The sequence below is a fragment of the Amblyomma mixtum genome, chromosome 8 (assembly GCF_055824585.1).
Source record: "Amblyomma mixtum isolate Tamu chromosome 8, ASM5582458v1, whole genome shotgun sequence".
In the NCBI taxonomy this organism is placed as follows: Eukaryota; Metazoa; Arthropoda; class Arachnida; order Ixodida; family Ixodidae; genus Amblyomma; species Amblyomma mixtum.
The window spans coordinates 63072980-63361337 of record NC_143019.1 but is presented as its reverse complement, the minus strand read 5'-3'; the positions used below and the strand labels follow the sequence as shown (position 1 = coordinate 63361337).

General features: G+C 46.3%; 9 protein-coding genes, 1 long non-coding RNA gene and 1 pseudogene across 20 annotated transcripts in view; 7 read left to right on the top strand and 4 right to left on the bottom strand.

Annotated features, from left to right (window-relative positions):
- The window catches only part of LOC149332751 (ninein-like protein), a 554277-nt gene extending 520306 nt beyond the window's left edge, over positions 1–33971 (bottom strand). For all 8 annotated transcript variants that reach the window (XM_089558330.1, XM_089558331.1, XM_089558332.1 and 5 more), the window contains exon 1: positions 33488–33971. The gene's annotated coding sequence lies outside the window, so the exon portion shown is untranslated. The remainder of the gene's footprint in view (positions 1–33487) is intronic.
- Positions 33972–42708: 8737 nt separating this feature from the next.
- Positions 42709–49289, top strand: LOC149332750 (uncharacterized; annotated as a pseudogene).
- Positions 49290–71292: 22003 nt separating this feature from the next.
- Positions 71293–74731, top strand: LOC149332749 (uncharacterized). The gene is made up of 3 exons (XM_089557547.1): positions 71293–71502; positions 73127–73237; positions 74645–74731. Exons 1-3 carry the CDS (start codon positions 71293–71295, stop codon positions 74729–74731), a joined length of 408 nt encoding a protein of 135 aa, XP_089413673.1.
- Positions 74732–83113: 8382 nt separating this feature from the next.
- LOC149332748 (iris-like) lies at positions 83114–91613 on the top strand. Its single transcript, XM_089557546.1, has 7 exons — positions 83114–83316; positions 84762–84984; positions 86155–86306; positions 87155–87463; positions 88974–89139; positions 90628–90735; positions 91428–91613. Exons 1-7 carry the CDS (start codon positions 83114–83116, stop codon positions 91611–91613), a joined length of 1347 nt encoding a protein of 448 aa, XP_089413672.1.
- Positions 91614–108348: 16735 nt separating this feature from the next.
- LOC149332747 (uncharacterized) lies at positions 108349–109546 on the bottom strand. Its single transcript, XM_089555861.1, has one exon. It carries the CDS (start codon positions 109507–109509, stop codon positions 108940–108942), a length of 570 nt encoding a protein of 189 aa, XP_089411987.1. The 5' UTR covers positions 109510–109546; the 3' UTR covers positions 108349–108939.
- A 5004-nt stretch (positions 109547–114550) lies between these two features.
- On the top strand, positions 114551–152661 carry LOC149332745 (cathepsin L-like). Its single transcript, XM_089558327.1, has 14 exons — positions 114551–114929; positions 120553–120660; positions 122494–122574; positions 123312–123356; positions 125318–125423; positions 126420–126533; positions 127141–127295; positions 130265–130361; positions 132873–132953; positions 140112–140231; positions 140900–140964; positions 143724–143817; positions 148132–148205; positions 149245–152661. The coding sequence occupies exons 1-14, from the start codon at positions 114717–114719 to the stop codon at positions 149326–149328; spliced, it is 1437 nt and encodes a 478-aa protein (XP_089414453.1). The 5' UTR covers positions 114551–114716; the 3' UTR covers positions 149329–152661.
- LOC149332746 (uncharacterized) lies at positions 114645–135146 on the bottom strand. Its single transcript, XR_016285255.1, has 3 exons — positions 134822–135146; positions 132044–132087; positions 114645–115051 (listed from the first exon to the last, which is right to left on the bottom strand). It is a non-coding gene; the product is annotated as an uncharacterized LOC149332746 (long non-coding RNA).
- Positions 152662–156042: 3381 nt separating the features above from the next.
- Aven (Apoptosis and caspase activation inhibitor) lies at positions 156043–165859 on the bottom strand. The gene is made up of 6 exons (XM_089558326.1): positions 165626–165859; positions 165405–165543; positions 162907–163067; positions 160686–161016; positions 159904–159984; positions 156043–156384 (listed from the first exon to the last, which is right to left on the bottom strand). Exons 1-6 carry the CDS (start codon positions 165788–165790, stop codon positions 156284–156286), a joined length of 978 nt encoding a protein of 325 aa, XP_089414452.1. The 5' UTR covers positions 165791–165859; the 3' UTR covers positions 156043–156283.
- A 190-nt stretch (positions 165860–166049) lies between these two features.
- Positions 166050–213075, top strand: LOC149332742 (methionine synthase-like). 4 transcript variants are annotated; one of them, XM_089558321.1, is made up of 34 exons: positions 166058–166155; positions 169539–169619; positions 171505–171734; positions 172845–172934; positions 173333–173402; positions 174969–175061; positions 175717–175823; positions 176862–176921; positions 177887–177981; positions 179011–179111; positions 179279–179340; positions 180660–180807; positions 181172–181284; positions 181906–182046; positions 183602–183787; positions 184600–184779; positions 189119–189235; positions 191959–192099; positions 192826–192915; positions 193179–193277; positions 194269–194433; positions 195378–195478; positions 197187–197254; positions 197531–197651; positions 198152–198233; positions 199371–199469; positions 200910–200985; positions 202350–202505; positions 204626–204819; positions 207329–207459; positions 208989–209055; positions 209197–209298; positions 210885–211088; positions 212015–213075. In XM_089558321.1, exons 2-34 carry the CDS (start codon positions 169592–169594, stop codon positions 212093–212095), a joined length of 3798 nt encoding a protein of 1265 aa, XP_089414447.1. In that variant the 5' UTR covers positions 166058–166155; positions 169539–169591; the 3' UTR covers positions 212096–213075. The 4 variants fall into 4 exon arrangements, with proteins under 4 accessions (XP_089414448.1, XP_089414447.1, XP_089414449.1 ...); XM_089558322.1 differs by lacking the exon at positions 169539–169619 and having other exon boundaries at positions 166050–166155; XM_089558323.1 differs by lacking the exon at positions 174969–175061.
- On the top strand, positions 166057–168588 carry smid (nuclear valosin-containing protein-like smid). The gene has a single exon (XM_089558325.1). The coding sequence runs from the start codon at positions 166193–166195 to the stop codon at positions 168395–168397; it is 2205 nt and encodes a 734-aa protein (XP_089414451.1). The 5' UTR covers positions 166057–166192; the 3' UTR covers positions 168398–168588.
- Positions 213076–214436: 1361 nt separating the features above from the next.
- On the top strand, positions 214437–236685 carry LOC149332741 (uncharacterized). The gene is made up of 12 exons (XM_089555859.1): positions 214437–214527; positions 215637–215661; positions 217142–217293; positions 220170–220278; positions 225914–226020; positions 227011–227166; positions 227850–228091; positions 228556–228659; positions 229674–229752; positions 230685–230852; positions 232048–232167; positions 236534–236685. Exons 1-12 carry the CDS (start codon positions 214437–214439, stop codon positions 236663–236665), a joined length of 1485 nt encoding a protein of 494 aa, XP_089411985.1. The 3' UTR covers positions 236666–236685.
- The last annotated feature ends 51673 nt before the right edge of the window (positions 236686–288358 follow it).

The following is a 288358-nucleotide window of genomic DNA, read 5'->3' as shown; positions in this document are numbered from 1 at the left end:
CCTACACGACACATAGGGGTGCGGTTCCTGCATTTACCCGAATTTAACGGGGCTACGCGGTTGTAACTCGAAGGTCGACTTTGAGGGAGCGAAACAGAAAAAAAACAAAAGAAGTGGGCGAATTTGACAGGAGCAACGAGCTCACAGTGTACTGAAAGTAGGGTAAAAGAAAGACTGACAGATAAGGGTGACACGGAGATAAGCATGGAATCCCGCCACACCGCCACCGTGTCGACCGTGAGCTTTGTGGCCTCATCGTAGTGAAAATAAAACTTCTCGATATGCTCCCCGACAGCCGTTTACGAGCAGTTAGTACTGTCGGTGACTCGGCAGCCTTTAAACGAGCCATCGTCAAACGCGCGGAGTCGTCGAAAAACTGCGCGGCAGCATGCGAGTTCGCTTTCGCCAAAAAAAAAAAAAAAAAAAGCGTCAGATGCATGTAAAGAAGAAAGCAGCTAAACCGCCTTTTCGCCGCCGCGGCGGCTCAGTGGTTACGGCGCTCGGCTACTGACCCGAAAGACGCGGGTTCGATCCCGGCAGCGGCGGTCGAATTTCGATGGAGGTGGAATTCTCGAGGCCCGTGTGCTGTGCGATGTCAGTGCACGTTGAAGAACCCCAGGTGGTCGAAATTATTCCTGAGACCTTCACTAAGGCGTCCCTCATAGCCTGAGTAGCTTTGAGATGTTAAACCCCCATAAACCATAAAGTGCCTTTTCGCCAAATCTTCCTTGCACCCGAAACAGATTACTGTCATTGACGCGTTACATCGGCGGCTCTGCAGACGGTGAGGGGTGCCTGCGAAACTTTAATAAAACAATATGACGGTCTCTACGCCTCGCATGTTTTATCGCGCTTTGTTCGGGACGAAGGGTCGAATCCGCCCTCAGCGCGAGTATGTGCGATCTCCGGTGACAAAACTTTGCAATGCTCCGCTCCTACCCCGATGTGATGCGCTGCGCCGATCTCTTAGCCTAATGTTTCTTTTTTATTACTGTTTTTTTTTTGCTTTTTTGCAGGAAGCTTCCACTGGCCGACCTATACGACATTCAAAACTTTCACCTTTTTTTTTTCGTTTCCCGAAGTCGGGGGTCGATGCATCAACCACTCGACTAACTACGGTATAGTGTGCCTTTGCCTTCGCACAACATTTGATTATACGCAAGGGAAGACTTTTCGCTTCCACTTTCAGAAAAAAATGAAAGAAACGCATTACATTCGAATAAATACAGTAATTTTTTCACTTAATAAATAATCTGAGTCCTTGGCACATGATGGCCTTAGTTGTCTACGTGCCATAAAACACAACGCAACACACTCTCTTGTCCTCTGGAGGCCACAAGAAACGAAACTCGATCCCAGCACCACCGCAAGCTTCCTTCAGAAAACAGGCGCAGACACCACTACCGAAACGAACATAATTAAAGCAGTCATTTCTTCTTTCTAGAGCACATCAACCGCAAATGAATATTAATTAGCGCACGAAAGCCTCTACCGCAGATGCCCCGACAACCTGCGCAATGCAACAGGAGGACAGTGACCCTGGCGATACGAACTCCTGTCCCTACAACAATTGAAGATGTGTGACAGCCCACATCAGATGCGAACGCGAGGCGCCACAATGCACATCAAGCGAAGGACCGCACGCTGTGGGAGCGCGTGCCCTTGACAGTAGCAGAGACGCGCGGACGCTGTCGACCATTGTGCGCGCCATATGCCTCCAGCACCTCCTGCTATCAGTGACGCCGCACACATCACACTGCCTCCGAGGGCGGCAGGCAAAGCGCAGAAATTACGGGCACTTTTATTGCCAGCCTGATCTTCCTTGCAATCACCATTTTTAGCCGTCTCTATATAAATGAACGCAGCAATTAAAGATTAATTAAACAAACCGTCAACGGGCCCTTGCAAAACTGAGCAATAAATTGGTTAGTTGGTTTATGGGGTTGAACGTCCCAAAGCGACTAAGGCTATGAGAGACGCCGTAGTGGAGGGCTCCGGAAATTTCGACCACCTGGGGTTCTTTAACGTGCACTGACATCGCACAGTACACGGGCCTCTAGAATTTCTCCTTCATAGAAATTCAACCTCCGCGGCCGGGATCGAACCCGCGACTTTTGGGTCAGCAGCCGAGCACCATAACCACTGAGCCACCACGGCGGCCTAGCAATAAATTGATAGGGGTAGTTAAAGCGGATATACGTGCGAAAGCAAGTGTTCATTCTTTAATTGGATGGGGCATGCATTTAGCTCCGCCCTATAACTAGTGATGACATCATATGCTTATGACGTCGCACCAAGTCACATGACAACGATGCAATATGAAGTCTTACCAAGTCATGTGACAACGGTGTAATAATTTGGCGTCACATCAAGTACCCACGCCACCCCCCCCCCCCCTCCAAAAAAAAAAAAACAATCCACGAAGGTGTAGATCAAATCCAAGCGATGGCATCACTGGCTGACCTCAATGTGGAGACAGCATTGGAAACGAAAGGTTACCCTTTTCGTGTTACGTCCAACTACTGTAACGGCCCCAAGGCCAACAGTATTTGTCAATAAATAATTGAAAATCGCCAGGCGGCCGATTGCGGCTGTCGAGTGCTACAGGGGTTTAAAAACGCAAGCGAGTCGCCACACTTGGCTAAAGTGACAACAGGTGGATGAGTCCTGTTAAAATAAGGATAACTGAATCACAGTTGGAGCTTGGGCGGACGTATTTTGCGCATGCGCCCCATTATGTTTTTCTTCGCCCTTGCTTCACAATGCATCGGCATCTAAAGGTGTAATGACGTGAACACTTCATGCACGTGACCAAATAAAACTCCGCTGAACCTAGCGAACGCTTTGGGTTCTCCAAAAGAGGTCGCATGCATTTCCTTCTCTACGCTGCTATCGTTTAAGATGCAAAAGCTCGTTCCCCCCCCCCCCCTCCCCCCGTTCTTAACGCATAAGCGCGCGATTTCATTTGAGTTGAGTGCCCACACGACGAGATTCGGGGACAGCTTTCCAGCATGGTAAATGAGCCTACATATGCCCCGCTGATTCAAATCTCTCCAACCCGACTCGAGACCGAAACCCATCTAAACCAGATCTTAAACCGCTCTAAAGGGCATAATTCTTCGCGTTAAAAAAAAAAAAGTAAGGATCGAAAGAAACAAGAACAAAGAAGCAGGCAGGACCAGACAACTATATAGAGCGCAGTCCAGGAGTGTTAAACTTTCTTTTTGTTGTTTGCCCCGTTTCAACCAACTCCATATGGCGTAAATCGAACTTGCTCAGCTCTGAGCTTTCTTCCCGATTCTAGGGTGCCTTATTCGACGACGGCAAAACAAGAGCAACACCACAAAAGCCGCGATTAAACCGGGCCCGTGCGCGAGACAGTTTTAAATACAACGGTCTTCGTCATTTGCCTGCCTATCTGCTTGCACACACAGCCGTGAACTCTGGTCGCCATGCATTAGGCAAGCGCAGGCACGTAGGGACTGCGAACGCATGCTGGAGAAGAAGCTGAACCCGTTGGCCCGAGCAGTTCAGTTGAGCAAGCGAGAAAACAACAACCAAAAAAAAAAATCAGTCCGCTCGAAGTGTCCCGCCGTTCAAGGCCAGACCAGATCTTGAATACGAACGAGCTCGGGAGGTACACCGGGCAACCTTGAAACGCTCGGGCCCCGTATATTACTGTCGCTGATTGCAGGCGTGGAAGGGGCAGGGGGTCGAAGGAGGAGGGCCGACGTGCGGCGCCGCTCGGCACAGAACAATGAAACGCGAGAGGACGCCGTACAGGTGTACTCCCTGTACGTAGTCTGGTATTGCGCGCAAGAGGCCGTCTCTGGCTTTTGTTTCGAAAAGCGGACTCGGCGTGCGGTTATTACAGGAGAGAGGAGAGATGAGTGCGACCGAACTTGTTGCGTATATGCGGAAAAGGCGGCGGGTGTGAAACAAAGGAAGGCTGCAAAGGTCTCCTAACCGCGCCGCACTTTGAGACGAGCATGAACAGGACTCCGCCCCAGTCTTGCACTTAGAAGCTCGAAGGAGATATTACACACCACGATGCATACTGTAAGCCTGCTTGACACTCTTTACGGGTTAGTAGGGCACGAGGCATATTTGCGTGTCCCTGCAGTCTCCCATATAGGGCTAAATTAGACACAATCGACGCCTACCAGACTAGGCGCTCAAACTCATACGCTGACGGCCTCGCTATAGTTGTACAACATGGCTTCGAGCTGCTGTGCTGGTTCAAGGGAACCATGTCTGACCAACTCGCCCCCCAGTTCATGTAATTGGCTTCGAGCCACTGCGCTAGTTTACAAGAACCATGTCTGACCAACTCGCCCACCAGTTCATGTAATTGGCTTCGAGCCGTTGCGCTGGTGCACAAGAACTTGCTATACTTGTTGTCGACGGAGGCGCTCCGGTTTCTTGAGACAAGTGCACAGGCGACGCCGGCCGTTCGAGTCCTGCAGCGGCCGCCATTCTCCGAGCACCGGCGACCACGCTCCCCTTCTTGGAAGAGCAGCGGGAGGCCCAAGAGGCGCGGAGCCACATCTGGACACCGCTCGCCGGTTGCCGTGGCCCCCTCGACATCCGGTCGGAGAGAGGGACACGAGCAGTGCCGTACGAACTCGCTTGCGGAAAAGGACATGCGTGCTGTGCTCCGTCTTTTCTGTGTTCTTATGTAACCTTCGCAGGCTAATAAACCTGCCCATTTTTTTTTTTATCTGGACGTTTGTTGTGTCGACTACATCAGCTACATACTTATACTCCGTTTCATACATCAGGAGCAACGCTGTCAAAGCTAGCGCTCTTTTGCGCTGCCTACATCCGCGACAAAAAAGTAGTGCGTATATTTGATGACCGAAAATAATAAATGCTTTGCCTATAGGCTTACTACACATGATACTTTTGTCATGAACTTCATTAAACGGGTTCTTGCTGCTGACGACCCGCTGTCGCTTTACCGCGCCTAAGACCGCTCGGCCACAAAACAAGCACGGGGTAACACGCCTGACTTTTTTTTCTCATGCGAACTTCTTCCTTACACCTGATGTATAAAACGAAGTACAGTCCATGATCCTTTGGAGTTTGAAGAAAACTGAGGAAAATCTATAGGATGTGAGAAAAGGCCTAGCATCCGCTAGCAAGCGGCGCTTTTAATCCTGTAATAAAGGCCCAGCGTATCCCGTATATATAAGGTCTATACTACACAAGTTTAAGCAGTTTTAGTTTCTGGTCGACAAACGATATTAGATGCTCGTGGCGTTACACAGACTGCTCCTACTAAACAATTTCTCGGAGAAATGTAGAAGGCCTGCTCTGAGGGAAAGGCACACTAGAGTTCCAAAAGGGACATCCTGCTGCGTCAGCGTATGATGAAATTACATTTGGGAATTACTAGCTTCTACATTTTATCGGCCATGCTTGATCATGCGCAAAACTTTTTATCGTTTTTACACATTGAGAGGTTACCCTAATCTGCTAAACGTAACTAAACAGCGGTCATAATTATTTCTCTCAATAAACTTACCGTTTCATTTTCTCTTACTTTCCTGTAGCGCAGGTGCCTCCAACGACGTGCTGAATGTTCTGAACTTCCATCTAGCATCTTCACTACTCGGCCACAGAAGTTACCCGTGGCTTTCTATGTGCAAATGTCCACAAAGAACTACAAAAGCTGTCCCAGTGTTGTCACGTCTCTTCTGCATGTCCCGTTTTTCGCGTCACTTTTGCAATCACGGAGAAAAAATATTACACAAGCTTCCAACATTTCTGTAGTTCTCTACATGAATCTATTAAATGTGGCTTTATACGCGACATTTCACGCGTTCTTCTGTGACCAGTTCAGGCTCTCTGAGCGAGAATTCCTGATTTGGAAAGGCAAATGTTTGTGCTCCAATAATGCAGAATGAATCAAAAAGCGATAAGTAGGTTGAGAATCAGAGAAAGTTAAAACTTCGCGCAAATAACGAGGACAAGGGGCAAACCTTTACAAACATTTCTTTAGACAGTCTTTAGACTTCTCAATAAAGTCTACAGACAGCCTACAGACAATCACAGGTTTATGGCCATACGCTTTTAGTAGACTTGTCTGCAGACAGTCTATAGACTGAATATAGAAAAGGAAATATCTATAGGAAGGCAACAGAGTCTATAAGAGGCCTGTAGAAAGTCTACAGGCCATTTTATAATTGCACAAACGAATACAACCTCACGGGCGCAGACTGCCAACTGTTCATCCATGGTAGCGAAAGCACAGGATATATGGGACGGTAACCCAACCACGCAGCCACATTTGTCATCCGCACATGTACAAATAATCAATGACACACTGCATTCCCACAAAAAAAAAAGGGAGAAAAGAATTACACAAGAGCAGACAAATATAACGACGAAATTTTTGCTGGAGGCCGGATCAATCAACCGGGTAAACCAGATATCACACCACTAAGCGCTTCATGCAAAAAAAAAAAAAAAGAACGAAGGTACAAAGATGGCAAACAGTAGTTAACAGACAACTTGAGTAAATGCGAAAGGTGAGGGAATTCAACACGCACTGACAACATAGATGGCATAATTGAAAAGAACAGCAAATAATTAAAGGCCAAGAAGAGGGAACAAAATTACCGGGGGCAATTAACGAACTTACGAGCGATTAATGCGAAAGTACGCCAAGTCTATTCCAATGCCATTCCGATTCTATTCCAATTCTATTTCATTCCTTTGTAGTTGATGCAGTTACAAGTACTAGTAATGACTATTACTAATTAACATTTCGTATTTTCATGCCTTTGATTACGTCACGCCGTTTCGACCAATCGCGAGTTTCCTAACGCCGCCAAGTTTTTGAAGACGCCGGGTTTCCGTATTGATGTTTTCGCATTAAAACGCGGTGCGACTACGTAGATGTTGGAATGTAAAACAGCGATCAGCCGAAGTAAAGGCGAAGGTAAGGGAGTCAAACGTGGAACGACATGCGACTATTCGCGCAGTTTTAAGTTTCCTCGAAATAAACAACTAGCCCACAAGAAAGCTCAAACAAGAACCGTGGTTTCAAGACGACTTATAGCAGTGTCCTAAGGGCAGTATGCACGCCGTGATGTTGCACCGAGTCCGCACACAAGATCTCGCTTATGCAACAAGTGCGTATGCAACAAGTGCAAAAATTGGATGAATTCAATGGAAAAGAAACAGTGTAGAACTATATCGATACTGGAAAAGGCACATCAGGAAAGAATTTTTTCTATGATAACTCAAGGGGCAGTGCCCTACATTTTGAAGCTAGGTCAGGGTGTCTTAGAACGCGCAGCTACAAAAAAGAAATTTAACGAAGAAGACGACACATGTGCAGTGTGTGGTAGATCTGTGGAAACAATTGAACACCTCGTACTCAAATGTGATGGTATCCATCCGGATGTCGATGCAGGCGCAGTCACTCTTCCTGAGGCCCTAGGGTTTAAAGACAACAATGGTCATGTAAATAAATCTGCAGTGGAAGTTAGCAAAAAGCGATTGGAGGATTGGTGGCTGAAAAGCAGAGATGTGGCATAAGGTTAGAATTGTAGGAAACCGTAGGTAAAGATGATGGTCAATCTTAATGAGAATTGTCAACACAGTACACAAAAAAAATAATAAAGAAATAAAAGCTGAGCATGGTAGCAATTGCCACCACCCCGTTTCAAAGGGGGCGCTCCTATCCGCCCGTCCGTCCGTCCGTCCGTCCGTCCGTCCGCCCGTCCGTCGCATCGGTCACACACCGAGCGAGCGGTAAGACGCACAGAGCGGACAACACCGGGTGAAATACGGTACACCAGTCCCGCGCGCAAACAATGGACGCGCTGACCGCGAACCCTCTTCCCAGGATTGACGATGAGCCGTTGTTTGGACACGTCGATCCCCCGTCAGCTCCCCATTGTCTCTGGGCGAGCTTTGACGCACCTCTGACACAGCAGTCAAGTTCAGGCAGCGACGAGGATGGCGGCCGTTGTACAGCATCGTCGTGCAATACACATACACACATTCTTTATTTCTCTAAAAGAGAAAAAGGCCCCTAGGCAAAAAGCTACTTCAGAGTAGCTTGACTAGGCCCGGGGCCCATTACAAGGCAGCAGGGCATACAGAATTCGGACATAATAAAGCACAGGGTCAATTTGGCTAAGCACTGCAATTTCGAACGCAAAAGAGACGAAACATGTAAGGTTTTTTTTTTACCAATTAAATCAAATTGAACATGACACAATATAATAGGAAAGAAGAAAAATAAATGAAATCATAATCAGACATCTAGAACACAACGCTACTAAATAGTTCTAAGCGACAGACATAAGTACAAAATAAGATGTTCACTATGAGATAATAGAAATAGGGAGGTAGAATTTTCTGTTTGTGAGGAGACACAGTGAGGATGTACAAGCATGTACACAAAACAATAGTTAAGAGAAAAAACTGTCATCATCCATACGACTGAGAAAATTTTTCATAAAAACATCTCTTTTACAGCCGGCATTCCCACACCACCATTCATTTGAATTAAGTGTGTTAGGAACTAGGAGTTGCATGCTAAACAATGAACAACGCAATGAACAAGCTTGCAGCCTAACACGAACTATACTTCTTTCATTAAGCCATCGTAATGTCAACTACGGCAGCATGCTAACCACCGTGATGCTAACTAAAGCACCAGGGACAAAAACTTATGCGTACACGCAGCCGAGCATAAGCTACTTCCCCGCTCAGAATGCGCGCAATCTGCAAGCAGTGTACAAGAACAAAAATTCCATTTTTTTTTCATTTTTTTTAGGTAGGGCGCGGTATTCCTTCCAAATTAGTGGGAATTGTTTGAACTCAGTAAAACTTAGAAAGAGACACAAAGGGCCATGCCATTTTGGTTTCGGAGTTGGCGAATCCGAACTGCAGGACTCTGAAACACCTTCGGAAGAGAGCACATCCACTCGCTCAATCACTTCATGGGGCTGTCATGAACACCTGAACCAAATAATACACTTCTACACGCAGCAGAGAACCCACAATCAGGCGCCAAAGTTGGCGAGCCTTTCCCGGCGGCTTTTTCATGATCGCTCCTGCGTATAGAAGTTGAGAGATAGCTGTTGATTAGATTCTTTCAGACGTCAGGCACTTACCAAAGAAAGAAAGAAAGAAAGAAAGAAGGAAGGAAGGAAAGAACGAAGGAAAGAAGGAAGGAAAGAAGGAAAGAAGGAACGAAAGAAAGAAAGGAAGAAAGAAAGAAAGAAAGAAAGAAAAGAAAAGGAAGGAAGAAAGAAAGAAGGAAAGAAAGAAAGAAAGAAGGAAAGAAAGAAGGAAAGAAAGAAAGAAAGAAAGAAGGAAAGAAAGAAAGAAAGAAGGAAAGAACGAAGGAAAGAAGGAAAGAAAGAAGGAAAGGAAGAAAGAAAGAAAGAAAGAAAGAAAAGAAAAGGAAGAAAGATAGAAAGAAGGAAAGAAAGAAAGATAGAAAGAAGGAAAGAAAGAAAGAAAGAAAGAAAGAAAGAAAGAAAGAAAGAAAGAAAGAAAGAAGGAAAGAAAGAAAGAAGGAAAGAAGGAAAGAAAGAAAGAAAGAAAGAAAGAAAGAAAGAAAGAAAGAAAGAAAGAAAGAAAGAAAGAAAGAAAGAAAGAAAGAAAGAAAGAAAGAAAGAAAGAAAAGAAATAAAGAAAGGAAGAAAGAAAGAAAGAGTTCCATTATCAATCATCTGCTCCGACACTCCAATGTGTAAGTGTCCTGAAGATCACGACACGTTTCCGGTATATGACCGTGTTTACGAAAATTCAGTTCATGGTCGGACTGAATGACCATCCCCTACCCAACGATCGAATCATGACCACTGAGTCACATAGGCCATTTAGGTTGAAGGAAAATAAATCATCAAATGTGCAGCTATATGCAGCTTTGAACGCTCAACAATATGCAAAAAAGCAAGAAGGTGTAAGACCCCGAAGCCTCTGGCTGCACAAGAGGGGTCGCAGGGTAATGAACACAAATTGAGAATCACGTGAACGCTTCTACTTACCAACTTAGGGCCGCGCGCAATCCGAAAAGCGGAATGAAGAACTACACCGCGCGGATAAAGAGCAGGGAACGAAAACCCAAACAAAGCTCTACACGAACCAAGGAAACCGCCGCCGTGCACTAGGATTCGTTGCGCGCCCATGAAAAAGCACGCAAGGCAGCCGACGCGCGCGCTTTTTTCGTCTCTTGCGAAAGCGGGTTGCCTAACTTGAGCAAGTTAAGGCGGGACGGCATTGCGCCCTTGCGTGCGCGTACGGCCCGATCGTGTACTATACCCGCTTGCAAATTAACGCCACACTGCTGCGCACGGCAAGAGCTTCCGACCAGGAACAGGAACGCAGAGCTGGGAGCGCGATGTGCGTGCTCTCCCCTCGAGTTCTCAGCTCTCAAATGAGCACGCACACAAGACACTGCGCCGCTTTTCAAGGACGAAAGTTTTTTTTTGTTTGTATAGCAGTTTTGGAGGGAGGAGGAGGAAACCAACTTGTTTTGAAGCCTATAATTACAATGGCCCGTGGCTTTTCTTTTGCCTTCACCATGTACAGACGAATAGCAACCTTTACCTCCAGATTCTTGGCCGATCCCCCAGTGTGGGTATGTGCCATCTTTTCAAAGGCTAACAACAACAACAACTACAATGGCCAAGTGAAAATGAACGCTTGCTTCACTAGGGCCCACCGGCCATTCTAGAAGGCCATCCCAGAAGAAAGGCGGGCGGGTGATATGAGAATTAAGGACAAGTAAAGGCCAAATAAGACAAGTAAAGTAAAGGTACGGCGATCATCCCTGATCTCCGGACTTGGGAGAGTAGGCAGTTTCACACCATCCTGATGATGACTTGATTTTAATGGCGAAATGGCATCTCTGGCCAATGTGCGCCATGGCAGAAGGTGTTTTCCCTCTACACAAGGTTGGGTCAAAGGCACCTTCACAGAGCATTCCACCACACACAAGCACCACCACGCGAGGGGAAAGTTCGCATCCATTGGAAAACCGCTGGAATACCTGGCGACTATGGAGATCGAACCGTGCACCTCTTGCATACGAGACGGGTTTCACGCTATCCAAACACGATTAGCGGGCTGAGAAGTGGGTTACTCCTCGAAAAGCGTAAGGTTTTGCGAAGCAACTTTCACTCTGCCAACACCCATGAAAGATGGAGACAAACATTTCAGCACAGGTGCGCATGAGCAAAGCGCTCAAAGGTGCAGTATTCTGCAGGCGGTACTCTCATCATCATCATCATCAGCCTTACTACACCCACGGCAGGGCAAAAGCCTCTCCCATGTCTCTCCAATTGTCCTTTGCCAGTTGCGGCCACTGTATCCCCGCAAACTTCTTAATCTCATCCGCCCACCTAACTTTCTGCCGTCCCCTGCTACGTTTGCCTTCTGTTGGAATCCACTCCGTTCAGCTTAAGAACAACGCAGCGAGCTACGGAAAGGAAAATTATATGTGTAACGATAAGAGATCGGAAGAGGGCGGAGTGGGTGAGGGAACAAACGCGGGTTAATGGTATCCTAGTCGAAATCAAGAGGAAGAAATGGGCTTGGGCAGGGCATGTAATGCGAAGGCAAGATAACCGCTGGTCCATAAGGGTGGTACTCTATCAACTCGTATTTCGGTTTCAGGCATTATTAGAAATGTGAACTGCAAGTTCATTCGCTTCGTAACGGCTTCTTCTCTGCCTCTGTACGGCAGGCCACCACACGCTGTCATTCGCTCGAGCCGCGGCAGCAATATGCAGACGAATGTCCGTGGTGTCAGGGTAAACCTACACTAGAACATGTCACATGGACCTGCCCTAAGGCAGACTTAGAGCCAAGAATAAACCACCCGAGTGTGATGCAGTGGGAGCACTGGCTGGCCAGCGAGGACGAGGAAGCGCAACGATTCCTAGTGCGCCGAGCCACGATGGCAGCAGTCAAGTGCGGCATCCTAGACCAAGGATCGACCACGGCGCCCAGTGACCCATAAGGGTCAAGAACACCAATTTATTAACAATAAAGTTTTTTCCATCCATCCATCCGGTAGCCGTGAAAATCGTCTGCTCGAGCCGCCGCGCGACCCCCTCGGGCAAGCGCGAGCCAGGGCATTGCCTTCACGCATATGTTTTCAATTTACCTCTGCCGCCTTTTTCTTCGCGAGTTCGGGAGCCAAGAAAGCGCAGAGACCGGAGAGACGCTGCCGACGCACGCTGCTCCTCGGGAGTGCGACAACCGGAAGTCGTAAACCGAACGTCAGCGAATGACGTATTCATAGGCGGAGCCCAGTCCCGGAGCTGTTTTCTTTATTTTTTATGGTGCCCCGCGCGTGCGAGTTGAAGGGGAAGAGGAGGAACGTGATTCTCAATTAATTTATTGCTTAGTCTCTTTAACGGCTATTGCCGTAAAAAGTAATACACTGCAGATAACCGCAGAAATAACCCATAACAGTCTTCCGTAGCCGTATACCATAGCGCAGCATCCTCCACGTAAGTAGCCCGTAGCAACAACAGAGCAATACTCCATGCAGAAAAAAATAGAGCAGCAGCAGGGGGGCGTGCCAAAACAGCCGCGTTGCCAGCTCGCGCGATACCTTGTGTTACTAGACGCAGTTGCGCTCTACATGTTGCGTCTCTAACACTGAGGATCTTCGTTGGCCCCAATGCATAAGCAAGTCTCGATAACTAGGCTTTAATTATTCCTCAGTGTGATTCGAGATGCCATGTTTATCAGACGCAAGGAGAAAGAGGCTTCGAAGAAATAGCTGTTGGACCGCATTTTCGCGCAGCATTTCGCGTTATCGCAGGACTACGGCCGACGTGTATGCATGAACACACACACCAGGCCAATTACATCTTCCACACGCCTACCTCGCGACTCACAGAAACACCCCAATTACACGCCCCGTACAAACCGCCCCAGATAAGTGCAGATTCGGGAGGCAACAGCAGCACACTTGAACTGCTCGCTTTTGTTGGAGCGCTCGCATGCTTCGTGAAACAAGGCGACACAAACGAGCAGCTGTCTCCGTTTATAAACAGCCAGAGTTCGCGCCTCTCCACGTTATGTAGTAATGCCTGTACGAAATCACGGCATAATTACAACAAACGGCACTGGGATGGGCCGCTACAATTACCACGTCGAGCAGAAAAAAAAAAAATAGAGAGAGACACGGGTACGGAGGGGGAATCAAAACAAGAAACGGGGCGAGACGAAAAATTTCAAAGTAGCGAAGCAAAAAAGAAATGGAAACAGGTTGAGCTGCATATACATTCTCGCATTCTACTCTACGGCGCGCGGCGGCGCTAGGGTAATATTCGAGCGCATTTGGAAGTCATCGTCATGGTTCAGAGCTCGGCGAGGTCTAGAATGTATAATGGCCGTTCCAGGGATACGTAAAGCAGGAAAATTATTTTAAAAAAAAAGAGCAGTCACTATAGCAAGGAGGCAAGTGCAGCGAGTGTGGAGAGGCAGTGCCGCGCATGCGGGGGTATAGTCCACATTCAGTGGAAGCCTCCGAAGTACACGTGCAGAGAAAGTTTTTTCAGGAAACGCTCCAGTCGCTCCCGTTTGAGCTTGGCGCGACCGAGACGAAGAGTACAGCAGCAGCTTGATATGCATCGGAATGTTGACAAAAAGAAAAAAGAAGGTATCCGAGAGAAATTCGTTCCCACCAGATCTAACTGCGGACCCGCTCAGTTACATTATAAGCCGCATCCATGGCGCTGATCTAGAGCGAAGATATAAGTGCCCCATGTTAACGCATAGCGAGAGGGGGGCTAGAATAGGTAGGAAAGAAGACTGAGGTCAAGATTCGCTTCTCAGAATTAATGCTTTTTTTTTTAAGCTGCAGAAGTCAAGAAACAATAATTAGATTCCAAAGAACAAGGCAATAGTTGTATACTGGCTTGTATACCGCTTTCACTCCGCAGAAAAATTTCTCGCTTATGCCTATTTCATAAGATCTATTACTACAATCCTGTCCTTAAGAACCGTCTACTAACTACCCCTACATATGTTTCAGGCCGTATTGATCATCTTCACAAAGTAGACGTTCCTTCATGTCATACCAAACACGCTTTCTATTCGTTTGTCCCTAACACTTCTGACAGTTGGAACCACCTTCCCAGGCTCACTGTCGATATTACTGACCCAAATGCCTTTAAGAATGCCGTATGTAATCTCTATTTATAGATTTTAAAAAATTTTCTTTGCGTTGGTTCTCGCTGTCATATTGCTGTCTGCCGGAAATGTTCTTTCTTTGTCTCACTTGTTCTTTTTTCCCATTTTATTATTTGCCTTATTTTTTCCTTTTTCTCTAGCTTTTCGCCGCGTTATAATTTCTTCTTTTTTGTTTTTCTGCTGCACTGTACCTTATACAATGTATATCTTTCCCACTCCCCTCTTTAATGCCTTCGGGCCATGAGGGTATTCAAATAAATAGATAAATATTTACCTATATGAGGATGAAACAGAAGGCTAAGGAAAAAGCCTTGAAATTAGACAAAGAGGAGTGGGGTATAGCGTTGAGGGGCGAATGCGAATTGTGTAGATTAGAGCAAACAAAGACGTCTCTCGACAATTAGAACTCGAGAGGGACCGAGGATTCGTTCGAATTAAGGGAAGCCTTTTTCAAAACACGCGATGCTGACGGGACCACAGCGCCTTAGTTCGAGCTACGCGAGTTAAAATAAACGACAGTCCGCTGTTGTAACCTAAGCGGAAAATCAGGAGGAAGGAAAGGGTTTGCAATGTCCGATTTTTTACAACTGCTTCTCAATAACCCAAAGTAAAAGATATCGAATTGCTCTTTGTTGTGACAAACAGTAAAAATTTTCTGCCTTACACCCTGTAATTGCCTTTGCCGGACACTAGATTTGGAAGATAAACAAACATCCTCGTCCGGACCCATGAACAATGTATTTTTATAATGCACACCTGTAATTTACAGCGCTAAAAAAAAACAAAAACGCGTTCTAGCAGCCCAAGTGGGAACGGTATAGTAAGAGGACGCCTACTGTTCTCCCATGTAGTCACCTTCTGAAGAACTGTGCAACAGTAGGGAGCAGGCTCCAAAGTTGGTTGCTTTTCCTATTATAGGTGAGCTCCCCGCTACCAGTAGCCAAAGAACTCCCTCCCAAGTTGCTCGTGCTTCACCCTCATATTATTTGCACTTTCGATGTACACACGTATTCTGCCGTGTAGGTATTTTAACAAAGTCTGCATCATTAGACGTTGCTGCATGTTTATGAAAGGCAGTAGACCAGTTTCGCAGAGCGTGGAGGTCACTGAATGATAAAACAAAAATTGGGCCGAGGCATGCATTTTTTCTTTGTACGGTTGTAGGAGCACCCAGACTTGATAGGTATATATATAAGTCTTGCGTGGCATTCACATCACGTCCGCTACCATACATTACGAAACCAGTTACTTTCCCGCTAACTGAAGCCTCGACCAAAGCCGATGGTCTATGCAACGCGAAGAAAATCATTTAAATGAAGTAAAAACAAAACTGGCATCCAAGCCTTCCGGCGAAGAGCCGTTAAACGAAGGAATGCGCGGCCAAGTCTCCGCGTTGCCTAAAGCGGCGCAGTACGTCGCGTTAGACGAGCCGGCCTCCAGACAGCTCTCTGGGGCAAACAAATATCTCGGTGAACGGAAAGCAAACACGTCTTTCAAGAAACAAGAAAGAAAAGCACAGATCCCATCATAAACCTCGCAGCGTGAAGCACCTCATCCACGCGCGGCATTTCAAGCGTTCACCACTCGCGGGACTGCGGCATAAACAACGCAGGCAGTAGGGAGCGTAAACAGCAGCGCTTGCATTTTTGTGACCCGTCAGACGCCGACGCAGCACGGTCGGAGAACGCATGCACATAGCATGGAAGCCATGTCAGCTGCGTTCGGATGCTTCTGATCTATAACCGAAAGCCGCTAATGCAACGATTAAACTAGTTATCCAGGTGTCTGTCATCAAGTCATTGTCATCCAGGTCAACATAGCCCTCAATAAAAAAATTTGCGGGGGCTTAGCTTTGGTTAAGCCTGGTAGGTTGCGAAAACAAAAGCGCAGCGCCTCCGACTGAAGGAACGCAGTGCGCCGCGTCTACAGGTCACGCGTGGCTACCGGCCGCCGCTGCGCGACGACTCAAAGCGTCTTCGGTAATTTTTTTTTTATATTTTGTTTTTGATGTTGTTGCGACTGAGAGAAAGAAAACAGTCTACAGCTGGTATGACGTCACAGCGGCAGTAGCGCCACAGGTACGCAGCGCGGCAAACACACACCGTAACTGCAGCCGGGCTCTCTGAAGGAGCGAGTTGGTCGCCCATAATCTACAGCTGGTATGACGTCACAGCGGCAGTAGCGCCACAGGTGCGCGGCGCGGCGTAACTGCAGCCGGGTTATTTGAAGGAGCGAGTTCGTCGCCCATATTCACTCCGCTAAAGGTCAAACGTAATTGCGGCCGGGTCACGCGAAGGCTTGAAAGTGCGAGTAGTATTGCTTTCGAAATAAAAACTTCAGGTGACCTCTGCGGTGGTGGGACCTGAGTTGCCGCGAAACTGCATAAATCTGGTCTGCGATCTCGAGTACGCGTTCCCTAATAAAGCCAGCTCTTGCTTCAGCTTAGTCCTGTCTGTCACGCATACTGGCCAGTCAGCGAGAAGGGGACCTATAAAAAAAAAGTGAATTCCCAGCATCTGTCATCGGCTTCACTGCACCAAACTCGCGCAAGTCTACCGATACCGACCATTTCGTCCAGCGAGTGTGTTTTGGCCAGTTTTTCGTTCATATTTAAAAAACAAACTAAAATCACGTTTTGCCGAACGCTTAATTAAACCGGATGCCAGTTAACGGTGTCAACGAAATCAGTCGCGATTGTAAGGTTTTCTGGACGCTTACTACAGAGTCAGAATTCATTTTATTAATGCGTAAATGTGTAACAGTGATCTTCCACATGAGGTGATCTCGAAGTACGGGACTGAAAAAAATAGTTGCACCCCCTCGCGACCAAGCCATCTGGTAAAGTGGTCGACAGATGAAACAAGCTCCTTCCCATACCCCCTCAAGCATTTCCGGTGATTAGCTTGCGTGAATGCCTCGAAATAGCTTTTTTTTCCCACACACCCGAATCCTGAAAACTTCTGTGGACGACCGTACAAGGTCAGAGAATTAAAAGCAGTCGCACACTAAATTATGCAAACAATAAATTGGTAATAACAGTGAATTGGTAAATTGGTTTTTGAGGAAAGGAAATGGCGCAGTATCTGTCACACATATATCGGCGGACACCTGAACCGCGCCGCAAGGGAAGGGAGGAAGGTAGGAGTGAAAGAAGAAAGACAAAAAGAGGTGCCATAGTGGAGGTTTCCGGAATAATTTCGACCACCTGGGGACCTTTAACGTGCACTGACATCGCACAGCACACGGGCGCCTCTTGCGTTTCGCCTCCATCGAAACGCGGCCGCCGCGGTCAGGTTCGAACCCGGGTCTCGGTAGACGAGCGCCTTACCACTGAGCCACCGCCGAACATGCATTTCGTCGTATAGGGTATCAACGGCAACAACAACAGAGGCGCAGGAGCAGCGTAAGCAATCGAGCTGAAGATCGCCAGTCCCTTTCCTCTCGGAGTGTATTTCTGGCGCCGCCACTGACAGCAGCGACGCACGCACAGCCGAGGAAGAGCACTGGCCCCGTTGCAAATGCGGCTTCCAAACAAACTCCCGGGCTGATGACGTAACGTTCGAGCCTGCGCGTAAAACCTTCAGCGCTGGCGCTCATCACCTATATTTGAGCAACAAAAAATCGTTAAAATGACAGCTTTGTATAACTACAGGCTTTCCCCACAGTACAGACAAGGCATCACCAAGAAGGGCGACACGCTAGCATTATTACCGACGCCTCAACAAAACATTAATGCACATTACGTCCGAAATCCAGAAAGTTGGCATATCACTGGCTGTCGCACAAACTACGGCAAGCAGATGCTTCGTCACAGGCTTCCTGTTTTACTCAATCAGCACTCACGCAATAGTCGGAAAGATTTTACAATTGTTCCCGAACAACAATTTCGTAAGATGTTTTTATGAACAGTTTGTCTATGTCCTCATTTAGTGCTTTGTACATGATGTACTTTAATTTCTTTTGTGCTTTAACTCAAATTGCATTCAATATTGATTTACTGACGTAAAAATTCAGTCAGCTGATTTATCCTGCGCTGCCAAATGCCGTCAGTAAGGGGGCAGTCGCCCCGTCAAGCTGCTCTCCAAAGCAGCTTTTTCGCGGCTGCTTCTTTCCTTGTAAAAGAGGAAAAATAAATTATTATTATTATTATTATTATTATTATTATTATTATTATTATTATTATTATTATTATTATTATTATTATTACATCCTCACGGGACACCTATAACCTCCCACCACCGAATGGATACCGCATATTGCGCTCCAAAAAGAAAACACGGTAAGGATAGAGCAAAGTCAACATTAGACTTAAAAATGCGTTGACAGTCCGCGACGGGGCGAAGTATGGCAAGGCGCGTGGCGAGCACAAATAGCCTTGAAAGACGCGAACTTGGAGGTGGGTCAAACCGTAGCATAACAGCATAGAGTTTCTTACTATTACCTAGAGGGAAAGCTGGCGGCCCGTCTATGGGAGTTTGCATGGCGACCCCTCGAGACCACTTCAGCCACCATGGGCGCTCAAAGCATCGTGGGGCGGTGAGCTACTTGTTGCGGAACTGCAACTTTTGGCCAAAAAATAATGCAAAAATAAACGCTATTCGATAATCAAGAATGTCCTAACATCGCAATATCCTGTCTCTAAATTGCAACAAACGAGCAGAAAAGCATTTAAGTGCAAAGTTCGCCCAAAATAAGGGATGGCTAGCTCTGCTATTGGCCAAGTAATGAACACTACAGAAACTAATATTTCGTAATTAACAGGCGCACTATAAAAAGTAGATATGTTTTCAAAAAAAATGTCGTTGCTTAAACACTATAAGAGGTTTTTAATGGCATTTCAGAAAAGTGAAACCTTTTATTGGCGTCGTGTGTCGTCGCGTTTTCACTACTATGGGTTTTGCCCACTGCGCTCTCGCGAAAGTCGTCTGCGCACACACGAACAGCGTTTTCGGAATGAAACCTCTTAGTAGTGCCACTCCATGTTCCCGAAAAACTACGACTGTGCCGCAACAAGTAGCTCACCGCCCCATGATGCTTTGGGCGTCCATGGTGGCTGAAGTGCAGCGCCGCCAGCTTTCCCTCTAGGTAATAGTAAGAAACTCTATGCATAACAGCACACGAAAATCGGACGAAAAGGCCTCTGCCACTATACGTACAACGTCTTTTTTTTGGAAGTGCGAGCTGCATCACCTAATGCCAACGAGAGCACCGCGCCGTTATCCGGCCAGAGGCCACAATATTTTCAGCCTTTATTGAAACACCCGGTCAATGCAGATTGCGGGTGCTCTCGGTTTTTTTCACCCACATCCGACAACTAACGGCGCGCTCTTAACGACGATCCCGAACAGCAATCCGCGGAAGAGCAAGACATCCGTCCCGCACCGATCCGAAGCTCTAAATCCAGATCACCGACTGAAACACGCCGTTCGATTACGCGGAGCAAGCCTTGCTCCGGATCGCAGACTGGGATACGCCATTCGACGAAATGCAAGGCAGCTAATGGGGCAGACACCAAAATTGCTGCAGCGTGTTTTCGCCTTGCAATGATGCGTAAGAAACAATGGGCCACCACAACGGATTCGCCTGCGCTCGGTGATTAATTTATAAATGTATTGCTTCTTCATTCGTTTCTCAATTAATTTTTTTTCACTAATCTATGCCTGACCAGACGAATTTTTATCGAACCCTTGACTAATGAATGACTTTTTCCAAGTAAGTAAAGCAAATTGGTTTTTGAGGAAAGGAAATGGCGCAGTATCTGTCTCACATATCTCCGCGGACACCTGAACCGCGCCGTAAGGGAAGGGAGGGAGGTGGGAGTGAAAGAAGAAAGAGAGAAAGAGACGCCGTAGTGTAGGTCTCCGGAATAATTTCGACCACCTGGGGATCTTTAACGTGCATTGACATCGCACAGCACACGGGCGCCTCTTGAGTTTCGCCTCCATCGAAACGCGGCCGCCGCGGTCGGGTTCGAACCAGGGTACTCCGGCTCGGTAGACGGGAAAGCAATTTCAGTTACAGCAGCCGGAAAATGGTTGCGGCTTCACAAGTGGATATAAGATCACGTAAGGCACGCACAAACTGCATGTAATCGCTCCTTTATCGTTTCCGTTCGTTCCAACTCTTATGCTAGCCTGATCCAGAAGGTGGAATGATTGCAATCTGTGTATGCCTCCCGAGGCGTCAAACTTGTGACACCACAACCGCCGTTCAACCGGGTCAGCTGCTGAGAGAGACCGAAACTTTATGGTTTGGTTTGGTTTGGTTTATGGGGTTTAACGTCCCAAAGCGACTAAGGCTATGAGAGACGCCGTAGTGGAGGGCTCCGGAAATTTCGACCACCTGGGGTTCTTTAACGTGCACTGACATCGCACAGTACACGGGCCTCTAGAATTTCTCCTCCAAAGAAATTCCAGCCGCCGCGGCCGGGATCGAACCCGCGTCTTTCGGGTCAGCAGCCGAGCACCATAACCGCTGAGCCACCGCGGCGGCGAAACTTTATGGGGAGAAGAATTCAAATACAAATTATTCAGAGAGCGTAGATGAATTTGACTTGTGATCCATGTTTAATAATGTCTTATACGCATCACTCGAAAGCAAAAACACGCCGGGAAAAATTTGGTATTTTTACCACTTTTAGTGGACGTACGCGCAAGCACACTCGCACACACAACAATCCTTTGCAGAAAGATAAGTTATCTCTGTCTCTCCAGAAAAGATTGTCGTGTAGACAAATGAAGTACGGAAGGAAGATTACGAATGAAACAGAATGAAACAGATTCTCGGATCGCATGGTTCTCATTAGAGAAGGGCTGAGGACGGTGTTTATCAATCAGTGAGAGAGAAATGCGCAGGATATAATCAACCCCTATATACAGCGTTCATTGATTACGAGAAAGCATTTGAATCAGTAGAAACCTCAGCAGTCATGCAGGCATTGCCGAATCAGGGTGTAGAAAATTCTTACGTGAAAATACTGGAAAGTGTCTTTAACGACTGCACAGCTACCTTAGTCCTTCATAAAGTCAGCAATAAAATTCCGATAAGGCAGGGTGTCTGGCAGGAAGAGAAGATCTCGCCAGTGCTATTCCCCGCCTATTTACAGGAGGTGTTCCGAGGCCTGGGTTGGGAACAGTTTGGAATACGAGGGGGTACCCAAAATAAACCGGACTAAATTTTTTGGTCGGCAAAGCTTCTGTGGTACCGCGTTTTGCCACTAGGAGCGCATAGAACGAACATTCCAGAGTCAGTAAGCCGAGTGCCATCGTTGAAGGAGGTCAGACTAGTTTAGGCAGAGTTTTAGAGTGACGACTGTTTTGTGTGAACGTCGTTTTTGCAATGGCTGATTTTCGTGAACAGCGTCCGCCGGTGAAATTTTGATTTTTGCCCGGAAAAAGTTGAATGGAAACTCTTGAAATATTAAGACAGACGTACAAGGACGATGCTATGGGGACAACTCAAGTGTTCCTGAATCGAATCCTGAATCAAAGCAACAATCATGCCAATGGAAAACTTCAAATTCACCTCGCCTCAAGAAAGCTCGTCAGGTGAAACCAAACCTCAAAACAATGCTGATTTGTTTTTTCGACGACGTGAGAGGAGTCGTCCATTGAGAATTTGTTCCGCAGGGTCAGACAGTTAGCCAGGCTTTCTACTTGGATGTTTTGAAAAGATTGGGCAACAGTGTGCGGTGGAAGCGGCCAGATTTGTGGCGGTCGGGTGACAGGTTTTTCCATCATGGCAATGCCCCTGCTCACACAGTTCTGTCTCTACGACAATTTTGTACCAAAAATGGCATGACCCCTATTCCTCAACCCTCATACTCTCCCGACCTTGCCCCGTGCTACTTTCTTTGTTTCCTAGAATGAAAAAATAGGTGAATGGAAAGCGTTTCGCTGATGTTACTGAGGTGAAGAAAAAAACGACGGAGGCGCTGTCAAGCATCACAAAAGATGAATTAAACAATGTCTTGAAAAATGGAATGAAAGATTCGACAAGCGTATCATTGCAAGTGGGGAATACTTTGAAGGAGATTGAAGGTCTGTGCTTAAAATGTGAACAAATAAGTTCAAACAAAAATAAGTCCGGTTTCTTTTGGGTACCCCCTCGTAAGAGTTAACGGAGAATATCTAAGTAATTTGCGATTCGCTGATGACATTTCCATGCTAAGTGACTCAGGAGATGAGCGGCAAAGCACGATCAGTGAGTTAGACAGGCAGAACTGAACGGTGGGGCTAAAGATTAACATGCGGAATATCAAAGTAATGTTCAACAGTCTCGCATGGGATCAGCAGTCCACAATTGGTAGCGAGGTGCTGGAAGTGGCAAGGGAATACGACTACTTAGGGCAGGTAGCGGCCGCTGATCCGGATCACGAGACGAAAATAACTAGAAGAATGAGAATGGAGTAGAGCGCATTTGGGATGCCCTATCAGATCAAGAATGGCAGTTTATCCATATCCCGCAAGAGAAAAGTGTGTTGTGTCTTACCGGTACTCACCTAGGGAGCAGAGACGTGGAAGCTAATGAAAAGGGTTGTTTAATGACAACGCAGCCAGCTATGGAAAGAAAAATGACAGGCGCAACGCTAAGAGATCGGAAGCGGGCAGAGTGGGTGAGGAAACAAACGCGGGTTGATGACATCCTAGTCGAAATCAAGAGGAAGCAATGGGATTGGGCAGGGAATGTAATGTGAAGGCAAGGAAACCAGAGTGGATCCCAAGAGAAGCCAAGCGTAGGATGGGGCGGCAGAGAGTTAGGTGGGCGGATGAGATTAAGCAGTTTGCAGGGATATGGTGGCCGCAGCTGGCAAAGGACAGGGTTAATGGAGAGTATTGGGGAGGCCTTTGCCCCGAAGTGGGCGTAGTCAGGTTGATGATGACAATGATGATGACGGTGGGCGCTCGCCTCTGCTGTATCAGAAGAAACCGCGAGGTTGTCAGACTTCCATCAAACGTCCACGGGTTCTCATTTGAATTCCACCATTAATTACTGTGTGTCTGTTTGGGGATGCCCATATTCATCTCACATCGCCCCCTTATATGCTTTTCAAAAAAGAGCTTTTCGAATTGTCGCGCAAAACATTCAGCATACTCATCCGGATGAATTATTTGCCGTCCTTGGTATCCTAAATGTATATGACCTAGTAACTTATAATACCGCTTCCTTAATTTATCAGATAATTCACAACACACTCAATTTAACTACAGTATGTCTTCGTCACTCACTACGCACGAACACGTCTACTACAAGACATCGGCTCTTGCTTCCTACAATACATACAAATTATGGTCGACAAACGTTGCAATTTACGGGTCCTTATCTGTGGAATAGTCTTGAATATAACGTTCAAATTTCACCTACACTTCATGCCTTTCAGAAACAATTAAAACATTTTCTACTAAATTCAACCTAGTCTACATTCTTTAGTGCTGTGGTTTGTGTTTTTCTTTTCTAATTATAACATGTTTATTTGATATTGTCACTAGTATCCAGTGCCTACTGCTGTAACATGCTTATTGTCATATAGTTGCGTTTTTTGTTGCTGTCGTCTACGTCATATGTAATAGCTTATAGTGGTCGGGACCCTTAAACAAATTTTGTTGGGTCCCTGAAATTGTCTGTTTGTATTTCATGTTTTATGCTAAATAAATACTTTCTTTCTTTCTTTCTTTCTTTCTTTCTTTCTTTCTTTCTTTCTTTCTTTCTTTCTTTCTTTCTTTCTTTCGTATTTCGTTTCGTTACTTACGGCATCGACATCCAGCATATGTAAAAGGTGAAAATAATAAAACCAGGATTCTTTCATTTTGAAGGCCATGATAAAACTAATCAATTTTTATCTAACTAATCTTTTGTGCATTCATTCCTAGTGATACAATGTTGGCGCTGCGCCATTCAACCAGTCACAAGTAATTCTGCCCGATGCGACACCTTTCTAAAACCGAAGACAAATTTAAGGAAGGGGGGAGACGAACAAGAATTTTTTTTTACTGGACAGCCACACTGACCATTGTTTCCTATTATTTTTTAAATTCCCCCAAACGTTAAAAAAATGAGACCGCATCCTTCCGTAACCGCTAACCCCAAGATTTCCTTATAAATCCGCCCCGTACAAAACCAACACACGGCTGGCGAAACCGCAACGTCGGCATAGTGTCCGTATTGCATCAAGCCACACGTTCCCACATAAACTCGTTTTGGACGCAGTATAAGACACATATAATATGGGAATAATATACCGCAGGTGGGACGATCAATTCTTCATTACCCACACCCCTTAGGGCAAACCCGTACGACCTCCTAAGCAACACAACCACCACAGTAGCTACTATGCACTACGCCCGTGCGTCTCTAAGTACTTCAAGACGTTTTAGCATCAATGAACTTACTCCATCAAGACCCGCCTTACACGTTCCCATGAGGTCTTCATCAATAAGGTTTGTGCTGACTTGTGCTGACATATACTCTGGAGAACAGCAAGGGAACAACAGTTCGCAAAGAAAAAACTGGTAATGGCGCAAGAAACGGGGACACAGAAGGCACACAAAACACAGGACTGACGCCAGTCCTGTGTTTTGTGTGCCTTCTGTGTCCCCGTTTCTTGCGCCATTACTAGTTTTTTCTTTCAAACATGAACCAACTCGCCCAAACTAGCGTTTTACTTGAACAGTTGGCAATTGCTAGCGAGGTGCTGGAAGTAGTAAGAGAATATGTCTACTTAGGGCAGGTATTGACCGCTGATCCGGATCATGAGAAGGAAATAACTAGAAGAATAAGAATGGGGTGGAGCGCATATGGCAGGTTCTCTCAGATCATGAACGGTAGCTTACCAATATCCCTGAAGAGAAAAGCATACAAGAGCTGTATCCTACCGGTACTCATCTATGGGGCAGAAACGTGGAAGCTAACGAAAAGGGTTCAGCTTAAGTTAAGGACAACGCAGCGAGCTATGGAAAGAAAAATGATAGGTGTAACGTTAAGAGATGGGAAGCGGGCGGAGTGGGTGAGAAAACAAACGCGGGTTAATGACATCCTAATTGAAATCAAGAAAAAGAAATGGGCTTGGGCAGAGCATGTAATGCGAAGGCAAGTTAACCGCTGGTCCTTAAGGGTAACGGAGTGGATTCCAAGAGAAGGCAAACGTAGCAGGGGGGCGGCAGAAAGTTAAGTGGGCGGACGAGATCAAGAAGTTTGCGGGGATACGGTGGCCGCAACTGGCGAGGGACAGGGTTAATTGGAGAGGCATGGGAGAGGCCTTTGCCCTTCAGTGGGTGTAGTCAGGCTGATGATGATGATGATACTCTGGAGAAATGGCGACAGCCCGACATTGCCGCGGAAACGTGCTCGTACTGCGGGCTGCAGTGCCGCGCTGACCTTACCCATTTACTCTGCCAATGCGCTGCATTTGAAACCGGGAGAATGGCCATACAGTCCCTTCAGCACATAGACTACCGTACCGCGCTGCTCACGGATACCGACACACAGCTCCTATTTGCTGCATATGGGAGCCAAAGTGGCCTGATCAGGGCGGTGCAATTCACGTGACGTCAGTGGCGCCATTTTGGTGTTCAACGCTAAGCTTCAGCGGTGTATAAGCCGGAGGAGGGGAGGATAAGCTCGATTAGACAAGTACCGTAGCCTTTCGCCGTGCTACATGGACGCCAAAATGGCGACCACTATGGCTTGAGTGAACACACCCTATAGCAAGATGGCCAATACACCGACTCGGACCTCGAGTGTGACTAACGTTCTTTCCCCATTTCCTCACACAGTGGCCTTGTGCCTTCCTCCCAAAATAAAGGACTTTTGTCAATCAATAAAAAAAAAACAGTACGATAAACCTGCTGGAGTGAGGCGATTCCGCACTGCAGCGGTAACGAAGGAAGCCTAATCAAAGGTGCCTAAGCAAAGGTCAAAGTCGGGCGTTTTGCATGAAGGAGCACATAACTATCCGTAGTTAATCCACAGCAGATCGCCCACTCTGATATCTATGTTAACCAAACTTTATCCTCTCGGCGCAAGCATAAGCTCGCATAGGACCGCAAACCTCGCGAGACTGATGAAGCATAAAACCATCCGATTCCTTTCTAGCCGCCTGACCCTGGCTTAGCAGGTTCTCGCGACGACATCGGTCGTGCAGCTCCGCAGCTACAAAGCCACGCTTCACGCACTGAAAGTTCCAGCGTGCAACGCCGCACCTGGAAGAAAAGAAAAGGTGGAAGGGGGGGGGGGGGGGGGGATATAAAATCACCATGAGCTTTGATCGCCACCTGTCATACACGGCGGTCCGTCTGGATACTTCTTTTATTATTTTACTTTTGTGGCACGGATCACCTCCTGCGGCGCAGTAACAGAGACCAGCCTGCTGCGTGCGTCCAATGAAGGGAGGGAAAAAGCGACGGAAATGAAAGCTCTCCGCTTACCGACGACAGCCAATCAGGTTCGTTCAGTTTAGCAAGACAGCAAAACAAGCCCCCGGCTAACGAAGCAACAGAACGCTCTTTCGCGAGACGTCAGCGGCATGAAAGGCGACCTCCTATAAGCCACTACCCCCGGTGTTCGCAAAGAAAAAGTAACAAGACGCCCAGTGCCAATGCGGAGCGCTGATCTTTTCTTGTTTTTCTTTTAATGAGAGCCGAAAACAGCCGCGAAGCGAGGTAAGCACAGTGGGGTGAACGTTAACTGAACGTCTTCTAAGAGGCAGGGAAGACCGCTCCGCTGTTACTATAAGTGTGCAGAGATTACCAGTAAGTAGCGTACAGCTGGAAAGCGATAAAATTTTAATCCTTACAGCTTTCCTTAGAAGCCGTTTGGCTGCGCTGAGGTTGGTGCTAGAGAGTAATTACTCCGTAACTGCAACCTTGACATACGCTATTGCATGCAGGAAGGCGGGATGGGGGAGAGGGGGGATAGGAAGTGTGATAAAATACGGTGGGAGTGGACGCCTAGCAAGGCGTGGTACAGTAAGCGAAAGCAAGCTAAAGCGAAGATGAAGGCCGCCATGATTAAATCGCATATAAACACAGGAGGAGAAAAACGGCAATATTAGGCTTCAGAAGTGGGTAGCGTTCATCCCTAATTGTCTCTGCATACTGATAGAACTCAGCTGCAGTTAGATTTGAAAACTGTTCGTTTTTTGTTACTCTTTCTCTTCAGATAACTGTCTCACGGCATTGCTTTCCGTCTAGAACTAGGGAATTGCAACTAAGGGTTATCGCTGTTTCGTCTACAGACACGAGAGTGGGCATATTTTTATGAATATTGTGACGAAGACGAAGCTGGCAGTGGCGCGGGACGGAGCGCCCGCGCTAGGCCAGCGGCCATTAAATCATCTCATAGCCATGGTTCACCACGTCTCATTCTTCGGCTGGCCGCCGCGTAACATTTGGTGGAGGTGCTGGGGTCCCTTCATCGCCATCCTGGTCCCGGAGCTTCGGTGTCCTGCGCCTGCCGTGGACGTCGGCCGCGAGTGCCTGGTCCGCGCCGCCCGGCCGTGCCCCAGCCCGCCCGACCTGAACCGACCTCGACGCTCACCCCAGCCCCGTCCCCCGCCCGGACCACACTACATGACGACCCAAGACCTGACGGACCCAAGACCCGACGGACCCAAGACCCGACGGACCCAAGACCCGACGGACCCAAGACCCCACCGACCCAAACGTGAAGACACCGTCCCCCTGCCTCTGCCGTTCGGTGCGTCCAGAGACCTCGGCCGTCAGCTCCTGGCACCCTACGGCCCGGATGCTTCGTGGACCAGGACTTTCTTTCTCATCGTGGCGGCCAGCACTGCACCATCTTCTACATATTGTTCGATCCTCCCCTCAAGACCATCGCCTCTTCGCAGCCTGTTCGTCACCGATCGGGACGATCACTCGGAGGCCCCGGGTAGTGTGACGAAGACGAAGCTGGCAGTGGCGCGGGACGGAGCGCCCGCGCTAGGCCAGCGGCCATTAAATCATCTCATAGCCATGGTTCACCACGTCTCATTATTCGGCTGGCCGCCGCGTAACAATATCTTGTCCCCTCCTTGCGACAGCCTTCTGCTTGAGGCCAGTAGTATCTTGGAAATAAATGACATTACTTTCCAAAAGCCACACAATAAAACCGCTTCCGAGAAAAAAAAAAAGACAGACCACTGCGGCGACCCGCATTGGAGCAATGCGAAAGCAAAACGTCCACATACCATATCGACGTCCGTGGCTGTTCTGACGTCCATGTACTATATCGACGTCAATAGCTATTTCGACGTCTAAGTGTACTTTTTCGCATTTTTTCGCGTTCGATTAATTTACTAACTACATCTCATCAACCAAATTTTTCCCAGGGCATTTTGTTTGTATCCCACACTATCTGTCACAATCACACTTTCACACATTTATCTTCACAGAACGCCTTAATCAGGCCGCCGCGGTGGCTCAGTGGCTATGGTGCTCGGCTGCTGGCCTGAAAGACGCGGGTTCGATCCCGGCCGCGGCGGCTGAATTTCTTTGGAGGAGAAATTCGAGGCCCGTGTACTGTGCGATGTCAGTGCTCGTTAAAGAACCCCAGGTGGTCGAAATTTCCGGAGCCCTCCACTACGGCGTCTCTCATAGCCTTAGTCGCTTTGGGACGTTAAACCCCATAAACCAACCAACCAACGACTTAATCGTGCGGACAAAATTTGCGGACACTTTTTGCTGACGCGACAGAACCATATAACGCTCTCGCATTAATGACTTTGCATTTCAATCAATCCAGCCTGCAACGTACGCGCACGTCTTTCATATACGCGGTGCTTTCAACCAATTAAGACTATACTCACACAGTTCCACAGATAACGAACACTCTAGGTGAAAACTTGACAGGTAATGTAAGTTGCGTTAGAGTCGTGGAACTGCACCATGGGCTGACTGGAATTTTCTGGGCGAAAACTAGGGGAAAAAAAAAAACACTTTTCCGAAGAGCAAAGCCCAAAAAATGCATTGCTCATATAGGACCTAGCTCTTCCCTTCCCTTCCTCCCCCCCCAACCTCGACTAAATCCGTCCCTTGGTCGCGCGGTATTCGACTTGTCAAACCAAACGGCATGATGTCGAAAAACAGTGGATGGTAAAACATTTATTTCGAGCCACCATCCTCATGCCACCTACGGCGCTGCTTCTGTAGTCGCCCAACCGCATTCACCGCATTCAGATTACGATGCCGGCTAACATTCCACTTGAATGCATTGTTTTTTTTTCTGTTTTCATTATTCAACTAGCAAGTTAAAAGCTTTACAAGTGCTATCAGGCTAGGCACCTGCCTGAATTCGCAGTTTTCATTAAGTCTATTCGTGAATTGCATGTTCGAACAAAAAAAAAAAGCATTGCGATAAGTATATACGCGTAAGCGCTGTGCTTTCAGCAGGGTATCTCGGGGGGACATACACTATAGGTCCTCCGGAGAACCGGACTGGCGGCGACTCCTGTGCATAAAAGCGACACACGTACAGTACGAACAGCGCGGCAAAAAAAAAAAAAATACGCACCTACTCTTCGCTTTATCTTTCTACCGGCGTACAAAGAAATGAACCCCTTCCATCTATTTTGGTTTGGTTTATGGGGTTTAACGTCCCAAAGCGACTAAGGCTATGAGAGACGCCGTAGTGGAGGGCTCCGGAAATTTCGACCACCTGGGGTTCTTTAACGTGCACTGACATCGCACAGTACACGGGCCTCTAGAATTTCTCCTCCAAAGAAATTCCAGCCGCCGCGGCCGGGATCGAACCCGCGTCTTTCGGGTCAGCAGCCGAGCACCATAACCGCTAAGCCACCGCGGCGACTTTCCATCTATTTTCGAACACCGTCGTACACCACGTACTACATCTGTGCAAAAGAAGTTTTCGCTAGGAAGGATTGAACAGTACTACACGAAGCGTTAAAAATGGCTGTATCCCATCTCTGTACCGCTGTAGCTTCCGTGTAGGGCTTCATCAAATTCCCATCTTTGAAAATGAATCAATATTTGAAACGTACTCACACAAAGAGAAATTAAAGCAGCACCATAAATATAAAACAACTTGCTCTGTAAATGCTAGTAAAATGCGCATAAAATGCGTGGCTCTCCGAGCTGCTTCCCACTGATATTTCCGTCCCAGTCGCATCTGGCGAACGCCATAAATAAAGTGAACTAGAATACTATAGCCATAAATAAACTCCAGTCTCACACCTGCTTCAGTACAGTTTTAAAAAAGCCCCGCAGAGTACTACTCGCCAGATTTCGAACACAAACACTGCTATGCTGTATTCCTTGAATGAGTAGCGCGACATCAGCCGACGAATGAGCAATTTATTCGCAATATAATTTGCGTATAAACATCAACCACATCACTTGCTCAATGTAGGTGAACGTAAATGCCCAAACATCGTTTTCTGAGCACAAGAGACATTCGCGTTTATGATCCTGGACAAAAGTGTAAATATCAAGAACACTGAGATAGTATCTAGTATATATGTAAGCATGTGATGATACATCCGTGAGCTCAAAGTGACAGAGGCGTTCAATTTATGCCCACTTCCACAATGCGTTGAGCGAATGTAAAGGGGCGATTAAATTTGGAGCAACTCAACGCAATGTTAGGCAATGCTAAACTTTACGAAGCCATGACAAGCAGTTCCGGTCAAACGAACCGTTGACAGGAAGTAAAAATTACGAGGAACTTTAGCGGCTAAAGTGCTGAAAGGCGAAAGCCTGAGTGCTGCATTCTGCTACGCGATTGTTCACTTCACATTTTGTTGGTGCATTAATTAACTGCCAATGACACTTAAGCTTCGCCTTTAGGAGTGGAACGCGACAGCGTGTTGTAGCGCTGCCACGGAGTCCATTGAACGCCACCACCCGTTCGGCGCCACGCCTTGCCCTTTGAACGCAACGCATTTTAAGGAAAGTAAATGGCGCAGTAATTCTCTGTCGTCTCGGTGGATACCTGTGCCGCACTGTACAGGAAGGGAAGAAGTGGAGTGAAAGAAGAAAGAGAGAGATGAAGAAAATGAAAATCGTATTTGAGGAAAGGAAATTACGCATTAACTGTCTCGCATATCTCAGTAGACACTAGTCGAAAATTGTATTTGACGAAAGAAAGTTGCGCAGTAACTGTCTCACATATTTCGGTGGACACCCGTCAAAATTCGCGCGTGGTGACATCACGCGGACACATACGCCTTGCTCGTCAGTAAATCGGTTTTTGAGGAAAGGAAATGTATCTGTCTCGCATATCTCGGTGCACACCTGAACCTCGCCGTAACGGGAAGGGAGGAAGATGGGAGTGAACGAAGACACCGTATTCACTAGACGCACCTTTGTTCATTCCAAACCATCGAGCTGGCATAGCGGAGTGGTAGCGTGCTCGACTCGCACTCCGGAGACCGGGGTTCGGTTCCCAAGCTCGGCCAATTTCTTACTCAGTTTTATTTATTTATCTGGTCTGACTAGAAAGGTTAATTGAACTAATTGGTTCAGTAAGCAATTAGCTATACTCAAACTTACTTGGAGCATCACTATACGATCCCTTTAATTGGTTGCATCGTTAGTAGCCAAAGTACAATTGGCCCGGTTTGAAATTCGTGCACTGTGACGTTACGACCGTTTCGACCAACTGAAAAGCGTGACATTTCTTGTCGACAGCTCCTGCTTACAACGATGAGGCATTAAAGGCTTCCGCCTTAATAAGCAAGCCTACAAATTCTAGCGCTTACTTCTTTCGCACAGTGCAAATATAGACGACATGAAGAAGTATTCCGGAAAAGTAACCGCAGCGCGAGCGTGGCTACGGCGCGACAAAGCCGCGAACGCCGCGCGCGGATTTAGGGCGAACGCGCTGCTGAAAGCAACGCTTCAAGAGGGAACGCCGACAAACGAAGTGATACAGAAATGCCGAAGGCAAGACAGTGGAGAAAGGGCGGCGGCCGCAATTAGCGACGCACGCAGAAAACAAAACAAGAAAAGTCGAGCATATCAAGAACACCGGCAAGTGGGCGCCATGCCAGGAAGCAGACGACGCAGCGGACACCGAGCAACCGGTTGCAGCGCCTGAACTACCCTTCCGTACAAGCTCTCGTCTCCAAGACACGAACTAAAGAGGCAAACTAAAGAAGCAAGCTCGGAAAGCAGCAAAACGCGAGCTAGAAAGAAAATAGTTGTCTACGTAATGAATGGGCGGCGGGAAGGAGCTCTTTTTTATCAGTCCCAAAAATAAACACGGCTTGTTTCTGAGCTGTCGGGGGCTTGTGCGAGTCGAAAACAGTGTTCGTTGTTTGTCAAAACGATTCATCTTGTTCTATTTTACTTCTGCCCGCCGATCCACCACTGGTGAGACACCGTCACGTACTCTAAACCGAAGTCAACCGACGATACACTACCAACAACAAGAAAAAAATGCTATGGGCATGGAGCCGCCCAGAACGCCTCGTCCTCGAACGAAGTAACCACGCGAAGAGAGCCCGTCAAGGTTAGTCGAAAAGTAGGCGCGCTCAAAACCGGCCAGATTCCGGTCTCGCCTGACATTAGAACCAGCGAAGCGAGACTCGCCTCGAGTCGTCGAAGTTCACGAAGCGTGCCCGAACGACTCGGGTAACAAACTTTCATTCGTCTAGAGAAATATAACGAAACAAAAAAATATACGCCGTGGCGGTCGCAGCACTTGTACCAGGGTCACGCGTAGCCACGTGCAGCTCGTTATACACTGGTTGAAAAGCAACGGCGACCGGCCAACGCAGACCTGGAAGCCGTTGCATCACGCTCGTAGCTTCCACTCCGCTGTCAAATTGTCAGTCTGTGCGGCGCGTCTTGCAAGGAAAGCTCGGTGTCAAGGGACAAAATTCATAATTACCAGAAAATACCAGCATTCGAGACGTTTGAGAAATGTATTACTTGGTCGCCCACAGCAAAGCGAGCATATAAACAAACGGCAGGCTGCCACCAACGACGCCAGAAACTTTGGCAAACCGCGACAGCGCGCAGAGGCGCTAATACACCACCTCCAGATGCATCTCTCATTTTCGCACTCACGCCTTCGCAGGCGTGTCGCTAGATTCAGCCCGCTAGTAGAAAGAAGCCGCTGGAGGTTGTCAGAGTGTATAAGCATAATCCCACAGCTGAGTATGGTGCGGAGATACCCCGCCCATCAGTTGGCAAGTGCATAGGTCGGCGCCACGCCATGCGTTACGCAACACGTGTGTAGTTTACGCTGCGGGAAAAGAAATGCGAACGCTCGGTGACAGTTGGTTCCGAGATTTCTCGACACGACAGTACCGCCGCGCGCGAGAATTGAGACAGCAACTCCCACTCACCTCTCAAGCGGTCATGGAGGAATTCTCCGTTCGTCAATAAACGAGCACAATCCCCTCGCCGAAGCGCACGGTATCCACAACCAAACACACACGCGCGCACGCACTTTGCACACTTCCGTTGGCTGTCAAGAGCGAACGCTAGGCTTAGCTTGAGAGGCCGGATCTGTCGGTCAACGGAGAAGCGATTGCCCCGTTGCTCTAGCACCACAACACAAGCGCAATCGGCGGCTGCACTCCTGCCAGACGGGCCATTGCGGCTGAGATGTGCTGCTTGAAAGACACCACAAAAGTCAGCGCAGTGGTAATCCGAGGCTCGGGACGAAAGCCGTGGCGATGCGGCGTTGCCGGTTTGAATGAACTCGGGGAGAAACAAAACCCGCGGCGCGCCAAATGCAAGAAAACTCGTCGTCTAAGCGAGGCACACGAGCGGCTGCTAGCGCGATCTCGCAACCAGCTGTTTAGCGGACACCTGTGCACACACGCGGTTGCCAGACGTCAAAACAAGAAAACGCTTCGGAGAGCAACGCCCACTTGCGACGCTTGCGGCTTCTAGCAACTGTGCTCAAAACTACTTTTTACCGTTCAGTAGCTTCGAAACGTTTAAAACTGAATAATGTCAAAACACCTTATAAACTTTACAGAGTATTTTATTTTTGTGTGAAACTACTTGAACTTTTTGAATTATGGCCTGTTAAGATTGTATGTACTTCTATTGATTTCCTGCAGAGGACACTACCACAAAAAAGAGCGCGCTTTTTGAAAATTTAAAGGTTGTACAAGTTACTACCGCCCTTTTGTGAAACCCATTGACGCTTCAATCTGGACCCCGCAACAATTTAAAAGCTGCTTTTTGCACTTGTACAGCTTTTAGTTTATCATGTAGGTGTGTTTTAGACAACTCGTTTTAATTAAGTCAAAATCATTCGCGCTTAGGCTAGCACAGCTACTGTATAGTGTATTAGTCTAAGTACACCTATTATACTCAAATCCATAATATTGTATGTGCCTCTCCTCACAGCTTTCTGTCCTCAATGAAAACACCTTAAAATTCCCATTACCGTTGTTTTCATGTTTATAGACCACTGAGGCAAGCAAAAAAAAAAGTGAATATGTACAAACACACATAGCTTCTTATAAGTTCCAAAAAGTTCAAAACTAAAGCTCAACTGCAACCTACATTTTTTTTTATAAACAAAACACCCACAAACTCCCGACTTCAAGCACAGAGCCCCTCAATTAACTAAATCCCATTGATAATATACAGTTTACGAACTTGTGGTGCCACCTCACAGATTTTGCACAAAGCGTTTAGACTTATTCGTGCTTTGTTCAGTCAATAGATGGCGCCACCAATCATTTTGTGCTGCTTTAGGGGAAGCTTGAGGGCACTCTTCTAGAACACTGTACTTGAGGGGAAGTTTTTTATCGAGGATATCGAGTCAGGTTACTCAGGTACCACGAGAGAGACACGTTATGCGGGGCGTGTGGAGAGGAGGAGGAAACGACTGAACATTTGATACTTTTCTGTAAAGGGCTTCACCCTATAGCTGAAAGCAGGGGGGCTGATTTATTCAAAGCATTGGGGCTTAAGGATAGTGAAGGCAAAATAGATTTTAAGCGGAGGCATGGCTAGGTGGCGTGAGCCAGCGCCCGATTTAATGAGTTCAACCTTATCCATCCGTCCGCCCATCGGTATCGGTATCGGTAAACGAAGGACAGATATCAATACCTGGAAAGACACGAACAGACTGTCAGCACGAAATGGTAAAGAGTACTGCGAATATGAAACATAGGGCTTTGTAGAGGAACAACAAGTATGAAGTACTGAGAGGTATGGAGAAAGGATTAATGCTGCCAGGGCTTACTTTCGGGAATGCGGTTTTGTGTCTACGGTAAGAGCGAAAGTTCAGTCGAGACAAGAAATAAATCAGATAGCGGTTGGATGATTAGCACTAAGCGCCCACGGCAAAACCACAGACGAGGCAGTACAAAAGAATATGAGCTGGGCATCATTCGAAGCAGGGGAAGCCCAGAGTAAAATATTAAGTGACGAACGCCTGAGGAAATTGAACGATAACAGGTGGGCAGCTAAGGTATTCAAATGCTTACACAAAACGAGCGTTCACTCAAACTTGCTGAAAAGGATTACAAAACTAACCAGTAAATGCAAGAAACAAGGACCGAGAAATAAAGAGCTTTAAGCGACAGGTAAAGAACGCAGAAGGTAAAAACTGGATTAATTCAATGGAAAAGAAGCAGAGGGTAGAACTATATCGAAATTGGGAAACGCAGATCAGGAAAAAATCGTTCTACGATAACTCAAGAGGCAGGGCCCTACTCATTGAAGCTGGATCAAGGTGTCATAGAACGCAAAGCCATAAAAATAAATCTAATCAAGATGACACAGGTGCAGTGTGTGATAAATCTGCCCAAACAATTGAGCATATTATACTAGAATGTGGAGGTATCCATCTGGATGACAATGAAGGCACTCACTCTCCCTGAGGCCCTAGAGTTTAGTGACATCCTTCCTCCATGGTTTAGAGATAACAATGATGTGATGCGAATGAACCTGCTGTAGAAGTCAGCAAAATGCGATTCAAATATAGGTGGCTCAAACACCGCGAGGTAACATAAGGTTAGAAGCGCAGCATTAAAATTGTATTTAAAGAAAATAGCGAATTTATAGACCAATTTTTTATACCATTCACATCGTTAAAGAAAGCATGGAGGCGACTGGCACCAGTTCGTTTCAAAAAAGACGTTCATATCTTCTATCCATTCATCTGCCGTAAGGGCCCTGGCAGGCATAGCGTTTCTTATTATTGTCTAGAGGGAAATCTGGTGGCCTTGCACTATAGTGCTCTAGAATATTACCTGCACTTCTTCCACCACGGACGCCTGAGGAATGCCGGGAAGACAGTGGTTCCGGATTAAGATCTGATGGCTTATTGACTGTGCTAGGATTAGATTTTTTGGTTCACTTTCGTTTTCAGTGATGTTTTGCGCGCTTTGTGTCCGTGAAGTTATCCAGCTACGCACGCAGTTCATTCCAGGTCCAAAGCATCCGAATGAGCTCGAACTGAGCTGAGCACAGGGTCTTGTGTCTGCTAGGCTTGAAGTCCGTTTTCCCCATCGCTTGAAGCCATTTACGCAGCAAGCTGGCTTCGTTCATCAGAAGCCTGTGCTGCCTGTGTATTGAAAGGCGAAAGAAGGGAACAATGTTTTGTTTCTTTTGTTTTGTTTTTTTTTTAATTTAAAACTCAACATTCTGAAGACAACCTTCCGCTGGCGAACCGGAAAGAAGCGGCTGCAAAAGCCAATGGGCTCCCGGAATGACGCCCCACCCATCTAACCGATATTTCCTCAATGCATTAAACCTTTTCTCACTCACCCACTCAACAGACCGCTGCTGTGACCAATTTGCACATTTGTGGCAGGAGTCTCGAGTGCACTAAACTTTCAAAAGCGTAAAGTACCTCAACAAGCACAACCGTACGTTTTTAAGTACGGTTTAACCGTACTTGCCGACGATTGTGTTTGGTTCATTTCGAAGACTGGCGGTGGCCGCGCTTTGCATACAGGAACGAGTTCCACTTCATTAAATAATTCATGCGAAAACCCGCATGTTGCATGATAAACATGATCAGCATGATTAACACGGCCGTTACTTAAGGGTAGTACAGGTTTCCGCTTCGTACTTAATGTTTTTCTTGGCAAAATCTGTAAGCGCAGCGCCAGGAGATGGTGAGAGCCGTCGCTTGACACACATGCAAACTATAGTTTCTCCTGCCAAAGAAAGGGTTAGGGCGAGTTTCTCATGGCACGAACCATATATTGATACAGCTCAGAAGTGGATGAAGAATAAGGGCTTCGCCATCTTGCTTGTGACCGCTCGGCAGTCTGTTTCTTTCTTTCTTTCTTTCTTTCTTTCTTTCTTTCTTTCTTTCTTTCTTTCTTTCTTTCTTTCTTTCTTTCTTTCTTTCTTTCTTTCTTTCTTTCTTTCTTTCTTTATTTCTTTCTTTCTTTCTTTCTTTTATTTCGTGCTTAGACGTTTGCCTAAGAAGGGGGCGAGCTAAAGACACAATGTTGCCTGACAGGGCCTCAGCCCATGACAAACAAACATATAAATTACAAAAGTCCGGCGGGCCAGTACAAAACAGTATCGTTGATAAGGACAAAAAAAAACGAAATCAAAGAAAAGTAGGCACAAAAGTAAGCATTATACAGAGCAAAATACATACACTCTCAGCAAAAAAAGACAGAAGCACTTGACAAGAATTTGCATCATAAATGTACGATGAGTATATAAATAAGAAACAAAGACCACGACTCATACATGAAACACTACATCAAATAACGAAGTTCTACTTAAGGCTTATTCTAGCCACCTGAAAAACAAGGCATTATGGGCATGTAAGCACAAACAAGAGTACACAGACGCGAACACAGAATCACTAATTGTGAAAAAAAAAAATGGACCACAACATGCTTGCATGAGAAATTTTAGTGACAATATATCCTATATTCCTATATATCCTATATATCCTATATATCCTATGTATCCTATATGCGTGACAATATATCCTATGCACGAACATGGGGCGCGAACTCGGAATAGCAGACGACACCAGTGAAACGCTCATATTGTTCACAATGCGAGAACGGAAGTTTCTATAATGTACTATTTTAAGCGCTAATAACTTTTTTTAAAAGAATATTCTGAAAAGTGGATCTGTTAAACGCAAAAAAAAAAGAACTATTTTACACAGCTATATTTGGCGGCATGAAGAGGAAGCCCTCTATCCCCGTAGGCAAAAGCAGTTGACATTTCACTTACTCTTCGCATTATATATGTTTGTGCATGCTTATGGGAACCATCTTGACTCAAGGTAAATCATTCGTGTCCATCAATTTTCTTTAAACGGCAACACATCTACTTGACCATTTTAGTGCGAGCTAAAAAGACAATCGCGAGAAATTTGCAATGTTTAGATGAAACTACCGACAGAAATATATGGGCAGATCGACGCACTCTCGCAAAAAGCAGCGTCTCAAGCGACCGACGCTGGCCCCATATGAAACTCTGGCACAAGTTCCGTCAGTGGAATCTGTACTCAAACAGGGCAAATTACAAAACGGTACTTTTTAAAGCGGAAGTAGCACAGAGAAATATTTAGAAAAATACAGAGCGTAGAACATGCCACCTCCTTTTTTCAAAGGAGTCGCCTTAGTATGCATATGTCCGCCCGTCCATCCATCCATTTAAAGAGAAAATGACTCGGGGGAGAAGGCGAAGTTGAGGATTGCATATGTAGAAAAGAAGAGAACTAAAAAGGAGTTCGAGTTGAATATCCTTAGAAAGGAAAGTTTTACAAATTAGAGAATTATTAGCTCACAGCCTGCAGGTTAAAAATTAATCGCTAACAGAATCAGTTGGATTTCGATCAACCAAGGCAACAAGCTGATTTTCAGAAGGGGCACCCGGCAATAGACCGCATTCACACCATGCATCGATAAGGTCAAACAGAAATGTGCACTGTACAAACGTTCCAGTGGAAAGGGGGGGGGGGGGGCACTATCAGGAAGCGGGTCAGGCAGGGAGACACCATTTTTCCACTGCTACTTACTTATTATCATTAGTCATACGTAATATAGGCCAGTCAGGGATCATAAATGGCGGGGTTGGTAATACGAAATAAAAAATGCGAGCGGAAAAGTTCGGCAATTAGGCTGATATACAATGCAAAAGGAAAGCAACAAAAGCAACGTCAACGTCACATCTTTGACCTTACAATTCGATCTTACAGACGTTCACGGACGGGGTATTCACACCACTATGCGGCAATGAATTCGAAGTCTCTATGGCCAGTTGAAAAAAAAAAAAGAATACTGAAATCTATCACCCTTTGGAGCCATCGGCCTAATGCAAAGTGCATTAGGCCCCACCGCGGTGGCTCAGTGGTTACGGCCCGAAAGACGCGGGTTCGATCCCGGCCGCGGCGGCTGAATTTCGATGGAGGCGAAATTCTAGAGGTCCGTGTACTGTGCGATGTCAGTGCACGTTAAAGAACCCCAGGTGGTCGAAATTTCCGGAGCCCTTCACTACGGCACCTCTCATAGTCTGAGTCGCTTCTGGACGTTAAACCCCAATAAACCAATAAACCAACCAGCAAAGTGCATTAATTAGGTCGATTGTTTATTCCACTTCAGTGATGAAAGTGTACTTTGAGGTAATCACTTTTGTTCAGTTTGTACGGTTCTCGTACGTAAGTAAAAGGAATTTCGCGGATTCAACGCCTCAGCAGCTGGAAAAGCTCGGTATGCGCGTTTTGCTAAGCAGAGCTATTACGCTGCATCATAACGCGAGTACCGTGAGCAGACAAAGGGGAAGGTATAAATCAAATTTTTTTAGACATTATCAAATCAGTTGGTTTAATGAGAATTACATACAAAGCTTCCGTACTCAAGTATGAGACTTTTAACCGTCTTATACGCTGATAAATTTACTTCTAGGAGTCCCGCTGCAAGTTTCCTGTGAAGAAATCATTATTGTCTACGTGCTTTCGCGCAGTGTTGGTTACGTGCACGTCCCATTTTAATGTGCGCGTAAATGCGAGTAATGAATATTTTACACCCTCTTCTTGCTTCACAGTGGTTGGTTTATTGGTTTATTGGTGTTTAACGTCCCGAATCAACTCAGGCTATGAGGGACGCCGTAGTGAAGGGCTCCGGAAATTTTGACCACCTGGGGTTCTTTAACGTGCACTGACATCGCACAGCACACGGGCCTCAGGAATTTCGCCTCGATCGAAATTCGGCCGCCGCGGCTGGGATCGAACCCGCGTATTTGGGCTTCACAGTGGTGTTCATTAATTAAATTACATCACGATGTCTCGGAATTTTTTTTTTCCTCTATTGCAAATGCACGTCACCGGACCGCTAAAAGTCAAGCTACAGCTTCATTGCGCCATAGCTATTACTGAAGGAGTAAAACATGAATTTTTACTATTTATATATCATGGCTTACTGAATTGCCCTGATTGGTGCGCTTCCCCCAAAGCGCCCTTTGCAATAATTTTTTTTTGGTTAGCCACCATGCATTTGACTACAGTTACGCAAATGACGAAGAAATATGAAACAAACGGTGATATTTCAGAGCACTAAAAACTCTTAGGAGGACAAAATTAATCCGAAGCTCTCCAATGTGGCCTGTCTCATGGTCCAAGGTTGCTCTGACACATTATTATGTTCATTAATAAATCTGCAATGTACAAAGCGTCAAAAAGCAGTCTATATTTTGCTCCTCTAGTTTTCTTATTGATTCGTGATTCCTTCTGTGCCTTATCAAATGTGATCTATTAGGAAAATGAATTTGATCCTTGAGTAAGAACGAAGTGTTTTTCTTCTGTGTACTTTGAGGCACCTAGCTTCTAGCTCTCGTCTTTTTTTTATTTTATTTAGAACATACTGCACTCTCGGAAGACTCAGCCGCTAAAATATTAGGCGTCAGTGCGGTCTATCCAAATAACGAGCAAACTCTCGATGCGCGACAGCACTGCAGGGAATATTTTTTTTAATTTTTTTTTTCTGGCAGAACCTCCGAAAAGACTCAACTGGTTTTTATTATATTCTCCCACACCATAGAACCGATTTATAACTTTCGCATCGCTTCCAGAGGTAGCGATGAATGCGGCGTTTGTTTTAGGACGCAGTAAATAATGCCTGCCGCAGGCTTGTGACGTGAGCAGTGAGCGTTCTTCGTATGAGATGTCTTTTTCGCTCCGACCCTATTCGACAGATGCAGATGGGGTCTTTGTTTTTGGTATGCGCGTGTGATTCGTTGTCTTTCCTCGCTGCTTCTATATGAAAGTGTCGTTCCAAGGAGCTCCAGGTCACAAATTAAGCTCTGATCTCAACTGACAACTTCTCGGGCCGAAGGCTTTCGCTTCTTGAAGTAACAGGTGGATGCGGCGTCCTTAGAGTCATGGCGTTATTCGCAGATGCTCTGGTCTTTGAAAACCGTGCAAGAACTTTTGATCTCTAAATACAATAAAGCTGATAAAAACCTCGCGCAAGAAGACGTTGGAAACACGACAGACATAAATTGTGTTCTGGAGTCGAGGTACGCATCCTGAAAAGAGTCCCATGTTTCTTAATGCCGTGTGCGTTGTGAAACCGAGAGCTCACTAGAGACGAATCAATACTTTAGATCTTTGAACATCTGATGGAAGGTGCCATAAACAAGCACGTAGGGACAGGCAGCTGCAGAATTAATTGGACGGGCACAATTTTCTTCGCGGCTGAAACTAAACGTTCCTGAAAAGATCCTTTGGTTCTTGATTCATTCGTTCTCGAAGTCGTCTGCTTGCGTTATTCAAACGACTCCTCATGGTGGCTGCTACGTGTGAGGTCCTTTTGAGCACAGCTAGATCGCATGAAACCGGCGCTTGTTAAACCGATAGAAAAAAAGTAGCCTGAGATGAAAAAAAAAAGACAACGGACCACCGCAACCCTCGTCGCTCATTCGCGTTTCAATCAGCATACGAGTGTCTAGCTAGATTGATGCTGATCACCTTCCTTATGGTGTCTGGCCACAGTTGATCTCTGCGAGCGCTACCTTCATCATCTTTCTGATTTGCTTTGGGAGGTGCTGTTCAATTTGCTCAGTCTCATGTTAACACAAGTGAAGCATATAGGTCTCTATTAGCGCATCGAGTTTTGTGCATCACATGATCCGAACGTCACGCTTTTCCTGCGTGACGCGATGTAGGGGGGACTCCAAGGAAAAGGGGCAAGGAGGGAAGGAAGAACTTCTCAACGGAGTGACACAACGCATAACGTTCGCTAAGGAAGCGCGGAAGGTGCATCGTGTGACGCCCACGTCACGAGTTTCTGCCGGGACTTCAGGTCGGGTACAAGGAGCAGTACCGATGTGCAGTTCTTGGGAAAAGCGGCTTGCGCATCACGTGACTTGGACGTCACGCCTTTCCGCTGTTTAGAGGGATGGCTCAAACAGCTCTCTGAGTGCGGAATGAACGAAACGTCTTCAGACTGCATGCGCGGCTTCAAACGGAACGTTTTTCTCTTATGTGTGCCGCACGAACTTGGCGGCGCTCGGTGGCGCGGGGTTCGAACTTCTCAGCAATCGCTACGTCATAATAAGGCGTTCTTCGATCGTGGACCTTCAAGTGAGAATCACTTGACGTAAGCGCTGCCGCATGGATGCACGCGTGTGGCTCCTCTGGATTGCCCTGGTCGCTGCTTGGTGCGTGGCTGCGGTGTCGACCGAGCGAGGCTCGTCTTCGAAGTCTGCATGGATCGAGGTTCCTCGCTCGCAGTTCCCCCGCTACAGGAAGATTGCGCAGGGACGCCGTGTACGTGGCTTCTAGGATCTACAAGTACCTCTTCCACGTCGCCGCTATTAAGAGAGTGCGCTATATGGTGGGTGCGCTCTTTACTGCGTTTATTAATTTTTTTTTTTTGCGTCGCGCATGATATCTTCCTTTCAAGGGCCAGAGTCACCTTTGAGGGCGATTAAGGCGCTTCAAGTTTTTCGAAAAAGTGGCTAAATAGGGCGCATATTGATAACGGTATCGTGTACAGACAGAAGTGGAACAGTGCTAATTAAGAAATTAGGTTAAGAACACAGCAGCGGGCTCTGGAAAGGAAAATGATACGTATATAGTTAAGAGACAGAACGACAGAAAAATGGGCCGGGGAACAAGCGCGAGGTAATGATAACCTATTCGAAATCTAGAGGCAGGAATGGGCACGGGCAGGGCATGTAATGCGAATGCAAGGTAACCGGTGGTCCACTGGAGTAACGCAGTGGATTCCAGTAGAATCCAAGCGTAGCAGGGGGCGGTAGAAAGTCGGGTAACAATCTCGGAAGGAAACAGCAGTTTACGACAGCCAGCGACGAGTTGGAAGGGACGACGGAATTCATTACGATGGGCAGGTAGTGACTGCAGAGCCGGAGCACGAGACTGAAATAATCAGGAGGATAAGAACGGGGTGGAGTGCATTTTGCAGGGACTCTCAGATGATGAATGACAGTTTACCAGTATCCCGCAGGGGAAATGTATATACCAGCTCTACCTTACCGGCACTCACCGATAGGGCAGAAGCGTGGCGGATAAAAAAATCGGGTTCAACTTAAATTGAGAACAACGCAGTGAGCCACGGAATTAAGATGATAGGCGAAACGTTAAGAGACTGGAAGAAAGCAGAGTGGGTCAGGGAACAAACGAGAGTTTATGACTTCCTAGTCGAAATCAAGAAGTGGAAATCTGCGTGGACAGGGCATTTAATGCAAAGGCAAGATAACAGATGGTCTTTAAAGGTAGCGGATTGAATACCTAGAGAAGGCAAGATGAGCAGGAGATGTCAGAGGGTCAGCTGGTTGGATGAGATTAGGAAGTTGTCAGGGGTAAGGTGGCCGCAGCTGGCACTGGACGGTACTAAATGGAAGGTTATGGGAGAGACCTCTGTACTGCAGTATACGCTATTAGGCTGATGATGACGGTGGATTTGCAAACAACCTCGAGTTAATCAAGAGTGGAAATAAAGTGAACGACGAAATTAATTACGGCTTGACTTGTAATGCCGTGGACAGATTACCCATGGATTGCAATGCTGCTGTCACACGGGCACTTCTGATCCCGGTCGATTTCGATCCCTATTAAAGTTCCCGATGCACTCCACATGATGCAACGCTGTTACACGTTTCCTTTGAATCTCGATCGACGAGTTGGCCGGCTATACATATGCCAGATGGCACTGAATGCACATGTAGTCGTACAAACGGCGGTAAACAAACGAGTTTGTAATCACGTATAAGTTTATAACACTTATAATAAAAAATCGCGCGGACGAGACGCCGCTACAGCAGGTTCCATCACAGACTCACACCAAGCCCCATACTACTGGCCCGTGCACGTAGGTGCTGCGTTTGTTTAATGCTGGCCACCCAGGTGGGTGACGTCGAGAGCGTTAACGAAATTGTGAAAATCAAGCCCCACTGAATTAAAAAAAAAAAAGCTTTTCAGATCTTTGCAACTTTAAGGGATGTTTTCCTGTACATTTCATTTACATGTACTGAATGTTCGCTGAGCACGATATGCCAGCCCTTGACCAGGATAAAACATCGAGATTGCGCCAATGGAGCTTCAGGAGCCGGCTTGGGGTTGAGCAGAATGGAGCTCGATTGCAACTGAATTAGCCGCGTAGCAATGCAGGATATGCATTGATTTCATTACCGATCGTCTCGATAACACGCGAAAATGCCATGTGACTCAGGTGTAAGTCGCACCTGGGACGGAAAAGAGGCTGAGTGGAGAGAAAAAGAGGCACCACGTTCCCACATCGCCACAACCTGAAAGACACAACGGCAGAATATGGTAACAGAGTAGAACAGAAGAAATGAACGGTGATGCCGTACCAGCCCTGTTCGGACATGTTTTGTTGGAGGCTCGGAACAACGCTCGAAAGCAGGATTTCAGCATACTACAGCGAGCTTGAATTGAATCTAGGTTGTTTCGTGTTGGGGGTAGCAACAGAAGATCCTTTGTGAGTGTCAGTCGCGTTGTTTCGTTTCATTTCTGCCAGAATCGAGCGTAAAATGCAATAAAGCGTGCTTTGCTGACGCGTAGTGCTGCAGTTCCTCTTGGAGAGAAGCGGGCAGGGGTGGGGGGGGGGGGGGGGGGGGGAGGGGGAGGGGGGGCTGCCGTAAAAGATTTCTAGCTTTGTGGAGAGAATCATCGTCTGCCCCTTCCCTCTTCTCTCACAAACGTTTTCTATCTAATGCAGTTAGCAGCATAGAAGGCGCTAGAATATTCGAGCTCTGAGAGGCCAGCTGGCTTTATTAATTACATCTTGCAGTAATCGACCAATCGATCGATCGATCAATCAATCAATCAATCAATCAAATTTATATTCCCGAACAAAGTGCCCCGAAAGAGGGTGACTGAAGAAAAAGCCGCTTCACCGCGGCTTGACTGAGCTCCAGGCACCCATCAGCAGTGACGTGCGATGTGTTTTGTCAAGTGCTTTTTGTAATCACTCAGTAATTACCACCTGTTTCGGACTTCCCTCCCTACCGTGAAGCAGAGGAGAGGGAAGCATTTTCGCCTCAAGATGAAGCTGAAACTAGCCGAATCTGTGTGCAAGCCGACGTGGCAAAAAATACCCAGGTCCAAATGCCCACCCCGACCAAGGCCGGTAAGAAAACTAGTTTCCATTTTTTCCTCTGAGCTTTCATTTATGCCTCGCGGCCCTCAAAACTGTGCTGCCTTAAATTTAATGATATGTGCTACTTAACTCAAGTTCGTACCAAATGCAAGTACTGAGATGAGCCGCGGGCTGAGCTAAAATGCGTAAACATAAATCAAGAAAGAGACAGCACAGTGACATATGTAGTACTTCACCAATGTATAGCATATTAAAGTATATAATATGAGACAAACACAAGCACTGTTAGGTCGATTTCTAGGAGTAGAACGAAATACTAATACACAGACTGTTCCGGACCGGGGGTGGTTCCGGGTTTCAACCCCCTGACCAGGACGAATTTTTCAGTTACAAAGTTTCCGTGAAAGCTGTATAGCTTTCCTTTGCAGACGTATGGTTGCCCTTGGTTGGATACTAATGAATAGATAGTCCCTTTTTAGAGACGAATACACGATTAAAAGATTGCGTCACCTGGTAAGGGGACCTTACGGCTGCCCATACAGCAATGCTGTCAATCTCCACTCGTCAGCTGGCTGTTGACATCGTTTGCCTAGCTGTCCGCGCATATTTGACGTCACAACAGGTGGCAGCTCCGTGACGTCACAGGCGCCAGCCTCCAGCAATGACAGAGCTAAGAAATGAACCGGGAAAAGCGCCCTCTTCTTCACGTACTCGAACCGCTCGTGGCTGGCCTCAGCTTCTCCGCACGCTAGCAGACGCTGGCAAAGGAGAGCCCAGCTAAATGGAGTCCGCGCGGAACAGCGTGCTGTACGCTAGTCAACGAAGCGGCGCGCTATAACGCCAGCCAGTCGCCGTTTTGATGTACAAGACGTATCGGAAAATTTCTCGCATCCATAGCAGCAACTTTCAATGCAGGAATGCTTTTAACGTCCACATACCCGCCATGCCCTGTCCGCGAATTTTTGTCCAACCATCTGTGCATACGTATCACTGGAAAATTTATGCGCAAGCAATTCAATAGCATTCAAAGCTGTTGATGCATTTGCCAGAAATGACCAGTGGGGCTTGCGAGACTCAGGTTGCTCTTCCCGTGCACCACCTACCACGGTTTGCAGGTGGTGTATGCCACAGTTGGCAGGAGGGGGGGGGGGGGGGGTTCACACAGACGAACCTGGTCACGTCACTTCCGGTCTGTTGACATCGTACATCGGCACATTAGTGAGTGGCCTTGTGAACCGGACCGTCAGTTTATAAAGGCTGTCTGAAACCCTCCTCACGGTGTGCCCCTTTTCTGGAGTTCCCGCTGCTAGAAATGTCTTTGTTCGGTGATGCTTCTACGCGCGTTTCATGAATGAATGAAAACATGTTTATTCCACATTACAATGCGATGCCATGGAAGATGAGGGGGGGGGAGGCTAAGGTTTATGAAGTTGATGGAGAAGTCTGCCTGGAGGTATGAGTGACTACGAGCATAAAATATTCAATCACACTGGTCCTGAGTCGTGCGTTTTGGGCCAGTATATATCATGGGTACTAGAAATATCGTTAAAAATATACATTAAATTTTGTGTCTGAGCTAGTTGGTTCATACTTGACTCTTAAGAGGGCAGCGCAAAGTACAGCACGGAACAAAGCAGAACACAAAAGACAGGACGGGTGCTTATGAGTCAAAAACATATGAATTAATTGAAATAAAGCTGCAGATAAGTATCATAGATACCTTTGCACTGTGATGCTCTATACGCGTCGCTCATAAATACACTGAGGTAGACTTTCGTGTGCGCAGAATTCTAACGATGTTTCGTTTACTCTATCTCTTTCTATCTCTCTCCTTTAAGCGCGTCCGAATGTGCGACCTGGACCTGACCACCAGACCGTGGAACCGAAAGCGCGTGTACGTTCGCTTGGAGTGTGAGAGACGGTGAGCGTTGCCCACTTTGCATCATTCTTCTGCCTCACATTGCAGCGTATTTACCGCGCCAATGAGGCCATCATTGGTAAGAACTGTCAGAGCTACTTGACCATATAGCAGATGGGAAACTCACATTGAGGGATCAGGAGATGGTGACGCCGCCTATGAGTTACGCTGTCGGGTATTATCGGTGTCGCCCAGCAAATTGTATTTATCTACTAAGTTTGTGAACGCTGCAAGGGGGTGTGACAGTCTTTTACCTTTCAAGTTTCATCCCAATCAGAGTGTTTTATCTGAATATGGGGGCTCTATGAGGAATTCATGCGTCAGGAAAGACCGAATAACATTGACGAGCTGTAGATGTTAAAGAAAATGGCGGCATGAAATTTCCGTCATCCTGTCAGCGATTGTCTAATTAAACGCAGTGTGTGACTAGAACATTACAACCTAGTTTTTAGAACTAAACTTCAACTTACGTTTTTGTCTCACGGCGCGATCATTTAACTTCGGCATTTTTAGTGTTTGTTACGAGTGTATGACTTCCTTCTTCAAAGATAGCTCTTAATATGACCATCTGTATGTTAATTACATCTACAAGAACTGCTCGTTAAAAGAATGTATAAGCTCTAGGCACTTGTGACCGCACAGTGGCATCGTATTTCACCGAAAACAAAAGAAAATTCATACTCAGAAATATTATTCACCGAAGCAAAAAGCCAAAGTTGCATTCTGAAATAAACACCGAAAAACGTCTGCCGAATTTTCAGAAATAGAAAGCGAAAAGTCGGAACCCTAGAGATATCCCGACTAAATAAACTCGCACATAACCTTTAGTCAGTTTATTATGTCTACCATCGTCTCCGACTAAACACAGTGTTCACGAGCAGCTTCTGATACCGCTTAGATCAAGCAAACAGTCCCCATCATTTGCGGCTGAGTAGAAGCAGTGCGGAACATCTGGGCAGAATTCTCAGGTTATGTAGACGACCCAGCTTATTACGAGCACAAAAAAGAGACGCTCACACAAGTGCCACTAACATTGAAATGTGTTTTAGGTCCCCCCCACGTGCTCTTCATGCCATTAACGCACTCTGGACGCTTTATTTCCTACCTGGGGGACATTGGAGAAATTGACAAACTTTAAGACCTACTTGTATTTCTCCTTCCTGTGACGTATTCTCCGTGCACTGAACTTTTTGTGTGCTCATTTGCAATACATTGTACTGCCTCACTAACCGTACAACTTCCTTTCTCCTTGACGTGCATTCACCTCATTTCAATAAACACATTTTTATTCTTTCTTTCGAAATTCTTTCAAATCTTTAGCGCACCCTTCTGTTACCACCTTTCGTTTACCGAAGGATCTCTTCTGGTGCATTCATTTAGTACAAGTGATGAACCCCTCACACAACTCCTGTGCTTTATTTTGTGCCCCTTCTCTGTATAATATAAAATTATGGTCTGACAATAAAACATTTCTGATTTTGATTCATTCCCACAAGCAGGCCACTGATCATCCATTACAAATAAAACGCTTTCAGACTGACGGTGGTCACTGCGGCTCCGTAAGGTAGGCAACAGTAAGAGCTACCGTTAACGCAATTTTCTGTAAAATTACCGTGACTTATGCCATTTTTATCATGCAGGACGTCTGAATGCGTTTCTTCTCTGCAGGCACCACTAGAGGAACAAGCCTGATGAACAAACTCAATGTTACAGCCAGCGCTCGTGGTAAGCCATGTGCTAAGCTTCTGAACTGCTTTCGCTACCTATGTACCGCCACTTGACTGTCACATGTGCAGCAAGTCTACCACACTGGTTTTCCGCACTGCAGAGACGTAACAGTTTCACAGCAATATTAAGAGCGGCTCCTTTGTGTAGCTACAGTAGATGACAATGATGACATGATTGTATTGAAAAAAGGACAGCTTGACAAAACACCGCCATCGGTAATGTGTTTCGCCTCCTCAGCTAGGGAAGGACAAAGACCCTCCTGGCCAGTATTTGGCACCGTGTTTAGATCCGTGTGAGAAGAGAAAATTAAAAAGTAGAAGTGCCCGGACCTTGCACCTAACGGAGTTATAGCCAGTTAACGGAGTTCGCGGCGGTTAAATGCTAGAAAATCGGGGCCTAAACTGCCGAAAGAGGAAAGCTCAGGGAAAAAGTCAATTTTAATAAAAATTGAAAAATCTTTGCGCTATGCTGCGGAACGCGGTAATCTCAGGGATGGGTGAGCAGCATGCGAACTCTGCATGGCTTGGGCAATTTCGAGTGCCATTGTCTAACGTCAACTATGCTAGAATCATGACTACACAGTCTCGCCCTACTCTATGAGCTGCATTCGTGCTTTCCCCCATCCGATCGCTCAGATAGGAGGACTGTCGCGGTGAGTTCCCCTCCCCAGCTACCAACATCTCCCTCACCCACGTGGAACGGGGCTCAGCGACATTAGTTTCGGAAGGTGCTCCAGCTCTCGCCGTATAGCCCTTCGACAAGCTATTCTTTATTTCCAACTAGACAAATATTTTTGCACCATAATAGTATACTATTATGGTAAACTGTGTAATTGTCTTAAGAAAGACAATTTGTTAGTTTTTTAGCGAAAAATACTAGCGGTTAATTTTTTACAGGGATGTGCAACATTTTGAAAAAAAATTTCATAACTGATGAAAATAGCAGCATCTAAATACCGCATCTTACCAAAAATCGTGGAAACCCCGATGGATCGTGGAAATATTTGCTACTTCGAAGGTGCACATTAGACTTGAAATTGCAAGAAAAATTTGCAGCAAGAAGGATGCAAAATTCACTGAAACTAAGAGCCGCCGCGGCGGTAAAGTGGTTATGGTGCTCGGCTGACGACTCGAAGGACGCGGTTTCGATCCCGGCCGTGGCGGTCGCATTTCGATGGAGGCGAAATTCTAGAGGCCCGTGTGCTGTGCGATGTCAGTACACGTTAAAGAGCCCCAGGTGGTCGAAATGGTCTGGCGCCCTCCTGTACGGCGTCCCTCATAACCTGAGCCGCTTTGGGACGTTAAACCACATAAAACCAAACAAAACCAAACCTGGAACAGAGAAATCAATGCTAGATGCATCTCAGTCTCAAAAAAAGCTGCGAGTCTGTTTTGTACACAATTGTGTACATAGCGTGTGAAATGGAGAAGGATCAGGAGCACGGTAAGACAGGTTTCAGGGCATTTTACCTCAGGGAGGCCGAGCACCACACAATGCCAAAGTTTGTAGCCATTGAAAATCTAGTGGGTGCCGGCAGCGCTAGGGATCCATACCCGAACCTCCTGCATAAGAAATGGATGCCCAAAAAGACTAATATAGCAGCAGGAGCCGATAGTTGATGTCAACGATTTCGCGACGACTTTTATGTCCAAGAAACGTTGAGATATTCTTACTTTATCTCGGTGTCCCTATCTAGCTCTGTGTAACACATGGACAGCATTCATCAGTTCCTATAGTTTAGGAATTCGGTTTTATACGGTTGTATTGCTATCAAACGCATTTCATTAATCTGCAGTTTTCAGTGTCAATTTGTTATTGACCGAGGCGGCACTAGGATATATTTGGCCACGAGCACACCTGTCCCGTAAACTTTTGCCAGCTTCTGTACGTTGTTCGTATCGGTCAGTAGCACAACCGTAGTTTTTCCATGCGGCACGTGATAAAACAATCTTATGGAAACAAAGCGGCACGCACATTCGCCTGAAATGCGAGTCGTGTTGAGAATATGTCTAGCAATATAAATTGCCGCGTCATTTTTTAAAGTTGTATCACCGCACAATGGCGACAGCGAAAGGTGCTTTGAACATAACTCTCATTTTTTTTTTTTACTTTCAGAGTAAAGAACGTTTAAAATTTGAGCCATTTCAGGAGAAGCACGGACACTAAGCATTTGACTTGATCAACCGAACAACCGGCGAAAATCGTTCTGCGCCTGAAATAAAGCTTTCTTACGGACGGCGGGTCGATCTTTTCACGCAGGAGTGTGTTGTACAATTTATTCTCTCTCGCTGTCTCCACTTTCGTTTGTGTCGCAGAGAGATTTGCAGAGAGCATTACTTAGGAGAGTCTCCAAGAGTGGAACTGCTCGACTGCGAAGCAGATGAGCGTCAAACTTGTCGGGAAGGTCGAACCAGTCGCTGTTATATTTGATCAACTTTCGCCGCCGCAATATATTCAACCCAAGCATGTGAATCTTTTGGAATGTAGTTAAGCCTAACTGTTAGGCTCAGTAAAAACTGGCCACCATAGAGCGAATATACTGACTAGAACGAAAACAAAGCCAGTAGTCCCACGATAATCTCACGACATTTTTCCTAACCGTAGTGGCAACGATTAGCTACGGCTCGTGGTAAATGGTCGCAACTGCGGACCAAATTTACGTCAGTCAGCACGTACTTACGTGGACACGTTGATCTTATTGGATGAGGTGGTTCTAACCCGAACCGTCATGGCCGCTATTGCTACGAAAGCTTATAGACGTCAACCCTCCGCCATTGTCATTAACATGAGGGTGCTCATAAGCAAGACCTTATTTTTCAACAAATATGATGATTTCTTCAACGTTGATTCTTTGATTATGTACCTCTTTTGAATGAAAAACTTTTCAAAGGAATAAGTTTGCAGGATATATTTTACGCTGGAGCAAGATGGCACCTGAAAGGCTTTACAGAACCTCTTCGCCCAGCTTTATCCTGTTCTCGATGAGGTCGCTATGGGAAAGAATACTTCTGGCATCGACACCAAATGACCTGCTGCGCGAACGAAGGCTTGTTCTGAGGATGCATCGTTAATTTATACAAGACTATCAACAGCATTTCGTTTAATGGTCTTGATTCTTGCGTGCATCCGTCTAAGCGAGCAAATTTTTAGTGCTGGATTGTGAACGCCTACGAATTCCAGGGAAATCATAGCAACGTTAGCAAGACTGGCTGCACCAAGAAGGTAATAATGCACTGGAAGACAACATACACAGTTGCTCACTTCTGTTTCTTTTAGTTCTATCTTTTTAACTGCTATGTGGAAACGCTACTTGTTAAAGGGCTACTCCGGGGTTTTTTTCGAACAATTTCAGTTGACACTCGTATCGCATTCCTTAGAGTCCCTTCTATTCGCCGGAACAAACCGTTTTTCAAAATAACGAGTGGAACCACGTTAAAAAGGTGAAAACAGAAAACCGAAACAGAAACTCGATCAGTCTGGGGCCAGGGACCATGCTTCGCATGACATAGCAATGACGTCCTAAACATTGGTAAAAAACATTCGTACGTGCGTCGAATAGTTTGGCGACTGAAAAATGTGAGTCATGTCGTTGCATAAAATTCTGGAGACGATCTAATAAAATGCTGAACATTTTGTAGGTGATTCTGGGAGTGGGTATTAACGTGCGGGGATTGTTTGTGACGTCGAAAGTGCAGTGTTGCCTGTAAAAATCATTGGAACTGAGGTCACGGAAACGGCAAACGTTAAAATTGATCTGCGCCTAAGTCTCACTGGATCCGAACTTAGTGGAAACATTCAGGAAGGAGAGAAATTCATAATGTGGAGCTTTAGTTAGATTATGTCAACCTCGGAAAACTCCCGGGGCAACCCTTTAATAGTCACAATAGAACGAAGATAGTGCGTTATTGGCCCTTTCACTTGCCGATGTGTTGGCTACTACCCGTATACCTATGCGTTAACGTGAGAAGTTTCTCTGCCGTCTTATTCTTTTTTGTGCTCGTTAACCATCAATGGCATACTTATGCACAAGAGGAAAACATATAGGTATTTTCTGCTCACTTGTAAAACGCGCGCACGAAGTGTTTCTTTCAGTCAACTGCGGAAGAGGATTTGCGGCCCGAGATGTTTTCAGCAAGCAAATACCGTGGCAGCCTGGTGCACCACGCCTTCTACCTTTCACCGCCGTCATCGCAGACACGACTACCTCTGATTACGCCTTGGCGCTATTTATCGGAAGACCCACCCCTAAGCAGCACAGGTCTTGCGTTTTTATCAGCGTTGTCGGCTGTCCTGTGAATTTTTAACGCCATAGCGTTAAGGCTCCCGTTGTGCTGAAAATCCGGCGCCGTAGGCCTTGTCGTCGGATTTGTGAGCGATAAGTAGGGTCGCTTACGGTGGCCACCCCCAGAGAGGCAACCTAAGTCTAGGTCACGTGACCTTCTGAAGGTCACGTGACCTTGTGACCTCATCACAACCTGCCCACCGGATTATGATAAAACTGACCACTCTGGCAGGTGGCATTTAAATTAATGATTGATCGCGAGATGTCGCTCGAGAAGAGCAACGTGTGACCGTCGTAAGATTTCTCGTATTTGCCTCTTCCATAAAATTTATCATCGTAACCATCAACTCACAACGCGCCTGATCACAGATGCTGCTCATGTTTCTGCCCGTGTCGATCATTGCTACAAAGTCGCCATACCTCGCCAAAACACCATGACGTATGCACATTCATTTCTACCAAAAACATCCCGTGACTGGAACCATCTACCTGCTGCCCTGGTCGCTATCACCGACAACCACCGCTTTCGTACTTCCTTTACTAACATATTTTGAAGTCCTTTTTTTATTTTTTATAACTTGCACTTGGCGTTTATCATGTTCTGTATGACTGTTCCTTCTTTTTTTTCTTCTTTTTTTAATACGTTGATGCTGTACTCTGCCGCATTCTTTTTCAACCAAACTATTGCGTATTTGTAACCTACCCGTGTGCTTTGAATACGTGCCGTTTTTGTTCTTTTTTCGTCGTTGTTGTTGTTGCCTTTATTTTCTCCTTTATTATTATTTTTTCCTTTTCTTAACCAAGTTGCAGAGTGTCCTTTGTATTTCTGCCCCTCCCCTCTACAATGCTTTTGTAAGCCCTGACGGTAAAATAAATAAACAAATAAATAAGACCTACCGGTGGCTGCACCTGCCATCGCAGGGCAGAGACGCATGCCTCAATCGCTGCGCCATTCCGCAAGGAGTAGTATGAGGACTCCCAGGGACATATCAATGCAAGGTTGAGAATCACCACTTCCGCTTATATGGGCATTAACTCATTAACGTTATTGCATCATACCCTTAAAGGGACACTGAGGAGAGCGCTATTAATATCTTTTTAAAAGCAAAATCCGATAGTTCGGCATTTCATGGCTTCGTTGCCACTTGGCCGGCAGCGAAAGATGCATTTATTTCAAAGAAATTTGGATTCGAAGTTGAAAAAGTTTTTCCCGCCGCTCTGATTCAAACTTGGGATTCTCTTATGACGACACAGGACTAAGTGACGTGAAACATGATGTGCACATGACGTAACGCAGACTCCGTGATTTCTGGCCGCCAGCAGTACGGCCTAGCAGCAGCCGAAAAGAAAGCTACCGCCGGCCGCACGTTGAAGGCATCTACCGGCTATTGTGACCGTCGCTACCGTCGCTTCGTTTACGTTTGCACTGGCGTTTTGCCAACGTTACGATGGATCCTGTTCTCGAAGTCGTCAACGAAGTTCTCGCAAATAGACACATTTAGCATACCGTGTACCGTGTTACCGTTAGCGGGAGCCCGCCGGTGTAGGCGCTGATTGGTTCCGATGCTGCAGGCTCGCGCGTAGCTGCCGGGTACGTGGCGCCATCTGGTGACGTCAAGGAGATTTGCGCATGCATTGGCTGCGCCTCAGTGATTCGTGGCTTCTCGTGTCCTAGTGTTGCTAGAACCATTTGTTTTGTCCTATGACCTCATCACGCTTGTACTTGCGAGTTTGGCCTGTGGCGGCGATACCTGTACTTTGGTTCTTGCTCTTTTCTACGTTACAAGAGCTTTGCTGTCAGTATGAGTGGTGTCTTTGTAATCAGGAGCTGGTATTCTGTCGATACAAGCCAACATCAATTTCTCCCCAGTGTCCCTTTAAGGCGAAGCTTAAGTGTCCCCTCCAATTATTAACTTGACAGCGCTAAAGACTGTTTGGCGGTAAACCCAACTTCAGAGATGACAAAAAAAGCCTGATTGGTAGAGATGGGAGTGACATAGAAAATATGCTTCGATAAAAAGGAAAAAAAGGTGGTCAAGCGGAATCGAACAGCGGACGCTACCTCTACACCAGTGAGTTTTTGTAGATGGTTTTGTACGCATAGGTCGGCACACTCACTCATGAGTGCATTCATATCGCCTCACTCACACTCACACTCACGTCTGTGAGTGTGAGTGAGTGGTCGTGAGTGCGAGTGGACGTGAGTGTGAGTGCGAGTGAGTGGATATGAGTTTCGGTAATCATGAGTGTGAGTGCGAGTGAGTGGATGTGAGTGTGGGTGGTCTGAGTGTGAGTGCGAGTGAGTGGTCGTGAGTGCGAGTGGACGTGAGTGTGAGTGCGAGTGAGTGGATATGAGTGTGGGTTATCATGAGTGTGAATGTGAGTGAATGGTCGTGAGTGTGAGTGGACGTGAGTGTGAGTGCGAGTGAGTGGATGTGAGTGGGGGTGGTCATAAGTGTGAGTGTGAGTGGACGTGAGTGTGAGTGGACATGAGTGTGAGTGGACATGAGTGCGAATGCGATTGAGTGGATGTGAGCGTGAGTAGAGGTGAGTGGGTATGATTGATGAGTGGATGTGAGTGGGCGTGAGTGGCAATGAGTGGTTGTGAGTGGACGTGAGTGGCAATGAGTGGTTGTGAATGAACGTGAGTGGCAATGAGTGGATGTGAGTGGTGGGTGGAAGCGACAGTGAAGTCGGTCGCCCATGTTTCGTGACGCTGATGCCCGCTTAGCTATTTTCATGTTGTTGACAGCTTCGGGAAGCAAATATTCACTACTGAAGACGCTCGAGGCAGCATAAGGCATCATGCCGGTGTCTTTGGACAACCGAAGGAAAGGATTCCTCTGGCACGGGAACGGCAATCTTTCGTTGCTTTTGTAGCTCACCGTTGGCATGGGCGCAGGCCCTTCGCGCATGCAGAGAGCCGCTACAAGTTTTTTGAGACCCTTTATCGAATTTCGCATTGTCAGTCCTGAAAATATAGATATATGTCTCTTGCCACGCTCCCCGCATGGCTCGATCTCGTATACATATGAGTTACAATGCTTACTGCTGAAACAACGACTGTCCGCTGCTCGGCAATAACTACCGTAAGTTGGGACCTCGGGTGCTGCAGTGGACTTACGTTTTTTTTCTTTGCCCAGGAGTGCGCATTGCAGAGCTCTCATCTGGCCGTAATTTGTTCATAGGCTCTGACCCATGCGGTAACCCGACCTCCTTTATCCCAGGTCTTGAACTGCACAAACCCGGCTCAAGCCCGGAAACGACGCGAAAACCAAGTGCGCTTTTCGGTAACGCCAGAGGATTCTTGTTTCTATCATGTACTTTAAAGAGCCCAGCGTCGGAAATCCAGCATGTGGCTTTTATAATTTATTTTTTTTGTATGCATAGCATCAGGCATGGTAATGTCTTTGACGCCCAAGGAGATATCCAAAGCGGCAATATTTTATGTTTTAATTTGCGCCAGAAATTATTGTTTCGTGCTGATGGTGGTAGTGAAGTTCGCGGTCCTGTGCATTGTTTGTCGCGTCCGGGTTCGCGATAAAGGAATGTCCATTGAGTTTGTTTTTTCTGCCCTCCGCACAACTGCAGGGAGGGAGATGAGTCACACTGGCTCCACAGCAGTATAAGGGGAGCGGGATAGCGACGGATTCCGAGAATAAGGGAAAGGTCAAACACCCTCCGGGAATATATACGTCAGGTCGCATTTCACTGGGCACGTTCTTGCGGAAAGGCGGATCCTCGTCGTGTAGCTTTTGTCCCATGTCTATGGTGGTGGTGGTGAAGAGCATTTATTTAGTAATTTACAGAGAGGTGCTCGGGGAGAGGCCCCTAATGGGTCTCCCCCTTACAATACTAGGCGGAGTCCCTCATTCCGGGATCCCGTTGGTCGAGACCGCTACACAAGTCCGCCGAACCAGGGCCTGTTCGGCCGATAGTTCCTGGCAGCTGAGCAGGGCCGCCTCCCAGTCCTCTCGGGTAGGGGAAGGGGTGATTGGGCGGAGAGAAGGATTTTTTCTGCATGACCAAACCATGTGGAAGGTGTCGGCCACCTCCCCACAGAATGAGCAGCGGCCGTCAAAAGAAGGATTAAAGTGCTTGAGAACCGCCGGGCACAGCAGGGTGTTTGTAAAGAGCCTGAGGAGAATTCGTTCGCCAGCTTTACCCAGTCCATTCACAGGAACCGGGTATCGCCGGTGTTCGGCACGATAGTGCTCAGTAATTTCTTTAAAAGAAATGAGAGGGCTATGATCTGGGTTAAGCTCCTCCCAAGGGACGCCTGGTGCCCGGTGAGTGAGTGCGCGGGCTGCCTCATGGGCGGCTTCGTTACCTGGCATGCCTTGGTGGCCGGGGACCCATATGATCGAGCGATGAGTTGGATCGCCGTCGCGAGTACTGCGGTGTAAGATTTCTTGAGCGAGTGGAGTGATCCAACCGAACTCAAAGTTACGACAGGCTCCGCGAGAGTCTGTGAGGATGAATTTAGAGTCGGGATGGGAGGCTGCGAGGGCGATCGCCACCTCCTCCGCATGCGTTGAGTTGGGTGCTCTGAACGAGAGGCCGTCCACCTGTTTTCCCTCGTGTATGACTGCAGCCGTATACCATTCCCCCCTGGAGCGGTAGGGTCCTGCAATGTCGACGTAAAAGACGTGTTTTTTTTGAGCCATAGTGGCGGTGCAGGGCATTCGCCAGCGCCGGCCATTATGGTCCTCCTTGTTCATCTTAGTCGGAAGGGGTCGAACGTAGAGGGCGCTTCTCCACAGTTCTGGCACTCGAACCCGTTCCATGGTATGGCGATCATGTCTGATATGTAACCGGTCCAAGAGGCGGCGACCGGACGCGGTCTGGGCGAGGCGCGTGTATTGGTTAACGAGATGCGCCTCGCGGAGTTCTCGATAGGTGTTCACCACCCCCAACGCGAGGAGTCGCGCGTTGAAAGTGGATATCGGGAGGTCGAGGGCTCTCTTGAATATTGTTGCGGGAAAGAATATATTTACAGATATTTACAAATAGACAAGAACAGCTGCGAGCGGCACCGAGAACACAGTCCGAACTTCGTTGTCGTCTTCTACTCTTCGCACTCGTGCCATCGCTCTTTGTCGTCGTCGTCTTCCCGCATCAGGACCCCCGGCTGCTGAAACGCCGTCTCGGCGTTAGGGCGGCGACGTATGGGCGTCGTGGTAAGGTTTAAGGCGACAGACGTGGACGATGTCGATGGGGGCGCCAGATGACGAGGGCGAGGTTTCAAGGGGAGCAATTTCATAGTTCACGTCGGTAACACGGCGCACGACACGGTAAGGGCCACGGTAGTGCGAAAGGAGCTTCTCGGAGAGACCGACGCTGCGAGAGGGCGTCCAGAGAAGGACGAGTGATCCTGGGGTATATTCGACGGCCTGGTGACGGCGGTCGTAGGCTGACTTCTGGGAAACTTGAGAGGCTTGGAGCCTACTACGTGCTATTTGGCGCGCCAGCGTGGCCTGGGAGATGGCGTCCCGAGCGTAAGCAGTGGTGGGGGCTGAAGAAGGCGGCATGAGTGTGTCCAAAGGCAAGGTGGGATGCCTACCAAACAAAAGGTAGAAAGGAGAATAGCCTGTTCTGTCATGAAGGGAAGAGTTATATGCAAATGTCACATAAGGCAAGGCTGCGTCCCAATCTCGGTGGTCTGGCGATACGTACATGGCTAACATGTCGGTGAGCGTGCGGTTGAACCTTTCGGTAAGCCCATTGGTTTGTGGGTGGTAAGCTGTCGCGAGCTGGTGCTGCGTGTCACACGAACGAAGAATGTCGTGAACTACTCTGGATAGAAAATAACGACCACGGTCGGTGAGCAGTTGACGAGGGGCGCCGTGGTGAAGGATGACGTCTTGCAGAAGAAAATCGGCCACATCGGTAGCGCAGCTGGACGGCAAAGCACGCGTGATGGCGTACCGAGTCGTATAATCAGTTGCGACAGCGATCCACTTGTTGCCGGAGAGGGACGTCGGAAAAGGGCCAAGAAGGTCGAGGCCAACACGGTGAAAAGGTTCCGGAGGTATGTCGATGGGTTGCAGAAGACCGGCAGGCAGAGTGGAGGGCCTTTTCCGACGTTGACACAGGTCGCAAGCGGCCACGTAACGCTTGACGGAACGATAGAGACCAGGCCAAAAGAAGCGATGCCGCACCCGAGCGTACGTGCGGGACACGCCAAGGTGACCGGCTGTCGGCAGATCGTGCAGTTCTGCAAGGACAGAAGAGCGTAGACGTTGGGGTATCACGAGCAGGAGCGGGGGGCCATCGGAGCGTAGGTTTCGGCGATACAAAATGCCGTTCTGGAGCACATAAAGGTTCAGAGACGGAGATCGGTTTGCACAACGGATGCCATCAAAGATAGGTCGTAAAGATGAGTCGTGACGCTGTTCGTTGGCAATATCAGCAAGATCGGAGATAGCTAAGAGGCAGGGCAGGGTCTCAGCGTCCTCTAGGTCAGGTGGTTCCACAGGGTATCGGGATAAGCAGTCAGCGTCCTGGTGATGGCGCCCTGACTTGTACACGACGGAGTATGAGTATTCTTGGAGGCGCAATGCCCAGCGACCAAGGCGACCGGTGGGATCTTTTAGTGAAGACAACCAACAGAGAGCGTGGTGATCAGTGACAACAGCGAATGAACGGCCGAACAGGTAGGGTCTGAATTTAGCTACTGCCCAGACAAGGGCAAGACACTCGCGCTCAGTAATGGTGTAATTTTGCTCTGCGGCTGAAAGTAGGCGGCTGGCATAAGCGATGACTCGATCTTGACCCTGTTGACGTTGGGCTAGGACGGCGCCGATGCCATATCCGGAGGCGTCGGTGCGAACCTCCGTGGGAGACGACGGGTCAAAATGTGCTAAGATGGGCGGAGTGGTCAGCAAATGGACGAGAGATGAAAATGAGTTCTCTTGAGCAGGGCCCCAGGTAAAGGGGGTGTCGTTCTTCAGAAGATCGGTGAGGGGACGAGCGATGCCGGCGAAATCTTTGATAAAACGGCGAAAATACGAGCACAAGCCGACAAAGCTGCGCACATCTTTCGACGACCTTGGAAGAGGAAAGTCCTTCACAGCTTGAATTTTGATGGGATCTGGGCGGACACCAGAAGCGTCAACGAGGTGTCCGAGAATAGTGAGTTGGCGACGACCGAACTTGCATTTCGATGAGTTCAGCTGAAGTCCGGCGTTACGAAACACTGTCAGAATATTGGAGAGGCGCTCGAGGTGCGTGGCAAAAGTAGGCGAGAAAACCACAACATCGTCTAGGTAACAGAGGCAGGTGGACCATTTAAAGCCACGAAGAAGGGAGTCCATCATTCGTTCGAAGGTAGCCGGGGCGTTACAAAGGCCGAACGGCATGACTTTAAACTGGTATAAGCCATCAGGCGTCACGAAGGCGGTCTTCTCGCGGTCCTTTTCATCAACGGCAATTTGCCAGTACCCCGATCGAAGATCAATGGAAGAGAAATATTTGGCGCCGTGGAGGCAATCTAAGGCATCATCGATCCTTGGGAGTGGATATACGTCTTTTTTTGTGATGCGGTTGAGGTGCCGATAATCAACGCAGAAGCGCCAGCTGCCATCCTTCTTTTTCACCAGGACGACTGGTGAAGCCCAAGGACTTGACGAGGGCTCAATGATGTCTTTTGCGAGCATCTTGTCCACCTCTTGATTTATGACGGTGCGTTCGGCGCTGGACACTCGGTACGGACGTCTGCGGAGAGGAGCGGAATCACCGGTGTTTATGTGATGCGTCACCACAGAGGTCCGAGCCAAAACACGGCTATCAAAGTCGAAGATGTCGCGGAAAGATGATAAGAGGCACCTAAGATCGCGAGCTTGCATCGGCGGTAGGTCAGAAGCGATCATGTCGGCGTAGTCGTCCGTTGGGTTCGCTGTTGATTGGGCCGCAGGCAACCGGCATTGCTGAGTGGAAGGTAAGCAGCTGTCCACCACTGATATCACACATTCGGCAGCAGGGCACAGCGTGGCGAGTGAGATGCCTTGCGGGAGCGGTTGGATGGATGAACCGAAGTTCAGGACCGGAAGGCACGCTCGGTTGGCCGACATTGTAAATACAGTGTGTGGAAGCGCAATGCTGCGCGTCAGGGCGATGTCAAGTTCCGGAGTGACTACGTAGTGACCATCAGGGACAGGGGGAACAGATGAGAAAGAAATGTAAGTTGCCGCTTGAGGCGGTAGACGGACAAAGTCGACGGCACAAAGACGGTGTATAACTGGGGACGGCGACTCAGCAGAAAGAGGAAGGTCAAGCTGAACAACATTAGTGGCGCAGTCAATGAGGGCTGAATGCTCAGACAGGAAGTCGAGGCCAAGAATGACGTCATGAGGGCACTGGTCCAGAACAGAGAACAGAACGGATGTATGGCGGCCGGATATGGTCACACGGGCTGTGCATAGTCCAACAACATGAGCAGTTCCGCCGTCGGCAACGCGGAGAACGGCTTTGGGTGCAGGGGTCAGTACTTTTCGGAGGCGGCGTCGTAGGGCTGAACTCATGACGGATACGTGCGCGCCTGTATCGATCAGGGCTCTCACAGGCACTCCATCGACATGAATGGCGAGCAAATTATGGTGTGCGCGAAGGGCTAATCGAGGATTTTGGGACTGGGGCTGTACTGCAGCATCACCTCCAGACACTGCAGCGTCTAGTTTTCCGCTTGCGATCGTCCGTAGGGGCCAGGTGAGGAGCGACGGCGTTGGGGCGAACGAGACTGGCGACGCAGGGGGGACGGGGAGCGGCTGGAGCGGGGAATCTGGCCGTCGACTGTAGCACTGTGCTGGGCTGGAGGGGGCGTGTAGTGGCTGGGCTGTTCGTCGTCGCGGTGGGAGCTGAGAGAACGGTATGTGCTGCGACGGGACCAATAATTTCGACAGTGGCGGGAGATGTGGCCAATGCGGTGGCAATGGAAACAAATGGGCCTGTCGTCGGTTGTCCGCCAGTCGTTAGGGTTTCGGCGACGTGGAGTGAAGTACGAAGGTCGTCCAGGAGCAAGCGCAGTGATTTCGGGTGGTGGTGAAGACCGTACAGGGCTGACGGGCTGGAAACCAAGGTTGGAAAGCTCTTGGCGGACGACAGCTTGTACCAGAGAGATGGTAGGTAAGCGGGTGTCGCCATCATGTAGATGCTGGGGGGCAGGGGACATAGCTTCGAGCTCGCGTCGGATGATGCGGGTCACATTTTCTGGGGGCGCTGGAGTTGCCCGGTGTCGCAGGTCTTCACATGAAGAAGTCGCAGCCGTATTGGGGAGGCGTGTGTACGGCTGGCTAATACGCCTGCTTTTGGCTTCCTCGAAGCGTCGACATTCCTTAATAATTCCGTCGACTGTAGTGCAGCTCTTGTATACGAGCAAGTTGAAGGCATCGTCGGCGATTCCCTTCAACACGTGGCCGACTTTGTCAGACTCGGGCATGTTGGCGTCAACTTTGTGACAGAGGGCCAGCACATCTTGAATGTACGACACATAGGACTCCGTAGATGTTTGAGCTCGGGAGGCGAGGTCCTTCTTAGCGGCAAGTGTTCGGCCGAGCGGCCGTCCAAACAATTCGCGGAGTTTCTCTTTGCACACGTCCCAGCTGGTCAGATGGTCTTCGTGTGTCTCATACCAGACCCGGGCGGTGTCTTTTAGATAGAATATTACATTTGCGAGCATAAGGGTCGGATCCCAGCGGTTGTAGGTACTCACTCGCTCGTACATGTTGATCCAGTCGTCGACGTCAGTGTTGTCGGTACCAGAAAATGTCCCAGGGTCACGAGGGGGAGAAAGAACGAGTGATGTCATGGCCGGGGCTGAGGTTTGCTGGGCGGCGTCGTGGGTCATGATGAGTGAAGGCAACTGGCGGCCGCTGCAGAGCTCCGTCGTCGGTAGACGTAGGGGAAATCCGCACCTCCACCAAATATGTTGCGGGAAAGAATATATTTACAGATATTTACAAATAGACAAGAACAGCTGCGAGCGGCACCGAGAACACAGTCCGAACTTCGTTGTCGTCTTCTACTCTTCGCACTCGTGCCATCGCTCTTTGTCGTCGTCGTCTTCCCGCATCAATATTTTGCGGAGTACAATCTCCAAGTGATCTTCGTCATGTTTCCGTAAGCGGAGGTAAGGAGTCGAGTACAATACTCGACTAGTTACGAAGGCATGTGCGAGCCGCATCGCATCCTTACTTCGCAACCCTCCTCGCCTGTTGGAAACGCGGCGAACCATTCGGCCCACCTGGTCGCCGACTTTGCGGAGTTTGGCAAGAGTTGTGTCTGCCTTACGATGTTGATTAATGAAGAGACCGAGTATTCGTAGCTCCTTCGCTTCACGGATGGGGCCGCTTGCGAGAGAAAGCTGAACGGAGATTTTGCATTTTGGATTTTGCCATGTCTATGGCAGCACGCGTTGACAACTTGAGGCGCGGTCAACAGGACATTGCGACGCTAGCTACAGGCTTGAAGACAGTTTGTAAGTGACGGTACTGAACAGATGGGCCTTGAGGTGACTTTCCCCGAACCTTACCAGAGGTTGAAACAACCTGCACCGTGGGAAATCGAGAATGTTTGCGAAGCTCGCGGGACGAAGGGAGAAACCTCCGAAATCATGATGGTGGAAAATGTACATATTTGTGCAGTGTTTGTGGAGGTGAGTTATCTTCTTTCCAAAATCACTGATTGGCTGTGTTGTCTTTTTACAGTTGTTGATTGGCGACGTTTTCCTTTCCCCAATGATTTATTGGGTTGATGTTTGTGGAGTTACCTAATTGGTTACTGTCTCCACCGACGGCAGGGTCATAGGGTTTAAAATCAAGTGTTTGGGCGGGACCGAGGGCTGGTTTCGTCACGTAAAGCTACTGGTCAGTCAAATGTAAACAAGTTTTCTCCTTGCTTGTATCTTTCTTTGTTTTATTAACTGGTAATAAAAAGTTAACCTCTCCAGAAGTGTCCTCTGGCAACGTGATCGAGCAATATCGAATCTGCAAGACGTCAAGCACCCTTCAATAATCATCATCAACGTAATTTACCTCTACAAGATCGAGAGGGAAACTCAACTGTGATGAAACGTTGCGGCGATTTTCGGAAGTGGATATGAGGTGGCAACCAAATTGCCGGACCTTTTTTGATTGGTTGGACGTACAGTTCGAAATTAATTTTTATGTACTCGGGAAAGGGATATAAAATACAACGTGTCTCAGTATTGTCACCGTTTCACTCGAGAAAAAAAGAAACTACAGAAGAAAAGCAGTACACGCGACTGAAAGTTAATAAGAATCAAGCTAGGGCGACACTTTTCGTTTGGCTTAAAAGTATCGTGCAAGCGAGTGCTGCTAAGGCACTGAAGAAAAAAACATACGACGCCACAGCCAAAAATGTGACCAGAAGAGAACAGAAAACTGAGGGCGGCGGGCGGAAGGGGGGCCAGGAGCTTTTCACAAACAGTTCAAAGGGTGCCGACATATTCGACTCTGGACTGTGCTCGCAGCACAGGAAAGAGTTGAATATTAAGCTCCCCCACGCTCTCCCCGGAGTCCAAAAAAAAAATGTTTTTTCTTTGCTCATGAATAGGCTCCCGTCAGCGTCATGTAAGCAGAACTACGCCGTTGGCAATATGAGCAGGTGGGGGCTGCCCTGGCAAGTCAACAACTCAAAAGAAAACATTCGACAGAAGTCTGTCTGGTTGGGGTGCTGGCACCGCACAAACCGACCAGCTCTATCGGTCGCCTTCTCCCCCGCCCAAAAAACCGGCAGCCCAGAGAAAAGGCCCAGGGCGTCGTGTACAAAATTCCGTGTTCCGTCTGCCCGGCGTCGTACATAGGGGAAACGAAGAACTTCGCGGAAAGGATGAGCCAACACAAAGCGGACGTCCGTCACATCAATCGTCAACGCAGCGCCGTGGCCGAACACTGCGAAGGGTGTGACCATCCAATAGACCTCTCCCGGCCTACGTCATCAGCGCACGTGTTTCTGGTCCGATGGGCAAAATATGCGCCGTACCGAGAAGGCTCACACAGGGAGAAGAAAGGGTGTGAGGCGTTTCTATTCGGGGAACAAAGGTGGTGCGGGAGCGCTCGACACCAGAAAAACCGGTTCAGAACCGAAAGTCGACGATTTTGCCCATCGGGACACACCTTTTGACGTCACACTGTTTACATCAGGGAGAGGTCTATTGACTTCGACAGCACCATTGTATTGGAAACGGAAGCTAACCCACGCAGGAGGCGTCTACTTGAGTCGTGGCACATTCAGCAAACACGAGAGAATGTTAATCGTTCCCTGGGGACTCTCCCCTCATCCTACGTCCATGGGCTGCGGCCATTGACCTGGAGGTCCTCCACGCAGGGGCTTCAAAAGCCAAGCTGCGCTCGCCCGTAGTCACACCATGAAGAAGGGGCCGAGCCGGCCCCGAAACGTGGTGTTTTTTTCTGTTTTTTCTGTATTTTACTTGGTTGGCGTTACTTACCTTCTCCTAACAAGTCAACAACTGCATACAAGCTTCCGCTGCATGTATGCGAGGCTTGGTTCTCATTTGTGCCGCCTATAATCTTCAGCATTTGGCGAGTGAAACCGAAATGAGCTCGTGAAATGCGATTTTGTTCATTTTTCGTGTACAACAAGGGGATTAACTTCTGTTGGCACGCACCGATTTCAGCAATCTTACCCTAACTGATACCTGGACAGCATGAGGCATCATTTGAAGCAGATACTATGATTTCCACCAAGAACTTCTGGATAGCGCTTTTTCCCAGTAAAGTCATATCATTTCAGATTGGCTCAAATTGGCTAACAAGTTAGCTGCATATGCATTCTTCCGAGAACGACGTTGGAGAATAATCGGGTGCAAAGTAAGCACCCCCTATTGCCACGCGGATGCGCATGTGGTCTCCGCATGCACTGGCCTCAAAAACACCGCGTTGGTTTGTACAACTTCCTTCAGACAGGGATTATGGGCAATACAGAAAACGTACTGCCTGCAGACATGTACAGTACACAGATCGGTCACACATAGTAAGCTTAGTAGGTTTTGTAAATGGATTGATAATGGCAACCTCCCCTAGCATCGTTATTACGCGGGGAAATCCTCTACTTGCGACCCATTCCAGCCATTTTCTTTTGCGTGAGGGAATCACTCGATCTTTTGAAAAACACGCTCCATTTTCCATGCCGCGAAAAGTATTCATAATCGTCACTTGACTCCAATGAGTTGATGCAGAGTCACGGACACGTCATTGTCAAGGAAGACCAAATCTTGGTAATTAGACACCATCCAAGAATATTGTCAAGGCAAACTCATTATTATTACTTGCACACCGTCATAGGCACACGCACAAGGGAAGGAGGTGCGCCCCCCCTTCCCCCCTAATCGCCAAGTCTGCCCCATACATTTAATCTGTCGGACCTATTCGGTCATTGTTTACAGTGCAGTGCTACCGTCAATCAGGTTTTTTAACGGCCAAAGACCTCTGATGTTGCGTTCCAAGAGCTGTTTACTTGCCAGGTCATTTTGGAGGCAATCTTTTCAGTTTCTTTTTTGCTGTGACAGTAACCAAAAAACAAATCTGTCATAGTTTCTGTGGTCTAGAGAGAACGGAAATTACTCCGGAAGCGCGATGCTACAACAATGCCTCAGCGACGCAATGACTGCCTTCCTCTGCCGGTACTCACGTGGTGAACAAGGGAGGGAAAGCCTCAGGGTGTTTGCGAACGTTTCAACAAGAGGACTGTCTTCGTCTGGGAGGAGACAAGACCTCTTGTGGAGACGCTGGCAATACTGTGAATCTTTCCCCTCACTTGTTCACATTTTGAGCGTCAAAAAAACCAGCCGCCTATCCTCTCAATACCCTATATTCCTCTGCCGATGTTACAGATTAAAATAAAAAACTACACCTCTATAATATCCTGTATATTTAGCAATTCCATCACATGGAAATAAATGTTTTATAATCATTCCTCATATTTGCTCTCCGTTTTGGCGGCAGGGGCCTAGGTGAGAGGTGGTTGGGGTGGGGGGCGGGGAGGAGGGGGGGGCACTGCGCTAAAACTTGGCTCATTCTCATGGAGAACACTGCGCACGCCTATGGACACTGTTCAAAAACTTCTCTAAGCATCTCAGCTGCTGACGCTATACAGGCAATCATCGTCTCAGCAGCAAGCGCAGGAGCACAGGTGCGTTGCATTCGGTGCATGGAATATGCGTGATGAGTGACTAGTTTCTTCGAGCATCGAAACTGTGCAAATTGGTCAAATAGCCCGACAAAGCCTGGGCAGCTCACCACCACATCTTTGCGACTCAGGGTAATGTTAGGGGAGCTACGAGGGCAGTCGCCGCGACAGTAAATCTCTCATCCCCTCCGTTGTCACCAAACAAGGGAAAAGTACACTGAACGTAAATGCGAGTGAGCGGACATGAGTATGAGTGTGAGTGGAAATGAGTGTGAGTGAGTGGTTGTGAGTGCGAGTGGTCATGAGTGCGAGTGAGTGGTTGTGAGTGTGAGTGGACATGAGTGCGAGTGAGTGGTTGTGAGTGTGACTTGTCATGAGTGCGAGTGTGAGTGAGTGGCTGTGAGTGTGAGTGGACATGAGTGTGAGTGCGTGTGAGTGGTTGTGAGTGCGAGTGGTCATGAGTGTGAGTGTGAGTGAGGGGTTGTGAGTGTGAGTGCGAGTGAGTGGTTGTGAGTGCGAGTGGTCATGAGTGCGAGTTTGAGTGAGTGGTTGTGAGTGTGAGTGGTCATGAGTGCGAGTGTGAGTGAGTGGTTGTGAGTGTGAATGGACATGAGTGTGAGTGCGTGTGAGTAGTAGTGAGTGCGAGTGGTCATGAGTGCGAGTGTGAGTGAGCCACCGCTCATGGTGCCGACGTATGTTTGTACGTGAACTGTGCACAAACAGTTAGGAAAACAGCCAAATCAACACGATGCATAATACTACACACTTAAGCAACCAAGCACTAGAAGCGGCTAATGCAGAGCACTTTACTAATTAATCATAATACAGCATACCACTGTGGAACGTTCGTTCAGCGGTATACATGGATGCCTTGTACGAGCACCTCACACCGCACAGTAGGCGAATTACATTGCAGGAACACTTGGTTAACAGAGTTACTAATTAACATCACTAGTTAGTATTAATTACGTGTAATAAAGCAGCATGTAATGGAAACAAGCGCATCGATGTCAGCGAAAGGGTGCGCGTGAGGACCCCAAGCTACCTTAAGAGCCCTTTAAAGCGATCGCGCCCTACTCTCAACGGGAACCTAAGTATCCTCCAAGTTTTTCCCCGTGGTGTGGTCGATCTTCAGTAAGTAGAAACAAGTAAGCAGAGATAAGAGGGCAAGAGGGGGCATAAAAAGAGAGCAACCTTGCTCTCTTTGATCGTACCGCCGTGTAGTTCTGGTGATTCAGGAGCGCTACCGTCAAACTTTACGTCATTTGTTACGGAATACTGTAGCTGTCGTCTTCGTTGTTATATCCAATATGAGCACAAACATGAAGAGATTCTCCTAACAGAGAGGCTGCATGGCTGTAGCGGTCGCTCTTTGACAGCAACAGCCGTTTTGTGGTTCTTATTCGGAAGACTGCTACGTGAACGCGTTCTAACTCGAGCCCGGCTGGCGCGGAAGATTTCTTGACATTCGTTTCTTCTTTACTTGACTTGAAAAAACTCACAATTGTTGTGACCCCGTTCAAACCCAGCACACGCTTTTCTCAGATCTGAGACTGCTTTCTTGAATAGACATTTTGCTTTTATTTTATTATTTCGTGTATGTTCTCCTCTGAAGCTATAGAAATGTGCTTCGACGTTCGAGAAAGGACCTTAATTACTTTAACCACAGAGCTCAGAATACGCACGCGTGTACGGATCTGAGACACGCGGAGTAATAGGGTGGCTCCATTTTTCATTTATTAAATTTCATTTTATTGCGCTCTCAATCGCGAGAGCCTTACAGAAGGCTTGCAAAAGGAACAATATGCAGTCAACATGAAAACAAAGCATGCAGGTACAAACCGAATGCAGTATTAATGCAGAAAGAGCTTAGAAAGTGATGCACAGAACAGGTCTTAGACATGGGCTAAGTACCTGTCGTGATTCCAAGGAGAACAGCCGTAAACGCGCTGCTAAACTGTCAAGAGAAACATTTCGCAGCTGTAGTCCGATAGGCTCGGATGACATGTACAGACATCCTGTCATATTCTGGACATAAGACGTGTCCGTGCACGACAGCTAATTTCGTTGCTAAAATGAGCGAAGAGCGAACTTCCCATACACAGAAGTGACAGGTGGAGATGAATTGCTTGTGGTTTAAGAATTAGTTCCACGATGGCAAAAGCGGTTGCTTAAAGTGGGAAGATGTCGATTCATTTTCTCGGGAAGAAACAAGCTTGCCGGGACGCGTGTGGTTAGGACAAGTGCCATGCCACTTACAAGACCCCGTCGAATCCCGCGTCTAGTAAGTTTGAGCAGCTGAAAATAGTCTAATAGGTGTGTGAATATATACGCGTGCTCAACTGAGTCGCGAAAACTTTCTACCCTTCTAATGAATCCCTCAGCAGTACACGACCATAAAAAAAGACTCCACTTCCTTCCTCATCGTCTCTCCGTAGCGGTCTTTTCAAGAAACGTGCATCGATTTTTTTTTTTTCACTATTCTGACAAACATGACCACAGCCTCCAGGTTCCAGGTCTTCTTTTACTTTCGCTTCCTTCCTTTCATTCTTTCTTTCTTTCCTTTTCCATAACCGACCGAAGCTTCGGGACAGTGGACACAAAGTAGTGTTTATGGATGTCTCCTTTATTCGCTCCGAGGATCGAGGTGGCTATTTCCCTTTGAAAGGTGCGGCACGGCTCGACAGCTCGCCGTTTCGTAAAAGCTACTTCTGACAATTAGCAGGTTTACCATACGTAGCGTATAATTAGTTTAATGCATTTAATTAAATGCCGCAATATGATCTAAATTTAAATCAAGCGACGAATTACTCATTGTTTAATATATCGCAGCATACGAGACTTTCCATGTACTGATACATAAAGGATTTTCCATACAATTTCACATAGAGCAATACCAGCCCGTGCGATTTCTATGCAGTATGTCAAATGAGATTTTACGTACAATTTTATAGGTAACTACTGCGTTACATAGGATTTCCAGCATAATGCGCCATATAGGATTTGCGATATGAGTCCAAGTACAGATTTCTTAATATGCCGGATTTTCCACGTAAATGCACCTCCAGCTAACGCAGTATGCGTACAGCGCTCGATCATTCAGGCATTCACCCGGAATGCCGAATAGATAGGGGCAGCTGCGGGAAGATAACTATTCCATACAATCCTAACCATAACCACCACAATCATCCTGAATTCATCCTTTAAAAGCGCTTACTTCCATTCCGAAACTTCTAAAAATAGTCTACTAAAAGCTAATCTCCAAGGGTAATTCTGTTTGATAGCGTGTCTTGTGAAGGAACACCCGTAGTAAAAAGAATCCTCCCCGGTGCATATATTTCAACAAAGCAAAAGGTGCCGCCCTGTCACTCGCTGCAAATTTTTTGCCTGGTCGTGCCACAAGTTCCCAACTTTTTTTTTTCTTGCCTGGCAGCTGTGGCTAAATTGTCCAAGCGAACGCCGCTCGGCCGCAGTTGTACCCGCGACGCCCGGGTCTCGAGCAGTGTCTATAGCGGCGTCATGAAGGGACACGGCTGGCTCCTCTCGATCGCCGAGACCCTGGCGGCTTCGGCTTGCGTCGTGTACGGTCAGTGGGGTCCGGGGTGGACCGACGTGTCTCCGGATCAGTTCGACGAATACAAGGAACTCGCCCAGCTCGCCGCGTATGATGCGTCGGCAGACAACACGCACCTCTACCACGTCGTCAATATAGAATCAATACGCACTAGGGTGAGTGTGCACCTGCGAGTGGTCAGGGTCCCTTGTTAGGCGGGGGGGGGGGGCACTGGGATAACAGACTTGAATACCGCTTCTCCGTCCGTGTTAGCGCAGCCCCCCCCCCCCCCCCGGCCGCCCCCCCCCCCCCCTCCCCAGTCTCAAAGCTGCAGATTCGCCAGCTATAGCCCAGCCAGAGAGAGAGAGAGAGAGAGACTCTTTAATGAAGAGCAGAGAATTTAGCCGGCGTTTAAAAATCGCTGGCATGCTACTCTGCGTAGGGAGGGGAATTTGGGAGATAAAGACAGAAGGAGAGCAGAGTGGAAGAGGTAAACAAAAATAACGAAGATAAAATGCGGCCATGAAATGGGTACTAAGGATGCAATGGCGAGTATTGATGTAACCTATGGAGTGATGGAGTGCATAGTCCGTCAAATTGGCTGACGAAGTTCACTGCATGAAGAATGCATGAAGGTAACGTGCAAGTGAATTTAAAGCTTATCGAGATGTCCAATGTCTTTTAAATATGTGAATATAAAGTTCATTGCAAGTCTCTGTTGCCTAAGACAGGCTAAGGGACAGCCAGCTTCACCACTGACAACCCTACTGGCCATATAACTTCTCCCCAAGTTTCATGTAGGGACAGAGAAAGCCACTATACGACAGGCGGCGGCGTGTACATTTATTGTCGACGTGCTTCGGCAAGGGCCCGACATTTATGAAGAACCTACCTTCGTATATATAGGATATACATGGCCTACCAAATGGATTTTCGTGGCTGGCAATCTTAAGCTGCCCAAAGGCACTCGCAGCCAGAATCAATAATCATGGGTAATGTAGCGTATTTTTACTTTGTGCGCGCATGCGCTGTGTCTTCAGTGGCGCACACGTTCCTGCCTGCCCAACTACGGTAAGCAGCTACTTTGGATGCCTCATCCTTAGGTGGTTGGCTTCACTACGTACAAGACTTCGACTGCAGCCCAACTTACTGCTCTATACAAAATTCTGTTGTCTGTGTTTTTCAGCGCACCCAGCACCATCGGGCAATGCTTTGTTACTTTAGGTCATCACTGGCATTAAAAGCACCTCGCATAAAACGGTTAACTGACCTCTCCCTGGTGTAAACAACGCGACGTGAAAAGGGCCTTCCCGATGGGAAATACCATCCACTTTCGTTTCCGAACAGGTTTTGCTAGTGACGACCGCTCCCCCGCCGCCTTTATTCTCCCAATTAGAGACGCCTGGCTACGCGTTGCAGCATTTCTTCTGCTGAATATAGCCCCATCGGTAAGCGGAATTTTTTGCCCAATGGACCAGAAACACGTGCTCTGATGACGTAGGCCGGGAGAGGTACATCTATTGACTGACGCAGGCGCGTCTAAAGGCTTTCTACAGGATTCTTATAGACACTGTTACTTTCCTATATAGACAATTCCTTTTGTCAAGCCATAGTCTGTAGACAAAAAAGTCTGCTAAGAAAAGTAAAAGCGCTAAATCTAGACAATTCTATAAGGATTGTCTGCAGAAAGTCAATAGAGTTAATAAACAAAAGTCTATGGACAGTGCATAGACCATCTAAGAAATATTTGCAAATGTTGTCCTCAACATGCCGCGCATTTCTCCTCGTTCCAATGCGCAGCCTGGAACTAAGAGAGTCCATACCGAGATGCAAGTGAAGCTGGTCGAACCCGTGTGCATCACCAAGGAAGGAATGCATCCGACGTCCTTGTGCCCCCCGCGGCCACGCGCGGTAAGTGTTCGTTTGAATGCGACCACTGGCGCGAGAGCGTGGGAGCTCGAACCAACGGGAGCTAAAAATCATGTCATGCTTTTTTTTTTAAAGCAGCCATTTCGTTTAAAACAAAAAGTAGTCCAGTCAGGTCCCTTTGGGCCCTGAGCCTGGCGCGCTACCACTATACCACTCAGGAACCCTTTTTCTTCGGCATGATATTTAATAAAGTGAAGTTATACGTTATATATACATCAAATATTTACAAGGATTTTAGGAGACGGCCCGAAAGACAATTTAAACAACGACAGATCAACAGAGCACTAAAGCTGATGGAATGCCATTCAGGTTTAATGTCTATTCACACGGTTTCCTCCGAAGGTGGGCTATAGATTTTGTCGAAACAACAGATTCACAGCGCCTGTTCATCATTCTAGTTTCCACTAAGCTGTGCAATGCAATTAGAAAAAAAAAACATAACAAGGGGTTGCTCAACATACCGCACTCCGGTAAGGTATCGTACGTAGCCAGATAGGACACTAGCGTTTGTCCTGTCTGGATTCCTTCTGTGTGCGTCTTCCTTGTGCGCTAGCCACTATCTTGAATTATAGCAACCAACTAGCCGAACAAAGAGCCTTGGCGTACGTAGCCACCCTGTATACTCAATGTCTCCTGACCTCGAGTGCGCCGAAAGTTTGGAAAAACACTAATATCATCTTGGTAATAAGAAAGGATATGTCAAGGGCTTGAAGAATTACAGACCGATCGGCAAACTATCCGTTGCCTACTATGTATTTAATAAGGTCATCACTAACAGAGTCAGGAAAACCTTAGACCTAAATCAACGAAATTACCAGGCGGGCTTTCGTAAAGGCTTTCATATTGTCGAGATCGACAATAGACCTTATTCACACTCTCAGTCAGGTGATAGAGAAATGCGCAAAACGTAACTAATCTCTATATATAGCTTTCATAGATTATGAGAAAGCGTTCCACTCAGTCGAAACTTCAGCAGTCATGCAGGCATTGCGGAATCATGGTGTGGAAGAGTTATGTGAAAATGCTGGAAGATATCTGTAACGGCTGTACAGCCAGCAGAGTCCTGCATAGACTCAGCAACAAAATTTTAAAAATCTCGCCAATGCCATTCACTGCCTGTTTACAGGAGGTATTCAGACATACCTGGAATGGAAAATTTGAGGATAAGAGTTAATGGAGAATACCTTAGTAATCTAAGATTCGCTGATGACATTGCCTTGCTAAGTCACTCAGAATATGAACTGTGAAGTAAGATCAGTGAGTCAGACAGGCAGAGCAGAACGGTAGGTCTAAAAATTAATATGCAGAAAACTAAAGTGATGTCCAAGGAAGCAAAAAAATGTCTTCGAAAACAAATTTTCTTTTTTTTGCCTGGTGTTGCCCACAAAGCCCGTGCGGGAGTGCAAGCTTGACGTCATCCACAAAAAGCCTCCCACGAAGACCTTGATCGCCTACGTGGAATGCAACAGACCGTGAGTGCATACTTTCAACATCGCCGAGCCAAAGTATGGGCTCTAGACCAACATATATATAGCTCCCTTGAAGTACGGATACCCTTGAATTATTACGGGCTCTATCCAGCTAAATACGCTCGGGGATAGCGCACGGATATTATATTGCTACCTTCTGCCTCCACGACGACACCATCACAGATGCCCCAAGCGGTCTGGGCACGACAATTCGTGTATTTATTATATTATTAGAAGGGTATGTGCATAGCGTCCGTGTGTGCGTCACTTCTCTGGGTCCTTGTCTTGTTACCGATGTTTAAAGAATGAATGGGAATGGCGACCGCCGCCTGTCAGCAGATAGTGGTATACAGTGGCAACCCACTACCCACTAGGCTACGGACGAACTTAGTATACTGCCTCGAATATAATGAACTTCCTCCTCCGCCCAGAGAACAACCTAGGAGGCAGGAAGGCCAACTAGGCCACGTGACCTTGCGGCGTCAACGCAACCTGCCCACCGGATAGTGAGCAAACTGCCCACCGTGGCAGGTGGCAGTATATTAATGATTGGTCATTCGGGAAGAGCAAACTTGGCCGCACAAGTCCCACCACTGAGAGCACCTGCCATCGCAGGGCAGTGGCGCATCGCTTAACAGCTGGACCACTGTACAAGGAGTGGTATGAGGACTCCCAGGGATCTATCAGTGCGTAGTCTAGAATGACCAATTCTGCACATATGGGAATTAACCCATTACGCTATCGCGTCAAACCCACAAGGCGGAGCTTAAGTGTCTCCTCCAATATTTTCTTTCTGTGTTTGCTTTTTTTTGCGAGCCACTCGTTGGCTACGAACCTACTATCTCAAGTAAAACACTTCCCTTAGGAAGCCATTTTTTGAATACAAAACACATGTCTCGGTCAGTTCTTTACCAGAAAGTAAGAAATGACATTAGGAAAAAGAAACAGGTGAACCGGATGTATACGTATATGCGCCATTAAAAGCACACTAAATAAAATTTTTCCTGTAAGGGAGTAAAAAGGGAATAGGTCGTCCCCTAGCGCACTTTCATTTAGAGACAGGGTATTCTGCCCAACCCTTGGGGCAGATCTCCATCACAAAATATGCTGAAAACTTTCATTTTTTTAGGACAACCAGTCAGAATGATGAAGGACGAGAGATAGAATGCATACAACGACTGGTACCAACTGGTACGAATATGTACCAACGGGCCCAGATTGCTACTCTCCTGAATACTTAAAGCTCACAACGCAAACCACTTCCTCCTGCTCAAAACACACGAAGTTCCACCAGCTACGATGATTTTAACCGAGGTTTCAATGTCCCCTATCTGCTGACCTCAGTACCACCAGTGCCGCTTGCGAAATCCTTTTCCTGTTGCTAACTGCATAGAGTTACTAAGCTTTGCAGTGGGAATGTGCCTCCGTTGCCCAGGGTAAGCATTCTTTACATCCAGTGATCGAAATCCACCCCCTAACTTGGACTGCATACCCTGTCCCTAAAAGAGAGTGTGCTGGAGGAGAGTTTACTTCCCTTTTACGCAAGTATAGGCTAAGTAGTGTACAGAGTGTATTAGTGTGCCACTGATTATAGTGACCTAGTTAAAGTTTTCGAATCTCATTGCTTCACAACAAAGCCTCCACAACAAAGAGACCCCCACCCCCTACCTTTTAATGATTTCAAAATAAAAAAAACATTTCTGCAGGCACCACTAGGTGCAGACGTCATTACTCAAGGCCCTGTCACCCGCACAAGGTAAGTTTCTATTAGCCATTACTACCATGTAAAAAAAAATAATAAGAAACGAGGCGGGCACATGGTCACAGCAGATTCAAGCACAACAAAACGAGTCAACAGATAAATGCTCTTTAAGTTGAAGTTTGCTGCAGTGAAATACCCTGTAAAAAAATCCAGCCGTGAAAGAACGCACTGATGCTGTCGTTCTTGTTTTCGTTTTATGTATATTACTGACAAGAAAGTTAATGGTTTAGAAGAATGTCAATTTGGGCTAGATGGTGCATTATTTGAGACAGAAATAGTAATAGCGCTGCAATAAGACGTACACAAGAAAGACTGACACAGGACATGCGACTAACTTCATGTTGATGTCTGTTGTATCGGTGTTTTTTTGTGCATGCCTTGAATTTTCCATATATTTGCTGGCTTTGCAGTAAATAAAATCAGATGAAGTTAGCGCATGTCCTGTGTCAGCCTTTCTTGTGTACGTCTTATTGCAGCGCTATTACCATTTCTGTCTCAAAAGAAAGTTAATGTTGTAAAATTTTGCTAGAAAGCTAGAAAGCTGCTAGAAGTACGCTTCAGTGCCTGGTGAAACATAAATGTGCCCACCAGTAATAACCTATGTGAAAAACCGGGCTAATTATCAGGAAAGCAAAAATTTTCGCAAAGTGGCAGAGAACAAAAATACACGTAAACGACACCACAGGCGCCAACTTGGAACTTCTTTCTTTTTTCTTTTATTTGCTCTTCACAACATGACATACAGATTGTGAAAGGGGCCAAGAAGAAAAGCCGCTTCGTTCCGGCTCGAAAAAAAACTTGGTCCCCTTGGGCATCGATGGCACGAAGCAACACATTTAGAGAAGCAAAAGCATGACAATTTCCTAATGACACCAACTGTTTATTCATGGGAAGCGAAAACAGCTGTAGCAATTAAAGCAGAATTTGGGCACTCCCGCAGTCTCACCTAATGGCATTCACGCTTCTTACGCAGTAGAAACCTGAAATCCGGATGGCTTAGAGGTATATCATTCGCGCAAGCTTATATAGTCACTAGAAAAATGCCCGTGATGTCGTTTCCTTATCGTACGTTGTTTCTGTCAGTTAAAGCACTATTTAGTTCCCTTAGCTAACCCAACTATAGCCTACAAGCACGTTTTACCAATTATCGCGGGTTAGCAGAGCAGGGCACCGTAACAGAGACGCAGATCCGATCCTGTGTTTGACGTTTCTGAGTCTAATTTTGTGATGTCATGAAAACGCAATTTTCTCTAGGTGTCGCATAGCGCTTTGGTCACTGAAAAGCGGCCTGCCTGCATTTCTTCTCTCAATTCTCCCAAATAGCGTGTCATGTTTTGTTTGAATGTTGCTCCACAGGCAACCCAGGAAGATAGCGCTTTCCGCAATCATCATGCAATCGCCCACTCTCACGTGGTGAAGTGGTATAGGTATTTAAACTTGAACAGTAGACCGCTGAATACGTCGAAGTATCAGTCTTCTTCTCTTCAGAGAACTATTTACTGCGATTTGTCTGTCAGTCCTAGTGGTAAAACTGCAGCATCAAATTTGTCCTCAATTGTACCAGTTTATTTATTTTTCTTTTATGTAGTGGGAGCGGAAAATGATAGTCGTCCCATTAAACGTCAGGAAAGAAGCAACGTTGATTAGATAGAATGCGAGATAAAAGTATTTCAGATGAGATTAAAAGGAGGAACTTAACATCAGCGGGGTATCACGTAATGCATACCGAGCGGATACCGAGCGGATACCGAGCGGATACCGAGCGGATACCGAGCGGATATCGAACTGAGGAAAACATGCTTGAGGAGGGCCGCAAGTATGTTTGTGTAACGAATTTCGAAATTTGCTGGAATATAACGTGGCCAACATTAAGTGAAGGTCAGGGGGAGAGGACTTTGTGCAGTAGTAAACTCAACTTCGATGATTATTTTTATAGCGGTAATGCTAACGATGATTTCTTAAACAAGGAGTACCTTGACAAGGTAAGTTGCTGGGCGAGTTGGTTCCGATATTCCCAACGAACGGGACAAGAAGAAGGACCCTGTGTTTTGTCCCTGCCTGTGTCCTTCTTGTCCCGTTCGTTGCGCTGTAGTCAGGGAAAGGAGTACCTCACCTTATAACTTCTCTCTTTCCATTTTTTTTTTCAGTTGCCCAAAATTGTGTAAAAGCTGAGACTGTTGACCAAGCGACCCACGTATGCTGCATCGCCCGATCGTCGAAAATGCCCCGCAAACACCACGGCACTAGTGCAATAAAGTTATCCGAAAATAAAAAGACTACGGGTTTCCTGCTTTGCGAACAGTCGTTTATGACTTGGCTGGACTCACATTTCAGTCGCGTGTTTCTAAACAGCAACAAGATACATAAAATATGTAGGAAACCGAAATGGTTCTCAGTTATATATTTATGATAGCTTAAATGAGTTTGGAGCAAAAGTAACACCCTGGTCATGACATGCTTATTTATTTTGTTATTTATTTTCGACATACTGCAAGCCTCAGGCAGGAGTCTGTTGCAGGAGAGGGACTAATACATGCGTAGACTGGTTTTTATGTGCGAAATGAAACAAAGAAACTTTGACATGCGCATCTTTTGGTGGTTTTTTTTTCATGCTTCCTTTACAGCGTGAATGGAAATAAAAACTCGTGTTGTTTCGCGTGACCAGCTGTCAAAACTCCCTTCAGGTAAGGCAAAGTTTTCCTAAAATTACCACGGTTGGAGGAAATATTTTCATTTTATAGTGTCAACGTCCCGAGGCAACTCAGGCTATCAGGGACGCCGTAGTTGAGGGCCCCGGATAATTTGCACCACCTGGGGTTCCTTAACGTGCACTGACATCGCACAGTACACGGGCCTCAAAATTTCGCCTTTTTTTTCTTTATTTTCGAGATTGACATGAAAACAATAAAAACACTTCAGCTACACTTGAGCTGATACGGGTGAAGTTAAAATTTCTTAAGTTTCACTAGATCATCTAGTAGTGTTACCCACTGGGGTGGGTCACGCTGTGCCTGGTAACATTCCCGCAGATAAACAGCACTTTTAACAATGTTCTCACGTATACTACGAGTGTTTATATCCGCATGCCTTACATGCATTCGCGTTTTCCACAAGCTGTGGAGGCCAAGAAGCATTAATAAGTCATAGGGAACCTCTTCGCGATCAACTGGTAGAAATCTGATACCATAAGGGTGCAGTGGTAGTTCTTTCTTGATGGTTCTCTGCAGGACATCCCAGAAAAGTATGGCGTCCCAGCAGTCTAGGAAAACATGTTCAATTGTCTCCGGCTGCTTACATAACAGTTCGCCTTCATCGAAATTCGACCGCCGTTGCCGGGATCGAAGCCGCGTCTTCCGGGCCAGCAACCGAGCACCATAACCACCCAGCCACTGCGGCGGTGCAAGGGGAAATATGTTGTGTACCTGAAAATGCTCGATGTTATTAGTCGTTCTAGCTTTTTCTTTATTGCAGTTTGGCTCCCAAAATTTCCGTCCCCTAAAACTTGGCACGCATATCAGCCCAATCTGTTTGCAGGGAAATTCCGCGATTTGTTAAACATCGTGAGTTGACGATCGCGTTATGTTTCGTTGACTTGCCTCTCTTGGTTTCAAAAGTCTTCTGCAAATAACAAGCAACAGAAATTTAAGACTAAAAAAAAAGCTCACCAAACAGAAACGGGGCTGAGCAGTCAAAGTCGGTGCTTCCCATGGCAAGAAAGTGACGCCATAAACATTGCCGATAACACCTTTGAGGACACGCTGAACGACTGAACTAGCGTATAGCGACTGTAAGCTATTACCCTGTTTATGAAATCTCTGAAAGCACCGAAAACAAACCCGACATTTGTTTGTTTGTTTATGGGGTTTAACGTCCCAAAGCAACTAAGCCTATGAGAGACGCCGTAGTAGAGGGCTCCGGAAATTTCGACCACCTGGGGTTCTTTAACGTGCACTGACATCGCACAGTACACGGGCCTCTAGAATTTCTCCTCCAAAGAAATTCAGCCGCCGCGGCCGGGATCGAACCCGCATCTTTCGGGTCAGCAGCCGAGCACCATAACCATTGAGCCACCGCGGCGGCAAACCCGACATTTCCTCGTTCAGAAAGCATGCAGCGAGCCTTTATAGAAATGGTCTGTATGCTTTCTACGATTTTGTTATAGACTCTGTTGCCTTCCTATATACTTGTCAAAACTATTCATACTCTATAGACTGCCTAACGTCTAAAGATTACTCAATCGTCATAAGTCTATGTATTGTCCACAGACCGTCTATATGATTTGTATTGTCCACACACTTTAACACCACTTCCGGCCTAGCGACGCCATATCTTATCTAGTGATGTAATTGTGAGGTCACACCTCCTCGTCAAGTTGGGTGATGGCGTCATTCTGATGTACCACCTCCTCCACCAATCCGCTATTTTTACGACACATGATGCCACCTTATTTTTTTCTCCGATGGTACGTGCTTCTAACACTATTGAGTTAAAAACCTTCATTACTACATGCTAACAAACACTCCCATCACAAGCATGCAGACGCAGCTCATTTCGTTAAGTGGACCGAATAAGCCGAGTTTAAGAGAACGCCAAAAGATCAAGTTCTCTTGCTGAAAGGAGGACAATATATGTAGCGAATACAAGCGTGTGCTAATATTCGAAACATATTGAACAGCGATTCAAATATAATCCTGTCCGACTGCCAACGGACCGCTTAGTTTACATTAAAAACTTCATAAAATGGCATAGGTTTCTTAAATAGTTCTTGAATATTTTTATATCATTGGCTGGGACGCACAGTCAGAATGGTATTCGAAGAGGTTTTCCATCGTGTAGTATTACACCCCCGCCCCCTACATCGTACTTTTAAGCCCCCTCTATGCCCCAAGGCAATAAACACCGCTTCAAGAAAGAGGATGGTTCAGAACAGCGGAGCTAGAAAACCATGTTCTTGGCACGCGCAAGGCATAGAAGAAGCCGAAGAGAAAAATCGGCATCAAGGCGCGACCTCCAGGTAAGTGGAGCTTGCATTTCTGCCTGTCAATATGCTCTTTTTGTTCAGCGAGAGACTGCTCACTGCACAGTTATGCTCAGTCGGGATCACACGAGGACGCCAGCGACGGATTTTCGCGTGCTAGCACGCAAGTCACGGATGTGGATGGTCGGTTTTTTAGTGATCGGTCTGCCGTGGGTGTCTGACGTCCGTTGTCAAGCTGTGCTTCGCTCGCGTTAGCAGATATAGACATGCGGGCTGGCTACTTACTTCGCGCAGATTAATGACTAAACTCGAAGTACGACAGGTAAGAGACAGAAAGAAACACGGGAGTCCAGATGCTATAGCGTATTCCTTCGGAACCATTCTTTCTGAAGTTGTCAGACTAGATGAAGTCGTGCCTTTTTATGCAAAAGTATGTTCACAGTTTTTGGCAATAACTTAACTTTAAAAAAAATGTGGTTAGGCTCGTGACTGTGTGAATCGAAGTCAAGCTTCCGCGTGTCTACCGATGTGATACCCTGGTCTGAATAAGACACTGCCGCGCTTGAAGAATACGTATTCGATTAAGTTTGCAATCAATCATCAGTCAATCATTCAATCGACCAATCAATCAATCAAGCAATCAATCAATCAATCAATCAATCAGTCGGTCAATCAATTGATCGGTCGATCGATCAGTCAGTTCAATTCAATCAACCAATCCATTTTTTCTTTATTTGCTCCTTCCTTCCTTCCTTCCTTCCTTCCTTCCTTCCTTCCTTCCTTCCTTCCTTCCTTCCTTCCTTCCTTCCTTCCTTCCTTATTTCCTTCCTTCCACTTCCTCGCCTACTGAACTGCCTTGCAGCAATGGTTAGTTGATGGTGAACTATAGCAAGTGTTACAGCTCCGCGTTACCGCCGTTACTTCTTCGCATGTGGAGAAAAACTAAATGTTTGCTAGTTCTTGTTCTGTTTTCACTAACGCGGAGCCACGAGCTCGAAGTGACCGGGCGTGAAGCGCGCACAAAGCAGAGGCTGGCTGTACTCGGACGTTTAGGCAAACAGGCAGGCGCAGCACGCATTTCCGTCTGACAGACTGCTTTCTTCATGTTGGGGCCACTGTGCGGGAGGCCGTCCCGGATGAGAGGACAGTGCAGCAGCGAGCTGAACGAAAACAGCGACGGTAAAGAACGGCGCCTCATTTCGCGAATTCTTATCAGGTCACCGCAGATCGAGGTACCTCGGGTGACCTAATATTTTTGTTGCCATGGGGATATACAGGAAGAATTATCGGTCAGTTCGCTCCCGGCTCCGGCTACTTAGCAGGTGAAATATATGGTCTGAAGGGAAGTTCAGCGACATGAGACACTCTTGAGGAGGGGTTACATGAATACGAATACCTCTAGCCGTGAAAGTAATGAGAAGGATAGTAGCAGGTAGACTGAAAGGTCGCCGACCGCAGCGTGGGGATATCTTAGGATAGGTCATCTGGCATGTCTTCCGTCCTGAAACTTGATATCACTTTACGGAAGTCTTTGTTTTATAATAAACTAAAGCGCTGGACTTCACCGATGCCTTCCAGGGTTGCTACAGGAGCTGACCTCTTCACTACAGGGCAGGAAGCTGTACTTCGGGATACCAGAGAGGGTCACCATGTTCAGCCGAATCAGGCCGCTCCAGCGGGGCCATGTCAGCGAAGAGGACCTGACCGGTGGCGAAGACGAGGACGACCTCTCCACCACTCCCATCCGTCGCCTCGCCGAGCAACGCGGCGAGAACGCGTCGTCCTCAGCCTCGGACAACTACCGCCTCTACGTGGGGGGCATGAGCCGCTTCAAGTACGGCGTTGTCGGAACGTAAGAGCACAGACTACGGTCGTCACTCTTTAAATGAAGACCGCATATGTCCATATCATCATCAGCCTGACTACACCCACTGCAGGGCAAAGGCCTCTCCCATGTCTCTCCAATTAATCCTCTCCTTTGCCAGTTGCGGCATATATGGACATATATGTCCATATATGTTAAGAATAATTCTCTTGTGAACGTTAACACTGTACATTGAAAACGCCTTTGGGGCGTACCAAAGAGACAGCTTACACGCTCCCCATCCTAACACCCCTCCCTGCAGTCCATCACAATCCGGAACTGCTGCGACAACGCACGCGCGGCTTTTTCTCCGAGCGTCAGCTCAAACGCTGGCGCGTTAATAATAGCGAACTGCCCCGCCGCGGTGGCTCAGTGGTTATGGTGCTCGGCTGCTGACCCGAAAGACGCGGGTTCGACCCGGCTGCGGCGGCTGAATTTCGATGAAGGCGAAATTCTACAGGCCCGTGTACTGTGCGATGTAGTGCACGTTAAAGAACACCAGGTGGTCGAAATTTCCGGAGCCCTTCACTACGGCGTCCCTCACAGCCTAAGTTGCTTCGGGACGTTAAACCCTAATAAACCAAACCAAACCAATAATAGCGAACAGTTTTCAGGAGATCTAGGAACAGATGTCGAAAGCAAGAGCAGACCCGCTCCCTTGTCGTCGTGCCTCGTGCCGTAGCTCGAAATGGCATGTACTCACCATAGGAGATTGCGGAGGTCTCCCCCTCCCCCAAACAAACAGAAAAAACAAAGCAGAGAGATGGGAAAATGGGAAACCTATTTGCAAATAAAAGGTTGAATGATTCAGCTACCAAGACGAATTATGAAAGAGTTGAAATAATTGTGAATGAAGCTGGAAGAGTCTTAGTGAAAGAATATTTGAAAAGTTCGAGTGAAGTTGATAGAGGCAATTTATCGTTGCCACCAGTATATAAATGAAGAATCTGTTATTCTTTTCAGGCCTAGTGCCGCTGGCACTGAAAGGCACAAAATGCGGTTTAGACAGGGTAAGCTTAAATGTGCTGGATAGAAAACACGAATGTTTATTGATTACAAGTACCTCCAGGTATTTGGAACAAGGCAGCTAAGTAACACAGTATACAAAAAGAAATAGAAAAAACTTCGCAGCAAGATAATATTAATGACACATTTTGCAGTCAAACATAAATTACAGAGAAGCAAATAGTGCTTCCAATTATAGTTTCGATAGGTGTGTAGTTCAAGTAACTATTTCTCATAGGCTGAAATTGCTGTTATGAAAAGCTTTCTCGAGATTCAGGCTCATCGCGCAATTCAGAGAGGTATTCGTTTTCAGTTTCAATGACTTCCCACTGCTCAGTATAATGAAGGCAAACGATTCTAAAACATCTTAGAATCAGAGTCCACGAGTTCGCACCGATCAGCGCGGCGGCAATACTGGCTCATGGCAGGTCCGAGGTCGACCAGACGGCAATCAGCGAGGGCATCGCGCAGTTCACGGTCGAACTGCTGCAGAACCTGCTCGAGTCCCGGAGCGAGACCTCGAGCAACGTCGTCTTCTCGCCGCTCGCCGTGGAGACAACGCTGGCTCTGCTCTACGCGATGGCCGGCGGATCCAGCGCCGAGCAGATTGCCAGCGCCATGCACGTCCACTGCAGACCCATCGATTTGCAGGCGAGCTTCAAATGTTTCCCTTCCTCTTAAAGGGAAACTGCACAGGTTTTAGAAATCAACCAGCTTAAGAGGGTCGAATGTGTGAAACCTGCAGGTAAAGCACGCGAAGTTTTTTTGGTCTACCACTTGAAGTAATCGCCGATTAAAATCCGGACGCCCTTCAAGCTTCTCCGCAGCGCACAACACCAATTATGGGGGCACATGATGACGTCATCGAAGGTATCGGTACATTTCCAACGCACAAACGCCTGCATTGAAGAAAAAAAACCAATGCCACCGAAGGCGAACCCTGCCGAGAGTTATTTGGCAGCGTCTAACGAGTCAGGGCAGGGTGTGGCTGACGACGGCGGTAGGTAATTTGAAATCATACCTTCCCTGACGTCACGCTGAGTTTCCCTGCACTCCTCTGGTGCATTGAGGAGAAGCGCAAAATTCAATCGTCGATTACGTCATTATTTTAAATGCTAGTGCAAAAACACTTGGCATGATTTACCTACAGCCTATATAGATTGGAATCCTTGAATATCGCGAAATTCTCAAAAAGGGCTGCAGTTGCCCTTTAACGTGCGTGATACTTGTGGTCTATAGGAAGTTTCAGAGCTGATGAGATAGAATTTCTCTGATAACTAGCAGAAAATCTCGCACGCCAGCTCTAGCATCAAAAATGGCGCTCACCTATGGCTAAGAGGGAAACGAGTCTTTACAAAGCTATGCACCAAAATCTTAATTATCATGTGAACTGCGAGACCCCCCAATGGAACCCATGTTTCAAAACCCGGCCCTCTCACAGGCAAAAAATTCCCAGATTGTTTGTATTTCGCGTCATTTGCAGATTTAAAATGAAACGCCCAGGGCTGCTTAAGTATCGTTAAGGCTACAGCGTACTTTTTCACAGTTTCCAATAGTATTTTTTCGACCTCAGCCGCCGGTTTCGATCCCGGTCGCAGCAGCTGAATTTCGATGGAAGCGAAATTCTAGAGGCCCGTGTGCTGTGCGATGTCAGTGCACGTTAAAGAACCCCAGGAGGTCGAAATTTCTGGAGCCCTTCACTACGGCGTCCCTCATAGCCTGAGTCGCTTTGAGACGTTAAACCCCCATAAACCATAAACCTATTTTTTTTTATGAATCCGGACCCTTTGACAAGTGTTCAACTCGTGTCTGTCGGTGCAGGAGCACGTGTTCCACCATGCGTACACGCCCCGCTTCTACTGCCGGCCGTATTTCGCGCTCAACAACCGCATCCACCTGCGTGTGCGACCACCCGACGACGCTCGCGGAAACGACCTGCCGGCTCTGGCCAAGGCCTTCGACGTGGACTTGAAGTACGCACCGCACTGTATACGCTCTGTCTCCTGATTAGCCAGGCCATCGTGAAAAACAAGCTTGCTGTAGTTTCGAAAAGATCTGCTTCAAGAACACTTTTCAGTTCACAGTTTTCATGAAACAGCAATAATAGCATTAATGTTGTACTTCTGACATTTACTAACAGGCTTGTTATCACCATGGAAGCAATGCCAAACTTACACCTTTCCGTATGGTGCCAGTGATACCGATATAATGTAGGGCACTACACACCCGCCGTCATGACTGTGCCCTCACCCCGAACCTCCGAACGACATGTCTGTGCGGCCTCTTCTCTAGAGCCGTGCCTTCTGTTCTATCACTGCTTGTCATATCGCCCGAAAACAGCGAATCAAGTCAATTCCTGCCTTTTTCTTCTGACCTTCCCCACTTGCTAGCTTTTTTGCCCTATCCCATCTTAGGCTTGTTCACGGTGTAAGAATATCCGTGGGCTTGTCACATGGGGTCACGTCAGACTACGCCACGTCGCGGAGACTGTAGAAAGCGCTGCGTGGCGCCGCACCTCGGTTGACTGAACACTGGAACTCAGCTGGAGCGCGCCACATCGTGGATAAACGTTGAACGAGGCGTCCGCTCGGCTACCATTAAAAAGCCGATGGTTTGACAGGCATTGATAATAAAGAGGGCGCTGTCCGCGGCTTCTAATCCCGGCTCACGTTCACCTTGTTGTGGCTGTAGCCAGCTGGAGTTCTCGGTGTCAGTTTCCTGTTTTTGGTTCTAGTTTTCAGAGACGTTTCTGCAGCTCGCGTTTCTTGCATATCATGTCCTCCACTAAGAGCAATCGCAGCAATGTCCCGGGATGCCCCAGGTACGTGAGCTTCGCGGAAGACGCCGCCGGCGTACGCGAGCGGGCCAACGAGTGGCTGCGCTACCTGTCGGCGTTCGAGTGCGGGGACGTGTTCCCCGAGGGCTCGGTGAGCGACACGTCGTCCATCATGCTGGCCAGCCTGACTTACCTGCGCGCCGACTGGAAGTGGCAGTTCCGGCTGCAGGACACCGTCCGGGGAGCCTTCTACTCGGCGCCGATGATCTCCCGCAACGTGGTCATGATGCGCCAGTCCGGTCGCTTTCCCATGGCCGACTTCGACGAGATCGACGCCACGGCGCTGGAGCTCAGGTTTATTACGATACTGCCTCTCGGCTATTCCTAGGATAGAGAAGGCGATCTGGGGCGTTCTAATGACAGCTATTGGGACAGCCGTATAGAAGTGTCAGTAACGGCGAAACCGGCTGCAGCAAGGGTTCTAAAAAAATTCACAGGGACATTGTGTGAGCAATGCGATAACATATAAGCTGTTGAAGCCTTTACCGGAAGTGGCTTCACTTCCTGCCTGGTGACGTCACTTCTCTACAGCCAATGGGCGAATTTTATAATCGACGACTCGTTTTGGCCCCATGGCGTTTCTAGTGCTATCGTATTAATAATGGCGGTCCGGTCTTATGTTATCTACTGCGACACCATCGTACGCATGATATGCGTGGCGTGCCAGATTTTACATCATATAATTAAAAGTAATAAAACTAGGCCTTACGCTTGTCCTTCTGGCCAGAACCTACGCCTTTGTGCGACGGACAGTAAGGACTTCCTTATCTTCTGCAGGCTTGTTTGCGACCGCGTTCAATCGCTCGTTCCGGTAGCCCTTTAGTAACGTGCGAAAGTATAGAGTCGCGTGCAAATCCAGGTACAGCCTTAGTCAAAAGTCCCGAGGCTTCATGGTTTAATTTTGAGGCACCTTGTTGGGTGGTTACGGCACACCTGAAGCTCCAGATCCCAAGAGCGAAATAACTTTTGTCTCAACCGCTCCTGACCTTTGGAGTTCCAGTGGTGGCGCAAGTGTCTAATCGTACGGCTAGAAACCAAACTGTCCGGACAGGTACCTTTTAAAGAGGCTGTAGTGTGTGCCACTAATGTTTAGAGATGAATTTCGACGCGCAAATAACCTGTTGTTTACGTCGTCATGACAAAGCAACATTTACTTTCTTTTACCTTTTGAGCTCGTTAATGTCCATGTGAGTTATGTAGCGGTTACAGGTGAAGAATATATGTCCTTTTTTTTTTCCAAAGCGCAGCATATATTGCCTTGGTAGCAAGCATTTCTTGCAGACTGTCTTCGCGCTACCGCAGAACTTGGGCTTTATGGTGCTGAAAGGATAACTGAGCTTGAGATATAGCCGCTGCTAGAATTCAAGGATAATGTACGATCCCACACTATCTGTCTTACTCGCAGACGCACAAAGGCACAGTCATATATTTCTCAGTCGTTTAGCCACTTCGATTTGAGTTTGAGTTTATTGAGTTTATTAACATTTTAGTTCTCAGTACAGAAAACTAAGGGCCAAAGGCTGTGAAAAAAAAAAAGAACAGCTTGACGGAAGCCGTCATCTTGTGAATCTACCTTCCCTCCTCTCCTTCTACGTGGAGCTATGCCTGCCTCGTGCGCTTGGCATCAAAGCAAGGTATCCTTAAGACAGATGTGCACACATGAGTCCCGACAATGGCTCTGCAAACAGAATACGGGGGACGTGCAAAACGGAAGCATTTGAAGGCACTTATTTCGCTAACGTTTAGCACATCCCGGCCTCACCGATATGCTGATGCTCACGACGGTGTCTCATCCCGATTAAAGGTACCGCCGCAAGGACAAGTCCATGGTCATCTTCCTTCCCCGCAAGTTTGACGGGCTCGCTCTGCTGGAGCAAAATCTTACCGCTGACCTGCTACTGCGCTTCCTGGATGAGCTAACAGATGAGCGTGACGTCATAGTGACTCTACCACGTTTCTGCGCCAAACAGGTAAAGGAAACGCTTGCGAAAGTGTCATGCTTGAATGTGTTACCAGCGTTCTGTCGGGCGTTACCATTCGTACTCTGCCCTTCTAAAGAGATTAAGTTTCAGCCGCACCCGGCAGAGAGTTCAGCTTGCCCATGGTGCTGTCTTCTTTTCAATTCAAGAAAACTTTGCGTAAGCAAAACGGGACAAAGGGGAGAATAGACATAGAAGAGCGCAACAATGGGGAAGAAATGAAGTTGATTTGCAGGTTTTTGGGCCAGTTGATTTGCGCTCGTCTGTCTCCTTTCTCCCCTCTGTAGTTTTCGTGGGAATGTTTCACCATTTGGTCCATAATCTGCGCTACTAAATTGTTTACAACTCCGTTCATTTCCCCGTGCTTGATGCGAAAGCGTTTCATTAAATTCTATGCGGGCTTCCAGTGACATTCTGAGCTGTTTCCTAAGCTGTAATAGCTATAGGTTAGGGCTGAATTCGATTTTCAGTAAATCAAAGATACAACTCAAGAACAAAGCGACAGATGTCCTTAAAGGAACCATTTCAGCCAATTTCCAGTTTTCATAACATGGTGGCTAACCTGTCGTTAATCCTCTGTAACCCTGGAATTAAACCTGCCTGACTTCAGAACAACTACGGAATAATCGCGACGTCATGACAATGGGTAGACGCCATTGGCCGGAGGAACTGTTTTAAGGGGCATTTGCCGCTTCGTTCTTGAGTCGTGTCCGACTACAGTAGTTGGGAACTCTAAATATGAAAACTTGTGAAAATGTGTTTGTGGAAATCTCCCAAGGTGGACCAGAATGTAAGGAAATATTGACGAGATTTTTTTCTTTGTCTGCAAAAATTTCAGAGAGTGACAGTGGCTTTCCCTTGTAGCGGTAAAGCTGCGTTTATGTGGTTGTTAATTGTGGTCAAATGTGGTTGTGGTTGGCGTAGATTGGGCCGCTGCTGAAGCCAAATTAAGTCAGTGAGGGGTAAGGAATTCGTTGGTTTGGATTCTACGAAGGATTTTGAATTGAGTGGCGAGATGTGAGTGTGGTGGAGAGAGTGAGGCGCGTTCCTCTCGCATGTGTTTGTAGTGTTCGGGCTTGGCCAGAGAATTGTGTGCAATACCTCCAGTGTTTAGGGGGACTAAAATGTAACCATAAATTCCGGACACGTGCATATTTTTAACAGGAAGTTGTTTCTGAACCAAAGTTTTTCACGTAGCGCAGGATTGCACCATGTCAATCGGTACATGCACAGATCCCTCCTGATGACGCAGTTAGTTTTCTGCCATTTATTTTCAAAAACGCACCCCATTGAATTTCTACGGCAGTTTTTTACCTGCACGGCACGACAGCAGGGCAAACTTTCAAAGCAAGATTTTGCTACGCGTCGGGAGGTTAGACCATTCTCATCGAGATGTTCTTAATAGTGTTTTACAACTATTGACAGTTGCCTCACAATTAAAAGTGGTGTCCAAAAAAGCTATAATTTACCACGGTGCAGGTGATCGACCTTCAGGAAACGCTGTCCTCAATGGGCGTCAGGGACGTCTTCACGGGCTTCGCAGACCTCACGGGCATCTCGGGGACCAAAGGTTACCACGTCTCCCAGGTGCGCGAAGACGCGAGTCGCCCTGGTCCTCTGCGCGGTCTTGGGTGACATGTGCTTCTCTCCATTTTTTTTGCTCCAGTTGTAATTTTTAGACGGTGTTTCACCAACATGACCTTCTTACTCGTGCTAGCCGGTATGAGGGACGGTGTAAGTTTCTCGAAAGGTGTCTGTACTTTGCCGACCGAGAGTGTCGCGTGAGGTCAGGGACAGTAGGAGGACCTTAATTCTTACTAGTAAGAGACACACGGGATGGGGGGGGAGGGGGGGAGGGGGGGAGGGGGGAGGGGGGGGGGGCAAAGGTGCTACAACCAAGAGGTGGCATGTCAGTATATGTCTACGTTAGTGCGACTCCGCTGTATTAGAACTGCCATGTTTACTGTGATGAAAGACGTTTCGTGTGCTTGTGACGTCACCTCAACGTAGCACACCTTTCGTGAGCAGTTCTGAGCACATGGGGTTTGCTTGTAGGCCACGCTTTGTAGCGCACTGTGCATGCAGATTTCCTGAAGGGGACCGACAAAAGCCGGTCCTCTGGCTTCTGAAGGTTAGGACCTCCACAGGAGCTACAAGAGGCCATTACACGGCTCAGAGGCAATCCCTCCACCCACTGAGCTCTGAACTTCTGACAAAGGCTGTACTTTTGCAAAGTCAGTATATGCTATCCTTGCCTGTCCTCCTGTCATCGGTTACAGGCGATGCACTGCGCCGTCGTCTGCGTCAAGGAGAAAGGCCAGAAGCTGATGACGTCCGAAGGTGGCAGCGAGCAGTTCTGCATGTTCACAGTCAACCACCCGTTCTTGTTCTGCGTGGTCGGCAGGAATCCGGACGCCATCTTCTTGATGGGTTCGGTGCGGGACGTGCCGCTGCCATACATTTGACTACGCGGCGCGCTTTCCTATGGGGACCATGTGGAACTCAGTACCGCGTGCTTGGTATCGATGATCGTGCTTATAGTATGTATTGCAAGACCTACTGAGCAGCCGGGATGACCCGTCCCTTTCTAAAGTGAACACGGTTTGTCCAAGGTGACTTATAAAACGTCTTATAACTGATACATGTGCGATGCGAATCAGCTGTATTACAGGCCTAGTTCGTAGTTTCGTATCCCACTGCGACATGTGGTTGTTTTCGTTGTTTATTCTTCTATTTTCACATCAATTAGCTTTCAGCTAAAAACCCTTCATCGACACCATAAATTTATAAACAAAAAATAGAAACATCCCTCTTTGCTTTACTCGGTTTTAGTGGTTGTTGGCGTTCTTCTTATGCCTAGTTGTGGGCAGCCATGCAGCTGCGAGAAAAGAGGCTTCTTGTCCTTCGGGTACGGTTGGTAAAATATCCATCTACAGATGAACGCTCTGAGACAGTGTTCACGTGCTACCGTTACGGGGAAGCTGCCAACTGCGGTCCAAACATAAGTTCCGCAGTAGCTGCTGTGTCGTGGAATCATGTCTTGCCTGTACAGATTTACGCCGCAAGCTCAGCGTCACCCGAAATTTCTTATTGCATTTCCGAAGCAAGTTCTGAAACCAACACTTGCAGTAGCTGCATGCCGCCGTGAATACCAAAGTTGTCTCAATATACAAGTCGTGCTATTCCGGTAGATGGACGCTCTCAACTTGGGCTATTAATAGGAAAGTTCGGTCGTCTTGACGCGTAAAGCACGCTGTTACGGTGTGTATTTAAATGGCGCTAAAGCCTTGCAGTTTTCAATTTTTTTTTATTTTGAATAAAAAAAGATGGAGAATGCAGCCGTGAGCACGGATAAAAATAAACTTTAGCAAACTTCAGAGTTGCGTAGACTTGTTTATTTAAGTGAGCAGCGCGACATACAGGGCAAGGAAAAGCGCGTTCCTCTAATCACACAGGCGACACGAAACTGTCTGCGATTGGCAACGCTCCTTAAAATGTATGGCGCGTCTTGCATTGTCGTTGTTCGTGTCATTTAGGCGTGTCGTGCTTGGTATTTTCCATCGGTTTTTCTCTCAGTTTTCGTTTCTTCACGTGTACGTATTGTGTTTCACGTTAGTACGCCTGGTCAGTGCAGTGTTCGGTCTCTCAAATTCAGAAAAATAATAAAGTGGTTTTGTATTAAGAGTAGAGCCTTTTCATCCCCGTCTGTTCGCGCTTCAGGCTAATAATGAATGCACTCACCCCCTTACAATGCCTTTAACTGAAAATTGGTATTGCCTGCGCAGAATAACGCTGTACACGATTGAAGAGGAGCTTAGAGCTCTCATTCAAAATGCACGGGCCAACAGAAATGTCTGCTCTTCCTGTTACTTAACTGTCGCCCTTTGTTTTGTCCTTGCACTCGTAGTACTGGGTCGATCTATGGATTCCCATTTCGCCAACGTAGACGGCCGCCACACAATCCCGCACAGTCTGTGAAAAAAAAGGGCAAAACAAAATGGGAGGTCTAATTACATAGCCGCAATATAGGTCCATGATCGGTGTGCATAATAAAGGTCACAGTTGTAGTACCGTATGTAGTGCATAATGAACGCACTTATATTTTTCTAAAAATTTCTTTAAAAATTTGGGGTTTGCGTTCGTTCCGCGGTGGAAAATATTCGGAATATTTGAAGCGGTAAAAACTGGACAAAAGCTATAGGCTGGCGGAATAAATACTTCACCTAGTACGATCCCCTTTCTAAGAAAAACAAAAAAAGCACCCTTCAGGATGGTTTGCGCGCTCGAAAGCATAGCCAGTGCAGTATTTGTACTTAACCCGCACTTATAGTTCCCGCCGCAGTACAAAATGCTGTTTAAGAACTCTTAACACTGAGCGCGAAACTCAGAGTTGAGAGCGGCATCAGTAAGTCTCGTCTGGAAGCTGTCAGCCTGCTGTAATGGACTACCCGGAGAGGATCCGTCTGTCATCTGGCTCCAACCACCGCGTTTGACTGCGTCAGAGTGCGGCCGTCGGCAACCCTAAAGAACGTAGCGCTGACATTTGAGCACAAAAGGCTCTTTTTCCGATGTTTTTATTTTTCATGCCGAGCCCCGCCGAGGATGGCTAGTGACATTATCCTTAATGGTCACGACCATGTCTGGAGACAAAGGACCAGTTTTCGGTGGTTCCCCTCCCGTGTACCGGCCTCGAACGTCGGTTCTTGTGAAGAACAGGTGTCGGAAACACATCTCGACCATCAACTGACCTTGGGAACATCACATGCTGACCTGCGCCAGTCTGTATACTACTTCGATGGCATCCTCCGCAGTGTCTATTGAAGTTGAAGTTTATTTACCCTTCAGCCAGAGAGGACATCGAGAGGAAAAAGCTTCTAGAAGCTTGACAGGCTCTCGAGCCCTGAAAGGTATGGCAGCACTACAACCACATACATACATAAAAAAAAAAACATCGAAGACACAGCGGAAGGGGCACAGTGGTACACTGCGCAAAAGTTAACAGGACACTCCCTCTTCGGCAGGGACGTCCTCGCGTAGAACTTTGGGGAATGAGAGCCGTACAAAACTCGGCAACAAGTGCAGCCGGGGGCTCTCCCGTTTACTCTTTAAACCCATTCGTCGACTTTCACCCAGCTCCTTAGCTCTGCGGCACTTCCTTCCTGGTTGGAACGGGCGTTTACTTGAGTGAGGTTCCGTCAAGCCGCAACCCCGAAACCCACATCCAACACCAGCCACAAGCTGCTACATTCATTAGCAAGGCAAGTGAAACGGAATGCCCCCTTATGATCAGGCGAGGTTTCTATTGGTTCTAGGCTTGTGTGTCTCGTTCCCATTGTCCCGTCTTAAGTGCTGTTACGTGCTCTCCGTTAACATGTACCAAGCAGCCCGAATTAGCCCTCTTAAGGACTTCTCGGCTTCCTCATGGGAACACTCGAATATTGGCAGTTTGTTCCGTAAGGCGAGGAAGAGAAGGCTTCACATTCGATCAATAGCGAATTTGTGGTACTGCCCAGTTGTTTCGGGTGGTAAAGAAGGATCCCTGCTAGCGTTCGCCATCATCACCAGCATATTGCATACTACGATAAAGGATAAAAAAAAAACACTTTTTTTACAGCTGGAATAGGGGGGGGGGGGGGTGTTCATTATGCAATTAAAGCTCTTTCTTTGGCGAGTTGGTTCATCTCTGGTAAAGGTATGTACAGCCGGGGACAAAAGTCTCCGGTCCACGTGCTCCTCAAACGAAGCTTACAGCTCTACTATAAGACAGCGGCTGGAGACCACACTTGTGGAGAAGAAAGAACAAAAATTTAACTTTTACCTCCACAAGTGTGGTCTCCAGCCGCCGACTAATGGCAGAGCTATCGGCTTCGTTAGAGGAACACGTGGTCCGGAGACTTGTCCCCGACTGTACCTGCGTGAAAAAAACGGCCAAAAATGAAGAAGCAGGTACGACATGTACAAAGGGCCTTGTACATGTCGTATGTGTTTCTTCATTTTTGGCCGTTTTTTCAAGGAGGTACATATCATTAGGCAAGCGCGTCCACTATACGAGTAAATTTAATGTGGCCCCGGTATATACGGACGGCTCGAATTATGGACAAATTTTCTGGGCACCAAACTTTTTATGTGTTTCCCCCTCGTTGATATGGAAACTCGCTGTCCGGACAATGAACAAGGAGAAAATTCGCAGAGCCTATTGGGGTCCATGTAATCTCGTCGCGTTAAATGGACAGCGCTCAGAACAAAATCTCAAATATCCTTATTCTCGCATATTGAGTGCTGGACACCAGCGAAAAGCAGTGTAAAAGTGCAAATTTTTGTCAGAATGGTGGCTTTCTTCTGCGGTTTCTTGCTTTCCAGTTTCATGGTGAATAAAACAGAATTAAGCTAGTTGCTACATACTGCTGGGAAAAAACAGCGCCGGTTCTGTTGTCCTCTTTTCTTTGTCCTTCGTCTTAGCGCTGTTTTTTTTTTTCAGCAATGTCATGGTGCCAGGTGGGCGAGCCATACAATTTATCTTATTGCATGAACGATCACTAAGCATGCTCTTTCTGCTGCTTGTGTTACGTTGACAGCTTACTTTGACATCTGTCCGCCGACTTAATATAAATATTTAAAAGTGGTTTTTGATATGTGAGAAGTCGTAATAGGAGGCATGTCATCAGACCGTGAGAAGCCACCATGGGTGTCATAGACCACTGGGCCCTTCAAAATGCATCTCATTATCTTAAAAATAACGGTGACCAGGATAACACATTTGGAGCTTCCAAGATTTTGTCAAACTGCCACTTCTCTGCCCACCACTATGCACAGAAACAGACATTAATAATGGACATTTTTTTTTCTGAATATCGTTTTTTATGCTCACGATTTGTTCTTACGGACGACTCGCTTTATGGACAATTTTGCTTGGAAATCAAAGTGTACCATCGTGGGAAAAAATAAAAGACCTCCCTCTCCGACCCGACCAACCCGAAGTTCCGACCCATGCCACTCTGCGCGAGGGAGCCACCTGACCAAGCACTTCTGGTGTCGAGGCCGGCGCAGAGTACCATTGGTCGGAACATGGAGGGAGGGGTCTCTTACATATTAACTCTATGTTTCTTACATTTGCCGCCGAACTTGAATGCGTATGTGCGCCGTTTCTCCGTCTCCGGTATTTTCTTCGTCTGCTTCGAAAATGTGCGATTCACACGTGCACAACCTTGCCCTCGCCCCAAATTATTGCGCGCAGCGTGCCGCTGGGCATATCAAAATGTGTGTCAGGGTACGGCTTCTCGATCTCTCGCCGAGTGGCCGTAGTCTGGGTACAAAACGAGTGAGTCATCACAGCAAACACGCAAGACTCTCAACGCAGTTGTGCCGGTTAACCTTAAGTAAAGAAGCTTTGTAAAGAACACGCATGTTGCGCTATTCTTTCTTTTATCGAACCCCTACATGTTTGCTTTGGTTTATTGGGGATTGACGTCCCAAAGCGACTCAGGCTATCAGGGACGCCATAGTGGAGGGCTCCTGAAATTTCGGCCCCCTGGGGTTCTTTAACTTGCACTGACATCGGACAGTACACGGGCCTTTAGGATTTCTGCTCCATCGAAATTCGGCCTCCGCGGCCGGGATCGAACCCGCATTTTTCGGGTCAGCAGCAAAACCATACATGTATTCCATGACACCCCGACAAGGACGTCCATCCGATCAGAGACTGTGCCTGTTGAAACAAGTACACCGCTCCTCCGTGTACTGCGCAGCGCCTTCGGTAAAGGAATCCGTCCTGTCAACGGCATTCGATACGTTTGCAGCAGTGTTTAAATGGAGATCAAATTCTCGTGAGCTGCCTAGCGCCCGTCGGAGGCGAGGTGTCACATTGTCGGATTCTGTGTGCCACGTCACCGTCGTGGAATTACATTCTTCTCTTTGTTCTAAGCAAGTCGCTGCTCATGAGCGGCGTTAAACTAAAACTCTCGTGTAACTGCCCTACATGGCCGATGGGCGCTTTTCCTTCGGTGTGCTGCGAGATCACTGATGTCCGTGCACATTAAAGATTCAAAGGTGGGGGAAACTGTTCTAGAGCCCTACCCTACGGCCTCTCACTGTTCCTTCTTTGAGCCCGCACAATTTATTGTATCATTATTTGACCCACGATACAGCGGTGGTGTGGGCGGAGGTTTACATCCTCAGGCTTCATCTTATACTGTCTCCGTTTCACTGGTTGACATCACTGGCAAACCTGCAAGCGCTGCCCAATCGCGTAACAGCCTTACGTAAAACAAGTTGGAGTCTCTCAGAGGTTGTTCGCCACAATGAACTGGTTCTTACAAAACACACACAGACGCACAGAAAGTGAACCAGGGAGAGGAAAGCCTCAGGACTGTTTAGCCTAGACTTGAAGAGGGAACGGAGGGAACATCGAAGGAAAAAGCCCATGGCCGGGTTAGCCAGTAAGAGGGAAAGTAGAAGCAAGTATATATAGAGGTAACGTTGGCATGAACCCTGAAGCATTCCCCTCCCTCATTCACTTTCTGTCTGAACAAGTTTGGCCACTTTAAATGAATAAACCCAACGAGCAGACCGAGCGGTTATATCTGATTGTTTTTACAATAACACAGCGGTTTTGCACAGCGAAAAACTATGCAAGTTCGAAAGAAGCCATTCGCGCTCCCTATTGAGAAAGTCAATCCCTTTCTCAACACCGACGACGAAAAAAGGTGAGCCCTTTACATGAATTGGATCCTTGGCATCTCATTGGCCTATTACTCTCATTGGCGTACTACGCTGTCGTGGTTAAGCGGGCGTACGAGAACTAGATGTTGGTTTCTTGGTAAATTGCTGGCAGCAAAGAGTAATTATACAGCATTAACGAGAAGGTAGCGGTTTTTGTAAATTAGCTACATAAGAGACGGTACGGGTGTCCAGAGAGATTGCAAGACAGTTACTGCGTCATTTCTTAACAAAAAACAATTTTCAATTTTCAATTATTTATCCAGCCATGATGACAGGTAGTCGAAAAATTCTATGCATATGTGGAATCGGCAATGAATAAAGTAAACACGCTGTGCACGGCTCTGATGGGCAATGCTAAAGGCCGGGATACATGCGACGTTTTTTTTCGACGACATTCGCGCGGCAGAAAACGTCGCGGCGGCGCGACGCCCGGCTGGAGATACATGGAGCGTTGAAGCGGCGGCGCGCCGCCGCGTATCCCTCGACGCGAAAGCAAATGTGATCAACAAGTGGCAAACACCACTGTGCAAGGAGGTCTATGAGAACAGCGACGCTGACCATTCTGTTAAAATCAGGAAAGTCACTTCGACACCATTGTACAAATTTTAGCACGCGCGCTTAAGTATCTATGAAGATTTGCGTGCTCGAATGCATGCCGTCGCGTACCTTTGGACGTCCGCTCGGCCGCGGACACCATCGGCTGCGGTTTTCTTCAACACATTCGCTTCAGGGAGAGAGCGCAGGCATTCCGATCCAAGATTCGGCCGTGTTCTCCAAAAAAAGCGACATTTCAAGTCTCATGAAGCGTTTATTTTCACGACAATAACATTTCCGTGCCAAAAACAAGGCGCAGCTCGACGGCCATGTTGGCGGCGGCAGGCAGAGGACCGGAAGAGCGGGCTGTCTGCGCTGCCATTGGCTCGCTTCAGCCGCCGCTTCCGGTCTCACTGGACGCCGCGCGTCAAAATCTAGCCGGTCCTGATCGGCGGCGGCGGGCGTTTTTCTCGACGCCGGGCGTCAAATCTGCGCTGTCGGGCGAAAATCGACGACGCGCCGCGGTAAAAACGCTCCATGTATTCCGGCCTTAAAAACCGTGCTGCTCATTTCATTTATTCCGACTACTCACGTTTTACTAGCGTCACGGCGTTAAAAGCTCGTGCTGGTCTTGACAGCCTTTTTAAGGCAAGCAAGCAGCAGGCACGAGACCTGGCAGTAGGTGACTATGGCACATGTTTTAGTAATAGCACGGCAGAGTTATTGCACTGTGCGCAAAACGAAATAGTTTACGGATCATGTACCGCGGAGGTGGAAGAGCCCCAATGGAAAGACTAAATCTGAAACAGACTTATTGTGCGCGCATCCTTGCACCATGCAGTATGTGGGATGTGCTCGGCAGGTGACTCATTGTCTTCACTGCATCACTGGACGTTAACTGCAATTGCGTTTAAGGATGCGGGACCATTCAACCGGCACTAGGCGCTGGCTAGAATCAGCCGCCTCAACCACGTGTGGGCAATTATAAGCTTCCTTCGACTCGCAGGTAAAACCCATATTGCCGACACCAACCGGCTACTTACCTTGTTTTCATTTACAGGACACTTGTCCAGCTCGAGAACACGTGTGCTTGTGTTGCAAAGTGACTCTATCGCGGAAAACGCCACCCAGAAGGTTGTGTCGTTGGCCCGCTGCACAGGGGTGAATATTTGTACGGTCTTCCCTTACGAAAAAAGTTTTAGACAGTCTATAGAGTGTCTATAGACTTCTGTCTATAAAGTCTATAGACTGTGTATAGACAAAAGTCTATAGGCAATACAAATGCCATAGACAGTCTATAGACAATCTATAGATTTATGGCCATACACTTTTAGTCGACTTTTCTCTATAGACTGTCTATAGACTGTGAATAGACAAAAAGCAATATCTATAGGAAGCCAATAGAGTCAATAAGAAATCTATAAACTGTCTGTAGACCATTTTTATAAGAGTTAGCTCAGCATGTATGCACACGTCATATGCGCAAGTGGCTGTAAACGTCACGTGTACAGGAGTTAAAATACAAAGAAACGCGACGGAGCCTGTGCGTGAGCCCAAAGCTCGCTCTGTCTGCTGAAACGCATTGCAAGTCTGGTTAATTGTTTTGGTTATTTGAAACATTTTACTGTTAATAGCGTTACGTTTTGGTGACCTTATTATTTCCTTGGCTGAGCTGTGACTGAGAAAGTTTTGCATCGTGGTGCAGGGGGTAGATTAAAGTTAGCCACGCCTATCGCTCGCAGGAACATTCGACTGCCCTAAACCTGGTATAGCCAGTCTAGCCCGGGTGGAAATAAGCACCTGTAAGCATGGGAACTTCAAAAATGTTCATACTTTTAAAATTGAAATTGAAATTTTTATTCCGCAACAGAAAAGGAATGTTGCGAGGAGGGCAGGCAAAAAGCTGAAAAAACAGCTTGAGGAGTCCTGACCTCCCAGCATACACAGTAGCGCAGCAGCGTGCGGCGAAGGCGTACACGTCAACATCAAAGCGAGGAAAGAAAAAATAATAATAAAAAAAATAAAAATAATAAATAAATAAACAGGTTATACAAACAAGGTACGCAATTTCTGTGAGGAAATCGCGGAAATGTCATTATTTGTTTCAATAAAAAGATTATTTAAGACCGTCGGCAATGAGTACTTCAACATCTGTTTCCCGTAGTTAGTCCGGCATTTGGTGACATTCCAGGGTTCCAAATAACGTACGTTATAGGTGGTGGTGTTTATCTGCAGTCCTGCTAAGTTAGTTAGTTTTCTCCCGTCTGACTGCCTACAAATACTGTCACTGCGGAACTATGCGCTATTCTTCTCAAGTAACTTTCTAGCTGGCAATTATCTTTCTTCAGTTGGTCCCTGCAGTGAATGCGTGGGAAAACATTCGGCATGAGAGTTAGCGGAGACCGTTCCCGAACCTTCAATATGAGGGCAATGTCCTAATATATAATTCGAGGGATGGATTAGAGCGACTGATTTAGACAGTGAATAGCCAAAAGATACGAATTGGCTTGAAAAATATTAGGAAGAAACCAAATGAGCTTCGATGGTTGCGTTCATTGCGTACAGTGACGTCACAATCTTTTGCATCGCTTTTACCGCGCTTTTCAAACGTCTTTCCTGAAGGTGTGCGTCCCATTGTAATGTTTTCATTTTCTTCTCTTTTGAATTCTTCACTCAGTGGGTTCGTTTAAGGTGGGTTCAGACGAGCGGACCGGATCGCGGACCGGATCGCGCGCGTCAGCGCGGTTATCGTGACACGTGACGAAGCATCCGGGAGTCGTTTCGGACGTGGGGCATTCACACGAACGCAGCGGACAATCCGCGCGTGCTATCGTCCACAGTGGGCTTGCGCTGTAGTACGTGGCTTCGAAAACTCAGCTGCCGAGAGTTCCAACATGAACGCCGAGCGAAAACGTCGTCTCGCCGCACTGGCTGTAGCCACTGAAGCGTCTGAGGGCGAGGAGGAAGCTTTCGCGGCTAAAAACGGTTATGTTGGACAAAGTCATGGTTGGAAAAAAAGTGCTTGGGCATGCAGGACCTCCTATAAGAGGACCTACTTTAATGCAACCCGGAGAGTACAAACGCTTGCTGCGGCTGAGTCAAGAGCAGTTTTACCAGATATACTGGCTTACAGAGCTCCTTCTTTCCAAATTCACTCAAATTCGCAGAAACAAGAAAGCAAAGCAGGCATTTACGCACATGCTCAAATACACAGTACGAAGCAGTGCAGCATACACGGAGTGAACAACGCAGTGAGCGAAACACGAAAAGGAGGACACACAATGCTGCACTTGAGCTGCAAATGCGGCGAAAAGCGCGCCAAAACAAAAGGCGCCAGCACGGAGCAAAGCCGACTTCATTCAGGAGCCTGACGAGCGCACCTAGAAGCAAAAAAGAGCAAAAACAATTCCGGTCCGCCGCCAAGCCCTCGGACTGAAAAAGGCACTCGCCTTTTTCATTCGGTCCGTGGTCCGGGCCCGGAAAAGTGCGCGCCGCCCGCTCAAGATCGCTCAGAGCAGTGACGATCACGTCACGTGGCACGCGGACAGCGCTGACGCGCCCGGACCATCCGCGATCCGGTCCCTTCGTCTGAACCCACCTTCAAGGCGGAAACTTGGGCTAGTTGGAAAGCATTTGGTTGCTGCTGCGCATGTGTGAGTTCAGCTGTTTTGAGATGTTATGTATTGATTGTTTTTCGAATAAACGGCAGTTGAAGACTAGCGTCTGTCCTGTGTATTTGTGTTCTTGTCCCGTGTGTTCACTAAGCGCTAGCAAATATGAATCCACCTTCAAGAAACGTCTAATAATTGGTGCATTATTACGCTTTTCGTAATTTTTGTGACTGATTAGTTGCTCCTATATTTATTCCGTAACCCTTTCCCCTCTGTAACGGCCTGCCCGCGGGCCTGCATGCACTAAAAATTAACACGTGCACAAATAAATGTTTTCCTCAGATAGTACCTTTAAGTACGCTCGGCTGCTTTCGTTTATGGCAGAAATTTTCGTTCTAAATGGGCTCAACAGCTGTTTGTTCGTGACAAAACATTTTACGTGTCGTATTTCCGCTTTCAATTTTCAGCTGCATTTCGTGTTTACCTCTAAGGCCTTGATGATCTTAAAGTCGGCGCAATGATTCTGAGACACTCCTCTCTGTTTGAATTTTGTTTGTGCGCTGACAAACCCCTTTCACATTCATCCCACTATTGGAAGCTTATGAAGAGCGGTACAGTGAACATATGCTTCACCAACTCTCTGATGAAAGCTTGTTCCTTCCTGAGGCCATCTACATTTAACAAGCAATCTTATCACCCAGTTGCAAAGGGCTACCCACGGAGGTGCTCGTTTTAGTTCTAGAACAAAAAATATCCACAAAAGCTGTTCCAGGTATCCGCAAAAAGAAAATAGCTACAATACAGCGGCGATGCCGTTCATGTGTGGACAGTATATCCAAAGGGCTCAAAAGTCAAAAGGGTTGCCAGTAGGGGGAATGTGAAGTTGCTTTTTTTTCTGCCCCAGACAAGTTGGCAGAGTTGTGCAAGATGAAGAACTCGTTCTCCAGCCGTACACAGAGGTGCGAGAAGGAGGATCAGAAACAGTACGTTCAGTGCGCAGAAGAGGTAGTGTGTGGCAAGGAATACATGGGGCAGACCGGAAGGCGCCTGAATGATAGGCCTAATGAATACACACACATTGGAGAGGACATAGCGTTAATGAGTTTATGCCCATATATGCGGAACTGCTGATTCGCGACTTTACGTTCATAGATCCCTGGGAATCCTCATACCACTCCTGGCTTCGTGGTGCAGCGGTTAAGTGATGCGTCACTGCCCTGCTATGGAAGGTGCTGCCACCGGTGGTGCTTGTGAGGCCCGGGTTGCTGTTCCCGGGCAACAACTTGCGACAAATGATTAATTTACTGCTACCTGCCGCGGGGGTCAGTTAGCTCACAATCCGATGGGCAGGTTGTGATAACGCCACAATGTCACGTGACCTAGGTGCCCCACCTAGGTTGTTTCTCGAGAAATTTTTCGTTCACAGCGCCGACGCTGGATTTTCGGCAGTATACAGGAGACATAACGTTATCGCGTTAAAATGTGACCCAGCACCGCGCACTGTCCCAGCGACACCTGCCAGCCACTGCTTAGCAGACGCAGAGTCGAAGATGTGGGAGCAAGGATCGCGATCCTCGTGAGATTAGAGACGTGCGTTTGACGCTTATAAGAGCGTAGACTGTGAGTGGGGCATCAGTTTTATCGTTTATATAAATAGATAGCGATTGCAGATGGCATTAGGACGCGTATGCGTTAATATTTGTTTTTATTTTGTGCGCACACTTCCGTATACATAGCCTTTGTCAAAAGTTTGGAGCCCAGGGGGTTTTCTTTTGAGCCACACTGTGTCGTTCTTGATGGATCCCAAGCGCTCCAAATTTCCTGGACATGAGAATATTTCTGGTACTGCCTCCTGGAATAGGTAGGACTTCCATGAATGCTCCTGGAGTCCCCGTATAAAGCTTGGAAGTGAACCCCCTGGGCTCTAAACTTTTGACAAAGGCTGTACATGACTCCAAGCTGTCAATAAAATTGAGTTCAAATTTAGCGCTGTGTTTTATCCCTCTCTGGTGTCTTACCCAGTTCGCGATACAACACCTTCTTAATACTCTCCGCCATCCTCCATGTAACGCCCTAGCAGGTGTTTAGAGCGTAAAAATCGATGCGATATAAAAAAGACCGCAATGATACAGCACGGAGCCGTGCAGTGCAGCGGCGTACACGCACCCTCATCTTCATTGCTCTGACGTCCACGAAAACATCGAAGTAGGCGTTCTTGTGCGTGCCGTGAGTGATGGCGAGGTTTAGTAAGTCGTAGTACTTGGTATATTCACTCCAGTGCACGTTGAAGAAGCGCGCGTCGTCGACGTCGCCAAAAGCCACTACGAGCGCAGGCTGCCACGACGCCAAAGCTGCCAACGCCATGCAGGCGGCCACGGATGCAAAAGCCAGGTGCCAGGCTTCCATTTGCACTTCGCGTCACAATCTTTCTAGCATTGGAATCAAGAGTACCGGAACTTATTCCCGTGAAAGCAATGCATCAAAATTCTGCACTCTAACTGGTTCAGAAGTTCGGAATTAACAAGCTAGCGCGCCACCTGGCCAGGAGTTTTAAAAGCGCGCTAACGAACGGGACAAAAATTAAAACCCCTTCGGTAGGACAATGACTAGCTCACAGAGTCGCTCCAGTCTGCTAACCTTCGAAAACTGGCCGCTGCTCATGACTAGATTTTGATTCTGAGTGTATAAACGGGCTGCGGCGAGAGCTGTAAAAACGCATTCACTCGTTCGAGGCCGGGCACAAGAAGAATAGTGCGTGGGAGGAAACCAATACTACTCGCATTCTTTTTCAGTTCTCAGCCGCTTGCGCAAAGTCTTACTATCTCCTATTAACGATGCTGATTTTCTTTTTTTTTTTGCTGGACGATTCTTCCCTTTCGCCACGATGTTACTCAACTGCTTGGTGGCGCCAACTGCCCAGTTTCCAATGGCACCCCATGTATAAAAATCTGGCAATCCGTTAGGCCAACATAGACCAAAAACTTCAAGGTTAGCAAATTGTGGCGCCCCCTGCGGCTCTCAGATGAGTTGTTCAGAACAGCTCAGAAATGGAGACGAAATTTCGCAGTGCGCCTCTTGTAGTTAACTGAGCACTTCATTGGCGGCGCCGCAACTTCGTGCTCTCAAGAAAATCATGTCCAAGTTTTGATTCGCACTTCCTCAACTATAAAAAAAAAATCATAGTACCCTAAACTCAAGTACATGACCCCACATTTTATTGGCTTGCGGCCGTCGTGCTTTCCGCTGCGGTACCAATTAAATGCGCAAAACAGCTGCTTCTATTAGCTCTGAATAGCGGGCTATACACTCACGCATGTGATCTGCGCGCACACATGTGGCGAGGAGCCGTAAAAACGATTGTGCCGTAATAACTCGAGTGTTATAGGCGATCTTTAAGATATCAGCCAGGACAGCAGCTTGGGCATGTGGTTATTCATTTGTGACGGAACAGCGCAAAACACCGGGACAAGAGACAAGCGCTTGTCTCTTGTCCCGGTATTTTGTGCTGTTCCGTCACAATTTAAGATATCGAGGCCACGCTGCGGCGGCACTGCTCTCTTGTCCAAGGAAGATCGGCGCACAGAACCGCGTCGTTTGACTGAGTGGTTCGCGGGCACATTTACAAGTTGTTGGCAGAGTTTTCCTATAAAAATATTTTTGGGAGATCTGTTACGTTGGTGTCTGCAAGCTAACGACATAGCAGAGCCGCTAAGTGTCACTGCATGAATTTTCTGGAGTCAGGAATATATATAGAGAGAGTGGAAAAAGGAGGTTTCCACGCTGCAATGAGATGCTCGCAGCGCGCAGTTCTTATCCTGCACAAGAAAGTATTTCTAAAGAGATGGTTTGCCTGGACTACAATGGACTATGTGAATGTGAGGTGCTATCAAAGAAATATCGCCGAGCACACATGACTAACGGGTCTATTTAAAGCGCGAATAGTTCTATGCATGTCTGTGTAACTTCAAGCCTTATTATATATCGTGAATGTATGATGGCTCAGTGCTTTCTTATCCACGGAGCGAGATGAATGTCATTCGAATTTCATATAATTTCGATATTTTTGCACTTCGACTAACCATTGCACTAGCTATCGTTGGAAGCAGCACAACGGCGGATTACAAGAATCGAATAGAATTGGTTGGTTGGTTTAAGGGGTTTAACGTCCCAAAGCGACTGAGGCTATGAGAGACGCCGTAGTGGAGGGCTCCGGTAATTTCGACCACTTGGGGTTCTTTAACGTGCACTGACATCGCACAGTACACGGGCCTCGAGAATTTCTCCTCCAAAGAAATTCAACCGCCGCGGCCGGGATCGAACCCGCGTCTTTCGCGTCAGTAGCCGAGAACCATAACCACTGAGCCACCGCGGCGGCAATCGAATAGAATTAAATGAAATAATTGTTACATAGCCGTCTTAGGTGCATTATACTCTCTCCATACAATTCATACGAACGAATTGGGGGCACAAGGTGCGGTTAATTGCCCCGAGGAGACAATACTCATATAACGTATCATTTCGATGGAGGCGAAATGTCCGAGGCCCGTGTGTGGTGCGATATCAGTGCACGTTAATGAATCCCAGCTTGTGGGAATTTCCGCAGCTCTCCACTATACGGCGCCCCTCATATCCTGAGCCGCTTTGTGACATTAAACCCCTTAAACTAAACTAAGCCATCATTTAATGTATCGCATGACAAATAAAAATTGAGCATGAAAAAACGCGAAGGGGCGCAAGCTCTATCAGTCAGCACCCAAGCGACCGTAACGATCAAACTTTTATGCTTGTTGACCAAATATTTAGGGGCATCCCCCCAAGGTGGAGTAGATTTGTAATAAGGGAGTAATTACTCATCGACGTCCACCCGAGCGCAGCCATACGGCCACAAAGGAAAGCTATACAGCTTTCACAGAAACTTCGTAGTTAAAGAAAAATTCGTCCTGGTCCGGGGTTCGAACCCGGGACCACCGCTACACCGGAGCAGTCGCTCTACCAATTGAGCTAACCGGGACGGCAAGCTTATGGTAGGGCGAGAGTGAATTGATCAATAACTCGAAGTGGGAACAGTGTTGACCTAATATTTAGGGGACTCCCCCAAGGTGGAGTAGATTTGTAATAAGGGAGTAATTACTCATTGACGTCCACCCGAGCGCAGCCATACGGCCACAAAGGAAAGCTATACAGCTTTCACAGAAACTTCGTAGTTAAAGAAAAATTCGTCCTGGTCCGGGGTTCGAACCCGGGACCACCGCTACACCGGAGCAGTCGCTCTACCAATTGAGCTAACCGGGACGGCAAGCTTATGGTAGGGCGAGAGTGAATTGATCAATAACTCGAAGTGGAAACAGTGTTGACCAAATATTTAGGGGAATCCCCCAAGGTGGAGTAGATTTGTAATAAGGGAGTAATTACTCATTGACGTCCACCCGAGCGCAGCCATACGGCCACAAAGGAAAGCTATACAGCTTCCACAGAAACTCTAGCTTGTTTTGTGCGAAGCAGCGTGACAAATTGACAATCGCTGTGTCTTCCACATCTGATCTTCTGGTATTTCCAGTCACCCGCTGTACAAAATTCTTCGTCATGGATGAGCTTAAAGGGCAACTGCAGCACTTGTTTGAGAATTTCGCGATATTCAAGGATTCAAATCTATATAGGCTGTAGGTAAAGCATGCCAAGTGTTTTTGCACTAGCATTTAAAATAGTGACGTAATCGACGATTGAATTTTGCGCTTCTCCTCAATGCACCAGAGGAGTGCAGAGAAACTTAGTGTGACGTCACGGAAGGTATGATTTCAAATTACCGCTGTCGTCAGCCACATTCTGCCCCGATTCGTTAGGCGCTGCCAAACAACTCGCGGCAGGGTTCGCTTTCGATGACGTTGGTTTTCCTTCAAAGCAGGCGTTTGTGCGTTGGAAATGTACCGATACCTTCGATGACGTCATCATGCGCCCCCCAGTTGGCGTTGGGCGCTGCGGAAAATCTTGAATGGCGTCCGGATTTTAATCGGTGATTACTTAACTATTTGAAGTGCTAGCCCAAAAAGACTTCGCATGCTTTACCTGTAAGTTTCACTCACTCGACCCTCTTAAGCTCGTTGATTTCTAAAACCTATGCACTTTCCCTTTAATGTCTTCGAAAGGGTCTTGTGCTTGTGGATATGAGTTAGCGCTGTCCTGTGTCTTATACTCGGCCTTCTTCCAAACACGCTTCTCGTGCTTGATGATACAGCTGGGAATCCCGAGGACGTCACCCTGATGCCTCTGAAGACCCCGCTGCCGCGCTATTTGACATTTTAAGGCTCTACACGGCTCTCACTTTGAAGGAAAAATAAAATCAGAGTGCAGCAGACAAGGATACCTGTTGAGATTTTTACACTCCTACAAATGCCAACAATTTTTTTTGCTAGCAAACAATAGTTTCTAGCGCTCAGCATAATAATTGTTAGAAGTTTCATTTTTTTTCAAATGCCATCAAATTTTTTGCAACTCTTCACAAAGTTTTCACTGCAACGTAAACGTCCAAAATTTCACTAAGGAAGCACTCCACGGGCTTAGTCACATGATATTATGGAGTGTATGAATTTCGTCACCTACCCCAACAGAACGAGTTAATTTTCAAGCAGTTGTTACCTAACGCAATTCGGTCACCGCTTCCATTTTCCTAGACGTTCTTGCGCGGAACGGAAATGCCAGAATTTTTATACTATGACTGGTAACCGAAGACGCACTTGAGGACGAAATTTTGCGCTTCAGAGACGTCCACTCCTGGCAGGCAGAAGTTCCTTGTCTGAGCACAATTATGGCAGTCACTTCCGAGAACGCGGTGTAGACCATGCAGTCTTTGATGTGGATGGAAAACGTTACTGCCTCAAGCGGCCATCGACCTATATGATTTTCCCGATGGAGACGTCACTCGCCCAATTCATCACATTATCACGCAATGTTTCTTCTTCGCCGGCGGCTGTTCATGCTGGTTCTGTTTCTGTTCATGTTGGTCCTGCTTCTGTTCCATTTTCTGTTTTTGGTCTTCTTTCTCGGACGGCTTGCCATGTTTCTCTTCTACAGGCTTCGGCTCCTCCTCGACATGAGATTTTGAATGACGCTTTTCATCTACCTTCTCCGCATGAGATTTTGAATGATGCTTTTCATCTAAATTTACATTTTCGACATGAGATTTTGAATGGCGCTTTTCTTCTAACTTTGGCACCTTTTCGTCGGCCGGTTTGGGCTCCGGTTCAGCCGCCGGCTTGGGATGCTCTTCGTGGTCCGGCTTTGGCTCCTCGGCTGGCTTCTGGGGTACAGGAGCCTCCTCAGCGGGCCTCTCCTCGACGACAGGCTGTGACTGCTTGCGTTCGGCCGGTTCGATGGGCTTCCCTTCGCCCGCTTTGGATCCTGCCGATGCGGTAGAGTGGGCCGACGTGCTGACAGCGCTGGCCTTGTGCGTCACTGGAGGTGCGGTGATGTGAACGACATCCTGGACGTCGCTGGCAGCCATGTTGACTCAGGGCTCTCCACGAACGTCCAGTGTACCTGGGTGCGGATGCAGTGACGAAAACGTAATTTTATTAGGCGAGAATCAAAGGGGCAACGACGTCGTTCTCTCCATAAGTCGTAGCTTGTCTAGCACGCACGACGCTTGAGATTTTTTAGCAGCAGACAGGCGGGTGCGTCAGCGCTTACGGTGGCAGTATTGGTACACTGCCACTGTACCAATGCCGCAACAAGAGCCGTAACAAGTGCCGCAGTGTTGGGCTTCAGAATAATTTCGACCACCTGGGGATATTTAACGTGCACTGACGTTTGCACAGCATACGGGCTCCTTTCGCGTCGGTGGACACTTCCACCTCGCCGTGGTGGAGGATGGAATGAAATACGTAAGGAAACGAGAAGAGGGACACAGTAGTGGGGTCTCCAGATAAATTTCGACCACCAGGAGTTCTTTATCATGCAGTGACCTATCACACAGCACTCGAGCATCTTGCATTTCACCTCTGTCGAAACGCGACTGCCGCGGCCAGGATCATCAGTGGCCGAGCGCTCTATCCACTGAGCCACCACGGCGGCGTTGCTATAGTACCCGTAAGCTGCCAGAGGTGCTCCTTCGGCTACGTGCTATGTACTGCGGGAGTGGCTCTCGAACTAAGGCACCGGTCGCTCGCCATGGTGGCTACAGCACTCGGCTGCTGTACAAGAGGGCGCGGGATCAAATCCCGGTCGCGTTGGCCGCGTTTCGATGGCGCAAAAGATAAAAAAAAAAGAAACCATATGCTGTGCGACGTCAGTGCACGTGAGAGAACATCAGGTGGCTACGAAGAACACTACGGCGTGACCTCCTTCTTCCTTCTTTTACTGCCTCCTTCGTCCCTTCTTCACGATGCAGTTAAGGTGCCCATGAGGCAGCTATTGCGTCTTTCCTTATGTCACTCTAAACAAGCATAAGCCTATATAGGAGTAAAAAGGAACTAAGCTCTCCTCTAGCGCACACCCTTTTAGGGGCGGGACATACTGCCCAAGTCCCGGGGTAGATTTCGGTCACTAAATATACAGAATGCTTGCTCTTGCCAGCGGAGGCATAGTCCCACTGCAAAGCTTCGTAACTTCATGCAGTTAGCAATGGGAGGACGCTTTTAAACACGGCACCGGAGGTCTTGATGTTACTAAAAACATTAGAGAAGAACGTCGCATGTTTTGAAGAGGGAATTTGTTTCCGTCACCAACCGTATGTATACCGTATATTTAGTGATAGAAGTCTACCGCAGGTCTTGGGAAGCATACACTGCCCACAATATGGAGTACGCTTGAGGACAGATTACTCCCTTTTTACTCCTATATAGGCTAATTCGTGTTAACAGAGGAGGACAGCGCGGCAAATGTTCCCAACGCTACATAAATCCCTTGATAAGCCTAAATAGACCACTTTTAGAAGAATACAAACCAGCACATACCCAATATCAGCTCGGTTACACCAGTAGTACTCCACACTCTACTCTCCGCAGTGCCCGTACTGTGGAGAGGTATATAGCTATAACCTGTACGAGATGGCTTGGGCCTGTCAATTCAGTACCACAGTTGACCCACCCCCCCTTCCAAGTCCCTCGGAGGAGCAGTGGGAGGCTATTCTGCTCAGTGATGAACATGACCGCCAGCATTTGCTGGTGGGGAGAATAAAACGGGCAGTGATAACCAGTGGACTGCCGTACTAGGCAGCCCACCCACATTCTCTAAGAAGATTGTAAATATACGGTTTCAATCAAGCAATCAATTCCCTCAAAATAAAAAAAAAACATTTTATAGTAGTATTCTGGAACTTTGTTTTCGTTTTGTAAAATGAAACATTATTGTTGTTGTTGTTGTTCTTCTTAATATTATTATTATTACTGCCGGGCCAAGTCCCACAAGCCGCTATTAGCTTAGACGGGCCTAATGAATATTGTAATTATCTATAGTGGCAATGAACATAATATTATTATTAGGCACCTAACAGGTGCGTGCATGGGGCACGTGGCATGGACAGCTGCGAGAAAGTTGGTGTGGTTTATGGGGGTTTAACGCCCCGAAACGACCCAGGCTACGAGGGACGCCGTAGTGAAGGGCTCCGGAAATTTCGACCACTTCGGGTTCTTTAACGTGCACGGACACCGCACAGTACACGGGCCTCTAGAATTTCGCGTTCATCGAAATTCGACCGCTGCTGCCGGAATCAAACCCGCGTATTTCGGGTCAGCAGCCGAGCTCCATCACCACTGAGCCACCGCGGCGGCATGCGAGCAAGTGAAATAATTTACAACCCGCTGCTCGTGTCGAACGAAATGCCTCCGAAGGAGCGTGGTCAACTTCGAGAAACAGGCTAAGCGCAAATTTGCCGAAATAAAGCGGCAGCGCCACGCTTTACAGACTCCTTTATAACGGACTGCTGAACGACAAAATGATTACGAAGCCCGTCGTAGCATGCCTCAAGATTCAGTCAGATCAGTATCCCAAAATTATTTTCTGAGTAATTGCGACCAGTGATCGTGACTTAGGCGTTTTACCCTACGCATACAAGCAGCAAGCCCACAGTGCGCGCACTCTGAGAAAACGCGATTTCAGAACACGGAAGACCTGCATTGATTTGCAAATACGGCGAAGATCCTTCGTGGTTTTTGCTGCTCAGGGGAGCTCCCATGTATAGGAACCACGTAGCCAGGAAATAATTTTGGAAACAGCACTGCAAAGAGAACCCTACAGAGGGAAGCGATGTAGCTGATTTCGGATAGGGGTGAGAAGGCTCACACCTCCCTCTAGGTTTTAACCTCCAAGGCTAAGAGTCGGCCAGGATCCCTTGGGGCCATGCGGCTGTCTGGGCTTGATTGATGACTTCTTTTTGCTTATCTGTGTCCGAGCTGAGCATCATAGCCTCCCATGTTTCTTCATTTCTAATGGGCCCTGAATTGTTTTCAAAGTGTGTGCATGCCCATGTCATTTGGATCATGTTTACCTGTCCCTTGAAAATTTGCATCGTATTGGCCCGGGTGCCATTTCCTTAATATGTGTGTGCATGTCCATGTCATGTGGATCATGCTTGCCTGTCCCTTGAAAAGTTGGCATCGTATTGGCCCGGGTGTCATTTGCTTAATATGTGTGTGCATGTCCATGTCATGTGGATCATGCTTGCCTGTCCCTTGAAAAGTTGGCATCGTATTGGCCCGGGTGTCATTTGCTTAATATGTGTGTGCATGTCCATGTCATGTGGATCATGCTTGCCTGTCCCTTGAAAAGTGTGCATCGTATTGGCCCGGGTGCCGTTTGCCTACTATGTGCGGATTCGGGTATGTGCCCCTCTGTAACCGCCTTGAAACTGCTTTGTCCTTTTTACTGAGCTTGCAATCAGCTTCCGGGTATAGCTTCTGGTGTAGTCTATAGTGCTTAACTGTATCCCTGTATTCTATCAGCCTGCGTTTGTCCGAATTGTATGTGAGGGGGGATGGGAGCCAGCTCGGTATGTGAGACCTCGAGCTATTTAGTTTGCCCCTTCATACCCTGCCTAGAAAGCTTGGTGCGCGGGAGCCCAGATAAGGAGAATTTAGACCTCGACTTGGTTCTTCTCCAGGATCTTTGCTGCCTACGCAGAGATGCAACCGGAGATTAAAATTGGTCATGAAAATTTTCTTATTTGAGAAAATGAAAGGCGCAGTAACTAGCTGTTTCACTTCTCGGTGAGAATCTTAACTGCGCCGTGAGGAAAGGGAGGAACCTGGGAGTGAAACAAGAAGCAAAAAAGAGGTGCGGTTTTGTAGGGCTCCGGAGTAATTTCGACCACCTACGTTGAAATCGCACAGCAAATAGTAGAAAGGTCGATGTCGAAGGCTACCGAAAAAGTGTTAGGATTATGAGGGCGTCACCCATGGCAGTCTGATCGAGTTAGGGGAGAGGGCGGCACTGGCGTGTCAGTTACAGCCGGCGTCGTCGCTTCGGCTGACACGGTTGCGACGCGCGTCTGTAGTTCTTTCGATATTTCCTCTCACATCTTTCAACTCTCCTCTGCCTGCACGCGGCAACGATTGCGGCTTAGCTCGAGCCAGTGGCCAGGCCCGCGCACTTTCCTTTTCATCCTTCCTTCAGTCGCTACAACATAACCGAATTATGAGTAGTTCGAAAAATGGAGAACCCGCGATCGGGATACGTGATGTTGACGCAAGGGCGGCTCTAAAAGTATGTCATAGTATTCGGGAAACCACTTTTTATAGTGCTCTTGATATATCTAGGTGAAAGGCAGCGTTTCTGATAGTCCCGATTGGCTGCTGTGAAGGCCTTTATAAAAGCAAATAAACGAAATAAAATTTTTGCAAGAAATGTGGTTTAATTAAATTTTATGCACAAACGCGATTTATTTAGACTTCAAACACAAAGTCAAAGAAGCAAGGAAAAATAATAAACGATAAAACTGCTCCGCAAGTGAACGAAACGAAAATTGACAAAATATTTAAGTTTCTCTGCTTGACACGCGACATATAGAAGTACAGCCTCTCAACTTAATAATATCGCGCGGGCGTCAGCAGTTCGCTCAGTCAGCGCCTTCAAGCACTTCCTACATTCTAGCACGGGGAAGGGGGTCTCAAATCCCTCGTTAATCCAGGTTGAGGGTTCGAGACCTCCAAGGCACCCCCTGACTAAGCAGTGCATGCAGTACAGACAAGGTGCTGACAAAGAGCGGTAGCAGACAGCTCGGCGATTTAGTCTAAAATTATGCCACGAAAGGAAGACATAATTAAGTGAATCATACTGTTTACTAATCAACAAAGACATTCAAACACTCCTGGCCTCGTGAACTACCAAAATAGTCGAGTACATAGCGACATGACTTCACTAACTTCACTGCATGACGACGTTGATGAATGCCGATCGGTGGCTGTGGAGTTGACCGTGCTCTTTCGTATGAGCAGACTCTCAGAGGGGCATGGAGGAGGGCGCTGCAGGGCGGCTCGCGAGCGAAGGGGAATGAATAAAAAAAGAACGGACGGCAAAAGCAGCGGCAGAGAGGTAGAGGACAACGCTCCTCCTCTACCTCCTCCTTTAGCAGCGTTTGTGTACTGTCGCAGTCAGCTCCGTCGCTCCGCGCGCTCCACTTGTCAGTGTTGGCTAGTAGTGAATTCGCGCCTCATCAGCGGAGTTGCCGTTGACTTGCAAATAATCTGCCTTCCTGTAACCGCACCAATAGGTGCTATGGGTATGAGGCTAACTATTTCGGCACTACTCGTCGCAGTTCTGTGCGCCCTAGTGGCGCTCAGCTCTGCTGCTCTGGTCGGAGCTCCGATGAAGCATGACCCGAAAGAGTTTGAGAATTATCTCGACGAGGCTCACTTCGTGGCGTCGTCCCAGGTGGAGGGCCGTGAGTTCTACGACACCGTCGTCGAGATCCTCGAAGCCGAAACCCAGGTGAGCCGCCGAGGAGCGAAGGGCGCAGCGCCGCTGGCTGCGCGATCCATTCGCGCGAGCAGCCGCGCTCACGCACTTGCACGTGATTTTGCGAGCGCATCGCGCAATCCTTGGCACGGGCACTGAGATGACGACGAAAAAGAGGCTCAGTCATGCGATGGGAAAAAATAGCATCTTCGATAAAGCAAGGACGGGGGCTCGATCGGGGAAAAAAAGTCTCGGCATCACCATGCACACAGAGCTCACAGCATGTAACTTAGAAACTCGTACACTGTGAGAGAATTCAGCTTTAACATTGTCCGCTGCCATAATTTGATTTGCCTGACCCAGCAGATCTTGTTGAGCAATTAAGGGGCATTAAAACTGTGTGTGGATTTCCGTTATCGTCACCTGTATGCTTCTTCGACGCCTGTTATCACCCCATCAAATGCAGCGAGAGTTCGGGCCGCTAAGAGCAACAGCTATTTGCTGAATATGCAAACTTTGTTATGTTACAACAGAAATATCCATATGTATAAGTCAGCATTTTGAGGGGAGATATCGTGAGGGTAAAATCTCACATCCGTTGTGAGTTTAGTTTTTTAACCGCACTGTATGATTAGTAATAATGAAATAAGTTAATTGGAACTCTGCGCACGCATGTGCCCGCGCGCGCTCATAATTAGCTCTTGCTATTTTTTATCAGGATACTTTCTCAGAAAGAAAGAAAAAGACTCGATGCTTTCTATCTCTTACATATGTGCGCATCTCACCTGTATGGTGCGATTGAGCTATCTCCTCTGCCAGCGAAGATAATGGATGGCTTTGTGATAACTCGCTTGAGTGGCGACGATGCATCGTTAGCCGTAAGCCCTGTGGGGCCAGAAATGACCTTTAAAAGTTTTTCCGATTGCAGTTGCTGTGCGAATGTGAATTGCTGCCTTTTATCTTATTTTGCTTCGCACAAAGATATTCATGATGTGTAAATATACAGGCAGAAATAACACAGCGGTGAATTCTTTTCCACTTTTAATTAAAATTCCCGTCACACCCCTCAAGTGCTGCCACACAGCTGTTGTCCTTATCTGCCCAGTTTGTGTGGTACTTAAAAATAGCTATTATAATTTACGTGCTGGACTTCACTTGCCGAATCATACATCCTCTTGAGGCCTGGCAATGGAAAATTTGTCCAGTTTGACCAATTGACTACTCCCAAGAAACATTACGGAAACGTAAGCTACTCTGGGAGTCTGCTCGAAAGGAGAATGATGACGGATATAAAGTGAAATTAGTACAAGATAGACTGATCATAAATAATGAAACGTTTGCCTGGAATGATGCATTGAATCACCATGCTAAAATTTCCTCCATCCTACATTGAAAACTGATTGACTTCTTGCTCCGACACCTTCGAGTTGTTGACACCTTAATATTCCTAACTGGAATCTGGAATGCCCAAAGTATAGTAGTCAGTAAAGCAGAATTGCTCAAAGTCTTACTGATCACTCATAGTCCACCCATAGGGGTCATAACTGAAACTTGGCTTCGCTCTCCCATCAGTGGTGACTATTTTCCCTCCCTGTTATAAAGTCCAGGCGAGACGGGCATTGCAGTCTTAATAAAACATGATGTTGAAGGTGTGATTTTACAGCAGATAGAAAATCGCGGAAGTCTGTTTTTAGAAATAAACTACGCTGGTTGTTTCACCCTGGGTGCACTGTATAGGCCTCCAGATTCTGACACCAAATATCTCCGCAGATTACAGGAGCACATGTTTTTATTTACGAACAGTAAAATTATCCTTTGAGGAGACTTCAATAAGCATGGATTGGTCTACTGAGTGTTTTGAGCCTTTTGAAAATGCGGACATCATATCAGATTTAATGATTGTTCATAATCTTAATGAAGTTGTGAGTGAGCTAACGATGATGCGAGGGACAATTAGTTCCGTCTTAGACCTGGTATTTGTTAGCCATTGTTTTCCTGTGCACACATCATCTGTATTAAAAGGAATATCGGATCACAACCTGGTGCATGAATCTTTAGTACTTTCTCCGTGGGAAAAACATGTAAACCAGTGCAAAAATAATGAAAGATTTTTCGCATGCAAATGATGAGTCAGTGCTTGATTACCTAGATATTGCTTTTGATAAATTTTTGGGCAGTGATGTCTCCGTTTTTTAGAACACTTTCAAGGAACACTGTGAATTTTGTCTACATAATTCCTGACAATTTTGTCTACATAAAAAACATGCGAAGAAAACACATCCATGGATTTATCGTCATATTATTAATCTAAATGGAAGGTCAAATGCCTGAAACATTTCAATGAGCAAACTCAAATTTTCTATCAGAGCTTGTACCTTAACTGTCTTCTAACATTAGAACCGCCAGGAAATGGTACTTCGGCGAATGCGTTCCGCAGTTCATAAAAAGTAATTCAGCTAAATTTTTGAGTCACATCGGAGAGTCGAATAATCCAGTTGGCCTAATTGTCCTGAATGGAAGTATCAGTGCATGCCAAAAGAGTATTGCCATAAGTTTTAATAATTATTTTCACCCGTCATCACGACGATCAAAGCTGGGTGCTATACTTCGCAAAAGCTAATGCTTTCAAGTTTTCTTTTTTATTCGAAGACGGTTACTCGTTATAATGCCTTGCCTGAGAGTGTGATATTCACTGGTGGCTTTTTGTTTTGAAGGCTCTTCATGATGTATTTTAGTTACTGTATAAGTGCATTCTTCAATTTTATTTGTCGTGAATGTTTTTTACCCCTGACTGATTGCTTTTGTATTGCATGTTATATCTTTGTGCCCTCCCTGCTTGGGCCTAAGCAAAAGGTCTGCAGTATTGTGCAAATAAATAAAAATAAAAAGTAAAAATGTATTCGTTTCAGACACGCATTGTTTTCTATGCTGTCAAGAAAAATCTGAAATTCACAAAAGTAACATTAATGGCTCTAAAACTTTTTAGAATTCAACCGCAGTACATACTTCCACCCTCCACCTTCCAAAATTGATTAGGGAGGTCACAGAGACGTCTAGCTAGACGTCTCTGAGAGGTTTTTGGTTTGTTGGGCAGCTCTCAATAAATAAGGAGACTAACTGCAATAGTTAGAAAGTTGACGATTCCGTATTAGTCAGCCAGCCTACAATTTGGCATGTCTTAGCAGTATTCTTATGCGCTACACCACTGATACTGCTATGCTGAAAAAAAGCGTTCTTATAACTCAAAAAGCCTATTTTCAAAGATTGCAGAACATCTTAGGTCAAACACTGAGCATATATATACTGTGAAACCAAGAAGCATTGGAGCAGGCTTTATCGTCACACACAGGTGATAAATACTCACAGGTGAAGTTCATGCACGTAGCTTACAATATATATTGGGTAATATTTATGTTCTCAAGGAAGATATTGGGGAACTTTTTCTTCTGCACTAATGTTTTTTGTTTGTTTTTCTTTTCAAGGAACATGTTATTGTACGAAACACTGGAGGTTTGGGGCCAAACACTGACGGATGCTTGCGACTAAAACCGCCACAAAGTCTGAGGCGACTCTCTATGGATGGTTTCTTGCTATCATATTTGCTAGTCATGATGGCCTGACATTCTTATGCAGACGCAGAGATCCTGGATAAGCACAGAATAAGTAAAACCGTTTCCTTGCCTCGAGATGCTTGTATATACCACTGAACTCTTTGCCTGCGCACCTCCACCCAGTGGGAATTATGCGTAAAAAGTGAGATGCGTTGTGGGTGTGTAGTACATGGACGCAACTGTGTATGTCGGAGGGCGGAGGGCACGAATTTCCTGCCTGCATATATTGCCTGGGTGATTTAGGAGGGCTAAACCACGCCTAGTTCCTTCCTGTCTTTATATCATTTCATGGCTTTTTGTGAGCACGTTCTCTTCTGGCTCCTAGTTTTTCTGCTTACGCTTTATTTTGCATTTCATATACGCATGCACGCTTTCTCTCTTGTGTTTGTCTGCCTTGATGCTTGCAAGTTTACTTTCTCTGTGTGCATTCGTAGTGCTGGGTTGGCATGCAAACACATTGCACGTGCCACCTGCAAGAATTTCCTGACTGGCACATCCATATATCCGTTTGGATAGCATACTGGAATGTTGGTTGGAGCACTTTCTTGTACTTCGAAAGTTCAGTTTTATCATTAGTACAGGCCACTCCAACAGTGACCTTGTTAGTAATTTTTGAAAGTGTCCATGGTTGCTTTGAAGTTCTTGAACTAGCTTAGTAGGTGTTTTGTTTATTGTTGGCCCCGCCTTTATTTTCTTTTGTTCGTGTGCTGTGCGATGTCAGTGCACGTTAAAGAACCCCAGGTGGTCGAAATTTCCGGAGCCCTTCACTACGGCATCCCTCATAGCCTGAGTTGCTTTGGGACGTTAACCCCAATAAACCAAACCAAACCAATCTTCTTTGATAATAGATAGCAGTGTTGTAGTTCGATCGTGTTACGAGAAAAATTTACAATGTGAATATCTATTTGTGTCAAAACACTTACATGCAGCTGCACTGTTTTGTGCAGTCTGCACTTGGGAAAATATATGGTAATTTCTTTTAGCTACAGTGTTTCATGTCTGCATAAAATGAGGTGACAGAGACATGTGTGCTGTTCTGATGTTGACTAATGGCAGCTCTTAAGATAAAAATGAAACATTTAAGCCTGAATTACTTCTTTAATTACATCCCCTTAGATGCTGTCTGAAGCCATTTTTGGGTGCGAAGAATGTGAAAAGAACAACACCTGTTAAGTAAATGCACCGATGAAGCCAAACGCCTAAAAACGAGAAGGCTTAGGACAGAGCATAGTGCTTAACCGCAGACTAAATAACTTATTCTGAATTACCTTTTTGTTTGTACACAGTGACAGTTACTGCAGTGTTCCTTTCCTCGTAACCAATTCATTATCATTATTTCAAGACAGCAAAATAAGAGCAACATGTCCTTTGGGAAGACCGCAGCAAACAAAACCAGTTTTTTTTTTTGCTATTTGTATTTCAGGTAATGGTATCCCTTTTTTGCCCTCAAAAGAGTTGGAAATTCTGGGAGTTCTCTTTTTTTGTTCCGACCATGAATAGTAGGTTGTCAATTTTACCTCCTCTGTCACTTGCTATTGTTTCTTTTTTGGAATCCCACTTTTTTTTAATCATTTAGTTATTTTTCTGTAGCAAATGTCACATCATCATCATCAGCCTGACTACGCCCACTGCAGGGCAAAGGCCTCTCCCATGTCTCTCCAGTTAACCCTGTCCTTTGCCAGTTGCGGCCACTGTATCCCCGCAAACTTCTTAGCCTCATCCGCCCACCTAACTTTCTGCCGTCCCCTGCTACGTTTGCCTTCTCTTAAAATCCACTCTGTTACCGTTAAGGACCAGCGGTTATCTTGCCTTCGCATTACATGCCCTGCCCAAGGCCACTTCTTCCTCTTGATTTCAACTAGGATGTCATTAACCCGCGTTTGTTCTCTCACCCACTCCGCCCGCTTCCAATCTCTTAACGTTACACCTATCAACGTTACAAATATACAAATGTTTTCATAGTTTAGCTCAACAGTGATGCTTTCTATTTTTGTAATTGCTACTTCTGCGTTCTGACACTCTGCACTCTTCCGTTTCGCCTGCAGGTTGTGTCGGGGGTGATATACAGGCTCAAAATGAAGATGACAGAATCGACGTGCAAGGTCTCAAAAGGGAACTATTCCAAGGAGCTGTGCGTGCCAAAGAAAGGGAAGGTGAGATGCGGCAAGACTTTGTTGGCAGCATGTTTTCTTTATTCCAAAGCAGAGCCCTCAATTCTGAGCACATCACTTTGCTTTCACTACTGTGTAGACTTTGAGTGCTGATGTTTTTTTAAAGGGACACTCAGGAGAAATTGAAATTGGCTTGTATCGACAGAATACCAGCTCCTGATTACAAAAATGCCGCTCATACTGACAACAAAGCTCTTGTAATGTAGAAAAGAGCAGGAACCAAAATATAGGTATCGCCGCCACAGGCCAAACTCGCAAGTACAAGCTTCATGACATCATAGGACAAAACAGTGTTGCTAGAACCAATGGTTCTAGCAAGACTAGGACACGAGAAGCCACGAATCACTGAGGCGCAGCAAATGCCTGCGCAAATCTCCTTGACGTCGCCAGATGGCGCCACGTACCCGACAGCTACGAGCGCTCCTGCAGCGCCGGGACCGATCAGCGCCTGCTCACAGTGGTATGCGGGCTCCCGGTATTCCGCTAACTGTAACAAGGTACATGGTATGCTAAACGTGTCTATTTGCGAGAACTTCGTTGACGACTTCGAGAACGGGATCCATTGTAACGCTGGCAAAACGCCGGTGCAAACGTAAACGAAGCGGCGGCTGCAATAGCTGATAGACGCCCTCAACGTGCGGCCGGCGGTAGCTGTCTTTTCGGCTGCTGCTGGGCCGCACTGCTGGCCGTCAGAAATCACGGAGTCTGCGTTACGTCATGTGCACGTCATGTTTCACGTCACTTAGTCCTGTGTCGTCATAGGAGAATCCCAAGTTTGAATCAGAGCGGCGGGAAAAACTTTTTCAACTTCGAATCCAAATTTCTTAGAAATAAATGCATCTTTCGCTGCCGGCCAAGTGGCAACAAAGCCATGACATGCCGAACTATCGGATTTTGCTATAAAAAAAATATTAATAGAGCTCTCCTCAGTGTCCCTTTAAAGTCTGTCTGCTTGACTGAAGATTACTGGATTAATTTTTCGAGGCTTTCTTTAATGCTTAACGTAATGTAAAAAAAAAAGGCAGCACTAAACACGGGATAGAATAACGATAAGGATGATAAGACAGGTGCTAGTTAGGAAGCATACACCAGCTTCCTAACTTCTTAACCTAACATTGCTTAATTTCCTGATTTCACACCTCAAATCATCTAACTAGGCCAGGTTTCAGTGAAACTTCCACAGATACGTGACTGCTGCTTTATTGAGTCTATAATACCTTTACACAGATCATTAGTTAACTGTAATAAATGAAGGCTGACAGCTTTGGAATTGATCGCACTCCTCAGCAAACTGTTTAAGAGTATCCTCATGTGTGGGCATTCAAATAACAGTGTCTAGTCTGCTGACACAAACTGTGGAGATGTGTGTGTACCTCATATTTTTTTTTTTGCATATGGGCAAGATCTTCTGGCAGTGCCTTGGATAGACACATTGGCCGAATATCCGAATGCCCATTTGCTTCTTACAAACTGGACCACACACGCTAGATTTTCCTACATGCATTTATCATATTTTAAATCAAGATAAACCATAACAGCACAAGCCATTTTGGTCCTTGTACCAGCGCTAAAATGATTTACAAGGTATTTCTACATCATGCAGATATACTTCATGTGAATGCTGATGGGAAAATTAAATCTGTGCTTCATAGTTTTCTGTGGCATTCAGCTTATTACACAATACAGAGCCGTCATTTTAATAAGATAGGGTTGTTTGTCTGTCCCTAGTTTTTCATAATTTAACTTTTCATGTTTAGCATATGTGTTCAGTTCCTTTGCTCTCCACTTGATCAACTGCCTTTGTTGCTTCAACAGCCGGTAAAGATTTGCGAAGCGGAGGTGTACAGCAGAGCGTGGGAGAACTACCACAATGTGAACTCCTTCACATGTGAAGCGGTACGTCCACATTTCTAAATCGTAGTTCTATTTTGTTGCACTGAAACATGTAGTACATTTATATTCTTCCTATGCTAATGCTGGTTAAAGTGTAAAGGGCATGCATTAGGCAAGATGTTTGTTTTAGTTTGGTGTGGTAAAGATCTCATCATTAAGTTTTTTCATTAAGCTTCTTCAAATTCTACACAGGGCTTGCGGTAGCAGTTGTTACATCTGTTCATACTTATGTTGAAAACCTTCTGTGTGCATAATTGTTTGCCTTGTCTTCGAATAAAAGCTTGCCTTCATATTTGAGGGAACTGCTAACGGGAAATTTCATGCTTTCTTGGGGTGGTTTTGCACCGCATGAATTCGCAGTGGTTGTCCCTTTTCTTTGCCAGCAAATTGATGAATAATTCGAATTTTCTGTCTAATTTTCTAAAATATATTAAATATATTAAACATATATTATATTAATATATTAAAATATATTTAAAAAAAATTAAAAAAGAGGCTACTTATATATTATAAGTAGCCCCTTTTTTAATTTTTTTTTCCCTTAGAACATAACTTCTGAAGCAGCTTTTTGAGCTGTGCGAGCATTTGTAATGGCTCGCTTCCACAGGAGCTTTGTGTTCTGTGGCTGACACAGATGCTCGCTAGGTTTTATTAAAAAATTTAACAGAGTAAGAATGGTGCTTCTTCTAAGCTCTTTAGGCAAAAATGTCCCTTGTAATGGTTTTCTTTCCTTGATCCAGGCCATGTCAATTGTCACACGGATATCGGGAGTTCTAGATCCAAAGGTATGTCCTTCACATGGAGCATTTGTGATGGTTCACACTGTTATTTACCTGGTGATTTAGTATTTGGACATTCTTTTATCATTTAAGTGTGTTCGTGTGGGGCCACTGCAGTGGCTCAGTGGTTATGGTGCTCGGCTGCTGACCCGGAAGATGCGGGTACGATCCTGGCCACGGCAGGTGAAATTCTAGAGGCCCGTGCACTATGTGACATCAGTGCATATTAAAGAACTCCAGGTGGTCGATATTTCCAGAGCCCTTCACTATGGTGTCCCTCATAGCCGAGTCGCTTTGGGGCGTTAAACCCTCATAAACCATAGACCTGTTCGTGTGGCAATTTCATGTAATGCCGCAGGCCTGTTTGAACAAACTATTTCAGATCTATAATCAACGCCAGCATGTTCAATGGTGTGCAATTGTAATGCAATTTTGCTTTTCCTGGGGCTTTGCGTTAATATAACCACGTCAAGCATGGCACTGGGAGACCTGGTTAATTGCTATACATTTGGGTGCGTTGTAGGAAAGAGTGAAGTGCCGTGACACTTTGTGCTAAGGAACTGAGATTTTTGGTCTGTTTTGACAATTACTTCTTTAAAAGCATGCAAGCGAGCTATAAGTGATCCTCATTTGCAGGGAGATATACAGCAAACAAACAGTAAATGTCCTGCTAGGCATAAAGAAAAGCCACAGATGCCTGCATTGAAATGCGGCTAAGATTGTCATGTGCTGTCACACCGTTCACTATAGGAACCTTAAATGGAGCTCTTTGTATGTACTCACTCTGTATTCTAGTTTCATTTTCATTTCTTTTGAGAGGACTGCTGTGAAATATGAGTGTGAGGGTCATCAAAATACCTTGCGCATGAAAGGAACTGGTCATTGGCACTACATTATGTGTGGGTCAGCAATGTCTTCATATCGTATGCAGAACTGTAACACTGTCCTGTAGATGTTCAGTTCTTGCCCTTATTTGAAGTGACGTAAGTGTAATGCTCCTTCTCTGAAGAAAAACTGAAGTGGAACTGCAGTGGCATCAGCATGTGATGTTAAATCAAATCAAATAATTTATTCCATGCACTTATGAGGATGTGAGTAGTAATGTAATATGGAATAGGCAGTGTAATGGGTAGTAACGAGCAGTAATTTGACCATACTTTTTTTTTCTAGCCAGTGTTTTCAAGCGCACAGCATTGGAATCCCGATCTTTTTGCTTTTCAGTGTGTTTTTCTGGCGCTAAAGTATTATGCAAGTCTTGCTCCAAAGTAACAATGTCGGAAACTAAGCTATACAGTATGACGTCGCCGCCTCGGAAAAAAAAAATTGTTTTCTAAAATGGTGCATAACATATATTAGTCCCTTCATTTCACCATCCTTGTTGCCATAGTTTCTTTCAACTTGTAATTGGTTTAAACTATGTTCTAGTTTGAAACATTGCACATTTCCTTGTGTGCCATTCATTGGCTCTTGTTCATACGTCACATCCCAGCACGAACAATCTTGGGCAGAATAGAAAGTATAGAAGTCTATTTTGGTATTCACTAGTCATTTACTGCTTTCCCTTATTAAAAGCTGCTGCAGTTAAATCTTGTGTGAACTAATGCCAGTAACAAAGGCTTCAGTGGTGCATTGTGATCTACTGCATTTACAACGGTGCGCACTCTTGTTCTGTAAAATGCATGGTTTCTGATGCATCTAATGCACGCAAAAACTATGAATGGACACTGGCTGTGGTCGCAGCTGCTGTTATAAAATTGAATGAAAGAAAGCACTGACACCTTTGAAAATCTCAGGTTTTCTCTTTTCTACTGCAGCGACTCATTGGTACACCTAGAGCTTCATTGTGAAAAGAAATAGTTGAAAACCACGTCACTTCACTGCAACCACCTTTGCTTGTGCGGTCAAATTGTGCTGTTGAGCAAATATTTCACAGTTTCGAAATCTTTGCGTATATCTGTATTTTCCAGGACTTGACTTTTGCCTACCTGTCAAAGCATCTCAAGTTGTCCCAGGAGCGGTCACTCTTCAGTGTGTTTGTCCGGACTTACAACAAGACTTACAAGGACAAAGAAGGTTTGGAAGCACTCAGTTTAATACTTCAAGCTTGGTAAAAACTACTGTTGCTTTGCTTGAAGCTTCCATCTGCTTGCAGTGTGACTGGTGTGTACACTAGATGCTGATGGGACGAAAACATCAGTTCAAATAAAGTGGCAGTTCAAATTAAGTTTGAATTAGCAGGATTTAACTGTGGCACTTGCAAAAAGATTGTCATAGCTGATGAAGGTATGAAGCAACATCTAGTACTTCTTTTTTTATGCTTTTTCTCTAATACTAGCACCAAGTCTGAGTATAAGGTGTTAGTGATTTTCCCGAAACTGGCGCCACGCTGTGGCGGCACCTCGAACTAGTTCTAGAAAGAATGGCACGCGCGGAACTACGTCATTTGCTTTGTTACCCAAGTGGTTCACTAGCAAACTTGGACATTGTTGTCTGAGTTGTCTGAATTACTTTCTCATTTTTTCACTCTCTCACTAATTTGACATGACAGCAATGAGTGGATTAAACAAGCATGTATATAATCTTCTGCATGTTAAAAAGTCAGGCTCATAAAAATAAATTGAGGAGGTCACTGCATGAACCATTTCTTTGTCTAAAATTTAAGAGTGACTCTAGGCTCCTACCTTATTTTGTTGTCATGTCAGGCTTTCTGCAAGTTTGGCATAGCAATGAAGTATATAAAAATTTACAATGTAAAAAATACTACGAAATATGAGTAAAAATTTGCATTTGTTCATTTAGTGCACTTGCCAATAAGCGTGCCAAATTTCATTGCTCTACGACAAAAAAAAATTTTCAACTCGGAAAACTGGTTCCCCCCTGAAGTGGTCATATTATTGTGACAAGGATTTTTTGAAGATTCCTGCCAGTAGGTTTTGGGCACATGGGACCTTTGCAAGTTTCATGCTTCATGTCAATTGCCACTGTTGCCCTCATACCAGCAGTTTCATGCATGTTTAAATTGTAGACATAGAATTTACCTTGTTGCCTCTTGTAACCTGTCTTTGTCAGAACATGAAGCCCGCTTCATGATCTTCAAGAACAACTTGAAAAGGATTGCCCTTTTCAACCGGCTCGAAGAGGGAACAGCCCATTACGGACTCACAGAGTTCTCGGACTTGTCCCGTGAGTGGAGCCGGGCTATTCTCTTTAAATGTTTATTTTTATACTGTTTTAATATTCTCCTGATGGCAAGAGCTGTTTTGGTATGATTTGGGTAATTACACACTCAGCGTATAGGGAGGGCATTTATCCGACGAATTTCTGACATTCTTGCATCGAGAAACTGTTTTACACATATGTTTCCTACATTATACTAAAATTTCTGAGGATTCTTCAACTTTCACTCTTTCAGCTCTGTGGTACTAAAATAGTGTGCTGTATTTTCAATAGCTCTGCCAGCCAAAAGTGTAGAATTTGATGTACCACCTTGAAGTCTTCAGGTTGCATGATTGAGAGGAAAAGGTTGATTTCATCGTGAATTTTTAGTGACTATTAAATCAACAAATGGCTATACCCCTGCATATGGGTGGCTAAAAGAACACCTTTTTGATAAGAATGCTAACTCATACTTTTGCTTGACTAGAAGTGTATGCGTAAAGGTACAAACAAACAAATTTAAATGTGCTAGTCTCTTTTTTTTTTACCATGCTATGCAAGAATTATAGTTTAGATGTGTATACTTGTGTTCGTTGACACATTGTTGTGTCCTTCTAACACGTTTGCACTGTAGCAAGTGAGTTTGAGCGCTACCACCTCGGACTGAAGAAGGATCTTAACGAGCACAAGGAAGAGGTGAAACCCATCAAGGTTGGACCTGTTCACGAACCACTGCCAGACCTTTTCGACTGGAGGACCAAGGGGGCAGTGACGGATGTGAAGAACCAGGTGAGGTGTCCAGAGAAATTTAAAAATTTAACCATTTTACAGAATTACTTATTCTTTTGCAAATTGAAGCAGTATACTTCAGGGGGGTAGGTACAGACCCAAGATTGCTCATTCTTATGCAAGCAGTAGAAAATTAAAGAGGGAACACACCAGAAGCTTCACAGCTCATTTGTAGTGTGTGCAAATATTCATAATTTGAAAAAATTGCAAGTGTTAGCCATTCATATGACTTGTTCTGTGCTCTTGCTGTTAGAAGCATCTGTCTCTTGATTGAAGTTGTCCTGTGCGTATCGAGAGAGCAGGCAAGGGTAGGAAAAAGTTACGATGCACTGACTGTTGTGGAAATAAGCACACGCAGTAGAATGCTTCTCTCAGTTAAACGGGTGGATAGTTTGAGCTCAAATTTAGCACAGAAATGGCAATTGGTTGGTAGAATTGTTTCATGCTACATCTGTTTGGGTTGCCTGAATCGATAAAAAAGAGTTGCATATTCGGATTGTCTGTGGCGACGACGAACAAAATCAAGCTGTTCTGTCAGCGATCGCATCGGCGGTGCCATCTTGTTTGTCAACCGTGGAGATTCAACATGGGAAGGGTGGGGGGGGGGGCTGTTTTGCAGGACATTTGAAGACTCCTTCACCAAAGACTTGAAAATTAGTGGAGTTTTGGCCAATCTAAGTTTATTGTGATCATTGATAAAGCATTTAAAAAAGCATCTTCAAACCTTTTGTAAAACAACCCTCCCCCCCCTTCTGCCAAATCTCCACGGCCGACAAACAAGATGGCGCACTGGTGCGATCGCCGACACTGCGGCTTAATTTCCTTCGTCGTCACCGCAGATGATGTGAATATCCGACTTCTTCTGGTCGAATCAGGTAAGTACCCTAAACAACCAGGTATAAAACAATTCTGCTTACCAAATGGCATTTCTGTGCGAAATTTGAGCTCGAACAATGCGCCCGTTTAGCCGGGAGAAGCATTCTAGGGTGCGCGTTTATTTGCGCAACACGTTGTACATTACAAAGAAGTGTCTTGTCATTGAAACCAAGGAATGCATCTGGCAGTCTTTTTTTTAATGGTGCTGTTGATTAGAGTAGGAAATTAGTTGTGTAATGATTTAGGTAGAAAATATTTCAACAGAAAATAGAAGTAAAGACAACCGCACACTGCCGGTGGGATCTGAACCTGCAGCCACTGTATGTTGCACGCGGTGCTCAGCCAACCAAACTATAGCAGCAGCTGTATTACGCGTACTTTCAAGTGTACTGATGTCATGGGCAGTATAACCTTTGTAGAGTTCTTTAGTGCCACCCCAACCACAGCAGTGGATGTGGAATGTCCTTCCGTAAGTACCACACTGGCTTCTTTCATATAGAGGGGGGGTGCTTTTAATGCGATTGTGTTAAGGCTTTCATTCTGCAGAAAATCTGGCGTTGTCATGAGCAAAAAATGGGCCGGGGTAGGGTGGCCCACATGGTTCAGGTAGAGACGCATTTTATTAGCTGCAGTGTTTGGTGGTGTGTGCAAGGAAGCAGAGAAATCGGGGAGTCTAAGGATAGTACGTAATGCGGTCAACCTAGAACAGTTCGTGATGTTTCGTTACGTCTAGATTTTTGTTACATTCAATTTTCTGCAACGTGCAAAACATAAACCAAAATAAGAAATATATGTAAGTGAAATCATTTCGAAGATGCTTATAGTAAACTCCCGTTACTCTAGGTCGTAAGTATGGATAACACGCTGGTAACACGACTGTGGCAGTAGCTACTGCAACCTCTGCCATGTTTCACACAATGCCAGCACGAGTGAGGCAGGGAGAGTGGGGAGGAAGTGGAGTTGGCGGCAACCGTGGTTAGGCTAGAGGGGAGCACAATGATCGTGCCACTGCTGCTAGACCAATCAAGGCAGCATCTACCTCTTCCTGCAAGTTTCCGCTCTTTCCCATCATTACCCTAGGAAATGGATTGTACGCCTTGCATTGCCACTGCTCTCTGCCATCCCCGCTCTTGATGCACAACAGCTGTCAGCGAATCACACGAGCGACCGAGTGGTGGCAGCGGGCATGCACTGCTTGTCCCATGTCTCTTCTTGCTTTGCCCTATTGTTTTCTGCTGCTTTTGAGCACGGACTGTTGCAGTGCCACGTGGTGTGATGTTACAAAAGGGAAACAGCAGGGACTTCTTTGTTTGCCATGTCGAGTTGCCGACGGCGCTCGAGCATGGTGTATTTTGTCACTTTCCTTTCATGTCAACCTGTTTTTTATCCTCATGAAACATTCGTTCGATCTGGCCAAATTTCAAGTAACTCAGCATCAACTAATAGATGGTCAGCATAGCAACTTCGTTATACCAAGGTCAGCTGCTGCAACACCTTCATTACATCGGGTTCACAAATACACATGCTTCAGTGGGGTCAGCTTTGGGTAATCGAAAAACTTTGTAAAATTGAGGAATCCATTACATGGAGGTTTGTTCAATCTAGGTTTAACTGTAGCTGTAGCTTGCCAGTACTCACCTATGGGGCATGAAACTTAGAGACTAATGTAAAACTTTAAATTTAATTGAGGACAACGCAGTGAGCTATGGAAAAGAAAATGATAGGGGTAACAATAAGAGGCGGAAAGAGAGAAGAATGGGTTACAGAATTCAAATGTGAGTTTATGACGTCCAGGCTTAGTTCAAGAAGAAGAAATAGGCTTGGGCGGGGCATGTAATGCAAAGCCAATTTAACAGATAATCATTAAGTGGGGTGGACTGGATTCCAAGAGAAGGCAAGCATAGCAGGGGGCTTCAGAGGGTCAGTTGGCCAGATGAGATTAGGAAGTTTGTGAGCTTTGTGGGGATTGGTTTACTGCAGCTGGCACAGGACAGGACTAATTGGTGGAATATTGGAGAAGCGTTTATCATGCAGTGGACACAGTTTGGCCGGTGATGATGGCAACTGATGATAACTCCTCACTCGACCTGCAGGGGGCATGCGGTTCGTGTTGGGCCTTCTCAGTGACTGGCAACGTGGAGGGGCAGTGGTTTCTGTCTCGCAACAAACTGTTATCACTTTCAGAACAAGGTGAGCCTTCTCCACCAGTTGTTGCTTGGGTCTTTCTGTACAATCTCTCATCTTTGTTTGCTGCATGCAATAAGGGAGTAATTACTCACTGGCATCCACCCAAGCGCAGCCACGCGGCTACAAAGGAAAGCTATACAGCTTTCTCAGAAACTTCGTAGTTAAAGAAAAATTCGTCCTGGTCCGGGGTTCGAACCCGGGACCACCGCTTCACCGGAGCAGTCGCTCTACCAACTGAGCTAACCGGGACGGCAAGCTTATGGTAGGGCGAGAGCGAATTGATCAATAACTCAAAGTGGGAACAGTGTTGGTCAAATGTTTAGGGGAATCCCCCAAAGTGGAGTAAATTTGTAATAAGGGAGTAATTACTCATTGGCATCCACCCGAGCGCAGCCATACGGCTACAAAGGAAAGCTATACAGCTTTCTCAGAAACTTCGTAGTCAACGAAAAATTCGGTTAACGTAGTTAACGAATTTTTCGTTAACTACGAAGTTTCTGAGAAAGCTGTATAGCTTTCCTTTGTAGCTGTATGGCTGCGCTTGGGTGGATGCCAATGAGTAATTACTTCTTTATTACAAATTTACTCCACCTTGGGGGATTTGCTGCATGCATTTGTGCACGTTTTACATTATCGAGAACATAAGCTTCCTGGATGCTCGAGGGGCTCATGAAGTACATGGATGAGCTATTAAAACAAATAGCTCTTTGTTGTGTGGCCATGAAACCAGGTGAGCTCCTGCAAATGGCTCACTTACATACCGTGGAGTCTTGTTATTGAAGTGACACCTCTAGTCAAAGGTCTTAAGGCCACACAGTTTCCTTTTACGCTGTAGTAGTTGAGCAATTATGGCACCCCCGAATCTCCAGAAGGGGAGAAAGCCATTGCTTCTACACGTAACTTGGAAGACAGAATGTAATGTTTGTTCTTCGATATATTGATTAACTGGTCAGGTAAGATGGCAGTGAGTAATATTCAAACTCATTTGAACATTGGCAATTAATTACTGCCTTGATGGCTATCTGGTGTTTATACCGCATGGATTTGCTAACGCTGCTTTAATACACAACAGATACAGTGCTGTATCTTGCATCAGCATGCTGTGTTATGGTAGTGCATTTATTGTGTTTGACAGATGGTAGTCATCTAGTGGTAGTTGGAAAGTCTCGGATCTTGCAGTCATTGTGTTTGCATTATATGGGGTTTTCACTGCCCTATTTAGTGCAGTAAATCCTCACTAAAGTCATAAAAAGGAAAAAAATAATTTCAAGATAAACAATATAGAGAAGTATTAGTGTACTGACTGTGTAGTGAAAAAATTTAAGCCTTCAATACAAACTCCATTACACAAACCGAGAACACACCTACAATAAAAACAGATGGCACGTTCTTCGAGGTTTCATTGCCTGTATTCCTAGATACCCAAGCTTCATCACTGAAAGCCTTTCAATATAAGCAGTGGTGAACACACAATACATATTGCAGCTTACTGTCCTACATGAAAAACTTTTTCAACTTAATGAGTACTTTAAGTTTACTGGGGTTTAGTGTTGCTTACTACTTTGTTTAGATCTTGTTACTGTGGATTACTGGTAAAGAACGATCTGTTATTAATAGCAACGTTGCTTGGAAAAGCTGCCTTTTGCACATCGTTTAAGATGAAGCTGAAAATGAGGGATGCTCACCAAAATGTGGACATTCTGGCTTCCACTTGGGAACACTGCTCACACTGAAGAAGAAAGGTGGCATATTTGGCTTCAGCAGAGTGGTTTACTCATTCATTCATACACAATGCTTTGGGTTTTGTTTAGTACATTGCAAATGTCTCGTGGTGAAACAGGAATGACAGCTTTATAAAAGTTTGGTTGGCATCTTTATTAACCGCTTCACCGTGTCTCTTATGAAACAGCCAGGCTTCAGTCATGCTATTCATTTTGTCTCGACCTTTAACCTTAACAACAAAGTTTGTCCCGAAGGGGCTTTGTCATATACTTGAATTATATATATAAAAAAAATAAATTAAAAAATTGGAAAACACTCATGCAGGAGCACATAGGTTTCTGCAGGTTGGTAAGTGATTGACAACGATTTAGCAATTAGATAACCATTGAACAATTTAGCAGTTTGATAATGCGCATAGACCGTACCCAAGCACTATGCTTTCACTTAATTAGTAATGCTGGGAACCTGTGTATGAATTGTACCCAAGAGCCATGGAAACAAGTGAGCTTATTGTGTGAGACGTATAATGTGTGAAACAACTTGAGTTCACTCTGATAATATGACCAAAGGCTTTGTTTCATGCAGAGTTTCTTAAACAATTGAGAATTCCTGTGAGCTCTTTTTGTGTCCCTGTTTATGCTATGCTTCTCTTGTTTGAAAGAAATACTTGTCTTTGCTTGTTTTGAAGGTGCTTGAATGTCGGTATTTACTGGTCGGCTTTTATCAGCCACAAGCGACGAGAGTGGCATGGGTTGCTTGCAATATTTTTGTATGTTTTTTTTTTTCTCACAGAGCTCGTTGACTGTGACAAGGGAGATCATGGATGTGGGGGTGGTTACATGGGCCAAGGCCTCAAGGCGGTCATTGAAATGGGTATGTCAGTTGTATTTTGTCATAGCCTTTTCTTATTACATTTATCTATGCTTTGCATTATTGCCCAATCACTCTGGTTGCAGTGAATGGTGTTGCTTTTTGGTGGAAAGCTCGCTTTAATTTCTGGGCTTCCTCATTTCTTGTCCCTACTGATTTTTTTTTCCATGGTGCTGTTGTATGGAGCTTAACGGGATACTGTACCAAACTTTTACAGCCACAGCTTAGGATGCAAATGAGAGTTGAATTGATAAACATGATAAATATGATAAGCTGTTTCGGAAAATAGGGCGCCATACAATTTTGTGATTTTTTTATATCTCCGCACCTGGCAAACCTCCTGTGAAAGCTTTAAACAACACATCACGACACCATCGGTGCTCCCATACGCTTCAAATCACTACATGCAGGTGGTCAAAAAGAGCTAGAGTTTTTCTGTACGTGCTTTATCTAGCTCTTTGCCGCCTTGCTGCGGTTGACCGCCATAATGCAGCATTTGACATGACTCCGTTCTCTCAGTGCTTTCTCTCAGCTTTCGGACAAGCAGCGCCACCTGAGAACAAATAGGAGAAATTTCATGAGAACGGATATGCGCTTCTTAAGAGCACTGGTTCCCATCAGTTCAGTTTCAGGGACAGCTTTGGCTGCCTTGTAGTGCTTTGTTGCTTGGGCATTTTTGTTTTTAGATGGCATTGATGTTGTGTGCTTAGGCTTTGCGTATATCATTCAGGTGCAGAGAATATTTTTCCGCCATAATGCCATGTTTGAGGAAGAAAAGTTCTGTGGTGCAATGGATTTGCGTTGCATTTTCGACAGAAATCCCGTTGCTAAAAATCAATTTTTCCTATCTTTTTTTTTTTGTATTAACAAGCATGCACGCAATGCACTGTCTCCACTGGATGTGTGCTACCTCGTAGGCAGTGTTTGAGATGGTTTTGAGCCAGAATTGCTGTTTAAAAAGCTGTCTCATGAGCTGAGACGCAAAACCAGAAGTTACAAGCATTTGGTATGGCAAAACAAAATGCTGACGTACTGCAACATGCAAGGCTGAGGATGAGAAGCCCTGGAGGCTATGGATTCAAGCTGCATAGCCATCATGGCCAATCTTTGGCAGTTCCATTTATTGGCGAAAAGAATTGCCAACATGCCTTTCACTGTGGCATGCACTACAGCAACTGCAACATATTGATCCCAGCTGCCTCTCACAGTCACAATGGAACTGACATATGCTTCCAGCATTTTGGCCAGTCGGTGTTGCTCAAAACGACTGCTTTGAAATCAACCGAAGTAGGGATATGGGCCCAGTTTGGCTGGAGCACTTTTTTACACTATCTCAGCTTGTTTTGGTCATCGTGGTGACAGGTCATACCTTGAGCTTGTAAGGCTCTATATGACCACGAGCGAGGCTGTCTCCTATCATGCCTGCAGTTGAATTTAAGATCCGTTCGTTTCTTCAAGGAAGGTTTCCAAACCCTTCCTCTAGTGTACTAGTTCGGTGTGGAAGAAGACCAGGAGGCGTTCTTATAGATGATGACAGAACAGCATATATTTACAGCATACATATACAGAAAGTAAAACTGGAAGAAGCAGGAATGAATTTACAAAAAGGAAAAACTTTGTGCTACTTTACTCATCGACCTAGCATGCTAAGCATGGAGCCCCAGCTGAGGCTCGACTTCATTCGTTCATTCCGATTTTTAAACCCTTAGTTAACAAAGAATTAGGGGAGGTCATTTTCAGTGGCCTGCCCCGAGCATCAATTCTCCAATCAAACATATTGTGCGAAGTGGGCCCTACCCCGTGGGTTGGGCTGAGCCTCAAACCCAGGGAATCGCTGAGAGCACAAAACAAACCAAAAACAAATACGACACCACTCTCTCTCCGGTAAGGGCATCCAGATCCTCTCCCGTTGGGGCTCTTCTTCCGACTTGTCTCAAGCACACTGCCGCCCCCCTGTTCACTGCGTTGCAAGTCAAGTTCTTGACACTGATGCGTACCCACCCATTGTCAGTGTGTCTTTCATAAGCAACAAGAGAGAAAGAAAAAGGGCCACAAAGCTGGTACAGTGGAACCTCGATTATACGTCCCCCAGTCATGCGACGACCCGCATTTTACGACGAATTTGTGCGGTCCCGGCAAAACCACCATAGAGACAATGCATTAAAAACCTCGGTTATACGACGCAAATTTTAGAAGGACCCCGCTTCGTACGACGGCTGGCTCGTACCGTCAGTCAAAAAAGGTCGTCAGCAAACGCAGGCCGGGATGTACCGTATTTTCGCGATTCTAATCACCCCCCCCCTATTTTCGGAAAAAAAATTCTGAAAAAAAAAAAAACTGCATGCGAATCTAAGCACCCCCGTTTTTGCGCGGAAGAGAGCGTTGCCGAGGCCGCCAAGTGCACTTGCTCTCTTTTTCGTGGAGCCTGTGCAGTCGGAGTCCCGAGGAGGCGGGGCCTGCGCGTTGTTGTTGCGACTGAGAGAAGGATGAAAAGGAAAGTGCACAGGCCCGCCTGCTGGCTCGAGCCAAGCCACCACCGCTGCCAAGTGCAGATAGAGGAGAGTTAAAAGATCAGAGGAAAGATAAAGAGAAAAGATAAGATGCGCCTCGCAGCAACAGATGCGTCCGCAGGAGCCGACGCTGATGAAAAAACAGATAAGCGGGCGAGGCCGCGCTCGCCCAAGCGAGGACAGCGGCGTCCACGGCGCTTTTTGTAATGGAAGTAATGGATGCCATGTGCCCCGATGATAAAACTTCCGACGAAGAGGAAATGGACAACGATGCAGAGGTTTGCGCTCCCATTCCTAGTTACGCGGACGTGTTGCAGAGCGTCGACAACATCCGGCGCTTTGCTTGCGCGCGCGACGATGTTGACGACCTACTGCCGGACTTGGCAGCCCTTGAAAGAAAGTTGATGCGCCGAGGTTGGGCAAAGGTGCAAAAAAAATTACCGATTTTTTTTAAACGGTAATAAAGATTTTTTTGCAAATCTGTTTCAAACAAATGCTGGGTTTTGTCTTTTTTAATCTGATTGGCGTACTTGCCGTGGGCTTGAAGCCGGTAAACAGTTTTCGGCGCAAGGCTGAGCGCCACTGGCCGCATTCTTTGATTTTCGATTATACGACACCCGGATTATACGACGGTTTCGCGCGGTCCCCTGAACGTCGTATAATCGAGGTTCCACTGTACAGCACAGACGGCGGTATGCTTGGATAAGAGTGATAAGATAAGCGGGCGGATAAGAGAGGAATGGACGTTGCTCCCACGCATTGCCAAAAAAACGCGGTAATCGTGTTTTCGTGGGTGCTCTTTGCCCCATAATCGTGTTTTCGTGGGTGCTCTTTGCCCAGTAATCGTGTTTTCGTGGGTGCTGTTTGCTGTCTCCGCAAACCAGATAAGGAAGGGTTCCTGTTTTCCCACACATTGGGTCAGGATGTAAAAGATACGCCGTAACTGCCTTAACCAGGGCTCCTTATCACCCTTCTTCAAAGACACCTCCGTTGGCAGCACAGGCAACTGTGGGGCATCTGTGGGGCATTGGGTGCCTTTTCGATGATAGCCTACGGCGTAAGGGGCCCTGTGATGATAGTGGTGGTGCGTCAAAAGACCATATCAGACTCCCCATCTTCACTGTGCTTGGGGGGCTCTTGTTTATAATGGAAAGCTGCTTCTGCGGGTCCAGGAGTCCTGCAAAGGGTTGCAGCTGGCAATAAGTGGCGGCCTTACACCTGCCTTTCACTTTCTTGCTGCATTCCTTACCATGCAGGACCTTGAGGAGTTTTTCTCCATCTTAAATGACCATTTATCAGCTGCTATGTAAACCTAGTATCTTCATGGCCTATACTGTAAATCCCTTTCAGGCATCAATTAAATCTGCCTAGGAAATTTTTTTTTTGCATAAATCACAAACTGGAGACCAAGCAGAAGTGAAGTTTAAGAAATTATGCAAGAATTTTCGTATTTGAGCACATTTTATTCGCATCCACGTATGTGGACATAGCGCCTCAAAGCTGCTACATAAATGTAAACACTGTAACATCATCTTGCCTTTTCTGACTTATCGTTAGACATGAATAAATGTTTAGCTGTGAGAATATACGCTTAAGAGAATTATTCTTTAGCTTATGACTTATGAAATGGATAAAAACAGTTGTTCTTTGACAACAGGCGGAGGAAAATTCCTAATGTCCGGCACCGAACGCGGCTCTTGGATATGCAGCCTTCGTGTCTGCACCGTTGTGCATTTGGTGTATTTAGAAGTTGGGGCCAATGGTTACTTCCATCATGGCCAGTGCTTAAAGTCTGGCTGCATTGAAGGGGTCTTTAGGGATTTCAGTACAGGTGGAGAGGGAGAGAGAAAGTGACTTGCAGCCTGTTTTACACATGGTTGTTTACAAATGGAAGAAATCATTTTTAAAGTCCGTTATTTGCTGATGCTGAGTAATTTGCGATTTGCTGATGACATTGCCTCGCTAAGCCACTCAGGACAAGAACTGCAAAGCATGATCAATCAGTTAGACAGGCAGAGCAGAACGGTGGGGCTAAGAATTAACATGCAGAAAACCAAAGTAATGTTCAACAGCCTAGCAAGGGAACAGCAGTTCGCCATTGGTAGCGAGGTGCTGGAAGTAGTAAGAGAATATGTCTACTTAGGGCAGGTAGTGACCGCAGATCTGGATCATGAGAGGGAAATAACTAGAAGAGTAAGAATGGGGTGGAGCGCATATGGCAGGTTCTCTCAGATCATGAATGGTAGCTTACCAATATCCCTGAAGGGAAAAGTATACAACAGCTGTATCCTACCTATACTCACCTATGGGGCAGAAATGTGGAGGCTAACAAAGAGGGTTCAGCCTAAGTTAAGAACAACGCAGCAAGCTATGGAAAAGAAAATGATAGGTGTAACGTTAAGAGATCGGAAGAGGACGGAGTGGGTGAGGGAACAAACGCGGGTTAATGACATCTTAGTTGAAATCAAGAGGAAGAAATGGGCTTGGGCAGGGCATGTAATGCAAAGGCAAGATAACCGCTGGTCCTTAAGGGTAACGGAGTGGATTCCAAGAGAAGGCAAGAGTAGCAGGGGACGGCAGAAAGTTAGGTGGGCGGATGAGATTAAGAAGTTTGCGGGGATACAGTGGCGGCAACTGACAAAGGACAGGGTTAATCGGAGAGACATGGGAGAGGCCTTTGCCCTGCAGTGGGTGTAGTCAGGCTGATGATGATGATGATGGTTTGCTCAGCTGATGGCACAGGCCTGAAACAAACAATCCTCATGATTTACCGGTATGTTCACTGTTGTGTAGCCTTGGATCTCAGCGGTCAGCTCTGGACTGACTCGTGGTGGGAGTTCTCGATGCTCCCTTTTTCATTCACCCCCTGTGTAATGCTGCCAACTCTGTATTTTTCTTCTTCCCGGGTTTTAGAAAACATGTTAATGATTCTTGTTGAAAACCACAGTGAAATTTTCAAAATGATAGAGAAATGTTTCGACCACCACTGACATGAATAAAAGATGGTTGCTTACTTCGGATTCACACAGCCTCTGCATTTTAAGTACGGGGGCGTCTCAGATTCCTTTCGAATATTGCTGGGGGGGGGTCTAAGACTCCCCGAGGCCCCCTGACTTTATGCACTGATAATAGCGTGTGTGTTTGTGGGCAGTGGCTCAGCATTGTGAGGCTTCTTTGTGACCTTCAACGGGCCTTCATTGCTCGGTTGGCCGTGCTTCTTTGGAGGCCCTTCTCCATCGGCTATTTTCGTGAACAACGCTTCAACGCTAGAGTCGTCCAACTTTCTCCCTGTAGAAACATGGTTTTTAACACCTGTAAGCAATAAGCCTATTTTGTACCGCACTTTCCCCAGAAAACGTTGCATAAAGAACAGAAAACGTCACTTCGAAATTTTCGGAATTAGGGCACTATGTCCACGTTTGTGGGGGCGCCACTGTCGATGCCCGCCTCAGCACATTTTCTTCATCTGTGACAATGAAAATTGGTGTGCCATTTCTACGCTGACCTACTGACGCATTCCAAATGGTAAATTGCATCATTCACGACCATTCGAAAAGGGAACATGCAAAAATAAAAGCTACTTATTCGTACTGCCATAAAACACGGTGACATCTAACTTTACTTGTTATTTACAAACACGTTTCGTTGTAGCTGCAAGAGACGGTGCCACAAATTTGACAGGGAGGGTCAAAATGTTAACGGCGCAAAATTAAAGGTGGAAGTTCGCCTTGTATACAACAGTATGAGCAGGCTTAGTGTGTCCGCATATGTGATTGCAGCGCCTGAAGGGATATGGCCCTGAGAATGTTCATATGGGCCTTCAATGCCCTTGAGAGCCTTTGAATCAGAAACCATAGTGTTTAAGGGCTCGAAAATCCTGGAAATCATTGTATGCCTATAAAAGAAAAATACGTAAATGGCAATACGTTGACAGAATCTCATTTCAACGCCAATGTGGTGACATAAGCACAGATTTAATGATGTCAGCCTTAATGACATCATTGACATGAAGAGTCTCTTGCAGCTCGTTCATCTTGAACTGGTATCTCTCTTTGAGTGTACAGCCCATGAAGATTAGAGCAATTCTTGAAAGCCAAACATAGACTAAAAGCTAATCAGCATTTATAATTTTTAATGCAAGCTAAAGCTTTTATTCTGTTGCTTGAAAATGCATTGGTAAGTCCGTGCATTAGCTGTGCACTTTATTTAACAAAAGAAATTCAGCCACATGTGTGGCTAACTGGTCTCTGGTTTGGTTTGGTTTATGGGGTTTAACGTCCCAAAGCAACTCAGGCTATGAGGGACGCCGTAGTGGAGGGCTCCGGAAATTTCGACCACCTGGGGTTCTTTAACGTGCACTGACATCGCACAGTACACAGGCCTCTAGAATTTCTCCTCCAAAGAAATTCAACCACCGCGGCCGGGATCGAACCCGCGTCTTTTGGGTCAGCAGCCGAGCAGCATAACCGCTGAGCCACCGCGGCGGCTGAGTGGTCTCTGTCAAACATCAGCAAAGTGGTCACAATTGCGCATGGCTTGTGTGTGTGTACATGCCTTGTAGAGAGCAATTGTCGTGCTTCAGTCTTAGTTGCTGACAAAGTTATATAGGCTGGAGTAAGTCCTTAAATTTCATTTTCATTCTGGTTTTCAGGTGGTCTGGAAACCGAGGCTGACTACCCTTACAAGGGCGTCGGTGGTACCTGCAAGTTTAACAAGACGGAGAGCCAGGCCCGTGTGCAGAGCTTTGTGGGGCTGCCTCAAAATGAAACAGGTATGGCTGCAGTTGTTGCAGACATGTTTTGCAATGGTAATAGCTGCACAAGAGATGCTTATTAAGATTTACAGCATTATGAGATGAGCGCAGCTCTAGTCCCCATTTGTTGCCTGTGACCAGTGAATGTGATTTAGGTTTGTTGTTTTTTCAGTGTGAATAAACCATGTGCAGTATGTGCAGATCAGCGTTGGCCACTTTGGCCCCCTCTTGGGGAGAAGGGATGGGCGAGAGGAAGGCAAGATAAAGGCACTGTCGTGACTTCTTTTCCTCAGAGAAAGGGAAAAAAGTTGGGAGCTCTTTTGTCACTGTGAATTCAAATGCATGCTTTTGTCTTGGAACTAAGCGATCCTACCCCCCTTGTGTCTTCAAGGAAAGACAGATGCATATCACTGTTCACTCTCTGTCGTACATGTGAAGTGCAGGTTAAGATGAAACAGTATGTCATTGACATTATGTTAAAAAAGAAAAACTTCTTTTTAGATGAAGAAATCACGGAGCCAGTCTGGCTAGTTCTCAAGAAGCCTCCCTTTTTCATTAAGTTTTATTGAATCTTGAGGTCTAATTTAGGAGAGGCTGTGTGGTCTCTTTTAACCCAATGTCTTGTGCGTTATAAAATCGTACTAAAATTGCTTTTCATTTGACCGTGTTGTATTTGTGTATTCCAGAGCTGGCCTACTGGCTCATGAAGCATGGACCAATTTCCATTGGTATCAACGCCAATGCAATGCAGGTTTGTGCAGAACATCAATTCTTATTTAGCTTATGTACACTGGGGAAAGCGGAGTGCAGTCTCAGTGCTTGATAGGTTCAAAGGCCTTCTTAAAAGGAATATTTAGAGAAATCTGTAGCTTCTATTGATTGCCATGTCTATATCTGAATATGTGACCCTCATTGGAGACCCTTTGGGGATGAAATAACATATGCATTTAGCCATGTGGTGGGGAGCTTAACCGAAAACTTTTGCTACAGGCTTTGAAATGAAGGAGTGGATGCAAGACTGGACACTCTGGAAAATTTTGTGGCTTAAGAATTTTTTTCGTATTCAGTTTTGAGCCCATGACCCATTATGGTCATTGCTAAGAACTCTGCTGTCTGGTCTTTTAGTAAAAGGGAACAGCTTGCACTATTTCCAGGGTCATATCTGATAACAACGACTTTACATATCCGTGTGTACCATATATTGCTATATATATATGATGAAATAAAAGTCGATGCATGCCTCCCAGTCTTGCCGCAAACGTGCAGCGATGCAGTCACGAATCCAGCTGTCAGAGGTTTTTGTGGATAAAAAAATATAGGCTTTTTGAGGCAGTAAGATGGCTTTTTCGGCAAAGTAATAGCAGTGTTGGCGGGCGTCAGAAAACAGGTGAATCATGTTAGCTACTAAGCTGGTTAACTAAATTCTAATAGTTAACTTTATAACTACAGAGAGGCACCTAATTGCAAATAGAGCTTTGTAGCTGACCTCTAGTAATAGGTGTACTTGATTTTAGAATTTGAAAAATGCAACAATTTCAAGAACATTTTTAGATCGTGGCGAGTCCTCGTACCGCTCCTGACGCAGTGGTGCAGCGGTTAAGAGATACGCCACTGCCCCTGCAGATAGCTGTTTCTATCACAGCCAGGGGTTGTGCAACCCATGTTGCTCTTCTCGAGCAATGCGAAGAAAGCATAGCTTTTACAGGCCTTAATTTGGCACAGACAGTTGTTTGGGAGGCTGTATACTTTGCACTTAGGCCCATTGTCATCCTAATCATTTTCTTCTTAGTCACTTAAATTTTTAGTTTTAGTTTATGGGGTTTAACGTCTCAAAGCGACTAAGGCTATGAGAGACGCCGTAGTGGAGGGCTCCGGAAATTTCGACCACCTGGGGTTCTTTAAAGGGATACTGAAGCAAAATGTGAGAATTGAACAAAAAGGCTGAATATAGATTCTCGGAATGCGATTACACCGAAATCTAGTCGTCACTGCGCATATTTTTCAGCGGATGGTTTTATTTTCGATGTTTCATGAGAGCGCGCCAAGCCCTCCCGGTCGGCGCGAGGTGGAAAGCGTGACGTCATGGCACCCTCCCGTGGTGACAGATATGGCGGCGCCCTTCGATGCATGAAACCTCGCTTCGGACTGGTTGCGTCGTTGTTACTGGCTTCTTCAGCGCGTTCACTGGCCATAAATGGGCCACCAGTCTTTCGCTTCATCTGCTGTTGCACATAAGAAAACTTAAGAGTAATAAATTTGCTTTATTTTTTATTTAGAGTGATGATTCTGCCCCCTTTAGGCTAAGAGGGGTGTCGGTTTGTTGACAACAATGCTTCCCCTCCTAACCACCAGATGGCGCCACTAGTGTGAACATCGTCGGGCTTCTGTTTTAAAAGCGAGAATGCTAGAAATGGCACAAGGTCCGGACAAAGTAGCTGCATTTAGCGGACGTAAGCGTGCATAATGTTATGGTATGTAGACAGCATCGATTAACATTTTGACATATCTGTGTACGCCGTGAGCAGACGACAGACATAGGCGGGTGTTATGACGTCTAGTCGCAGCTTCCACAGGCGGCCACCAGGTGCAACGATACGGCAATAAATCGCGAAAAAAAGCATGTTATCCGCCTTTTTCACTAAAATGCTTGTCATATTTATCAATTTTAGCAGTCAAGCTTTTGTTTACATGCAAAAGAGCAGCTCCAAAAGTTTGGTTCAGTATCCCTTTAACGTGCACTGACATCGCACAGTACACGGGCCTCTAGAATTTCTCCTCCAAAGAAATTCAGCCGCCGCGGCTGGGATCGACTTAAATTTTTGCTGAGTCGTTATTTGGCTGGCGTCTCCATCCTGTCCCCTACAAGTGGAGAGGGGATGGTTGGCAGGTGGCAGGAGGGGAGAGGGAAATCCTCTTGAACACCACCTGCCTCTGTACGCAGGTGCTGCTGGATAGTTTTGTCCTTCATGGCCTTTCTAATGCTATCACATTGAAAACTATCACAACATCATCATTGTTTCATTTTTTTTTATATTTCAAATACTGTCAGTTCCATGGAAATTTTCACAGGATCGGCGTATGAAATGTACCCACATATTGCATTAAGAAAGAGATGCATATTTCCAGTGCAATGCTTGTACAAATAATTACAAGGGTATGGAAGAGAAATACAAACACTAACAGGAAGTTTGCTTGTGAAAATGGCCGACTGAACCCCTGTTTCATTTTTAGCCCTTTTCTAGCTTTGAAAGCTCCATTTTCAATCAAAGTGGCCCCTTTTTCGGTAGGGCTTGGTAATCTTTCAATACGGGTGAACTTCTCTTTGTCCTCCGCATCGCTTTAAAGCAACAGCCGTTTATGAGACCTTCTTTTGATTGCTTTTACGGGTTAGGGCAGCGTAGGATTGCAAAATGTCTTGGGAGCATTTTAAGTCACCTCTGGTGCAGGCCCATTTTCAGTCAATTTAGTTTTGCCTGTATTGTGCTATAGTTTCTGTTTTCTTGCTTCCAGTTCTACTTCGGTGGCATTTCGCACCCCTGGAAATTCCTGTGCAGCCCGACGGACATTGACCATGGTGTTCTTCTTGTTGGCTTTGGTGTGGATAGTAAGTATTTCACTCCAGAGGCTTCTGCATTTTTTTTATCCTCCAGGCACTTCTTGGGCACTTCTATAGTGCTCGGGCAATCCATCCTCTGCGATAATGTGCAAGCTGATGTGTCTGTGTAGATTTAATGCACCTCCACTTCTGCAGTGTGCATAGTATTTTTCGAGAAAAAAAAATTTTAACTGTATACCGTATAAACGCATGTAAGGGCCGCACTTTTTTTTCCAGATCCGAGGGCCAATTTTCGGAGTGTGGCCCATACTTGCGACTTGTGAAAAAAAAATAAAAAATTTTAAGTAACAACACACCAATCAGGGAATGAACGGCATTTATTCTGCATCCAATCGTCACTCGCCGAGTATTTCGACTCCGAGCTGGTGCTGTGCTCTGGTGCACGCTCATCCCAAAAGAAGCCGCGCAGCACGTCCGCTGTCAACGCGTAGCCATTGTTCTGCACTTCCATCACATAAGAGAGCAGCTCTTCTTCCATTTCGGGAAACTCGCACGGCTTGCCTCGGAAAGCGGGCTTTTTGCAGCTTGTGTTTCTCAATGCATCCTTCTGGTTGCACCATCATCGGACGCACTCCTCGGCAGCGTCGAATTTCCTGCCCGCCGCACGTTTGCGTGTTCGAGAGCTAACTCCCAGCCGTCTAGCTATTAAGGCGCTCGCCCATCGTGCTAAAACTGCATAGCTCAGCGGCAGCACATGGAAGCTACAACCACCATTACTACGGCGGGCACGCTAACATGCCGCAAAAACAACAAAAGGCTGGAGCTGGTGATGCTGATGTCGATGTGGGTAGCGGGAGGTCACAGCGGAGAAAAAAGTTTAGGATGATGATGATGACCGCAGCCTCGGGCGCCATCCATGGACTGCACTTGGAATCTCCTGTGCGTGTGCGTGGTCTCCGCGATCAAGCGCTCCACACTTTTGCTCGCAGCCGGAGCTGATCGCGGAGGCCACGGCGCGTGCATTAAGAAGGCTATTCCCAGCTGGGTCGTGGAAAGTTCAAGTGGGACCCTTACACGGATTTATTTTTTTTTAAACATTTCCTTCGGGAAAACGGGGTGCGGCCCGTACACGGGTGCGGCCCTTACAAGCGTTTATACGGTAGTTACGCAGTTTCGGTTTTGTGCTTGAGTTTGCATATAGTAAAGTTTGCATATATGCAATGAGAAATCGTGCAACACCTTCTGGAACACTGTACAACAAACAGCTGCACCACAATTTTGGTACGAATGTTGGGAAAACTGGTGCCTTGTTGAAAACGGCCAATGAGTATATAGACGAAAGATATGTATAGGATTGTCCAAAGTGGCGGTGCTCGGCTTGCTGCGTGTGTCTCATGGCCGCTTGATGACATCACAGTATTATTTTTGCCATCGCTGGTATTTTCTGTACCATTTGCAAGTACACACATACGTGTGCCGCTGGCATTTCTTATAATGGGACTAGTAATGCTTTCTCATTAAAATAGCTTCTGTGATGTTCTGTGAGTGTTTTCGCTGTGTACAAGGCCGGTAGGTCTTGCATTCACGTGAAGTGCTGCATAGGAGATTGACAGTTTACATGATCAAATAATTGTAATAGATGAGAAAATTTGTTTTTTTGAGGACTGGAAATGACACAGTAATTGTCTCATATCTCGGCGGACACCTGAACCACGCCGTAAGGGAAGGGAGGAAGGTGGGAGAGAAAGAAGAAAGAGAGAAAGAGGTGCCGTAGTGGAGGTCTCCGGAATAATTTTGACCACCTGGGGATCTTTAACGTGCACTGACATCGCACAGCACACGGGCGCCTCTTGCGTTTCTCCTTCATCGAAACACGGCCGCCGCGGTCGGGTTCGAACCCGGGTGTTCCGGCTCGGTAGCCGAGCGCCCTAACCATTGAGCCACTGTGGCAGGAGAATCTAATTTGGTGAAGTTTCGTTCTTTTTTTCTGCAAAGCCTGTCATTTCCCTGTTGTTTTTCAAGTGTTGAGCAAAAAATAAAGAATTTTGTGTTCCACACAAAAACGAGCACTACAGTAAATTATCTTTTGCTGCAAAAAGAAAAAAGACCCGAAAAAACTTGAATTATGGAAGTTTTTGTTGAATTAACCCAATCTGTAACCGAATTTGAACTAAACAAAATATCACCCGATTTTTATTGCCCGCATCATGGAGAAAAAAAATTAAAACAAAGGGCCCTAAGCACATGCCAGCAGTGGGTGTTCCAATGCAGTGCTTCTGTTGAAATTATTGACCATGGAACAAAATGGCATTCTCAGACCAGCAATGGTTGTGTTGGATACAAAATGGCATTTTTAGACCAGCAATAGGAGTGCGAACACCACTGAACAACAGTAGCGTGCGTCTGGATGCTTTATTTCTAGTTTTGTTTAATAATTCCACATGCTGGTATGAAATCATTGCTGGTCTAAAAATTCCATTTTGTATCATGGGAGGAACATTTTTCAGAGTGATTTTGATGGTGTATAAGACAGAGAGGTTTTGAGTATGGCTGCAGTGTTGATATTGCTTTTGTTATATTTGTTAAAGATTGGCACCTGGCTTTGAGTTTTGCACCAGAAAACTTAAACGAAGGCTCACAAGTCCTATCGCACTGGTTTACCTCAGGCTGCTAATGTAGCATGCTGTACAATCTGTGCGCTGCATTCATCTTGAACCACCTTCTTTCTTCACCTCCAGCACCAGGCACCAATTTTTAACAATGTTCGCATTTTTGAAGCCTGCAGAGCACCATCACTGAGGATGTCCTGCTCGGATCTTGAAGACATTAAAGGGACACTGAGGAGAAATTGAAGTTGGCTTGTATCGGCAGAATACCAGCTCCTGATTACAACAACGCCACTCATACTGACAACAAAGCTCTTGTAATGTAGAAAAGAGCAAGAACCAAAATACAGGTATCGCCGCCACAGGCCAAACTCGCAAGTACAAGCGTGATGAGGTCATAGGACAAAACAGTGTTGCTAGAACCAATGGTTCTAGCAACACTGGGACACAAGAAGCCACGAATCACTGAGGCTGACAAACGAAGATTGTGCGGTTGAATACTGAAGTAAGTTTTGTTTTGAAACCAATAGGGAGCTTTTATCACTCAAGGAAAACCGACAAAAGACAACCTGAATGTTGTAAGCAAAGAAAATCAATACTTAGCGGCGCCACAGGCGGCCAGATGAGTTCCGGTATATCATGGCGCTTCGCATCTATGCACTCTGCATGCATGCGTGGTTTTGACGCGCCTCGATTTACAAGCGCAGAACAGTAGAGGAACTCCAAGTGCCGCTCCAAATGCTAGTTAACTTTTGAAGGAGCTTGTTAAGGTTGGTCAGATGATCGCCATGGTCGATGAAAAACTATGATGGCGCGGTTTTCGGTGATCGTACAAGGCAGGTTGCAGTGCAAAGAGCACTTTGAGTCTTATTACGCTTGCCCGGTGAAACGTTCCCGGTTGTGCCAGTCAACTTCCAACTACTTGACGCTCTGTGGGGCTGAGGTCGCTGAAGTGCAGGCTGAAGTTATTAGACACTTGTAGCATACCGTGTACCGTGTTCCCGTTACCGATACCTGGTTCCGGCAGCCCGCGCGCAGTCAATGCATGCCCAAATCTCCTTGACGTCGCCAGATGGCGCCACATACCTGGCAGCTACGCGTGCGCCTGCAGCATCGGGACCAACCAGCACCTGCTCACTGGCGGTAGGCGGCCTCCCGATACTCCGCTAACGGTAACAAGGTACACGGTATGCTAAAGGTGTCTATTTGCGAGAACTTCGATGACGACTTCGAGAACGTGATCCATTGTAATGCTGGCAAAATGCCAGTGCAAACGTAAACGAAGCGACGGTAGCGACGGCTGCAATAGCCGATAGATGCCTTCAGCGTGTGGCCGGCGGTAGCTTTCATTTCAGCTGCTGCTAGGCCGCACCCCTAGCGGCCAGAAATCACGGAGTCTGCGTTACGTCATGTGCACGTCATGTTTCACGTCACTTAGTCCTGTGTCGTCATAGGAGAATCGTCGTCATAAGAGAATCCCAAGTTTAAATCAGAGCGGCAGGAAAAACTTTTTCAACTTCGAATCCAAATTTCTTAGAAATAAATGCATCTTTCGCTGCCGGCCAAGTGGCAACAAAGCCATGAAATGCCGAACTATCGGATTTTGCTATAAAAAAAAATATTAATAGAGCTCTCCTCACTGTCCCTTTAAAGACAAATGAAAGAATTTAGCAATTCATAGCATGCATATGCACAGTGCAAGAGACCCTCATGTTCATGGCGGTGACAAGCTGGACTTTTATTTTTTTCTTTGTAGAGCGAAGCTTCCGTCGAAAGCCTGTTCCTTACTGGATCGTCAAGAACAGCTGGGGCAAGTACTGGGGCGAGAAGGTGAGGCCCAGGATTTTGCTAAAACTCGGATAAGATCTGCATTTCCAGCTCAAGCAACCCGGATGCAGATGAACGCTGTTTTTAACAGACGCTGGTGCAGAAAATTATCGGATAAGAGGACTAAATATTAAGCTGGTTTCTAGTGTTTCATATATTAAGGTGGTTATTATATTAAGGTGGTTTCTAGAGTTTCAATCAGGGGCATTCTACTGCATCCACGGAACGAACAATGCAATATGTAGCGCTGTGCTCGTTTCCAAGCAGAATGAATAATTTATGAGAGCACAGTCCTGTGGGCGTGCTCCCCTTCCTTGATGTATTTCGAGCTTTAAGCTTGCTTGCGAAAATTTCTGTATCATGGTTTTGTAGCAAATGTCACATATACAAGGTTAACCATGTATCATCTTTCAGTCATCTGAGACTTGAATTATTCTAGATTTACAAAGGAAACACTGAAGTCAAATACCTTAGTACCGCTCTTTAGAGCGAACAATAATGGTTTTGAAAATGAAACCTGTTATCCTTAGAGGTGTGAGAGCATTCGAAATTTTCAAATAGTGCATCCACAGCAGCCGGGATCCGATATGTGTGATCTTAAATGGTAAAACATCAAATGTGCTGTATAATTGTGGACACAATGCCTGAAGTAAATAATCTGCCTTCTGTAACGCTGTTTTGAGTACTAATTTTTTATATTGACTGGCAAAGTTGTATATCCACATTTTTCAAGCTCAGCAGTAAGGGCTAACTACTATATATCTGTCACTTTGTGCCTTAACTGTATTAGACTCGCATGAGTCTGTCTTCTGATCGAAGTGTAGAATAAAAACTGAATGAAGGATATTTCATCAGTGCCTCTGGTAACCTAACAGAACGATTTGCAGCATGAGTAATGGAATACATAATAATGGTCAACATTTAATAAGAATACAAATTCAATAGTACTAGTCTGCAATAAGTAATTGTTGTGAGTTTTTAATCTTGTATGTGGTACCAACTGTTTCAAGCCAGCTCTGAAACACCTTTCTTGTACTTTCAGGGTTACTACAGAGTCTATCGTGGCGATGGTACTTGTGGTGTCAACCAGATGGCGCTGTCAGCTGTGGTCCCACCAACGCAGTAGTCAATCTGATTTTTTCCCTGTTTCTTTTTACAACTGAAAGCTGCACTTGCACGCCCATGTTAACTACCGACAATGACGTAAATGTTAATGATGCTAGTTATGCTGCCATAGCGCATTTTTTGCAGAGAGCAGTGTTCTTTTTTTGTGTGTGTTGCAAAGATAGAAATTTTCGCTTCAAAGACTGTGAACTCAGATGTACCTTATGAACTATGAACGTCAATTTCATGTTGCGATGCTTATGTAGTATTGTTGGTGTTCAGATGGCTGAGCGACTTAATGTTTTTTATTCTTGCTTCTGAAGACAAGCCTTGTTGAGTGCCGGTGTGTTTTTGCTTTGTCTGGTAGTTTTGGTGTGATTTTTGTGACATTTTTGGTGGCTACCGAGAAGTCATGCGCACTTTATTAACCGCTTGCAAGTTTTAAGTATATGTCGCAGAAGTTAGTTTTGAGATCCTCTACTCGGAGCTGGTGTACTGTGCGCGGCGAGTCATTAGCCGTGGCATGCTGAAGAGCGGTGACGATTTTAATGGCTGTGATGGTGAATTATTAGTTTCCTATTGCTCGACATTAGAAATCAGCATTGTTTAATTGTTCAGGCAAAATTTTAACCTCGAGTTACTGTAATAAGCCAGCATTACATATATATATTTAAGGAACATAACGCATGCCACTTTATAACACGAAAGTCAATTTTATACTAATTTCAAGTTTTATACATGCCATGCTGACTGACTAGTCTGCAGGTTAACCAAGTTCACCTTGTCGGGCTAGTGTACTAGAGAAAGCCAACCTGGCCTCAACAAACTCGACTTAACAAGTTGTCCGATTTAACGAACAAATTCCGATTCCCGGATGGTGAGCCATCTGGTTAAGTGCAACTTTTATTGAACACTATTAATGACAATTTGCTTCTTCCCATTAGTTAAATCTCATTTCAAAGGAACACACAGTGAACAAAGCTGAACAAACTGAGCTCTTTTTATATCCTTCTCATCACGTTTGCTAGCTGCAAGTTGTGAGAAAAGGGCCAATGGGATCACAGTAGTGATGATCACATTATGCTGCACTGGCTGGTGATAGCAACTGTGATGTATTTCTTTCTTTGCTTATCAGTGTATGTGGAACGAGTCACAATTTTTCTAGCTTGCAGGCAACTCAGCTACCCAGCTGTTCTGGCAGCACAAAGTGACTGCTGTTTTTTTACTTAAAGGGCAACTGCAGCACTTTTTTGAGAATTTCGTGACATTCAAGGATTCAAATCTACATAGGCTGGAGGTAAAGCATGCCAAGTGTTTTTGCAGTAGCATTTAAAACAGTGACGTAATCAACGATTGGATTTTGCGCTTTTCCTCAATGCACCAGAGGAGTGCAGGGAAATTCAGCATGACGTCATGGAAGGTATGGTTTCAAATTACCGCTGTCGTCAGCTACACCCTGCCCTGGCTCATTAGACGCTGCCAAACAACTCTCGGCAGGGTTTGCCTTCGGTGGCGTTGCTTTTTTTCCTTCAAAGCAGGCGTTTGTGCGTTGGAAATGTACCGATACCTTCGATGACGTCATCATACGCCCCCCACTTGGCGTTGTGCGATGCGGAGAAGCTTGAAAGACGTCCGGATTTTAATCGACGATTACTTCACTATTTCAAGTGCAAGCTCAAAAAGACTTCGCATGCTTTACCTGCAAGTTTCACGCATTCGACCCTCTTAAGCTCGTCGATTTCTAAAACCTATGCAGTTTCCCTTTAACCCACCGTATCATGAAATCTGATCTTGGTCACTTTCAGGAAGACAAAAACAGCTCGATTTTTGCTGTCTATTCTTTATCTATGTGAGCACTGTTACAAATTAGGGTGACTAGTCTAAGTAGCCTAGCTGCTGTTGTGCATGGTACTACAAATGAACAACGGCTATTGTTTGCAATGCGTCTCTCGTTATGATCGTTGTCAAAATGTTTAAAAGTGAGTCACTATCTGAAGTTAGTACAATAACTTCGAAGTTACTAATGCTCTCGAAACTGCTGCACATATTGAGACAAAGCGTATTCAGCCAAAACTGTAGTAAAAGCTTAAAACATTATTCCACTATCCTTATGCATTTTCTCTGTTATGCTCAAAGAAGGAATATATATTCTTCTTGCTAGACATTTAGACTTTGCTGGCCAATGTGTAATGCTGTCAGCTTAAACCTGCGAGCTCATTTTGTAAAACATTTAGATGCATAGTTTGACCTGTCTTCCAAAGGTGATCGGATGATTATACAAGCAGTCAGTCCCAAATGGGTTGCAGCTCTCCATGCCGTCCCCACCACTACAACTGTCCTTTCTTTTAGCTGTTACACTGGCAGAGAGTGCGAAGGTTTTGTATCACAACTACTGTTTACTATATCACTGATTCTGATATCACTGCTGTTGCCCTACTCTGAGAACAAGTGTGTTAAAGGGACACCGAGGACAACACTGTCAAATTTTCATTTTTAGTAAAAATCGATTCTCTAGCTCCTTATAGGTATGTTCATGTTTGTCTGGCGCCAAGATGTCTTTTATTGAGGAATTGCATTTAAAGATCTTCATGCCCCTGCGGTTAACTCGAATTAAACTCATGACATCTACACCAAAATGGACTCCATGATCACCGTTTTGATGTGGATGGCAGTGTAGGATGGCCTCTGGGATCTTCACCGAACAATCTGTGTGGACGCACTGCAGTTTGCTTACGAAATCAGCTGGCGATGGTTGACACCTGTACTATTTGAAATTTTAGTCTCTTCTAGCTTGTAAAAGCTTCGTTTTAATTGAAAATATGCCGTCTTTGTAGTTAGAATGCAGTAAACTGTCGGTACAGGTGAACTTCAATTTGTCTTCGGTGTCCCTTTAAGACAACTTCAGCTCTGCGAGTGCTATGTCCGCGGTTTCCTGACACCAAACTATGCAAGTCTTTGTACACGGTGATTCTTAGATACTCCTTGTTGATGTAAAATAACCGCTTCTGCCTTGCTGGCTTTGTCGTAAAGGGCTGTTTGCTGTTGTATACGATGTAAATTCAATGCTAGGCAAGTAGTGGCTTGTAGTAGCCTAGTATTGCAGTGTTTTGTATCACATCACTCTTGTAAGTTTCTCTCTGTCAAAAAAAGAAAACTGATGAACTATACTCATGTGACCCACTGATTTCAGAAGTGTGGGTTCTCTCCTGCGTAGTTTTTTTTTACATGAACTTTTGTTCATTACAGAAATTGTGTGTTGTAGATATATTCAGCTTTTTTTTTTCACTCTTTTGGTCGTGCTTTAAAATAGTTTTTAAACAAATTTATTGGTGTGAATAAAAACTCATGCACAAAACGCCTGTTTGTCACTTCTGGGTGAGCAGTTAAGTGCACTTACTTAACTCAACAACAAAGGTTTGGTTTATGGTTTGGTTTATGGGGTTTAACGTCCCAAAGCAACTAAGGCTATGAGAGACGCCGTAGTGAAGGGCTCCGGAAATTTCGACCACCTGGGGTTCTTTAACGTGCACTGACATCGCGCAGTACACGGGCCTCTAGAATTTCTCCTCCACAGATATTCAACCGCCGCGGCCGGGATCGAACCCGCGTCTTTCGGGTCAGCTGCTGAGCACCATAACCACTGAGCCACCGCGGCGGCGTAATTCAACAACAAAGATCAGCACTGTCCTATGTTCCTCGCCATTGTGCTTAATTCTTTCAGCTGGTTTCGTTGTATGATGAACTTGCCTGGTTGTCTAGAGGTAGCATCTTGTAAATTCATCCTCGTTTGTTGACTAACTCCTTCAAGGAGCGAGAGAAAATGATAGAATGCTCACTGGCCCACAACAATGGACTTCAGATTGCGATGAAGTGTTCCTCAAAAAGTATGCTACGGTGATTTAAGGCATTTCAAGGTGTGAAACACTCATAACTCTGACTCATTACCACATGAACATGAGAAAGTGTTTTGTGTTTCAGGCCAACTCTTCCTGGCATACTTGCTGGTCTGCCGTCTCTTGCTTGGTGTGGTGTCAACTCACTAATGCATGCAGCGGTGGCGCTGCCAGCAGTTGAAGATGGTCAACATGGAGGCAGCTCGGTGGCCGCTAGTGCATGGTTGCGCTTTTTCAGTGTATTGATAGAACTGCTTCCCATGTTTGCAAACAGTGGTAAACGTAGCATAGGAACAATCATTTCAGATGTACTACCTAACATTCTAGCTGTGATGTCATTTGAGCACCTTCTGCTCTCACACACCTCGCACAGCTGTGGACAGCTGTGCGAGTACTTCCTTCCGTTCGCACTTCATTATCTTTGTGTATGTTTGCTGAGCATACAATGAATTCGTATATTTGCAAACATGATCCTCTCTGCTCTCCTATCTTACTGTCCCTCATCACGCCCTCTGTCTCCTCCCAGGCAAAAACAAACAAACAAAAAAACAGTGGGTCTGTTCGGGCTCTAAAATTGAAAAATTCCAAATTGTGTCTTAGAACAAATTGAGAACTTCAGTTTTAATGAGAGAACCGATTGCATCACCAAAATAGAAATAGAACAACAAAGTGATCCTATTAGTTTAGTTTAGTTTAGTTTATAGGGCCCAACTAGAAATAGAAAAACAAAGTGACCCTATTAGTTTAGTTTAGTTTATGGGGTTTAACGTCCCAAAGCGACTAAGGCTATGAGGGACGCCATAGTGGAGGGCTCCGGAAATTTTGACCACCTGGGGTTCTTTAACGTGCACTGACATCGCACAGTACACGGGCCTCTAGAATTTCTCCTCCAAAGAAAATCCAACCGCCGCGGCCGGGATCGAACCCGCGTCTTCGGGTCAGCAGCCGAGCACCATAACCACTAAGCCACCGCGGCGGCCGTGACCCTATTAGATTCATAAGCATGATTGGCTGTTTTACTTGAACAATTTGGCTCCAATTCGACTCCCATTGGTGCCGACTTTTTTTTTTATGCTTGAGTTCCTTTACCCCTCCCCACAGCTGGCTGCACGTCAGGTGTTTTGAGAACTATATGGCAACTACCACAGCTGGTTGCTATATTATTGTTCCTTCTTCTTATTACCTTTATAAAAGCACCCCACCATGAGCTGCTGTTGCTAAGAAGTTGTGCCTTTCTCCTGAGCTCTTTCCCAGGATTTCTGTCCAGCCAGAATTTTCTGTTTGCTGGCTCGACACACCTGCAAAGTCACTGAGAGTGGAGGATTTGGACCGTGCACTGAAGTCATAACCGGGACGTACACATGGGTGTGCTCGCGTTTGAATGGTTTCTAGAAAAATCTTTTTCCCCCAGCGCTGTGGAAACCAGCACAGCTGCAGAGAGATACAGCAGGAGGGAAGTGAGTAATTTGTACATAAGGAATGTTCAAGGCTCTACTGTTTCAGTATACACACAGCCCACATTCAAAATCAGCCCAGGCCCAGAAGGAAGGTTCGTTCACGAGCATGAACAAAGCTGACTGCAGCACATTATCTGCATGCAAGGCATGCCCAAAGCGCACACCTACAAACCGATTAGAATTAAGCAGCTTGTAGCGAAGTGAACACAACTGGTGAGCGATGCTGTTTGAAGTATACACAACAAAAAAGAACCTGTGCAACGAAGAGAAGTTTGTAGTGCAAATGGGGAAGTAACCAAGGAAGAAATCTGTCACCAGGTTTGGAAATCATTAGGGAGGAGGCAAGGGGGAAGCCGATGAACACTGGGAAAAGTTGCAGAACTATTCGCTACGAAAGAACTGTACTGATGAAATAATAAAAAGCGGGTTTAGACCGCAACCTAACTAAAGACAGGGTATAAAAGGTGAGCCAAATGAACAAACGGAAGAGGATGGCAGTGCAATCATAATAAAAAGAACTGATAGACAATTACGATAGTTGGTAATGCGAAGCTTGAGGGCGACTCTTCCCATGGCATCCACCTTCCAGCTGTTGATTCCTCTGCTTTTGCTGTGGCAGGTGTGTTTCACTATGCTACTACCTGTCACCTGACAGCTGACAGGGCGACCTGTGACCTATCGGGTGGAGCGCCACACCGATTACGCCGATGCGTAGCGGCAGGTGGCATGTTACACTGCTAGCCACCCTCTGCGATCTTCCCATGGTGACGTTTTGCTCTGCTACTTGGACAACAGGTTACGCCGACAACGCTGATGACTATGATGTGTTATGCAGGGAAGGGCCCATAAAGCCCATTTCACATGCAAGCGGAAACACTAGCGAATCCTGCCTCCGCGGTGCAAAAACCTGTTCTGAGTTGTCGCGGCGATGAGCAGCGAGGTTGAAACAAGCCGGAAATTTTTGCTGCAATGCGCTGCTCAATTGCTCAGCCACTTGCATGTGAACCAGCCTTAAGAGCTGCGTTCTAAAATAAATAAAAATGGCAAAAATCATATCAAATCTTGCAAGGAAAAAAAAAAGCTGCTGCAGCTACAGGGCCACGCATGGTTAAAAAATGTAATTTTTATTTTCAAAGAAGCTTCTTATTAGATGCAATACTAACATGAAGACCCTGTTTTTCCTTGTTTATCTTGTGCAGCAGTATTTTGTCCTGCGAGCTAATTTATGCTTTGACCAGTATAATGCAGTGCGGTCTCCGAAAAACATACCAGCTTTTCATCGACATTCACTTCAATTTTCATCATTCCATTCCACCTATGTGCTTTTTGCTACTCAGCCTATTAGCCTACTTCTAGCCAAGCACGACAGGAACCTGCAGTGTGTACTCTCAAGGCTATTTCAAGTGCATCGCACGCCATTCATGTCGGCAGGTGTCGTCCGAGACGCCTGTCGAGAAGTGTTGCTGTAGCGATAAGCACCGCTGCTGCATGCATTACAAAAGCGGGCACCCCTGTCCATGGGGAAGCGCACGGAGACAGCAGACTAGCAAGTATTCTAAGGACCATATTCTGGTGATAAGATTTGACAAGTGAGCAATTATTACATAAATAGCGAATTTTATACACATCAGTCTTGTAAAACACTGTCCAACCAGTCCTCCAGGTCGACTGTGGGCTTTTGAGGTTCAGGTGCTGGCTTTTGAGGTTCAGGTGCTGGTTTTTCAGGTTCTACAGAGAGAGAAGACAAGGAAACATGTGAGCTTGCCTTAAACCAATTTCATATGCCTACCACTTGGAATTTCAGTTCCTCTCCTGTGACTGCTGGTAATATAAAAGAGAACATTTTTATTTGTGATTAAACAAAGACAGTCTTTGACAAAAGTACAAAGCCCAGACAGTGATGTTCTGTGCCGCAACCGAAAATTACCTAAATTAGACCTGAAATTCTCTAAAGGCCCTTTTTCCCTGCAGCAGGTTAAAAACTCCATCAATTTGGAAAAACAGAGACAATTTTAGTGCTGAAAATTCCCTGTAAGTAGGTGAAAGTTCTCTTTTTTGCCAAATTGTACCCCTAGAATTTCCCGAAAAAGGGAAAATTCTCTGAATGGAACATCACTGAGCCCACTGCATATGTGACCAAAGCTAATGCTTGGCTATGCGGCAGGTCTTCTGTAGCATTAATAATGGCCTAAAGATTAACAGACATTATTAAATGTCCTGTTCAGTTCTGACAGCTTTGAAATGCCAGAAGGCCAGACACACCCTGTAGCAAACCCAAGCACTAGCTCCATTCATGAGCATAGAGGTGGTCTCGAAACTTTTGATAATCCCCATCATCAAAGTAGGATGTCACATGCAATGAATGAGCCCCTATGTTACTTGAAGGTACTGAATGCTGTGGTGACATCAGCTGTGAGGCTTACAGAGTGCACAGTTTACATAACATGTAATTGGACACTGCACTTATTCCTATTTATGTGACGAACTAAATAAGTGTTCGCAAAGTCAGTATGTAGAACAATGAACATTTTGTCATAGCTTAGCAGTAGCGGTGACCACAAACAAACAGGCTGCAGAAGTAGCACCTGCTGCTATATTTATAGCTTATTGTCACGAGTTGCCCAAGGGCCTGCAGAGAAGGAACTTGAACACCAGAAATTTTAAAGCTAGTAGCTCCGCTCAGACATGTATCATTCCAGCTTTCAATCATGTACCAGAGCATGTTTTACCACTTCTCTGCTTGTGTGCAGGGGCAGCTCACCCATGAACAAAAATAATTATAAGGGATCCCATGCAGAATTTCAAAACTATGCTTAGCATGTTTTTTTAACTGCTTGATCCCTCCAGACACCTCCCCAGAGGCTGCAGAGAAAGCCACCATTGCACTTGCTATCATCCGCACGGAAGCCCGGTACATTTTAAGTGACTCTAAAACGGCGATTCTAAATTTTGCTCGAGGCCGACTCCGTGTCCCTGCTTTTGGCATACTTGACTCGCCCGATGCACCCCCGCCCCGCCAAGTGGAGCTGATACGGGTGCCCGCGCACTCCGGGAATCCCGGAAACGAGGCCGCCAACCTTTTAGCCCGAGGTTCTTTAAACCGGGCTCAGGTGGCCTCGGATCGGGGATTCACGAAGGAGCGCAGGCACTCATTCAGTGAGCTGACGCAGGCCTACAGAGCCTCACGCCAGCTCTACCTCCCACCCCACCCCTCCCTAGATAACAAACAAGCAACCCTCTGGCGCAGACTACAGACACACTCTCTTCCCTCACCCCTTACCCTAGCCCACTATCATCCCTCCTTTCCCACTCCCGCATGTGCCCTATGCCCAGAACCCTTAGCCTCTTCCCTCCACATCCTTTCCCTCTGCCCGGCGGACCCTCCCCCGCGGGACCTAGAGAACCTCAAGACCTGGGAGGACTGGGAGACCCTGCTGCGCTCGGAGGACCCGGCCGTGCAGACCATCGCCACCGGCCGGGCTGCCAGTGTTACGGACCTCAGGAACATAAACACTTGAGTGCAGTGGGGTCGTGCGGGGACCTTGGGGCGTGCCCCGAATTCCTCTGTAAATAAAGTTTTTTCTCTCTCTCTCTCTCCATCGTTACATTCTTGTCAAGAACGTACTCTAGCAAACAGCTTTTTCATGACAACCATGACATCCTCGGAGGCAAAAATATGCTGTATTTACATGCGTAATTTCCGCACACCTAATTTATTACCTGGATTTATATAAGAAAAAACTTTTAGTTGTATGTTTTACGCTCCCTGGTGTTCCAGACCACCAGCATATACACGGATGCGCTTAAGGCAGGATTGAAAAAATTGGTGCTGCTGCATCAGTGTGTGCTGCTGGGAAAAGTGTGAGTGGTGAGGGGATGAATCGCACGCCGTTTACATAGCACTCTCGCCCTGGCTATGGCTCTCGCCCAGACGAGCAGTTGTGAGAGAGAGAAATAACTTTGTTGGCAACCGTCAGAGAATTTGACGGGGCAGTCAAGTCACTCTAACTCCCAATCACTTCCCCCCTAGCCGTCGGCTGGGATCTCCTGGATCACGGCGGCAGCCGTGGCCAGACCAATGACATGACGCTGGCCTTGTTCCTCCGGCCACGCCGCCAGGCGCCGGAATCCGAAACTACCAAACCGTTTGCTGTTCGGTTTGCCGCTAGCACAGTGTAAGAATACACCGTGGCCACTAATCAGCCAGGCCGCATGCGAGGGCACATTTTATTACCTTTTATCTCTGTTCGCCTCCAACTGCTAGTTTTGCGATTGTAGCATCGCGCATTTATTGCTGAGCTGCACATGCACTGTCACGCCATCTCACGGGGAACTACATAACATGGGTCTGGATGGGGCATGCGTCTTATATTTGGAGTCAACTACTTCTTTGGCCAGCGAGGGGTTCGAGTTGCGAGGTCTAGGTGTAGGCGGCAAAATGCAGTATATATTGCACGTTACCACCATTATAGTTTTTTTTAGGACGTGTTCGCAAAATCTTCACAAAAATAATGTGAAGATTTTGCGGACGTGTTCGCAAAATCTTCACATTATTTGCGCACCCCCTTTTTGAAGCTTTAATTGAAGGCAAAAAGTGTGCAAATTACACAAATAATTACCATACATGCAACGAAGGGGGGCCAAATAAATTTTCAGGAACATTTATATTTATATACATTTATTCACTGAGCACTGCAAATGCTATCTTGAAAAAGCCCGATGAGTTGGACTCCACTTTTAGTGAATTTTGGTTGATTTGCCACATAATTGAGATCAAAAGCAACGGCATTCAAAAGCTGTTTGAAGCACTAGGGAGAAAAGAATTTTGAAGTTCAAACGTTTACATAACAGTTGGATTCCACGCCTGAGAGGCAATTTATTCGTGGCCAACAATGCATGGCTCGCACTTAACATTGTGCCAACATTCCGGGGATCCGATCAAAGTCCCACCGGTTTTCCAATAAGTACAAGCTTTCCCCTGGCCAGATGCTTGGCTTCAATGGGGTGAAATGCTAGCAAAAATACGTCTTCAGTCCCACCTCGAGCACGCCAGAAACTTGTTATCCATGGTGCTCTTTGGTCGGGCTGCCCTTTGCTTTATTAAAATCAAATCATCATAACTTCGCTTGTGTGCATAGCTTGTTTCATAATGTGGACATAATATTCTGCATTAAGGTGCTCTGTTAGTTTCTAAGCTTGGTAAATATAGCAAGCAGTAAACAACAAGTGGCAAAGAATAAAACTTACGAGATGGCACCTTAACAGTCTCTTCCTGAGCGTCAACTTTGTCTTCAACAACAGGGGCAGTGTCTCCTCCACTCACAGTGACTGGGAGGTAAAAAAAAAAAAAGCATGTGAAAATTCCCACAAGTGCACTTTTTCGAACTGTCAGCACGGGGCTCCTTTTTTTTTTCACAAAACACATTGCTACTAGTGCAGGGTACACATTAAGTTCTCACATATAAATAACATAAACACTAATAATAATATAACACATTAATATAACATATAATATGATTAATAATATAACATATAAATACTTTGATGACATCAAGCCATCGGTGTTGGAGCAAAAAAAAAATTGCGCACATTCAATGTGTTGTTCATCACTGTACTATAAACTAAAATAGTATCTTGTTTCTGTAATAGCCCATTTCTATGATCTACAGCAGTGTTACAGCACTAGCACCAGTTTATATCGCATGTTGTTTTACAATCTTACTAAGTTAAACCAACAACGACAACAAAAGATGAAAATCTAACTGTGGACTTGTTAGTAAAGCACTAGCATCCTGTGTTCGTGAAAAAGCAGAAGATGGGCACACAAACAAAAGCACCGCACTGAACTTCTCAGTTGGAAGCTCGACACTCTGTAATTACATTCTATGTTTGTCCCTCATCATTCTGTACTAGTATGACACACACAGAAAATGAACCAATTGGTTTCCCCATTCTACATTTATGCCCCATGGTCAAGTTTCAGAGTTGGAACCTTAACCTCAGAGGGCTTCAGCTACATCAACACTGACCTTCTTTGTCGCCACCTTCGTGTGTGACCGAAAGCAAGAACTCCAAGCTTTTATCGTCTTCTCTGTTCTTTTCTGAATTGTCTGCTTCGGTCAGCTTTGACTTCGGCTTCAAGGACAGGCACGATTCGAGCAGCTCGTCCAGGTCATCGTCCTTCGGCTTTGGCTTCGGCCTGGTAGCAGCAGCAGCAGCTATGGCAGCTTGCAAGGAGCTCTTCAAGGACTCCCCGACATCTGAAACCTTCTTGACTTGTCGCTCTCCCGTTTGAAGGAATGCCTCATACCTTTCTTTCTCAGCAGCTGCCTCAGCATTGAACTCCTCTATAACCTTGGCCTAGGCACATAAAAATCAATCAATCAATCAATCAATCAATCAATCAATCAATCAATCAATCAATCAATCAATCAATCAATCAATCAATCAATCAATCAATCAATCAGATAACTAATTATTGTGACATTAAGACAGACACAAAACAATGACACACACCAAAAGCGCTACTCACAAATGCTTACTTTAAGTTCATGGCTGGCCACTTAACCATTCCTTTCTAAGCTTGAAAGCATTCTTCAGGCAAAACAGTGAAAGATTCATTCAAAATGATTCAGGTGCTGGCAGTTCGCCTCTGAAACCTTTTGCTTCTAGGGAGGCATTTTGATAGTAACATGCTCTATTTATGTTTAATTTCATTAAGTAAAACTTCACTACATTACAGAAGATATGGGCCCCGCCACGGTGGCTCAGTGTCAGTGGTTACGGCGCTCGGCTGCTGACCCGAAAGACGCGGGTTCGATCCCGGCCGCAGCGGCTGAATTTCGATGAAGGCGATATTCTAGAGGCCCGTGTGCTGTGCGATGTCAGTGCACGTTAAAGAGCCCCAGGTGGTCAAAATTTCCAGAGCCCTCCAATACGGCGTCCCTCATAGCCTTAGTTGCTTTGGGACGTTAAACCCCAATAAACCAAACCAGAAGATATGGCATGCTATGTGAACACAATCAGAACAAAAAGCAAGTTTTTGAATAGCTACATATTCTTTGCACTTCAGCATTCTGAATTTTCGTGAAGACCTTCCGAGGTAAAAAAAAGAAAAATTGAGAGAATATTATAATTGGTTTAAGGGGGTTTAACGTCCGCGACTCAGGCTTTAAGAAACGCCGTAGTGAAGGGCTCCGGAAATTTCGACCATCTGAAGTTTTTTAAAGTGCACTGACATCGCAAAGTGCACGGGCCTCTAGAATTTCACCTCCATTGAAATTCGACTGCCGCGGCCAGGATCGAACCCACGTCTTTCGAGTCAGTAGCCGACCACCATAACCACTGAGCCACCACGGCGGCAGAACAGAATATTATATTTGGAAAAAACAGCGCACCCTTAAGAAATGGACTGAGCAAGATAGGACGACAGAGCACCCGTTAAACCACCCTTGTAGAATATTATAAATAGGGATTACTGGAGCAGAAATGTGGAAGCTTAAGAAAAGGGTTCTACTTAAATCGAGGACAATGCAGCGAGCTATGGAAAGAAAAACGATAGGTGTATTATCAAGAGATGGGAAGAGTTCAGCGAACAAGCACAGGTTAGGAGGGGGACATGGCATTCAGATGTGAAGTTTTTTATTTTTTGGCGCAGAGCCATAAAATTTGGCATGCTTATAAGTTTTTATGTGTTTTATTGCTATACCAAACTTTCAGAAAGCTTACAATGCCAAGCTTACAATTTCTTAAACCGATCACAATGCGACTAGCACGACATCGTCACAGGGAATCACTTACACATTACAGCGCTAGAACCAATGCTTTTAAATACTCATTTTTTCCTCACACAATAACTCAATGGAATGAACTCCCGCCTGAAGTTGTAAACATCATCGATGCCAGTAACAAAATTGCTTATTAATAATTGCTAAGTTGTTTTGTTTTTGTTTTGTTTCTTCCCTTGTTCTTTACTATGTTCTATTACTGTTTTGTGCTATGTAATGTGCTATGTAATCTGCCGCGCCTCTTTTTTTGTGCTTTTGCCCCTCCTGCTTGGACCCATCTTAGGGTCTGCAGTATTCTGTAAATAAAAAAACAATAAAAAGGCATCCTCTTTGTTTTCTCCTCATTGTTTATCACGTGGAACGCTCACACGTTCACAAGCAGCTATACTCCATCTCACAAGTAGTTTGCAGCAGTGTGGACTGCATGCGGACAGGTATTAGACAGATTCGTGTGTTCACTCACTGGAAAGATGTCCTCTGGGAGGTCAAGACGCTTGTGCAGGGGTATTGTGTGCAGTGCTTGGACAATCGTGTCACAGTCGATCGAAAGAAACTCGCTGATCTCGGCAGGTTCGTCTTGCCAATCCTGCTGCTCTTTGAAGCGAAAATGTGCGCTTGCTCCGGCTGTGAAATGGAAAGACAAAATTTAATAGCTTATGAGTCGATGTTAGCCATGAGTGGTAAGCGCATATAATTGCGTTCATCAGTGTGGGCATTTCGACAAACAACAAAAAAATAATACCACCCGGCCTGCACCAAGGACATAGGTACAGTGAACTGCTTGAACAAACTTAAGGGGCCTCGAAGGGACCTCGAAGAAATATTCACTGAAGTGAAAGTTTTCGGAACTGAAATCAGCATGCAGCCCCTTATGATGAATCGAAGTACATTTATATAAGATTCAAATTGTTCATAAGGGTATTTATTTTACAACAATGAATACTGACACATGCATTGTTCACTTGGCAATTCTGATAAAACTCACTGTACTCTTCTATTCACCGCAGCCACCATCGTAAACAAGGCGAGTCTGTCTATATTGAAGAACCCATTTTGTGTGCGGGTTTTTCTTCCATATTGATCCATATAGACTAGCCCAGCTCAACATTCTTCTAGAGTTTGTCTACGCTTTTATGCACCTTTCCTAGCACTAATGCCAGGTAGGCGGCAAATTTTCATCTCCTCTGGGGCTTGCCGTGGTGGCTCAATGGTTATGGTGCTCAGCTGCTGGCCCGAAAGATGTGGGTTCGACCCCGGCTGCGGCAGCTGAATTTCGATGGAGGCGAAATTCTAGAGGCCCGTGTACTGTGCGACGTCAGTGCACGTTAAAGAACCCCAGGTGGTTGAAATTTCTGGAGCCCTTCACTACGGCGTCCCTCATAGCCTGAGTTGCTTTGGTACGTTAAACCCTAGTAGACCAATAAACCATCTCCTCTGGGCATATTAGTGCCTCCACTGCAGAAATATCCTCCATTTGTCCCTGAGGGCTCGGAGTGAGGCAAGCATGATGGCCAATATACTTGGCTAGTGCTCAAGCAACAAGCCAACAGCATAGCCATGTCACACTAAAGTAGGTATGGAATCCCAGAGTTTATCAAGTGAAACTATGGTGCTGTAAACTTTTGCAAGCTGCACAGCTTCAAAATGACAAATTCCAAAATAACTGCTGCCATCTATCAGCAAAATCAATACTCTGCCGATTCATCACAAAACAGAGCCGCTAAGCGCACTTCGGTACACATTTGGGAGTAATTGTGAAACCGTTTCACTGCTTTCAGTGACGAGTGAACATACTTGCAAAGCCAGCGACTGAAGAATATGGCATTGGTCTCCATTTTTTTGAAGCAAGACCGACGGCAGACATTCCTATACAGCATGGCCTACATGCCAACACTTCAACCATCGTCAAGCCAATTGCAGATGGGCTTTCAATGAAAACTGCATCGAGAATGTGATGGTCAACATCAGCACTGGTGACCCAGAGGTTGGCGCTTTGAGAGCAGCACACCAAGCGTCACTGAAGGCCTGCTCATTCATTGTCTCGGCGTGGTTCATGAGAGGTGACGTCGTTGAAGCACAATGTGAATGAGTTGTTGGGTGATATATTTAAAACATATGTTCATGATACGCAGATACACAGAGGGCAAGCGTGAGCTCTGAAATATTTTCCCGATGCCGACGCAGGTACGGGTCGGTTAAATGTCCACGTTGAACAGGATGAGTGTAACTAATCTGGGCAAGAAAAGCAGGCTGCTATTCTTCAAGAAGGCCAGCTATGATGGTTACATAAAGTTCAGAGCTTATGTGGCAGTGTAGGCTGTTCATTGTAAGAACGATGAAGTTCACAGATTAAACTGTTTGTCAAAAATGACCCAGGTACAGCCATGAACAACATCTAATGGATAGGAAGAGGGGTTCGTGAGAAGAAAAAGAAGTTTCTGCGTAACTGGGCAAAGCAGATCTCTAAAAACCGACTGTCTTTCCTGCTTGCCTCAATTTTATTTCATTTTTTTCTGGCTGCGCACACCATATGCGGGCAGGCTTAAGATCTGAGCAAAGGTAACACGGTCAAAAGCATTACTGCAAAACGTAGGGGTCACGCTGGCGTGATCGCCGTGGCCGCAGAAAAAACTACGAGTGCTTAACAAGGTACCGCTGCGGCTTGCTTGACTTTTGTAAGCCACGCCAGGGCATCCCATGCCTACTTTTAACATAATTTGCTCTCAGCTGACTCACATTAAAACGAACAAGCTTTGCTGAAAGTCTTGCAATACGTAGTCATCCTACAGCTACAGGCTTCAGATACATAGCCGGGCCGAGTTTGAAGTAAGCGGTAAGGTATCGAATGTCATGCATGCTAGACGAGAGACAGAACAAGAAAAATAAGACAAGTATCCTGAATCCAAGCCGTGAAAAGATGTGATGCATTTTCTCAGTCGCTCCACACGCAAGTGTACTCACCTGATAAGCTCAGCAAAAGATCGAAATCTTCGCCTCGCTTTCTGTTGTACTCCGTCTCGACCTCAACGGGTTCATCGTACCGGCTCCAATTACTAGAGATTCCCCGTTTTCTAAACTGAGGGTCGCATGTGGGTTCTATCTGCAAACAAGGCAGAGAGAAGCAAGGTCGTCTTTATACTTATTCACAAAATTTCCAACGCAGCTGACGAGTATGATTTTACCGGCGTGGGAGTTGACACGGATGAAGTTTTGCCCTCGGGCACGTCTGGTGCGCTGTCTGCACCCACCGTAGGTTCTTCTTCCCGAGGCTGCTTTGGTTCAGCGTCCAGAGGCTTCCATCTCTGTCTTTTAGATTCTTTTCTCTTATCCTTTGGTTTCGGACCCATCAAGAAGCCTGGTTTCGCACGCTGTCGCGTCGTCACCTAAACTGCCTGGACGCTGCCATACTGCGGATTCGAAAATGAGGCTTCGCTAAATTTGTATCAAATAAAAACTAAAAAAAAAACAATTCCTGAAACAGTCTTTTATTGCTGCATTTTTTAAATTAGGATGTAATATACAGTATGTATTTGAGTTCAATTTTAAAGTTTTGATATAATTTGTTTAGCCACATTCGTTCAGCATTCAGCAACAATGAAACCAATATGGCAGCGCCCATGGTTCCGTGTTGTTTACACGTTGTTTCAATGCGTGCTGTCTCGTGTGCCGAATTCGCTGGCTTCTAGCGCTACCCTACCACTGCAAAGACCAGGTATGCACCCCACCTGCAGTCAAACGCGCGTGTAAGCATGAGCGAGCCGCAAGCGAAGCGCAGACGGCGAACTTTCGGTGGCGATCCGCGGTTGTTGCCTCGGGTCAGGCAAGTGTTGAGCGAAAACGACCACTTGGACGTTGAAGACGTTGTTACGAAGCTGCAGCGAAAGCACCCGGAGTACAAACGTAAGAAGAAGAGTGCTCTGTTGTACTCTGTAACGCAGGCGATCGAGATCATAGCCGGCGACGATCCCGTGCCTGGCACGGATACAGTCGGTGAAGGCGATCTGGACGGCAGCAGCGTCACAGACGAAGACGTCGTTCCTTACCCCGACCAAAACATGATGAACAAGTCCATGAATGACCTCTACAAGACGCCAGAACCCAAGCAGGTGTCGAAGGAGGAGGACGCCCCGACAAAGGCGCGCAAGACACCCAGGAAGCCGAAGTCTAATGATGTGGATGCCGCGATCCAAGACAACCTCAAGAAACGCATGGCGAAGGAGAAGGAGATCGCACTGATAAACCCGACTGCACGGTTCGCGGATCTGGGGGGCATGGAGGGTCCGTTAGAAGAGGTTTGCAACATGCTCATGCATCTCAAGCACCCGGAGGTCTACAAGAGGCTGGGCGTCGTTCCTCCTCGCGGTTTCCTTCTGCACGGTCCTCCCGGCTGTGGCAAGACTCTGCTGGCGCACGCCGTAGCCGGAGAGCTGGAGATTCCCATGATTCGGGTCGCGGCGCCTGAGATCGTAGCCGGCGTCTCTGGCGAGTCCGAGGAGCGCATTCGCGAGCTGTTCGACAAGGCTGTGAACAGCGCGCCGTGCATCTTCTTCATCGACGAGATAGATGCCGTGACGCCTAAGCGAGAGACAGCGCAGCGGGAGATGGAGCGGCGCATCGTCGCCCAGCTCCTGTCCAGTCTGGACGACTTATCGCAGCGCGAGTTGCCGGCCGAAGTGCTCGTCATCGGCGCCACCAACCGCCCCGACGCCCTGGATCCGGCCCTCCGTAGAGCCGGGCGATTTGACCGCGAGATATGCTTGGGCATCCCTGATGAAGCGGCCCGCGAAAGAATTCTAGCCGTTCTTTGCCGCAAGCTGACGCTCGGAACCGACGTTAAGCTCAGCGCGATCGCCCATAGGACGCCCGGCTACGTTGGCGCTGACTTGATGGCGTTGATTAGAGAGGCCACGATGTCTGCCATCAACCGAATCTTCCGCGGAATTGAGGAAGGTGTCAAGGCAACTGGTGAAGGTCCGCAAAACCGGCTGGACATGGCTATCTCTCTGCTGAAAGAGGTTCCTCCATTAGACGACGCGCAGCTGAAGAACCTCTGCGTCGAGGTTCGGGACTTTGATGAAGCACTGAAGCTGGTCCAGCCTTCGGCCAAGCGCGAGGGCTTCGCCACCGTTCCGGACGTGACTTGGGACGACGTCGGAGCTCTTACCTCAATCCGGGAAGCACTCCAGGTCGCCATCTTGGCTCCCGTGCGACACCGCGATAAATACGAAGCCCTTGGACTTGTCACCCCCACAGGAATATTGCTGCATGGACCTCCCGGTTGTGGCAAGACCTTATTAGCCAAGGCCATTGCCAACGAGTCGGGCATAAACTTCATTTCGGTCAAAGGTCCTGAGTTGCTGAACATGTATGTGGGCGAAAGCGAGCGAGCCGTGCGTCAATGCTTCCAGAGGGCTCGGAACTCTGCTCCTTGCGTCATCTTTTTCGATGAGCTGGACGCGCTGTGTCCTCGACGGTCCGATTCTGCAGATGGCGGCTCCGCGTCGCGCGTCGTCAACCAGCTGTTGACAGAGATGGACGGCTTGGAACCTAGGAAGCAGGTTTTCGTCTTGGCCGCTACCAACAGGCCAGACATCATCGATCCAGCTATGCTGCGCCCCGGCCGTCTAGACGAGGTTCTCTACGTCGGTCTGCCGAGCGCCGAGGAACGCGTGGAGATTCTGAAGACACTGACGAGAAACGGGACTAGACCGCCCCTACAGGCAACAGTGTCTCTGGAAGAAGTCGGTAAAGACGAGAGGTGCGAGGGCTTCTCGGGAGCCGACTTAGCTGCGCTCGTGCGTCAAGCTTCCGTAATTGCGTTGACCAAGTACCTAAAGGACAATGCAGAGGGTCAGCTACTGGTTGGTCTCGAAAACTTCGATGCCGCGTTTGGGAAAGTGTCGGCGTCAAACAAGGGCCGTCGGACTCTGAAAAAAGTGCAAACTGGAATCTAACCCTTCAGGATTCAGTGTTAAGTGTACATGTGCTCACCTTTTTTTTTCCTTTTTTGCTTGAATGAACGGGCACCAACAAACCCATTTATTTCTTTTTTATTTTATGAAATGGTTCATTGAAAAAAGTGGACTCTCAAGAACACTAAGTTCATTTTTTATTAATATAATAAATTTTGCATGTGTCTCCTGTTTCTTATTTTTTAAATTAAATTATCTGTCATTTCCTTGACAACACATATGTTGCTCTCTCAGTAATGATTGAGTATACTTCCCAATATACTGTGCTGATGTTGTTACAGATGCACATAAACTTGACTCATCTAGCTTTCTGTTTTGCTATTGCAATGGAAAGGTCCTGGAGGAAGACTGAATTTGGCAGTGCATGATTTAATATGGTTTAATTCATTTTATTTCTATTAAACATGAAACCTTAGTATGTTAAAGCCCATTTTGGGCACAACCATGGTAATCAAAGACAGATGACAAGGTAAACAGGACACTATGCAAGGACACTGTTTATTTCGTCCAATATCTCTGAGCTCAGTGCATTTGTTGACAGTGAAACAAGTTTACCGAGAAGCACAGCTCTGCTACACATTAATCTCAAATTGGGCCCTTCTATTAAACTAAGGACTGTATACTGGGCTGAATAAGACCGTTAAAAGAATTCCTGTACAAGTCTTTCCCAGCAGTTTCACAAGCGTTAGTAGTAGAAATACTTTTCGGATGTCTTCGACGAAGTGAGCTTTCGAAAGGACACTGATAACCGCAGTGGAAGCGGTTAATGAGCAAAGCTCTTATGCCAGTAGTTCACTTCCTTGTGGAAAGTGAACCCCTCAGTACCGAACACCTGTAACGAGGAGTCTCAGACGTGGCCAACTGAATCGATGCTCTGTGAGAAATGGTATGGATTGCCCGCTCGTCCACAATGTTTCTTTTTCACGTGACTCAGCGCATTGAGCCTTAGCCGCGCTGCTTTTTTCCCTCTGTCACTTTCTTGCTTTCTTGATAAACGCCTCTCTCCACTCCGCTATCGTGAGCGCTCTTTCGCTCGAAAGATAAGGAGATAGGTGCTAAACGACTGGTCTGCCTCTCGTCCGCGCGCATTTCTCTGCAAGGCAGCTGTCGGGGCTCCTTGCAGGAGATGCTTTCCGTCCGCCACCAAGCGACCCGTCCGGGGAGATCGCTTTGACAATGGACGGCGACAAAACCGTTCCCTCAGGTATGCCAGCATCCTCATATACAGCGTAGAGCTTTCAAAGAGGTTTGTTACTAGAAGTGTGTGATGAGAGGCTAGTTGGTAAGACATTCTGAAGACATAAAACTACGCAGGAGACAAGACACAGAAAAGATGCAGAGAGGACGAGCAGACAGGACGCTCGTCCTGTCTCTGCATCTTTTCTGTGTCTTGTCTCCTGCGTAGTTTTATGTCTTCAGAGGTTTGTTAATCGTGGTTTTGTACGGAGAGCGATATGCTTCCACGATGCCTATAGCATGCAGTAACAAACGCTGTTTGCGGCAGGTTGCGGGGTTGCATTGAAAAGAGCGCATGCAAGGCGAATACTGTTGTATCTTAGAACGCATGCAAAAGTTGTCAGTATTATGCAGCTTTAGTTCGCAAGTCGGCTTATGACGATTGTAAGTTGACTGTCACCATTCTGGGATAAGAGCACGACAGACATACAGAAAAACTGTATTAACTGAGTGGGAGGGGCGGAGCCTACCCTAAGGCAGCAGATCAACCCCGCGGGAGGGAGAGGATTGAGTCGATGGGGAGCTGGTTGGAATCGAGCAAAAGGGACGAAGGTAGAGGTCGTGTCGCCTTGTTTCTTCTCCAGCCTTATATTTAGCGAGTGCATTCTCTGAAGAATGCTGCACCTCCCTCCATCCCTACACTTGCGGGATTTACTTCGAGCGATTGCTTCGAGAATTTTTGCGTTCAGGTTATGTTGCGTCCCAATATAGCGTCGTCGAACGAATCCACTGAGAAGCAACTTAAGTCTGCAGTGAAGTAAAACTGCAGCAAAACAGAGTTGAGCTCGTTAGTACGTAATTCCGAAGGCAAAAAATAGCACTGCGACAAGAGACGAGGAATGCAATGAAATCCATTGAGAAATACAGCGAAGCTACGCCCACATCCAGAACCGCCACACAGAATTCCTCCGTGACAAAAAGTAATGCGTTGTAAAGCTTTTCATGTAAATAAAAAGCTAACCACAAGACTAAAAGACAAGAAAAGATACCTTGTGATGTGGCGCTCTCTGGCCACAGATGCCCTTGCGCCATAAAAAGCCACCATCACCATCAATTCTTAACGCTTCAAATATGCTCCCGTAGTCATATGCGCCCATATATAACCATGGTGCCTGTTAACAACTGCGGTGTGATGGACTTGTAAGAGTTCCATTACACCGTGGAAGCTTCCTGTTCCCATGTTCTCTGCATGTTGCTGTCGCCAGAAAACTGGCGCAGTGACACTTAACGGCTCTTCTATCTCTTTATTGTGAAAATCTCTTTGTAACCGCTCTCCTAAGGTATAGCAAAACTTTGACAATAGTGTCTTAGTGCGCTGGTGAACCCCTTACGCAACGGGACAAACGACGCGGTTCTACGCGCGCCGATCCTCCTTGGACTATAGTTCGTGGCGCTGCATCAGCGCCGCCTCGTTTTCGTGAAAATCCACTTCTTCCATGCGGCAACTGAAAATTCCTTCAGTCTTTAAAATCCTTATTTCAGACCCTTATCTCCAGCAGGACCTTGAAAACTCCATCAACTTCAGGAAAAGGGAGACAATTTTGGCTTTCAGTTCCCTGAAATGGGAATGTTCCTCAAATGGAACATTGCTGCGGAAATCGCCATTTGGACACCAGGGATTGAGAAAAAAGCCTCGGAAGTGTGGCCGCTTCGAATAGTGTTTAATAGATTTTGGTCTACTAAGACCGTAATGACAATTCGGTGAAGTGCCAAATTCATAATCAAATTCAATTTTAATTTGAATCCATGCCACTGCACACAGCTGGCATGTTAAACTGGTGACCCATATGCGTTTTCAAACGTAAAATAACGACGTAAAAAGCTAGAGTAATGGTTAAATATGTTGTTTTCAGTGGACCGCAGTGATGGAGAAACAAAAGCAGACAGGACTGCAATGATCGCGGACATTCTGAACCAGCGGGTGATGGTCATGGACGGCGCCATGGGCACCATGATTCAGCGACTGGGGCTCGACGAGGCCGCCTTTCGAGGAGCGGAGTTCGCCGACCACGACAAACCGTTGCAGGGAGACAACGACCTACTCAACCTAACCCGACCCGACGCCGTGCTGGATATACACAAGGTTTCGTAAAGAGCGACCTATCACTCATGGTAGTGCTCATAGTACGACACTTACTGGGTCACAACCAGAACTTTTGAGTGATACGGGAACTATACCTTCAGGTCCACGTTTCGAAATGCAGCGCTTTTGTTGGTTAAAAATTTGGTGGTCACCATAATACAGCATTGCGCATGACAAAGAAAAATGGGCTTCTCGTTTTTTTGCTACGCTTTGTGCGCGAGCCGCCAGAAAAAAAACTGCGGGGCGATCAAATATCCGATGCAACCATTCTACGACTGCGTTTGTATTTGCTCTTGATTATTACTTTGGTGCTTTTACACTAAGCCGATGCTGCACACACGTGACAGAATTTTTCTGAAGGGTGAAGGTGGGCGTAGGTAGTTCAAGGGAGGCTGTGGGTGGGTGGGCAGCCCCCTAACAAGGGAGGGGGGGGGGGAAAGAAGGACGATGGCTGGTGGTACTTCTGCAGGGCAGCCGGCTTTCCCACCACTTCTTTGACTTCGGTTTCGCCGTCACTTATTCGTTCCACTACTACGCGGGCTTGTAATGGGTAGAAGCCTTGTGGGGAGCGGAGGTTGGTGGTTTGATTGTGGGTGCCGCTTCTGGAAGGTAGGGTTTTGGGGTTGATGGCGCTTCTGGAGTGGGGTTGGGCGGTGGATTGAGAGTGATGGTGGTTGAGAAGACAGCTCCCTTGCTAGGAGAGTGTGCTGGGGAGGTGGCTGGGAAGGGGGGGGGGGGGGGGGGGCAAAGCTGTACTGCCAAAGCAGCACAGCTATGGCAGTAAAAACAGTAGGTAGGAGTGGAACCGCACCCCCAAGTCGCTGGCGCCATCTTGGTTGCTAAAGCAGCCTTCACTGTAGGATCTTATGAGAGGCGCTGTCAGGGTGGATACCTTTAAAAACTTTATCCGCTTGCTATGAAAGACCACGCATATAAAATGCGGCCTTCACAGGTGGTTAGCATTTTACTGGAGCATGCAAATTACATCGCCTTCTGGCGGCCGCATTTTTTATACATATACATATGTAAGCTCTAAACCACGGGCGTATTTACGTCAAATGGTATTTGCGCAATCAAATATATTCACGCTTTTTCCGTGTGTCATCGCAGTCTTACTTGGAGGCCGGGGCTGACTTTGTGGAAACTAATACGTTCAGCTCCACGTCCGTTGCCCAGACCGAGTACGGGTTGAGCCATCTGGTAAGACTTGACTCCTGTTTCATTGGAACACATGTTTTTGCCCCTAAAGCATGGGGACCTAAAGTTTTGTGTTGCTGGGTCAGAACAACAATCCACTTGATAACAGTTTCTCGTCGATCGTAAAAGACGTCGGAAACACCATGGCGCCTACATTTATTGCAATTCACCTCTTCCTGATATATTTTTTGAGGCTCACTGTTTTCCAGGCATCACGTAGTGACATTTTACTGTTCAACAAAGAGCCACCTTTTTTTCGTTCTTGTCTCAAATGGCCGGCATATCATCGACTTAACCCTTTTCATTCTTATCACGCGCACTTTCAGCTTAAAGTTAAGTAGAAAATATATACAGGGCTAGATGTGCAGCAATAGGACGCATTCCTTTTTGTGCATTATCAGGCCTACCGTCTCAACGCCGAAGGTGCCAGGATAGCCCGAGAAGCCTGCCGGCTGGTTGAGGACGCTACAGGTCAGAGGACTGCTGATTTTTGAAACTACTATTTCCTGGCATGCTGCTGTGTCTTACAGGATGCAGTATTGTATTGACTAAGCAAGTAATGAAGTACCTTAGCTTTCAGTGTATCGTGCCTCCAGGTATGCCTGTTGTACGTAGCTACAGCATTATGCATTACTGGCTAATAAAGAGACCAGTTGGTTTCTACAACGGTCGAGTATAATGTGCAAATAAAAATTTAGACAGAATTTACAATCTGGTTGTGATTGATAACTTAAAAACTCTGGCGTGCCGAAGCCTGATTGGCTCCTTCTTTGGGGCCTTGAAGAAGGAGCCGAACATTCTCCGAAACGTCATGATTTTAAATTAAGGATTGTGTGTTGGAGATGTCGGGTATTTTAAAATAAGGCAAGCACAATATGTATTAGCAGTTACGCTAAGGCTATTTCTTGTTTTTATTTTAATATGTTCAACCTGTACAGGGGACCTCCAGGGGCCAACATATCTGAGTTTAAGTAAAGAGAAATGGCTGTAGTTTTTAGGCATACCTCTGTAAGCATGGACAGCGGACTTTTGAAAGAGCACAGTGCACTTAACTTGGCTTTGGGGTGGCCTCGCGAGTTAAGCTGCGAACAAACTGATGGCGTATTCCACTAGGTGATCCGCAACAGCTGTCCGAATCCGCGAAGCAGCAAGCATTCCCTCACCACATTTTTTTATTTAGATTTTTTCTTTTTTTGGGAGGACGGCGGGGGGCTATGGGGGGGGGGGGGGGGGTTGCTTTAGCCTATCAAATAGGCATTATACCGTCGCGGTACAATCAGAACTCAGCATTTGAACCCAAATCACCAATTGAAACGCACTCTTCTGTTTCGCGGAGTCGGGATAGCCGACCGGAATACGCCATTAGCTGTAGACGATGGTTTGACGGCATGCATACCGTCTGGCCAGGAATCACGATTGATGAAGTTCACTGGTCACTGGCCACGGTCAAAAAAGAATGACGTTTCGGGGGCGTTATGGCTTCCTTGTTCACAATGAGGCAACCAATGCGGAACAAGGGAGCCGTAGCGCTCCCGAAAAGTCATTCTTTCTTGCCCATGGTCAGTGACCAGTGAACGTCATCAACGAAATTAGCTTAATCGCTTATTCATTCAATGTTGGTCTTACGAGTTAGCTACAAAGAAAGTACGTCTTGCGTGGAAGAAGTTACGATTTTGGCAGCAACTTCACCACGAACAACTGCGAACAGGGCTTTCTGCTGCTCAAAAATGAAAATTAACGCTCTCCTTTGTGCGCTGTCGCCTTCTGTTGCCGAGAGTAATAAAGTTCATCCGCTGCTTCTGAGCGCAAGGTCGCGGGATGGAATGCGTACCGCGAAGTTCGCATTTCGATGGTGGCAAAATGCAAAAACGCACACGTGTTGTGTTTTGTCAGCACACGTTAAAGAACCGTTAGTGGCCGTACCTAATCCAGAGTTCTCCACTACGGCTTCGGGACCCTTCGGGACGTTAGACACCGCATACTTCAACAGCGAAGCTGTAGTTACCGGTGGTCTTCTTCTACGTTGCATGTTTCCAGGTTCGCCTAGATTTGCCTGCGGGGCCCTAGGGCCGACGAGCAAGACATTGTCGATATCGCCGTACGTGGACAGACCGGAAGAGCGGAACATAAGTAGGTGCCTTGGGGAAAAGCTGTGACGTAAACCTTTCTCGCCACTTTCTATCTATGCAGCCACATCAGGAGTCTATTTCACTCTGTTGGATGTTGTCATATTTACTCTTGATTGATTTGTGCTGAGGTCTCCGTCCTTAAAATAGTTCTTAGCCTCAGTGGCACTCCGTTAACTGACAACATCCGCCTGGCAATAAGTTCGTTACAGTAGTAAAAAACAGTACAGTAAAAACAGTTACAGTAGTAGCGTAGTCCTTCAAAGCACTGAAGGACTATCGTATAGTAGTAAAAATCAAGTGGAGGAAAACAGAAATATGAATGGCTTCAAATCAGAGCTTACAGCAGGTTGCACTGTTCAACCGCCTTTTTCCCTATGAATCATTATTTATTATATTATTTAAACGGTTACAGGTTGTAAAGACCTCTTTATAGCACCTGCAGTGTGCTGTTGCCACCTTTTATTTTGTGTAGTGAATTATTTTGTCTTTTTATTTTGTCTACACCGATGAACCGATCAAACACTTATTCTGGCCAGTTTGTTGTTCAGCCGGTCTGTCAGTGAAAGCTATGATCTCCAGAAAACAGAGCGCTGTGTCACTCGAGCTAATTCCTGCGAAGAATACCGTCATCATACTGTTGCTTTCTCGCTACGCAGCTTTCGATGAGCTTACAGCTGCGTACGGAGAGCAAGTACGGGGTCTTGTGGACGGAGGTGTAGACGCCCTTCTTGTTGAAACTGTCTTCGACACTGCCAATTGCAAGGTATTTGATAAATAGCCTTTAAGTAGTCATTTTTATACTTTTTTGTATTTTTGGGTGCGTGCTATAGGCGGAACATGTCAATATGCGCTGTTTCCTTATCCTTGTTTCCTTAAATGCGTTTTATCCTTAGGGACGTCTTGCTGACTCCGTCTGTTAAAATGAACCGAACAATGAATGCCAGGAAACGTTGTTTACGTGAAGCTACATATGTGCGGAGCAAGAAGTTACTTGGGGAGCGCCTGGAAATTCAAGAAGTTGAAAAACAGCGCGCGAAACTTTTTTGCCGCCGTGTTTAGCCCCTAGCCGTACAATAATCCTTGCACATATAATATTTTCCCCGCACATTAGGCAGCATGAATGGTGGTAAAATCATTTCATGGATGGCGACAGGATACTTCCAACAGTTTCACCAGAGAATGGTTTGCAAAATAATTAAACCTACCGTAAAAAATAAATTACTTATGATAGAACTTTGAGGGGTCGGTACAGTCGCTTTAGGGGATGAAGGCTGTAATTTCGTTCTTGACGTCTTCAGCGGTTCTTGACGTCTTCTGAATCAATCATATTACAGGATTTATGAGAGTTCTATATGTGAAACTTTCCTAAAATAGTTGGAATAATTTCATTTATGTATTACTGGCTGCAGTGTTCTCATGAAAAAAAAAATTACATTGACACGTATAGCAATTCATATCATTAACAGTTTAGTACAAGTTTTCCTTTTTTGACCTCTTTCAACGCTAATTTTAAGGAGAGCTTTCACAAGCCTTTAGTTAGTTCAGGGTTCCGCGGTAAAACCAGAACTTTTACAAAGCTTCTGACAGTGAACGTTGGCTTTGTCATTCTACTACGCGAGACGCCTGCTGTCTTGTTCTGAGCGCTGAAACCACCGGCGAGCGCCTGCCAGTCGCATGGCTCTCAACGCAGTTTTTATTTTAAACCTGTTATGCGTTCACAGCTTCGCCTTGAACAAGGAACATGACAGCCATTAGAAGCTGTTTATTCACCAATTTCTTTACGCATTTTTCTTTTTTCAAGGCAGCCTTGTTTGCTATCCAGCAGCATTTCGAGGCAACAGGAAGAAGTGTTCCCGTGTTCGTAAGTGCCATTTGACACAGTGAACAAGAGTGCGTACAAATAAATAAATAAATAAATAAATAAATAAATAAATAAATAAATAAATAAATAAATAAATAAATAAATAAATAAATAAATAACGAGAAGCAAATTTCTAAAAATTTCTAAAGAATAAATAATTTTTGTTATTTTCAGTGCTTTCATGCCTTGGACCACTCCTGCCGGGACTACTGAAAGGCAGTCGGCAGTATTCTTAAAATAAAATAAACAAACAAACATACAAATGCAGAGCATGTTGACAGTGCATCGGTGTTAGAAGTGCATCGCAGGAGCCAAGGGCTATTTCTCAAAAGGAAAACAGGTCCTGAGGAAGAAAACATTTCGCACCTTCATTCAAAGTGCAACTTATTTCTATTTCACAGCTTATAAAAACGTCGTATTTAAGCAGGCAGAACTTACTGAATATGACAAGGGCTCTGCAGAGAATTGGAACCTGTACTGCGGCCCGCATTGCAAGGCGGCCTGACAGCTTTTGTGTAGATATTTATTTGATAATTTTGGCAGACTAACTGGATTTGCGGATGGCATGAATATTTTTTTTTTATAAAGGGTTTGGGGCGTGGAAGTGAGATGAGCTTTCAAGTAAGGAAAAAGGTGAGGGAAATCTTTCGTGGTTTACGGCGTCGTAGTAGTACAGTCGACATAATAAGTCACCCAAGTTACTAAAGAAAAAGAAAACAAGTCTGAATGACGTCACCGCTGCGAATTCACGTGATTTACTCCTGACCAATACGAACAAAGAGTCGCCCTGTTAGCTTGCTAGCCTATGAGAATGCGCCTCGCCTGGTCAAGTGGTTATAGTTCGTTGTTTGTGGGCATTAGGAAGAGGAGCGATGCAGCTCGTATACCTCTCTTTAGTTAAGGGCTGGCGGCAAAAATCTGGGAGTCGCATTTTTCTTCAGTTGTCTTTTATATTCTGTCAACAGATCTCCGGAACTATTGTCGACAAAAGCGGTCGCAACTTGTCCGGCCAAACATGCGAAGCCTTCGTCGTCAGCATAAGCCATGGAAAACCCTTGTGGTACGTGTATGCCTTTTTGTGCTTGGCAGAGTGTTTTCGTAAGCAGTGGCTGTCAACACAAGTACCACAGAGAACAAGGCTCTGTTCCGGGTCAGAGAGTCTATAGTGCTTCTAGCATGACTGCTTCGGTGATTTTGCTTAATAGAGATGACTTCACGCCCTCGATTCAGGGTCGATTAGGGCAATCACCTGCTTGAGCATACCCCGGTAGAAATTATTTTGTCAACAAAATGCCTTGAAGGTGTAATACAGGAAAATGATTCTTAGGATATTTTTGAAGATAATATTTGTATGGAAGTGTGGGATACCACCGCGTTCACAAACTTCGCTGGTTCATATTGCTGCCTATGCACCCTTTTAATACTCGCACTGAACCTATTTCTTGCACACTCAAAATTGAGTCGGCCACAAAAGAATATGATGAAAACTTAATGTGTCAGTATGGTACGTACCTGAAGGTCAAAAACATCTTTGTTAATACAGCGGCAGAACTGGCCCTAATAGCTAATCCTTGCATAATTGGAACGAATGAATCGTGGTAGATACCCCGTGCTCGTACTAATTATGGCAAACAGGTGTTTCGATACCGAATTCCAATCATGTTGAACCGGAATATCGTAAATTCATCACATCGACCTCATATGGCGTACAGTTTATTAATAAATATAATTAACTTTTATTGATGTTTGTATTTCACTCTTTTAATTCCTCAAAACTTATTCGTGAAGCTTCCTTTCTGTATACTATAGCATGGATGTGCAGTTCTTGTATGTTCGCGGTTTTAGGAAGCTCATCTAGAGATGTGTTGGAAAATATGTTAATCTATACTGCTGTCACACATTTTCCTTAGTTAATTTTCAAATACTTGTAAACTGTGCACTGCTTTTTTTTAATTCATAAATAATGATATAATTAAGTGCGCGTGCTACTGTTGTCACGGGGCACAGTCCCCGTCAATCCACTAACTGGCTTTTTGAATGCGTCCGCCACCATCTATGATGTTGAATTAAACGCTGACTCTGCACGCAGCATTGGCCTCAACTGCGCTCTGGGAGCCAAGGAGATGCGTCCGTACCTCAAGGACCTCTCTGTTTTCACCGATGCTTATGTGCTGTGCTACCCTAACGCTGGTGAGATTTGTCACCGAGCTCTTTGCTCCGCGCCGCGCTGATTGTCCACCTTGTAGCATGCGTTTAGCCACAACGTGGTTGACGAAGGCACGAAGCGTCGCAGTGATGATGATGATTTCCTCAGTCTTCTTTTGTCATTGTCGCCCTTTTTTTTTCTTCTTTGGCAGGATTGCCTAACGAGTTCGGAGAATACGATGAGACTCCTGAAGAGATGGCCGCCAGCATCAAGGTGAGGTGGAGGCCACATAGACGTTTGTGTTGCATTGCTTCGACGTCGGTCGGTAGGCAGCGACGCCGCCTTTGTCTTCGAAGACGCATCCTAATCGTGATGATGATGAGTGATGCAGTATGGCGGCAAGTGGCGCCATCTAACGGCATTACTACAGTGGCATCTTTCCAAGCAGGTGTCAGGGCTGAAGCCAAGCGGTCGATATGGGCAGACGCGCCGTGACCTTCGGTGGCGGTTTATAATATAATTTTCACTTGTTATTAACTAGCTATTACTTATGCGCTGCTGTGGATTGCGCAGCTCCACAAAGCTTGACGATAGAACTTTGTGGGTCCATTCTGGATTTAACTGTTCGCACGCAGGGCAACGACCTCCGGTTCCTTTGCTGTATAAAGACTGTTTTGTTTGTGAACCTTTGGCTCCGACCCATTCACTGGCTTGCGACCGGCGAAAGCTGGGCACCAAACGACCAAAAACCTCTTGTCACTTCGTAGCTGGTCTCCGCTGAGCTTGCCACGCTGCTTCGAGGGCATCTCCTTTGAGTCCGAGACCGCTACCCACACACGCTCTAAGAGTGTCTGGGAACGCACGCAAAAATGCGCGGAGTGGTGACACACGTTTGCAGTACCTGTTAGGGTAACAGACTTGGTTTCAAAGGAAGGAAAACATAGCCGATGTCGGCCTCCGAGAGCCTTGTGGGGAGATGTGATCAATAAATTCGTTCGTATATGGTGGCTGGCGCAGTGCAGGGCAATATGGAGATCAATGGGAGAGGTCCTTGTCCGGCAAGATACTTAATTTTGCTGGTAAAGAAGAAGGAGGCGACGATATGAATCGCCCATCGTGACAAACAACATCACCATCAACAAGTCCAATAACACTGAAGTTGGGCTATACACGATGCTGGCGCAGTTCGCACGCCCCGTATCATTTGCAGCTGTCTCAGTAGTCTGTCGAACAGAAAAAAAACAACGGAACTTCAGTTTTTTTTTTCCCGCCATCGGACTGTTCGGTACAGGTATCGATATACAGAGGTCTTGCTCTCGTTCTCCCTGAATACCATGACCATCATCGAAGCCTGTCTAAAAGAATGAAAAAAAAAAACGCACAGCTTACACACTTGATATCTGTGTGGCAATACGTGATTTGGAACTTATTATACATCTTCAAAGTAACATCCGCTTCAAATAAAAATGAGTAGGAAGGCAGCTTTCAGCGTCTTTTGTTTTGTTTTCATGTCCTTGACTGTTGCGTTGTAATTGCATCTTCGATAGTGATGGAGGCGTCAGATTCGCGCGACGCCTTTGGGATACTTCCAGGAGTTCGCCGACAGTGGCCTGGTGAACGTGGTGGGTGGATGCTGTGGTACGACTCCAGCCCACGTGCTAGCCATTGCGGAGGCCGTAAGGGGCCTGCGCCCGAGGACGCCACCCTCACGTGTCAGGAGTGGATGCCTGAGTCTCGCAGGTAGGCGAAGCGAAGGCCTTCAGGAGTCCAACACACGTGAGACCTTGTAAGAGTTCTCATACTAGAAACTTCGTGTCATAGTGTGTGCGAATTGATCCGCTTCGCATATGGCCTTGAACTACCCCTAACCACTTTCGAGAATACCATCTTTCTGACGTGTTGTGCACAGAAGAACTGAATAGGAAAGAAAATTAAAGCCGTAACATTGCACACGGGGTGGCACCAAGCGTGGCACCGGCATTAGACTAAGGCGGGCTACGTTCCCAATGTCCACACTGCGCCAGCCACAGCCGAAGAAGACCCATCCACTTTTTTTTTATTTTGATCTGTTGGTGCTGTGGTATGCATTTTCCTGCTTTTCCAGGTCTCGAGACCATGATAGTTACTTCGGAGACGCTCTTTGTGAACATCGGTGAGCGCTGCAACATCGCCGGATCTCGAAAGTTTGCCGAGCTGATTCGCCAGGATAAGTATCAGGTACGGCGAACAAGCACCGCATACTGTGGGGCGCTGCGCAGCTGGCGCGTGTAATAGAAGATCGCAGGAAATAGCTCTGTTAAGCGCAAGAAGAATGCACTGCCTCGTGATCCGTAGAACTATGAAAAGAGTATAGTGGCAAGGGAGAACACCGGCAGAAAGACATAGCCAGTAGTCGGTAGTGGAACAGTATGTTAATGAAATAAAGAAATATGTCCATGAGACTGGAAAGCTTATGAGATAAGCTCCTGAGAGGGTGAGACGTGTTTACAAACTGATCTGCTTACCTGGGCTGTACTGATGCAATCCTACGTGCTTGTTGTAATTCTTAAACGTTGCCCCATGGTTGCGTGCTATTGGCGAGAAAATAATTCATTGTTACTCAAGGCGTTATTGCCATTTTATTTCAATTCTATTCCACCTTGAACGTTTCGGCTTAGACAAAAATTTTGCAAAAAAAATTTTGCTCTCTCTCATTGACTCGGACGACACAATGGCACCGCTATCGCTTAGATCTACTCAGTATTACGGCGGATGATAACTATACAATCGAGGCAAAGAAATTGCTGTATAATAGGGGCCCAGAGAAAACGTCGTTTTCTTTTCCACCTATGATCCAAGGATGCGCTTGAAGTGGCAAAGGCCCAAGTTGAAATGGGGGCTCAGATACTGGACATCAACGTCGACGATGGCCTGACTGACGGGCCGAGGGCGATGACCAAGTTTCTCAATCTGATTGCGAGTGAGCCTGCCATAGCTAAGGTGAGTGCAATCAAAACGCGGGCAAGCTGGGACATGGCAGGTGGCCTTGGTTGTGTACAGACGTGTCCAGGCAGCTGCGCGTATCAGGTCGGAATGGAGGCAGAATTAACGCCGCGCGAGGCTCCAGTAGTGTAGAATCTCCGCAAACGGAAAGAGGGCAACTACGGAAGTGTGCACCTGAAGATGGGGTATCGCCTACTGCACCGGCTCAGCGTATGCGGCGATTGGCAGTGATGGAGAGGAAGCAGGCCAAACGGACTCGATACTTTAATGCTGTCGCACACCCAACACGTAATGTAATTAGGTGTCCCCTGAAGTTGAAGAAATTCGCTTCAGTTAGGGCGTTTAAGAGGAGATAAGAGACGGCAGAATGGAGAACTAATGGGTTTATTAGAGTTGAAAAATATATTACATGAATGAAATGAAAATGTGGGGCTGGGAAGAGATCATGGTGGAGTGATGGTGCGAAGAGCACGAATTGGTAATTAATTCATGATGTGATCCAAAACAAAAGAGCAGGAACAAGACGCGATTGGGGTGTATTTTATTTGTATTGTTTCCGTAATTCTGCGCTTTTGGAGTCGGTAAGTTAATAAAAACGCTGGCCTAGGTTGTACACGGCTGGCGCAGAACTGGGATAACATTAGAGAGGCGGTTGTTCTGTAATCACCTTAGTATGACTGATGACTACAAAGTAGTTGATGATAATGAATTAGAAAGAGTTTCAAAGTTTGGAACGAGCTTAGACTGCAAGAAATAGCATAGAAACAAGGCGGTGAAAAATTGCCGAGTGTTTCCGCTCTGCTGCAAAATAGCGCTAAACTCAGTAAAAGCTGTCACTGTGCTGTAGCTTCTCTTTTGCTTATGCTCAAAGCGTACAGTAAAGTCTGGCAGACTTTGTGGCAACCTGGGCTACCACAACAATTGCAACGGACACACAGCCACGCGTCTGGAGCTGGTCACGTGATAACACGTGACCGCCACACGATACAGTGAATCCGCCGGGGAGGGCTGCGTACAAAAGCTAACACGAGCCAAGTGTCACTAACTTAATGGAGTGCATACTGCAACCGCGCAAAACGACGAGGGACGAAGAGAGGAAAGCACAGGACAAGACGTGGGTCTTGTCCTGTGCTTTCCTCTCTTCGTCCTGCGTCGTTTTGCGCGGTAGCAATATGCACTCCATTGTGAACCACCAACTAGCCCGCCTTCACTTGTTACATGTGTCACTAACTTAGCAGCCTGCTAATTGCGCTGATTTTTTCGCACTTCAAGCATGTACCAACTGCACTGACTGCCCGCCCATGGACACGTGAAAAACATATACAAACTTCATCCAAAGCGTATTTTTGTTTTCCCGTCGTTCTCCAGATGTTTTTGGCCAGAAAATCTTGTCGTATAGCCGCCTTGATGCCAGCCCACATGAAATTAATGATGATCTTATTGCGTGTAAGACACAACAGTTCCCAACTTCCAATCGACTCACCTTTTACATTGCTTCTCCCACAGAAACAAAGTCAACTATATTTCTCCGACTGTGCCGTTTTTCTTACAGGTTCCGATCTGCATTGACTCATCAAACTTTGACGTTATTCTGGCTGGACTGAAGTGCGTTCAGGGCAAAGGTATCGTCAACTCTATCAGCCTCAAAGAAGGGAAAGACGAATTTGTCAAGCAAGCGCTTGCGATAAAAAAGTTTGGTGCCGCGGTTGTCGTCATGGCTTTTGACGAAGTGGGTCAGGTGAGAATCCCAACGAGCAACATTGAAGCGTTGCGCTACTTCAGCATTTCCCCCAGTTCGTATGTCTTCGCATTCTGCTTTTCCAGTCAGTAAACAAACAACGAAACACACGTAATACACACGATAAAACAAACGCACAAACAAACACAAGAATAAACAAACAAGCAAGCAAACACAAGATAAATGCACGTGAACGAACTAGCAAACCCATGAACACTACACAGTAACAAAAAAGCAATAAATATGTGGATATATAGTACTGTGCGTTGTTTGTATTGATGAGCAAGCCATTTTTTTTTTATTAGTGCTTCTGATATTTTGTTCCCAAGTACGTCAACTTAAAAAAGAATAAACAGCCGATCCGAATTACATGTAGTGACCGGCTCAGCATACCAAGCTGCATTTACTGCTTGTTTGAATAATTTCATAGCTGTTAAGCAAAACGTTTTCAACAAGACATTTATTTCATCCTGCAACCCCTGAACGACGGCGAAATAGCCTTGTTGAAAGTATATATCCGAACGAATACAATCGCTGGAAGTTATAACAGCGTCCAAAATCTTTCACGTTTAGCGCGACCTGTCTAAAAGATTTTAGGTCTGCTTGCACGCTACAAAAAAAAGTAAAGACTCATCCCGCATCCAGTAACTATTATTTGAACCTGTATAAGCAGGTGCTTCTTCAACCTATAAGTGTCCTGGATTGACGCGCATGGGCAGTTTTTTTTTTGTCTGAAGCACATCACCGAAACTTTGCTAGAAAGCTTAATAACTTTTTCAGGGCATGCAATGGACTCCGTGTTATACTTTCAGGCTGCCGACGAAGAGCGCAAAGTGGAGATATGCTCCCGATCCTACAAGATCCTCATCGACGAAGCAGGGTTTGATGCTAACGACATTATCTTCGACCCTAACATTCTGACCATCGCGACGGGCATGTCGGAGCATGCGAATTATGGAGTCGATTACATCAACGCTACCCGTCGAATTAAAGTTAAGTGAAATGCATGCTGCAATAGAAACAATAGAGGAATTTAATTCGCTTCATTGCTAGTGTTCTTATCAAAGTGCTGACATTATCTTGACTCAAGCTGTAATGCACTCTCTGGCTTCACTGCCTGCTTTCTTGGTCGCAAATGTCTGACTTTAGAAGCAGTAATATTATTGAACATCGTGCAAAGGAGCTTTCATAATAATAATGTAGCCGCTGTGCTCGGTTGCTGAACCGAAGGACGCGATTTCGATTCCGGCTACGGCGGTCGCATTTCGATACCGGCGAAATGTTAGAGGCCCGTGTACTGTGCGTTGTCAGTGGACACAAAAGAACCCCGGGTGGTCAAAATTACTTGGAGCCCTCCACTACGTCGTCCATCATAGCCTGAGTCGCTTTGGAATGTTAAACCCGATAAACCATGATCGAAACCAACCAAACCTTTCCTAACAGATAATAAGCGTTATAACTAGCAGCTGCTCTCCAACTTCCTTACGAGACAAAAAGACAATCGAAGTATAATGGCATATTGCATGATATGTATTGTGTGACATAGCATAATGCATAAAAACATATAATGACTAGGGCCCGGAAATTTAGGCACTAAAGAACCCCGAAATAGGCAGGCATCTAGGCTCTAAAAAACACTGAAATAGGCTCTATAAAGCAAAAATAGGCGCTTTGAATAATACTCTTTATTCAGAAATACAAGATTTATAAGTCAAGCATGGAGCGTACGGAGTCTTCCACTGAAGCAATAAAGCATATTCTCAGGTTTTCGAGCGTGAAGCTCCTTTGGTTTTCGCTAAGCATAGTTTTGTACCTTAAAAGGCTTCTTGGGACATCACATGAACTTAGTGGCGCGAACCTAAAACGTGAGAGTTGATAAAGGCTTAGGCCTTCAGGTGATGTGCCCGTATCGTCTCCGCGTAAAAAGACTGTGACGTGGGAAATTGTTTCTAGGCATCTATTTTTAAGGCGGAAGCCTTTAATGTCTCATCGTTGTAAGCAGCAGTTGTCGACAGAAAATGTCACGCTTTTCAATTGGTTGAAACGGTCGTGACGTCACAGTGCGCGAATTTCAAACGGGGCCAATTGTACTTTGGCTAGTAACCATGCAACCAATTGAAGGGATCGTATAGTGATGCTCCAAGTAAGTGGGACTGAGCTTAGTTAATTGCCTAATTACCCAATTAGCCTAATTAGCTTTACTAGTCAGGCCATATAAATAAATAAAACCGATTAAGAAATTGGTCGAGCTCAGGAATCGAACCCCGGTCTTCGGCGTGAGAGACGAGCATGCTATCCACTCCGCCATGCCAGCTTTTTTTTTTCTTTATTGCCTGTCTTTGGCTCATGACATTGCACAACAAAAATACACATAACGCTATATACATACGACACTGTCGTGGTCAGCCAGCACGAGACTGGCTTCGTCAGCTTAAAATTCCCGCAACATACACAACGGCTCTAGTCTTGAGAGCCACTCGGGAGGCTCCGCAGCTGCTTTTTGGATTGCAAGAAACCAGTCCATGCTTTCCCGAAAATAAATTCGGGCCGGTCGTGCGTCTTTGTCACAATGGTAGCCTGCCATTCTGGAGCGCCATATACAGCGGAGGCCCAAGAGCATTATGAGATCAAAAGGTACCCCATCCTCATTATCAGTGCTTAAATAGCGAATTCCGTGCGCGTCAAGTGGTAGCTCTTTCTTTATGGTCCTTTGTAACACGTCCCAAAAATAAACCCCTTCCCAGCAGTGCAAAAAAACATGGTCTATTGTTTCAGGCTGTTTACAAATTAAGCAGTTCGATCCCCACGGTAAAAAGAAATCCTTTCCCTCTAGAAACTTTTTAACTGGTAACGTCCCGGTATGTAACTTAAAAAAGAAAGTCTTTACTCCTGGTGGCACCTGCATTTTCTTCACCCTTTTTAAAACATCCCCTCCCGGGCCTCCACTGTACAAGGCCCTGTACATGGGCTCTGGGAAAACAATATCACAAAGATCATTGTACAACTTTTTCCTTTTGCTTTTCCACAAATAATCGGTGGAAAAACGTGCCGAAAGAAACCGAACGCTTGCTACAATCTCTTTGTAGTAACCAAAAGTTCCACCAGAGAACTCTTCTGTGGATACCACAAACTCCGGCAGCAATCGCCGCAGCTTCACTTGGCACACGGTGCGCAAGAACGGGTCTGTGACGTCGCGAAAAAACAAAAAACGGTTCACCAGCTGCCTTAAAAAGAGGTGCCCTAGCCCTAGCCCCCCATCTTTTACCCTCCGGAACAGGTTCGTTCTGCTACAACGTTCCCATTCGGACGCCCATATGAAAACTGCAAAAATCCTGTGTAGCTTCTGAACGTTCACACGCGAGCAATGCAAAACCTGCATCACATACCAGAGTTTGCTAATAAAAAAAAGATTGCAGACTGTAGCTGTGGCGAAAATTGAAAGGCTGGTGCCTTTCCATTTCCCTCGATGGTTTGGAATGAACAAAGGCGCGTCTAGTGAATACGGTGTCTTCACTCACTCTCATCCTCCTCCATTCCCTTCCGGCGAGATTTAGGTGTCCACCGACAAATGAGAGACAGATACATTTCCTTTCCACAAAAACCAATTTACCGACGAGCGAGGCGTAGAACCGAATGGGCGATGGCGTTCTATGGACTCCTTGGCAGCGTTGCAAGACGCTGTCGCGTTCCACTCTTAGGGGCGAAGCTTAACATCTTAACCACACATCAGTGACCACACTTTAGGTCAAAAAAGTGCCCCCTGAATTTTGTGACACAGTTACTGCGTAATTTCCTTGCCTCAAATACAATTTTCATTTTCTTCATTACGGCTTCTCTTTATCTATCTTCTTTCACTCCCACTTCCTCCCTTCCTCTACGGTGCGGTTCAGGTGTCCACCGAGATGACAGAGAATTACTGCGCCATTTCCTTTCCTCAAAAAGCGTTGCGTTCAAAGGGCAAGGCATCGCTCCGAACGGGTGGTGGCGTTCCGTGGACTCCCTGGCAGCGCTACAACGCGCTGTCGCGTTCCACTCCTAAAGGCGAAGATTAAGCGTCATTAATTAGAAGTTAATTAGTATTCAGGCATTAATCAGTAATTAACCATTAATTAGTGATTTGTCATCACTTAGTAACTAGTACTCAATTACATGTGACGCCACCAGTGCCACAGAAACAGCGAAGGTGGTGCGGAAAACGCTTCCGCCTCTACCCACTTTAGACAGTCAAAGTGCCCCCTGAATTTTTTTCTACCAATTGTCGCATCATCGTAGAAGCAGTGGCGCCCTTTTCTTCCAGTCCCCGAAGTGCTACGGTACTTCTGCCACTTCCTTCAACGATTCATCTATTGAGAGTCCAGCCTTTTCCAACTTTGTCATTCTTTCCGTCAATTTTGAGAAGATTGCACTAATGTATCTCAGGTCTCTTTCCAAACTCGCCTCGTGCTACACTTCGAGATAAACACTTCGTTACACTACGTTCAAGTTAGAATTCGAGAAAAACGTTCGGCGAGGCCCGCGCCTTTTGTGCGTGTATCGGCGCGCGCCTTTCACCATACATAGACATATGTCTCAAAATTGAAAACGTCACCGAGGACCGAAGTGCCGGATTTAGGCATTTATAGGCAAAAATTACGGTTAAATAGGTAGAATTTCCTAAAAAGTGACAAAAAGGCAGGCAAGGGCAAAAATCCCTCGTTTAGGCATTTATAGGCATTTTTAGGCAAATGCCTAAATTTCCGGGCCCTAATAATGACATAATGACACATACTGCAATTTATTATTTCATTACGATAAGTTCCATTGAATCATAAACTGGCCTTGTGTCGCGTCCCCAGACGTTTCTATCTGTGCCCATTTCGGGCTCCTTTTCGATGTAAGCCGGCATTTTCTCAAAAATGTTTAATTGTTTGGTGACCTCAGCGGTGGCCTAGTCGTTTGAGCATCCTTCTCGGTGGTGGGAAATGCAGGGTTCGATCCCCAGTGCCGCCGGGTACCCACCCGTGATACAATGGGTACAAGCTTTCCCGTGTCTGGTGCTCGGTTTCTTAACGGTGAAATCTTTTGGAAATGGATCTTTGACCCCGTGCACCTTGAGTAAAAAAAAACCTTGTGCAATGGCGCTTTTTGGCCTCAGATGCCCTGGCGCCATAAAAAATTCATCATCATCAGTAATTGTGTGGTGGCTTGCACTGCCGCCGGTGATGTGTAGAAGAAATTGCTAAGCAAACTGAGGCGTGTGAGTTTAACCTGCGTATGTACTTGTCAATGCTTTGTAATGCTTTTATGCAACTGGCTGTGTTCAATGAATTTGTACGTTCTGTATTCTTCCAGGCCACTTTGCCCGGGGTCAGAGTAAGCGGTGGAGTGTCGAACCTGTCCTTCGCGTTCCGTGGTCAAGATCGCATCCGCGAGGCAATGCACAGTGTCTTCCTTTTGCACGCTATCGACGTGAGTTATTTTCGGCACATATCCACAGGCGCACAGTCATGCTGTTGTGTTCATCCTTGCCAATCTCCGCTTAAATGAGGTGTGCTGAAGAAATGATGCTACGGGATGTTGTTTCGTCTAAGTAATGATTTTCTCTTTTATTTAACGGCTTCAATGTCTCTTTCCTGTATCTCATTATGAGAGCTCTGGTGACTATATTTGGGTTACCAGGCCTTTTCTCGAACTTGGGACTACAAACACTGGCGTTAAGCAGAACTCTCTTTCGTTTTTATTAGTACTCTCGACAAATAAAAAATTGGAGCGGACATTAAAGCTCCGCCTTGAGGGTATGACGCGATAGCGCAATGAGTTAATTCCCATATATGCAGAAGGTAATTCTCTACTTTACGTTCATAGATCCCTGGGAGATTTCACGCTCCCCCTGGCGCAGTGGTGCAGCGGTTAAGCGATGCGCCACTGCACTGCGATGGCAGGTGCTCCCAGCGGTGGGCCTTGTGCGACCCAGGTTGGTCTTCCCGGGCGACCAATCTTTAATTTAACTGCCACTCGCCACGGTGGGCTGTTTGCCTACTATCCTGTGGGCAGGTTGTGATGACGCCACAAAGTCACATGACCTATGTGGCCCGCCTTCCTCCCTCTGGGAACCACCTGCCAGAGCTATGCCTGTGGTTTTTCGCTCACAACGCCGTCGCCGACAGCGCCGATGCCGGATTTTCTGGAGAATGGTGCCTTTAACGCTCTCGCGTTAAAGCATAAGTTGAAGCGAAAGGGAACCAGGACCAGCAAAGCTTTCCTGGGCTTAAATTCTATGTAAGAAAATCGTTAAGAGGCCAAATGCTCAAACAAACAAAAATTTAATAAACACATATCTGTAAAACAGAACGAAAGCAAAATACGAGTCTAGCCCCGAGTCAAAATCTCCAAGTCATAGTTTAAGTAAACAACAGCAAAAAAAAAAAAAAAAACGAGGACGCAGTATAGAGCATAGAGAACCCGGAGCGAGGTAGACAGATGCCGCAAGGAGGTCGGAATGCAGCAGCTCAAAACAGAGGCAAAGGAAGCAAAGAGGAACTTACTTTTATCTCTCACGGAAATATGAAGTATACGTACATACGATTGTGACAAGTAATCACTGGTCAACTACCTTGGATCTCGACACAATACCGGTTCCTCTCTGCGGTGGGGCTCCGAGGATACGAAGCAACCTGACAACCCAGCTTTACAGGCGCTATACAGCACCTTCGCTCCAACGCACACTTATGCCCTTAGCCTATCCTATTATCTGCAGGGTGCAATCAAAACAGAGAAATCCGTAATGTTTGCGAGTTGTAGTGAAGATCCGAGCAGAAACTGTACAACACGGCGCAAGGCTGCAAAAATCCCGATGTTTACGCCCTTACTCGGGGTTCACCTAATCTTGGACCTGTGGGACTATCCAGCTAAACGCACTGTCGTGGCTACCCAGACAACCGACGCACTTCCTGGGCACACATCACATCCAAGCACAACTCTCGTCTGGCGCGCCTCCTTCGCATCTTGTGTATCTGCTTCCTCACATTAGGAACATGCTCTATGCGCTCATCCCTTGCACCAAAGAAGCTCTAGAACCTATCGTTGGACTAGCCAATATCATCCACATCTGTACCAATAACGCAACTTGGCACCGCAATCAGCATCAGCCTATGACGTTTACTCCCACGAAAAACTAATCTTCCTCCGGTGCAGATTTTGCAAAGCGGGCTTCGTCGCATGCATAGCTTTATAGCGGCTAAACCAGCTTTACAACAACTATTTTTAACATTTTGTCTTTTGGTTTTGCGCGTCCACTCATAGTGGGACAGCTTATGCACCTTTCGTTTCCTCAGAACCTCTTCCCCTTCTCTTCATACACGTAGCTTAATACAAGCGATTGGGTTCGATGAAACGGAGAGAAACAAAAAAAAAATGGCGTATAGCTTATTGCCCAGTTTAATTCAAATGAGCGCTCCTTACGGCTTGTCTGCCTTTTTTGTGATCTTTTAAAAATAATTTTTCAGTAATTTCAACTTCCTGTTTTCAGCCTGTTTGTGACATGCCCAACTGCTGCCTAGAGAGAAAATGCATTTAGCTTATACTTCGACCATATATTTAGGTTGGAAGGTTCCCCTTAAAATGGGTCTCGAACAGCTGCCAATTGATTAAGATAAGCACCCCTAAACGGTCCTATGAGCGATGTTGGCCCGAAGTAACTTTTCGTATACAGGCAATGAGAGCGGAGTATTTATCTGCATGACATTGAGCGTTGGCCGCTTCTCTATGCTCGGACTATTTCCCCCGTTTTCCCTCAAACTTCGCTTGTGGGATCATACCAAGGTTGGGTCCGGTCGCTTTCACCCACGACAACCATGTTCCAACCACTGTCTTGAGTGGTGGCGCTGGCGGCGGCGGTGCGGGCGAGTGCCGGCATTCACACCTCACGCTGGCTGGAGTATTACGTCACTATGGCTTGATAGGTGAGCCACAAAAAAGGAAAGAGGTCGACATTTTGTGCTTTGTTTCTTAGTATGACTCACCGACTTTGTTCGTGCTGAGTTGGCTGAGATGTTCGCGGCGGTTTACCCTTGTGTTATTTCGCCAGGACTCAGTGGTAATGAGGGTCTTCTTGTTCCTTCGAGTAATTCATGCTTACTTGTTTCTCACTTCACTTAACGCTTTACTTCTGTAAACTTTCTTGAAAATCGAAGGCTGGCATGGACATGGGCATCGTCAACGCTGGATGTCTCCCCGTGTACGACAGCATTGATCGGGAACTCCTCAAGCTTTGTGAGGCAGCGGTCATGAACACGGACCCAAACGCAACAGAGAAGCTTTTGGAATACTCTAAGGTTAGTTCGTAACTTTTATTGTCGTTTTTTAAAGTGTGGTGGCCGCGATATAGTACATCTAAGGAAACGACGTCATAAATGCAGAGTTGATAAGTTCCATTGGCGTTTGCTGTTGCTGCAAAGATGTACAGTCGGGGACAAAAGTCTCCGGACCACGTGTTCCTCAAACGAAGCTTGTAGCTCTACTCTCAGATAGCGGCTGGAGACCGCACTTGTGGAGATGAAAGAACAAAAAATTAACTTTTACTTCCTCAACTGTGGTCCTCAGCTGCCAAATAATAGCAGAGCTATACCGGCTTCGTTAGGGGAACACATGGTCCGGAGACTTTTGTCCCCGACTGTATCAAAGCAGTACCATGCGGTGGTCTTTGCTTACTCATGTCTGCGAGACAATGTTATTTCTAAGGCGCGCCATTATCGCCGGTTTAACACTTCCTACTGCCTGATGACTTTTTGAACGGCTATACCTCATGTAATGTTGTGTCCAAGGAGGTGCAAAAGTAAAGAGTTGGGATTGTTTTACCTGAAATTCTGAACCAAAATACATAAGGTGGGTTCCTTGCAATCCATTTATATATTTCTTAAATAGGACAAATATAAAAACATCGCGTATTCATATTACGGTTACACCACACAGACCGTTAGTCCTTGATATTTTTGTATCGAAAGAAGTTGCGTATTTCTGCGTTCAACATTATTCTTGGTTGCAACTGCTTTCACCTGAAGGGGTTAAGCAAAGAAGAAAAGCGGAAAGACGTTGATGACGGCTGGCGAAACGCTACTGTTGAGGAGAGGCTGAAGACGGCGTTAGTAAAGGTAGGCCACAGAAACAACTAACAAGTTGCTGTTTCCTTAAACATGTTGTCTGCTTCACTTAATTGGTTTTGTTAACTGGTTCTCAACGTAGTGCTCGTTGTCTATGGGGAGCTTTTTGAATGAAATCTGGTCCCTCCTGAAATCGTTCTTTCGACTAAACTTTCGTGATAATCCGTTCATGTGTGCTTCATGGCGCAGCAATATTTAATTTTGTTGTATGTTTTACTGCGTTACTTTTAGCATAAACTGCATCTTCGTTCCAGGGCTTGGACGCCTATATTGAACAGGATGTTGAAGAGGCCCGCAACATGAAAGATGTTTACCCTCGTACACTGAACATAATCGAGGGACCCCTAATGACGGTTAGTTGGAGTTGGTCAGTGGACGTTGGTCCCAAAGTCGTACCTGTTACTGCTCTTTTTACCGTCATAAATTTGTGTTTGCATGTTAGCACACAGTGATATTGCTCTCAGTTCTTTGCGTCTCGGAGATATAATATGTGACCACCACGCTGTGTCCTCGGCGGCACCTTCCACACTGATAGCGTGTTGTTGACTACATTTTCACCGTCGGTTGATATTAGCCTAACCAGAGCTCTTAGATCATATCAGTTGCAAAACTTTCCATTGTTGATGACGATTTAGAACTTTTATTGACCGAAACAGAAGTCTTCAAGAGTCCAATTGGGCCTATGTATCCAAGAACGGAGGTACTGTGCAGGCCAAAATTCGGGTGTTTACGGATTGTTGCGACGGCCGTCGTAAATAACGTAACCTGCGGGCAAGTTGCAAACTTCGAGATTGTCAATAAACGCACAACAGATACACAATAAAATCAGTGAATCAGATGTATTAACAAAAATCTATAGATATAACCGTCCGAGAAATAAATTAAGAGGTAAAAGAAAATAAAAAGAAACGCTTTTCAGAAGATAATGGCGACATATGGCAACAGCTTTTATTGGCCGCTTCCCGAACGCGCCGCCATTGGTAATCACCTGGAATGTGGCCCCTGGGAGTGGCCCCTCTTTCAAACCGAGCCGCTTTATGCGGCCATGGAGAAGTGGGAGGTGCAGCTGGCCAGAGTCTCCCTGGAAGACCAGGAGGCGCTGCTCACCATCGCCAAGAAGTTGGCAGAAGCCGCTGGGGCCCTTGACTAAGGACCCCACGAGCAACAACTCCACCTACTACTAGTGCAAATAAATGTTTATTTATTAATTTAACTGGCATTACCTGAAAGCTCATGGCCTAAAGGAGCTTAAGCCGTTGTTGCGCCGTAATTTTCTTTCTGCAAGGCAGTACTTACTACTAAAGCCTATGGCTAGGACCGTAACCTGTTGGATTACGCTTTCAGGGCATGAGCACAGTGGGCGACCTGTTCGGCGAAGGCAAAATGTTCCTGCCACAAGTAATCAAGTCCGCGCGAGTGATGAAGAAAGCGGTCGCCTACCTGATCCCGTTCATGGAGCAGGAGAAGGAGCAGGCTCGGCAGCAGTCCGGAGGTTCTCCATCGGATTCGGTAAAATAAAGAGGGAGAGGTTTAATGAATACAGGAGAGGTCTGCCTGGTCGTTAATCTGGAATGCTATACTGAAACTGTGGAGGTCTTTAACGGTAGTGGTGCTGGTGGGTCGTGCATACTTATAGGCCTAGGGTATAACACATTTATTCTGCCAGAAATGGCGCATACTTCCGTGACATGGAATCCTTTCTACATAAAAGGCAAGCAGAAAGTGGGAACGGTTCAAAACACGTTGTTGGTTCTATATTTATCAAGTGCAGGATTAATGATTACGTTTCCAAAATTAAAGAATAAAATAGCATTCCAACGCTAGAATTCAGTTGGAAAATCTCGCGACTAAAATTCTTGCTTGCGATTGATAAAAAGCCGCAAAAGAAATAATGTACGCACTGACCATTTTCATTGCGTAAATCTCGGCACTACCACATGCATAACTTGTTCCCATACACAACGTTCACTAATTTATTGAAGTATTAATTTTTTACACTTATAATAATGAGGTGGAGTAATCTTCCTCCATATTTCCAAAATTTTTTGAGTGCTCTATGGGGTGTATTTCAACCTTCATGATTGGAGTTTCTTTTTCACATTTTTTTTTTAACATGGAAGCGCAGTGTTTCATTCGTATTTTTTTCACTGTCTAATGTGATATTGCTATGCTAGTGTTGCTTCCCTTTTTACTTTTTCTTTCCTTCCTCACTTGATTTTCCCTTTCCACGCCCAAATCAACGGTTCACCTTTTCCGGGTAGACTCCGAGCTTTAATTTTTCAATCGATCCATCTCTCTCACTCTCTCTCTCTTCATTCATTCATTCATTCATTCATTCATTCATTCATTCATTCATTCATTCATTCATTCATTCATTCATTCATTCATTCATTCATTCATTCATTCATTCATTCATTCATTCATTCATTCATTCATTTCTACTTCTGGAAAAGGTTAGCCATGCTGGCGTTGTTGTTCTGGCCACCGTAAGAGGCGATGTGCACGACATCGGAAAGAACATCGTGGCAGTTGTCTTGGCCTGCAACAATTTCAGGTAAGCCTTTTTAATCTCTTGTCCCGTTTTTCTGAATGGTACAATACATGCCGTGTGACATCCTGAAGCAGCGAGAAGTGGAATATCGCGCACGCTATGCACCCCTTTCATTTAGAGCTTCTGTGCGAGCCGCCATTTAATGAGCATCGTTCTTTAGCTGCGCACCGTTCTTTCTAACACAATTATTGAAATAAGGGAGTAATTACTCATTGACATCCACCCTAGCGCGGAACAGGACGAATTTTTCTTTAACTGCGAAGTTTCTGAGAAAGCTGTATAGCTTTCCTTTGTAGCCGTATGGCTGCGCTTGGGTGGATGTCAATGAGTATGATTACTCTCTTAATACAGATCTATTCCACCTTACCGGATTCCCCTAAAACATTTTGACTAACGCAATAATTGAAATCTATATTCAACTTTACAGCTGGTACACAAGCTTGTAAAAGGTGGGAATAAATCTGTACGAGGGGGTACCCAAAAAAAACCGGACTAAATTTTTTGGTCGGAAAAGCTTCTGTGGCACCGCGTTTTGCCACTAGGAGCACATAGAACGAACATTCCAGAGTCAGTAATCCGAGTGCCGTCGTTGAAGGAGGTCAGACTAGTTTAGGCAGAGTTTTAGAGTGACGACTGTTTTGTGTGAATGTCGTTTTTGCAATGGCTGATTTTCGTGAACAGCGTGCGCCGGTGAAATTCTAGTTTTTGCTCGGAAAAAGTTGAATGGAAACTCTTGAAATATTAAGAAATACGTACAATGACGACGCTATGGGGAATACTCAAGTGTTCCTGAATCGAATCCTGAATCAAAGCAACAATCATGCCAATGGAAAACTTCAAATTCACCTCGCCTCAAGAAAGCTCGTCAGCTGAAACCAAACCTCAAAACAATGCTGATTTGTTTTTTCGACGTGAGAGGAGTCGTCCATTGAGAATTTGTTCCGCAGGGTCAGACAGTTAGCCAGGCTATCTACTTGGATGTTTTGAAAAGATTGCGCAACAGTGTGCGGTGGAAGCGGCCAGATTTGTGGCGGTCGGGTGACTGGTTTTTCCATCATAGCAATGCCCCTGCTCACACAGCCCTGTCTCTACGACAATTTTGGACCAAAAATGGCATGACCCCTATTCCTCAACCCTCATACTTTCACGACCTTGCCCCGTGCTACTTTCTTTGTTTCCTAGAATGAAAAAATAGGCGAATGGAAAGCGTTTCGCTGATGTTGCTGAGGTGAAGAAAAAAACGACGGAGGCACTGTCAAGCATCACAAAAGATGAATTTAAACAATGTTTTGGAAAATGTAATGAAAGATTCGACAAGCGTATCATTGCAAGTGGGGAATACTTTGAAGGAGAATGAAGGTTTGTGCTTAAAATGTGAACAAATAAGTTCAAACAAAAATAAGTCCGGTTTCTTTTGGGTACCCCCTCGTATATTTGGTTCAACCAGCGTTTTGAGGGTATTATAATCAAAAGGGCGCCCCAGTCATGCTGCTCGGGCAGCCTTGTTTCTCTAATTTGTTGAGTATGCGAATTTTTCCATGCCATCTCGGTTGCATATAACTTAGAAGAGCTAGAAGTTGGTAGTGTAAAGTGGAAATACGGGTGACCTGTTCAAACACTGGTGCGGCTTGAGGTCGTGGCATATTATTTTACTATGAGAGCTCCGTCGGGTAGCTGTTTATGATCATAATTTTTTTATTTCAAAATCCAGGGTCATCGATCTAGGTGTTATGACTCCATGCGAGAAAATACTGCGCGCCGTTAGAGATGAGAACGCCGGTGAGTTCTTTAACCATTGCTACTGAAATTACGCGTACCTTAAAAACTTCCGGAGTGCTGGAGAACAAAACTGCTCTTCATAACAATGGTGCATCGGTGGTCCTTTTCTTTCGGACTGAACAAAGCAGTCCCTGTATGGTGACATTTTCTATAAACAATATTTGCCTCAAGCACGTCACTCATCAAACAGGTTTTAAAAGCAAACATTTGCCTATTGTAATAACGATGCGTCTGTTTCTTATCCCTCTTTTGCTTTTGCTCTTGGCATCTGCGAAGATATTCTCGGCCTCTCCGGGCTCATAACTCCGTCGCTGAACGAGATGATTCACGTCGCATCGGAAATGGAGCGCCAGAAGTTCACGATTCCGCTGCTTATCGGAGGAGCCACGACATCGAAGTAAGCACCTAGAAGTTTGCTTTATAACATGTTCCACTCTTTAATGCCCTCTCGCCCTGAGGAAGCTCAGATAATTGTAAGTATAATAGATAGGTGGATAAAAAAAAAGACAGAAATAGATAAGGAAGGGAAGAGGGAAATAGAGATAGGTATAAATGAAGAGAGGTAGAGAGATAAAGAAAGAAATGGAGAGACAAATATAGAGACCAGGAAAGAAAGAAAGAAAGAAAGAAAGAAAGAAAGAAATAAAGAAAGAAAGAAATAAAGAAAGAAAGAAAGAAAGAAAGAAAGAAAGAAAGAAAGAAAGAAAGAAAGAAAGAAAGAAAGAAAGAAAGACAGGAAGTAGTACAGAAAGATTTAAAAAAAGCAAGCAATAAAGAAGAAAAATAGCAATAAATAAATAAATAAATAAATAAATAAAAATCAGTGCACCTGGCGTGCAGTATGCATGTCTTCTTAAGTCGAATGCCTTACGAGTTTGCGTCATGTGACTGCTGCAGGCGCCACACTGCTGTGAAGATCGCACCTTGCTATCGGTGCCCCGTGATCTACGTTCCCGATGCTTCGAAAAGTGTTGTCGTGGTAAGTGAGGGCGTTTTTGCCGGGACTGGGACAGTCTAGGGCACCGTACGATCAACTAGAAATCGTGAAAACGAAGAGAAAATGACGCTAGGTGTTTGTGGCCACATCTGAAGCTTCACCTGAAATCACCTGAACAGTGAAATATTTATTTGTTGGTGGAAAGAGCTAGTAGGGTGAGCAAAAGGACAACTTTATCATGGAAAGATGTTAACTTTGTTTACTCTATTTTCTGTTGCATAATGCAAAGCTGGCAAATAATACAAACTAGTGTATAGGAAGCTGCTCATGACCACGCCGAAAAGAGTCGAAATTTTAATACGACCCTTTTGCAGGTGTATTCCGTTACTATTCCTTTCGGCCTAGGTCATTGGTTTCAGCGCCATCGCTGGAAGCTGCCAACTAGGCACACTGTTCGATAAGAATAAGGTGGAATCAAGGGGGGGGGGGGGGGGGGATAACCATGCTATAGCCGCTCGATTTTAAGAAAATGGCCACAAAGATAATTCACATTCTGAGGGATTTAATTCTGCCATTTATTCAGCTGTTCCAATTTTGATTTAACAAGCCCAGGGAGCTCGAAAGTTGTCAGTATCTGGATATGAGCCTCAGCTGAATTACAACAGATTGGGTTAGTCTATGAAGAAAGGAGAGACGCAGTAACTGTTTGTATAACTGCATTAACAGCTCATTTTGTAATTAGTGTGACATGTCTAGGTATCCTATATCTTTAGTGCTAGTCTCGCAGCCGCCGGAACATTAAAGCGTCTTTTATGACTAAAAGTTTAGTTAGTTTTAGTTTATGGGGTTTAACGTCCCAAAGCGACTGAGGCTATGAGAGACGCCGTAGTGAAGGGCTCCGGAAATTTCGACCACCTGGGGTTCTTTAACGTGCACTGACATCGCACAGTACACGGGCCTCTAGAATTTCTCCTCCAAAGAAATTCCAGCCGCCGCGGCCGGGATCGAACCCGCGTCTATGACTAAAAGGGATGCGAAGAATGCAGGAACTCCTAATATTTCTTTCAGTCACTGAAAAAAAACTTCATTGCTTATGCGAGACTTACGCAAACATTATCATTTATGGCATGTCAATTGAGTCTTCTTTTTTTTTTCCATCTCTTACATTTTGGTCTTCAGTGTACATCGCTCCTTGATGCTGAGAAGAGGAGAACGTTGGTGGACGACATAAAGGAAGAGTACGAGGAGATGAGGGAAGACTACATAGACTCGCAAAGGGTGAACTGCACTTTTTGCACAGCAATTCGAAAGAGTCTTTTCTTAAGGCCGACCCACATGGAGCGAACAGACGCTGCGAATTTCATGCGGCGCGGCGGGACGCCGACGCGCGTTCGCCGTGCTGCACCACATACGGCGAAAAACAGGCGACCGCCGCCAGACAGCAGCCGTCTTGATACTGTAAACAAACCGACTCTCCTCGTAAGCCTAGAAGTGGGAGAACTCTCTCTAAATAAAAAAATAAACCAAATTTATCGCTTATACGTTTTCTTGTAGGCAAGCTGAGACGAAGCGAAAGACCGGTGCTCCATTTACGGCTAGTAAACGCACTGAAAAAGGCAGCAACAACGAGAATTCAGTCCGAAGCGAGCGGTCCGGCTTCGAAGGGCGCCGCCATGTTTGTCGCCGCGCGGCGGAAATCGGGCGGAAGCTAGATGCGGGAGCAGAGCGCCCTCATTGGTCCGCGCTGAGCTCGCATTCGCCGCTTCCGGTGAGCGGCTGACCGCCGGGCGAACGTATCTAGCACTGCTTGGTCGGCGGCGAACGGCCGCCGGCGGCCAAGCGGCCGCCGACGGGCGGCCGTTCGCAGGTTTTTCGCGAGAAAATCGCTCCATGTGGGTCGGGCTTTAGTCTTTATAGTGATATAATGCGTGTTCTGCGTGTGTCTATTTTGGTTTAAGAAAAAAATCTCCTGCTCGAACTACTGTTCTATTTGGGCCCAAACACCGAGAACAAGGTAGCTCATGATGGTCTACATTTTTTATAAGTAGTTCAACATCGTAATTTGCCTGGATTTTTCGGCATTGGCGAAAAACGGCAGTCGAATGCGGCAGAATTTTCGGCGAGGCGAGCGGAGCAGCCGGTTTGGCAGGCTGCGCCATCTGGCGTACTGAGAGGCCCACTCCCGCTCAAGCATTGACTGCCTCACATTTTGCCGTACGGTGCAGACAGTGAGATAGGCTTAATGACTCTAGATAGGCTGCTTCGCTCGCCTCGACAAAAAATCTGACGCAGTCGATTACAGTTTTTCGCAGATTCCGGTAAAACCACGCAGGTTCTGATGTTGAATTGCTTATTAAAAAACGCAGACCATCATAAGCTACCTTGTGGTCGCATCCATATAGTTGCGCTTGGGTGGATTACAAATCTACTCACTTTTGGGGATTTCCCTAAAACATTTGGCCAGAAAATAATGTGTTCGGATTCAACGAACGTAGTTGTTTCTAGTCAATGAAACAAAAACGCATATTTTAGGACCTACGCCGTTATGTGAGCGTTTCTATGCGCAGCATTCCCACACAGACATCCAAATCACTCGTTGTTAATTACTATGCACATTCACTTCATTTTACTATTAAACAAAGACTTTATTCCTAATTACTTCCTTCCCCCTTCTTTTTGCAGACAAATTGTCACTGACTTATTTTTTCCTTTCGCAAGGACAAGAAATACGTCTCGCTGGAGCACGCCAGACGAGAAAGGCTTCAGCTGGGCTGGAATTCTCAATTTACTCCCGGTATGAATTGGTTCATTTCATGCTCAAACAGCCTGCATCATGTAATATTGACAGGTAATACTTTAGGTTATTCCTTTGCATCGACACGCTGGCAAATGTTGCTTAATTAAACTGAGTATATACCGCCTCTTAACGTGCATCTTCAACAATAAAATGCAAAAAAGTTTCATATGTATCTAGTTAATCGTTTACGAGCATCTATGTGTCTTTTGATGCCGCTTTATTTGTTTCTATACATGTCTTGAATGTAGTAGCTAAGCATGTTGATTGGTACATGGTGAATGGTAGCGCGAGAAGAACAAGACCCAAAGAAAGATGGTTTGGTTTATTGGGGTTTAACGTCCCAAAGCGACTCGGGCTATGAGACAGGCCATAGTGAAGGGCTCCGGAAATTTCGACCACCTGGGGTTCTTTAACAAGCACTGACATCGCACAGTACACGGGCCTCTAGAATTTCACCTCCATCGAAATTCGGCCGCCGCGGCCGGGATCGACCCCGTGTCTTCCCAAAGAAAGAGGCAAGACAACTCGCCCAACTTTGCACCTTACTATTGATTGGTATATATCTTGAGAAATTTGCATTACAATTCTGCGCTCTATCGCCTTCTTGTCTCGCACAAAACAACAGCAAATATTTTCTATGAGCTGAAATCCTTAAAGGTGCACTGAAGAGGAATCTGAACTTGTCTTTTTGCCGCGGGAACTCGATCTACACGTTCCGAGCTTTCTTAGAAACCTCGATTTATTGCCCTGTGTGGTCGATTTTCCTAATTAAATCGAATTAACGTCCGGCTCCCGCCTTTTTTTTTTAATTCTGCCTCGTACGATGGGCGGAGTCGACCAACGCGTGGAGTGCCTTTCACCCAGTCCCGTGGCGGCTTGCCGCTCTGCCATCGGCGGAGTAATACGTAGTAGTCCGTAGTAGGAAATAGTCCGCGCCGATTTTTATTTCTGCGGGCTTATTTTGCGGCTATATTATCTGCGAATGAAACTATTTATTCATGGAAACCTAAAAGAGAAAATAAAGCGAAAGCAAAGCCTCCACGGAGCTGGCTGAAAGGCACTTCACAGGTTGGTCGACTCCGCCCATCGTACGAGGCAGAATTCAAAAAAAAAAAAAGGCGGGAGCCGGACGTTAATTCGATTTAGTTAGGGAAATCGGCCGCACAGGGCAATAAGTCGCAGTTTCTAAGAATGCTAGGAACGTGTAGATCGAGTTCCCGCGGCAAAAAGACAAGTTCAGAATCCTCTTCAGTGCACCTTTGACGGTAGCATTTCGCCCAAATGAACGCTGTACCAGCAACGCACTGCATGGCTTTAGAGCGCCACCTCACAGCCGTTATTTTTCATACATGAATGTTCAGTGCAGCCGCAGTTCTTGGGCACGAAGACCTTCGACGACGTCAGCATTCAGGAACTGGTACCGTACATCGACTGGAAGCCCTTCTTCGATGTCTGGCAGCTCAAGGGAAAGTACCCGAACCAGCGATACCCGAAAATCTTCGAGGACCCTGACGTAGGTGAGTGCTTGCATTTTATACTACCGTCATACTGACAGTCTGCTGAGTTCACGAGTATCGAGCTCAATGGGGTTCGACCATCGCCACAGGCCGAATGGCAGTGACCACTGAAGTCAGCGGACATCGAATCAATGCAGGTTAGCGATCGACCACCACTGGAACCTCAAGACGTCTCGGAGCAACCTTGTGCTTAGCATGCGTCGGAAAAGAACTAGAAAAAAAAAAGAAAGGTGATTTAGAGTGGTTAGGCCAAGTGCGAATTAGGTTCGTCAGCATTTCAGTTTTCACTTCGGTTTCGGTTCGAAGCGCGGATTTAAAGGACAAGCAGGCTTCAGATAAAGATTGGCGAAAGCGGACTACTGCTCCGTCTTGGGTGTGACGCCATTGCGTTGATGGGCATTGAGGATATTTACCGAATTGGACATTCTCTACTTTACATTCACAGACCGCTGGGAGTCCTTATACCGCTCCTAGCGCAGTGGTGCAGCGGTTAAGCGATGCGACACTGCCCTGCGATGGCAGGTGCTACCACCGGTGGGGCTTGTGAGACTCAGATTGCCTTTCCCGAGCAACCTGTCGTGACCAATCATTAAATGAACGGTCACGGTGCGCAGTTTGCTCACTGTCCAGTGGGCAGGTTGTGATGACGCCACAAAGTCATGTGACCTAGATGAAGGAGCTAGACACCGCAGCGGACACGGGACAGAGAAAGAAGACGACACAGGGCGGTACTTGCAACTAAAATTTTATTTGAAACTTCATGGCTTTATAAAGACAGAGGCACGTGTGATCTTGCAATCGGGTAAAAAAGGATGAATGAAAAGCAACAGATAACAACACCTAACTGACAACAATGCACAGGAAAGATATGCGAGTCACAATGTACAGAAATCAGACTTTAAAACGTTATGCAATGCTCATCATGCGAGTCACAATCTACATTACCAGAAGTGTTAAAAACCGTCGACCGCATGTGGACGGTGGACCGCATGTGGACCTAGATGGTCCACATGGCACCTAGAGCGGCCATTTAGGAAGAGGCTTCGGACAAACAAACATCGGCGAAATCTGAGGTCGGAGGTTATAGTGTTAGAACACTAAAGCATGAAACAAATGAATCAATTGATCTGCCTAATATTGCAGTTCTTAGGCATTTTTGATTCGTTTGCATATGTATTTGCGCGGTGCCAGCGATCGATGAAATGAGCCCAGCGTCATCGTCGCTGCTAATGTCCGCGCCCAACAATCTATTCCTCAGTCTCTCCTACTGAAGCCCCCCTCCTCTCCTTCCCCTCACGCACCCCCCCCCCCCCCCTCCTTTTACTGGTTCCTGCACATGGGGACCCAAGCACGACCAATAAAAATAATCTTGAAGCGACAGTGTTAACGGTCGTGTCTAACGGAAACCTGGCGTCGTAGTGACTGAAAAATCTGGATTGGTCGAGAAGGTAGTAATGTATAGGAAAGCAGTTTCACTGAAAAGAATAAAGCGGTCACGTGGAATCGAACAGCTGCCCTGTGAGTAGGAAGCAGGGTACACAACCTCTATATCACTGAGGAACATTCGCTCAATGGGAGGAATGGAGGCCTTGCGCGATCACCTCACCGTTACAGTAGGCGAGTTACATTCCAGGAAGGCTTAGTGAATTAGGACCACTGATCAGCGTCGCCAATTCATAGGGAAAACAATGTGTAATAAACCAGCATGTGATGGAAACAAGCGTGTCGATCTCTGTGTGAGTTTTAGACGGTGTTGTTATAGCGGGAACAATTGTGTACTAACGTAAATAACGCAGAACCATGTCTCAAATACTGTGGTCGGTTGAGACGTAGTGCACAGCATATCAGTCAGATTTTGGTTGAGGCGGTTAGTAAGATTATTTGTCTCAAAATAGATTGTCGCCAGGCCCATGTACAATTTATAATGCACATTAGTCTTTTGCGAGATTTTATATAATTATTCCGTTATCCTACGTTATGTTATTATTTCGTTCTCTTGTTACATCGTATGACAGAGCACTAGTCTTGATCGTCTACACGGCTGCCTACCTAACTAGTCGAAACCGCCTATGAGGTGCATTAAACTCCTTCCCTTACAGAATTTATCTTTCACTTTTCAGGCGACGAAGCTAAAAGATTGTTTGAGGAAGCAGACCGCATGCTCACCGACATTGTCAGTGGAAAACTGCTCCAAGCACGCGGCATTGTGGGATTCTACCCGGCCTGCAGTGTTGGTGACGACATTCTTCTTTTCACCGATGATGCGATTCCAAGAAGAGAAAGCGTCGGCACTCTGTTCGGGCTCCGACAGCAGGTGGGGAGCTGTCTGTAGACTGAGACGACATTTCGCAATGGTTCTTTGAGTTTAATTATGTTGTTCCCATTTCATCTGCCTCGTGGACTGGCCCACTCCAGTGGTAACACAGGCTTATCTGGTCGTCATTTGTTGGAGATTCTGCTGAATGCAATTTTATCGAACTACGAAGGGTGAAACGACTTAGAGAGGGATAAAACTGAAGTATACTGTTGACTGTTCAAAGGAGGATAAATAACAAATGTGCCCTGATACTGTTCACCTATGAGGCCAAAGCGGAGGTTTCTTTCGACATTAATTACCTACACCACCACGCTCCCGCAGGCCACTCTATTACATTTCAGTGGATTCCAGCTCACTGTCGAATCACAGCCAACGAAAAATCCGATGAAGCAGCCCGCAGAGGACGATTTTCTTCAGGAGGTCTGAGGTGTCCCAACTACCTAAAAAAAGGACTTAAGAAGAAAAAAACCGGTTCTAGAGCTTGCCGACACATCATCACCAATTTTTGCACTTCATCGACCCACACCTCAGCTCAAGACTGTCGTCCAGGCTTCCTCGCCACCTGTGACCTATTTATCATCGGTTTCGTCTGAACGCACAGTTTACAAACGCCTTACAGTTCCGTTTAGGTCAAACCAACAGTTTTTGTTGCGATATTTGATCGAATGTGTGGCTGTCCTGTTACTCTTGATTCACATGTCCAGGATTCGGACCATGGGGACTTCATGTTTCTCCCGTTCGAGCGTAATCTGCATCTTTTGTAATCTTTATATCGTTGTCCCTTGACTCTCAGGAGCTCCGACCTCTCGGGAGAGCGTACCAGTCCTCAGTTTTTGGCCTATTGCTCAACGCATGTGGCAGCGGATTGCAGAGCCTTCTCCTTGTCTGCCTGCCAGCTTTTAGTTTCCCAGATAGTGATAACATTTACGTATAGGGAGTGCCCTAGGTCGAGGATTTCCTCTATATCTTTGGCAAGTCCAACTGAGCGCAATAAGAAGTGGAGAGATGATGAACGCTGGTAGCGTACCGATGTTGGGCATTTTCAAGACATCCTATCTAAGTTCTTCCATTCCTGTCGTAGTCGTTCTGTTCGAGAAGAAGGCCTTTACGTAATCAAAAATGCGCTCGCCTCAATTTAACTCGTTTAAATGCATTATCGCCCCGTGGGGGACGTTATCGAAAGCGCCTTTTAAGTTTAGGGCTGGGATGCAGCGTTTGTCTCCGCAGCGAATATTTGAAAATGCCTCTTTCCTTAGGAACAGGAATACGGCCTTAGTGAAGAGGCCTGCTCTAAATCCAGACATGGTGTGCGGAATTAAGCTTTCTGTGACTATGTCTTCCGTGATTGTGTTTAAAATTACCTTTTCGGAAAGCTTGCCCACGCAGGAAGTTAGCGAAAACGGCCATAAGGCATCGACCGCCGGCTTCATCCCCAGCTTGGATATTATGATTATTTCAGCGTGTTTACACTCTAGGGTCAGACAGCCGATGTCCGAGAGTTCCGTGTTAATGTATTCGTCGAGGCCGCAACCTGCTTGGCTCTTAGATTCCTGATTATTGCGCTATTAATTGATTTATGGTTAATGAAGGTTTAACGTCCCAAAGCGAATCGGGCTATGAGGGACGCCGTAGTGAAGGGCTCCCAAAATTTCGACCACCCGGGGTTCTTTAACGTGCACTGACATCGCACAGTACACGGCCTCTAGAATTTCGCCTCCATAGAAATTCGACCGCCGTGGCCGGGATCGAACCTGCGTCTTTCGGGTCATCAGCTGAGCGCCATAACCACTGAGCCACCATGGTGGCCATTATTAATTTTATCCGCCATTTCAGAAAGACCAAAACTTCTCGAGCAGTGGGCACAGGGGTTCTCTGTATCTTTCAAAACCTGTCGCATGGTTAACATTGGCGAAGACGGTACCTGCATGATCGTCATGCCTCGCAATAAAAGGGGCCTAATCTAAGGCACCCAAATCACAAAATGCTATACATGATGGCAAAACTGCGCGGAAACATAATGTGTTTGCATTAAAATATAAATTTAAAATGATTTTCTCTTTATGAAACTTCTGAAATTTTGTTTTAAATTTTATTCTGTGCTTGCCAAGTAGCTTTTTTGGTGTGCTGTCCGCATCTCTTAGTGCTATTTTGTCATTGCGTACATTCTTCGCTACCTCGCCCAATTACTACTCTACTCTCTTTAAAAGGCTTCAAGACGGCAAAACCTGCATTCTTGTCATCTGAGCTGTTATAAAAACTATTGGCGATCCTGAGGTCTCAGTAATTTACAGTGTCACAAGGATGCCACTAAGAGGGAGAGCAATTGGCTGGACAGCATGCCATTTTTAACACGCGTTCATAGTTCCTGGAAACTAGGTCCCGTGCAGTCATTCTGTAGCTTTTACCGTGTCTTGAATTTACCATGTATACGCTACGCATTGTGCACGTCAGTATCCTCTGCGATTTCTAATGATATCATTTTGCTGCCGAACCTACCCATAAACAGGCGGCGAAGAGCAAGCCGGCACCTTTCCACTGCCTGTCTGATTTTGTGGCGCCCCTGGAAAGCGGCGTTCGGGACTACGTGGGACTCTTCGCGGTTTCTGCCGGATTCGGATGCGAGGAAGCCTGTGAGAAGTACGCGGCTACTCAGTTTCTTCCTCAACCGGTAATATCAATTCGCGGCTGGCTAGAATGTTATCTACTGCTGGGCGGGCACTTGCCCACGAATGAACTGTAATCACCTGCCACTCCCAAGCTAGGCGACTGAAAAGAGAATGATTGTAAAGCAACGAAAAATGGAAAAAAAAAATTAACAGAGAAGGGTTACAACATTCGATTCAGTGCGACGGTCTTTTTTTTTTTTTTTCAAAGAATGTTTCACAGGCATGAATGAGTGAACTGATGCACACACGATGACTGTTTGAATTAGCTGCCTTTTTTAGCGGACACGCAAGGGACTATTTTGCTCAGGTCAGAACCACTTGATTATTGCTGCATGGAAGCGCAGGCAGGGATGAGAGGTCATTGCCGCGGGACGGAGTGTTCGCCCTAGGCACACACTGGGCACATGCAAAAAATTCTTAGCATAGAAGAGGCTGGTCACTTTGAGATGCAAGCATGATTATGCATGATAATCACATGGACTACAGTGCATGGCTAAGAGAATGGGAACGTAAGTGGTTACACTCTAAAACATAAATTAGCCTACATGGGAGTCAAATAGGTGTAAGCTGTCCTATAGCGCCCTCTCTCCTAGGGAAAGGGTATTCTGCCCAAGCTCTGGGGTAGATTTACACCACTAAACATGCGGAAAACTTACACTTGGAAACGGAAACAAATCCGCCTGGAAAACATGCGAAGTTGAAGCAGATACGAAGATTGTAATCGATGTTTCAATGTCCCCTATTTGCTAGCATCTAGACATCCTGTGCAGCGTTTGAAAGCCTCCTCCCATTGCTAATTGCATTAGGGAAAAACTAGCGCCACGCCATGTACACCACAAGAAAAGAACGAGGACGAGACACAAGCCTTAACTCACCACTGAAATTTTATGGTAGCCAGGAAGCATCTTATCTAAGGTGAAGTTTCAAAGGGAAAGAAGGGTGACATGGATGAGAAGATGAGAAGGTGAACAAAGGCAACCATCTGGGAACGCAGAGACAGGCAGGCAGCCAAAAATCACAAAAATAAAAAGAACATTTACTTGATAGAAGAATCTAGAAAATCGAACTCGGAGCCAAAAAGAGACAAAGATGGAGTGCTGATACACCTGCAGCCGAAATTCTTTATGTAAAAAGCCTCCAGACTAACACGTGCAGTTTTATCTGTGCTCTTGCCAAGAATCTTCGTCTCACTTAACCGCGCCTCGCACCAACTAGCCCAAAAGGACGTGTTATTGCTAACTGCATCAAGTTACTACGCTTTGCTGCGGGAAAATGACTCCGTTGCCAAGAGCAAGCACTGCGTGTATTTAGTGGTCGAAATCTACCCCGGGACTTGGAGTGCACGCCCTGGCCCTAAAAGTGTGTGTGCTACAGGACAGCGTACTCCAATTTTACTCCCATATAGGCTGATTCGTGTTCATAGAGTGTACTGCACAACATTATTGCAGAAAAAAAAAACGACAGCTGACTAATTTGATTTTGTTTTTACTTCTTGCCCAGTTTCCGCCTGAGAAACGATGATTTCAAGGTCATAATGATCGAGGCGCTTGCTGACAGGCTCGTCGAGGTAATTTTCACGTTTCTCCTCTTGCCACGGCACTCAGCCAGAACGGAAAACATTTTCACACACTTATGTTGGTCGGCCTGTAGAGACATGCGTTGTCACAATAAGTCGTATTTAGTTGTGCGTTTTCATATTGTTATGCAGGCATTTGCCGAAATGCTGCACGAAGAAGTAAGGAAGACTTACTGGGGCTATTCACCGCACGAAGCCCTTGGAAACGCAGAGTTGCATTCGTTGAGATACAAGGTGAGACCGCTGCGCCTTTGCGTTTTGAGACGGTCCTCATATATGAATAGCAGGGTTTATCGACACTGGCCTCCCCTAATTATAGTTACCAGGTACTTTGATGACACAATCCCGTTTTAGAAGGAACGATCAAGCATACTAGCCCGACACTAGCCCGACAACACGCTCTTCTTAGAACTGATGCTTGGGTGGGTTGGTATGTCATTTCAAAAAGGAAGAGCGCGTACTTTTTATAGGAACGAAAAGGGAAATAATAATTTAGAAATAATTATTTACAGTTTTAAATCATTTAGATTAACCATTTAGAATTTCTAAATAGTTATTACAAAACAGTAATTTAGAAATAATTCTTAAAAATTATTTCTAAATTATAAGGTCCACTCAGAGCTTTCAAATTTGACTCCAATACCCACAAACACTACCTCTATAGATATGTTGCACTAGAATATGCCCATCGATATCATTTCTGGCTCCCTTTAAGGTGGTTCAAAAGTAAATGAGGATGGTTTGAAAGGAGCTCTTGGCCAGTCAGTCGTCTACGAGGAGTGGTGGAATGTGGATTGCGTTTTAAAGGGGTTCTGAGGGCTCTAATAATGTCGCGGTATGCCTTTGATTTTAAATGACCCCCCTTCACAAATATCCTCCAGCAATAATTTTTTTTATGCGCTTTGTAGAAATTGAGCTATCTGAAGCCAAAATTTGAATTTCAGCGTCTTCGCGCCTTTCCCTCTCCACTCCTCACTTTTTGCACGCTGAAATATCGGCGCTCCCCCGCTGTCCCCACCACAGAGGACGGAGCCTCCTGACCAGCCGGAGCTACGCGGCTTACTGGCCGCGGTAGCTGCTTGACGTCTGAACTAATCTAAACAATAACTATCTCTGAACATGCATACGCAGGAGCGATGGGGCGGAATAGGGTGTGAGCATGAAAAAGTCACCGGAAAGGGCTCGCCAACTTTCGCTCGTGATTGTGGTTCCTCTGCTGCGTGTAGAAGTGTGTTATTTGCCTCAATTGTTCATGACAACGAAACGCACTGACTGAGCGAGTAGATGTGCTCTCCTCAATAGGTGTTTCAGAGCCCCTTTAAACAAGATAAATGTCTTACGACTAAATAGATGGCTGGGCTTTTGTGCAGCGCTGAATTTCAATATCCCAAGAGCGAAATATGCACCTAATGTTCGACTAAGTGCAGCCGTGTTGCGGCTGCAGAGTCATGTAGGTGTGTGGTGCATCTATCAGCCTTTCATATGGCAAGCGCCTATGGTTTCCTGGTGATAGCGGGTGGCAGTTCCGGCTTAGAACGATAATTTCAACTTGCAGGTTCGAGAACGGGCGGGTTTTTTCCCCCCGCAGGCCGTGTGGTGCGCTTAAGCTCTCTGAATGTTCGCTTAGTCTCGTTAGATGTTCACTGAAATTACTCCTAGTTATCTCGTTTGAATTTCACACCATGAGGGGAGAGCTTGGGGGGCTGGACTACATGGGCCGTGGCGCTCTGCTGGCGGTGGTGATATGGGGACGCTAGATCACAACCTGACAGTTACTAGGACGTTGACAAGGTTGAAGGCCTTTGTCGTTTGGTTCGCAGGGCATTAGACCTGCGCCGGGCTATCCCTGCCAACCCGACCACTCGGAGAAGCTGACAATGTGGCGGCTGATGAACGTTGAGGAGGCCGTCGGCATACAGCTTACCGACACCCTGGCCATGCGACCGGCGGCGTCCATTTGTGGGATCTACTTGGCGCACCCGGATGCCGTCTACTTTGCCGTGGGCCGCGTCACGCGAGAACAGGCAAGTCTTATGACTCGACTGCAGGACGTAGTCATGAAAACAAAATTGAAAAAAAAAAAACGCAGTTGGAATGAGAGCACCGATGTTGTATTGTTCGAATGAACTATAGCCTGGTGTTCACATATGGAAATAAGGCTTCGCAACCTTCTCGATCTTCTCACCTTTCGACTTTGCGCGGCCTCGTCATCTGGCTTTGCTGAAAGGAAGAAAAAAAAGAACAGCCTTTTCCTAAATCTATATTCCTAAAAGGTAGAAACATGAAGCGCTCTACTCCTCTGCTACAGGGCGAATCGCACCAAGCTAAAAGTCATAAAATGAGGCCATTCTTCTTGTCTGCACTAAGGTCGGCTGGTGAAGATGATGTCTGTGCACTATTCCTGGCAGCAAAAAGGGGGAGTTGTTCTTGAGTTTTCCTCAAGGAATCAGTTTTAATGCAATAGCGTTAAAGGACCCGTTCTCCAGAACATCCGGTGTTGGTGCTGTCGGCGTCGGCGTTGTAAGCGAAACATCACGGACATGGCTGTGGCAGGTGTTGCCCAGTGAGCAACCTAGGAAACAGGTGGGGCCACCTAGGTCACGTGACCTTGTGGCGTCATCACCGGCTACCCTCCGGATAATGAGCAAACTGCCCACCGTGGCAGACGTGGCAGTTATTTTAATGATTGGTCGCTTGGGAAGAGTAACCAGTGCTGCACAAGGCCCACTGCTGGCAGCACCTGCCATCACAGGGCAGTGGCGCATCGCTTTTAACCGCTGCACCACTGCCCCAGGAGAGGTATGAGGACTACCAGGGATCTGTGAATGTAAAGTAGAGAATGACCTTCTGCATATATGGCAATTAACTCATTACGCTATCTCGTCATACCCTCATGGTGGAGCTTAATTGAGTGTCCCCTACAATTTTTTTTTTACCTTTTCCTTTCCAGCTTGAAGACTACGCTGCAAGAAAAGGCACTACGCCGGAAGAGATCCACAAGTGGCTGGGACCAATTTTAGACACCGACTGAAAACCGGACACTGAGGACAGAACTTCTGAAATAGAGACGCTCGGCTGTATTGCTTTGTTAGCCAGATGATCCGAGGTGCGCAGGAAAGGCTTTCTTTGAATTAAATTAGGTGACATATTAACCCAAACAGAAAACACAAATATGCAATAAACGAAATACACATGACAACATCCTAACAAAGAAAACGAACAGAAGGGGTCCTGTATTTATGCAATTATATCTAACAAAGCGCATTTTCCAAATGTATCACATGGCATATCCTGGAGCACTTGCAGCATGAAAATCCTCTGGTGTTACGTGCGTCAGACCATGTTACATCTGAGAATGTTAACACCTAGATCAAGCGAGCGTGGATATATTTTGGTGCAAGTATAGTGTCGCTCGCACTTTTAATCTATCAGTGATTTTTCCAACTCGTCGTTCAGAGTATTCATAAATAGATCGGTCAATCAATCAATATATATGCTCACACGACCCACTTGAATTGTTCGCAATGCAGTGAGACCACATGATTGTGTTATATACTAAAGCCGACGATGTTCTGCGGCGGTGCAAGGCGGGTTATATGGATATAGCTGCGTGGATTTCAATTCCGCTGGTGCTGAGGCAGAAGCAGGAGGACGGGACGGCAAAGCCATCGAGTGAGGCCCCATGCAGCAATCACGACCAATGTCGCCGCAGCTTACCTCCCTTGAGCCCCAGTTCTATCAATAACAGTTCGCATTTTAAATTTGTCTACCAGACTGCCCGCCTACTTGTCACGTGACAACAGCGCGCAATCTAATACAGCAGTGTGCTGACACTGCCGCTTCATGCAAGCAGAATTCACTGGTTTTATTTAGTTCAAGCGAATGGCCTCTGGAAAGATGGGAAGGTGTGGCTCAACCAAGACTGCTTAACAGGCCGTAACTTTGAAGACTGCGCGGTAAAAGGCAGGAAAATGGGTAGGTACACATCGTTAGAAGGTAGCTGCCAGAAACGTGGCCCCTCACTTAAACTGAGGAACTCATTCTGTGCGCACGCCTATAACTCGAGAGAGTGATACTGAGTTCTAAAGCTTCGGTCGCAACTGAACATTACATTACAAATCCGTTTGGTACAAAAAACCACAGGGACACGCTGCGCAGTCCTGTCTTGCTCTGAGCATTTCTTTCAGTTACAAGAGCTGGTTTCCGTGCTGAAACCAAGGTAAGGAAAGAGATGAATGCGAATTTTCACGTAGTTCTCACAGCAGTCAGAAAGACAGCGGAGAGTGCTTCTAGAAGAAACTCTTTATTGAGCAGACGTGCGCCCACAAAGAACTGAATGACTCGGCGTCGGCGTAGCAAAAAGCGTGCCCGGCGGTCATCGAACAGAAACCCCGTCGCTCTCAGCCGTGCTCAGTTTTAAAGCTGGCAACGAACCATCAACAAAAGGCGTCAAAGCAACATTCTGGAAGCAGTTGTTCGCGGCAGCGATCAATCGACATAAATTTGATCTCGTCTCGCATCACAAACAAAACGATAAAACCGTCTTCCGGCAGGCTCTGTGCGTGAACAAACAGTACAAAAATTCGCGGCAATATAGAGATTGTAACTGACAGCCTCTAACACACTGTCAGAGCAAATAGACTGTAAATGTGAATTCCAGCTGAAGGAAAACACAACAGGGGACGGGAAGACGGCATACGACTGGGAGACTGGACTAGGAAGTTTGCTGGGGCATTGCCACCACGAATGGCGCAGGCCGCGGCTAATAAGTGAAAGTCAATGAGAGGGCCATTTGTACTGCGGTGCATGTAATCCGGCTGCTACTGATTATGTCGGCTTCCGTCTGTTGGTGAGCCTAGGAGCCCCAGGTAGCTACTGACCCCGTGTTAGGTTTTCCTGTCTCTGACGGTCGGAGCCCGTTGCGTATGGTGGGTGGTCGGGCATCCAGTGAGTGGGGCCGCACCATTGGGCAATCTCGATGCTCTCCCTGTCCTGGCCAGGCGGGCCAGTAATGGAGTCGAGATAATTGAAGGATCAGAGCAAAAAACTCGCTGTCCCCATTCCCTTCCCACGTCCCATTTCCCTTTCCGCTAATTCCCAGGGGAGGTCAGGGGAGCCTCCCCGGGCCCGCTCTCTCGGCTGTGGGTCGCTAATGTAGCATTTTCCCTAATATTTTATTTTTCCACCCACGGGTGGTCAAATTACATCTTGCCTACGGGCCTCCTCTTTTATTTTTCAATTGGGTTAAGCCTGTTGTGTGTAAACGGTGCAGGCAGGGGCCTATTATTTTTATTTCCTTTTCGGTTGCCCCAACCTATTCAATGTTGGTGAGCCTGTTCGGATAGGGGACGAAGAGAAGGCAGAAGAAGAAAATGGCCGACGAAGAGCAGCGGCTGGATCAAGCCGCCAGCAAGCGCGAAAGGAGGATACGCTTCGCCGAAGAACCAGCCCCGGGAGACGCTGGTAAACGCTTCTAAGTCTTTAGCTCGCTAACTTGCTGTTAGCAGTATGCTCATGAGATCCGAAGACGGAACTAAGCTTATCGCGGGGTGCGGCTCTGTGCTGTGCGATTTCGACCTCACATGGCGTTGGCTATTCACTGAGCAGCTCAAATCCAGTCTTCCTTAATGGAAGCGATTGCCGAGCAAGCCAGATCTTTCACGGAGCTGAGCGCCTGGACAGGCGAGGGGAGAAATGGTTCTATATGAGGACATGGCCGGAACCGACCCCGCTTTCTCAGTGTCGGTGCAACCGAAATGAGTCGGTTTGGACATGTAGAGCTCTTTCTTACAACTCTTCCTTACCCGCTCTCATTGGCTAACCTTTGTGTCTGCTCCGCATGCAGTGGCGTCACGGATGACGTCACTGCAACGCGTATGGGGACGCGCCACGCTGAGTGGCCCGAACGTAATGAAGTCGCGAGTGGCAGCATAGTGACGTCATGAGCAGTTTTTCAGAGAACAATACAAATAATAACCAGCAAATGACATTACATTCACCCGCGGAAACATCATAATCATCATCATATTAATTAAGCGGAAACACCTGCCGCTTAATATAGCCTTACATAGTGCTATTCATCCTGTGAGTTTTTTTTTTACTTTGTACGCGTTTGTTGTTGACCTCTATACGCAACAAAAACAAAAGTAGGAGAGGGCTGCACTACAGTAGCATGGCACCGTCCTCATGACATGGAAGATGCCAGTTCGATTGCCGTGTGAATTCAGAATCTTGAATTTCAAAGCAGTATATCTGCTTACAACTTTTCTCCAGCTCTTTAGACTCAAAATTAAAGGCACGGCATACTTATTTACTTTGCCCACTAGATATGTGGTATCCCAATTAGGTGAGGTGAGACCCTGAGATTCTTGCGAGCGCAGTTCTCCAAGTATTTTTGAGACAAGCTGTCTGTACTGACTGAAACTGGCTAAGCGGTATTGCTTTAGGAGTTTGTTAGCCCATCATCACGCCTACGTGACGGCTCTAAAGACGATGCACTTCTTTTGTACAATTTCTTTTTGCACGCGTAACCAGTCCTCTCTCTTTTTTGGTCATACGTAATCTTTACGCAGACCCCCGAAGCATTGGTCGCCTCGTGTAAGTAACCCTATCCTCCATGCAAGGGCTCTTGCGCCATATCTTTGCTCAAGCTTGAATGCGGCTTTGTGTGCCTATGAAGCTAAGAGTACAGCTCGATATTTTGTAGAATTTTTACAATATTCTTTCGCATTTCTCTTCAGCTCGGGCGCATTTTACGCAAGCTAGCGATGGTTTCGCTGCCACAACGAGGCTTATCTTTTTTTCACAAACATTTTACATTCTACGTGTATAACTGAAGAGTTTATTTTCCCTATTGAAGTCATTATCGTGTCAGCGAACACCATAGTACAACGACAGTGTCCACTTCCAAGCTGCAGCTTCTTTACGCTGCGTTAACCTTTTTAAGAGAGGTGCTGTAATTGTAATATTTTAATTTCTTGTCTTTCTTCTTCAGTTTTTCAACAAAGGGAGATACGATACGCTATATTAAGATAAAGCTTATCGCAGCATCGGATCAGGAGCTGTGCCACGATTTGCGAAAGCCAAACATTAGCGTGTGCATGCACTAGAAAACCATCAGCGGCGTTGTTTAAGCAAAAAAAAGTTAGGTTAGATAAGTTAGCCAATCAATAAACAAAAGAATCAATAAAACATAATTCACAAGTCACGTTACAGCATACTAGTATGCATTTCGGCATCCAGAAATGAAGGATGCGCAGAACCAGCTCAGTATGGAAACAGTCTCTCGACTACCAACGCTGCCATAACTCGTGACTAAAGTTGCTGGCCACTTCCTTCCTTCCTTCCTTCCTTCCTTCCTTCCTTCCTTCCTTCCTTCCTTCCTTCCTTCCTTCCTTCCTTCCTTCCTTCCTTCCTTCCTTCCTTCCTTCCTTCCTTCCTTCCTTCCTTCCTTCCTTCCTTCCTTCCTTCCTTCCTTCCTTCCTTCCTTCCTTTCGTTCTTTCTTTTTTTATTCCTTTCCTTCCTTCTTTTCTTCCTTCCTTCCTTCCTTCCTTCCTTCCTTCCTTCCTTCCTTCCTTCGTTCCTTTCGTTCTTTCTTTTTTTATTCCTTTCCTTCCTTCTTTTCTTCCTTCCTTCCTTTTTTCCTTTCCTTCCTTCTTTTCTTCCTTCCTTCCTTTTTCCTTCCTTCCTTCCTTTTTTCCTTCCTTCCTTCCTTCTTTCTTTCTTTCTTTCAAAGTACACATGTAATTACATAAAGACACTCAAGGATCCTTAGCCAGAGTCTAGTCGGGGATCCCAAAATGAATACAAATAAGTCTACTGACTTCAATTGTATACATGCGGCAATCTCAATAAAATAGTTTTACGCGACGTCATATACATGGAAATTGTTTCCGAACCTATAGATAGCAATATATTTCTTACCGCGTAATATTTCCCTCTATTTCTGTACTAAGTACTACCCCGCTGGCAATTTGCGAATTTCGGTCATGTTGAGTACATGTGATAGCTAGTTCACTTGCCAGCAGAATAAACCGCTCGATATTTCACAGCTTGGCTCGCGGATATATATTCCAGTGTCGTACCACCCCACCTGAGGCACCGGTACGAAGAAGGCGGGAATGCAGCGCCACGACCGCTCGTCTTCGGCAAGTACCGGCTGTCGTTGTGCCTCATCCCGATCGGCTTCCTCGGCATCATCGGAGTCGCCTTCTTCAGCGCCATACCAGGTCCGCGCTTGTTCGCGGCTTTCTTTCACTGAAAATTGCGAAGAGAGGACGTGCCCATGGGAACTGAAACTGCGCTCCCTTAGCGCGATGCGAGAGTCGCGGATTTACCTAAGGTCTATCTACAGCGCCATTGTTTTATGCTGTCTCCATTCTCCCCTTTTTTATACTTCCTTTATCCATTTTCTCCCTATCCCAAATGTATGGTTGGCCATTGCGCTCGCGGTATGAGTCGCACGTTAAGTAGTGGTTTTTATTTTGCGTCTGAAAATGGTCGGAACTTCAGCTCATGCGTGAGACATGTAAGGTCACGCCGTATCAGAACGCGCGAGCTATTGCACGCATGATTAGCCACTGAGTGGAGTAGTGGTTTACGTCACAAAATGCGTCTAATGGCGACACAAAAATAAGAACGATTGTCACATCCAAATTCCGCCGATATCCGAGACGAAATTCGCTCTTTGGTCTAGAGAGGCAACGTAACTTTCTGACATAATTACAACTTGCCCACCGTGGCAAGTGACAACCTTGCCGCAGGATTATGAGTGACCTGCCCATCATGCCAGGTGGCAATCCAAATAATGAATGGTTGATAGGGGTCACAAACCCTATGTGGTCATGACAACCGGCCCAACGGGTTGTGAGCAACCAAAATAGATGATAGAAATAAAAAATTTGAAAAAAAAGAAGTCGGATATATGTACACGTCAGCCCCGCTACAGGAGGCGGGTGCCTGCTACAGCAGCTAGCTGCCCGAATATGACGGTTGATGGACTGACAAATTCAAAGTAACTGACGCAAACACACGCGCAAGTTTCAACAGAAGCTGCGACAAATGTGAAATGTAATGCTAACGCATGCCAAGTGGTATAAGGTAATCGCTTCACCACTGCGCCAGGAAGGGGTATGATGACTCCCAGGGATCTATGAATGTAAAGTAGAGAATGACCATATGCATATATGGGCATAAGCCCATTGACTCGATCGCGTCATACTCTTAAAGCGGAGCTTAAGTGTCCCCTCAAATTTCTTCGGATCCGCCGGCAAGTTTGAACCCTTGCCGGGAGCGCCCGCACGCAATGATGGGCAAGAACAGGTTTAAGAGCAGGTTTAAGAGGTTTTACGTGCTAAAGCGGCTCAGGCTACGAGGGGCACCGTAGTGGAGGGCTCCGGAAATTTCGACCACCTGGGGTTCTTTAACGTGCACAGACATCGCACAGTACACAGGCCTCTAGAATTTCGCCTCCATCGAAATTTGACCTCCGCGGCCGGGATCGAACACGCGTCCTTCCGGTCAGCAGCCGAGCGCCGTAACCACTGAGCCATCGTGGCGGGCTTGATGGGTAAGAACAGTCGAGGCGATTACCCGGCAGGAAAGAGGAAATGTTGCTACTTCCTCAGTATAGGGGGATTTTAGAGGTACCCACAGGGTAGTGCCATCTCGTGCTTTGAAGTACTACAGGTGGTCGAAATTTCCGGAGCCCTCATAGCCTGAGTTGCTTTGGGACGCTAAACCCCAATAAACCAAACATTTCACGACTCAATGCTTGGCACTGTTGAATCTTCGTGACAGAGATATGCTGTGCACTTTTAATGCTTGTTCTTTTTCGTGCAGAAAATTGAATAACATTTATGCTTTCGTGGAGACACTTTAAAGCAGACTGGAAGGCCCGCTCTGCTGCTGCCTCCGCGCTCAGAGTTAGAGGCTTTCGTTTTTTAAAATCGCATGCCATCTCAGCGTGGCTTTAGAATGCGATAACTTTCCTATAACGTTAACGGGAGAGATTGTGGGAGAGTCCTTTTGTGGTGCAGTGGACATGATGATGAACCTTCGTAATCGAAGCCTCTTTGTTCGTCTGTCCTGATGAATCGCGAGACGGCCGCATGAGGTGATGAAAACAAATTGCAAACATGCAAGCGAAACACTTGACGCATTGCATTGTTGCATTTCCGCCACCCGTCAACAGAAGCTCCCGTATTCTAATGACGCCAGCTTCTTCACCATCACCGTCGTCTACTACTATACTTGCTCTATTTCATCTTCCCTTCCCTATTAACATAACAAACACAACAAAAAAAGTTTCTGGCGTCAACAAGAAATTTTTAAGCAGAAATTTTGAGTAGTACAGAACTGCGAGTTGTCGCGGGATTGTCTCGCTCTATCCTTGTCACCACTCCATGCATTCAGGCAACAGAGCAATGCGATACCAGCTCATTTCTTTTCAAGCCTTGGTAACAACAAGAGAAGAAACGCTACAAACAAGTACTGCTGAACTACAAAAATGTACTGAAGTACTACAGGAAAACCTGTCGTCACCATAGGACTACAAAATATTTTGTCGTATATTTGGTACGACTTGGTCATATTTTTTCATTGGCATTTCTTCCAAGCATACCGAAGTAACATGGGTACCCTGCCCTCCTACCGAGCTGGTCATGTACTAGTGTCATGGTCAGGCAGACACGGGCAGTATATGCTCTTATCCACATGTGCACTCAATGCAGACTCAAAAGTGGTGCCGCGAAATCGAGTGCGAGCCCTAGGATGAACGCTTGCATTGAAAGGTTAGTTGGTTTATTGGCGTTTAACGCTCCAAAGCGACTCAGGCTATGAGGGACGCCGTAGTGAAGGGCTCCGGAAATTTCGACCACCTGGGGTTCTTTAACCTGCACTGACATCGCACAGTACACGGGCCTCCAGCATTTCGCCTTCATCGAAATTCAGCCGCCGCATTCATTGAAAGGATATTTTAAGCTCGTTGCATTCTCCCACTTTCCCGGCTCATACCCAGGAAAGGAAGGTGGCGGAGATAGAAATAGCAATACCGCAGCTCTCCAGTTTTTTTTTTGCGTTCTTTTTTATTCGTTTTGTTTGACAGATGCCCGCACATCGAGCACCGCCGGCAACACAACAGAGCTGAGCGCAGCTAGCACAAGCGCCGCCCAGGTGGAAACCATCCTCCCAGGGCGGCCGTTTCCGCGAGTCAGGTAATGCCCGCACCACTGTTTTGAACAAAGTCGCGTTTTTAAGCATGAAATGCTTTTAACTCCCATTTTCGGCAGTGTGGTGACGTCACGCCCAGACCGAGAGCCAACATCCGGGCACTGAAACGAGAGCATCCGGGCACCGTACGAGATTTAACGAGACTCTCTAAGAGAGAGGGCCGCTTAGAGCAAGAGGGGAGCTCCAGGGCGAGAAGGGCTTTGGACGGAAAAACTGCTTCCGCGCCGTCCCCAAGGATGGCGCCGCGGTCCCACCCTCAGGCATGTAAAAGACCGGCCGCTGGGCCTCCAGCTCATAACGTTTCCCCCTTTGGCAGGCAGATGTATACACGCTCGCGGAGTATTCGAACGCGCTGCATATACGTTCTTGTCAGGCCTGCGTCTCGTCGTGTCCGCGTACGCTACTGCATCGTCCTGCATTTCAATGCCGCCACCGTCACAGCTGCTTAAGCCGAGCAATGAAGCCTGATGAAAGGAGAGGTAGGAAGCGTCTTGCAGAAAGCGATCGTTTTGCGAGTGATACGCCACAGCAGAAGACTGCTCTCCCCTGCCGACAACACCATGATTATGCGGCCGCTCCCGAAAGCGACAAGGCCGCCACAGTTCGCGGCTGCCTACCTAAGCCCGCACTATTGCAGGCGATCGCTTCGACGCAACAAGAAGAGTGTGGTGTGGTGTGTTGAACACTAGACCCATTTCAAGATTTTCAGTAGTACCATCTACAACCAATGTGTTATGCCCGTAAACATTTCATGCTTACTCTACTCTGGGTTACGGGAGAGGCAGAGGTTTTTTACTAACTTTGCCTGCAGAGGGCCTCTGACAACAACTGAAAGAGACTGCACTTGCTTCCACGTAAGCACTAACCTGGTGCTCTTGCGCTGGCTTCCTTCTGTCCAGGGGTGGATTCCCAGATAAGCGACGTGTGGCATCATCCTTTTTCTAATTGAAACCTGTCAAATAGAATTCTTCGATCTAAAGCTTCGCAGCTTGGCAGTCGGCGGCACGGATTGTTAGTACACAATTCGGGAGCAGGCTAAATGTAAAAATGTTGAACAACAAGCGTGTTTGGGCTCCTTTGATAATCAATGCTACCGCATTATAGTTTCCGTCAGGAGCATAATCCGCCGTCCAATGTCACGAAATTGATTTATTTTATTTATTTCAAAATACTGCAGGCCAGCATTGGCCCAAGCACGAGGGGCATGAAAAAACACAAGTCGCAACACCACGTGAAAACATCTCACGTGACACATAGTAAAAATGAAACTTAAAAGATGAACATAGCAAAGACAAAAAGAAATACATGCTGAAAATTGAATGTAGGAGAGCCACTTCCTTTTTAGAGAAGCAAGAAAGTTTTTAGCGCCTGTTCCACGTTAGGAGTATTAAAAATCGATTCAGGGAGTGCGTTCCACTCTGCTATTGTTTGAGGGAAGAAACTGTGCTTAAATGAGTTTGTTTTAGCAAAAAGAGGCTGTAAGGAGTGCTCCCTTCCGTGGCGGGTCCTTCGAGCAGTGGAGTGCCTGAGGAATGAAGGGAAAGAAATGCTAAGTTTACCTGCGATAATTTTATGAAGGAAAGAAATATGGTTAAGTTTTCTGCACGTACGAAGCAACGGAATGTTATTGTTTTTTATGAGCTCTGTTAGGGAGTCAGACCTATATTTATGAAAAATGAAACGTACTGCCTTCTTCTGGATCAGCTCTAGTTGATAGATATCTTTCTTGGTGTGCGGGTCCCGTATTTCACGAGGATATTCAACTTTGGACCTGATAAAGGTTTTGTAAGCCAAAAGCTTAATATTGCTAGGAGTATGCTTTAATTTACGTCTCAATAAACGAAGCTTAGAGAAAGTGGCTGAATAGATCCCAGAAATATGAGTTCCCCAAGTTAATCTCTTGTTATGAGTAATTCCTAGATATTTATATTGTGAGACCTCTCTAATGTGACTGTGGTGAAGGCAATATTGGTAATTACTAGCATTTTTTTTCTCATAGCTCCGAGAAGTACACTCTTATCAATGCTTAAATCCATGTTCCATTCTTCACACCAGTGACATATTTTGAGCAAAGATTCTTGAAGCAATTGTTCATCTCTAAATGATGCTATTTCTTTATATACAACGCAGTCATTTGCGAACAATCTTATTGACCCATACGGAGGAATGGTATTTATTAAATCATTTATATATATATTAAAAACAGCAAAGGCCCTAACACACTGCCCTGAGGAACACCGGAAGTAACAGGAAGCGATTCAGAAAGAGTACAATTCACATCAACACAGTGAGTTCTGCCGCTTAACTACGCTCTGACTCATTCAATAAGATACAACGGAATAACAAGTAACTACAATTTATAAATGAGCTTTGTATGTGGCACCTTATCGAAAGCTTGCGCCATATCCAAAAAAAGAACATCGATCTGTCCCGAGTTATCCAGCGCTCTAAGAAAATCATCAATAGTCGTAACTATAGTTAAGTGATGGTCGACATACCCTTCCTTAAAAGGTGAAAAAATATTTCTTTCATTCAAAAAGTCAATTATAAAGCAGGCCACTATGTGCTCTAGAAGCTTAAAGGATATAGAGATAATTGATACCTGTCGGTAGTTAGTCACGAGTAACTTGTCCCCTTTTTTATGGACCGGCACAACACGAGCCTTCCAATTTTCTGGCAACTCACTGGTTTATAAAGATAAGGTGAAAGATTTAGATGCTCCTAGATCTGGAGCGCGTAACGCTTTAAAAAGGCATTTGGAATGTCGTCCAGACCATGGACCTACCGAATATTTATTTTTCGCAGCAAAAAGAGAACCCCTTCTGTAAAAATAACAGAAACTTCGTTAGGATCAATGGATTGTTTGGGTGCATCAACAACCATATCTGAAAGGCTCCCGAAAACACTTTGAAAGTACCTGTTACAGAGTTGAGCCATTTCCTTCACATCAGTGACGAGGCTTCCATCCTCACTTCTAATTTCTTTGAAGGCTTCCTTTTGTTGATCAAGGTATCGCCAAAATTCGCTCGGATCTGTTTTTATGAATGAAGAAGGGTGACCTTAAAGTAATGGGATTTTGATGTAGACAGTGCTTGTGTTAATTAATATTTAAATTTTTGCAAATACTGAGAAGATGAGTGTTCGCCGAGGTACAAAATTTTCGGTAGAAAATAAAACGCTCTTCTCGAGGCGCTCGCATAAGCTGTATGTGTCACCTTCGTTGGTACATATCAACTCATCATCCAAATAATCAATAATAGAAGTGTCGTCAGAGCGATCAAAATCATGGACATAGGCAACAGACAAATTTCGGGTACTCTTAACGTGATCAGTAGGAGAAGAAAAAAGCAAATGGTGACCAGAAATACCAGGTTCAACTCACAATTAACCATTACAGTACAAATCACTGACAAAAAACAAATCCAAGAGAGCATTTTTATGGGTACAGTCACACATATTTTGGTTAAGGTTTAGGGCTAACATAATGTCTATAATTACATCACTTGAAACACAGGTCCCGTAAGTTAAACTCTCCCAGTCCAAGACTGGTAAAATGAAATCCCCCGTCATAATCACATTATTTTCACGCTTGGCTAGCAGTTGATTATATAAGCTCTCGAAAAATGCGATTTTAGTGTCAGGAGCGCGGTAAACTGCACATAATAAAAAGGTCAAACCCCAACACGACACATTTAAAACGAGGCTTTCAGGATCAGGAATTTAGTTGAGGACAGTGACCCGCAAGAATGACTTCACAATTCCTGCGACACCCCCACCCCTTGAACCACGATCCCTTCTAAAGATGTGATAGCAGGGGGAATAATCTCCTTATTACTTATTTTATCATGCAACCATGTTTCTGAAAGAACACGAACGTGTGGGTCGTAAGAAAGTAGTAATAGTTCAAAGTTCAAGTTCAAGTAATAGTTTTGTTCTTAATACTTCTGGCGTTAAGGGACAACACGCGTACGTCATGTGATTGGGCCTGCAACCGCTATCTTTCAGAAGCCTCGCCTCCTCTGATGGGCGCTGGAACACGTGTATTCGATGCATCGTCCCACACGTAGTAGGTGTTATCAATTAGCAGTTTGTCATGCAAAAGGGAAACCTTCTTGCCGCTATCACCATCATTTTTTTCACTCAGCCAAAGTAATTTACGCCTTTTAACTGTCTCCGCAGAATTATCGTTTTGGATATACACTCCGGTCCCTTTTAGCTTTCCGATACTGCTCCAAACCTGCTGTTTTTAAAAGTAATCCTGGAACTATGAGATAACAGGTGAATTCGAACCTCGGACCTAACCTGTGAATGCGGGCAACAGAAGTACACGTAAGTCCAAGTTTATTGTAGAAAACTTATTCAATCACCTTTCAGCGCAATATTTCTTCAGTTCCGTTTTCTTCTTTATTAATGTCAAACACAATCAAATTGCTCCTGCGACTTTTATCCCGTTGATAAAGCAACCTTGCACTCTGTGATTTCAATGATTCTTGGACTTCTGCTAAGATTTCATGTACGCCCTATATTTCCTTCGTCTTTGCGGCTGTTATTTTCACGTTTTCCCCAAGTTCATTCACGCGCAGGCAAAAGTTCGCAAGAGTTTTTTTCTGTCTGTTCTAGCCTACTGATAACAATGACTAAGTCACTGCGTATAGCTTGCTGGCCTTTAACAAGTTCCTGGACCAGGGTTTTGCTCAACGTCTCCGCAAAGCAATACCATCGATGTGGTTTGGTTTGGTTTATTGGGGTTTAACGTCCCAAAGCGACTCAGGCTATGAGGGACGCCGTAGTGAAGGGCTCCGGAAATTTCGACCACCTGGGGTTCTTTAACGTGCACTGACATCGCACAGTACACGGGCCTCTAGAATTTCGCCTCCATCGAAATTCAGCCGCCTCGGCCGGGATGGAACCCGCGTCTTTCGGGCCAGCAGCCGAGCGCCGTAACCACTGAGCCACCGCGGCGGGGAATATAGCATCGATGTACAGAAACACTCAAAAGCAATGGCCAAAACCATATATGGGCTCGGCATAACGACAAGACACCTTTCGTCACTTCTGTACGAACGAACACTACTAAACTACACAGTAAGCAGGGATCTTTGCGTTAGCGACATGATCCCCGCCGCCTCGCCGTGCCCACTGAAATTAGCTGATTGGTCGAGATAGGACACGTGGCATTGTGAAGACACCACAGCTTGCTAACTATGGCAGGTGGCATTCTGGTGACAGGATTGTGAGCAATCTTCCCACCATGAAAGATGGCAATTAAATTAATAATTGGTCGATAGAGATTTATCGCCTTGTGAACTCATCACAACCAGCCCACTGGGCTTCGAGCAACCTAGGGTAGTTTCTAGACAGCAACATAGGTGTAGAATTGAAATAGAAAATAAATGTGATATTATATGCAAATGTCGGCCCGTCACAGCATAGCGGATACCTGCTACTGAAGCTAGCCGTCCGAATATGGCGGTTGATCGACCGAGAAATGCATAGAAACTAGCGCGTACACACGCAGATGTTAGAACAGAAACTGCGACAAATGTCAAATCTAATGCCACTCTTAAGATGACATAAGCGTGCTCACACTTTTCGCGCCGTGTCTCTTTCACTAACCAGGCACGCTGCTCGACCCTGGTCGTTCGACGCGCCTCGCTCATCCGCCATCACCGCTTCCAGCGATGAGTCCTCCACCTCAGACGCCGCCAACGTGACCTGGGCTGCACGTAAGCATACGTCTGCAGTCATTCAGTATTCTTACCTTTTGGTCTCGCCAAACTCGGGCGAACATGAAGCAGAAGCTGAGGCCGAACAAGAACCAGAAAGTTCCGAAGCTTACGCTTTGAATGGTATCTAGCTTCATGGTATCTAGCATTCATGAAGAAGAGGGCGCGAATATGCGACGTCCAGCCAGCGTTGAACAACTGTAAATCTGTCATTTTCGCTACTTTTGGGGTAGAAAGATTAAGGAATTTGTTGGATAAAATCGGTTTTACTAGTTTCTGGTCCTTCTAGTTGGTACAAGATCTTCAAGGAGATTTTTCACAGTTTTGGACAGCTACAGAAAATGGACAATGTTATCCATGTTCTGAAGCCGCGACAGACTGATTTCGTAAACTTTAGCGGCTCAAAAAAAATGATACTGGGTTTTATGATGAGTACATCAGAGCTTTTTCGGCGTAACCATTTTTTTCTTAGATTCCTTCTCAACTTACGCATTGCGCTGTGTGCCTTTCTACAAATCTATGGCAAGCGGCGAAACCTTTCAGCGGCGTTTTGGATAGACAAAGCGGATTAAACAGGGGTTGCGATCAAGAATTTGAGCCGGCAATATGAAAAGGAACACGAGAGCGCTTGGCCTCCGTGCCGAACCGAGAGCCGGTCAGAATAAGCAGCATCAGGCGCATGCGTGGAATGAGCAGTCTCCCGTGCTTGCTGCGCATCGGCGGCAGAGCTTGGCGAGGCGCGAAGGCCAAGCGCTCTCGTGTTCCCTTTCATAATGTCGCTACTTGTACGGTACTCCCCGTAGCCAACGTATCGGTATCGAAGCTTCATTAATTGTTGGGATTAGTTTGTATGACGACACGATCAGACACAAAAGCGGCGGTGATGTTTTCGTTCGCCATTACGAGCGTTTTCCGTGATCGAAACCAAGCTGCTTTCGCAAGCCCTGTCCACAATCTCTTGCCGACAGCATGTATGCCGTTCTGCCGCAGACGTTCCTAGGAAGCCAATCTGGTGCTTTTTTGACTCCAAGGACTTCGCCTACACAGTGAGCAGCTTGCCTCTGGAACTCTGCTCCGCAGTCGTCTTTTGCTGCCTTGATCTCTCGCCAGAGGGAGATAGCGTCGCTGTCCTGGCGACTGACGAAGGTGAGTCGTTTTATTTCCTGTTTCTCTCGTTTGCTCGCTTGTTGTCTGTGGACTTGAGCAAACAGTAAGGTGAAGAAAAACAATTGCCATAATTTTATGCGCTGGGCAATGTGTGACTTACTGACTGGCTCACTGACTCAGTAAAAGATGCGTCCATTCATTGGTATACTACTGGCTGACTGGCTCACTGATTCGCTCACCGACAGGCTGGTGCAGTGGCTACCTGGCGAACTGACGCCGACCGACATCCCGACATTTAGACAATCGTATGAATGACTGCGTCGTTCATTCAGTCCCCCCTTAACTCACTCACTCGCTCACTAACCCACCCACTGACACACACGCGCGCGCGCACACACACACCTTCCCTACTTACTCACCCTTACTCACTCACTCACTCACTCACTCACTCACTCACTCACTCACTCACTCACTCACTCACTCACTCACTCACTCACTCACTCACTCACTCACTCACTCACTCACTCACTCACTCACTCACTCACTCACTCACTCACTCACTCACTCACTCACTCACTCACTCACTCACTCACTCACTCACTCACTCACTCACTCACTCACTCACTCACTCACTCACTCACTCACTCACTCACTCACTCACTCACTCACTCACTCACTGGTGCACTAGTGGCTCACTCGCTGGCGTTATTCCCCGTGTGCAGAGCGGTATCGGGCGATCGCCGAGCGCCGCAGGGCGTACCCATGGGTGCGGCTTTTCGTCGGCGTCGGAGGACCGCAGGCCATCGAGGATGGCTTCCGAGTCCTCTCCTCCCCGAACGTCACCAACATGACCGTGGTGCGCCTCTGCCGCAGCCTGCACAAGTTCGCCGGGAGACTCGGGGGAGAAGGGGCAGTCTTCCACGCGCCGCATGGCACCAGTGGCTCCTACCACCAGTTCATCGTGGTGAGCACTCCGCCAATCGGAGGGTCAGAAACTTGCTTCCATATAATTTGCATGAGGTATTCTCTTCTCCCATATAAGTTGGCATGTAGCAGTTTAAAAATAGCGTAGCAGGGTTGACAGGTGGTTAGTAGGGCGCATAAGATTAAGAAGTTTGCGGGGATATGGTGGCCGCCGCTGGTACAGGACAGGGTTATTTCCCGAGATATGGGAGAGGCCTTTGTCCTGTAGTGGGCGTAAAGCTGATGATGATAAGTTAATATGAGATTATCTCTTCTAAAGTTCCAAGTAGGATCACTGCTTATGAATCGATTAAGGATGACTGCGAAGACGCCCCCTGGCGGATTCCAACAACTCCTCGGACAGTGTTTCTCCTGGATGCGCTTGAAAGTACGCAGTAGGGTTTCGTTCTTTGTCCACGTCCTACGGCGCTTAACGAGGCGCTTATCTTTCTGCTGTTATTTCAGAACCTCAATGAATGCCTGGGAGCATTCGACATTGAGGTGAGCGTTGTGATCCCACAGGACGCCATCGACGACAAGGTCTTTTGGAAGTACGAGGCTTATTACAGGTAGGAAAGGTTTTCTGTAGAGCGCAAGTTGAAGCCAGAAAATGTTGACCACGTGCGAAAGTCTTTATAAAAAAAGGCTGTTGAGCTCAACTTACCGGCTTAGCGCATTAATCAGCAAAAGCTGTTAGAACTTTGGTTCAACTATTTAGGTTACGCCCACCATCCTCATCCTCTCTGTCTTCCCTCGCACTGTCTTTCTCCACCCTCTCCCCTAAACGGAGAGAGGGGATGCTCGTCGCTGTGCCACCAGCCAATTAAATTAACTTAGACCAATTAGTAAAATGATAATAATTCTCTAAGTGATTAAGGTCTTTTGGCTGACGCTGCAATTTCCATGGTAAAGTGCCGGGCTATGCAGCCCTGCACTTTGCAGCTAAAGTAACTTTATTATAGGTTTCGGTGTAAAAAAATTTCTTGCAGTCGCATCCCCCCTCTCACACACACAACTCTGACAAATATAGGCTGATAGGATGCAGGGATATGATTAAGTACTATAGACTAAACCAGAAGCTATACCCGGAAGCTGATCGCAAGCTTAGCGAAAAGGAGGAAGCAATTTCAAGGCGGTTACAGACGGGCACATACACATATCCGTACATATTAAGGAAATGACACCCGGCCCATACGACGGTAAATGCAAACTTTGCAAGGGACAGGCAAACATGGTCCACATGATATGGATATGCCCACACCTAGAAAACAATTCAGGGACTATCAGAAATGAAGAAACATGGGAGGCTCTGATGCTCAGCTCGGACACAGATAAGAAAAAAAAAGTCAGTCAGCCTAGGCAGCCAGCCAGGATCCAAAGGATCCTGGCCGACTCCTAGCCTTGGAGGTTAGGAGTTGGAGGGAATTTGAATAAAGTTTTTTTTTTCTCTCTCTCTTTCGCTTTTCAACGAAAAAACTGTTTTCAATGAAAAAACCCCATTGAACCGATATTTTCCAACGAAGAAATTTAAATGAAATGCATAGCGACAAATATGACAACCCTACCCTTTCATCCCTGAACAGGCTGCTGAAGAACGTGATCGTGTGGAGGCACATGCCAGACATGAGCCGCGCAACTTGCGCCTATGATGCCAACGTCTTCGTGAGTACTGTTCGGCGTTGCGTGCTTATTCGTAATGTTTGTTTACTGATAAATTTAGTCAGTGAACCGTTCTTTGGTTGGCTGGCTGGTCGATGGATGGAGCGAGCGATTCTGTGGAAAGGTAGCTCGATCGCTCATCCGATCCCTCATGAATACGCATATCGACTGCCTTTTGCTTGCTGTAAAATATGGCGCCCATTTTAGTGCATTAGTTTGACAGCACATTTGCCATCGCAGTACTGTTTATTATTTGCGCAATATTATTAGAAGCATGATAACGAAAAATATGGCATTTTAGTCATAAAATTCGCTGATTGATCAAGGCAGTGATGACGTCATAGGGGCATTCTGTACTCATTCCATACTCCTGAGTATGAAATGACATGACGGTCATAGAATTAATGGAGAATAATAGGGAGGCCCCATCGATTAAGGGGGATAGGGGAATAGCAGGGCGTCGGTGCGCATGCGCAGGATATTAATCCGAGCGGTGTTATTGTTTTGCGCATGTGGACTGGAGTCCCGCTATTCCCCTATCCCCCTTAATCGATAGGTTTCCCCTATTCTAGAACTCCCTAATAACCTGACTTCATGTTGCGTGTACTCTTGTGGAGTCCGGTGTCCTATATTTAGACAGCTGCAGTTTTAACTCTATTACTTATAGTGCTGCCTATTGCGCTTTGTTTTTTCGCACGAATAATCGGTACGTACCGATTACCGTACATACGAATAATCGGTATGTACGAATATTCGCACAAGGATGTGATTCGAATTCGATTCTGTTGTGTCTTTATTCAATTTTTATTCGATTCGGTTTCAGAGAGGTACTATTCGCTCACCCGTAGTGGCGAGCCACGCGCTCTTGCTTGTTCTCTTTTACAGTGAGAGTCCAACGCGCAACAGCTTGTAATGCGCGACTTGTGCCGACGCAGCAACCCTGGTTCGAGTGGCTAAAGCGAAAGCCGCTGTCGGTTGCTACCAAGAGCCTGCTGTCGTTGAGCCTGGCTCCACTGCACTACGCGATGCCGCCTGCGCATGACGACCGATCCTGCTTCCCCAGGGAGGTGACCATGCGTCCCCAGAAGGTCCACTTTGCGCAGGTATATACTTACAGGAACATTGAACACCACAGTAGTTCAGGAGTGCAAACTGCTGGGCTAGTTGGTTCATATTACATAGAAAGGGAACCAGCGAAAATAGACGCAAGATAAGAACAAAGAAGGCACACACCACAACGCTGGACTTACAGCTGATTTATTGCGATGAAGAATTGCTCAATTTCAAAGAATTTCCTGCCTGCGCACACACCCTACAGACAATACACTTCGCGCACCACATGGTGACATGGCTACTATAATGATAAAAACTTGCACTCTTTTTCGGTGATAATGACAGACGGCTCACTGACGCATTTCTGCTTATTCTTTCTGACCAGGAATGCCGCCATTAGCTCACGCTCACGTTCAAGCCAGCATTATCGGGCGGGGGAAATCTAAACATGAGCGTGAGCTATTGGAGGCATTCCTGATCAGAAAGAATAAGCAGAAATGCGTCAGTGAGCCGTCTGTCATTATCACCGAAAAAGAGTGCAAGTTTTTATCATTATAGTAGCCATGTCACCATGTGGTGCGCGAAGTGTATTGTCTGTAGGGTGTGTGCGCAGGCAGGAAATTCTTTTAAATTGAGCAATTCTTCATCGCAATAAATCAGTTGTAAGTCCAGCGTTGTGGTGTGTGTCTTCTTTGTTCTTGTCTTGCGTCTATTTTCGCTGGTTCCCTTTATATGCATTGAGCACCACGTCTGGCTAAAATTGCCACTCTGTCAAGCTTTAAAGTTAGGACACGTGGGTTAGAAGCAAACTTATGTTGCTGATATGCCAGCTGAACTCGTGTCCAGATTGATATAACTAAGTGTTGGAGGTTATTATACTTTGTTTCGCTGTAATGTGGAACCGACTGCGCAAGTGTGATATACAAGGCTCGTACCAATGGCGGATTGTTCAAACGCAGTGATCATCTTGAAAACTGTTACCCTCATCTCTTACCACCAGCTGTAGCTCCCACAACGGTGCCACCTTTTAGCTGGAGAACGCGAGAGGTGGTCTGTTCAAAAAAGCGTCCTCTGCTACCAAAGGGCGCTGGCACATTGCAAGTTTACGAAAGCTCTACGCAATCTGCGCAAGCGCACTCTTTCCTTCGGAAGAGGCACAGCGGCAGATAGCTTGTTCGTTACAAGAAGAATTCGTTTAAACGCGACTACTGCTCCTCCTTTGTCCTCGGCGTGCAAATGGCGCAGGTGTGCCTGAAGCTGCCTGACATAGCTGTGGAGGAGCCCCGGCCGAGGACATCTTGCCGTGTGTACCACGAGAAACACGACTGCTACCTGGCGTTCTCTTCCAAGGCACTCAACACCATTGTGAGCTCCGCTGATTGAGCTTAATAACGCTATCGCAATGCCTCTGAACAATGCATGCATAGAAATCTGGACTGCAGCCGATTGCAACTTTGCGTGCATTGAGGACTGTAGCACACGGCTCCCGACTAGACGGGGGATCGATCCTGGCTGCGGCGGTTGAATTTCTTTGGAGGAGAAATTCTAGAGGCCCGTGTACTGTGCGATGTCGGTGCACGATAAAGAACCCCAGGTGGTCGAAATTTCCGGAGCCCTCCACTACGGCGTCTCTCATAGCCTTAGTCGCTTTGGGACGTTAAACCCCATAAACCAAACCAAACCGTATAATTTCGGCCTCCTGGGATTTTTTTAACGTGCGCATAAATATCGGTAAGTGGGAGTTTTCACTGTTCGCCACCAAATCCATCGATCACTGCGGTTCGGATCGAACTCGTGACCTCGGGTTAGCTTTGCTTCTTGCAAAAATATTTATGAGGGACGCGAGCTTTTAAAGCAGTCACTTTTTTCGAACCACTCCTGGGGCCTACAAAATATATATACCTATCAATTCACACTCGATCCCTGGGGCGGCATTTAGAAGATGTTTTTCCTGATATATTGTGGTGCTTCGTTGCTCCTGGTGAGCTCCGTGCTTGATATCAAGGCCAGTGGCAAGAATGTCTTGATAGATGTCGTGCATGGCGTCAAAGGCGGCAGTTATCATTGATAAGGGGGCGAACTTCGGAACTTTGAGTAGTACCCTTGCAGAATGCTGCCTCTCATGTGCTTTATAAGAAAGCTAACTTGACCTTTTATAAGGTGCGAGCTGTATGCGTGTCTCACATGCATACAAATGGTAAAATTGCACTGACAATGACTCTTAGAAATTGAATGTCATCACTTTCAAGATATTCCGACTACAAGTTTTGTAGAAGAAAAAACGGTACACATTTGTACCAACGACTTCGTAAAACGACCTCAGAATGCGTCCTTACCTCAGTCCTGTCAATGAATAATGAAACTTGCAATAGAATTGAAAGTTGCTTCCAGAAGTAATGCAATTCTCAAACGCTCAACAATTTTTCGAATTCAATTTTTCCCGCCATCATGGGGTACGTCAAACTGTACACTCGTGTTTTAAAAACACGCAGAACATACACCAAGGTGGTCTATTGGCGAAAGAGAAAAATACGCTCACTGGTTTGATTATTTCGTGTATTCAGAACGCAAAAATTGCTGCGTAGATTTGCCTTAACCTAAAACAAGGGCAAGATAACCGGTGGTCGTTAAAGGTAACAGAGTGGATTCCTAGAGAAGGCTAGCGTAGCAGGGGGCGACAGAAAGTTAGATAGGCAGGTGAGATTAGGAAGATTGTGGGGATAAATGGGCCGCAACGGGCAGAGGACAGGGTTAATAATTGGCGAGACATGGGAGAGGCCTTTGCCCTACAGTGGGCGTAGTCAGGGTGCTGATGTTGATGATGAAACAAGTGGGACAACAGAAGTCCCGCTGTCCTACAGAGTGAACTGTTGAGGAAGCTGTGCGGTACTAATGAGAAGAATATGCAAGCAATTTTATTTTTCGTGATAGAAGAACTATGACGCTAGCTCTTTACTGGAAGGTATGGATTTAAGATTTCTCACTTGAGAATTTACGCTATCACATACCATCCTCCGCTCCCACCCCCCCCCCCCCCCCCCCCCCCCCCCCCCCCCCCCCCCCCCCCCCCCCCCCCCCCTCCTCACGTTCTGAACCTTGTCGCTCTGCATAGGGGCGCCACCTTACGAAGCACTCCTGGCCTCGGGACCGGCAGCGCAAAGTTCGGAACGCGAGCGGCGAGGGTCTCTTACTTTTGCTCGCGATCGTATATACAATCGCTTGGAGGGAGTTCTGTCGTAAGGAAAATTTACGTATTACTACTATAGGTAGCAAGCGTTACATTTAAGCCTAACCTTTAGAAGTGGTTTGGCGTTGCTTTGTTCCGCAAAATGTGAATAGTCAACTGTGATAAAAATGACGCGGAAGAAATTTAAATGGTTGGGGCAGCATGCCCTTTCCGAAACTCTCCTAGTCGATTGATTAATTTTTACGTGCCAATGCAACACATGTGTACTTTTAATGACGTCGCAGTTAAGGGCTCCGCATTAATTTCTGCCACTTCAGCTGCCCTTAGCGTGCACGCCAGATGGCTGGGATCGAACTCGGGGCCTCAACCGCAGCAGCCGCGCGCCATAAGCACTGAATCAACACGGTGTTTGGCCGCACCTCCTAGTGGACCCAGCTCCACCGCACCCCCCCCCCCCCCCCCCCCCCCCCCCCCCCCCCAACTATGCGGGAGGTCCGTTGGTTTGTCAAAGTCAAAGTCATTTTATTCAGGCAGCAGTAATAGGTGCCTAGGAGGCAGACATAAAGGCAAATTAATGCCTGACTCAGTGTCGGCCCCCTTCCCCCTTCCAAACACATCACTCAACAGCAGGTGCAGGTCACATCGTTGAACAAAGTTTCGATCAACATAAAAGGAACACATTAATACAGCATAGTCATACAGCGGCTTAGTCATACTGCGAGGAAACAAACAGCTAAAATAAATGGCATGTAGTAATAGGCAGAGAAGATAAACAAGCGGGAACAATAAAACATTAACAACAAAAACCATCTGGTGTCTACTTGGAACTACTTGGAACGTGTCTATCTTGAATTCGAGTGTTGCAGCCAGTGGCGTAGCCAGGAATTTTGTTCAGAAGGGAGGGGGGGGGGGGGGGGGGGGGGGCTCATGTTGCAGCGCGGCCTCCTGATAGAATTTGCGAGGGATCAAACGCAAGAATAATAACTGCATTGCCATTCACAATTCCATTGTGTATTAGATAACGCTACGCACTCTCTAGACAAGGGATATATGGTATTTTTTTTAATAATACAATGCATTCGTATGTCTTAAAACCGTGGCAGACATAACTGATACCAATGCTTCCATGTTTTTGCGTATTTAATAAGTAACGAAAATATCACACGAAGTCTAGAATTATATCAGTCCGAAACCAGCAAAGCAGTGCATGCCGCTTATATGAAAAACGTAAAGGCCATGAAATGAGCAAGTAGAGGAAAAATATTTTAATGAATCTTTGTTGTTCAAGAACCTTTACATTTTTGTACATACGCAACGGCCAGGGAAAAATTTCAACAACGCTGTCCTTTGTTTCAGTGTACTGCGCAGCAGCAGCTATCACTGTTTATGTATTGCGAGTAATTGCGCCGAAATTTTCGTCGCAACAACGAGCACATGTATAAACGATGAGTTCTGCGAAATATGCATTAGAAGTGCGAAGATAAAATGGATTATTAGAAATGCGGAGATACAACTTGGTAATGGACAATAAAGTGTCAAAGGAAACAGTCACTATATGTATACACAAAACCTCGCAACAAGATATTTAAATACACCAATTGTCTCCATTAAATCTATGTATCTAAGCAAAAGTCACTCTATATAATGCGTCAAACAAGGCAAATAAACACCTTGCGCAATCACAGATAGTAAACTTCACACACGGAAAGACAGACGATCCAGGCAAGAACAAAACTATGATAGCAGAAGTCGCGATATGTACTTGGCCCATGCTGTGGTCGCGACAGCACCATATGGTTAGAAGGAGCAATGCAGAAATCAATACGAAAGTGCGTATTTTTTAACAGCCTGCACGACGACATTTATTCTGCACCCATAATTACGGAAGGGCATTCCTTTCGTTCAAAGAAAAAGTAAAAGCAGTTAGCTAAAAAGGAAAGAGAACGACAAACGAAAGCCACGATTGATACATCAACTTGAAATAACCAATATTCGAGTGTGTATGTTGGGAAACGCTGCTTGGGCAGGGCTTTCAATAAGCAAGGTCAATCAAGATCGGTTATTGATGCCGTCAAAATTCTCGTATTCGCATGGTAATGTTGATCATGATGCTAACTGATGCTTGCGTCATGTACGTGACTCCAAGTGTATGGGCTTTGCCACGATATCCAACGCGTTAGCAATGTTCGGACATTGTAGGTGACAAAATCCACAATGACTTTCGTCGCCAGTGGTTGTTTTGGTCAGCGGTGCGTGACAGTTCGAAAAAATTTCAGTGGGAGTGGGGGAGGCTGAAGCCCCATAAGACCCCCCCCCCCCCCTGCCCCGGCTACGCCCCTGTTGCCAGCTACCGGATGGTTTTTCAGTAGGCACAATTAAGCCTACCTTGACCCGGGCCTCGGATTTTCTGGGGTGAAATGCTCGTAGTAAATGGGTCTTTGATCCCACTTTGTGCACCCCAAACACGTTGACATGACCATCTTTCGCCAAGCTGCCTTTGTGTCATAAAAGATAAATAAAATGTGATAATTATCTTCTTCGCAGGAAGAAGTGGTGAACCGCCACTTCCAGAACGGTCTTGCAGTGGTGGACCTGAACTTCGACGACTACCTCGGCGTCTGCGGCGAACGTCACAGGTTGTTCAACGCGCTCTACAACATCATCGATGCCTCGTGACCCTCACCGCGATTAGCACTGCAGTCGAGGCTCGAAACGGGGCCGAACCGGGAGCGCTTTTTAGCCTTCGAACAGACACTGGGCACAAAGGCGAACAAGAATAAAACTTTTCTTTTTTTCCCCCACTATTGGACCGTCGCTTTCTATCACTCGAAAGTGCTTTAAAGAGCTACTGACAAAGTTTTTCGTAGTCCGTTTCGTTTATTTTTTCTTGAAAGAGGTCTATGGGCATAGCAATCATTAAAATGAGCTTAAAAAAGCAAAGCATGGGGTGAATAATTATCAAGCATTTTGTGCCTGTAGTTTCGCTCACCGTCGGCGCCTGCACAGAACTACACCTTGATGTTACGGTCGACCGGCCAACATGAACTACCACATTCCTGGGGACCCGTCGCCGGCGAGCCCTACTTGTACCTATGAATAAACACTGGGTTCGGTGAGATTGCAAAAATTAGAGCAAATGCACATTGACGTGACTCGATGTGTGTGGAAATGCCGAGCGGCTCCACGGACAACATTCGAGATATTAATTTACGTTCCACTCAATGCCTGCAACTGAAACTTACTTTAAGGCATCTCCGTATACGCCCATGAAACAAAAACCGTTTGTTTGCGTTCGAAATTGTGTCTGTGCTGCTTTAAACAACAAACCGGCTTGCATGCTCCGAAGGAGCAAGCGCCTCGCACCGGCTCCAATCCCTCCTTGCGTGGTAATCTTTCCCTGCGGTCTTCCCGTGCAAAGGAGGTCGCGCTCCGTTGGGATCTCGGCGATATCGGTGTTGTCCTCCGGCAATTATTCGAAACTTTTCCTTTCTTGCAAGGCTTCTTCCTCACCCCGGGTGTCCGATGTGGTCATCCTGCGCGATGTCGAAGTAGACTTGCATGACCTACTGTGGGGCTGCCCAGAACTGAAACCGGCCCTAATCGGGCCCACGGCTCCAGCGGGCCTCTCGCCAGCCAGTGCTGCATCATATATGCTACATTTACGCAGGGACCACATCATCGGCCTCCTCTGGACTTCATTAAATTTTCAAACAATTTTTATTCATATAACTGGTGTTGATGATGACGAATTTTTATGGCGCAAGAGCACCTTTGGCCAAAGAGTGCCATGGCACACGGTATTTTTTCGCCTACTGAAGGGGGGGTTAGAGACCATTTTCCCAAGCATTTCACTTCTAAAAAGCCGAGCATCAGACCAGGGGGAAAGCTTTACCCATATAAGTGAACGAACAAATTCAGCTACACGTCCAGCTCATGTGTTCCCTTCTGGTTTCCTTGCGCCAGTTCATAAAGGACAGTATCTTACTTCTTCGGCGGTATGCTTGTTTCGGTTTCAGGCTCACTGCAATAAGGCTGTGCAGACGATCCACCGGCACTCCTCAGTCTGTACGATGCCGCTCTACTTTTGACAAAGAAGGAATACCTCCGGCTCCGTACGCGTGAACTAGTAATCTTTGTGTGCTTACACTCTCTCCCGCAGTCTTATCTGCATTAAGGATGCCGCACTTCGCAAGATACGATTTGGGACAATCTTAACTCCTGTAGTACCTATTTCATGGCCGCATTTTATCGTTTTTTTTTACCTCTTCCACACTGCTCTCCTTCTGTCTTTATCTCCCAAATTCCCCTCCCTACGCAGAGTAGCATGCCAGCGATTTTTAAACGCCGGCTAAATTCTCTGTATTTCATTAAAGAGTCTCTCTCTCTCTCCTGTAGTAACTCTTAGTTGGTTCAGTGCAGAGGTTTACTTACTGGTCCTGGGTAGCCTGTGTAATTTTGTTGCACTATGCGATTCCCTAAAATCCACCCATTGCTCTGTGTCTGGCCTCCACTTAATCCAACCAGGACCCAGCATCTGGCGCCAACAGGCGTTTTGGCTGAAATCGCAGAATATTGAGTGGACATCGAGACACTTTAATCGGTGGCTTCTTGAATTCACTCACGTGACAAACCTGCATCAATATATTTATTTCATTCTGTTATCCCCACAGGAATAACTGATCAAGAAATAAGGTCCACGGATTACAAACGCAGGAAATCCAGACAAACACACCCAGTTTCCATGGCTCCACACAAGCCGCGTGGCGCTAAACGCTCCATCACCGCGAGGATTTCGAATGTTCCGTAGATCCCATTGATTTCCTATGGTTGTCAGAAATAGTTGGCGTGAGCGCAGATTTGGCATCGAGGGGGAAATAGTGGACAATGATAATCAGTTGGTTACGTGACCTTGCGGTGGCATCACAAACTGCCCACCGAATTGTCAGCATTCTGCCCGCCATGGCAGGTGGCAGCTAAATTAATGATTTGTCGTTTGGGAAGAGCAGCCTGGGTAGCACAAGGCCCACCGGGGCCACCCCCTGCCACCCTTCAACTGCACAAGTAGCACGAGGACTCCCAGAGATCTATGAATGGAAAGTTTGGTTTGGTTTGGTTTATTATGGTTTAACGTCCCAAAGCAACTCAGGCTACGAGGGACGCCGTAGTGAAGGGCTCCGGAAATTTCGACCACCTGAGGTTCTTTAACGTGCACTGACATCGCACAGCACACGGGCCTCTAGAATTTCGCCTTCATTGAAATTCAGCCGCCGCGGCCGGTATCGAACCCGCGTCTTTCGGGCGAGCAGCCGAGCGCCGTAAGCACTGAGCCACCTCGGCGGGGCTACTGTGAATGTAAAGTAGGGAATGATCAATTCTGCATATATGGACATCGATTAACCTACTAACGCTATCGTGCCATACCTTTAAGGCGGAGCTTAAGTGTCCCCACCTGTTTTCTGATAGCTTCTTCTAGTTAGTTTTTTTTTTTTACATGAATTAGTGTGTGGTGCGATTTCAGAGCTTCTGGTTGATTCGCATGGTCTCAACTACTGTATTTTGTAGATTTAACTACACCGTGTTTATCTGTGCATGTACGAGTGACACATGTGGTCGCGCTGCTGGGTTCCTACCTTTAAATAGCCTGTGATTTCGCTTACTTTAATAAACAGTTGGGAGTCTGCGTCCGCGGTGTCATATGTTTTCTTTCCCTCCTGTCCACGAACTTTTGCGCATTTTCTAACCTTCCGCGGGAATGATAATCCCCCTGCACGTTGCGCAGAATATATTGGAGCACACTTGCTTTTCTCAAAATCTCTGGTTTAAATTATCCTCATTGAGTTACGCAGTGTTCGCTACCGGCGGCCAACAGATGGCGCTAGTTGCTCATCGTTCGGGAAAACTGAGCATCACCAAAAATAAAGCAGAAAGAATAATTGCAGAATGTTTACACTCTACTGCGCAACGCGCTTAACTCAGTGAAAGCTGTCGCCGTGGTGTTTGTCATTTGATGATGTCTGAAACGTACAGTGAAGTCTGAGACGCACAGGCTTCGCGACCACCCAGTCTACGACAACGATGCACAAGGCGTATGTTCACGTGGGCGGTGCCGGTCACGCGGTGCCACGTCATAGTCACATGACAAGCCACGTGACAAATAATTTGCGACCTTATGCGTGATTATGATGTGAGCGAATGTTGACTACGTGCGTGGCAACTTCGCCGGACGTTAACGCTGTAAGCCACGGAATACGCAGCGTTGGGCTCCGTATCGTAGCTTTCGCTGTAAAACATGGTTGGGACTAAGATGAGGACCGCGCGCCACGACTACGTGCGGAAAGTGCAGAAGCAAAAAATCTTGCCGCTATTACATTTTCATCTTGTGTTCCTCAACTGCTCCTTGTCTTCCTTTTTATGAGGGCAATAACACGTGCCGTTTCCTGTTAAGCCAAGAAAAACAAAAAGGAATCTGCTGTGGGCGCGCGGTTGCCAACGCGCGCGCTACATTCAGCCCAGCCCATTCAGGCGGCCTTGAAGCCTTTTCCTGTATCTCACGCACAATCCATAGAATACGCGAAATAGACCTTGCCCGCCGACTTCAAGGTCCTGGCCATTTCATAGTGCTGCCCTCGGCGAAGTCTTCGTTTCGGCTGAAGCTACAAAGGTGAGCAGCGCTTCTGTAGTGGTTCATCAGGGATTCCGCATTTTGTTCGATTCGATCTGGCGCCTTCTTACTTGCATCGGGAAGGCACCAAGAGTGTCCCAGTCACTGCAGCGGAGTCGCCCTCCACCCGCCGTCGTAAGAGCGAGATGGGATGACTCCTCAGGCTGCACGTCTCCGGATGGTCTACCTCGGTCTTTGGAAAACGTGCTTAGGCGGAAGGCGCAGAGGTGGCTTATCCGCATAGTAACGAAAATCACGCCTCAACGTGTATACAGTGAAAGGGTGCGATGCGTTATATTTAACATGGCGGAGCATCTACTTGAGGAAGGCTCGTCATTCATTCATCACAGGGTAGTGTTACTAGCCACGGTGGCTCATAGGCACTGTGTTTAGCTGCAGCGTACGAAGTCGAGGGTTCGAACCGGACCTTGGCCGTCGCATCCCCTCGCAGATGAAACGCAAATACGGTAACTGTGATTTAGGCCCATGTTCAAGAACGTAACGTGGTCGAAATTTATTCGGCTCTCTCCACTACGGTGTTGGTCCTAGACCGCAATCAAACTTTCGCTTGTAAAAGCCTATTCAGAAGTACATAGCAATAGTACTGCTTATTCTGTATAAACGCCTGGTGTCAGGTATTTTATCTCCATGTCTCTCCTATTAACCCTGTCCTTTACCAGCTGCGGCTATCGTTTCCCACAATCTTCCTAACCTCATCCGCCCACATAATTTTCTGACGCTTGCCTTCTCCTGGAATACACTCCGTTACCCTTAAAGACCAGCGATTATCTTGCCTTCGCAATTACATGCCCTGCCCAAGCGCATTTTTTCCTTTCGATTTCGAATAGGGTGTCATAAACCCGTGTTTGCCCAAGCCCATTTCTTCCTCTTGATTTTAACTAGGATATCATTAACGCGCGTTTGCTCTCTCACCCACTCCGCCCGCTTCCGATCTCTTAACGCTACACCTATCATTTTTCTTTCCATAGCTCGCTGCGTTGTCCTTAACTTAAGCTGAACCCTTTTCATTAGCCTCCATCTTTCTGCCCCATAGGTGAGTGCCGGTAAGATACACCTGTTGTATACTTTTCTCTTGAGGGATATTGGGAAACAGCCATTCATGATCTGAGAGCCTGCCATATGCGCTCCTCCACCCCATTCTTATTCTTCTAGTTATTTCCCTCTCATGATCCGGATCAGCGGGCACTGCTTTCTCTAAGTAGACGTATTCCCTTACCAAATCCAGCAACTCGCTGCCAGTTGTGAATAACAAATAAAATAAAGATAAAATGTACCAAAAATAAAGGACAGGGTTCGTGTGCGAAGTGTATGTATAAACAGAACCTCCGGCCGTTGAAAAGACTCATCGACGCTATCGTTTCCCACCCTTGAGGCGGAGAATGTCCCCCAATTTTTTTTGACGGCCATTTATCAATGCTGTATCACATAATAAAAACATTTTTCTTCAGTTGTATAGCTGAGTCGCAAAGAAGTATACAATGCTTGACTCCTGTTTTGTATTTGGTTCCTATTCACCGTAACAGGCAGCAAGTGGAGCACACCATGTCTCTCACCCCTGAACTCTCTTCCGATGTTATTGAACTGGAAGGTAAGCACAGAAAACGTGTAACCGTATACGCAACCCGTGCGTACTGCAGCGCACGCCGCAGTTTTAACCGCTTCATGTGCGTCATTCTGCAGTCGTGGCGCTGATCTTCGCACACACCAACAGCTTCCACCAGTGAGCGGCGTATATCAAGTCACATTGAATCTCGTTCTCTCTCTGTCTATTTACCAGGTGTTGAATGCGGCCTTTTATCAGATGACTCGCGTAAGTAACATTACTGAATCTTCATACGAAGAAAAGAGCAAACCAAGCTCGAGTGGCCAGTGTAGCACATGCTGAAAAAGTGTGCGTTCTTGTAGCAACTTCCATCACCGTACAGTCGGGGACAAAAGTCTCCGGTCCTTTGACTCCAGCTCAGAGAATCAAGTTGGGCAATGCGCTCTTTTAGTCATGCTGCCCTTGAGACATTACAATCAAATCGTTCTCACGATAACAAAACTGCGAGGCATGACGGTCAGGGTATTTGCAAGCTTTCGATCTGATTTTACAAACAACGCTCAATTTGACCCGACAAGATATTTTATATGTACAGTCAGGGACAAAAGTCTCCGGACCACGTGTTCCTCTAACGAAGCCGACAGCTCTGCTATTAGTCGGCGGCTGGAGACCACACTTGTGGAGGTAAAACTTAAATTTTTGTTCTTTCATCTCCACAAGTGCGGTCTCCAGCCACTGTCTGGTAGTGGAGCTATAAGCTTCGTTTGAGGAACACGTGGTCCGGAGACTTTTGTCCCTGACTGTACATATAAAATATCTTGTCGGGTCAAATTGAGCGTTGTTTGTAAAATCAGATCGAAAGCTTGCAAATACCCTGACCGTCATGCCTCGCAGTTTTGTTATCGTGAGAACGATTTGATTGTAATGTCTCAAGGGCAGCATGACCAAAGAGCGCATTGCCCAACTTGATTCTCTGAGCTGGAGTCAAAGGAACATTTTTCCTAAGAATTTCTTCCCCGAGAAACCGAACACCTGGCCAGGCGAACGCTTGTACAGCTCTCCAATTTTCCAGTAATATCATGGAAGCGTTGATGAGACGGTTATTCAACGTCCCATGCATGACCGCCGCCACGTCGTCTGCTCGACTGCTCTATTGACGTGACATAACACAAGAGCAGCCGAGCAGACGACGCGGCAGCTGGCAAGTGCTGTGCGCATGCGCGTACTCTCGTCCGGTTCACCACTGCAGTGTTGCATGCGACCACCGACCGTCTGGTCAACGCTTCCGTGATATTTCTAAAAAAATTGGAGAGCTGTGCTCACTAGAACCTAACGCTGGGTGCCCGAGAACACTGGGAATCGATCCCCACATGCTCCTGTTTGAGGAAGAGGCCCAAATCCCACCTAAAATCGATGCCCGCCTACATCGAATCGTCTGAACCAGTTTGTCTAAAGTCTTTGTCAAATGTAAATACCACTTGTATAATTACTCTCAGAAACCTCCCATACCTTTTCTTGCATTTCAGCCTCAAAAGAAGAGTAAGTACTGCTCCAACACTTGGCATAACAAAACCTGTTCAACTCGCAATAGGTAAAAGCTGACTAGCATCTGCAATGTTCACTAACCACGTCGCCTCAAAACGTTGACAGTGTAATCTCGACTGCATATCCGAACTTCTACCAATCAGTACTGGCCAGCTGAATGGATAGCCGGCCAGAATCTTCCATTGCTTTTGCATGGATATCCGCAAGGTGGCGCAGCAAGCTTCAGTGCACTAGAGTTCCTGGTAGCATATACAGGAACTCTACAGTGCACTACAGTGCCGCGTTGCATACTTCAGTGCAACTAAAGCAATTTTCCTTGCGAGTACATAAGATATAGCCTTCAGGGTCATACTGTCTTAGAGCAGTCCGTGTCGTGTTAACATGAGCGATTCATGCTTTTTTTTTTCTCGTGCAAGCAGCAAACCTCATGAATCGCTGCATTCGACTGTTACAAAGTGCAGTCCAACTGGAGTGATACGCTTGGTTTTGGTACCGTTGAACTGTTGCTAACAAAATAAGGGCCGTTTTTGCGTAGCGGTGGTGCAGAGGTTCATGCTACATCACAGGTTCAAGATTGTTGCTTCGATGTGTTATATAGCGATGATCTAAGAACACTGACATTACTCTTGTCAGCGTTTGTGACCGTGACCTACCGTCTTTTATTGGCGGCACTCTAAAAAAAAGTAGTGAAAAGGTAGTAAGTGCAGCAGTTACTAAGTCTGACTTCGCTTTACTGCTTTTTTTTTACTAACTATTGACTACCCTCTTCAAGGTATAGTTAAATAAAGTAGCCATTGCTACGTTTTTCACTGTGGTCGATAGTTACTTAGAGTCAGATTTACGGAGTATATAAGACGGAGCAAGATCTATCTGTGCAAGCGCAGTGAGCGTGTCACGTGTGTGTGACCCTTTCTGGTTTGTGTTTTCTTGCATTCTAGACCTTTGTGTGTGACCGGTTAGGCTGTTTGATGTTATCACTGTTCGTAATTTATACATGTAATGCACAGTATGCGTAAACCTAAGTGTGTGATTTACGGCCAGCATGCTCTGATAGCTCTAACTGGCTGCGGGAATTAGTCAAATTGACCATGTAGCTTTTTTATTGTTCCAGAATATACAAATTTAGCCAGCCACGTCCGCACACCACACGAAGAACTTTTCGCCGCATATGCGAGAAGTTTCTATCCATTTTTTTAGCAAACACTACTAGCTTTTTGTGCGCGACTGCAGTGCTCTTCACTAGCTTCTTGAGGTAGTAATCTTCACTAATTGTACTTTTACTACCTCCAGTTATTAGGAAGCTAGAGATCTGTGTGACAGGTAACTGATTAGTAGTTACTTAGTGAATTCTCATCTTAAGAGTGTAGATGGCCCGAAGAGTCTTCAGCTTTATCCTGCATGAGCATGTTCTGAGCTCATTCCACAAGCGATGTAATGCCTCCCCCTATATGCGAGCTTCAATACACGGTTAAAAAGACTTGCCCTTAACAGCTATAAAGCCGCCGTCTTTAAGCTCCGCGATGTCGTAAGTGCAACACTCCCGTCGAAAAGTGCACAGGACTCTCATTTGTTCGGAGCAATAGCGCAAACAGGACAAGGGACCAAGAACGAGTAGACACACTCTCATTTGCTTACAGCCTAGCTGTCCTCACGCTTCTGAGCAGTCTCCTGTTGGTGTGGGACGACTGATTGTCCCAAAATAAGCGTGGAATGTAAATGAAGACTGATGTCAGCTGTAGGCAACGCTTGAACGCTTATCAATGGTACGTGAGAGGCGGGCATGTTGATTCCTTGTTACGCTGCTACCGAAGGAATCGTATACCCTGATTTCTTCAAAGCGTGAGAAACCAAAATAACAAATTATCTACTTTGTTCTAAAAGAGCAGTGCTTGCAGTGCTCCAGTGTGGTTCGCAACGTGTCAGCATTCTTGAAGTCAACAGTCCTGCGTACACCGGTGCAAGTTTTCCTGATCCCTATTTTGCCGCATAATGAAGTGGCGCTCTGGTGCATTTACAATTTGTCATTAACCTTGCAGGGACAGCAACTTCAAGGAGGTGATCGTAGGCGTCGTCTACTCCCTACTCCTGTTAGGATTCGTCGCACTGGCCACATTCATATTCGTCACTGTTCTACAGAGTGGTGAGAGCAATTTTTAAAGCGCTGCACTGAATGCCAGACCACCAGCCGGTCAGCTCGTTGCTCGTCATCTCTACGAAATTGCGGCGCAAGGCGAACTAAACGATGAAAACTAGCGACTCCGCCCTTTCTGAATCGAAAGGAGTTCGCAGCTTTGATGTCGCAGACGACAACAAAGCTGCGACCTCCTGCACCGGGCTATAGGGAAGCGCACCTGAAGTTTGCTCCCACTGCACCAGCGCCACTTCTCCCCTGCCGGTCATTTTGGCGTTTCCGTCCGGGCACGTCGCCGGCGGAGCGCATTGAGCCAGCAGCCTGTCGACTGGTATGCGCGTGCCGCTCGCGCGGCTGGCACTCTCTCTTTCATAATGAGCACGTGCCGTCCTGCTCGCGGGCGCACAAAAGTGGTGTTGCCGCTCGCTGTGAGTCATGGTTGGAATTCCGCGACGTTCTAAGAGTGGAAAAACTTGTTGTGTCAGCGGCTGTCACAGTAGTTCTCTGAACATCAACGGCCAAGGACTGCCCGTGGAATTCTATAATTTCCTGGACATGTCCTACATTCATGGGGGGAAAAAATTAATATTGGAAAATTGTAACGCACAGTAATAGAAATATTGAAGATAATGGTCTTAAAAATTTTTCATTGCTCTTATCAAGCAGTTGACGATAGGAAAAACGTTAATAAGACAAAAAAATGCGAGCCTATCGATGGGAGATTGCTATCGTGAAATCTTCCAGTGTATGAAAAAAAAAATGCGTTCATACACTCTTTTCTATTCAAAAGTGCTTGTCCGGAATTGTTGGGTATGAAATGGATGAGAACGATAAACGGCAGGCCTCGATAACTGCTGTGGGCAGAGTGAAGTAAGCGTTTTTCTGTTGCTGGGGGTGCCCCGAATTCCTCTGTAAATAAAGTTTTCTCTCTCTTTCTCTCTGTTGCTGAACACGTTTGGTATGTTGGACGCGTGATATTCTGAGCAGTTTTTGCTCTAATTCACTAAGCATGCAGTATTTAGTATAGCTCGCGCTAACGAAACTCATTTTTTTTTTGCAATTTTTTATTTTGGAGGCTGACAACAACAGCTAGCGGCGTTATGCAGACGCGTGTGAGGCAAGGTCAGTGATCGCCTCAATGTTCAGACTTGTGACGCCTGGCTCAATTTTCGAATGTAAAAAAATGTAAAATGTAAAATGTAAAAAATTCTAAAAATAAAAATAATCAAAATTTTTGCTTGCATATGAATGAGCGTTTGCATATGAGCGATGGCTCTGCAAATTAATTGTTTTGGGGATGCGCGTGCGCTGTAATCGCCATTAAAATAAATATACCAACCGCTTATGTCCTTTGTAGCGTTTGACCAAGCTGGTAGGAGCATTTCGTGCGTGTTTTCGTTTTTCTCTTCAGCCTCGCATGTCTCGTTAGGGCCACTTTATTTTAAGTTAAAATAAAAATTATTTCCATTATTATTCAGCGAAACACGTAAAAACAACCTTATTATTTGGCCAACAAACCTGCATGCACCGAACTGCTCAGCCACCCAACGAAATTAAGTATCTTGCGAAGATGGCTGCGCCAAAAAAAAAAAAAAAAGGGAATTAACCTCGAATACACATTTCGCCGTTACGGTACCGGCTTTTTCGTCAACCATCTGCTTCACGGAGTGGGTCTGATCCACTAGCAGTTTTTTTTTTTCAAGTTTGCGCAGGGAAAAAAAAATCACTGTCCACTATTTCTTTTAACCTACATCTCAGAGCGTACTGCTGCGACAGAAAGAAATGCGAACAGCGCTGTGTCTAGGCGCTCCGCTGTTCGAATTTATTTTCGTCACTCTTATATTTGGCGCGCAACACAAATACGCTAGAGACATCCGTGATACAATAATGTACCACTCTAGCGTCTTTTTGTTACTACCGAGATAAAAACGCATTAAAGATAAATTCCGACTACGCAGCGCGTGGGCGCCATGCTTTCGCATTTCTTTCTAGCGCCCCTGTACATTTTGCTAATCCTCTGAAGCTCGTCAGCGTTCAAGCACGAGGTGAAAAAGCCAAAAAAGCTCGCGACTGCACAGAGAGATTTGCAGGCTGGCCAACACGTGCAAAGTACGCGCAGAACTGGCTTTTTTTCGGGAGAAAGCGCGCTGCTCGCGCCGCTACTCATTGGGAGGGGTGACCGGTTTGCCCCAGTCAAAAATGCGGAGCCGGCCGGAGAGGGCGCAATTCACTGGCGTCCGCAGCGCCCTCCTGCGAAGCTGCGGTCCCCTATAGTGACGATAAGAATCGTCCCCGAGACGGTTCGTTTAGGAGCCGGTTCACTTCTCTGGTTTGCCGCGCGCTACTGGCCGCTTCGATGTCACGTGTCGAAGAGGCCAATCGCGCGCGGTCTAGCCATATTTTAAATCATGCATGTGGACGATTTCGCGAGTGGGTCCAGGTCCCGTCAGTATACCACCAGTTGATTGGTCTGGTTAATCTGGTGGCAATTGATTAAACTGATTAAACTTAAGGCATCCATATTTTATGCTTTCATTGCTAAACGCCGGATATAAGGATACCCATCGCCCGTATGTTCACCTCTCTCGACGTTTGTATGGTAAGCAACCTCAACTGTACAGTTATGCGCTTGCATACAATGACCATCCTAATTAGCCTTTCGGATCTGGTATCACAGAAGCCTTACATTTATCAGTCATCCAAGACTTCTGTTTGGTTTGGTTTATGGGGTTTAACATCCCAAAGCAACTCCGGCGTCTCTCATAGCCTGAGTCGCTTTGGGACATTAAACCCCATAATCCAAACCAAACCAAACAGAAGGCTTAGATGACAGATAAATGCGACAAAGGTACCGGATGACAGAATGATGCCGAATTACTATACATTTGCAGTTACTATACAGTTACTATGCAGTTACTATACAGTTACTAAACAGTTACAGCGACACGCCTCAAACCGAAAGTTTTCGCTGTCTTATCGACGACAAAACACGGTACCAGGGAGTAGTTCCTTGCGCTATCACTGTTATCCCTGTTTCTTCCACTTCTTTCCAGTGAATTATCCTTATGCAGTGAAATAAATATGCTATTTCATCTCCCACTGGTGAAAACCACGAATTACAAAAAATTTAGAAACATTTCCCCATGCTCCTTAATTCTGGTAGCGTTAGGCGTCCTTAATATGTAGGTATGCCATATCAAGCCTCTCATCCCCCCCCCCCCCCCCCTTGTCTGCTCAGTAGCTTAATCCCTCAGTTCTGACAGTCTCGATGCCATAGAAGAGGGTCCTCGGGCAGCTTCCGCCCTCATCGTCCGATGGCGTAACAGGTCACACTCCCGGAATTCAGGCCGTACTACGTCCGCCACTATGGTCGAAGGTGGCGCCACTTTGAAGGTGAGGTTACGCGCAGCATAAATAACTCCGAAAGCCGAACATTGCACAGCCATCGACATAGCTCAGTTGGCAGGCCACCGGACGGGAAATTCGGAGGCCGTGGGTTCACATCCCGTTGGCTGCATCCCAAAAAGAGTGGGGAATACCTTTAAGGGAGTACCTTTGCTGAATGACCTTTAGGCAGTACAAAAAATTCAGTATTCTATTGACGAACACCGCAATTTAAAAAAAAAGTATAAATATTCGCCTATGCCCTTTGGTTTCGGTGTTTGATGACTTGTCGTCGTTGTCGTCGTTGACTTGTCGTCGTTGTCGTCGTTGCAGGCTTCGTATTTGGATTTAGTGTAATTGTGGTCTGGCCAAACGCAGATGCTTACCCCCCTGCTGACTCCGACTCCGTCGAGAGAAGCGATAGTCAAGAAGACGGCCGGTACGCGGACACAAGTGGCGGTGGTGCTTCCGACGTATGGCAAGTGATCATCCGACGTGCTGCACCGCCGAGGCCGGGACCGCCTAGTGCGTGAATGCTGTGCTTGCTTTTTGTTTTTGTACTCTAAACCGTGCAGTGCTTTTAGATTTGCGATGGCATCAAGGAGAATATTGCGGACTGCGCAAGCAGTATAATACCCTCGTCATACGGGCACTTTCAAATGCTGCCGAGTCGAGAGCTTTCGAGACGCTCAATCGCTACCTAACTCGAAAGGCTTGTGCCGCTGCTACTCAGCTGACTTGATCGTTATCAAGAGATTCAATCATCTCAGATCAAGCTGTTGTGACGCCATCGTCGCCGCCAATAATTTTGCTGGACTCATCCGCCGCTTAAGAACGTGGGTGGCGCTGGTGAACACTCCCAAGGTTAGGTTATTTGTAAACATAAATACCCCCGAAAGCAGAAGGTTTGACAGCCGTCGCCGTAGCTCAGCGGTAGAGCACCGGACGCGTAATTCGGAGGTCGTGGGTTCGGATCCCACCGGCGGCATGTGGTTGCTTTTTCTTCTGTTTTTCTAATCAATTAGCTTTAAGCGATAACATATTCAGTAATATAAATTGATCAACACCACAAATTCAATAAAATTTAAAGAAAATCCCCTGTGCCCCGTGGTTTTTGTGGCTGTTGGCTTTCCTCATATTTATGTCGAGCCCCTCATTCCCCTTCTCTTGTTTCCTTAATTCTGGACAAAAGCATTTTTAAACCGGAAGTAGTTTATTATCGCAAATTTTCCATACATTGCAACATTTCTCTATAACAATCAATATATCCGCAGAATTCAAGCCTCCCGACGGGAGGCTCGAATTTTTTTGCTACTAACGTTTTTCTATCCTCAAAAGCGTTCCCGATTGGTTTTCTATGGCATCCACCGGTCGATGCGAGCGATGGAAGTACTATAAAAAAACATTTTGCTACGTATCAGAAGAATGCACCATTACCTTCAATAGTTGTATACCAGTACTGTTTTCTATTAGTCAAAATGTTTGTCGAAGGAGGCTGGACATGTTTAACCTGTAACGGTGAAAAGAAAAGTGCCTGGGAGGGGGTCCTTTGACGGCGAAAAGCCGCTTCGTTTTAGAGTTATCCGATGCACAACATGAATGTTTTTGTACATTTCGAGTTATCATAAGAGGAGAATGTCGCTCGAAGTGTCGTGTACATAAAGTATAAAGAAGAGGAAAACACGAGTGAAGTCCTTTCGCCTCATTACCAACAGTTCTTTGCTTTTCTGATGCCCTCAGCGAACAGGCCCGGAACTGTGCCTCTGTGTGCGGCCGACCTGGTACACCCGGCCCACATGCCAGTTCCGGGCAGTACCACCAGATGGACAGTCAGACCTACCTGGGTACAGCCAACCATCTGGGTAACACTGCCTTCCACCAAGCCTACGACCACTACGACAACCACCCGGACTCCAACGACTTTCCGAAATAAGTACAATCCTGACGGCATTCGCGTGGCTACCGATTTGATCAATTCTACTGTGAACTGGAGCATCCCGCCGTGTGAAGATTTCTACAACTTTGTGTGCAGTACATACAAAGAACAATATGAACCATTCACTACGGTAAGATCATTTTCCTACCACTGCTTCTGGGAAGACTTGGGTAGCCTATAGGAATCATAGCTGACAATAAGGTTCGTTAGAGGGCGCGGCTTAGCTCTGCGAAATGTGCTTTTTCTAAGACAAGTTAACCAAATTCGGTATCAAAGCAATTTCGCCTGTCTTACTTTCATGGGATGTAAGTATCCTAATGCAACACTATGAACAAACGCGCCAGATTGACACGCTGTGATACAGCTATAGAGTTTTTTCCGGAAAAGCCCAGGGTAACTTCCTGCACTGGGAACAAGGGGCTTTAGGGTCTGAGCTGGATTTCTTTCTCGTTTTCTTACATTCTCTCCTCCTCTCCACACACACACACACACACACACACACACATACACACACACATATATGCGCCGCCGCGGAGGCTCAGTGGTTATGGTGCTCGGCTGCTGACTCAAAAGACGCGGGTTCGATCCCGGCCACCACGGCTAGAATTTCTTTGGAGGAGAAATTCTAGAGGCCCGTGTACTGTGTGATGTCAGCGTAAAAGAACCCCAGGTGGTAGAAGTTTCCGGAGCCCTTCACTACCGGCGTCTCTCATAGCCTGAGTCGCTTCGGGACGTTAGACCCCATAAACCAAACACACACACACGCACGCACGCACGCGCGCACACGCACACGCACACATGCCGCCGCGGTGGCTCAGTGGTTATGGTGCTCGGCTGCTGACTCGAAAGACGCGGGTTCGATCCCGGCCACCACGGCTAGAATTTCTTTGGAGGAGAAATTCTAGAGGCCCGTGTACTGTGTGATGTCAGCGTAAAAGAACCCCAGGTGGTAGAAGTTTCCGGAGCCCTTCTCTACCGGCGTCTCTCATAGCCTGAGTCGCTTCGGGACGTTAAACCCCATAAACCAAACCAAATCCAACACACACACACACACACACACACACACACACACACACACACACACACACACACACACACACACACACACACACACACACACACACACACACACACACACACACACACACACACGCACGCGCGCGCGCGCGCGCGCACGCACGCAGCCGCGGTGGCCCAGTGGTTATGGTGTTCGGCTACTGACTCGAAACACTCGGGTTCGATCCCGGCCATGGCGGTCGCATTTCGATGGAGGCGAAAGGCTAGTGGCCCATGTACTGTGCGATGTCAGTGCACGTTAAGGAACCCAAGGTGGTCGGAATTATCCGTAGCCCTCCACTACGGCATCCTTCATAGTCGCTTTGGGACGTTAACACCCATAAACCAAACCAAACCCACAGACGAACACCAGCATGTTGCGGCTAGGCTGAGGAAGTTTGTTGCCGAAGGTAGTGTAAAAAGTGGCAATCACTTCTGTCCAGTTTGTTTCCCGGTTTCACGGGCGTCGGGTATACCGAGTAAAATTAAATTGTTTCTTCGTGAGTAGTCCTCAAGGTCATCTAGACAAGCCTGTAATTCGTGCGGGTGCGAAGTCAGCTGTTGGGCAGAATCTTGAGCCTAAGGCCTCCAGAGTTTTGTAACTGCTTTAAACCAGTTCTTGACGGTTAAATACACCAAACAACTTCCGAGGTCTTTTTGGCTTGATTTGATTGAGTTATCTTCAGCACATAGGTTAGCTTGTCCAGTCGTGAGTGCAGTCGTATTTTTGTGGGTAATTTAAATATCTCATTCATATGCTCGAAATCGCGTTCCGATTCAGTGAAGACAGAGGTGGCGCGCGTATTGGGACCGCGGTTAGACTGAACGTCGCCGGAGCATAACAACCGAAGTTGTGGGGTTTTAATTGGTGAGATAAATACGTTCTCCCCGTTTAACCGCGGCTGACCCAGTTCAAAACCGCGCGGACACCACCCAGTGGTCGCGAGCACTACCGAGCGCACGCCGACTAGGCGGTCCTTGCTCTGAGGGAACAAAGGAACGACACACTGGCTGACACAAACAAGGCATCTATTGCTACAGCAACAATAACGCCAGCTAGCAACAAAATACGCTGAGGAATCGAGGACGTCCGACTCACCAGCACGGTTACGAGCGAACGTTCGCCCACGCTAGGGCAAGGCAAAACTCCGAGGCAGGACGGGACGGGTTGCGGAAGCATGTTCAGACCAGGAGGCGCCGGTCGACGAAGAGGGGAGCCGCGCGCGACACGTCCGCGCGCTTTTTTGGATACGACCAAAAGAGGCCCGTCTCTCCCCCGCGCGCGCGCAGCAAACACGCCATCCGTGGCGCTAGTGTCGCTGCGACGCGAGCGCCCTTTCCTGTTAGTTAAAGTAGCACAACTAAGGAGGGTGCACTGCGGGGAAGCTAACCACAATTGTGTGTGCATTGCGGGAAAGCGAACCACAGAGACGAGTGCGTCTCCACAAAGTGCAGAATCAAAGCAGTCGTGAGCAATAGCACAAACCACACTTGGCCATGGCAGCCACGCAAGTAGTCTGTTACCGCCTTTCTTATTGAAAAGAGGGAACTGCGGCTACGCACCTGTAATGCAAAGAGTAGGTGCGTGTTAGCCATGCTGGTGCAATGGCTGCCCGTTGGCTCGCTAAAGCCGCAGCAGGCTGCAGGCTCTTTATATGGTCGGATTGTCACGTTGTCAACAGCTGGCACGATGACGGGAAATTGTCCCTCGACGTAGACGCATGCGTGAGCGCAATGGTCGGACAGTGCGGCATAATAGAATGTAGCCAAGTGGGTACGGACTGACAGGTTGCGATTCAAACAGGCAGCGATTCAAATGGCTGTGGTGCGAAGCATAGATGTGTGTCAGCCATGCTGGTGGAATGGCTGCCCCCTTGCTTCTACCACTGCGGTGTCGTGCTACCCTGCACACATTCTTATTAAAAGTCCAGTGTATGGCTCGTAGCGGCTATGGTAATGTTTGCCCGGCATGAAAAGACACACGAAAAGATAATGAATCAGATTTTTAAAATTTTTCCGCAATTCTAGTCAAGGTAAAGACCGACAGGGACTGCATTATCAGCGTTTGGAAGAGGATGGCGGCGCAGCCTAGGCTCAAGGATCTGTTCGTAGAAACCCCCTCGACGTTGCCGCAATTTGCTTGCCGGTGGTGGTGACACCTGTATTTAATTTCTTTTTTAATCTATCCGAGGTTGTAAGAAGTCCGCTAAATAAAACGCGGAAACCTATAGATACTGGCCGACTTGAATTTGTCGTCAGTGTCCTTCAAAAGGTCTCATACTGTACAATTACTCACCATACCACACCACACCATACCATACCATACCATACCATACCATACCATACCATACCATACCATACCATACCATACCATACCATACCACACCATACCATGCCATGCCATGCCATGCCATGCCATGCCATGCCATGCTATGCCATATCATATCATACCATACCATACCATACCATACCATACCATACCATACAACACAATGTCATACCTCACCCTTCCTCACCATAGCATAGCACATCATACATGACCACACCATAGCACGGTCATAGAACCCCATACCATATAGTATACAATACCATTCCTTATCATAGCAAACATACCATACCATACCACATCATCATCATCATTAGCTTGACTACACCAACTGCAGGGCAAAGGACTCTCCCATGTCTCTCCAATAACCCTGTATTTTGCTAGTTGCGGCCACTGTATCCCAGCAAACTTCTTAATCTCATCCGCCCACCTAACTTTCTGCCGTCCCCTGCTACGTTTGCCTTCTCTTGGAATCCACTCCGTTACCCTTAAGGACCAGCGGATATCTTGCCTTCGCATTACATACCACACCACACCACACCATGCCATAACCAACCAACAATATTTTTGCGTAGAAGTAGAACGCTCTACTTTCTGGACGCAGTATGCGACGTCAGCGAAGGCGCTTCCTTTTGCCAGAAGCAAAACCCCTAACTCAGCCATAGCTTTAAAAGAGAGGATAGGAAAGAACAGCCAACCTTCAAAAGACAAGTCATTGCTGTCCCCTGAGCTCATTGCCTTCTTTCTTCCATGCTAACGTGAGCTTGCCTATTGTATGACCCGTTCTTTCTCATTCTGCTTTTCTCCTCTCGCCAGCTGGAAATACGAACGGCCCGAACAGCCAGGGCCATTTTGATCAACATCACCAATATCCCCCCGACCGGCCAGAAACCGTCGGAGAAGGCTGCCGGCCTGTACCATGCGTGCACCCGGCTGGGAACGAGGCGTGCACCGTCCGAGGTGGGTAGCTTGACCGGTCTTCGTCCACACCAACTCCTACCAGATTTTGCTGACGGAACTATATTTCCTTTGGTGATTATAAACATACAGATCCGCACAAGAGACTAATTTGAACAAAACAGTACGCGTGAGTTGCAAACTATATAGCAGCTCAGTTTATTACAGACAACTGGGACCCACACACCTCTGAATGTGTAGGCAAATTAGAAAATTCAGAATAGGGCTGTTAGATTTGTTCTTGGTAATTATAATCGGCAAGTTAGTATGACGGAAAGCAGACGAAAACATAAATGGCAAGAGTTGAAGGACCGTAGAAGGTACATCAGAATGAACTTTTTCCATGACATTTATTATTCGAAAACTGACATAAACCGCGAACAATATATCCAGGCACCTCGTCATATCTCAAAGCGACTGGACCACTTCTTCAAGGTCAGGGAATTTTCTTGCGTTATTATTTTTTTGTTAGAAGTGTTCGAGACTGGAACAGTTTGCCTTAGAGCATTGTATGTATCACATCTAATGATGCATTTTTCCATGCACTGCAATAATTGTTTTATACCTCTGATGAAGTCTGTACGCCCCCTGCTGTAATACCCTGCGGGGCGATGCAGGTAACTAATAAATAAATAAATAAATAAATAAATAAATAAATAAATAAATAAATAAATAAATAAATAAATAAATAAATAAATAAATAAATAAATAAATAAATAAATAAATAAATAAATAAATAAATAAATAAATAAATAAATAAATAAATAAATAAATAAATAAATAAATAAATAAATGAACGGATGTAACGTGACTTGCCGGGAGACATCATGTCAGAACAGCAGCATAAAACAGTGCCCATTTAAAGCCCCGCATAACCAAGCCACACGGCCGTGCCTGCGGGGCATAGGGGCAGCATGTACGACTCGGAATTGAAGGGAGCTGGAGGGTTCGATCCCCCTCAGCCTCCCATATGATTTGAGAATCCAGAGTTGGCAGCTCCTTCCAAATCGACCAAGTCACGTGACGTCGCTCCACCCTACGACCAATCTGTGTCCGGCCATGTCAGCTGCCGGCTGCCAGAGCCATCCTCGTGATTTATCGCTCACAACGCCGTCGCCGACAGCGCCGACGCCGGATTTTCTGGAGAACAGTCCCTTTAACGCGAGAGTGGGAAGGGCAACCTGGATTTCACAAGCCCCACACATAGCAGCCCGTTGCATCGCAGGACAGTGGCGCATCAATTAACCACTGCACTACTGCTCCATGAGTTGTATGAGGACTCCCAGGGATCTATGAATGTAAAGCAGAGAATAAACAATTCCGCGTATATGGGCATTCACCTATTACCGCTATTCGAACAACTTCCATCCGTGAACAATGAATCCGAACACGGGAATCGAAGTGAAAAGCGAATTTTTAGCGAACCTGTTTCGCATTTTGCTTAACTACGCAAATCGACCGTCAATTTTTATTGCGAAAGCAATACTAGTTGCACTTTCAGCCCGTCGTGTAGCGAGGCCGATAGCTACCATATTAGCATATTGGATTGGATTGAATTGGATTTCATTTGATTGGATTGTATAACCGATGCATCACCACAAGTCTGACCACAAGCACCACCACCAGCTACACTACCAGCTGAACCATGGCCTAGCTACGGATATTGCTTTCGCAATTGCCGGGCTTAACCAAGCTAAGCCACAGCCATTTTTTTTTCTTTCTTCCTTCACTCCCTCCATCTTCTCTAACCTCACGAAGGAAACTCACATCGACTGCAACATGATGAAAGGAACTCATGCCGTATGTAAAGTTCTATGCACTGCCCTCGAACACAAGAGATCCTTAATGCGATAGCACTGAGTTGTCATCACTCCAAAGCCCCGCCAGTGGCGGTCTCACGAAAAGATCTGATTGGTTGAAAGAGGTCGCGTGACCTCCAGGCGTCATCCCAGCCTGTCTTGATTGTCTACCCTGATTGGTCGAGAGAGATCGCATGACCTTGTGACTTCATCACAACATGCCTACCGTTGCAGGTGGCAACCATGGACACCGGATTGTGACCACCATGAGAGGTGGAAGTTAAATTAATGATTGGTCGACAGAGATCACATGATCTTGTAACGTCATTGCAACCTGTCCATTGTGTTGTGAGCAACCTAGATACATAATCGAAATGTAAAAAAAAAAGCAGAAAAGAAATGCGATGTATGTGCAAATGTCGGCACCATCGCAGCATACCTGCCACAGCAGTGAGCAGTCCAAACATAGCGGTTTATGGAGCGACAATTGCAAAGAAACTGATGCAGATGCCCTCGGATGCTGAAGTAGATGCTGCGACATTCTTAATGCTATCACATTCCGCTCCCCGTAGTCGTTCATATGCCTCACTCAGTACGGTAACCCTGTGCATTCTGTGTTCATGCTTGAGCTGACCTCCATGCCTCTAAAGTCATTACCCTCATCAAGCTATCTTCTTTGTAACGTTTCGCCTAATCGTGGACTTATGCTACCATCCATGCAGGTGCCCCTGTTGAAACGTTTCTTGTCCAGTTTGGGCCTCGACCTCTCCAACATGCCCGACGACCCCCACTTCGACATCCTTGACCGGATTGGGAAACTGTGCTTCGAATTTGGAATTCCAACTTTTGTGCAGTTCAAAGTGATCCGAAATATCCCGTCAACCCCGGATTACACCTTATTCGTACGTATGCTTCTACTTTCTGGAGCTGATGCGTTGTCTTGTACTCTTATTATGCCTCAGAGAAAGCAGCTGTTACCGTTCGCGCTAGTAAATACAGGCACTCCGCTGTCCCTTAAGAACCACATTCAGGTGCACCTAATAAACTTCAATACATGTCGAGATCCAACCGTAAGTGACGCCAGATACTGCCAATGAGCGACCCCCAACCCGAAACAAAAGCAAACAAATAAAAATATAACTAGACGATTCAGATCTGATGCGACAATTCTGCGAAAGCACTTGCATTTATAATCGATGATTACTTTGGTGCTTTTACTCAAATCCGAGGCTTAACAAAGTTGTCTGCTTGGCTTGTTGGAATATCATCCTAAATTTTGAAAGCGCTAGACGGAAAGAACTGTCTTTCCGAGCGCTTCCAAAATTTAGGAGGCTTCACACGTGACAGAATTTTCCTGGAGGCAGAAGGTGGGTGGCAGGTGGTTCGACAGTAGAGAAGGGTGCATATATACATGGCTTCACGACGAAGAGGTTCCACCCAGATCTACCCCCCCCCCCCCCCCCCTTCTCCTCCTGTTCTTTGTACTTTGTTGACTTCCCAGATAAAATATTATCCACTCCCTGTGTGCGTGTGTCTAACTTGTGTGGGCTACGATATAGTAACTAGTGGTATTGACAAGCGCGAGCGCAGACAGAAAAGTTTATTGAGTACCCTGGTGCGAACCCGACCGCGGCGGCCGCGTTTCGATGGAGGTGAAACGCAAGAGGCGCCCGTGTGCTGTGCGATGTCAGTGCACGTTAAAGATCCCCGGGTGGTCGAAATTATTCCGGAGACCTCCGCTACGGCACCTCTTTCTCTCTTTCTTTCACTCTCACCTTCCTCCCTTCCCTTACGGCGCGGCTCAGGTGTCCGCCGATATATGTGAGGCAGATACTGCGCCATTTCCTTTCCTCAAAAACCAATTTACTTTACCTTTAGTGAGCTTGCACCCGCGAGCAAAATCACCTCCACGGCGGCAGCAGCAGCAAGCGCATTCGACTGGTTAAAACGTCCGTCGCTATCTGCCGCACTCCTCTCAAAGGTCACTGAGCTCTCAAGATCAGGTGCCTAAAACACCAACCATCGTATCGAACACTGCAAAAACTCTTGGAGGCAATATTATTACCTCACCATTTTCCTATCGTCCGTGCTACTTTTTCTCCTTCAAAATGTTAACGGTGCTTCTGCACGTAAGTTTAGGAACAATCTGATATTTATCTTTAGCGGTAGACACAACTGCAAATTCTTTCCGGTCCAGCCCGGAAAATTCGCTTGTTCTGAGCCAGCCCGCACGTTTGTGAGGGAAATAAATATTTTTAGCTAGTGCGGGAAACACCTAAAAGAGGGCCTTTCATCGCTTCATCAAAAGGACGCACACTTACAGACTTCCCGGATGGCGCTTAAGGACCCCTGAACTCTGAAAAAAGTGCCGTATTTACTTTTGTTTGACAATGTGAACGATACTGCTTTACGTTTTTTCTTTCAGACCAAAGCCTAGTTTTCGTTTATATAAATGTATTTGATGTTTCTGCGGCGACTTTCTAATCAATCTACGTCCAACCCACCCATTTGTCTGTGCTGGTTATTCCAAATATGAATTCGTGGTCATGTCTTGACGCAAAACATTTCCAGAAGACACTAAAGGAAAAATACACAACAAATAAATTAGAACCTGCCGATTAGTTCATTCATTGGGCCTGAAAAAGGAAAGATCAGCAGATAATAAATAGGTCACTAGAATCTTACAATTCGTGCAGATTTTCTACTTTTCTTTTAGTCGGTAGCCTTGTCGTGCGAACTGACTCGAAATATGAAACATACGGCGCTCCAGATGTCGTTGCACGAAGAGGAGAGGCTGTGGATTGCAGACAAGCACAAGCAGCTGAACGAAACACGGATGACTGCTTACTACAAGAACTACCTGCGCATTTACGACAGCAAGCTTGCCTTGGATAACATCACCAGCCGGATCATTGCCGCCGAGCGTATCGGTGCGTATACCTTAATAGACACCTTTAGCATACCGTCTACCGTGTTACCGTTACCGGAGTACCGAGAGTCCGCCCACCGCCGGTGAGCACGCGCTGATTGATCCCGATGCTGCAGGCGCGCGCGTATCTGCCGGGTACGTGGCGCCATCTGGAGCCGTCAAGGAGATTTGCGCATGCGCATTGGCTCCGCGCGGGCTCCCGGTACTCCGGTACCGGTAACGTAAACATGGTACACGGTATGCTAAAGGTGCCTATTAGTGCACAAATGCATGCGAGGTGGTAGTTCTCTTCAGTCAAACTGGTTCATTCTGAGGACATTCACCAATGACTACCATACTTACTAATGCAAAATTTGAGCGTGGCTCTTTAGGCGTGTTGATTTTGCACGCGATTCTTCGAAGCTAGGACTACGGCACAGGTTGACCGGAGGCGCCAGATCTCCTTCATATATTGGCGATTTTCACAAAAGTAACGCCACGCTGCGGAGGCGCCGCGAACTAGTCCAAGGAGGATCGGCAGCGCGCGGTAGCATTGGTTTGCTCCTTCGAGAGTTCTCCATCGGCTCATTTAGACGTTGTTTTCATAGTTTTCCTATAAAGATACAGGTACTTTTCAGGACACAGACACCACACGCTGCAGCCGCATCGCGATCCCGTCAACAGAGAACTCCCCTTAAAAAAAGTTTTAGACGGTCTATAGAGTGTCTGTAGACTTCTATCTATAAATTCTATAGAGTGTCTATAGACAAAAGTCTATAGGCAATACAAATGCCAAAGACGTTCTATAGACAATCTATAGATTTACGGCCATGCACTTTTAGTAGACTTCTGTCTATAGACAGTCTATAGACTAAGAATAGACAAAAATAATATCTATAGGAAGTCAATAGAGTCCATATGAAGTCTATAGACTGTCTATAGACCATTTTTATAAGGGATCGGCAGACAGATTCGCGCTGCGTAGTGCTGTTGCTGAGTTGAAAGCACTTTCGGATATCTTTTCCGGAACGTCGCGGCGAAAGAAAGCTTAGCAGCACCACTGCGCGCTTTTTTGTACGTCGACGAGATGGAAAAGAAGCGAGGCATCATTCCATTGCTTTGCCACTGCCAGCAGCCCGAAGAGAAGCCAGGTTTGAGCGCAGACAGTGCGGTTTTGCAAGCGAGACACATCGTCAATGTTTGCGTAGTTTTCAGGGAGTCTTTTTTACTTCCAGGCAAGCACTAGGTGCCATTATAGTTTTCTTTCTTTCTTTTTATTTATTTATTTATTTATTTATTTATTACAGTACCCACAGCGCCGTGAGGCATTACAGTGGGGGGGGGGGGGGGAAGACGACTCAAACACAGTCGAAAAAGCAGGAAATGCAGATAAAAAGAAGATAGGCAAGCAACTGAATTTACAATCAAACAAGCAGACAGGTAACACTTTTACAATCATTGAAGAAACAAGGGCTCAATTACAATGCATATTTCGCAGTGAGGAAAAAAAAACATCAGTGGAGGTAATGGTAGCAATATCATGGGGGAGTTTATTCCATTCTCGAATTGTTTGGGGGAAGAAGGACATCTTGAAGAAGTTCGTTTTACACCTGATCTCTTTAATTTTAAAGGCATGATCAAGACGCGGTGAGACATAATCGGGATGTCGCAAATAATGCTCCCTGTTAATACCAGTCTTATTGTGAAAGACACTGTGGAGAAATTTTAGTCTAAGAAGTTTCCTTCGCTGCTGGAGTGATTCCCATCTAAGGTCATGCTTTGCAGCGGAGACGCTAAAATTTCTGGAGTAGTTGGCATTAACAAATCGCACGGCCAAGTTCTGGATCCTTTCAATCTTGTGAATATCTACCAGCAGCCAAGAGTCCCAGACACAACAAGCATATTCAAGTACTGGTCTAATGTTAGTTTTATACAGGAGCTCTTTGGCTTTAGGCGGTAAATTCTTCGCATTTCTGCGAAGAAAACCCAGCACTCTGGAAGCCTTGCTAGTAATGTAATCTATATGGTCACGCCAGGATAAATTTGCAGTAAAGAAAATACCAAGATATTTATGTTTGAACACTTTTGACAATGTTTCCGCGTTAATACTGTATGAAAAGTCATGACATTTTTTTTCCTAGTAAAACACATGTACACAGATTTTTTCACGTTAATATCCATGCGCCAAGTATTGCACCAGTTAGTAATCAAGGACAAATCATTCTGTTGGGCACTGCAATCGTTGGAAGTATGGATGACCAACTTTGCTTTTAATTAAACGGTTAAGGTAACAATCCTGACAGGCCACTGTAATTTCTGGCGCAATGCGACCGAAATGCTCGCAACTCGTCGTAATCCAAGCTGCAATTAACGCGCTGGCATTTTATATTCTCCTCTCGACCTTTTATATGTATTTTTATTGGTGTCTGTTCATTCTTAACATTGATGTTTCATTAGAGACTTTTAGAAACGGATGACCCTATCGGTTAGGGGCATATATAGGGGAATAGCAGGGGTCAGTGCGCAGGAAAATAACGCCCTCCGATGAATGTCCTGCGCATGCGCGCTGGAACACTGTTGTTCCCCTATGCCCCTATCCGGTAGGATCACCCTATTCTAAATGTCCCTATTGACCGTAAAATTAAACCTCAAATTGAAGAGACGCGCGCTACCCGCGACGTCGTACCCCTGAAGGTGCGCCACGAATGAATGGTTTCGAGTTCACGCTGCAATGAAAATATTTGAGCAAGCTTGTAGCGGAGCGCTCAAGTGGTCCGGCGCATAATAAACGCAGCAAAATTTTACAGCAGGTACTGCGCTTCACGGCCAACCCTTATAAAAATGGTCTATAGACTTCTTATTGACTCTGTTGACTTCCTATAGATATTGCTCTTAGTCAATTCATAGTCTATAGACTGTTTATTGACTAAAGTCTACTAAAAGTTTATCGCCATAACTCTATAGATTGTCTATAGACTGTCTATGACATTTGTATTGCCTATAGACTGTTCTCTAGGATTTGTCTATAGGCAGTCTATAGACTTTACAGACAGAAGTCTATAGACACTCTATAAACTGTCTAAAACTTTTTTGTAAGTGAATGCTTGCACTTAAGCGAAGCTGCATGAAATTAAAAGCTAGGGGCGAATACATTGCCGTTAACACCAGCGCTCTAAACAAGTCTCCTCGCGAATGTACGTACAAGTACGTTGCTTGCTCGACTGAAATGATTCCCATTTCATAGGACGCTCAAGACAACCGCAAGTCTAGCGGTGTACCACAGTTATAAACGCACCGCCCATGTACAGGTGCCGTCAGAAGTACTCGTAAATGAAAGGCAATATTAAAGAAAAAATTTAATCATTGTTCCCCCAATTCATGCATCCTTGAATACATGCAGCCTAATTGTGACATTGCGAATTGCACTGTGCATCAACAAACATGGACCATTATGCTTTAGATTTAAAGTAAATAAATTTTTCTGACAAAGTATCCTTCCATTCACTTTTGACGGAGAGTGTACCTTCCCTTCATTGCCAATAGAAGTTGTCACTGAGTACTCATGCGAGGAGCAACAGCATGCGTGGGCTCTAACCCATTCGCTTTTGCGGTCCGTTCGCACAGGTCGCAGCCCGACGTAGGTTGCCCGATAGAAGTAGCAAAACCTCGATATCCCATGCGAGGAATTCCTATTTCCAAGAAAACCGCTAACCCAGCGGAGTGGCAAAGTTACAGGTGCTTCGGTCCCGTTACCTCCTCTTTATTGCTATGAAAAGTTATCTCCTGGAGCACATGGAGCCATAGTGCGTTTTGCTTATGATTTCCGTCATTTTTCGCGTTGAAACATGCTCTAGTGTTTAGTATGGATAATCATGAACACCCTCGACACAAATCCTGCCGATAAAGACATATTTTAAAAGTAATCTTCTTCAAGAATTTTAAAACAACTGTCTACTTTTCTAGAGATTTCATAACTGTGCCGAACCTAATAGTTCACTGTATATATCAGTTAATTTTTGGCACACCATGTAATGAAATATATCACATGATGTATTGCATGCCACAAACAAATAGTAATTTGTTAAAACATCAGATTGAATTGAATATTTATTTTTTATTAACTACTTTTGGCGTCGGCCGAATCTAAAGTGGGGTAGAAATGTGGCGCCTGTGGAGAAAGTATGACCTAATCTTGTGTTCTTGATTTTTTCCTTCTCTGCAGTACTTCGTTGCATGGAACAAATAAAAACGAAGAAGAATTATTTCTATAAGCAAACCGTGGAAAAACTGGCCTTATACACGAAAAATATAATTTCAAAAGGTGCGTATCGCCCCTCTTACGTCGCTCTTCGATTGATGAGCCACGTGCATTCTTGCTTAGAAACCGCGGTACACCATTAAGAGAAAATCCATTATTTGATTTTATATGGCAGCTGCATTACTTCTGGAGAATTTCACGACATCCTAGTATTAAAATCTATATAAGCTGTAAGTAAAGCTTGCCAAGATTTTTTGCTCTATACTTTAAAATAGGACGTAATCGACGATTGAATCTTAAATTTCTTCTCACAGCGGTGAGAAGCACAGTGACGACACTCGGGCAGGGAGATTTCATGTTTCCGCTGCTTTCGCTAACAATTAGCCTTGCGTCGCCGAATGCCGTTAAAGGTCGATTCACACGACGGTCCGTTCGCCCGCGGCCCGCGCACTACGTGTTCATGCGTCAGCACATTGAGAGGCGCGCTGTCAGCCCGCGGCCTGATCAGCGCGCCTCTCAATGTGCTGACGCATGAACACGTGATGAGCGGGCCGTGAGCGAACGGACCGTCGTGTGAATAGGCCTTAAGCAACGCTACCGCACGCGCTGTCTTCGATGACATCAATTTTTTCTTTCAAAGAAAGCGTTCTTGGGCTGTAAGTGTACCACCACCATAAATATCGCAATCATATCCCCCCCCAACCCAGCGCCGTCGCTGTAGAGACGCCTAAAAGCCGCCACGGTATTATTCGGCGATTACTTCACCATTTCTAATGCGTGCCCAAAGAGACTTCGCATGCCTTACCGGCAAGTTAGACACATTCGACACCTTTGAGCTCGTCGATTTCTAATGTTTTGCAGTTGTTCTTCAACCCTTCTTCCTTTACTGCGATAGCAAAACAGAATATTGAGAAATAATACAGACGGTAATAACTAAAAAAATAATAAATCTCTCGTGTCACAGGAACACGTTTTCTTAGCACGGACTTTGGTCACGGGCACTGAGTGGCATGACAGTTGTTATTCGTCGCTGTCTTATTCCTCGCCCCTATGCTTCGTACCAAGGAAATAAGGTTTCCTCAGTTGAAGCAGCTTTAGCACACAAACACATTATGTAGATTTCGTCTGTTCCGCGCGCTAAACTTGAACTATTCAAAATTAGACTGGCCCCGGTTTCCGCAAATTTGGAAAACATGACGCCCTTTTGCACCCATACGAAATGGGCTTGAGGTATGCACAAGGTGTCCACTGCATTCAAGCCTTATGTAACCGGTTCTGTGCAGATAGAACGAAATTTGGGGCGCTGTAGAAGAGTCATTCACATTTTATGGAGCTCGCAACCTCGTATTGAGCCCGAAATGCGTACACTAGTAATATTTGAACCGATAGAAGCGACATGATGGATAACTCGGAATTGACTCATGGCTCTCATCAGGCCTTCCCCGAGCTGGTTCTTCATAACCGACACCATCCTTCGGGACATTTATGTCACTGCATTGTATTACATGCTATTCGTGCGCTAAAACAATGCCCTGAAGAAACACTAATGGCATATACGATATATCATATCGATGTGCAAGGGAACAGCAGTTCGCAGTTGGTAGCGAGGTGCTGGAAGTAGTAAGAGAATATGTCTTCTTAGAGCAGGTAGTGATCGCAGATCCGGATCACGAGAGGGAAATAACTAGAAGAATAAGAATGGTGTGGAGCGCATATGGCAGGTTCTCTGAGATCATGAATGGCAGCTTACCAATATCCCTCAAGAGAAAAGTATACAACAGCTGTACCTTACCGGTGCTCACCTATGGGGCAGAAACGTGCAGGCTAACAAAGAGGGTTCAGCTTAAGTTAAGAACAACGCAGCGAGCTATGGAAAGGAAAATGATAGGTGTAACGTTAGGAGATCGGAGGAGGGCGGAGTGGGTGAGGGAACAAACGCGGGTTAACGACATCCTAGTCGAAATCAAGAGGAAGAAATGGGCTTGGGCAGGGCATGTAATGCGAAGGCAAGATAACCGCTGCTCCTTAAGGGTAACGAAGTGGATTCCAAGGGAAGGCAAACTTAGCAGGGCACGACAGAAAGTTAGGTGGGCGGATGAGATTAAGAAGATTGCGGGGATACAGTGGCCGCAACTGCCGAAGGACAGGTTTAACTGGAGAGACATGGGAGAGGCCTCGGCCCTGCAGTGGGTGTAGTCAGGCTGATGATGACGATGTTGATGATGGTGATATCGAAGTGGCAAACCGTGATTTTCACGTGTGCCACTCACTGTATCCAATGCGACTCGGCAGCCGTCCTGCGAGCAGCTGTTTCAGATTAACCCAAACGCCACCTCAACGCCTCTCTTTTTCCAGATCACTGGGTGTGGACAATCAAGCTCTACACCGGCAAGGTATACACCGCTAGGGACGTGGTGATCGTGGCGGATAAGGCGCCGACACTCGTGGGGGTGCTGATGGACACAAAGCAGTTGGCACGCCACGACTCCCGCATTCAGCTGGCGTGGAGCCTGATTCACCGCCTTCTCCCGCTGGCCAATGCCGACTGGATGCAGGCGTACGCCAAGCTCGGGAAGCCTACTGCTGACATTGAAGGCTACTGCTACAAGGCCATCTTCGATATAATGGCGATGGCGGTCTCGCACAAGTACATGCAGCTCTGTGAGTATTTATTAATTTATCCTTTTCACATCATATCGAGGTAGCTATGTAACCTTGTGGGCACGTCTTGTACGAGAAACCGAAACTGGTTTAAACGGGTTCATAAAACAGGATCTAAAGGGAGTCGTTTTATATAGGACCCGTGCTATATAAAGGACCCGACGTACTACAGCGGAACCGTTTCATACATGTTTCCCACGTATACGTACGCCGGAAACAACGCAGCTGAACGCAAGATTCAGGAGTGTACTGTAGGATTCCCATTGGGGATAGTGAGCATCGTTTAGAAGAATAAGACGGATGGGAGGGTGCGGGTGGGCTGTGACGAGTGGCGAGTTGACAGTGTCAGGCAGCTGCATCACCTCGTTTGTATACAGCGGATGAATGCGCAAAACGACGCCATATATTATCTGAAGGACCCCAACGTTTCGATGTAAACTCCAGTCCTTGATCAAGAGCTAATCAAGCTGCAACAAGATCAAACAGTGCGGAGTTGATTTCCTGACTTTCCCTTTATCTAATGGACAACGTATAGTAATACGAAGGGAAAGAAATACGAAAATTATACGCCCATATTTGTAGTCATGGATTTAAATGATGCAACGTTTAATTGTTGGAATAAAATTACCAGCTAGTGAGGGTAATACTGCGAGTGCACCTTGACGTCGTGGTCACCCAGTCAACCTGAACTACCGCAATCATAATGACGTCAGCGTCGCCGGCAAGCGTTGGTTGCGCCTGTGAATAATCACTGCCTGATGACGTCGCAATAATTCGAGCAAATGCATCTTGATGTCTCTCGATATGGGTAGAAATCCAAAGCGGCTCCTGGGTCATTTAAAATCATATGTTCCGCTCAACGCCTGCGACTGAAACTTGCCGATGGCATCTTCTTTCCCTCATAAAACAAATCATACCGTTTATTTGCGTTCAAAATTTTCTGTCGGTGTCCCTTAAACAGCTGTCACTGAATCTCAGGTTACACAGTAATAATCCTGTCAATGTTTTTCTTCTACTTTCTAAACAATTATCTCCCAGCCATAGAGCCATAAAATTATTACATTTTTTTACATTGATCAGTACAACAAGTTAAGAAAAAGTAACAACATTCCTCTATGCTTTCCCCGGTATCGGTGACTGTTGGCGCCATTCGTACGTATCTCGTAACGAGCCCCTCATTTCTTTACCTTTGTCTTATCGGTAGCTTAACGAGGGCCTCTGTTCAGCTTAATGCCGTAGGCTGCATAAAAAGGTTCTCGCACAACTCGATCATGTCCCACGTCCCGTACCACGACCACGTCCCGTTCGATGATGTCCCATGCACGTGACACTCGCGGTATTGCAGGGCGTACTACGTTCGCGCTGTGGCCGAAGGCGGCGCGTGGAAACAATCTCAAGGTTAGCTTTGATGCAACGTTAATACCGCCCAAAAGTAGAAGATTGTACAGCCGTCACCGTAGCTGAGTTGGCACAGCACCGGACACGAAATTCAGAGCTCATGGTCTCCTATCCCACCGACGGCGTATAGTTGTTTTTCTTCTCCCTTCTAATCAATTATTATTAGGCCATAAAACGATTGCACATTTGTTTTCAATTGATCAACACTACAAAATTTAAAAGAGAAGCTTTCCTCTGGGCTTTTATTGCTTTCGCTCACTTTTGGCTTCCTTCGTATGTATAGATTGCATACACTATAGCAAATTCAGGGAGTCATATTGAAAAGCTTAACGAATGTAGAATGCATTCATTGTTTCGGCTGGAAACTGGTGTCTCTCTCTCGGTTTTATATCTATCGACAATGGGTCACAAATGCGCATCGCTTATCAGTATAGGTAGGAACACGTGAACACTAGTTCAGGCCCATAGTGTTGCATTGTTCACAACTCTTGATGATCGTGGCTCATGCACTGTGTGCAAATATGACACATCGTACCTGACGTAGCTCATTACTTTATCGCATGGTGTCCCACGGTGGTCTTGTTCTGCAACGGACTTGTCGTCGTTAAGTCATCCCGCCGAGTGTGGTCTCGTCTGCCCGGAAAGTGGTGACCGACGTAATGGACGCAATGGTGAACGCGGCCAGCAACAGCCCGTGGATAGAGGGCCCCGTTCGCCAGTTGGTCATGCGGAAGGCCAAGGACATGTACCTCACGATGGCCTACCCGAACGAGTACGCCAACGAGACCCTGGTGGAAAGATTTTACGGTGAGCGCCGAGACATGGACCGATGAATGGCTCCCTGATTGAATGCTTCTATCAGTTCTTCTGCTTCTAATGCTTTAGTTCTAATGCTTCTATCAGCTCCTTTCGCCGCGCACACAGGGCCATTATTTGAGCAACTAAAAATAGTTAAAATGACATCTTTGTATAACTACAGGCTTTCCCTACTGTATAGACAAGGCATCACCAAGAAGGACGACACGCTAACATTATTAGCGGCGCTTCAACAAAACATTAATACACATAACGTCCGAAATCCAGAACGTTGGCATATTACTGGCTGTCGCACAAACTATGGCAAGCAGATGATGCTTCGTCAAAGGCTTCCTGTTTCACTCAATCAGCACTCACGCAATAGTCGGAAAGATTTTACAGTTGTTTCCGTACGACAATTACGTCAAATGTTTTTATGAACAGTTTGTCTATGTCCTCATTTAGTGCTTTGTACATGATGTACTTTGATCTCTTTTTGTGCTTTAACTCAAATTGCATTCAATTTTGATTTATTGATGTAAAAATTCAGTCAGTTGATTTATCCTGCGCTGCCAAATGCCGTCAGTAAGGGGGCAGCCGCCCCGTCAAGCTGCTCTCCGAAGCAGCTTTTTCGCGGCTGCTCCTTTCCTTGTAAAAGAGGAAAAATAAACTATTATTGTTATTATTATTATTATTATTATTATTATTATTATTATTATTATTATTATTATTATTATTATTATTATTATATTATAGTTAAGTGCCGCATCAGTGAGAAGGAGCTCCTAAAGTTTAAGAACGCATTGTGGTCTTCTGCTAGTGCAAACGTAAAAAAATTCTCTTAGGCGGTCCTCGAGGGATCGTTTTAATGCGTTAGCATTTTCTGTTCTCTCTCTCTCCCTAAATACATTGTAGTTACACCGGACAGTGACCACCTGACCAAGATTCAAGCTGCAGTTTCTTGGTCGGCAGGCATCTTTTATCTTTGTTTCTTTCGGCTATTATATTTTTTAAACCGCAGCCCGCTTCAATGATTTATTAGGGGCAACGAATACATCTAGCTGACCTGAGTCTCACAATTTCCACCCATGACAGCACCTGCCATTGTAGGGCAGTGGTGCATCGCTTAGCTGCTGCACCACCGTGCCAGCGGTGGTATGGTGACTCGCAGCGATCTATGAATATAAAGTGGAGAATGACCAATTCCACAAATATGGGCATTAGCCCGTTAACGCTATCGCATCATATATAGTGGCTGGCTTGTTGGTTACACATCTTGACAACAACAGCGAGGTCGGAACACGGACAAGAAAGATTGACACAAACACAGGTGCTGACCTGCACACCGCCACTGCTATGTGGGGAACGAGATGCCACGGATCACGTCATTCTTTCTTGTCCGTGTTCCGACCTCGCTGTTGTTGTCAAGATTTCGTCATACCCCCAAGGCGGAGCTTAAGTGTCTCCTACATTTTTTTTTTCAACCGAATCAAATACGCTCTGAAATTGGAATAGCTTTCGAATAATCGGCGCGAAGCTCTAATAGGGCACGCCATAGTTTTCTTCGACGGCTCTTTTATAAACAGGGCCCTCTCTGACGCCGCACAGCATGCTGCTGTCGTAGGTCTTCCCTGTAAGTAGTGTTCAGCGCCCCGTCCCGGTCCCTTGGTGCCATTGGGTCCATTGGGTCCTGCAAAATTGAGCGACGTGGCAGGGTTCAGGCAAGTCGGGCCCGGGAAATCTGGACAAGCACTCCTAGTTTGCACGGCTGCCACCGCGTGCCTCATGGCGCTGAACACCCAAAATCCCCTCGGGAATATCAAATGTTCCGTGGATCCCACTGATTTTCTATAGGCGACAAAAATAGTTGTTATAAGCACAGGAAGCATTTTATACGGCAATTTTTTTCAGCGAGGAGGCGGAGTCGGCCATGATAATCACCATGTTCTTACAGAAATTCCCCTCCCCCCCCCCCCTCCTCCCACCTGTAGTTTTCTCATTACAAGTTTTGGATATGCCCAATTAGTTACGTGGTGTTTCTACTGATGGCCGACAGATGGCGCTGGTTGATGATGCTCAGGGCGCCGACACGGTGCCCACCCGATACAAAGAGAATAGTCAATAAATCATCATCACCAGGAAAGCTGCGCATGCTAGTGAATCTTGCCATTGTACCCGCTACCGTAGGGCCCGACTCATAACCGTAATCTCTCTAAACAACTCAGACGTGGCGCTAGTTTGTCCGCTGTCGTCATCAGTAGCAAAAAATAATTTTCTAATAACATGACAGCCATGGAGTTAATATTCTCGCTTCGTGTTGCGCGTCCACTAGTGAGGATCACTGCAGTGCCTTTCGGCTGCAGCTGCTTTACTCCGCCCAATGTCGCTTTATTGTTTCCCAGTAATATTCGTTTTATGCAAATATTCGCACAGGTAGCAAATAATCACGCGAGTGTTCCCACAGGTAGCGAATAATCATGTAAATATTCGATTCATATTTGGTTCGGTTCTTTCATCATTTCATTCCTATTCGATTCGGTTTTAACTATACAGTATTTGTATCGTATTTGGTAGGAAACCTAGACTTTTCGTAATTAATTCGATCGGTTTCGAAAAAAAAGCACCGATTAGCACACTTCTAACAAAAGCTGATTTTGTGGCTCTTTCTGGTTATGTGGACGTCTGTGCGGCATTGAAAGACGCATTTATCGGGCGAGGAAATAGGATTAAAAAAATTCTTCCGCCCATTCCATTCATACCTGTGAAGTCCTTACAGAAAAAAATGGATTACCACCGTTTTGAAACGAGTGGATATGTAGCGTCGCCTCTGGGATCCGCTCCCAAATATCGGTGTCGACTGATGCATATTATTTTCAAACTCGGCCGGTGATGACGACACCTATATTGAATGTTTTTTTGTATTTTCAAGATTATAAAATCTGTTTTCGGTGGGAATGGTATCTTTGCTTTTGGAACGCGGTAGCCTCAGGATTCAGGCTGACTTGTCTTTGTTCTTAGTGCGCCTTGTTTATTCTTATCTGTTTAGCATGCACAGATTTCAGCTTCAGTCAGTATCTCGATCACAACCAGCTATCTTTCTTCTCTGCTATCGAACTAGCCACTGTTGAAGGGAAATAATAATAATACTACTAATAATAATGAGACTATTTACAAATGAAAATTGGGTCACTGACCAAGTCAAAAGATGAAAAATGACGTTTCGGGTCCCATACAGGGCCCTTGTTCACAATAAGGCTGTCACAGAAGAAGGGATGGTTATATACGCTTCAGAATCTTCTGCAATCTTTTCACGTAGATATGATGTAGCGTGCCCTGATTCTTGTTTAGCGTGTTGGCCGTTGTATGGATGATTAGGGATTCTAGATGCAGTCTTGCAGACAGGTTTCCTTCCGTCGCCAGGATTTCCACCTCATTCCAGCCTATCTCGTGGCCAGTGGACAGCACGTGCACTGCAATTTCATTTTTTTTTTTTGCTGCGCGCTTGTTTCTAATGAGACTAGTGACAACAGTGCGCGCGAAATATCGTACCTGGGTAAAAATGTCGAATGAAGCGAAAATAATTGTTTTGGGCAAAAGAGACATATATTTGTTTTCTCTCTCTCTCTCTTTCTTTTTTTTTTTTGTTTGCTGGAACGGCTACAGAGGACTTTCCCGACGTCGGTGCGCAGTTCTTCTCACCGTTTATTGAGTCGCGACGTATACTTACCATTCGCTACTTCAGAGGGCACGTCAGAACTAACTTCAACCCGATCGTGGTCAACGGAAATTACTTCCCGGAAGACAACAAGATTGTAGTCTTCGCCGGCCTCCTGCAGCCGCCAATGTTCATCGAAGGAGCTCCAGCCGCCGTCAACTACGCGGGCCTGGGAGAGGTACATTTTGCTGCTGCGTTTGCGAGCTCGAATAAGATGGCGCTGAGAAAAAACTACGGGGGAACTTTACGCTATGGTACAGCGGCACCGTACGCACCAAAAAGCCAAACGAAACGAAAAGCGTTAGGACTTCGGGGTTTCACAGACACAGGGCCGTTTAAATTCTGATGCGAGATTTTAAAGCGATACCATTGCAATTGTTTGTTTGTTTGTTTGTTTGTTTGTTTGTTTGCTTATGGGGTTTAACGTCCCAAAGCGACTGAGGCTATGAGAGACGCCCTAGTGAAGGGCTCCGGAAATTTCGACCACTTGGGGTTCTTTAACGTGCACTGACATCGCACAGTACACGGGCCTCTAGAATTTCTCCTCCATAGAAATTCAACCGCCGCGGCCGGGATCGAACCCGCGTCTTTCGGTTCAGCAGTCGAGCACTATAACCACTGAGCCACCGTGGCGGCAACTTTACGCTATGGTGCAGCGGCACCGTAAGCACCTAAGAGCCAAACGAATGAAAACGAAACAAAAAGCGTAGGACTTTAGAGTTTCACAGACACAGGACCGCTTAAATTCTGATGCGCGATTTTAAAGCGATACCATTGCAATCATCATCAGGGAAAGAATGACAGATGATTTAGGTTGTATAGGCCAAATGCGGCACAGGAGCTAGTTGTTCTGCTGAGTTTAACCTGATTTCTAAACTTGATTTTTAAGTAGTTAGGGGAGGTACCACTGCCCTGTGTGGCAGGTGCCGCCACCAGCGGGGCTTGTGCAACCTCTCGAGACTAATAATTAAACTGCTACCTGTCATGGTGAGCAGTTTCCTCACAGTCTGGTAGGCACGTTGTGATGACGCCACAAGGTTACGCAACCTATGTGGCCCTTCTTCCACCCAGGGAAGGGGGCGGCACCCAGCCATCCAGCTCTTCAAGGTCGCAGAGGGAGCGGACAAACATCAGAGAAATCGACGAGGGGGGTTCTAGTGCAAAAGCACTGAACAGCGTCGCCACAGGGGAAACGGCACACGTAATTCCCAGGTGGCAGGCGGTGTCACCTGCCACCTGTAAACTATGGCAGGTGGTGTACGGGAAGAACTCGAGAAAAGCTTTACGCGGGAAGGGCAACCTAAGTCTCGCAAGGCCCGCCACTCACATCCGGCAGATATCCAGAACAGCACCTTCGAGTGCTATCGCGTCGTTACCACATAATGTAATTAGGTGTCCCTGTGAGTTTGATCTGTAGTTTATGGGCAGTGTTGGCAGTGAACACCAAAGAAGTTTCCTTTTTCAAAACTCGTTCTTTCAGACCCCCTCAACTTTCTCTTGAACTGGACGGCACTGTTATCGGAAAGTGCTCTCTAGAAGTGCGCAAAAGTAAAACATTGTTGCGACTGCAGTATTCCCTGATTATGACGTAATGCTGTACCTGGACAGCATGAGAGGAGGCGTCCAGCGCGGCAGCTACGGTGGCACTGATGTGAGCTGAACTGTCGTGAGTCAGCCGCAGCAGGTTTTAGCGGGACGGTGCTTACGGAAGTCAAGAGAAAGTGCAGCTGATCTGAAGGAGGGAGGCGGCAAAAGCTGTTTATTCTTGATTTACTAGAAGCAACAACTGTTGATGCCTACTGTGCCGAGATTGTTTTGTATCTAAACCTCTTCGACCGAAGTCCGTCTATTTGTGTTTGTAACATGGGATGAGAGTCTGGCAGAAACCAAGGAATGAAACGTAAATCCTAGCGATTTGGGACGCACTCCCTTCTTCAGGGTTGACTAAATGGTCAACTCTCAGCAGGCAGCAGACCTCGCTTATTCTCCGTAATCACGTGACGTAGGGTATTCACGTAGGCGGAGGGCAGAGATCCCGGTAATCAGTCCATGTTCCCTCCTGTGTGCGACAGGTGCCCCGACTCGTAGTGAAGCGCCTTGAACGGATTATGCTACACGCCTAGCAAGCTCGGTAGCTCGAACCGGATTCTGTGGTCAAAACGTTCGCAGCGTTCGGAGAGGGCACTTCGTCAGATGTCCATCTTTCGGACATCGGTTCTGTGTAGCTGAAGTCTGTCGCCCACTTCCTTTGTCTCACTCATGTACGAAACAGGGTATGTGGAGCTGAGGATCTTGTAGACCGCACCCTGTTGTTTCTCTTGGGTACGAGGTGGCCGAGCGTTGACGCGACGTTGTGAGCCAGCTTGATATATAGCAGGTGCTTCAAAGAAGGATAAATAGGCTTTTTGGGGTAAAAAACATGTTTTTTTTTGCATCATAATGTTAGCAGCTGGCCGAGAGGGTCGCGATGCCAAACGTGGAGCTGTGGAATAAAAATAATAAAACTTGATTTAAATTGTGATTACGCGAGGTCGTAGCGTACTCAAATGTCCTTACAATATTAAGGATATAAAGTAAATTCATTGTGGTGAAAATAAATTTGGGGTAAATAGTTAGAAATTCAACCCTAAAAATCCAAGGCTTCGCTTGGAATTAAGTTGTCTTAATATGTATAAAATTCTCTATTGACAAAGATTTGTGCTACAGTTTAAATGAGGCACACGTAAGCGTACCGAGAGAGCTCGGAGTGGATGTTATCACTTCTTAGTTATGTGCTCTCCATGTCTTTAAGAGGCTGACCTTCTGAAAACCTTTGGCATAGTTTGTCTACAAAAGCAGCACATGCAGTCCAGAAACGTGAAATACAACCCGTAAACTCTGTTCACAGATTGTCGGCCACGAAATAACGCACGCTTTCGACGTTCACGGCATAACACGAGACGAGAGGAACCGGCCGGTAAACTTTTCCATGACGCCGACGATGAAAGAATACGAATCTAGGGTGCTCTGTCTTCGTGCTTCATATCAGAGGGTACGTAATCACCGCACCTGTTCATCTTCTCATTCTACGCTAATCATTCATGTTCAATTTGATTTAGTAAAATTCTAAGCTTCTGTCGTGCACTTGACGCCCTCCAGAATGAAGAAGATCCCTTTCTGCCTTGTCGGAAATGCACCGTACCTATAAGGACAAACTGGGCCGCGACCAAAGGGAGAACACATTGTGAAGTCTGACACATTTCCGTCTTAAAGCGTTCCTGGTTTGGGCGCACAGCGCGGACGATTGTGCCACACTTTACGGTTGGGAGGTGGTGCCCTGAAAGATGTGTGCATCTGGATAAAAGCTTGTTTCTTTACTTCAACAGTTGTGTGTTCATCATCATCAGCCCGAGCACGCCCACTGCAGGGCAAAAGCCTCTCCCATGTCTTTCCAATTAACCCTGTCCTTTACGGGCTTCGCCCACCATGTCCCCGCAAACTTCTTAATCTCATCCGCCCACCTAACTTTCTGCCTTCCCCTGCTACGTTTGCCTTCTCTTGGAATCCACTCCGTTACCCTTAAGGACCAGCGGTTATCCTGCTTTTGCATTACATTCCCTGCCCAAGCCCATTTGTTCGTCTTGATTTTGACTAGGATGTCATTAACCCGTGTTTGTTCCCTCACCCACTCCGCCCGCTTCTGATCTCTTAACTTTACACATATCAATTCGTTCCACAGCTCGCTGCGTTGTCTTTAACCTAAGCTGAACCCTTTTCATTAGCCTCCACGTTTCTGCCCGATAGGTGGTACCGGTAAAATACAGCGGTTGTATAATTTTCTCTTCAGGGATATTGGTAAACTGTCATTCATGATCATAGAGGACCCGCTCTACGCGCTCCACCCCGTTCTTATTCTTCTAGTTATTTCCTGCTCATGATCCGGATCAGCGGCCACTACCAGCCCTAAGTAGACGTATTTTCTTATCACTTCCAGCACCTCGCTACCAATTGTGAACTACTGATCGCAATAAATAAAAATAAATAAATGACGTCATGGTTAGTCCCATGACGTCACATCGCAGGTGGCTGGCAAGTACATCCGTGAAATAGGATTAATCGCCACGTCATAACAGTCGCTTGTGACATTTGCTGAAGGGCCTCATTTGAGGTGTGTTTTACGCTTCGTTCTGCAGTTGTATGCGATGACGATGATGAAAACATTTTTATTGCGTCTAATATTGGTGGTCGCCCTCCCTGTTCCGGTAGTTCGTTGGACCTTGCAGCCACTCTCGCTCTTTCTGTCAGCTTCCGTTGAACTTTCGGATACGACTACAGTAAAACTACTACAACCGCTACCATTTCGACTACTAACTAGCGTTTCCCGAATGTGCTCTTCGCTTGCAGGCCGAATTGGAGATACGTGGAAGGAACCTAAACGACCGCACGGACTCTGAAGGAATAGCCGACTATGGCGGTTTGCTGCTGACGCACGCCGCGTTCAATAACTTGCCTCTCGAAGAGCGGAAGGCGGTTTTGCCAGGCATCGGACTGACAGCCGAACAGCTCTTCTACGTAACGTTCTGCCTCAAATCTTGCACCAGGAATCTTGTCCGACGACCACCAAATGACAACTACTGGTCGAAGCGATCTCGGTGCATTGTGCCGTTGCAAAATATGCCCGAGTTCGCCGCCGACTTCCTGTGCAGGCCCGGCGACCACATGAACCCCAAGCAGAGGTGCCCTTTATGGTAAAATCGTGGCTCAAAAATGCATTGCTTAGTGCCGTGATTACACACGTGTTATGACATTGTAGTTAGGTTATCTTTACAGGAAATATTCGTCTGTTGTAATATTTTAAGAATAAAGATGCAGCATTGTGCTTGTTTGCGCCCTTGAGCTAGTGGTAACGCAACCCATCAACAACGCTGTACTCCGAACAAGAAAATCTGAAACCGAAACTTCGCAAAGAGTGCTCAGACGTCACTGATTATGCGCTTAAAGGGCAGCTGCAGCACTTTTTTGAGAATTTCGCAATATTCGAAGATTCAAATCTATCTAGGCTGTCGGTAAAGCATGCCAAGTGTTTTTGCACTAGCATTTAAAATAGTAACGTAATCGACGATTGATTTTTGCGCTTCTCCTCAATGCACCGAAGAAGTGCAGGAAAGTTCAGCGTGACGTCACGGAAGGTGTGATTTCAAATTACCGCTGTCGTCAGCCACACCCTGCCTTGACTCGTTAGACGCTGCAAAACAACTCTCGGCAGGATTTGCCTTCGGTGGCCTTGATTTTTTCCTTCAAAGCAGGCGTTTGTGTGTTGGAAATGTACCGATACCTTCGATGACGTCATCATGTGACCCCCCTACTTGGTGTTGTGCGCTGCGGAGAGGCTTGAAGGCCTTCCACGATTTTAATCGGCGATTACGTCACCATTTCAAATGATAGCCCAAAAAGACTTCTCATGCTTTACCTGTATGTTTCACACATTCGACCCCTTTAATCTCGTTGATTTCTGAAACCTATGCAGTTTCCCTTTAATCTGTGAAGTCTTCTGGACGCGCAGCGAGAGTTGGAAGGTTTCGGTAGCAAGTGAGCTTTTATAGGTTTCAAAAGGAAATTTCTCTGCGCATGCGCGGCCGTCGCTTGGCAACGTTGACGCTTGCCGTAAGACTTTCGGACGTTGCGGCGAGCACGGAAGCGGTGGGCGGCAGGGGGGGGGGGGGGGGGGGGGGAGCCTTTTTTCTCCTCACCATTTCTTTCGGGTGTAGTTGAAGTGTTGAAGTGTCGGGTGTAGTTGAAGTGCTCACGCAGTGCTAACACCGCAAGCACTAGTTTGCTTAGCAGCGCACAGAGGGCGCTATAAATCCACGGCGCATAAAGTCACTGGTACGGAGAAAATACCGCGTTCGTTTTCACTTCACGGTCGGCCCGCGCGCGCCCGTTATTCGCCTTTTGCGGTCACGTGGTCTCTTCCCGCCATAATTGCTTCCGCCACTCTCCTCTCGAGCACTCACTGATACACACATCGTGCGGAGACTTGCCTAGGGATTGCTTTTATAGCTTGAAAAAAAAAAAAACCGTGCACCCTCTACGTTCGCGTTTTGACGCTTGTGAACTGAGTCCATCAAGGCACTTAAGAATGCCAGGCTGCTTCGCGTTTGGGTGCAGCAACCGACAGGAATAAATAAATAAATAAATAAATAAATAAATAAATAAATAAATAAATAAATAAATAAATAAATAAATAAATAAAACGCTCTTTACATTCCGAGCGGGGAAAAAGACGCCAAGAGACGGTCGCATGGCTGCGCAAAATCCTGCGCGGTAAGCGCTTCTACGAATATTCACAAATATTGTTTTTGAGTTTATTTAGGTTGCCCCGATACCAGTGCAGCGCGCTTCGCATGACTGCCGTAGAAAGTACGTGCACAGAGAAAGTGCTGGGCAGCTCGCATTGAGTTTCGCATGAAATTGATGCCTTTGGATACACCAATAACGATCAGTGCGCCACGGAAACTGTTTCAAAATTTGAGCTGCCGAAATGCATGAAATGGGACAGGCAGGAGAGTGCATGCGCTCTACACGGGACGACGAGGTATTTACGGTCAACGATTGTGAGATGGTAACAGGGGAGGAGCAGTGAGGTTCACTTATAAGCACTCATGAAACCATCGGGCCTAGTGGGCTGCATGGCTCAGTGCTCTGGGCTACAGTGGTGAGATAAGAAAACAACGTGTTCTTTGGACTAGTGTACAGGCAGAACGCTCGTGAGCTAGAGAGAGTATGCACTGAAGTCACACCGGCCGCCATTTTGTTGCTTGTAGAGCACTGCGAAAGGCGTGTCTAATGGGATTATCGCTTCCTGCTCCGACCTGCACTGCTGAAGACGCATTCTGGGCGACAAAATGGCGCCCTTGACGTCACGTGATTACACCCTACATGTGAAGTTGTTCCCCACTGCATTGAAAAATCCAGTGAGAAATTGGTACCCGAAGGGTGCCGCCTCTCGAAAAAGCATGCACCGCGCTTACTTTTTCATTTGGGTCAAATATCCCCGTTGTGCACGCTTCTCGGGTAGTGGAATTGAAGAAAGGGATCGCGTGCGTTCCCTGCTGGTGCCGTCGACATTTACGATTAGTCATGCGCGCTGAAACAGGTGGTACCCCCCCCCCCCCTCCCGCCCCTTTCATGTTTGAAGCAGACTCTCAGCAGGCACGGACAAAGTCCTCTGATGAAAATTAGCGCAACACAAAAACAATCACGTGAAAGGAGGACAGAACGTCAGCGCGTCGTCCTCTCTTCCTTTCACGTGATTGTTTGTGTTGCGCTAACTTTTATCAAGAGGCTATGCACCAACTCACTCAGCAACAAGCTTGACTTGGGGACAAAGTCCTCTCCAGCTTGTGAAACAAGAGAGCTTACAGAGAGCGAAATTAGCCGAGCAAGCATTTCAATGCATGAGCACCATGCGCGGTTTGGGGCAACTTTGGCTGCGACGTCGAGGGTCACGAAACCTGGCCTTCTGCGGGATATCGCCACGGATCGCACGGGAAGACCCGCTAACTGCTATCGCAGCATAATCAGAAGCGAATCACCTCTGAAGGGTTATATTTTCCAGTAAACTCGCAGCACCACAGGAGTTAAGTTCACCCTCTGTACTAAACGCACAGTACCACAGGAGACACAGTACCACAGGAGTTAAGTTCACCCTCTGTGGTCGTTAACGCGGCCGCCATCTCTCGCTGCTGCGGATCACACGTACTGACGCACGCAGCGCCTCCCACCGCAGCGCGTCAGTTCGCAGCACATGAGTCCGCTGGGGCAGTCGTCGGTGCCGTCGGTGTTGACGTGACAGGCGTCAGGCTCCTTCAGCAGCGGGACGCAGCCCAGGCGGTTGAAAACGGGGCAGCGCCGTGGCCACGCTGCGCGCATGTGAAAAATACTCAGCGTGATGGCCACTTGTGTAGCACCTTCGAATAAAGAAGGCTGTGCAGAATTACCGAGCTCAGCGACTAGCTATAGGCTTATCTACTATACGATGGCATAGAAGCCTCAATCGAACAAATGGCTGGTGGTGGCCGTCCGGTGTTGCCCAGAAAAATCCTGATTGACTGGCGGACAGTGACGTCAACAATGGATTCACCAATGCAAAGAAGTTCCATTGGCCGGGGGAAGTGACGTCACCAGACTGGAAGTGACGTCACCAGACTGGAAGTGACGTCACAGGACTAGGTTCACCTGTGTACGGGAAGACCTCGGCAAGAGCAACCTCGGTCTCCCATGCACCACCACTCACTTCCAGCCAATGCAACAATAGTTTCGAATGCTGTCGAACTGCCAACACATAATGGAATTAGGTGTTCCTGTGTTTTGAGTTCAGGGTTGTGACTAAGACAGAGTTAGAACACTTTAAAAGGAGAAGGTTATAAGTTGAAGTTGTTGCCTTAAAATGCGTCAATAGCTCTCAACATCCCTACTAGCTTTCCGACATGGGAAGGGAACTAGCGTTTGCATTAATTCCTCTGTCACGCCGGTGCTGTGCGATATTTTCCTAGCTGAGCGTGAGCGTGAATATGAAGGGTCGAAGACAGTTGATGTCCTAAGGCATCTTTAGTGTATACCTCGTGTCCAGTGTACGGGGTCCAGGCACAGAGTCATACATATCCGACACCATGGCTATATTTCCTTGTCTTCAGCCCTTACCTTGACCCACGAAGCCCCTGTCAACAACTTGACACGGTTCTTGGACCTAGGCATCTATATTTCAGCAATTTATGCTTGTTGGACCTACAAAGTAGTAACAAATCCGACCAGCGCACTCGAAATTAGTACAACGAGCCGTCGTCCAGTCACCTCTCAAAACCCTCACGAACTCATGCCAGCACCGCCTTGAAACGGCCTTTCATAATCAGATGTCCCTACTCAAGCGCTCAGGCTACCCACATACACTTTTGATTTCGATGGCTGAAGGAATAATCAGAGACCTAAAGGATCCAGCTCCCAACAATAGCGTGGATGAGTGTGTCAGCAGAAAAAAATAGAAAAGTTATCAAGACTGTCCAAGAAGGTAAATCCTACCATCATTGAGAACAGAAACTGTTCCGTAACGCACCTGTGAACTAATGCAGTGGGTGTAGTCAGGCTGATCATGACGAACTTCCTTACCCTGTGGCCGAGCCTACATCAGCCACGCTGGCGTGTGTTTAAAAAAGAGGCGTAGGGAACAGAACAACAACTTCGCCGGGGTTGTCTCTGGGCTCCTGCGTACAGCCTTTGTCAAAAAGATTAGGGCCAAGGAGGGGGGAGGGGGGGGGGTTGCTTCTTGACCATGCCATGTGGCTCTTCATGCGTTACATACGTTCGTAATTTCTTGGAGGTAAGGGGAGCTCTGGTCCTAAGTCACTGATCATGTTTTGCAATACATGCCCTGAGTGACTGCGCCAGGCAATGTCAACAGCGAATCGAAGATTAGTAAGGTATTCTAACTGTTGTCCCCAACTGTTCCGAATTCAGGCATTGGAATACCTCCTGTATAAGAGGCGGTGAATAGCATTGGCGAGCTTCTATCGTGTCTCCGTGCCTGACATCCTACCTTATTGGAATTTTATTTCTGAATTTACGGAGGACTATGGTAGTTGTATAGCCGTTATAGATATCTAACAGTATTTTTACATAAAGCTCTCCTACATCCTGATTCCGCAATGCCTGAACGACAGTTGAGGTTTCGACTGCGTCAAATTCTTTCTCATAGTACACACGGAAATCTCTGCATGCAGCATTTACAAATCTTGGCTAGTAGAGCGCGCAACTCCAGCGCCTCCTAAGACAGCGAGACGACCACGAAAAACATAGAATATGAAACCCACGGCAAAGCATCCGCACGAAGGTGTAGTGCTGTAGCCGCTGGTTATATGGCTGTGAGAATCGCCAGTTAGACACCCTACGCTGCTGTACCCTGGTTCCGAATTTTACACACTGTTTTCAATTTGTTCCACTTTCAGGACAAAAAATGTTGCGCTAAACCCGTTCGTGAAAATTTCAGTGGATTTATTATTGGTTAGATTCTATATGCCCAATCTATGAAAGATACTCATCCGGAGTAGATGTGATTTTCCGGAGTATATAAATGTGAATATTGGTTGGTGGAAGCGAGTCCGAGCTCGTGTGATTTTCAGTTTGCTTTTTAGACTGAATGATAGCTTCACTGCTCGCATCATTACCGGAACTCATTCGGTTGTCCGCGTTTGGACCTGCTCAGGTGTTTGCAAACGCTGTCAAAATATATGGCGACAAACAGGCACGAGCGAGGCACTAGCGGCATAGGGTTTAAAAAATGCCAATTCCGAGCCAGAACCCACGATCACTGTTTCTCAGCCTACTGACGAAAACAGTGTTGTGTCTGTTTTTGTGACCATTAAGAGTGAAATCTTAGTAAACACCTAAACTGCTTAGGCTGAGGATATCTTGCCTGACGTTGCTCAGCAAGTTTGAGACTAACTAACTAACGTTTGTTCGTCGTGCTACTGTCACTCACGTTTCATTGGTCGCGTAGCCGTCGAGACCACCAGCAATGACAAGATTGCCAAATGGACAGCAAATCGAAGCATCCCCAGGACAGACCAGCAGGTCGGAACACCGCAGCCTATAGGTCCAAGTTGCAAATAGCAAATATAGCACACATTTAAACCTATGAATTGTGTATTGTCTGCAATCGGAATGTGTACACTGACCCGTTCTTCGCTTCAGAATGACGCCGCTTAGTGTGCTCCCCAAGCCGCATATAGCGAAAAGCTGCGAACACAACAGCAGTGGCTGAGCACGTCCCCAACATGTGTCTCGCACCACGCAGTTCAGGGGAAACGTCGCAGTGAGGGCACTTGTAAGTCGCTGGCAAAAGTTTATCACGACACCGATAACGTGCAGAAGGGATCAGAGTCACCCCTTACCGAACGGGGAGCGCGGATACTTCCTCCTCCCGAGTAAGGCCACGGGGGAGAGAGTGCGAACAAGGGGGGAATTAGAGCACGTTATCGCGGACGTGCAGCTTGTGATTCAGATACAGGGGACAAGAACAGATCTGAGGAAAGAGGGAAGGTTGCGAGTCGACTGACGTGCCAAGTCTTCCTCAGAATTCACGCGAATGTTATGCGGGTCTTGAGCATGGCTGCAAATCTAGTGTATGCACACAAGAGATGGGTACTTTGGGCAGAGATAATGAATGCACTGTGTAATTTGGATTCACGTTCGCCTTAAGAAGTCAACTATAATGAATCTGGGAACTAGCGGAAGGGAAGTAATGGCATTTTAAATCGTTTGAAGCTCCAATGCCAGAGGGTTGCACGTATCCATGGTACACGTTACAAGAGAGCTAAGATAAGGATTGGAGGCACTGTAGACAGCGGTAACCCCGCTTAGCCGTGTGTGATTTATCGGTATACAACAATTAAGGTTGATGAGCGGCTGATACCAGCAGGGAAACAGTAGAACAACTGACAGTAAGCGGACAATATAAGACCACGGAGTAAGTGTCCTTAAACGATAAAGTTGGAGAGACAGTTTGCGAGTTCTGCTTGCCTCATGCTGGTCAACGATCACCGAGTGCATGTTCTTTGCGTTCTTAAATCTTGTTAACGTTTCAACCTTCCATAGTTCTTACTCATACGTGTCGGGCGCCATGCATGGCTGAAGATGGAATGCAATTGTATCATTCGTCATCCATATAACAGCGAGCTAAATCATGCTTACGCCTCGAGATCAGAGATTTCCGCTTGATGCCAGTCGACCGTTACCACTTTTTCTGGTCGTGAAATGGCCCACAACTGCAAGAACAGCTCCAGTGCTTACCGAGGTTTCTTTCTTCTTCGTCTTCGCTGGTAAGAAAATTGCACGTGCTTAGTCTTGTACACTCTCGGCCCCCAGTAATGGGCCCGCATTTGCGGAATCAAATAAAAAAGATCTGTAGTGAAGGAGGAGATATATCTGGGCAAGTTGGTAAGATTTAAACAGCATGAACGACGGGGACAAGGAAAGACCACACATGCGCGGCGTCCAAACCGTTTCGTGAGCATTGACTATGACTTCAGTCGATCTCACGCATTGAAAAGTTACGACACATAACGCTGTCAGTAATGCGCCAGTACCTATTGGATTATGGTTAGTGCACATAATCCAAACAGAGCAAGCGTGGTTAGAAAAAAAAGCATAAAATAACCATGATCATTAGGAGCCGAGTCAACAGCCTTTAAAAGCGCCTGCTACACCAGGCAACTTCGTGTGAAAGGACTAACGAGAGCCTCGAATCCGGCCATTTTTTATGTTCATGTGTGCAAATTGAAGGGCTCAGTCGTTATCATCACCATCAGCTTATCTAATTCCAGTACATGATAAAGGCCACGCTCAATGGCTTATAATTGCTGCTGGCGAATAGATAAATTAACTGTTCTTATTATTACGGTTGGCGAATAGATAAATTTAGTGGGACTATTATTCCTGTTGGCGAATACATAAGATTGTTGGGCCTTCTTTCCACGCGCTACACATCCCTACAACGGACTATCAAAGGAAATTCCCACAGCTTTGCCTGCAATATTCGGAGCTATAGTTTTTACTAAAATTTGAGGAATTGAGTTCCGAATCGTTTTTACTTTACGCCAATTCAGTACGTGTTGGTCTCTATTTCACTTTCTTTTCTTCTTGTGTTCGATATGTCTTGAAATGCACACAGTTCTCAGCTTCACTACATAACGTAGAACAATCGTTGATCAGTTTTTAATTAACTGATCTTTTTAATTAACTGAAGGGGCGACATTACCGCCCCTTCCCTCCTTCATCCTCAGCAGGCTCTCTGGGGGCACGTGGAAACCTCCGACGCGGCGGATCAGTCTGAGGACGCGGGCTCATTCCTGGCCGCAGACATAGATTGCTTAAGATTCATCACCAAGGACACGCTAGGCATGTCGGGAAGACGTGGCTTCGGATTTAGATTTGGTGGCTCAGTGACTGTTCTATACTGACTGGTTTTTTGTTTTGTTTTGTTTCGTTTTCATCGATTTGGGGGGGGGGGGGGTTGCATGCTTTGTGTTGGTGTAGTTTTCCAGCTATACGCACACAGTTCATTCGAGTGAGCTGAGTGCAGCGCCTTGGGCGTATACTGAGCTTGAAGTCAGTTCGCCTCATCGCTTGGAGCCATTTACGCAGCAAGCTGGCTTTGCCCATCAGAAGCATGTGCTCTGAAAGGTGGAAGAAGAACACAAAGTATTTCAGGAATTTAAAACTCAACAGCCTGCTACTGTGACCCCTCTGCACATTTCTTGTAGGAGTCTCGGAGATACTTACCTTGTTAGAAGTGCAAATCGACTAGCGCCACTTATGGCAACCGCACTCGTCGAGGATTGCATCTGCTTGACTTCGAAGTCTATAGCGGCAGCCGCGCATTGCATGCATAAGCGACTTCCAGTTCGTAAATAAATTCACGAAAATACCCGCATGTTGCACTTGTGAACATGAACTAGGCCACCATCAGTTGCTTGCGGTGGGAAAGGCTTCTACTCCTCAGTTCACGATTTTCATCGCAAAGTCCGTAAGCGCCACGTCAGGACATGTTGAGAGCCGGCACTTAGCCCGCGCAAACTTTCTGATGTTAAAGTTGGAATAAGAAGTGAACCCGCAATAGCAGACGACACCAATGAAACATTTTCTTTTTTTTAACATTGGCAAAACGGAAGCTCGTAAATTGCTCTATTTTAATGGTGAAAAAACAAACAGCGCAAACTAAGACAGAAAACACAGAAAAGAGGGGAGACACTACAAGCGCTTGTAGTTGCTCCCCTCTTTTCTGTGTTTTCTGTCTTAGTTTGCGCTGTTTTTTTCCTCCACGAATTCACACCAACTAGCCCAAATGTCTGCTTTGCTCTATTTGAAGCGTTAACAATTTTTGACAAATAGTATTTGCCCTGAAAAATGCTGTTAAACGAAAAAAAAATGGTTTGTATGGTTCGCTATATTCGGCGACATGAAGAGAAAGCCATGGGCGAATTCGTCACCATGGGCGAATTCTGATCTTGTTTACAACTGTCTGCTTTTCTTCTCATTTTTAGCAATTAGCAGTAATCATATCTCATAATAACATGTTTTGATTGAGTAAAGTTTCACAGGTTCTTTATCTTCCTCGCACCAGAGGTGCCCCGCCAGAGACGGTTGGTTTAACACGAAGACTGAAGCTCTGAGCACCAGGGGTGCCCCATCAGAGACGGTCTTGTGATGAGTTGACACGCAGGGGTAAGGCGAACACTTGTGTTTATGTACAGATATTTACAATCATATACAAGTTAAGGCACTGGACACAATTTAAGCGGCAAAAGGACAAACAACAAAAGGGGTGGAACTGGCTAATACTAGGGGAGGCCCCTACTCGGCGTTGCCGAAGATGCATAGCATCTCACCTTAGCGCAGAACCCCGCTTCCGGCTCCGGGGCCCGGTTTTAAAGCCTTAAAGGCCCGGCCCACATTTGGTCGCTTCCAATCATGTTGCACTGCTCACATGATTGGTTTACCGAGAGCATGGCCAGCCCTCCAGCTTCCGTAGGGCAAAACGCCCTTTCCACAAACAAAAACGCACGGTCGTGCCAGCACGTGCGGAGTCGGAACATTCTCTCCGCCACAAAATAAAATAAAAACAAACACAAATATACATTCGTGCCAGCACGTGCGCGAATCGGTACCGCGGGACGGTGGACACCCCTAGTTCCCGGCGCGTTCGCGAGCGGTCGCGTTCCAAGAAAGGAGACGCTCCGCTTTGAACGACCCTAGCAGCGTTCCAATGACCCCACGTACACTGCCGATCCCTTACAGATTGTAAAACATTTGCTTGCCATTTTTTTCTTTTGCTATAATTTGTATTTCTGCAGTCGCCGTTATGTTTTAGCGCTAACACTAGCCAAACCAATTAAGAAACCTCGCCTTCCCGGCATTCCCGTGGTTGGTGAAGTGATCGTTGAGAAACTCGCACAGGCAATAGCGCTAGCTTTCTCTCTAGATAATATAAAGCAGCCGCGGCAGCCGTGTCTCGATGGAGGCAAAACGCAAAAGGTGCCCAAGTCCTGTGAGGTGTCGGTGCACTGAAGAAACCCCAGGTAACCGGAATTGATCCGGAGCCGTCCACTATACAGTGTCCCTTTCTCGCTTCCTCCTTTCACTTCGTCCTTTCCATCGCTCAGCGACTCGGGTGCCCGCCGAAATGTGAAACAACGCGCTTTTCCTTTCACAAAGTCAATTTCAATTGCCACGTCTAGATCAAC

Excerpts from the sequence above, each read along its gene's own strand:
- LOC149332748 (XM_089557546.1), top strand. The coding sequence starts at position 83,114 with ATGTTCAGCCGAATCAGGCCGCTCCAGCGGGGCCATGTCAGCGAAGAG. Across the intron at positions 87,464-88,973 it reads GCCACGGCGCTGGAGCTCAG|GTACCGCCGCAAGGACAAGT; the intron begins GTTTATTACGAT and ends TCCCGATTAAAG. Across the intron at positions 90,736-91,427 it reads AAGGTTACCACGTCTCCCAG|GCGATGCACTGCGCCGTCGT; the intron begins GTGCGCGAAGAC and ends CATCGGTTACAG.
- LOC149332741 (XM_089555859.1), top strand. The coding sequence starts at position 214,437 with ATGGCCGACGAAGAGCAGCGGCTGGATCAAGCCGCCAGCAAGCGCGAA. Across the intron at positions 226,021-227,010 it reads CAACGTGACCTGGGCTGCAC|ACGTTCCTAGGAAGCCAATC; the intron begins GTAAGCATACGT and ends GTTCTGCCGCAG. Across the intron at positions 228,092-228,555 it reads CCTACCACCAGTTCATCGTG|AACCTCAATGAATGCCTGGG; the intron begins GTGAGCACTCCG and ends CTGTTATTTCAG.
- LOC149332747 (XM_089555861.1), bottom strand. The coding sequence starts at position 109,509 with ATGGCTGCCAGCGACGTCCAGGATGTCGTTCACATCACCGCACCTCCA.
- LOC149332749 (XM_089557547.1), top strand. The coding sequence starts at position 71,293 with ATGAAGGGACACGGCTGGCTCCTCTCGATCGCCGAGACCCTGGCGGCT. Across the intron at positions 71,503-73,126 it reads TAGAATCAATACGCACTAGG|CCTGGAACTAAGAGAGTCCA; the intron begins GTGAGTGTGCAC and ends TCCAATGCGCAG. Across the intron at positions 73,238-74,644 it reads GCCCCCCGCGGCCACGCGCG|CCCGTGCGGGAGTGCAAGCT; the intron begins GTAAGTGTTCGT and ends TTGCCCACAAAG.
- smid (XM_089558325.1), top strand. The coding sequence starts at position 166,193 with ATGAGCGAGCCGCAAGCGAAGCGCAGACGGCGAACTTTCGGTGGCGAT.
- Aven (XM_089558326.1), bottom strand. The coding sequence starts at position 165,790 with ATGGGTCCGAAACCAAAGGATAAGAGAAAAGAATCTAAAAGACAGAGA. Across the intron at positions 165,544-165,625 it reads CCGTGTCAACTCCCACGCCG|ATAGAACCCACATGCGACCC; the intron begins GTAAAATCATAC and ends CCTTGTTTGCAG. Across the intron at positions 163,068-165,404 it reads TCTTTTGCTGAGCTTATCAG|CCGGAGCAAGCGCACATTTT; the intron begins GTGAGTACACTT and ends TCCATTTCACAG.
- LOC149332742 (XM_089558321.1), top strand. The coding sequence starts at position 169,592 with ATGGACGGCGACAAAACCGTTCCCTCAG. Across the intron at positions 171,735-172,844 it reads CCGTGCTGGATATACACAAG|TCTTACTTGGAGGCCGGGGC; the intron begins GTTTCGTAAAGA and ends GTGTCATCGCAG. Across the intron at positions 199,470-200,909 it reads ACTACATAGACTCGCAAAGG|GACAAGAAATACGTCTCGCT; the intron begins GTGAACTGCACT and ends TCCTTTCGCAAG.
- LOC149332745 (XM_089558327.1), top strand. The coding sequence starts at position 114,717 with ATGGGTATGAGGCTAACTATTTCGGCACTACTCGTCGCAGTTCTGTGC. Across the intron at positions 122,575-123,311 it reads ACTCCTTCACATGTGAAGCG|GCCATGTCAATTGTCACACG; the intron begins GTACGTCCACAT and ends TCCTTGATCCAG. Across the intron at positions 148,206-149,244 it reads GCAAGTACTGGGGCGAGAAG|GGTTACTACAGAGTCTATCG; the intron begins GTGAGGCCCAGG and ends TTGTACTTTCAG.